This window comes from Pelecanus crispus, chromosome 1 (assembly GCF_030463565.1).
Source record: "Pelecanus crispus isolate bPelCri1 chromosome 1, bPelCri1.pri, whole genome shotgun sequence".
NCBI lineage: Eukaryota > Metazoa > Chordata > Aves > Pelecaniformes > Pelecanidae > Pelecanus > Pelecanus crispus.
In genome coordinates, this window is record NC_134643.1 from 45,118,961 (window position 1) to 45,385,132 (window position 266,172).

The window sequence follows — 266,172 nt, forward strand, 5'->3', positions numbered from 1 at the left end:
AGCTATGTAAGGCCTGCTAAAACTATAGTCAGAGGTATTACAAACTCTGGGAAAGAAGCGAGTTGATCCCACACATGTGTTTGTTTTACACCAGCATCTGAATTATTCTAAACCCTTTCGAAATTAGGGTTTCATCTCACTGTCCAACTTTGCATTGTTTGAGTGCTCCACAACTCCTCACTGGTGTCTAGGACATAATGAAATAGGCTGTTAGATAGAAGAGCTAATCCCTACAGTTCAAAAAAGTTTAAAACTTAATAACAATGTAATATTGTTTGCTTGTAAGATTGGACTCATGGACTATATAGCTGTCAGCTCCAAACAGCTGCTGCTGGTTGCCTGACAGGTTTCTTCAGTAGACTGACATGCAAGTGAGTGATTTCTGGAATATCAATAGATATTGACAGAACTATACAGAAGACAATATTATTTTTTTACTAAAAAAGAAGGGAAAATTAGATTTCTTTAATCAGTTATGTTCTGAATCCTTTATTATTTGAATCATGAAAGATGGTGGCCTGGTTAATGTAGAGTGAGATGCTGGATGGAATCGTGATTTGCCTTTTTTAAAGACCAGACTAAGGGTTGATGTGTTATAGTTTGACAATTTTAGGTAACAGCAGTTTCATTTTCCTCTGACAAAGTTGATGTCAAATTAAAAATGCATTTACCTATTGTGGTAACTGTGCATTTAGCTCCCTTTTTTAACTGCATCAAAATTGGTCATCTTTGCATTTAACTGCCTTCATAGCTTGACCCTGCCTGCTCTTTCACGTCAGTGTTGCCCTTATTGCAACCCTTATTACCCATCAGTCCCAATTTTCTCCCTTCTCTCAGGCAACCTTTATTCATGAAAATTGTTAAGAGTAAAAATCTGCAAAGCCAGTATGCTGTGTTCCTTCAAATCCTGCCTTAAAACTCACCTCTGTTGTAATGCCTGTAAACTGCCCAAGAACGGCGGAGCAGCTGGTGTGCTGTGATCGGTGCTTACTATGCTCATTGTCCGCATGAAACACCCCTCTGCAGCATGTCCCGCTCTCCTCCAGAAGCAGGGGTGGGACTGTGGCTGTCATTGGAGGTACACCTTGTTTCTTCCTTAACTCCTCAGTCTAATGGGGTAATCCAGCCAAGATCCAAGACAGCATGAGAATTTAATTTTGACCAGAGGATTGCCAGCCTCACGGGTATGAAAGCCTGTCACATTCCCTGAATTGGGGAGAGCTGCAGGTGCCCAGATGCAATTCAGATGCCCAGAATTTGGTATGAGATTTCAAAAGAGGTTTGGCCCCTGAACCTGTGGATTTCCCATCTCTGCTGCTATTGTAGTACCTAAGACTGGAAACTTTGCCTTTTAAGGAAAAGGAGCAATGTGGATTTTCTCTTCAAGGTTTCACAAAACCCCAAGGCTTTAAATCTTGGAGTAAACCAAAACTAAATAAGAAAATGGCAAACTTCTATGGCACAAATGAAACTAGGTCATTTTTTTTATGTAGATGATAAATACATTTATTTGTTTTTCTTACAGAAACGTGGAGTCCTGAATAAACAAAGAGAAGAGAGTTAAGCACGCAGTCTGTATTGTGAACAGTAAGTGACCGGATTACGTATTTTGAAGCTAAACACTATTAGTACTTTCTTTTTTTTTATTTTTTTCTTATTAGCAGTTCTTTTGACAAGTGTAAAAAATGAGTGCAGTGAGCATTTCTGCCTTTTATCCAACTCGGTTTCATTTCACAGGGGTAGACTTTTATTAATCCTATAATCATGTTAGGTAAGAAGCCCAGATAATCCACACAATGTGTCTTCATTGCTGCCCATACTGAAAGTATTGCCTTTCTCTTCTCAGTAAAAGTGAATTGTAATACTAGAAGGTACCAAGCTAAAAATAGTATTGAATTAACATTTGCTCACACCTGAAATTGTGTTTATCAGCATAGTCAGATCCTGTCGGGTTTGTGTTAACCACTTAATCACTGACTAATTGTTCGGAACTGCCCTGGTCCGAGCTGTGCTGTTCACTGCACAGTATGACCAATCACAGTGCATGGCTGCTCTGGCCTTTGATAACTACAGCTTTATAAAACATCAAGAAATTAAGACTACTCGCTGAGACAAGAAAACGAGCCATGGTTGTGTTGTGGATGATATTATTGATGTTGTACTCTGGAAAAAAATCTTAGGCTGCTAGTGAAGTACCAGTCATGGTATGGTAGGGAACAGACACTGCTTTTCTTGCTAATCCTAAGTAATATGCCCTGGGAATCATAGCAGGGTATATGGGTGTACTGCATTACTGGGTATTAAAAGGTGGCAATATGCTTTGAGAACCAAAGTGGGCGAATGTGTGTTAAGGCATTTCTATTAACAGTTCATTTAGCTAAACTGGCGTATGGAACAGACTAGTTTTGGGTAGAAATAAATCTTGAATATTTTTTGGCAAGCAGTAGAAAGAAAACACTTTGGTGGAAAAGAATATGTATAAACCTCAATAGCCAAAAAATGCCCAGTATCTCTCTGGGCAGCCAAGTTCAATGATGGGTTTTAACATTACATTTAGTGAGACAACATGAAAGGAAATGCGTGACATTTCACTGAAGCTGAGGGCAACATAATGCTTGTTTGAAAATCTGTATGGTTATTTATACAACGTGCTGAAGTGTCCTACAGTGGGCATTTTTTAGACATATAATGAATCATACCTATGTTGCAGAAGATCATTAGAAAAAAAAATCAGTTTAAAAAAAAACTTCAGAAAACTTTTATTTATCTATTTTTCTTGACTTTCCATTGCTGCTTCTGTCAATCCTACTTTCCATTCATTTTCTTTTCTTTCCCTCTGTGACTCTTCTGGTTTATGGTTAATGGTTGGACTGGATGATCTTAAAGGTCTTTTCCAACCCAAACGATTCTATGATTCTATATTCCCTACATGCTATCATACCTCTCTTCACCCTTATCTTTCCAGTCTTTTACCTACACAGGTAATCTGCTCCAACTTCATAGTTTCTCCTCACATCTCCCACACAGGGCTGTCTCCTCTTCCTCTTGGTAGAGCTGCATTGCAGACGGTTCCCGATCCCCGGCAAACTTTGAGCTTGCTGTTTCTAGTATCAAATAGATACCCTGCAGACCAAGAGCATTATTGGTATTGCTGGGTAATAATGCACAGAATACTGCCGTATACCTATATCTAAGGAATTTGCAAAGGGTTGCAACATATTGTAATATGGGTCAGCTCTTGCAATTTTTATTTGACGTGTGGAAAGATAGGGTGGAACTTCTGGGAGTTGTTATTTAATGCATGGGATGCCTTCAACGAAATCAGTTATGCTTTTCCCCTGGATCTTAAGTTTTGGCAGCAGATGACTGATAGTTACATGCATAAATATTAACAGTCCCAAGCAATTTGTGTAGTTCAACTGATGTATGTATACAAAAGAGCCAGGAGTTGTTATAGACCTGTTTGTAGAAAGTAAATTTCACTACTGCAGACCCTCGAAGATTTTCTCCTCACTTGTATTCCTGTGTCAAGTAGCCAGAACTCACAGGCAGCTGTTTCAGAATACTGTAGATTTATTTGTGTATAGTGAGAAAAAATTAATCAACTATTATTGGTACTCCATCACATACAAATTCTCTCTCCTGCTGGCAGAATAGGTTGACAGAACCTTTTCATAGTATCCATCAGTTAATTTTATCAGTTATGATATTATAATTAAACCACAAATGATCTAACAGTGGATGTATAATTACAGAAATGAAACTGTACAGTGGTTATTTAACATTTGTAATGTGTAATTTATTTAACACTCTCTTTGGAATATAATAAAACAGAAAGAAAATTTAAATTTATCTCTCATCCATCATCAATGAGGAGCAATGTTACCAGCTTGATCAGGCTATACATTCAGCCATATGGCGAAGTTCATGTATGCTACCATGAACAAGCTTAAAACGCGCTTGTTAACTGTATGCTATTCATACAGTAAACAACAAGTCATTCTTCTGACACTGGGATTAATAAATTGTAGATCTTTGCTTTAAAATGCTTTTTTTTTTCCCCTCAACCTGAATTAAAACCTAAAATTTAACATATCCAGTGCTGAGAGGCAAAAATATTGGATTCCTGATATAGGAAGAAGATAAAATTAATATTGTTCTTATTAAGAAAAGGATAAAATAAAAGTCGTAACATATAGTATATTTTGTGGGTTTTAATTGTTCTCATCTTTGTTTTAAATGCAAGGGCCTTTGTCATTTGGCTTTGATAGTGCAAAAATCCTCACACAGTCAGCAGCAATCAAATTTCAGCTGCCACATATTTTGGTTCATCAAATAATTGATATCTTTGGTGGCTGCTGGTTAAGAACAGTTTTTTTATTATTCTTGTTTAATAAAGACAAGTTCAGGTAATGTGACATGAATTAGGAGACTGCACAAACGAAGCACTAATACAGGAGGAGGATGGCCAAACCACGCTCTGCTATGAGCAGATGAGAGGATGCTTGGCCTGCTGAAAATTACTGTACGGGCAGTTTGACTCCATTACATGTAGAGGAACTAAATTCATGTTAGACTTACTATTAGCTCCTGAGCACGCAATAGTACTGCTGTTTACCCTAATACCTATTTCAAAAGCTACCGTGTTTTATGTTTTACCATTTACCCTATTACACCGAGAGGTATGTAATGTACCAGAGATGAAGTAGCTAAATGAAGGGTTCCTTGGTTTTGGAAGGGTCAGTTTTATAAAAGTTGAATTTATGACCCTTCAGAAAGAAATGAACCTGTGGTTTCTGAATGTTCTCTGCTAATCACAATAATCTTCCCTTACATTATGATTTCAGTCTTTCATTGCAGTATAGTAATCTGCAAGCAGCATGGAAGTGCCCTCATTCTCTGTGCTCCCAGGTTTTGTCACTGCCCATTAAAATTCATGTGCATATACTGCAGGCTTGGATAAAATAGTTCATTTGAGTGTTCACACTACCTGAATTCTTTAATGAGGTCTTCCCGTAAATTAATTTCACTTCCCCTCCCCCCTACACACACACACAGTGAAAGTATGAACTTCTGGTAAATTATATGGTAACATTTATATAGCATGAAGTTTTTTTATTTTGTCTCTATTTTGGTTATCATGTTAAGACTATTCAGAGTGGTATATTCTCTGTGACTCATGTGCTTACAAAATTCTGTGCCTCAAACCCTCATTTTTCTTTTTTTATCAATCTTGTATTACAGACACAGCTTTGCATTTTTTTTAATGTGGGATCTCTGACACGGATTTAAATTCTGTACTGTTTTGAGGTATGCTAGTTATGCAACTTAATTCTGCAAAATGGCTCTCTGTGTGTATGTCCCTGGGGCTTCAGTTTCGTTGTCATCTATCATTTCAGCACCATGATTGATTACTCTCTACTATTTAATTTATCTGCTGAGCTTCTCAGCTTTTTCTTCAGTTGGTAAACATATACTTTTCTAGACACATTTTCAAATGATGTGTTTTCCAAGTGCCCCAGAAGTCATGTAATTATATTTTTCTCAGCTAGGAGTTTAACCATTTAAACCATTCAATGGTTTCGATAAACTATTGGCTGGTATTTTGTCTATTACTTGGAGGTTTTGCACTGGGAATTTGTGTTGTATTTTCCATTTTTCAGTGTTATTGTCTATATTTATTCTGAAATACAAGTGTATTTACGAACTGCTCCTTTGTCCACCAAAAAACAGTAAAAGAGATTAACACCTTTTTTAAGTGTAGGAGACAAATGCATGGGATGATGCTGCTGCAGTAGACTTTAACCACATTTGCACATTGGGTTTCAAAAGCAGACTACTTATTAACTTAATTTGCTTGTTGGAATTTCACGAGCCAGCTTCAGTCAGTAGGGTTAACATGTGCTTTTCTTCTTGTCTTATATACTGCCTTCCTGTACTATAATTTGCTATTTTTAAACATTACATTGAATATCAAGACAGCTGTGATTTAAAATCAAGCTCTTTCAGAGTAACATCAAGTTTCCATTTAAAAAAGGGTGGTTTTTTGCATTAAGTCATACTGTCGATACACATGGCAGCAGTTTTACACAATTACTGAGGCAACTTCCAAGAAGCTACTATAATGAACACATATCAAAGAAGGTTTAATGTCAAATTTTCTTTTCGCCTGCGGTTTTTATTACGGCTCTATGTTATCTGTGGTTTTGAATGGGGAGGTTGATAATTTGTTTTGATTTTTTTAGTTTTTAGTTACTGACTGTATTTAGTATTTGTGATAATCTCTCAGTAAGAAGAATTATACTGTGTCATCATAATGCAGCTTTGCTGATGTTGGTAACTGCTATTGTAGTCCTGTTTCTAAATACAATCAAGCAAAATGAATAGACATCTGCAGCGTTGCGTGCTTTTGGGGAGCAGTTTGATGTTTGTTTGGTTGGGGGTTTTTTGTGAGAGCGAGCTTTAATCAGTACTTACCTTTTGTTTGTAATTCTTAATCTCTTTGCACAATCCTGTTTTGAAGACTACCGGATTAGCTTTGGATATCTATCTTAGTAGTTCCTGGTAGGTGAATTCCAGCCCACATTTCATTAGAGAATTGGAGGTAGCCAGTTCTGTCACTGTTCTGTCACTGTTCTTGTAGTGACTTCCACTTCAATTAGGAACTAAGAGGGTAGACTTTCTTGTCGACTCCACTGTTTTGCACTTATGGTACATGAAGGTTAACTCGAAAAATAACTAATATGATACAAGTGATTACATACATACAGGTTAAGGTGACTCCCCAGTATGGAGTTGATGGTAGCCAAGGAACATTATTTGGCAGTTTTGGATCTTCTCCAAGTATGAGTTTCTTCTTCAGTGATGATTTTCTTTGTTTCCTTCTTTCAAAGTTTCGCACTATACATCTTACTTTGAAGACATATAGCCATTACAAACATCACATTTTGACAGCTTTTCTTATGTGAATGAAACTCATTCAAATAAGTTTATTCAGAAATGAGAAAAGTTGCATCTTAGAACGGTTTGCAATCATATCTTTAAGTTAGTAGTATATTGACAACATTTATCTCTGAAAATGCAAAGAGAATAGGAAATTCAGTTACTCACTTTCCCGTGTAAACAAAAATGTTTTGCAAAGCCATTGCCAAAGGTGGCACATAAAAATATATTTTATGACGTTAATCTGCTGTGTTTATATTGGTATCTGAAGTGCATGAAAATGGGCACTGTAGAATTTTTCTTGCAATAGACAATTTTGAAAATACGAAATTAAAAATTAAGTATATTTGGAAAAACATCATTCCTTGGATTAGGATTTTTGGGCAGGGGGATATACTTTAGAACAGCTAGAAATTAGGAGTGCTTAGGAGTGCTCTGGAATATATCAGATATGTTAGCAGCGTGTCTGCAGTGTGCTTCTGCTGCTATACCTTCACTTTTGTACTGCAAACTGAAGAGGCAAAGACGTGGTTTTGCTGTGAGAGGAGCCTCTGCACAAGGGCTCTTACAGCAATGTTGATTGTATTTCATACTCTTGACTCTTTTAGCTATGCTAATAAATGGAAGGACAGTGACCTGAGCTGAAGGCACAAGTTTTTGAACATGGTGGTCATAAAGCACATAACATATAGGCCATATTTCCAGTCTTGCCAATTAGAAAGCTTTAGTTAAGCCACTAAAGATATTAAGACTCTGTTTTTTTCCATGAGCCCTGTATTTGGGAGTTTTTCTCATTACTGCCTGATTTCCATGACTGCTTCAGTCCCTCCAAAATCTCAAGGTTTAGAAGTGTATTTTTTATTGAAAGGTGAGATTTTCATGCAGTCACATGGATCCAGGAGCTGGAGCTTCCAAGGATAACTCCCAAACATTATTGCAAAGTCTGGCAATACTGTGTAAAATGCATGATAGCCTGGAGGTCTCTGCTAGTACTGTACAGCAGTACACTTTGATCTTTCACATAATAGGTCTCCCAATACCTTTTCATTTCTAACAGAAATAGTGCCCAGGCTGCTTTTACAACATAAGCCTATTTCACTCATCCTTATAAGTTGTGATGCCAAGTGAGAACATTTGTTTTAGGAAGAAGGATGAGAAAAAAGGAATAAGATGTCATTTAGACTGTGCAACCTTAACCATTTTTGATGGGATTTTGCTCTTAGAAGCATGTCTCAGCGTTTGAATCTTTAGTTGAAATGAAATGCTTAGCACCAACAGAGTTTATTTAAAGATCTAATTTTACTTCAGGGATAATAATTTTAAGAACTTTAAACTGCATTAAACCATTAGTTAATAAACCACTAGCTATTAAACTGTTAATAGTTTATCCTGCAGATAACAGTGATTCCTTTTGGAGAGTTATGGTCTATTGGGCAAATATGCATTTAGGGAGGACTTAAAATGGGAATTACATCTAAAGTTTGTAATTATATACTTAGACATTTCTTAAGGAGAATAGAATCAGTAGCTTTTTATATGTGAAGCCATATGCTCCTCAAAAAGATCTAAATGTTCACAGTACACAGCTATGCTTATAATAAGGAATTGTTACATCTCAGTTGCTATATTGTTGTCTTTTTTGTATTTTCTCTGAAATTTGGCTCTTTGTAGCCTTGGTGTCTGGAGCTATGACCTGCCAGTGCAGACACTCCAGATGCACTCTGGAAAAACAGTCCATATCCCAAACCTTGTGGACTAGTTCCATATCCATTTCAAAAGAATGAAAGCATTTGAAACCTGACTTCCTTTAAAAAACAGTTGTTCAAGAAAAGGTAGGTTATATATAACTTACATGAAGCCATTTTTAAGGCACAAGAGTTTTGCAAGCTCTCTCTCTGTTTGTTCTATTTTCACATCTATTTTCACATCTATTTTAAAGATCTTTTCCTCCAGAAGTAATAATTGTAATTTATATGTAATTTATATGTAATAATTTACATTAATAAACTGCTGAGTAGGCTCATTATATTAAATCACAGCTAGAATTCTACTTATGCTAACTGCCTTTGAAGCAGAACCCGTGATTTTAAGCATGTGGAAAGCGATGCGATGCGATGCTATCCAACCCCATCATGGATCATATACAATGGCTTTCACAGCTTTCTGGCATTCACAAGAGTGTGACAGCTGTACTTTCCCATTCGTATGTGGGCTGTCCTTCGTGGCTGATCGATAGTGAGACTTCATTTCCTCCAGTCTCTTTGTGACAGTACTAGTAGGGATCACACTGTTAAGTTCTACCCTGAATTAGAGGGAAGTGTTTCTTGTCAAGCATTTTTGGTGTCTTTGTTGGAAGTTCTTTTTTCATTAATGTGTATCTCTTGTGTCACATTTTCACTGTGTTATTCAGAAAAAGAATTTAACTAACTTTACTTTCAATTAATTTGAGGATCCTTTTTCCTGTTAAATTTTGCTTCACAGCTTGGGGAGTGCTTATACAGACCAAAAAAACCCAGAAAAAAAAAAAGAATAAAAAAAGAGGAAAAAAAAAGAAGTCATGGAAGAAATCCAGACATCTGATACTGAAATTTTCCAAGCATATGTTAGTGGACATGAGCAACTCACTTAAGCCCCCTGAGTTTCTTTCCTTTTAAAAATGAATATGGTGACACATAACAACTTTCTAGGGTTTGGAGTTCACTCCTGTACTGAAATCGATAGTATTGTTACTGGCATGTAAAGAATGAGCTGATACCGCTAAGGTATTGTGAAGACCTTGAAGTACTACAGAACTATGTACTGCTGTTACTTATCGTTATTCTTGCAGACACTGAGACTTTCCTGACTACTGATTTGTCCAGCAGTGCATACTTCTTAGAAAGTGGCAGTTTGTTGGTCTGTTTGATAAATCAATCAGTACCTAAGTATTTTTAATGCAGTTTAAAAGAAACTGAGATTGTATCTGTTGTTAAGTAACTATGACTTTAAAAAAAAATTGGCTTGCTTGGTGTTTCCTAATCTTGAAAATTCCTGTATAAGACTGTGAACAAATCCTACAAACATCAAACAGAGTTTCTTGCTACATTTTTTACCAATGTAAACTCTCCCTGCCTCCCCTATTCATTCTCTTGGGAAAAAACAGCAGACTTTACAAGCCTGAATAATGAGATGGGGCTGGGGAAGAGGAAAGCTCTGGTATAATTATCCTAATCTGCTACAAACTACTGTGATATTTAGCCCCATATTGTTTGTGATTCTCCTTTCTCCTTTCATTTTTGTTCATATTCCCATGTTTCTCCCTTTGCTACTGTCTCACTGGCAGCGCTACCTAAATCTTAGTTTCCCTTCTAGAGCTACCTTGACCATAGTCTTCTGGAAAAGATCCCTCATTCCTCAGTGTCACCTCATTTGTTTTTCTGTAGTTTCCATAGTCCCTGATCTTCTTCGTAACAGTGCTTTCAAAAAGATAACAATAGGGATAAAATAGGCTTCTTCCACTTACATCTGCTGGAGTGCTGTAACTAGGTTGTGACTGACCTTGCAAAGAGGTACTCAAGCTGAGATGCTACTCATTTATGTGATCAGCAATGTATCTAGACAGAAAGTACTTGCTTTTATATGTACATTCCTTCTTCCCCGTGCCCAGATATCTTACTGTCTTGCTATGGAACAGTGAGGGAACCTGGGGTTTGTACTATTCCCTCTGTGAGTGTTTTTCCTTGACATAAGCTCAGAGCTCTTGGGGCATGTCTTTACCCCAGTCAGCAAACTGTCTTTGTAGCTTTGCTTCTGCTGCTTCTCCCTTTTCTGTGTACTATGGGCATGGGGCTACAAGGTTACATTGTTTCAGATAGAACACACTGAATTTGCTTATAGATGATACATGAATACACCATCTTTGCCTTTTTGTTGGTAGTTATACCCTTAGTTTTAGCATGTAGTACTTTCTCCAAATTATCTGCCTATAGCACGCTGTGTCTCATCTGTTTGAAGAGCTTCTGTTTTCTGCTGATTAGATATTGTACTAAGAGCTCAAAAAAACCCCAGTGTTTGTGTTTCTTCCTTTTCTTCTTGCATGCCTGTGTGTGTGCTCTCTCGTTTTCGCTCTCTGTCTCTTGTGCCTTCTTCCTCTGTTTTGCTGGAACATTGTGTCCTCAGTTGTCAAATAGCTTTCTCTCAGCTGAAGTTCCAATGCTGAATTGAAAGAAATCAACCAGAAGCTCTGGAAAATGATTCATTTTTGGAGTGAAACTCAATTTTAGGAGTCTTAAATGAAGAAAAGTGTATTATTAAAAAACAGTATTAGACTTGGGAAAAGGAATCTCCAACATTTAGCATATAAAAATGGAAATTATATGATAAGATTATGAATCCTAGGGGGGTTATTTGAATGATCTGCTTGTTTCTACAGACTAAATAAAGCTCTGTTTTATTAATCTTAAGTGTCCTTTTATTTGTGGCAGTATATTAAATCAGGTTTACAGCATCTCTTCAACATTAGCTTCCCAGTAACAATGCCACCAAAGTGCAACTATCAGTCAGCTGAGTGACACGGATACAACGCTGAAAATAAATACGGATGATGAAACAAGTTGTTATTTTTCAGAAACAGCACATCCATTTCTGTGCAGTATCAATAGGTGATTTTTAAAAATGTGTACCAGGTTCAATAAACTGTTGAACAATCTGTGTTTAAACTGGTTTTGTGAGTTAATCTATTGGTCAGTAAAGGAGAAAGAGACAGGTTATGAGTTACAGAATATCATGAACTGCATGGTACAAGGAAAGCAGTTAACACTAGAACTGTATGACAGTTGTGAATCATTGCTGCTTGAAAACATCATGGCTACGAGGACACATTAAAGCCTTCTCTAAGGGTTCTCTATAAAATTGACGACTGAGATATGAGTAAAGGCATTTCTATAGATATTTCTATATCTATAGATATTTCTATATATACACTGCTGTGTTGCCAGACTTAATGTGTGGCTTTCAGGAGGTGAATCGGCATGCAGCATACCTGTCCCTGTTTAGCCTTGCCTATTCCTAGACATATATTCTGGTTACCAAAATGTTGCTTCTTCAGTTCTTTAACTTAGGAGTACAATGTAAGTGCTGTCACAACTTCTTCAGCAGGAATTTATGGCAGGGTAGTTGGACAATTCATTTAACAACTTGAAACTCACAGATTTAGAATGGCCACAGCTGTGTCAGTATTTTGTGGTGCAACCTGCCTGGTTGAAGTTATCTCAAACTGGGGGTTTAGAAATATTTTCAGGAGATTTAGATAATGTCTCTATATAAGCCTTTTTAAAGTTAATTGAAGTATAGTTAGTACTTCTCATGGGAATATGTAGGAGGAGCAGATGAACCTTGGGTTTCAGTCACAATTTTAGATGTCACAAAGAAAGAAATACCTGACCAATAGCCAAGCCAAACCCACCAAAATTAGACAACAGGAGATGTCAGAACGTTTCTAAATAGAAACATTCATCAGCTGTCTCATTGCCGACTTCTTAAGTTCAGTTATCACGTTTGGACTTGGTGTGGTGCCAGTAGAAGGAAGGATTTGCTCATTTGTTTTTCAGGGACCAGAATTTTTTTTAGGCCACATGTAGAAATAGTTATACTCAGAAAATATAGTATGCTGTACTGGATCAAAAAGAAAGAATTAGGGGCTTACCGTGATAATACAGAAGAGGAGGGACGAAAGATCACAGTTATTTAGATTTAAAAGGGATCTCCATAGTAACAGCATTCATTTAAGATACTTAATACATGTATTGTTACCTCTTCCTTCTCTGATTGGGTGAAATTTATTTGGTCGCCTAGAATTTGATGTGACTTGTAACATCAATTTATCTCAGAAAGGGCAAGAGATTGAAATTAAAGAAATAAGGGTGAGCAGGGTAAAATATGGGTGATGTTCTTTGGTAAGTTAAGAGGTAGTAGCAGCATATGTAAGAAAAGAAGAGGCCCGAGAATTATGTTCTGAAGGCTGAATATTTATTTATTTAAGGGTGAATGTTTATTTATTTACACCTGAAAGATGTAAAAAAGTGTAATGGAAAGGATATTTGTTACAAGTATGAGTTAGCTGTATTGGTAAACAAGAGCAATGGCAGCTTAGAGCTAGCATTGAGGTACAGATTTCGTCAAAATACTAGTAAGCTCCTCTAGATACCCTGATGAAAAATTGCCACTAGTTGTATTTCTCCTGTGGTTGCCTTGACCTCCAGTATATTTTCTGTAGAACTTCCGTCATTTTCACCCAAAATATGAGTAGCCATTCAGAAAGCTTTACATTTTTCTTCTCGATTGTGCCTGGTAAAAAAACAGTGGAAATATGTGGCAGTGACAAATGGTGTCTGATCTGTAGGCAACAGTTGTACTCTGAAATGATGTAGAATGCTGTCTCAGATGTTTTCAGTTAGGTAGTTTATATTGATGCTTGTTCACAGATTAAATGGCTTCACGTGTGTTTTGGATGTGTAGTTTTTGTACACCATCAATGAACAATTGTAAATCAGGTGGGTTTTTGGGAAACTGATAATGGTACATGCACATCACTCAATTTCAGTACCTTTAGGGAGAGCACGCTGAAGCAGCTTGACTAATTAAGAGAGTGTATGTATTTCTGTGTGTTAGGACTAGACTGTCTATTTATTTTATACAAATATCTTTTCCTTGGTAAGCAAAGCCTTTTGTTGCTTTTAAGGTTTTTTGACAGGAGCTTATCCACAGTTTGGTTGCCCTGTCATTTTCGGATGCTGTTGGGGCAGTGATGCTTCTCTACTGAGTGAAATTTACTGGTCCATCACTCTTCCCTCAGGAACAACCAGTTCCAATACAAGACTTTTCTTAGAAGAAACCTGAAGTGAGTTTTGTTGCTTGGCTTTTGGATGGAGTTTCATATATCAATATTGCTAATTACCTTATCACCTTGTGATAGGATCACCAATAAAATACTGTACAGTCCATAGAAAATTCACAAGAATTTGCATAGTTACTGTAAACTTAACATGTTCTCTGCTTTGATTCTCTCACCTTCCTTGGACAAGTATACCCAGTGCCTTATTAACTCGTATGAACAAGGTAGTCTTCACATTAGCAGTTCTAAAAGGTAACCTATGAAATTAATTACAGTCTTGTACAGAAAAGGCAAATGCTTTGCATGGTGCTCAGCTATACTTCTTGTGTATGGAGGAGAGTCTGGCAGATGCTTCACTGATAAAACAGTGGGATCTCTGGCAAGGGAGTGATCCTATGCAGGACGTACCTGCTGGCATAGCTCACGGTCTACAGAAACGTCCACTGGAAACATGCTGGCTGGTATGGGGAAAGAATCAAATTCTATTCGCTTGTGGCTCTTTCATGAAACTCTTATTTAATTTTCCAAGAGAAGAAGTATCTCTCCTTCAGTGGAGAATAAATCACATTTCTACTGTAGTTAATCGTTGTTGCTAGGTAGGATGTGAATTCTAGCTAGGTAAATCTTGGTAATAAAGAAGGTGAGTCAGTTCTAGAGGATCTTACTCTCTTCTGTTATGATATGTGGGTTTTTTCCTCCTTGGTTGTTTTGGCACTTTTTTTTTTTTTTTCCCTATTTATTTATGCTTGATATTATGATTTTCTTGGTGTTATGCATCTTACTGTGTATGTTCTTTATTTTTTTATTCTGTGTTCATTTATTGCATTTGGGTGTGCAAGTGGCTAGTAAATATGTGTTAGTGTCTATATTGCCTAACCTTATAAGCCTTGAAACTTGAGACCTTGAAAATAGCTTGAAGACTTGTTCATGATCATTGTACGTGTCAGGCGATGCTGTACTTTTAAAAAGTTGGCTTTCCATTTCTCAGTCACCACTATAAGATGGGCAGTTGCTAAAGCTGGCACATCCAGAGCAGGAAGTTAGATAACATGTTGTAGTCTACTTGGTTTTGCTCCTGCACTCTTCTCCCACTTACATGATTTGTCTTTATGCCTGCTTGTGGAAACACAGTGTTTTCTCTAGTGCTCACAGGGAATGCTTGTTATCAGGACAAGCAATCAGTTCACCCCCAGGTTACAGTAATGCTGCTTTTTAAAGTAGCAGCTGAGTGTTACTTCAGCAGAGCCCATTAGATGGCCCTTCCCCAGAGACAGAGCCTATCCTATTCAAAGCACTGTGTGACGCCTTTGAATTATAATAACTAAAATGCCACCCATTTATTCCAGTAGAGCTGTCAAAATACACAGGTAAATTTTTTAGCTTTTTAATTAAAGATGCATATCTGAGGTAACCTAGCAAAGGGAGTTGCCTAATTAACTCCCTTTAGTACACCATTCTGTCAGTTGCTGTTGATTAGTAAATATTCGGTTTCTTTAAGCCTGATTTCCGTAGGTAGGTGATTTAGATATTTATGATTATGGAAGAAGAGATTAGTTAATTTCCATGTCTTTTATATGATGCCTACTTGGGCTTTCCAGGTCACAGTGCAGCTTAAACAAAAATACTGAAGGAGTACAGAGCGGTTCACACATGGATAGGTAAAACTTTGAATTTTGTCCCAAGTTGATGTTTTAGCTACTGACTGAGAATTAAAAAAGTTACCTTTCCTTACAAAATAGCTAAATTCTGTAATTCTGTAGTCTTCTGAAAGTGATATTTGAAAAGGTGTGGTTTTATTTTTTAAATTTGCTACTATGTTTTTAAAAGCCTATTTACTGTAGGGCATGTTCATGGTCTCTTGAAACTTCAGTACATAAAAGGGACTGAATAATGGTCTTTAATAGAATTGGGAATAATATGTAATAGCCCTATATCAAAAGTCACTATATAGTGCATTTGTTTTCTGGACTGTGGATAATTATCCCAATTTCAGTGGGGGTAACAGGCAGCTGTGAAAATGATCAATTCTTATTGCCTAGACTGTTATTTTCTGTTCCACAGTAAAAGTTATATTCATTCTTTATACCTAAATTAATATTTTATGTCAAAGCTTGAGGAACAAAGAAAGGGCTTTGGGGGGGAGGAGATGAAGTTTATATGTATAATTGAAAGCTGCACTGAAAAGGACAATTTGGTTAATGCCAGTTCCCATGGTTACTTGCGAATAATTATGCAGTTTTAGAAACACTAAACTTTTTTTGCAGTCTTAGTTCCAGGCAGATAAGTGTCCAGGAGTTAGTTATAATTAGCTATGTAAGAAGTAAATTATCAGCCTTGATCTTCAAAATTCATCTTAGCCTACATATTTTACACCTGTGTGTATGGCATTTTTATTGGCTTCACTAAGATTAGATTTCCAGGTTAGGCAATTCTGTTTGACTTGAATAATCTTATCAGTTCACTATCATAGTTTATTCTTACCTCCACAAGTTTTATGGTAAGCTATGAAAGCCTTTAGAGAAACAGTTATTGTTTTCTAAAACAGCATCTATTTTACAGTTAAGAATCTTGGTCTTTTCTCTTAGGGCTTTTTTTTATTGTGTACCTAATTTTATTAAAACCATTCAGATAATGGAAACCACAATGATGAAAATACAGCCTGCCATGAAAGATGGTCATAAGAGACCACTGTTCTTTTTTGCTTCATCAGTAACAAATGTAAGTTTATCTTATTAATAATAATGGTAATATGATTATTGTATTTGTAATATGATATTAGCATGATGTGAAAAATAAACAGATTAGATTCAACTGCCCAGGTGTTTCTAAATTAAGCAAAACTCTGCCGCTGTTTTGTTGGGTAGCTGCCCCACATTGCCTGCTTTGGAACTGTACAATACGTGTCATTGCAGAATTAGGGAAGCACAACAGATAGCTTAAAACTTATGTTGATCACAGTTCTGAACTTCTATTCTGAAAAGATTTTGACACTCGTGTATGAAGCATTTTCACATAATTCTTCCTGGTTAGATATGTGTGATTTTTTTCATGTTTGCAGCATTATTTTTATGATTTGTCAGAAATAGGTATAACAAGATATGTCATTTCATATCAGCCCTACTGGTATCCTGTTTGTCTTTCTTGACATTTTTTCGTTAAGGCATTTCAGTGTTGGGACAATAAATCACTATTTTTGTAATTAATAATGGTGATAAAATAGTCTATTTAATCATTTTATATAATTTTATTTTTAAAGTATGATAAGCACTCAGTTTATAATTAGATAAACTGCTCTTTGCATTTTCAGTGTAACACAGAGATCTGGAATACAGTAATTCTTCACATAGCACTTTGATTATTTTATTTTCTGATTCAAAATCTTGGTATCAAACTTTCTTATTACCATGAGTTGTGATGATGTTTTTAGGATGAGAATAAGCCATAAAACAATGAGGATGAGGAAATACTACTTGGTCACAATACTTGTTTCTCATTTTGCGCACTGAGAGGGGAGCTGGTATCAGCAGGTATCTCTGGCAAAAGAAGCAAGAGAAACTAGTTGATTGACTCTGAAACCATAGAATCACATAATCATTCAGGTTGGAAGGGACCTTGAGAGGTCTCCCAGCCTGGCCTCCTGCAGGATCAGCACTTCAGTTTAGACCACGTTGCTCAGAACTTTCTTCAGGCAAGTCTTGAAAACCTCCAAGGATGGAGTTTCTGTAACCCCTCTGGACAACCTGTACCAATACTTAATTGTCCTTCTGTGGAAATGTTTTTCCTCACATCCAGTTAGAACTTCCAAGTTTCAATTTATGGTCTTTGTCTCTTGTTGTCCCACAGAGTACTTCATGTACAAATAATGTGTACATTGTGATTATAAATAAAACTTACTTAAATTAGTATTACATGCAATAGCAGTAACAAAAGTCTGTCATGTCATGTTTTGACCTAAATTCATATACAAAATGTATAAATTGAAGTGTTTAATGTATAAAATTAAAAACAGCTTTTAAGGCAAAATCCAGACATTTTCTCAATATAAGACTTTCAAGAATGATACTTTAATTTTAAATTTTCCTTCTTTAATTTTCAAATCTCTTTCATTTAGGGCAGTTTTATCAAGGTCAATATAATTTCACAAACACGTACTTTTTCTCTCTCCAGTGGAAGAGTTCCCTGGCTAAAATGTGCACAAACAGATTCTCATAAAGACACTCCTTTTACGGCTTCTCAGAGCTGCTGCTTTATGAGAGCACAACATCTGGGCTGTATTATGAAAAATATATTTGGAATTGCCATTCAAGCAAAATGAAAGTTCTTTATCACCAGTAGATCCTTTATCAGTCTGGAAAGCTTCCATTCTGAAACACTGGAAAAACAGATGTAAAGCATGTCTGGATTTTAGTCATATTAATGAACTTGAAAGGGGATTATAAGCTTTGCTATCTTGTCAGTTCTTCAAGTAGGGGATAATAAGAGTGACCACACAGCTACGTAGAGTCAGTTCTGGGGGAGAGTGTGTCATCCTTTCTCTGTCAAAAGTCATGAGTCTTCTTACGTTTTTGTTACTAGAAGTAGCTAGATTCTTAATAAGTCTTAAATTAAAAAATCTGGATAAGGCAGCTTCCTCTAAAAAAATAAATTCACTTTCCTTATTCTGCCTTTGTTTTTCTACATAATTCTGCTCCTCTTTACACCAAATTTCCACTGAGGAATCTTTTTATTCACTTTTTAAGTATTCACTTAATGGCCTCCAATTTTTCCTTTTTTATACTTTTATCTTATTTCTGTGCTCAGTATTTTCTCCTTCCATCCAGCCTTGGTTCTGGTTTCTTATTGCCACTTCCCCTTCTCCAGTCACATTTCAGCTAAAACATGAGCATAGGGCCTTACCCATTTTGCCCCTAAAGATGTTGTGAGCTTGAGTTTTCCTGAGCATAAGAATTAGCTTGCAGACTTCCACAGAGCTGACTCAGAAAAATCTTGTTGTCTGGAAGGCTGGAACAACCAAACCAAGTCTGGGTATATGAAATTACATGATACACTACAGTGGGCAACAGAAACATATGCCAGAATCCTCCGTGCATTGATTGACATCTACTTGTCAAACCTAAGGCTGAAATGAAAATGAGCTTGCTACTTCAGTTCCCTTGTAAATGCTACTGCATGTTTAAAGCACAGGCTTTGTTTGGCTAACCAGTTGCTCTATTGTAAATGCTTGTTGTCCCTTCTGTACATAATTTGCTCCTGTTTTTTCCTTGGAAAGAAGAGTATCTCACTGTGGTTGGCTTCCTCTATGTTTTTCAATGGAGCATAACTCTTCCTTCTTCGCATGTATCAGGAAAGCCCAAGCAAGGTGGAACCCCTCTTTTTCAACCACCACTTCAACAGAAGTCAAGGCATTCAAAATCTGCAGACTAAGGCCAGTTCAGTTTCAAAAGGCTCATGAAGAAACGCAATATGCTTTGATTAAGTGTCCATGATTTGCTTTGGAGTTGTTTGGGTTGAAATTATACTTGGACAAATTAAATGTTTAAAATGAGCTAACAAGTTACAAATCAATACATTTTTAATGGCTTGAAAAACCTAGCCTTCAGCTTATTATTCATGTCTAAATAAATGAAATAATAATCTGATGCAATCACTGCTGCAGGTGAGAAAACACATGGAGCAGTCTCCAAAAAAATTTGAATACGTGAGTTCAGTATTGTCTAAAAATAATGCAAGTGAATTCTGTGCTGTCGTAACTTATTTCATTGTGAGTTAGTGCTATTCTTCATATATGAATAGCAACAAAGTAGAATGGAAGGTTAGTGAATATATAATGAGTATGAAAAGGCCACCAGTAGAGCTAAGAAACTAATTTTTTGCAAAATATTCATTGTGCTGCTGGATTTTTAAATATCTGTCCTGAATTCTGCAATGACATTAGACCCTGGGCCTGGGTCTAACATGTCATAACAGACTGCATAGGCAAGTAATGTTCTATCAATGATTCAAAGTGTTGTTGTTATAAATAATGCTTTCCTCATATTATAATGTTGCATTATTCATGATGTATCCAACAAGTGTTCTCACTGAAAAGGACAGTGGTGTTTTTAACATATGAAGCAAAAGACATTTTCAGTCCCGTGCAAAAAAAATTCAGTGTTCAGATACTTATACTTGTACTTGGAAAAAGATTAAATTTGGATCGTCATTGTGGTTGTGAACCAAATATATATATATATTCATACAAAATTGTGGCTGAAGTTTGTGTGTGTGGTGAGAGACAGAGAGAGGAGTTATTGGACATTTACTGTTCTGTTTATGAAAATATGGATGTGTATATTAAATTACACATACGTATCTTTACATTTGTGTATCATGATATGTGTAGGTTCATGTCCATAAGAACGAACGCATTCTCACGGTTTTTTGACATTAAAATTCCAAAATAATAAGCTATAGCTATGCAGTGCTGAAAATACTAAAAAAGAAGCAGTTCTTAATATTTAATGGCCACAAGCCAAAGTCTGGAATGGAAATAATTTATCATGAAAAAGCCTCCAAAATTTTTTTCATGTATTTTTCATTCAATTAATTTAATCTTATCATAATCTAGTATAATTGTAGATGCATTGTAGATACACACACGGGTAGACAAAAAAAGTACAGTTTTAAAATCAAACATTGGAAAATAGGAATTGCTAGTAATAAACAAGCCTTCCCATTGGCTTCAGCATAAGCAATTTTAGTTGTGCAATTGTATCCTAAAGTAACTGAAGCAGAGGATTCCAGAATATAAGCACAATGCAGAATGCTCAGGGAAACAGTGAATGCTGAGACTTTCTTTTGCTCCTCATTGTTTAGTGGGATAGTTACATGTGCTATTCAAATCTTTCTCTGAAGACGGAATTATTTTTTCTGTGGGCTTTTCTGTGATACTTAACATTATTATCTAGTAAGGGTAATGGTATGGTACTTGGATACTAAGAAACTTGCAGCACCCATGTGAAAAGAGGAAAAAGTTTTAGTTCCATTTTATAAATGGGTCTAAGGCACATAATGCACAGGAGTGTGCATTCATTTTGTGTGTCCAATGAGCACAAGACCTTTAACATCTTGATTCTTTCAGAATGCTACATTTTTTGTAACATATCATGCATTAAAAGCCTCCCTTGGAGGGACTTAAAACTGGAAGGAGGCAAGACATGCTGTTAGCAGATTTCACAGTTACTTGGGGAGAGCAGAAAAGAACTGAGAACCTGAGTTGAAAGCCAGATACTGGTGGGGGAGCACTTCTATCTGGCATTGCTCTTTGCTTCTGTTTCTGCAACTGCTGATGCTTTTCTCTAGATTTCTTCCACCTGTAATAGTTCTGGTCTTCTCCCCACACACAGTCTTCCCTGAGTTCTTCATGCTAGCTTGCCACACCCTTGTGTGCTCTTTTCCAGTCTCTATCCACCTGTCTGCCCCTTCGTGCTTCTGTCCCAGTCCCTTCCTGCCTTCTCTCCACTTCTCTTCCTTCTCTGGCTCACCTTCCTCCCTGGGCTCTTGGGCTGCCCATGTCGATTCGCGCTGCCTCCAGTTTCCGTCCCTTCTCCCTATCCAGTTTCCTTGCCCAGTGTTGATCCCAGGGCATACAAACATATACACTCTGACCAGCCGTCCCCTTAGAAGATGATTCTTATCTTCGTCTATTCCTTTCTTTCTGATCGAAAGCCAATCAAGTCTTTGTCTTCAATGCTTTTTCATACTGTCTGGTTGCCTGTAAGTCTTCATATAGATAAGATGGTCCTTTTATTCTGAGTTCCTATATGTAGCACTGCGACAATATTCCTAAAATTTCCTCCTTCTCTACAGTAGAAATCCTTGGTCTTCCCAGTTGTTAGCCAGAACAAGTTGATTGCAGATGGAAATTTGGTGATACGGATGTAGCTGCTGATCTTTAGTCTCTACTGCAGGTAGAGGAACTGAGGATTTTTTTTGCTGAAGGCTCATTGATTAGACAGATTTAGACACTTCACAGAATTCAAGACATTTCTGGTGCCGGGGCGAACCTTCTGCCAGTCTGGAAACAGGTGGGGAAGTAAAACTTCTTCTTGAAAGATTGTGAATTTTTTTTTTTTTTCAAAAAATGTATTTTTTATAGTAGTATATTTTTAATCAATTTGAGGAAGATATGCAGTGTGAGAATTTCAATGGCCAACAGATTTGGCACAGTAAACACGAGTCACATAATCAGAAGTACTGACAGCTCTTAAGAATAGGCCTGGGGCTGTTGCCTATCACATAGTGTTTTAAATAGTTTCTTGTATATTTCTCCATATGACAAAATTCATAAGCTGTGGATTGAAGATAGACATCTTTTACAGTAAACTGCTGAATTTACTTCTTTATTAAAATCAGTACATAAATCATACTTATTAAGCTGGAGGACAAAACAAGAAAAAATTTAATTATAGGATCTAAGAGAGCATTGTGTTGAGATTTAAATGACTGCCATGAAAGGATAAATGAAGTATTTGTTAGAGTTCCAATAAGTGACAGTTTACTTCTATTGAAGAACTTAAGCCTATTTTCATATACTCATTTAATATTGTGCCATCTTCCTTTCTGAAGAAATGTGTTTAGTATGTGTTTACAGCAAGCTGTTTTGCTGTTTTGATTGTCAGAACCTTGGAAAATATCAAGGTCAAATATAGAATTGCAAATTAATGCAAAAATGCATTTAATATACTGATAGATGATCTACTCAAATGCTCCTATTTTTACACTTATAATTTTTTAATTGTAAAAGAGAGGAGTGAATTTAATGAGCTGAAAATGATGGCTTAGTGTTATTAGTCGGAGTTGGAGCACTTTACTTGGGTGATATGCAGGTTTTCTCACAGAACTCTGCCAATATAATTCAGTCCAGAACTGGAAAAAAAATTACTAACCAAACTTAATACTTAAAACTCCTAGTCCATTATTGGCTCAACAGATGATACCATTCACTGAACATCACAGGAGTTTTGTAGGAAAGGAAGAGAACAAGTGAATAGTAAATATAGGTCATAACACTAACTAAAATCATAGAATCATAGAATCGTTTAGGTTGGAAAAGACCTTTAAGATCATCCAGTCCAACCATTAACCTACACTACCAAGCCCACCTAAACCAATCAAGGGTAGACTAGACTAAACCATGTCCCCAAGTGCCACATCTACCCATTTTTTGAACACTTCCAGGGATGGTGACTCCACCACCTCTCTGGGCAGCCTGTTCCAATGCTTGACCACCCTTTCCGTGAAGAAATTTTTCCTAATTTCCAACCTAAACCTCCCCTGACGCAGCTTGAGCCCATTTCCTCTCGTCCTATCGCTAGCTACTTGGGAGAAGAGACCAACACCCACCTCACTACAACCTCCTTTCAGGTAGTTGTAGAGAGCGATAAGGTCTCCCCTCAGCCTCCTCTTCTCTAGGTTAAACAACCCCAGTTCCCTCAGCCGCTCCTCATAAGACTTGTTCTCCATACCCTTCACCAGCCTTGTTGCCCTTCTCTGAACATGCTCCAGCACCTCAATGTCTTTCTTGTAGTGAGGGGCCCAAAACTGGACACAGTATTCCAGGTGCGGCCTCACCAGCGCCGAGTACAGGGGGACAATCACCTCCCTGCTCCTGCTGGCCACACTATTCCTGATACAAGCCAGGATGCTGTTGGCCTTCTTGGCCACCTGGGCACACTGCTGGCTCATGTTCAGCCGGCTATCTACCAACACCCCCAGATCCTTTTCGGCCACCAGCTTTCCAGCCACTCTTCCCCAAGCCTGTAGCGTTGCATGGGGTTGTTGTGACCCAAGTGCAGGACCCAGCACTTGGCCTTGTTGACCCTCATACAGTTGGCCACGGCCCATCGATCCAGCCTGTCCAGGTCCCTCTGCAGGGCCATCCTACCCTCAAGCAGATCGACACTCCCACCCAGTTTGGTGTCATCTGCAAACTTACTGAGGGCACACTCGATCCCCTCATCCAGATCATTGATAAAGATATTGAACAAGGCTGGCCCTAAAACAGAGCCCTGGGGAACACCGCTCGTGACCGGCCGCCAACTGGACTTAACACCATTTACCACTACTCTCTGGGCTCGGCCACCCAACCAGTTCTTTACCCAGCGAAGAGTATGCCTGTCCAAGCCGTGAGCTGCCAGCTTCCTGAGGAGGATATTATGCGAGACGGTGTCAAAAGCTTTGCTAAAGTCGAGGTAGATGACATCCACAGCCTTTCCATCATCTACCAGGCGGGTCACCAGGTCATAGAAGGAGATCAGGTTGGTCAAGCAGGACCTGCCTTTCGTGAACCCATGCTGGCTGGGTCTGATCCCCTGGTTGACCTGTACTTGCCTGTGGAGTTCGCTCAATATGAACCTCTCCATAATCTTTCCCAGCACCGAGGTCAGGCTGACAGGCCTGTAGTTCCCCGGGTCCTCCTTCCGGCCCTTCTTGTAGATGGGCGTCACGTTGGCAAGCCTCCAGTCATCAGGGACCTCCCCTGTTAACCAGGACTGCTGATAGATGATGGAGAGTGGCTTGGCGAGCTCCTCCGCCAGCTCCCTCAGTACTCTCGGGTGGATCCCATCTGGCCCCATAGACTTGTGAGCGTCCAGGTGGCGTAGCAGGTCATTAACTGCTTCCTCCTGGACTATGAGGGCTCCATTCTGGTCCCCATCCCTATCCTCTAGCTCAGGGGCCTGAGTACCCTGGGGATGACCGGTCTGGCTGTTGAACACAGAGGCAAAGAAGGCGTTAAGTACCTCAGCCTTTTCCTTGTCCTCGGTGACAATGTTCCCCCCCACATCCAGCAAAGAATGGAGATCCTCCTTGGCTCTCCTTTTATTGCTGATGTACTTATAAAAGCATTTTTTATTGTCTTTTACAGCACTGGCCAGATTGAGTTGTAGCTGGGCTTTTGCCTTTCTAATTTCCTCCCTGCAGGACCTAACAAGATCCCTGTACACCTCCTGAGTTGCCTGCCCGTTCTTCCAAAGGCGGTAGACTCTCCTTTTTTCCCTGAGTCCCCGCAAAAGCTCCCTGTTCAGCCAGGCCAGTCATTTTCCCCGCCGGTTGGTCTTACGACACATGGGGACAGCCCGCTCCTGCGCCCTTAAGACTTCCTTCTTGAAGAGGGCCCAGCCTTCCTGGACCCCTTTGCCCTTCAGGACCGCCTCCCAAGGGACTTTCCCAACCAGGGTCCTGAAGAGGGCAAAGTCTGCCCTCCGGAAGTCCATGGTAATAGTTTTGCTGCCCCTCCGCTTAGCATCACCCAAAATTGAGAACTTTATCATGTCGTGGTCGCTAAGCCCGAGACGGCCTCCGACCTCGACATTTCCCACAAGCCCTTCTCTGTTGGTAAACAGCAGGTCAAGCGGGGCACCTCCCCTGGTAGGCTTGCTTACCAGCTGCATTAGAAAGCTGTCCCCCACACACTCTAGGAACTTTTGAGACTGCTGCCTCTCTGCTGTGTGGTATTTCCAGCAGATGTCCGGCAAGTTGAAGTCCCCCACAAGAACAAGGGCTAGCGATTGTGGGACTTCTGCCAGCTGTTTATAGAATGCCTCATCTACCTCTACCTCCTGGTTGGGTGGTCTATAGCAGACTCCCAACAGGACATCCGCCTTTCCGGCCTTCCCCCTCATCCTTACCCATAAGCACTCTACCTTGTCATCACCACTGTCAAGCTCTATGCAGTCGAAACACTCCCTAACATACAGAGCCACCCCACCGCCTTTCCTTCCCTGCCTATCCCTTCTGAAGAGCTGATAGCCCTCCAGTGCAGCACTCCAGTCATGAGAGTCGTCCCACCACGTTTCCGTGATGGCGACTATGTCATAGCCATCCTGCTGCACAAGGGCCTCCAGCTCCTCCTGTTTGTTGCCCATGCTGCGTGCATTGGTGTAGATGCACTTAAGGTGGGCTATCGATTTCACCCCCAATGTTGTCGTGCTGCCCCTGGGCCCCTCATTAGCAGGCCCGTGTATATCCCCTTCCCCCTTCAAACCTAGTTTAAAGCCTTCTCAATGAGTCCCGCCAACTCTTGGGCGAGAATCCTTTTCCCCCTTGGAGACAGCCGATCTCCATCAGCTGCCAGCAGGCCCAGTGCCGTGTAGACCTCCCCATGATCAAAAAACCCAAAATTCCACTGACGGCACCAGCCTCTGAGCCACCTGTTAATCAGGTGAGTTTTCCCATTCCTTTCAGCATTCCTTGCTGCCACTGATGGGATTGAGGTAAACACTACCTGCGCTCCCGATCCTGCGACCAATCGCCCCAGTGCCCTGAAGTCCCTCTTCATTGCCTTAGGACTTCTCTCTGTAATCTCATCACTGCCCACCTGTACAGCCAGCGACGGGTAATAATGGGAGGGCCTCACGAGGTCGGGCAGTTTCCTCGTAATGTCCCTAACCCGGGCCCCAGGGAGGCAGCAGACTTCCCTGTGGGATGGGTCCGGGCGGCAGATCGGGCCCTCAGTTCCCCGCAGGAGGGAATCCCCCACCACAATCACCCTCCTTTCTTTCTTAACAGGGGCAGTCGTAATCCGTGGGGGTGCCTGACTGGCCCTCGGCAACCCCCTGGCTGGACCTTCGCCTTCACCTCCCTCCCCGCTTGCCTGGCCCTCAACTCCCAGAGCCCCGTGTCTGTTGTGTAGGGGCAGCTGGGGAGGGGAGGGAGGCCGGGAGGGGATTCGCCTGCCTCCCCGGGCAGGGACCTGTTTCCATTCCCCCCCGTCTCTTGGATCCCCTCCTTCTGCTTGCCGGCAAGAGGGCAGGGGATCCTCCGCTCCTTGTGGGGCCTCCGCCTGCTGCCCTGGCCCCAGGTGGTGCCCTGGCAGGGTGCGGCTCCACCAGTCCATCTCCCTCTCACACTCCCTGATGCTCCTCAGCCTTTCCACCTCCTCCTTCAGCTCTGCCACCAGGCTGAGCAGATCATCCACCTGCTCACAGCGAAGACATTTGCCGTCCCCGCTGCCGTCTGGCACAAGCGACAGGCCCAGGCACTCCCTGCAGCCGGCGAGCTGGACGGCCGCGTGTTTGTGCGGGAGCTCCGTCTGGGTCGCCACATTCCTTTTGGCGGCTAATGGGTATTTTGATAAGGATAAAGTTAGAAATTTTTTTTTAATGGTAGGTACCAGGTCTAAGAACTTTATCCTAAGAAAAAATTTGTTTTTCCTCTTTATTTTCCAAATCTCCTCTTGAAAATTCACCATTCTGTAGGAGTGTGTTGTAGAATCACCGTGTTGGCTTCTTACACACATGCTCGCTGTATTTTAAGGCATGTTTCAGTTAAGAATGTCTTTTCTATTGAGCTAAAAGTGTTTGAGTCTATGTCTGTGAGTTTTTCTCCTTTCCATATTTGAAGATACAAGTTAAATAAAATGTGTAGTTAATTATTTGGTATCTCGAGATCCTATTATGGTGTCTTTCTATATAAAAACTGTAGATTATGAATCTATGGTAGTACCAAGCTATTTTCCTTTGTTAATTTTTAAACATAAACCTCCAATATTAATTAGAAAGTAACTTGAAATATGTTATCCTACAGTGGCAATTGTGTTGAAGGCTCGGGCAGCATAATGTCAAAGGAGATGTGTAAGTGAATGTAAACAGACATGAGCTTGGGATTGATTTAGCAAAAATTCTTTTTGGAACGTACTGACTTAAATCCTTCCAGCAGTACAAAGGCTGGATCTGGGATAGTGGGAAGTGACAAAACTGCTGATCCACGTATTACAGAACAGTGGGAGGCTAGAAGTTTAGAGACTTGGTATCAGGCTTTGAACAAAGCTGACAACATTTTGGTCCTTGTGTTAGCCCCTCCTGCCCTCTTTTGTACTCTAATTCCTGGAGAAAAAAAAAAAATGTTGTGAGCTGTTTGACTTGTCAAAAGAATTGTCATAAATGAAAATCTACAACTCTGGTTTAGCAATTTGCCATGGGAATCTTAGGTTATCCTTGATTATGGGCTCTGTAACTAAGGAAGATGAACAACTCCACAAAAATACAAACAGTTAATCAGTGAAGCACTTTCATTTTCACCTCATCTTTTCATTTAAACCCTACATCCTGTTTGCCATATGTGACAGTGAAGCTGGGGGGGAGAACTGTGTGAGAGCATCCGAGTAATGACTAAAAGTACGGACTGTCCCCAGCCAGCAGACAGAATGAGGCTGGGCTGTCAGTCAGGATACAATTTTAAGTTAGAGACAAGATAATTTCAGACAAAAAGGAGAGCAAAGTCACTTGGGCACTGGTCAGATGTCTTCTCCTGCTTCCCCCCCAAATAATATGTGATTTCAGTTTCCGGGCACACCTTGTGGTCTCATCCTTCTCCTTCTCTACTTCCTGCTACTCCCTTCTCCCACATAGTTTTTTATGCCATTTCAATATGGGAAGCTGCACAACAGAAATAATTTTATCCTGCCGTGAACTTAAACAATTGTGGGGGAAACTCCTAGTCAGTCTGTGCTTCACTATAGCTGGACAAATTTTACCAAAAGACCTGTCTCCAGAAATACTGTGAGCCTCTGGTCTCTGTCATCAACCAACGTAGTCCACAAAAAACCAAAGGTAATTCTTTTGGACTGTTTCTGATCATGGTTAAGCTGGGGGAAGAAGTTAGGCCGAAATTTCTGTAGTCCTGCCTCTCATGCAGGATTCCACCTTCCTGGAATGAAAGGTCTACTTGCATGAAAATTATGTAATCTAAGTGACTGTTAAATTTTTGTGCTTTTGTTATAGTATTAACTACCTGATGCCATTTTGATAATAAGTAGATATAATTAATTTTAAGTTCCTGGGGGTGATTTGAAAGGATACAGTGAGGTAGCTTAATGCTGATTATTAGTCATTAGAAGACAGGTTTGAAGGGACTGCATATAGTACAGTGCTGGTTTGTGTCCATGCGTGAAGGAGCAAAAATGAGCAGGAAGGAAGAGGGGAAGAGGGAGATCAACTTTGAAATTTGACACACCACATGAAATACAGCTGGGCCCTGTTTGGCTCCACACATATTAACCTGATCTAGCACAGAAGGAGAGCTTTCCTTCAGCTTGGTTGCATTTGGGAGCCACCTTTACTCTCTGGTGTTACAGGGTGGGAGCAGCAGAACAGGATTCCCAGGGCGGGTACAGCAGAAGAGTTGGGAAGAAGCTGTATTGCGATCTGTCACTACATCGAGAAAAAAGGTTTGCTCTTTTCTCTCTCTCCCCTCACCCTTCAGGAGGACACTAGCTACTGCTGAGGGGGGAAAGAGCAACAGAACAGAGATGAGAAAGGATTGATTCACAGGATATTTAGAAATAAGTTGTGCTTTCTGAACAGCGAGAGCCTCAAGCACTGCATGAACATGGTGGGTCATGGTGGGCTGCGTGGTGGAACGGTTTATAATATATACAAGCTTTTGACTCCTCTAATTCTCCAGCTGAATGGTTAGTCACAAAAGCATTGCCATTGGTTGCAGTTGTCAGGGTCACGAAAAACCACACGTGAGCTGCATGTGAATTCTTGGAGCTCGGCTACTATTTAAGTCTGGGCTAGCTAAAGCTCAAGCCAGAGGGCTTCCATTCTGTGCCTGGAGCTGCGTGGCAGTGCTCCTGTGCAGCTGAAGAAAGGCTTATGAGTGTGGAGGCTTTCCCAAATGTCCTGCTTTCGGCTGGGATAGAGTTAATTTTCTTCCTAGTAGCAGGCATAGTGCTGTGTTTTGGATTTAGTAGGAGAAGAATGTTGATAACACGCTCATGTTATTAGTTGTTGCTGAGTACTGCTTATGCTAGTCAAGGACTTTTCAGCTTCCCATGCTCTGCCAGGTGCACAAGAAACTGGGAGGGGGCACAGCCAGAAGAGTTGATCCAAACTGACCAAAGGGCTATTCCATACCATATGACGTCATGCTCAGTATAGAAACTGGGGGGGGTTGGCCGGGGAGCAGCGATCGCTGCTCGGGACCTGTCTGGGTATCGGTCGGCGGGTGGTGAGCAATTGCATTGTGCATCACTTGCTTTGTATATTATTATTACTATTATTATTATATTGTTATTATTATTATTATTTTACTTTATTTCAATGATTAAACTGTTCTTATCTCAACCCAGGAGTGTTTCTCACTCTTACTCTTCCTATTCTCTCCCCATCCCATCGGGGTAGGGGGAGTGAGCGAGCGGCCGCGTGGTGCTTAGTTGCTGGCTGGAGCTAAACCACGACACCAAGCTACAATTGCAGAGGTGAGACTGAAGGGTGGATAAAGATTCTGGAAAGAAGGCATCGGTACTGAGAGTAGTTTAAGCCTCTCTCTCTTCAATTTGCTCTGAAATGGTAGAGGAGAGCTTACGTAACGTCGCTATCCCCCCACAATAACAGAGGCATGATAACGTTCTAAAGTTCAACCATTATTTCTCAAAGGAGCGCAGAAGCTCCTGCAGCTCTTCGTTGATGTGCTGGTTCAGAAGGAGCTCAGTCTCCGCCCAGAGCGGTAGGGCTGTGGTCTCCTACTGACTTGCCCTTCCCGGCTGGGCTAAACGATGTTCTCAAGCCAAGCAGTTTGGCATGGGGAGGGACAGTGCCGCTGGGCTGAAGCCCTGGTCAAACATCCGCTGTCTCCATGCTCCTCCACTGACTCCAGAAGAAAGACAATGTGAAACAAGGTATGGAAAGCAAATTGTACTGTCGCTGTAGCCCGAGAAGAGAAGTACTTCTGTTGAAAAGAAACCAAAGTGATTTGTTGTTGTGGCTGTGGAAGTTGTGGAGGGAGCCTGTCCCTTCCTGACTTCCGCATGCATCATTCTCGTAATGCGTATCCATCCCTACCAACAGTTAGGAAAATGCAGCTACCAAACTCAGTGCTTTGAGATGTATCTATTTTTGATTGTCAAATGTAAGATGTTTTTATTCAAACCTCTGTCCAGATGCAGGAACTGTGCTCAGTAGTTGCTGGGGGGTAGGGGGAAGTGCATTGGAAGCACTATTGAAGAAAAATAAGTGCTTACTGGACATTAAAGTTGAACGTCAAGCTAACTACTGGTAATTTTGTTTTCAAATGATGCCTTTTGGATGACCCGAGGCTAGTAGATTTCTCTTTTTCCCCTTCTTGTTATTTCGTCGGTTCAAACCAGAAATGTGAAGCATGTTCATTAGGAAACCAGTGTGGTCATTGCTTTGAAAGGATGATGCTGACAGTGTAGCTGCTTATCAGCTATTTGTGTGTTGCTTTGCCTGGAATTTGGACAAGCTAGCCACTGAAGCAGAAGAAGCACAGCCAGTGTTGTCAAATATTATTGGTGCAATGTGCCTTTATATGTGCCTGGCTGAGCAGCATCAAATGGCATTTGACATGGTTCTTTCCCAAGGCCATAGCATGCTGCATACAGCAGACTCTCCGATCATTTTTATATTTTAGATTTGTAGACACACATACATGCATCGTGTTTATAATCCATCAGGGTGATTTGCATGAATCTGTAAAATATTCCTCCACCTACTCTACTTAATTTTTTCATTTCATATTAATAAGCCACTTATAAAAAATCATGGCATCTTTCCCAAAATAGTATCCTTGAGTTAAGTAAGCCTCAGTGCATCTAACTATGATATACAGCAGTCACAAATAATGTTTTCTGAAGTAGTAAAAAAGGCCTAAAATAAGTGATTTAGCAGCTGTTAAATTATATACGTGGGGTTATTTTCCCTCAATTATTTCTTGGATGAAGACTTTCAGACCTGTAAGTTTGTTTTTTTATGAAGCACTGAACTCTTTCTGTTAGCTATAGTTATGAGGAAATATAAACTGCATTTGTTGTTTCTGCCTTCAATGCAAATACAAATCCAGCTCCGTTATGTAACTCATTCTACACAGAAATCATGGGGAAATGCCACAGTGTATTTAAATAGTATTATTTTTTAAAAAGTTGATGCTTTACCAGCATTTTTTTTTAAATGCTACTTTCCTGTTAGGATTCTTCTGTTGCATATTCGTTTTGCAATTCATAAAAATAGTATTTTGGAGGCACAATAACTTTGACACTCTAGATGTGCACATTTAAAATTAAATAGATGTTTGCTTCTCATATTTTACTTATTGTACAAGTCTCCTTCTATCCAAATAAATGATGTAAAGAATAGATGTCAGCAGTGAGAGCAGATATCTGGTATAGGTGTGAAGAATTCACTACGTATTTCTATTTTAGCTCAATTTTGACTAATCTAGACCAAATAATAGTGGCATCTTTTCTGCATGCTGTTTTTATTTTTCTGTTCACTTTAGACTGAGATGAAAAACACCTGCCAATCCATATTGAAACGTTTGTGTTGCATTGATTGCTACCTGCAGGGACTGTCCCAGTAATGACTGTGTAACAACTTGGGGGTGAAAATGATCTCTCTGTCTAGTCCTGTGTGGGATAACTCCCTATGGAGAAGGACAAAATGGTCAAAGCCTCACTGCTACTTTGCCCTGGACTTGTCTTTTCAGTAAGATTTTGTTCACCATACCTCCTGCTTGCTGCTGGCAGCAAACATGGTTTTTTTAGCCCTAGCTTATGAAATTATGGTTTTATTAAAGCCTGTGCAGTATGCTGTTAACTTGGTAAGAAAAATCTCTGCATTAACTTTTAACTCAGATAATAGCCTAGCCTGTTTTGTTTTAATTCTTCCAAAATCAAATTCCAAGGAAAGAAATATGTAATGGACTTTTTTACAAGCTAGAAATTAAGTTTAGTGGGGACATTGTGTCAGACTGTTTAGGATTTATCATCTTGTCACCTGTTAACTGAAATGAATTACAAGTTGGTAATCATAAGTGCACTATTAGTATATAATATGCTGCCAATTTAATGATTTGTATTTTAAAGTAGTTTCAAGAACACCACTGCTACTTGAGTTTCCCTCCTAATTTAGGCAAAATAATTCATTGTTTCAGTGTTTCTTTTCTTCCCTTGAAGAGTGAAGGGGAGAGGAGGGAAGAGGAGGAAAGGGGAGAGAGTATATGGCAGAGAAGCTATTCATCAGCTGTTGTCAAATGCACAGAACGAACCAGCTGGATCAGAAGCAAGAGAAGAAACCTATAATCTTTTCCAGTTATAGCAATATTGGAACATTAGCTCTGGAGTTAGTTAAAAATATTTCAGACGTGAACTTAGTGTTCTCTGGAAAACATTGTATATCCTGATAAGTATTGAAATAGAAATAATTATTCTGTAGTTTGAACTTACTGTGGTTCAATATTGTTTAAGAGGAGCACATACAAACCATGCCACTGCTCAAGTTTTATATAGTGTTCACCTAAAGAAGAGGCAGTATGTTATCCCTTCTAGAAGATACCAGAATTTCCAGGTAATCTTTGTTCTAAGGATGACGGCTGTTTTCAGCTTTTGTTGTAACAGAAAATCATGCTTTCTAAATACATCCTCTTAATGGAAGTTACCTTTTTCTTTTCTAGGTGATACATGGGGTTTTTTTCATAATTTAACCTTTCTAACTTCTAAAATTGACTGATTAACGTTGAATTCAAGCTTCAAAATTCTACTTCTTTTCTTTGGGCTTCCAAAATAGTAAACATGTTTCCACTGGACATACTTTGTTACTGGTTTTGTAAGTGGCCACTTATGCATGAGAATTGACATAATTTTTTATAAACTACCATTGTTTCCATTATTCCTATGAAACTGTATTTTCAAAAAAGATTGGCATTCTTTTATTTGTTTTAAATTTTTCTCCCTACTCCATTCCTCCCTTCATCTGCCTGCCTTCAGACCATTATGGCTGGGTCTCGACCAAAAGATGATTTCATTTTCTTTGTTTTCTAATCACTTAAGGGTTAGGCATGCTTGCCAAGATGTTCAGAAAATTTAATGATTTGTGAGTACCTTACTTCTGAGGGTTTAAAGGAGCATGATTGTCAGTGCACACTGAACATTAATTCTATAAAAAATAACAACTCTTTAACACGAGCTAAATGGTGCCAATGGTCATTAGTTGAGAAAGTCGTTGATCTAGCACATTTGTTATCATCCAGGTGGAGAACTACAGCTTGTCAGTGGTGGCTTCTTAATGATTTTGTAATTCTGTTGAGTTCTGTTCTTTTCTGAGCTAATATGCATTTTCCCGAGATGGATCTGATTTAAGAAAAACAAGACTTTTCATGATCTCAAAATTGATGGCTTGCCACATATGATTTCAGAGTATGTGAGCAGCACACCAAAGAAGATATTCTCGAGAACAACTTTGAATTGGTCCACTATATTAGTATTGATTTTTTTTGTCCTCTTGAGCTTCCCTGATATAAATGTGGAAATAACTGCATGAAGCACAAACCAGAAGCCACCGTCTGTGTAAGTGCACTACTTAGCGGTGGTCTGCTTATGTTTAACACTTGTTTGATATCAAGACAGTAACAAGATTAAATCAGGGTTAGTATACAGTTCAGCTCAAAGCAGGGTCTTCAGCCAGTTCCACTGATTTCAGCCTGTCAAATATAAACAAAGTACTGAAAATTGCTTTCTTTAACAGTGTAAACATTTTTTTCTTTCATTTCATGAAAGCAGTTTACCCTAGATGACATGTAATGGGAAATTTTCTTCTACTTCATTCAAATATTGCCTTCCATCCAAATCCTCAAATGTGCATTAAACTGAAAATTGAAAATAATTTTCCAAAAAACCCAACATCATTGCAAATGTGCTATTTTGAGAATAAAAAAAATATATGGAGTTAAGGATTTTTTTTTCCTTCTATAGGAACAAAAGCTTAAAGTGTGTGATTTACAGGTCTGGAAACTCCTTGTAGACTTGCCTTTGTAAGTGCATGGAAATCCTAAGTAATCGCTCACCCAAGAATGCATTTTGGGGGAATATAAATGTTATATTTATTATAGTAAATAATTTCTTGTGTCTGAACAATAACTTTGGACTTACTTTTATTTTTCTAATTGAATTTCAGTCATCAAATTTGCTAGGATTCTAGAATAACTTTTATGAAATACATTAGAGAAATACATCAGAAATGTAGAAATACATTAGAGAGGAATGAACTTTTATGATTAAATTTTGGGTTTGTTTTAATAACTCAGACCAAACAAAATTGGGTAAAGTAAACATAATTCTTTTTGTATCACCACTGAATTAATTTTAATATTTGTGAAATTGTAAAATGCATATTTCTTTTCCATTACATCTGAATATTGCAAAGCTTTTCCATCTCTGCATGGATCGACCAAGCTTAAACTTCCCTTTTATACAGTGCTCTGCAATAAAAGGTAAAAATACAAGAATGTAACTACCTGAAATACTCCCGTGGTCATATTTAGTGTTTGCTGGTATTGAAATACATATGTGAGTGTGGGAAGAGTGTAAAAATCAGTCAGTAAGGACATACAATTCTTTCTGGAAGCAAGTTAAAATACCTTGTTTGTTCTTTCCATTCAGGGCTGACTTGGGTGCTGGACGGGCCACTGAGTTTTCTGCAGTTGCATTGCTTCAGGGTCTATGAATATGGACAGGTGGAGGACTTACAGGACTTTAGAAGCATTTCACATGTTCATCAGGGCACCTTCATATTCCTCAAAATTTTTTTATCCCTAAAAAGGGTGCATCAGATGATTGAATATCAATTAGCATTAGAGATCTGAGCATGCATCTATATATTTTGTAAGTCGTATTAATATTTGTAAATCTTAAAAAGCAAAAGACCACTGTAACTAAATAAGATTAGCTGGCTTATATGGCCTTCACTTGTGTGAAGCTTATCGTTTGACCACGACTCAGAAGTGCTCTGAGGCAAAACAGACTGGCTAGTGATCTTCTTTCAAATAATTACATTCATTTTCTCTAGTGATTAACAGATGATCCCATCACTCTTATTTTTGAGTTCCTAATCCTCTTCCTGTGTTTTGGGGTTGTGTTGGGTGTCTGCAAGTACAAAGGAAATATTTTTGTGACAGGAAATTGTTCCGGACTAAGTGATTCTAGAATGTTATGTTCTGGAAGTAAATCTGGTTTGTTACCTGCCTCATAATCAACACTGCATCCAGTAATGGACTAAAAAGGAGAACCAGGATCAACAACAGTAAGAAGAGATGACAAGAGAAAGGGTTAAAGGCAGTCAGACCTTGTAGAGCTAATTCTGTTTGGTCTGGAAATCTTTTATACTGTACCCCATACTTCTTGTGTGAGGATTAGACTTAGAAGTTTCTTGGGGAAAAAAAATGAGCAGCCTGAAGAGAAAATAGCCCCACAGAATATTGAAATTTTACTGTACGGACAGTAGGTGGATTTGTAAAGAGACTAAGAGCAAGTTGACTCATAAAATCATCTATCAATTAATCATTTACAAATATTTAAATCCTGAAACATGTATAAACACTAAATTGCAGCATCTTATCCAAATTATTAATTTAGCAACTTTTCTTAGGTTAAGCCTGGTTTTGATGAACTGATTTAATATTTCAGTACATACATTTATTGCAGCATTACTCAGGTATCCCATTTGAATTTAAAATAAATATTTCATGCTGTTTTGCAGACTTTAAAATCAAGTATTAATGGAGCTGTCCATACAGTTATTATAGAAACACTAGATACTGACTGATAAAGGATTTGGGGGGTGCATATTAAAGAGTGAGACACTCTTTAATTGAATTGAAATATATGAAACTGCTTTGATTTAAATTGTTCAGGATAGATTTTTTCGGTACTTTTATTTTCTAAGGATATTGCATACCATAAAATATCACTTAAACTGTAATTAAACAATACAGAAGACAGTGATGAAAAGAATTTGAAATATTTCTGATTGAAGAAAAAAATGGAATATTCAATATGAAGCAAATGCAAAGTTGGCAAAAAAATATGTCTGAATGAATCCATAGCCATTTTAAGCATGTGGTGATATTCACCGCTATTACTTTTGTAACTTATATTCCACTTCACAGTAAGAGGAAGGTGGAGGTCTAAGGCTGCAACTTTTAGTAGTTTAAGTCCAAAAGTTGGTCTGTCCTGTGTATTTTCAGGGAGTTCAGATGAATTATGTTATACCAAAATTACAATTCTGAAGAGAACTGAGTTTATCGGAGCCAGGTAGAGCTGCTCTTCTGTCCTCCATCCCTTATTATTCAAGGGCAATAGTTAGACCATTCATGAGTTTCTACAGTTAGATTTGAAAAAGGTACGAGGTATGGTGGAAAATGTGCTTTCTAATAAACTGCTGTAATCCAGTGGTAGTCTTCCTGTAACTGATGTTGAGAGTGCTCTGTGTGTATCTTTCACGAGGCAAAATCCATTTGGAATGTGGGATCTTTCTCTGTTGTCTGTGCTTTCCTTTTGGAATGAGTTACAGATGAGTGTGATACTGAGCTCTCATTAAACATGATGCTCCTTTATTTACTTGGAACCCCCACTACAAAAAGGTGGAAGCCGCACGCATCAAGCTAGTTTTTCAAGTTTGCACTTTGGTGTGTTGATAGCTAAATAACAGATCACCTGGTGAGAGACTTTGATTGCTTGTCAAGACCAATCATGAGTCACTGGCAGAGAAAACACTTATTCCAGCAAAGTATTCCTAGTGCAGACATGGTCAAGTAATCACAAAGACCCTCTGAGATGAAAACAGCTTTCATGCAGGGTACTGTGGTTTCTAGTAGCTAGCTTTAAAGGAATAGGCGTGGAGAGAGTGCTTCTGCTGTGACTCATCTACCATTCTGGCACTGCCTTCCTAAAAGGCTGAAGATGGACCTTCATGCTATTCTTGGTCTTACTCAGTTGAAGGCAGGGCAAAAAATGCGTTTTTAAATCAAGTTTGCCAAGAAGATAATGGTGATAACTGTAATGAATTATCAGAAGAAGGAAGTAAACATTTGTCTTCATCATAAGCAAAGCAGAAAGGTCATGGACAGAGTGAATGTGGAAGGAAGTCACTGCTGGCAATTTTCTTCAATCAGCATTAAAGAATAAGGTCACCTTTGAGTGGAGAACATTTGCATTTTGGATCTCCAACCAAGGCTCCAAGTTGGAGGCCTGGCGTTTCATACATTTATTAATCCAGGGACGCAGGAATACCAAATTGTCTTCTTTGTTACTTATGAATAGATAAGTTTTCTCCTGAATGAAAAGCATTTCACTGTGATCTTTGTTCTTTATTGAAGTTTAAAGTAAAAGCTGATTTAGGGTTCTTACGATGATGCTGTGCTTTCCTTTTGTTCTGAGCCTGTTGTAAAACCAGCATAAATGGCTTTCAGCAGAAATTCAGTAGCTGGGCTGAATTTTACCTCCACTAGTGCTTAATGGAATTTGATTACTATTGTGACAGAAAGCAAAGCACTCATTATAGATCAAGAGCCAACTTGTTCAAATACTATAGAAACTTGAAACAAAAAAATGCAGTCCCTATCTGAAAGAATCAGATTCTGAAGTACACGTGTTACAGACAAACACTGTTCTAAATCTTGCAGGAGAGTGTAGGGAGACAGTGAACCAAGTCCTCTGTGATGGTTCCTAGATCACAGGTAGTAGAAAGGGAGGATGACTTCAGTTCTGCCAAGTTGCTACAACGCTTTGTAAAGTCATGCGCAGATAACATGGACATCATATGGATCAAGCCTGGCTTCCTGGCACTTTTGACAGCGAGCACTACAGTGCTAGTGTGGATTTGTAATGTCATGATCTAGACCTATACAAATAACATGTAACAGGATTTGGTTCCTTTGTTGCTGGTCTGTCTTTAAGATCTTTGTTATTTTATTGTTATTTTAGGACACAGATAATCAATCAAAGCTTAGTTACAGTTTCTTCTACAGGTCTGCTGCCGTGTGTGAAAGGTACGGTTAGGTATGATTACTGAAATCTACCTTTTTGTATTAAAAGAGAAGCAAGTACAAGAAAGCCACAGGGTGCTATTGCTTTTAGCAATTATTTGTTTGAACTGTCCAGGTGGAAAATTGCCTAGAGACTTCATGGTCATTTTTGCAGATTATGGCAGCCTAAAGGTGAAGGTGTGAGGTGGAACGTCTTAGACTTCATCACTGTTCCAATGCCTGTTTGCTACTGAAGACAATTTCTTGGTGAGAAGATAGATGAAGTGGAAAAATCCATAAAGTATTCTCTATGACAACATGAATTCTCATCAAAGGGTGGTGGTGGTAGCTAACCAGTTTTGAGTGTATAGCCACTACACTGCACATACTGTTAGGATGAGAAAGGAATAGTATGTTATGCAGTGGATTCCGAAAACTTTTTTCCAGGTTAGTTATTTTTCTCTGGCTTCTGTATTAGTTTCAGAACTATTTGCATAATGGTTTTGTCTGCCTGGATTAATAAAAATTAAGATATAAGCATTAGCTTTAAATTACTTTTGTGGTAAAAGTAAAACCTGGCTTGTTCAGAGAGTAAATTACAAGAACCATATAAAGAAGGGAAATAGAGTTGGGAAAAATGTAAATGGGGAGACAAACAACTTGGACTAGAAGAAAGGTATCTATTGTGAAAAGTGAACGAGATGCTTCTCATTAGGTCAGCCTATTTTAACTCAAACCTTGTGTCAAAATTCAACCAGCTTTCACCCACTGTAATAAAATTTTGAAGCTGACTGTTCTGAGCTAGAGAAACATTTTTGGTTACACGGATAAACCATTTGTAAAAAACATTATATAGACATTTAGAATAACAGACTGTCTCTTACTCCAATTCTGTTACGTAATTTAGTACATAACAACCTCAACTGATGAAACAGACATTATCTCTCTATTATCTGCAGAAATTTTCACTATAAACAGTATTAATACAAGCTTCTGCTGATTGCCATCGCAATATACATCTTCTTTGCTCTTTAAGTTCAGCCCTTGATATGAAAAGAGGTCAGTTCTTGTTCTCTGCTATCTATCAGCATGTGTGTCAATCAAGCAGGTGATGAGCATATGCCTGTTAGGGGTTATATTTAAGATCATCAACTCATTTCATGTAGGCTTCTAAACAGATGGTTTCTCTTGGTCCCCAGAAACGTTATCTGGATTTGAACCACTGATATGAGTGTGAAAGAATCTGTTTATATTCACCAGTCTCCTCAGTCTAGCTTCCATCTATTAAAATTTTAAAGGCACAGATTTTATTCTGTATGAACAAAGCATATGAAAAATCACTGTGCTGGATTAATAAGTAATTAGTGGAATTTCCTTCAATTAAAACTGAACACACAAGCCTGCAGCCTTGCATGTTGAGTACATTCTTTAAACCAAAGTAGGTATCAGTATAACTTGAGACAGAGCTGTGATACAAAATTTTGCAGCATATATTAGTCTGATAAAATTTGAAGGTGATTTGCTTTTTATGCCTTTCTTTTCCTGATGGTTCTTTTTAAGCTTTTCTAGGTTGTGCTTTCCATTGGATTTTATTAAGTTTCTCAACCATTGGGCAAATAAGGAAATAGCATTACACTCACAACAGAAATACGCTGCCTAAATTATTTCTGGTAATGCAAATAAAATGTCAAAGTAATCTTATGGATTTTGCTGTGAATGAGAAACCTCTTCTTTAAATTATGAATATTCATAGAATCATAGAATCATAGAATCGTTTAGGTTGGAAAAGACCTTTAAGATCATCCAGTCCAACCATTAACCTACACTACCAAGCCCACCTAAACCAATCAAGGGTAGACTAGACTAAACCATGTCCCCAAGTGCCACATCTACCCATTTTTTGAACACTTCCAGGGATGGTGACTCCACCACCTCTCTGGGCAGCCTGTTCCAATGCTTGACCACCCTTTCCGTAAAGAAATTTTTCCTAATTTCCAACCTAAACCTCCCCTGACGCAGCTTGAGCCCATTTCCTCTCGTCCTATCGCTAACCACATGGGAGAAGAGACCAACACCCACCTCACTACAACCTCCTTTCAGGTAGTTGTAGAGAGCGATATGGTCTCCCCTCAGCCTCCTCTTCTCTAGGCTAAACAACCCCAGTTCCCTCAGCCGCTCCTCATAAGGCCTGTGCTCCAGACCCTTCACCAGCTTCATTGCCCTTCTCTGAGCATGCTCCAGCACCTCAATGTCTTTCTTGTATTGAGGGGCCCAAAACTGGACACAGTATTCCGGGTGCGGCCTCACCAGTGCCGAGTACAGGGGCACAATCACCTCCCTGCTCCTGCTGGCCACACTCTTCCTGATACAAGCCAGGATGCTGTTGGCCTTCTTGGCCACCTGGGCACACTGGTGGCTCATGTTCAGCCAGCTGTCTACCAACACCCCCAGGTCCTTTTCGGCCAGGCAGCTTTCCAGGCACTCCTCCCCAAGCCTGTAGCGTCGCATGGGGTTGTTGTGACCCAAGTGCAGGACCCGGCACTTGGCCTTGTTAAACCTCATACAGTTGGCCTCGGCCCATTGGTCCAGCCTGTCCAAGTCCCTCTGCAGGGCCATCCTACCCTCCAGCAGATTGACACTCCCACCCAGTTTGGTGTCGTGTGCAAACTTCCTGAGGGTGCACTCAATCCCCTCATCCGGATCATCGATAAAGATATTGAACAAGGCTGGCCCCAAAACAGAGCCCTGGGGAACACCGCTCGTGACCAGCTGCCAACTGGAGTTAACTCCATTTACCACTACTCTCTGGGCTCGGCCACCCTACCAGTTTTTTACCCAGCGAAGACTACGCCCGTCCAAGCCATGAGCTGCCAGCTTCCAAAGGAGAATATTGTGGGAGATGGTGTCAAAAGCTTTGCTAAAGTCCAGGTAAATGACATCCACAGCCTTTCCATCATCTAGCAGGCGGGTCACCAGGTCATAAAAGGAGATCAGGTTGGTCAAGCAGGACCTGCCTTTCATGAACCCTATTGCTACCATCCAATGACAGATTTAAGTTACACACTGTGGTCCACATTTTTTGTCTCCCGATTTTATTTTATTTTTTGCCTCTCTCTCTCCACTAGCAATGCAATACTTTTCAATATTATTACTACTGTTTGATTTGCTGTACCTCATAAAAGCCATAGTCAGGATCAACATGCATAGTTAGTCTACGCTGCTGGGTGTGATGTAATATAAAGACACCAGAGCTAGGTTTAAATGAGTTATTGAGGGTACCTGGAGCAGTCTATCAAGAGGAGCACAGGTCTTAATCTGTAGTTATTTATTCCCCTTAACTTGATACAGACATGCTATCAATACAAGGCAACTCCTGTGAGACAACCTTATGGTTTACTATTATGTGCATTACACATACATGAATGCAAAAGTGTTTCTAAATTATATATGCTACATATATTTATTTCATTGTACATTTATTGTAATATAATACAGCATCTTGACTGTTTATGTAAGATTTATTCTATCTAAACATCAGCCCTGAATATCTGAACTTCTCAAGCACTCAAGGTAGTAGAGGCTACTGTTACTGCTATTCTAACGGAAATCACATCTTCTGGTAGAAGGTAGTTACTAATCACCACAAAATCCTTATGAAAGAGCACATATACTTGGAACTGTGGGAAAGAGAAATTCAGTTAAAACGCATACTCCTAGCATTAGCATTATTTAGACAGCCCTTCTTTGTGAAAACTGTTGGTACTATGTTGAAGTCAAAATGATAAGTATACAAATAAGGGATGGATACATGACTGTATTCAGAGCTAAATCTGCAGAGCATTCTAAGTTGATTCTGGCAAGCAAAGAAGATGAGATTTTTCTGTTGATAGGCTAATGTTTGGGAAGCTCACAAAAAAAAGCACTTGCATGTAAATCAAGCAAAAAAATTACAATTCTAAAATTGAATTTATGTGGGGTTTTGTTTCTTTACAGAACTATATGTTTTGATGTTTAAAAACAGTTTCCTCTGACTCTGGAATTTGGGTTTTTTTTGCTTGACTTAGCTAAATGAGGTTTAATTATGAAAAAAACCCCAACATTTTCTCCAGATATTGTGTTCAATTAGCCTTACTTTTGCAATTAGGACTTTATTTAACACAGTGGAGCAAGATAAAAGTGGTTCTCAATCACAGGTAAATGGAGAGGATCTTATTTTTTACAAAATGCAGAGAAACTTAAAATGGTCATTGTTTGCAGAAACCAAACATCTGTGTTTTGTTATAAACCTCTCAATATTTGGAGCGGAAATATTTTTAAAGCCTCACCTCCTGGAATTAAATTGTTTACATGAGAAACACTTCTCTCTTTAAGGTAATTTTCTAGTTCTTTCTGGGGAAAAAACGAAATAAAACTTTTAGTGTGTTTATTACAGCTCAAAAACCTTATATGTAGAAAGTGATCACATAGTTACCCCTTTAAAAAAGAAGTTTCAGTATGCCAGTCTCATGATTTTGGGATTCCCTAAAGATAGCTTCTGAATAGATGGGGATAACAGTACAGTGTAGTTTTTCTTTTCTTTGCAAGTATTTCAGCATTCACGGTTTAAGTAGAAATTAGGAGAGCACTCAAACTACTTGTTAAAGCATATCCTCATAAGAAGCTTCTGCAGTGAAAGGATTTCCTGCTGTGTGTTGTGTATCTTAATAGTTAATCAGGCTACCCAAGGCAGACATGACCACAATGTGTATTCATCATAGTAGTGCTTCTTGCTATGGAATAGCAATCAGATACGATAATTTTATCATAGCCAGTAAGCCATTTCTAGTTCTGGAGGATGATACGTATCTATAAGGAAGGATTCAGCACCTGAACCATTTTTTGGTTTCCTTGGATGCTGACGTAGTGAATTGGGAGACTATTATCAGTGCTGGGATGAAAGTATCCAGATGTAAGTTATTCTGTGGTGACTGGATGGGAAGCTATCACTAGGAACCTTTTCCACACTACACTACTAGAAGTCATGTTGACTGATGATAATTCACGTCTTACAGCTATGAGGGATCTCTTTAATTTTCTTGTCACAAACTAAAACTGTAAACTTTTTTCCTTAGATAGAGTCCTGATTTCTGACCAGAAAGCAAGTTTTGATTTAAAATCCTGAAATGAAAGTCATAATGATCATTCTCTTCTTACTTTTCTTTTTTTCCTTTGGTCGGAATGCAGGAAGATATGAAAATGAAAACTTAAAGGGATCAACAGTCTTAAAAATGTTCAGGCCTGTCACTGTTCAGTGTGGGTTGAGTGGAAAACAGTTTTACTCGGAACTAGAACTCACTGTTCCTTCAAAAGCAACAGGCTAGCACTTCATGAGGGTTCACAGTTGTGGACATTAAGGCAGACATTTTTCAATACATGGGATACATATATGACTTAGTCACCCATAGATTCTTTCATAGTCAGTGGAGAGAATTAGGCACTTCAATGGCATGTCTGCTTTCAATACAAAAAAGGAAAACTATGCCCTAGAACTCAAGAAGTTGGTCCAATATAGTCAATACCAACTCTATAGTCCATTGACTGTAAAGATCCCATGACTAGGTCAGATGAAAATGCCTGTATTGTTAACATCTGTGGGGAAGATAGGGACTTGCAGATTGAATTAATTACCCTGTCTTAGATGTATTTCTTACTTACAAAGGGAGGAATTGTGCTCTAGGCACTATTAAATATATTGATTAGGCTTCTATTAGTCACAGTGGTGACTAGTTCAACTGTAGATGTCTATATGATAGGCAACTAAAATTAAGAAAGATGAATTGTTGGCTCTTCTATTGTATACTTAAGTCCTTTAGACTTCTTTTAAAAATATTTATTTACTGTAAGGCTTTGTAAGAGTAGCATTTAACTTATTTGTCTCCATCCATTACAAAATTCTGTGGCTATTGTAGTCACTGATAGTTCAGAATTCGGGGCATAGTTCTTGCATTTATGCATATTGCTGTAAGCCCATAGTTCTAACTCACTTCTAGCCAAGTTTACTTTGTCCTTGGCTTGTCTTGATGCTGCTTCAGTAATGTATGCTGTCATGCTATGTCCAGCACTGATTTGTTTTTAAAATCTTGCTTCTACTAGACCAGAAGTGGGTGTGCTTTGGAAATGGGCAAGTGGCAGGCAGTTTATATTGAAATAAATTGTCCTGTTCTTTAGCATATTCAGAGCATATCTCTTCTCTTTGTCTTCAGCAAAGATGGGAAAAAGTTCTTTTCTTTCTTTTGTTCCAAAGCATAAAGCATTGATTTGATTCTCTTTTGTCACCCCCAGAAAACATGTTTGTTATGGTGATCACCTCCTTTCTTTCCTCCACATCTGGCTCTACTTTTCTCATTTTTCTTTTTCCTTTCCCAGAAGAACTCTACAATTTAAGGGCTTTGGGCCACAGATATTCAGTTGTTATTTTTGACACACTAGGCAAAGTAACTTTGGCCTTATAGACTAGACCCAGCTATCTAGTTTTTGCTGTGAGTTATCCTAAGGTTCATATTAGTGAGACACAATTTTTGTCTCAGGATGGAAGGAAGCGAGAGCTGCTGCCTCTTTAGTTAACTTAGAATTTAAATGATGACATGTTAAGGTGCTAATGACTTTTGACTGTCAGTCTAGCTAGTATCACTTGTCAGAGTGGTAAATGAAAGAATATGCTGCTGCCTCTTGAGTAATACAAGTAACTGAGCTCACCTCCAAACTGAACATTACTGGTTGTCTTTGTTTTAAATTTCTCCGTATGTCACTCAATATTGTTAAGCACACTTGATTCTTCAAGATGCTACAAGAAGCAGGTACTGCTTGTGTCAATAATTGTATAGTACTAACAATTGTAGCTGAGGATGTCTTTAAGCTATCTATCTTTTTAAGAATTGCATTGTTTTGTAATCTAGTTCATTCCCATAAAAGACATGAACTAGACCTGAGAGTCTTTCCATTAATGAGTTTTCTGGGCTGTACAGAATATCTATTAAGATGAAAAAACTGTGACATAGTGAGGTTAAATTAGATTTGTTACTACTCACAACTGAACTCCCTTATGGTAGCTGGAGTGAGCTTCTGAATGCAGATGAAAAAAATAGAGCATGAGGCACACAGCAATTTTTCATTGTTATTACAGGTGATGTATCTAAACTGGCAGTATGCAGGCATAGGAAGGGCATATAAAAGAGACCAAAGGAATTTCTTTAGACTTTTTCAGAAGTACCAACAGAAGTAAGAAAAGGAATGAACTTCAGTGGGATGTGTGAATGAACATCTTCATCATCTTTACCTAGCTATCTTTCAATGCCAAAAGAAAAAAAGTAGTACTGGAGCGCAAAGTAGTTTTGGACCTTTGTTCTGCAGTAAGACAAAAACAAATATGACATTCAAGGAAAATCTGTACTAACTTGCCTTAGTTTCTAATATCGTGTGCATATTACAGTCATTTTTCATTTTGAAAAGAATGAGATTACTAACGACCAATTCAAGGAAAACATTTTTCATAGTGGGCTGGATCTTTCTGTTCCAGGGGTATTACTGAAAAACTGTGAATTTCCTGTGACCTTAAGTTTCAGTAATATTAGATCAGAAGTAAATTTTGGTGGTTGCTGAGAACTACTACTTTCTGCCACTGCAAGATAGACTCACTTGGCACCTTTTGGGATAATGTGTGGCCATCACAGTAGAGAACTACTGGCAAAATGGGGCAATGGCTAATTTAGGTACCGTCAGTGCTGTTTCACTCTTTCCTTAAACTACCTAATAGTAACTGAAATGAGGCTTCTGTGGCACAAACACCTCTACAGTGCTTGATACAAATGCATAATTAGAGCTTAAATAGATTTGTACAAACTAGACAATGGCTTTTTGTAGAGAAAATGAAGAAAAGGGTTTTTCCTCACCTTGTTGTTAACTTGTTTTAGGTCAGGTACATGATCTTCATGTACTAAACTGGTACAGTAGTCACATTTTCAAAGACCCTTCTGTCCTGATTGCCTTTTTCTCTGTCCTGCCAGAGATTATAAAGAAATCTATCATGTATAGTTGTATTTTTTACCGGAGCATATTCTTAGTATATATGGAGGCAATCTCCCTAACCTCACTGGTTAGCCCACTGCTAGTTTCTGAAAAGATTCTACTTTTCAGTATATCAGACCTAGACAGGGAAGAAATTGTCTCCAAGAAAGCAGGAAAGTGCCCCTATTGCAAGTGAGAAACTGGAAGTAGTTTATCACAGGCTAGAAGCCATTCTCTTCATTTCTTCAGTACTGTCCTTTCCCCCTTTTCTCAAATGCAAGTATTTTTCCAAACAAAAGGGGAAATATCTATCTTTGTTCGGTTACTGTCATGGTAGTACTTGAAAGCGATAGCGTCTGGATTGTAACTACTCCTGATAAAGGACAGGATGATAAATTTGTCACAGGTGAACATGAAAGTTTCACAATAATAGTAGTAGGGTGAGAAATATGAGACCTTGCCTCAGGTGGCCTGCCCCTGCAGTGTCACAGGGCAGCCGCAGCTGCTGGCCGTCACCGCCGCTGCCTCACGGGGCACTCGTGGACCTGGCACACAGGCATCGATTTACAGCTCTCGATCGTCTTCAGCACCTTCCATCCACACACTGTACACCTGATGTTGTCGTGCTGTACTGTGCGGGTGAGGCCATGCCAGTGACAGACAAGCTCTTGCTTAATTGGAATGTTTTATTAACTAATATTAAGAAGACAATGATATCTAGAAGTAGTGAAGCAATAATACTGAAAGAAACTCTACCGAAACAACAACAATTACAAATAGTAACACTTAGAACACACACAAACACATGCCCCTAACTCACTCACAGCCTGCTGGAGTTGCATGCTACCCATAGCCCACGCCCCAGCTACACCAAGGAAGCCGTGGACCATACACCGATCTCAACAGGCGAGGCTCCGTGCTTCCTCCTGTGAGGCCATGCCTCCACACAGTTGTCACGCCTACAGGAGGCTGTTGCTTTGGGGTCTTCACATGATCTTCCTCAAATACCTCATGGTCTCATGAACATACTATTTGCTTTACCATGCTGGGTTTATATCACCAGCCTCCCCGTCTAAGCATGTCACGGTCTGCTGAATCAAATTTCCGATCATTATGCCTTTCATCTCCTGCTGCCAGTTTCTTCCTCATGTTAATTCTGAGTAGTGATCTCCAGGCAGAGTTCACTTCTTCCTGTCACGCTCTAGTCTCTGCTGCCATCCGTCTTGAGGCAAACGTGAATTACTTCTGCCAGCTGCACGCCAGGCCAGACTTAGTTCTCCCTTCTTACAACTCAGCACTGCTAAGGAGAGTGCACTTGCGTCTGTGCGGACCCCCCTCCACGCAGCTCTGGATGAGCTGGTCATGGGGTACCCGTGCCCCAGGCTGCAGCGGATTCTGGGGGTGGAGCACTGGGAGTGAAGTAACAGATGTATTTATTGAACATGCAGTCTTACTGCCTTTGCCAAAAGGATAGGTAGTTGAGAAGGTGGATGAAGTGGTTCAAAAGTGGGTTTGTTGCCACTTTGCAGCCTAATGATGGTGGAAAAGGTCTCAGCAGTTAACCCTACTGGGAGAATTCCAATCCGTCAGTCAGTTCTTAGCCTTAACCTTGTATCTCAGGTACTCAGAAGACGGTATAGCCTCAAAGAAGAATTAGCCAAAGTTTCTGTGAAGTTCTGCAACTTGAAATCAGCATGGTGGTTAGGTCTTGTTCTGGCTTTTTCTATTAATACAACTTGTTTAAAAAAGTAGTCCATCAAGCCATTTAATTCAATAGTTGTAGCATCGAATTATAGTCCTTGTGTTCTCATCTGCTGTTTCATCAACACAAATGTAAAACAGCCTGATAAGATTAAATATCACACTGCTAAGGGACTACTGCTTCCTAAGAAAATGGAATAAAAAAAATGGGCAGTTGCATCAGTTTTTCTGGAGTGCAGAACTCTTAAACTTGCACTGTAATGCATTATAGCAGCTTTTTTTCCCTGCCAAATACTTGCAGCATAGTGGCAGATTGGCTGTTGATTTAGAAAATATTTTTACCCAGTTTATTTTAAAATAGAACCATAATTCTCCTCCTGTTGATTGGCACTAAAGCAACATTGCATGATGTAAGCAATTAAAAATAATTGCAAAGACTTGAAAGCTAAATGCTAACATGTAAAGGCCAAATTCTAAAGTTTTTGCTTCACTTTCCTCAGACAAAATTCCTACTTGTTTCACTGCAGTTTTGACCTTACGCTTCCTGATTTAAAGCACACACAGGACCAGATTAATAAAGCAGATAATTGTGCGTTGTCTGCCAAATCTGCATCTTTCATTGCATGTAGTTACCAGTGCCCCAGATAAGTTTTATGTGTAAAATAGCCAAGTGTGAGCATATAGTGTTGATGTGTGACTCTGTATTTTGTATTCTCAATTTACCTTGCCTGGATGCGGTGTCAACTCACCTCAGAAATTCTCACCTGATATGATTAAGTTCTTTTACAAGCAGTATTAATTACTGATGTGTATTTCTGATAGATCTGAAACTTACTTTGTCAGTGCAATATGTTACAAGAGTGTTCTGTCTGTTCTCCAACAGCATCGCTTTCTAGAACATCTATACATCTTGCAATGCTTTTGCACCATATTTTCAGCCATTTTGTTTCCATAGGTTAGCTTCAGTTGCACCTCACCACACTTTTGGAGCTCACCGACATCAGAACGTGGATGGGATCAGACAGCAGTGCTGGCTTGGCATATTTTAATATATGAAGCATGAAGGTGAAAGCTGCACTCAGCACTGCCCGTCAAATGGATTAATACTGTTGCTGAATCTGGAAAAAAATGACTAGGGCAGGGTAAACTGATCATTTGCAGTAAGTTTTTTAAAATCATTGCACTCTTTCATCTTAATTTTAATGATTTGAGAACTAAGGGCTGGGATTCATTTTGTCCAGTTATAGTTACCTGTAAGCTGGGTGTGTAAGTTTACAGTACAGACCTCAGCTGGTTTTACAGCCAGTGGAAGGGCAATTCATCTTATTTTATTTCAACCCCTATTATAGGAAGGGATGACTCATCTTCTAAGGGAGCTGTTTGTCGCCATTGACTATGAAGGAACATAATGTCTGTCAATTAAATTAGGGCAGATGAACGTTCCATGCAGCTTGCTGTGTCCACCTCCTGGAAATATAAATCATATCTGAAACTCAAAATACGTAAGGGAAATGCACAATTAGTTCACAGAGGTGGAAGGAGCAAATGTTTTGGTGGATCTGTATGTGCATTGGTAGTGAATTGAAACTTTAGGTTAATATTTATAGTTAAAGATTTTATTTTTTATGTTTATCTGGTTTTCCCCTGATAAACAGTGTGTGGTTTTTATATGAGGAAGAAAGGAAGATAAGATACTTTTCTTCAGTTAAGCAGATGGTTCAGTGAATGGGTCAGACATGCTTTTGCCCCATGGATGTATGGTATTCTGAAAAAAGATACGGGAAAATATCTGAGAAGTGTAAAATTAATTTGCTTGATGCTGACATATGACGCACTCATCTAGTGTAAACATTAACTACTTATTTTTTTGCCAAACCAAGCAGAGGTGTTACTTTAAGAAAATAAGTCTTAGGAGCAAAAATCCCTAAAAATTTGATCAGGTGTTTGGTAGAGTTTAATATTTAGATCACAGTGATAAATTCCCTAAAAACTGGTGCCCGATAATTTCTTAAAATCATATCCATTTAATGTGTTTTGTAGTGGAAATTTCAAATAAAGACAATTAAAATTACCTTTAAAAATGTTACTCTACAGATTTTGGTATCAACAAGAAGTCTGGCTCCACAGTATGTGCAACATAACCTTAGTTTTCTTTTTCATGGGAAGTGATTGTATTGGTTACTGCAAAGCTGTGAGCCTGAGGGGATAGCTTTATATTTATATTAGATCAATATCATAATTAGAGAAAAAAACCTTCCATAATCTGACATCTTAAATTAACCTTTCAAAGCATTTTGTGGGCAGTCAGGGTTCACAAATCATTTGGTTTCTCAACCATTTCTTCTCTGGAATTTTGATAAGGGAAGTTCATTAAATAATAAAAAAAAAAACCTATTAGGAATTGTGTATGATGTATGATAGTAGGAATAAAGACAAAGCCAATGTTGCTAGCTCTCTATTTATGAAATCAATCATACTTATAATTTGATTTTTTTGGTCATGTTTTCTCAGAATCATTTTACAGTCTCTTTAATTCTACTTGCTCTTCTCCCTTTGTTTTGTTATCACTGGACATTTTTCTCCTGCCCCTTTTCTGCCTTCTCTTTTCAATTTCCTAAACAGATTATGAATCCAGTTAGAATCAAGGTGAACTTTTGAACTTAGTGTTCTTCAGCTGATTAGAAAATGGGCATAATAGGGAATCTCATTTTTAACAATGATTTCATGAGAGTAATTGAATAGCATCTTTCAGCTGGAGATCTCAAAGTGCTTTGTAAACGTGAGGCAGTATTATTATTGTTCAACAAATAATAGAAAAAGTGGAACAGATAAATTTAGGCATGCTTTTAAAAAATATTCATCTTTGAAGTAGGGTTCTGAGCCCTTTAGGCACTCAAATTCCAGGTCAAGCTTTGCCAAGGTAACTACCTCAAAGCTCCCTCTGAACCTGCTGAGAGCTGTGGGAACTCAGTATGCCTGAAAATCAGGAAAAAAGGTTGAGGAGAGAACAAGCACTTATTTATGGAATGAACAGATGAACTCAATACACAGGAAGTCTTCATCTTCCTGAGGTATACATTTGTCTTACCAGCTAACTTTTTTGTGGTATCATTACCCTCAGATGCCTAACTATGACATTAGAATGGTATTTCAGGCACTTATCTTTTAAGGTCTTCACCAAAGTAGTTTTCCTCAGGTCCCAGAGACCTCAGGCGCACAGGAACTTTGCATCTCTACTTTATTTAAAGGCATAATGTACAAAGCATCTTCTAGAGTTTGGTGGGCAAAAGAAAGAATATGGCTTAAACTAAGCCGTAAACATTTCGCTTTACAAGAAAGAGAGCTGGCTGATTTAATTAAGAAGTTAGATAATGCTGCTATCTGTATTGGAGCTGTGATGATGCAACGGGTTTGGGGTCCTATAAAAACTGGAAGCTATGCCTGTGCCCATTCTGCTCAGCTTCTTTTGGGATCATTCAGAGATTATTACGGTTTCAGTTGGGCTAGAAACAGAGACAATTTTAGTAGTATTTTGTTTTGTATTGCCACATAAAGTACAGTATGATTTTACAGTGCGAAGTATTTATAGCAACAATAATGATGTCTCTCACTTTACGTTCAGAGCACTCAGCTAGTTGCAATGCACCAGTTCCTATAAATCTACCATTTATCACGTCGTAACTTACAAAATACATTTATGTTCTTCCCAGAGTAGATGTGTGTGTATATAAAGAACTAGGATATGCACAGCCAAAACCTTTGCAGAAAGGTTTATCTTCTGTGTAGGAGAGGAAATTTTGGAGTGATAGACAAACTGGTCTTTTGTGTGTGAAAAGTTATTTAAATATTTCTGATTATTAAAGAACTCTTTGCACTTGAGGAGAGAAAGAATTTACAAAGATAGTGGACAAGCTAAATTATCCAGTAAGGAAATCTTCTCTTTCCTTATAATTCCTGTTGTTGTTTTAGATGTTTATTCATCATTTTTGGGTGACTTGTCCAATGTGAAAAACCTTTCATTGACTGTTGTTGCTTCCCTTGTCTCTAGCTAACATCTAATAGAAAGCAATTACTTTCATTTCCAGATCGTGAGAGGAAACAACCCCCTCTTTTAAGCAGTATTTGGCTTTGAAGGTATTGATGATTAGAAAATACTTTTTAAAACATGAGATGCTAAACAGGGAGTCTGACCTGTGTTCAGTCCACTGTCATGAGGCTGTCACAAAAAGGACTTTCTTCTTAAAGAATAGTATTGCAGATACTATTCAATATTCTTTGTAAATACAGCAACACTTGCATGTGGTGCCCTTGCATTCATCAGGACATTTGCCATTGACTTCAGCAGGCTCAATATTCCTTGAACAGTATGTGTTTGGTGTAAAGAATATACGTAGATTTCTTCTGTGTGGCATGTGCAGCAAAATTTAAGAAATAGATTTGATTTTCCCCACCCATATCTTGTCCTCCTTTGCTTACTGTTTTATTTTTATGTGCTTTCTTATGCTTCCAATACCTGGCAATGAAACTTAGCTCAAATACTACAAAGGATGTGTTTTAAGATTTAATCTACATACAAAAATAATCCTATCAAAGAGGCAAGTGTGACTTGAAAATATGTAACCTGCTGGTCTGATTCAGATTGAAAACTAATTTCACCTGATTAAAAAACAGATTCAGAGTGTATGTGTTGTGTGTTGAATATCGGTGAATTTCTTGTTGCATGCTCAAGTCTCACTGTAACCTAAAAGAAATTAGGGTAATTATTCAGAGGAAATATATCCATAAGTAGTGATAAAACCTTTTTGTTGCTGTGAGTAAAAACTAAAACTAGTGGAAAATTAAAATACACTTTTAATTTCTCTGGACAATATGAAACAACATTGCATAGATTCAGCACTTTCAGTCTGATCGAAGAGCTAGATCTCACATCCATGTTTCTACTGCAGTATGGTCTTCACTGTCTTCCCAGCGTGTACTCACTTGGAGCTGAGTGTTCACACAGGTCATTTACTGAGATCCACGCTCCTGCCCACCTTTTTAGGTGGTGTCTTACCCTGCTGTTCCTCTCTCCAGCAGTTCTTGCCATAGTCTTCCCGTAGTTGCCGTGGCCCATCTCTGTCCTTGTTTTTTACTGCAGAACTCGGACTCGCCCATTCTCTCAATGCATTTCGATGGATACATTAGCTAAATGCCTTTTCAATTTGATAATTCAAGAGTAAATATTCACATAAAAGTATTTGGTTTTAAGAAAATTTGATGGAGCATAACTTCAAAGTTTAAATTATTTCATTTAAAAAAGCTGTTTGGGGTTTCTTTACTTGTTTCCTTCAAATAATATATGGGAAAAGATAGGACATAATTTCCTTAAAGACTTTGTAAGACAGTTAATTTTTATAAATTCCTGTTCTTCCTATGCAAAAAAATAACTTTTGAATATTTTAATACAATTGAGTAATACAATATTAAATCTAACTAAAATATAGAATTAGGAGTTGTCACCTTTTTGAATGTTAATCTCCTGGAGGTAATACTTTTTTTATTTTTTTCCCACACGGTATCCTTAGTCAATATAAAATACTCCCCCATCTGTCCTGGTTTGGTTTCAACTGCTGCTAGCTGTGGCAGCTTCTGAGAGCGTTTGTGTTTGGGAACATCTTTCTGCAGAACATCCCTTCAAAGGAACAATGTGTCACTCGAAGCCGAGTGCATGCAGGTGCACTTAGAAAAAGGTGTTTACCGATGTGTCTGCCTCATCACTCACAGTTGACACTCACATTGTGAGATTAAAAGGTTAGCAGCGTAAAGCTCAAAAATAACGCATCATCACATGAATAGACTGGGAACTGGAATAGTTCTCTAAATCTCTGTATTCTTATTGTTGCTGATGATTATATTAGCAAGTTTGCTGTTGTCAGTAGTCTGTTACTAGGTAATAACTGAGGGGACAAAATTTAAAGGCAGGCAGTATTGTGTCTTAATATCGCCAGAGCTGCAAGCAGTAAAGAAGTTGTTAATTCAAGCAGTTGAAATCTTTTTATATTAAAATGAAATAGTATCATGCAAAAGGTTAGAAAATAGTGTCATTGAATATGACTAAGGTTATGTGTAGAGTTTGCATCTGCTCTATGTTTGATTTCCAGGGAATACTGAGGTGGGGTGTTTGAAAATATCTGTAGCAGAATAATGCTCTGTTCTTAAAAATATAACTTTGCACTTGCTTGCGTGCATGGGTCTAATTTTGCAACCCAGGATAGGAATCTCTTCTGCTGACTTCCAGTGAATATTGAGGGATTCCAGGATCCATTAAAAAGATTTTTGAACATCATGGAATCAGCCTATTACAACTAATTTTTCTGTGGAAAGATTGTTTATTTTTCCACTGTTTTTAATAAATTCTTTACAATTTATATTAAAAAAATTGAATACATGGTTGACAAACGTGCCATTCTTGCCGCACATCCTGGGCTCAATATTAGTCCAAAGATCTGCCTATTAAACATCCCTACCACTTGTGAATGTTACCAATTCCATGCAAAGGTAGTTATTTCCATGGTACTGCATCTCTATTATAATAGCTTTACCCTGACTGTGCATTTTGAATTAACAGACAGGAAAGATGTATGGCTTGTTAATTAAAGAGTTATCTGTTTTAACACATTCTCTCCAGCTGTGTATTGCCAGGAGTTTCTTGAGTTTTGAAGTGCTTTATATGCCTCTGGGACCCCTTTACTTACCATTTCTCAATGTTAAAGGTCCAGCATGAGTTATTATTTTGAACCTTCTATTAAATTCAGTTACTTGGCTGTAACTTTGCCACAAATTTACTGCTATTCTGCTACGCAGAATCTCGAAGTATTTGCTCTTTTTGCTCTTGTAGATAATTAGGCAGGAGTTTAGCTCTTGGGAAAAAGAGTGTAATATTTTGCAAACATGAAGAATAAGCATAGAACTGCCTGGACTTCGGAGTTCTTGAGGAAAAGCTTCTTGGATACTGATTTTTGTCATGATGAGTCTTCTCATTAGTCTTTCTTCTCCCTTAATAATATCTTTAATTAGGGTTTTCTGTGGCTAACCCCTGCCACTTGCATGTTATCACATACACATACATGTTTCGAGTTTACTAAGTTTGATCTACTTTGGTCCCATTTCTGTAGGATACTAAGCAATAATAATTCAGCCAGCTTTATAGAATTGGTGGCTCTGATTGAATGAATAAAGATTCTGTGACAGACAAAGAGGAGCTAAAGCCAGGAGTGTTCATATATACTTCTATTCTGTATGTGAGGATGAGCAGGTTGCTATACTCATATTGTATTGTGATTATGAAATTCTTTTTACTCCAATAGTCACTAAGGCTACTAATGCTGGAAATCTTAAGTCAGTACATTGGGGTAACTTATATCTAAATATTTTTAAAGGATTGGCAGAAGAACTCTCTGGATTTTTAATATCCATTTTCATTATAGCTTGAAGCACTGGGGATGTTCCAGAAGCCTGTGGGAGTTAAGGTCATGCTAACATTTTTTTTTTTTAAAATGGGTGAGATAACCTAGGTAATTATAAGCCTGTCAGTCTGACTTCAGTCTCGGGCAAAATAATGGAAATGCAGGTGTGGGACTTCAATGATAAAGGATTGAACTCTGCTGAGGCAAACAGTATGTTTCATAAGCACAACTGTTAAGATATAAGAAAGGCAGCTCAAGTTACAGAATGGGGGGTGCTACCCAGGAAAAGCATTTAGGTGCCATAATGGGTAATGATAATGAATAGAGCTTAAGTTTTTCATCCAGAAGAGTAGCCAACAAGAGCTAATGTAATCACTGAACATATAAAGAGGGCAATATAGAACAAAACTAAGGGGATCATTTTATCTCTTCTGCTCTGTGCAGCTAGAGAACACAAAACCTAATCCTACTTCCCATTATTCAGCAAGGATGTTGCAAACCTGAAGAAGGCTTGAAGATCCACAAGACTCATTAGAAAATGTTCTGTAATGTGATATATTATCTTGAGGAGTTTTATTCAATTCACTTAGCCAGCAAAATCGTTAAAGGAAGACTTGATATTAGTCTATAGTTGTATACATGGAGAACAGAAAACTGGAAACAGAAGACTTAAAACCTAGTGGACAAAGATGTAAACAGATTAGCAATTGAAAGTAGATGAATACATAACATAAATAAAGAACCATGGTGACACCTCTGAAAATAGCGATGGTGAATTCTTTAAGACGGGTAGTTTGTAAATCAAAGTCATGATTTTCTAAGACAGAATCTCTTGTACAAATAGGACTTTCTTCTGGGAATTCTCAAGCCCTTTGTAATATTGCAGGTCAGACTGCATGATAACAATAGTCCCTTCTGGCTTTCTGATCTGCCTCTGCGTGTCAGCAAAGCAGTATGGCTTTGAGTTGTGCTGACAGTAATGCGTGGCTGTAATCGGGTCTCAGCACATGGTGTTCTGCTAGAACAGGCCTGTATACCTACCCACTGGCCCATGGGGTGGTACCCTCCAACTGGCTCTTGATCACGAGAATAATACTGAAAAATCATACTGTTTTAGCATTGACAATAAAGACAGCATTTTAATTTCAGCAATTTACTTTCAGAGCCAAGAATAAGACAAATAACAAATCTAAATATAAGTAATGATATGAGAAGGTCTGCTTACTCTTGAAGAAGGTTTTGCAAGTATCAGTACCACCTTGCAGAACGCTTGTTCCGTTTTGCTTAGTTTAGTTTAGTTTACTATGGGTGAATATCTCTACAACTTTGCAGGTGACTCCCCTTATCAAACCTTTCTGTGTATTGTGTAAGGAATACTTAGTCATTTTACAAGACCCATTTGATATTAGCTTCCACTGTACAGTTACCAGGCAGTGGCATTAAAATATAACATTTTCAGTCATTTCTACTTACATCACTTCCAGTAAGTTATTTAAAAGTTATTATGAGTTCTTATTGATCACAGTATAAAATTAAAGTTGAAAGCTTTACAAAGAGCAAAACTGAACACATTTTACTTCTCTCACAGAAATATTTTAGATTATCAGAATAAGCATCAGGTATTTTAGTTGAAATGAAATATTTTAATGTTTTTCATTTTTAGCCTAATATTATAATGCTTTTTCTTTACAAAGGAGTTTTAAATAGTACCATTGCAAGTATCTGCATAGATCTCTGAAAATACGGGCATAAACACAGAAAGATAAAGAACTCACAGCAGCATTAAGAACAAACTACATTTTATCATACATGGTACAGAGATTTGCAACCATTTGCTTTAAACTACAGACTTCAAATACAGATCGTATATCTCCTTCATTTAAAAAATACTCTTTTACTCTAATGTTCATTTTGTTTAATTTACCATATGACAAAAATAGATATGCACAATGTAATACTTGATTGTGCCTATGGGTTTATATTGTAGTACCTTCTAAATGAATCAGAATATATTCCAAGGTATAAGTTACTGTTTTTAGGAATTTTCTTTTGCCCTGTCCCATTTTAGATATTTGTAAGAATTCTGCAAGTGGTTAAGTGAGCATGGTCTCAAAAAGACTGGTAATTAAATGCGCTAAAGTGAGAAAATATTCAAGAATGTTTCAAATTTGTGTGGACTTTATTTTTCCACTCACTTTCTTGGCTCTTAAGTAAGAAAGGCTAGTTAAATGACTTGTAGTATTAGTGTGTCATACTAATTAAAAGGTGTTTGAGCACTCTGCAGATTAGTGTTGGCCTTGAGGCAAGAAAATCCATTGGGTGGGCACACTCGGTTATCATTAATAGAATTTTACTTTTTATCATCTGAGTTAGCTTTTTTGTGTAAAAACCTGACACAGTTAGGACTTTGCTCTACTCATGTCACTGGTGTAATGACAGCACTCCAGCTCTGGGGGCAGATGGAGGCTATGCTGAAGCTGAGTGTAGGTCTGAACCTCAGGGGGACTGTATTAATTCATGCCACCTGGCCCTAATGCCATCGCATATGTGCAAGCTGGTGTGAGGTTTGCTCTGGCTGCTCTGCTGATATCAACAGGTGGGAGCTATACCCAAATGAACAAAGTGAAAGGAAATCACGCTCGTCTACATCTGGTTGCTTTTCAGCTTTTCTATACTGCTCAGGCAGGTGGACCTTATGCTTGGGCAGTTTCTGCATCAATTATAGGAATTGTTTATGATTGTGTATGAGACCACTAGCATCTTTATCTACTTTGTGTACTCTGTTTACCAAACAAGAACTTAATGAAGAAGCAGCACTGAAAGAAAAAAAGAGAACCTGGAAAAGAACAGAGGATAACAAAATCATGCTTAAGAAGAAATAATTCTGCAATCTCTTGGGGTTTTTATTGTCATTATTACTACTGAATATTCACTCCTCAATTTCAGGTTCTGCAGAAGACATACGTGTAGCTGCACATATCAAGCAGTGATCTCTCTGACTACTAAAAAAAAAGAAGAACCCAAATCACTATAAGAATATCTGTAGCATAATAACAAACTTCACCCATTCACCTTACCTAGTCTCTAAGTAGCTAACAGATTCTCTGTGACACAAAGTGGGATTACATGAGTGGCAATCAGAATTTGATATTTATTTCCTCAGTATGCAGGACTTTCTCCAGGTACTTTAGTTCTTGTTGGTGCTTCTTTTGTGAAGGAGACAGATAAAGTGTAAAGTAACAGTATTTCTGATGTTTTAGTACTGATGCCATTTCCTGATGTTAGCTGAGAGAGAAAAGGGTAGGGGGTTAGTGTTAGCATCACCAGTCACAGCTGCAGGTCTAGCACAGGAACCATAAAACACATGGTGACTTGACTTAGTTGACGTGTTATAGAACCCATGGAGCTGTAGGACATGCTGTAGGGCCCTGCATTTTCTATTCAGGTACTTGGCTCGTTTCATTAATTCTCATGAAAGCTCTATCTGAGCAGGTAGCCTATGAGAAAGCACTTAAGGGGATATAATTGGATATCTTAGATGTGTAAAACACTATGGAAGAAAACAGTAAGTTTTCAAGATCTCATGATGGCTGTTGATAAAACACTGGAATCTTTGCCACACTGTCTAGATTTGAAGCTACTGAAATGGTTGAGCCATCTAATGTACAGCAAACATAAAACCAAAACTGTGTTTCATCCAACAGCAAACTTTTCTGTATCAGCACTGCAGGAAAAGCCCTTCTCTGAAGCTCTCTGAATCGCCCCATTTTGCTGAAAAGCCATGGGGGAACAGGTTCAAATTGTGGCTCTTCTTGTTTTGGGGTGAATGTGGTCAAGTGACCTCATCTCCAGTCTTACCTACTTCTTTATCTGTAGAAGATACAGACTGACTTCCTGACTCCCCAGATTGTATGTTTTACCTGTAAATGCATGGTACAGAGACTGCTTTGTTCGCTTGAACTACAGCATCCTTCACAAAAGAGTCCCAGACTTCTGTGCGATCTGTTCTATGCAAATAATGAAGATGATGATGGCACTTCGTTGTATTAATTTTAAAGAGTAGTTAATGTAGTAAGTGGCTGCTTACTTAAGTATTACTAAAAATGAGAACATTTGTGAGAAAAGGCTAACTGAAAATAATAAAATGGAGGAAGCAGAATGCAACATAGTAAAGGCAAAAATAGAAGAACAGAAAAGATTGAACACTGCAAACTATGAACCGAGTTACTTACATCTTTGATTCACAGTGGTGGATGTTTTGCTTGAGTGATTGAAGTATTGGGACTGTGTAGATTGATGTAAAATTTCAGCCGTGGTGTGAAAGTAGTGTACATCACAGGTATGAGAATAAACACATGGCTTTCCTTTCAAACGGAGCGGCAGACAGCAACAGTATGACTTGCAGCGTGCTGCCCTCATGCAAAGGGGCCGCGTTTGCTTCATAGAATTTCATCACCGTGTGGTAAGTCCCAACGCAGTGGCATGACAGCTTAGCTCACTGTAACCCAAGCATGTCAGCACGGCCCTGGGAATGCATGGCTCCGACTTAGTATCTGGCTTCGCATATCTTTTGACTCTCCTTCCTGGCTGAATAAAAGGGAGAAAAGAGACTTCATGGAGTTTGTATCTTATGTTTGTAGTCTGGCAGGGTGGTCCAAGCCATTCATCTGTTTTTCTGAAGAAGTGTTGTGGAATTGCTAAGAATTGCATGCAAGTAGAGGGCTCCCATGAACCTTGCACGGGTGACCATGGGGTAGGAGGTGGGGAGGTTTACAGGGCATGGATCAGAGTACACAAAATCCTAAGACACTTGGTATCGCTATATAATGTTCCCAATATAAAAAAAAAAAAATTCTCCTCATCCTTCCCTCCATCAAATTTCTGCCAATAGATATAAAACTTATTAATATCAGTTGTTTCTTAATGTTATTTGCCTATATATTTATCCTTTAGTGTTGAATGTCGTTGTTTCTGTCTGTGGTCTAACAGCTCCCTGCCACCAAAGTCAGGAGTATCTAGCTTCCCTGTCTGTGCACCCACCAGTTCTCCTAACCCTGGAATTTCCTGTGAGCCAATACATTTTACTAATCCGGCGAAAAGATAAGCTAGTAGTAGAAGATGGGTAGTTTACAGCTGTACTAATAAGTAGGATTATTTCATAGCAGGGGCCACTGAACATCGAAGAGAGTGGAAAGAGTTTGTGGAACCACATAGCTACGAATAAGGAAAGGAATAAGGAGGAATGAAGGCAAAGCATCCTCTTTTCAGTATCAATAAGCCCTTAAATCAGGTCAGTTCCTTACAGCCCCCCATTTTGATCTTATATATCCAAAATCTTATCCTTTTCTCTGTTATCTCAGTTTGTCTCATGAAAGCTATATCCTCTCAATGCAGCGTTTGCCTCTCCTGTTTTCTCAAACCACAGAGCCACAGCTTTGGTGTTACTCCTTTAAACAGTAGAGATCAAGACAGGCACCACAGTAGAGTCAACATATTTCCTTCTAGCAATAATTAAATTTTTTTTGCATTAGTAACCAGATGTCTGGAAAATAATAAAATCATTAAGAAGACACAGCTGTAGTTTTTACCAGACAAAACTTAAGTATTCCTTGTTCTGGTGTCAGCTATGGGATTGCTAGTTAGAGAGTACATTTTTTAGGTTTGACCACATGGTGCATGCTTCGCATGCAAATGACCTGTGCTGCATCACCAAAGGAACAGGCTCGGTTTCCACGAGTTCTCTATCGAGTCCTTACATTGCTCTTTACTTTTCTACCCTTGTCTTACATGATTTCCTAGTCTACAGCTTACAGTTTTTGTCCCTACACACAGGAATGTGTAGTTTCGTGAAGAAAATAGTTGATCAATTTTTTTCCATTATAAAGTACCTTGGTTTACTGTTCATACCGCTGCAAGAGTGTTCAGTAAGTGTTAATATAAACCACAGGTGAGCTTAAATATGAAACACAGAGTCAAGCTCCAGAAGAGAATAAAACCAGCCAAAAATAAGCTGATGCTTTACCCCAGTATAAATACTGAGGAATTACAAATTTGCTGCAAGACTGTAGTAAAATTTTAAGACTAATGTGTGTGTGGGGTTGTGTCTTTCTGATATTAAAATAGTAAAATCTGTAAGTTTTACAAATTCGACAGAAGTTGTGCATAAGAAATGACTGGATTAAAATCAGATCTGTAGTAATTTTGTAGTAAATCTATAGTATAGCTTGGTACTCTTTGACACAATTTTACTTATGCATCAATAAATATAATTTGCATATGTGTATGTGTGTCTAATATATGTGATATTATGATATGCTAATAATATATTACCTTGCCAGTATAGTTCATTATGGTATACAGTCTGTATCATCAGTTCTAGCTTCCTTTTTTGGTGTATTTGGATGTGCTCCAGCACCCAGCTTAGCTAGAGATACGGAATTAGCAAGTTGTTTCTTGGGGAATGCCCTTGAATGTGCTTGAGTAGCTGTCTTGTGCGAGACGTGAGCAGCATTGCTTGCAGAAAGGGTGGAAGTTCGTTTCGAGCAGTATGCAGTAATCCTGTGTTGCTGCGCCTACTTTAAAACCTCAGGAAGGCTCTTCAGACTGTCAGGGTCGTTGTTCAGTGAGTAGCAGGCAGCAGTGATGGGCAGGTTTGTCACCTGGAAAGTCAGTGCTAGGTCACTTTACAAAGCATTTTGGTAGTGCTTCAAACTGAGTCTGCATGGGAGGCCGGGTGAGATTCTAATCTCATTTTGTGGTCTGAAGAGATCACCAAGGACTGAAAAATCAAACCTAAGGCCTTTCTATTGCTTCTGTACAGAGGGTGAGGGCAAGGTGTGATGTGCTGGGTGAGACATGCAATGTGAATTATCTAAATTTGGCTTTTTTTCCATAGATGTATTTATTTTCATAAGTTTATTTCAAATTTAAATAGGGATGTGACTGACAGTCTAACTGAATATTAAATGCTACCAAAAATCAACCTTGGTGTGACCAACAAAGAGAGACAGGCGACATGACTTTTTATTAATATCACATGCCAAGGAACATTGTGTCACTCGCTGTGATGAATGGAACAAAATGTTGCTTTCTGGCACAAAGCTTAGAAATGGAGAAAATTGCAATCAATCAAATACAGCAACATTAGTGAAACTTGGGTGAAAAATCTAGTAGAAACCTAGGAACATAACTGTGTAACTATCTCCCATTATTGCTCATTCAGCTCATGTGCAATCCCATTGTGAGTTTTAAGTTTTGTTCTCATCACACTTTTAATCAAGTCTTTATTGTAAGAAGTAGAATTCCATTGAAATGTCCATGAACTGTTGCTTGAAGGCTTTTTTTTCCCCAATGTTTTTTCTGTCATTTAATTTGAGAATGTCTGCATATGCATACAATGTAGCATATTTTAGTATATTTATTTGTGGTAGTCGCATTAGACATAGAAGGAAGTATAAAATTTTTCTTTGACCTTGGTAATAAAAGATGACATGCTACAAAGTTGCAAAGAACACTGGTCTATATCAACAAATGCCATTTTACAGCTAAGTAAAGCCAGCCAGTGACAACAGATTTGGCTACAACGGAATTAGGGACACAAAACAAAAAGCCAGTGATAGAATTTGTTTATATATTTACTTCTCAGCCGATGACATCTTTTATTGTTGTATAAGTTATTTGAAATACATTTTGCTGTATGTACCCATGTATATGGTATTCTAAAGAAGTTTGGCTCCACGAACTTTGTAGTAATATTGCCAGGAGCTTTTTACTTCCCACGTAAGGAACAGCAGCTGTGCGTGCATGTATGCCTTCCTGTGTGTTAAATTGAATGGCCATTTTTTGTGACTGTTTTGTATGCTGTGTGTTTTCAGTATTTCTTCCTGTTTAAAAATTGGCATCACACCTGGGAGGGAAAGAAGAGCTGATATTAGATAAAACTTGCAAACAGATAATGGTGTTTTATTTTACTTTTATTTTTTCTTCTTACTTTAATACAGTAACTGTTTACTCATCGTAGATTTTACTTTTCTTAATGAAGAAAACATCTCTGCCATTATAATCTATTTGTGGTCAATAGCCTTGGACAGAAATCAAAGCAGTTGTCACTGTTGAAACTGCAGCCACCATTTTGGCCTTTTTGTCTTGAAAATCAAGAGGACTAAACACCACTTAGTTTTACCTTTGTCCACAAAAAAGTAAGAACAATAATCGTAAGAGCTGGGAAAACTGAAATTAAACTGATGAGAGAAAACCCATTAAGGCTCCAACTCACAAGGCATTTCTAAGTCTAGATTCAGTAGATTTTAGTAATCCCTAAATGCCTTTGTAAATATGGGTCATAATGCTCTAGGAGCAAAAAATCACATTTCTAGTGAAAGACATTTTGACAATTGCTGTGGAACAAATGCTGGTCTCCATGACACCAGAAGAATCCAAAATTACCATCTTGAATTAATTGTTGTTTACTTGGGGTTTTTTCTTAGGGTGAATAGGGACAGCTTCTGATCTTACACTAGTAAGTGTTATTGCATTGATTACTGATTTTAATTATGCCTTAGAATGCAATGTTGCAGAAAGTCATTCATGTACAGATGAAGTTCTGATTCTCCATCAGACATTCTGTAATATACTGGGATAGATTTTGCTCTGAGCTATGTAAGTATAAATCTGGATTAGCTCTATTGAAATCAATGTCATTTTTTCAGTTTGTGTGTTTTAGCGGTATTTCCGAGAATAAAATGTGGCCTGCATGTTTTTAGATGGAAAATGGAAAAGGAGACTCTAGAAGCAGCATCTAATATTTACTCCCTCATAATCTCACTGGGTTAAATTAAGTAAAGAAACAGTTAGGGGTTTATTTCCTTTAAGTATCTACTTTCATTGCTGTTAAGCTGGTTTTACAGGCACTGAGACCCAATAAAAGTGCTTGTTCACTTCTTTCTGTGTTGTACAGAATTCAACAGAAGGACTTTCTTTTTTGTCCTAAAGAATATTTCTGTCATTAAAATGTTTAGGTTTTTATTTGTCTAATAATTTTATTTGCGTGTTCATCATTGCTGAATAACTTGGACAAGTCTTTCACTTAATTTCCTGTGTGACATACGCCTCCTAGCCTCTACCCCCAAATCAAAGTATTTCCACTAATTTCCATCCCTGTTTTGTTTATTCTGTTATGAAACAGCAGAAATCCTTCCTTATGGGAAAAGCCTATATTAAAACAACAATAAATTTTATTTTATCAGATATTTATTCTTCCCCATCCACTTCCATACAAATTCTCGTTTACTCTGGTGATATACTGTTGTTTGCCTGTAACTTTGTTTATAAGCTATGTATGAAGTGGGTGTATATGTATAGAAGTTTAGCGTGGCATCCAGTGACTTCCACTACTGCACCAAACGGGACATCAAGTTTTGAGCTGTGTCAGTCTATCCAAGCGTAAAACAGATCAATCCGTGAAAGTTTAGGGGGAACTTTTGCTCCTTGTTTACAACATCATTAGTAAACGCTAATGTTTATTAGATGTATACTGAGATTTTATTAGGTACATTCTGTGTAAAATAAACAAATAAACAAACATACATATATACACCTACATACATAGATACATTTGTATTTTATTTATCTATAACTTTTTTTATATATATATATATTTCTTTCCCTTCAAATAAGAGACTTCCAGACACAGTTTCATTTAGCCTTCCCAGAAGTCCATGTGTAGCTGAAATATCGTGAGGTACTAGCCTCAGTGATGTGAATACTGTGGCAACGAAAATTTGAGGTATTTTAGGCATGTATCACCAGTCTGCAGGGAGTTCTGAGTGTTGCTGCATTTATTACTTTGTTGTCTGTCTCACTTAATCATCCCCCTAATAATTATATATAGTTTATTTTTCTCACTTTAAAGACCATTAAGTCTGAAACAAGTCTATTTTGCATTTTGTAATACACCACATCGTTTTATATTGAAAGATAAATTTGAAGAAAAGTATAGCAATAAAATTTATCCTTGAAATAACATTTAATCTTTTAGTATGTATAAGCTGTAATAAATAACACTATTATTAAAGGTTAAGTATTGGAACAGAGAGGGAAATTGCAAGAAAACAGTAAATACTAAAGTAAAATATATTGGTCTTTGGCCTTTTTTAAAAAGCGCTAGATGACTATGATTTCTGAAATTTCTTTCCTGATTTTGAAAGGTGACAGATGAGAGGTTTTTAAAATCTCTTTTGAAAGATAATTTGTTGGTTAAACTGAGTCATAAGAGCTTATATTTAATTTTTTTTGTAAATCAGAGGCAAGGAACTCAATAACATTTAGACAAATGATGGAGAACCTGTCTGCTTGTGGCTGGTACTATTTTATGTTGAAGAAGAGCAACACAATTGTTATTCAAACTATGACATTCTGTCTAGTGAGGATAATGAGAATCAATGGAATATATGCCAAACTATATCGTCTTGATTTTTTTTCTCATACATGAACATTTTTGGGGAAAAAAAAGATGTGAGATTTACATGTAAAGCAAGGCAGTCCCACTCAGCAAAAGCAATGCAAGATATTAGCATTCTGTGCATGCTGTGGGAAGGACAAAAAAGAAAACGTCTTCCTATGGAAAGTTCCATATGAAAATCTTTTTCGTGATAGAGGAGGAGGACGAAAAATTAACATCAATATTAAAGTGCAATTGGGTTGGATCAGAAGTCTTGATGGTGCATCTGGGAGCAGAATAATGTAAATCACTGCAGGTATAATTATGAAGGTAATTGCAATGCAGTATAAGTAGTACCAAAAAATGAAATTAAAAAATTGCAAAGCAAATAAAATCACGAGCAGCCAAAAGACAAAAAGTTTGTGATAAATGGTTCATTAGACCTGCAGTGCTGTGTGGGCAAAATTGGATTGCAATCATAGCCATTTCAAAAATGAAAACATTAAGAGAAAAGGAAATTGGACAGAAATGGCATGGAAATTACAGCCTTTGATCCGTTTTTGAAGAACCTTTTATGAAACATCATCGTGAGTGGGCAGCAAATTCTTTCCAATCTCCTCTTAAAGCACTTGTGAAAGCTTGGAGACCATGAGACTGAAATAAACGTTTTAGCATGGATTGTGGGAGCATATCTCTCTCTGCTGACCTTTTTTAGCTTTTATAAGCAGCACAAAATTTCACTGAATGTTTAGTGCAATAATATAGAATGTATGTAATATATGCAATTATATAGAACATAGCTTAGCACAGTGATATAGAAAGGAAACTATTTTCTGTAGTAGCACTAGCCTTTCATTAATTTTCTGTAAAAATCAGGAAGTATAGGTGGGGATAGACTGCATGTTGGTTTTAGAGATGTGTTAGATAGAAGTGCAGATGGGTTTTGCAGCTTATGATTTTGAGGGCTGACTTAGTCTGGGCTGAGAAGGTCTCTGTCTAAACTTGCCACAAGTTATATTCCTGAGGAAGGCTGTGTCTTTTTCTTCTTAATAATGCATCATTTTGAACCTTCTGGGTTATCCTGCTGTCTTGAGGGAATTACAATGTCTCAGCATGGAAATTCAGAGCATATACAGAGAAAAGAGGTAAATTGTTAACATGAATAATATACTGTAATTGCTAAAGCATAGCCCAGCTCTGCAATAGCTAAAATTAGATTAAGCTCTGAGGCTATAAAACAAAGATGATCATAGACTTGTTCAATCACTATTAAAGTATCTGTAATTCTGTTGTAAAACATTAATGTATGGATGTATTTGGCAGTGCTCCTTATTAAATACCAGTAATTAAAATCAAAATACATTGGGTTAGCTGTCCCATTCTGTAAAGTCTGAGTAATTAGCTTTCAGGTAATTGGTCAGATTAGTAACTGTACATAAAATTATTATTGTCAATGAGAAGAAATATGTTACATCCTGATTTGAAGGATCATGAACGCTGTCACATAAAAGAATAAGCACACTATTTTACATTTCAGTAAACAACAGCTGGATTCTTCCAAGAGTGCTGCTTAAATCAGATTCAAGCTGCCTGAAGCAAAATCCCTGTTTATTTTCGTATTTTATTTGACTTGACTGGGTTCTGTTTTCATTAACATTTTCCATCTGACCTTTTGAATTAGAGAACCTTTTCATTCTGCAGAAAAAGTCAAGTTTTCTTCGAATTTGTGAAATTTAGGGTCTCTTTTTAACTTTTTGTAGCATTATTAAGGTGGAAAATACTCTCCATTATATCTAAATAAAGATTATAGAAAAAATTAATATAAAATGGTAAAAATGTTTACTCGTTTGTAGACTATTTTGGATTATTGGATTATTAAAGGGGAGGTGGAGACAGAGCTGCATTTTGCCATTGTGCTGCTGCTATTATCATTATTAATCATTTATGTAGTTTATGTATAGCTGCTATTCACATCTTAGGCAAATAAAAAATGTCATCCCTGCCATGAAGTGTTTGCAATCTAAAATTAGACAAAAGAGCAACAAAAGAGATAGCAGATGATAGCGGTTGGCTCTAGGAGTGGGAGGTTTGGAAGGATATGTTACTGTTTACCTGCTGTCTTCTTACCACTTTCCGTTTGAAATGCTTGCTTTTAACAGGCTGCAGACTTGCTGAGGGTGCACTCTGCCCCATCATCCAGACCATTAATGAAAATGTTAAACAGGACTGGACCCAGTATTGACCCCTGGGGTACAGCCGCTAGTTACTGGCCTCCAGCTAGGCTCTGTACCGCTGATCACCACCTGGCTGTTCAGCCATTTTTCAATTCATCTCTCTGCCTGCTCATCTAGCTCATACTTCATCAGCTTCTCTATGAGGATCTTACAGGAGACAGTGTCGAAAGCCTTGCTGAAGTCAAAGTTGACAATAGCCGCTGGTCTCCCCTCATCTACAGAGCCGGACATTTCCTCATAGAAGGTTATCAGGTTGGTTAAGCATGACTTCATCATGCTGACTACTCCCAATCACTTTCTTGTCCTTCATGTGCCTGAAAATGGTCTCTGGGATTACCTGCTCCATCGGGGTGGAGGTGAGGCTGACCAGCCTGTAGTTCCCTTCCTGCCCTTCTCGAAGTTTGAAGTGACATTTGCTTTCCTCCAGTCTTTGGACACTTCTCCCAGTTGCCACAATTGTTCAAAGATTATCAAGAGTAGCCTTGAAATGGGAGCAGGCAGCTCCCTCAGCAATTGTGGGTACATCCCATGAGGGACCATGGTCTTATGTACGTCCAGTTTGTTTAAGTATTCTGTGACCTGATCCTCTTCCACCAAGGGTACATCTTCCTTGCTCCAGACTTTCCCTTTGGTTTCCAGGGCCTGGGATTCCTGAAGGCAGGTCTTGCTGGTAGAGACTGAGGTGAAGAAGGTATTCAGTACCTCAGCCTTTTATGTGTCCTGTGTCGCCAGGTCCCCTGCCACATTCAGCAGCGGGCTCACATTTTCCCTAGTCTTCCTTTTGTCACCTATGTACTTATGGAAGCTCTTCTTGTTGTCTTTAACATCCCTTGCCAGGTTTAATTCCGGGTAGGCTTTGGCTTTCCTAACTGCATCTCTGCACGCTCAGCCAGTATCTCTGTATTCCTTCCAGGTTGCCTCTCCTTGTTTCCATCTTCTGCATGCTTCATTTTTTGTGTTTGAGTTTTGCTGGGAGCTCCTTGTTCATCTATCTTTTTGTTGGGCTTCCCACTTGTTGGGATGGAGCAGTTGCAGCTCTTGCAGAGAACAGTCCCAGCTCTCACAACTTCTCCTCATTTGACAGATGCTCCAATCCCTTAATGATCTTTGGGGCTCTTCTCTGGGCACATTCCAGTATGTCCATGTCTCGAACTGGGGAGCATGGAGTTGGACACAGCACTCCACTGGTCTCACCAGTGCCTTTTTTAGAGATGGTCGTAGCAAGGGTTTTAAGTGATGTATGTGGCAAGAGGAGATTAGGATTAACACGTGACTAACTCTTTCATGAGGGTAAGAGGAGTAAAGTTTGCAAGAAAGAAAGGGAATGAAAAAAAGCAGTCTGCAGAGTCAACAGAGGAAAGTCGGTGGGGTGGAAAGCACAACTAATTGGAAGCAGCAAAATAGAGCAGAAGGATGAGATACATATATTGGGAAGCTGAGTGGGAGGGTGAGGATAAGAGGAAGTAGCTAAAGCTTGATAAAAAGTTAGTTGAAGGCGATGGGAATCTTTTATGTTTATTTCAGCAAATTCTGGTTAGGGAACGGGTTGTAGAAGTGGCACATTGTTAGAAATAAGGTACACCCTGTCTAGACTTCAGACTTCCTACAGTTCAGCCATAACAAGTGCCTCCGGGGCTTTGAACCTGCTTTCTTGGGTTGGTGGCTGATGATTGCTGTGGTACCTCAGTGGGATGTGCTTGGAAGAGGGACTGAGTCTAATGACAGCTGTTGCAGAAGGACATTCTAATTTGCAAAGGCATTTCTTTTAGTGGAAAAACCCTCTGCCTGGTTGTGGCTGAAGTAGATTACACAGATGTTCCAAAGAGTGAGTATATTAGTATATCTCTTCAGAACATAGAAAAGCTGCACAAAATGAAAACAAGGCCAAAGGGATATTTTAAATTGCTAAGTCCTCACAGGGAAGATAAAAGCCCAACTTTGATTTACTACTTAAATTATACACATTTTTATACTGAGCCACTGAACTGTTGAGAAACTTAAATGGTCATAGTAAGGGTAGCATGAGATTTGAGCAGGTTTGTTGTGTAAGAACAGCATCACATATTTTGTCTATCTGTGAGCCCTAAACTCTGGTAGGACAACCCTTTATCCTTACTTTCTGGGGGATTGTTTGTTTTTCTTTTTAAGTATTTCCATATCTTTTTTTGTTACTGTTTTATAATTAACTTCAGATTCAGTGCTAACACGCAAAACGCATGCCAGTTATTTAGTTCTGCTGCTGTAACCTTCTTCAACCCTAAATCTCCAAAAAGTGTTTAGATTCCCTATTGAAATCTCCTTGTTAAGGAGTATTACTGCTATGGTCATCTCCAGGTAGCAAATGACTAAATAAAATGTCCAATGCTAGCATGTCTGTGTTTGGTCTTCGTGAAATGCTGTGGTAAATACCTATTTTGTTTAATTTATAGAATCCACCAACCTCTGCATAATCTTTGGTTTCCAAATTGTGAAAAATGTATTCAACATTAAAAAAAAAAAAAAACCAAAACCCAAAAGGTAAGTTTCTCAAGCTTCTCAGTTTCCAAATGCCACGTGCTGTAGTCTGCGTAACAGTTTTGTGTTAATGTGTCCGAACAATTGGCAAGTCAGATCCCTTGTAAACTGGAGAGGAGAGGAGAGGAGAGGAGAGGAGAGAAGAATGAATTCCAAAGGCTAGGAACAAATAAAATACTTGCCAGTAGTCCCTTGGCTTCCTTTCCTTCAAATCAAGAGAGCTGTTATACCATTTCTACTAAACCATAATTACAGTCCTATAAGTACAGACATCCACAGTATCTCCAGTGTAAAATACTTCCTTCTAGAACACAAGTATATTAGCCGTAATAGGTATTAACATATCTCTTCTGATAGCAAGTAATAGGTAAGTGGAAAAGGATTCACAGATGACAGATTGATAACTAAGGCAATACTGTTCAACCAAGGATTTTATATACTTTCATAGGATTATGTGGCGATAGGGAACGAGGTAGATTTCTTAGCCGGTTCTCAGTTTCTCATATCTGGGCCTATATGAAAGCATTACAGGTTTTGAATACAAAATGGGGAATTGCTTTAGTGGTAGCCAAAAACTCATTGTATTTTATTTGTTTTGTTTTGGGGAGGTGATGGAAGACTGGGGTCAAATCCTTTTTTCCCAGTCTTACTAAAGTATTGTTTTATGTGAAGGTTTCTTATCTTCTTTTCAAACTTCAAGAAGAAAATATGAACAATAGCTTTTATTACCATTCTGTGATATTTGTAAGGATAGTGAAGGAATAGCTCATAAAAAGATAATTCTCAAGTTTTAACATACTGACTTTTTCATTGCCATAGCAGGTGGTCATTTTCATATAAATGAAACTTGTAAATAGCAGCCCACCTTTTCACATGGATTCAATTACAGTGAATGCTTTCAAAAGCCAAATGCATGGAAAAAACCCTTCCTTTTCATTCTCTCTCTAACCAAATAAAATGAATCTTTAAATCTTTTTAAAATATATATACTGGTCATAGTCTAAATGCAGTAATATATAAAATAATATTAAAATGCTTTATATTTTTTCAGGTCTTTTTTTCTTCTTTCCATTTTTCTTCCTCTCAGTCGATACTAAAGCTGTACATAAAATAATTTAAGCCAAAGTGAAATTTACTTTTTCTGTTTATATATTTGTAAAATAGCTTTCAGCTTTCTCACAGACTCATAATGACCTGTGCTATGCTTTTCCTCTTTCCTCGCTTAATATTCTCATAAAACTCACCCTCTTCTTTTGGGGCCATCATTATTTCCCAGGCTGCTGTCTTCTGGAAAACAAATTACAGTGCAATGCATGACACCTCATAAACTTGCCAAGAGTTGGATTCATCTTACCTAATTTTAGATCTATAAAAGTTAGACATCATATAAATACATTAAAAATTCAGATAAAATTGTATAAACTTTCCTCTGTAGGTGTCTCTTTCCAATCTGTTTTTTATTCCTAGTCTGCTGTTAGCTCAGATTTAGTATTTAAAGTCAAGTGAGACAAATCCCAGTCTTAAAGTCCTCAGTGCCCTAAGAGGTCTGGTTAAAATACTATCTAAGGATTATTGAAGTTACATGAAAAAGAGGCAACACACACTACTGATTACTAATGGTGTCACTATCATGTGTTTGAAATGCATTGCAAAAGTTCATAGTATTTTATGGGCTCCATAAAATTTAAATAAAATATTTCCAAGTAAAATGAAATGCATCTTGGAAAAGCATTGTAAGGTGCCTGAGCAACATTTTAAGTAGCAATTCTCAAGCACAGCTCAGGGGATGAGAAGTACACCTTATCTTGGAAGTACAGCTTTTAACCTGCTTGCCACTAACACCAACAATGAAAATAAATACTCCTTCTGGTGGGATTCCCTAGCTGAAGGGCATTTAAAGAAATTATTCCCCCAGATGAATTTCCAAAGACATTATTGGTCTAGGCAAGTGGAAGCAGCCTCTTGGTGCAGTGCTATAGCTACTGTCTTCAACTCATTAGGTTCTGCTGTAGAAAAACAGATAAAATAGCATGAAGAGTTTGCACAAAATCAGTCAATTTAACTGGGGGTCCTTACAACTCTTTAAATCTATCTTTGTGTCCAGCAGCCTGCTGGCAGACAAAGGCAGCAATTTAAATCCTTGGCATTTCAGATCCTTTTAATCACGACTGATGCAGACTTCCTCCATAAATGTCTGTTCTGTTGTATTTATTGTGGTGAAGAAGGATTCTAAAGAAGTATGTATCTATTGTACTTTGCAGAGGTGATTCCTGAGATGACCAATATATGTAGTAATTAGATTTCAGTTTCCCTGTCAAAAGCATTGTGATTTAAATTGCTATGCTAAAAACTACTGAATTCTGTCCTAAGTGCACTTGCAGAGGTACAAATGTTGGCATGGATAAAAAAAGAGTTCATGATGGCTTAGTGATTACTTTGACATACGGTTTGTATCTTTTTTTAAATTACTGTTACTAAGCTCAACTGCTGATGGAAAATATGTATGCATTAATTAGTACAAGGACCAATAAGCATATTAAATCAGGCACATTATTTTTTGCATATAAATTATGACATTATGGAAGAAAGGTTGTTGAGCTGGACATGAGTGCTAATAGTGATTTGTAAAACAATTTTTATAATGAAAAGATATTGAAGTTGTTGATAAAAGGGAGTCTCAGAAGAAGGCATTTAGCTTTAAAGAACTAAAGGACTTTTCTCTTTCCTCACCCTATACCATCCTTATCCTATAGCACTCCCCTTTTTGCAGCTACTCTCTTTGTGTTGTTATAAGCACAAGAGATTGCATCTGTGCCCTCCACACTGGCTCTAAATAAAGATTTTGCAATTTCATTCCAGATATTTTTGGGGTACAGATTTCTTGTCTTCAGAGGCATGAATGAGCTTGTTTCAGTGCCTGTGATAAGGAGGGTCAATATTATTCTATTTCGCAGTTTCTTGCTACAAATAGAACATGTAAATCTATTGTGCTTTCCAGCTAAATAACCCATAAACTGGTACTTGAACTATAGAGATAACTGTAAGTTCCTATTCTTCTCACATAAAGATTTACTGAAAACTAAGCCATAGGCAGATTTGATATTACATTAACACCATTTCACATAATGCTTAACTAACATCTTTCAAACCTTTCTACAGAAGTGTAAAACACCATTGACTTGTCACTAAAGAACAGTATCAATGATTTATATAAAGTGTTTTATGAGTGGACATGGTTATATTAAAACTAATAGCCAAAGATGTCTATTTGTATTATTTATATGTTTATACAATTTTCAATTCAGACCACATCTAGAGCATTTTACAAGTAGCATGTTACTGTTTACTTTATGGAAATTATGTCTGCATAAGATTTGCTGATTTGTGCTCTCTGTACTCATCACGTGCTACTTAAATAAAGATGACTTTTCTGAGTTCTTAAAACTAAGCACACAGAAGGTACCCAAATGAGAAACCTCCTTTGAAGTAATGGTGAGAACCCAAAGCGTCCATTCATCTCAAAGAGAGCTGCGTGTGTGCAGCAACTCTCAATATTATGTTGTTTACTTAAGTCCTTGTTCTTTGGCAGTCAATTTGAAAATTAAACCATTTTTAAGATACCAGTTTACCCTTGTGTTTCCTAACCACGTCTCCTCAGGAAACATCATCAAATGACAAACTGGTGAATCAGCTCACCTGAGACGTGAAACACTATAGTCTAGAAATTCCACATCTGAGGATCACCTCCATATTTCTGCCTGACAGAAGGATTATATTAAAGAGAAATATTAATTCTCCAGAAAAGCAAGATTAAAGATTAGCTATTTTATATTTTCTGATTCTTTGTTATTTTAAAATCCATTTTAATAAGCAAAATAAAATAATCGAAATACATACTTGTTTTAAAATAGTCTGAATAATGAGCATTGGTTAATTGCCATAAGTTTTCAGAAATTATGACGTATTTGAGTATTTTTTGTTTTCTTTTTGATTTCTCATGCCTATTTTCATTCCCTATTGCCTTTGGTTTTTCAAAAACTGTAAATAATTTAGAGATGTCCTAGATTTAGGAAATGATGTTTTAAAAGTCTATGATTCAAAGTGTGCCTGGAAAAGGCACTTTATTAAACACAAAAATTGTTTTCTTGCTTTCCTGTTAAAACATGATTTGGGCAATGTTAGACCATTAGTCTGACTTCAGTAATACACAAGGATTTAGTAGATAATAGTAGATATTTTAACGAAACATTAATTAGGGGCATGGAGGTAATGAAAGCCCACATGGAATTACCAAATATAGAGCACGCCAGACTAAATTGACCATGTTCTTGAGTGAAATAGCTGGTTTTTCTTGAGAAAGGAAGCTCAGTAAATGTTATCTGTATGGACTTTCTAGCATTTGATATGGAAGCACTTTTAAAAAAAGGTCTTGGTTATGTTGTAAATGTGTACAAAAGCTGTAAAATGGTAACAAACTGTCAGAAGGGGTAAACATGATGATGAGCTGTATTTAAAGTTATTGGATAGGAAGGAGGTTATTGGCACAATTCTTAAAGGAACATCGGTCTTGAATCAATGTTATTCTTTTAACAACTGGCCCCAGAAAGTCAGAAGACTAGAAATTTCTGATACATATTGGAAACTTTTGGCAGCTTGTAGAAGGAATGATATCTCTAGGAAAAAGGGTTGAGATTGAGGAGTGGATCATTAGAAATAGGTAATATGTATAAGTAGAAAATGAAAGGTAACCAGTGATAAAAAATTTCTACCCTGTATGGGTTCTCATCCCTTGAAAACAACAAAGAAGGAAAAAAAAAATTAGTTCATGGGTGACTAGAGATACCACGATGGAAAACTGAAAGATTTCTAGGAGTTACTGGGCGAGATATTAAAGAAAAATGGAAATGTGTTAATTTAGAAAGACACAGGTGAAATTCTACTTGGAATGCTATATACAGTTCTTGCCATCACTCTTCCAGGGAGATAAATCCTTATTAGAGCAGACAAAGGGTTATTAAAATGATCAGGGGAAGAGGGAAACTCATTGCATAAGCAAAATCAGTTAATGATCAGATGTTGGTCACAGTTGTCTTAATAGCCGAGGGTTCGACAGGGACCCTTGAGGTCAGCACAGGCTGGAAAATGAATTCTAATAAATCTCAAATGGAAAACATAACTTTCATGTAGCGTTTGAATCCCTGTGCTATGTTTTCTATGTTCCTTTGTATTCCAGATAAGAAATTACATGATGCCAGCTTTGACAATTTCTTAATCTTAGCTTTGTGGCAATTTTTCATAAACCCTACATTAAACTTTGTGTGTGTGTGCGTCATTAAGCAGTATCTTCATGGTCTGTCATTTCAGTAGCTCGCAACAATGAACAGATATCTTCACACTGTGATGCACCAAGATATTCAGCATCTACTAAAACATACTTAGGAAGTCAATCCTTTAGTGAGCCGTCAAGTTCGTATGAGTTCTCTGTGATAGATCATTTCTGTGACAGAACTGAATCCAAAGTTCAAGGCTAGCATTTTCACTGCTGGATGATTTGTTTTCTGATTGCATTTATGCAACTTCATTAGTGAAAAGATAGCAGTAGAAAATCCCTGGGAGTCCAGTCTTACCCTTCCTAAGTGTTGTATTGCCTAACAGTATTATTTCAATATTTTTGTAAGGGGCTGGTCGGTACAGCATTTAGCTAAGTGATAAAGGGAAAAGCTGCATTATGACTTGTTGGGAAAATACCCTCTCTACTAAATAATTACATTTCAGAATAATATTAGGCTACTCTTATATTTGGGGACAGGTTTTGGAGTAAGACGTAGTCTGGTAATTTATTTATTTAGTTATTTACATTGAGCTGGGCCTCCTACATATTATTTGTTGTTCAGGATTGCTCCAGGACTACAGACTGTATGAATCACATTATGAAGCTCTGGAAATGCCAAATCTGAGTCAATATTTGTGGTATTTATCTGTACAACTCAAGCCAAGTCTTCTTCCAGAATGGCAAATACTTCTGAAAAGAGATTGAAATTCAGATGGCATAAAAGGTTATATCAGACTGAACTGCTTAGGCCTGGCCTTGCTGGGGAGATGCAGCTGGATGAAGGACAAGGAAACCTAGAAAAATAAATCATTTCACACAGATAATTGACCTTATTGCCCTGCTTCTCTGTAGGAAAGGGCCTGCGCTTTCTAAAATGCTTGCCTTCATCTGGTAATTTGAGTTTGTTTCACAAATCTTAGAAAGTGGCATTAGCTAGGGAGCTTCCCCAGTGTTAAGTGTGTAGAGCTAGGTCTACAAAGCCATATATAATAGCCTAGTAATGTTAATGTGCACATCATGTGAAACATTCCGGGTATTCAGACATGGCACTAAATCTTCAGCAGATGTTTAAGTCACTGAAAATTGCAAATTTGGAAATTACTGCCAATTAAACAAAAAACTTTCATCTATTATAATGACTGTCAATTCATGTTTGAAGCGTTGCTGGGGCGGGGGGCGGTTCCTGTTTTGAAAAGACTCGGGATACTTGTTTTATCTAATCATCTCTCCTTTTGTCCTAATGTGTGCGAAGGTTTTATTGTCATTGCATTGTTCAGGGAATGAAGTATATATGGATGATTATCTATCTCTATCTAGACATGCATTGATATCTGAGATGGCTTGATATTTTCCTGCTTGCCTTGAAATTTCATTCCTTCCAGTTTTCCTTCTAAAATATCAAAGATTCAACCCTGAAAAATATTTCTAGAATGATCACTGTTGTGAGTCTTTCTAAATTCTTCATTTCCCTTCAGAACTGGGTCTCTTCATTTGTTCTTTCTGTGTTGTGAGTTCTCAGGCAAAGTTATTTTATTGAGCTTTCAGTGTCATTGAATTTAAGAACAGCAGCTCAGGCTTTCTGCCAAGTCAGTGTTTTGGGACTGAAATTGTCATTGTTTTTCTTTGTTGTGGAAAAAAATACGATGTTCAAACTTGAAGCCAAAGTCCTTTTTTGTAGAATAAATAATTATACTGACAAAATTTGCCATTTGTACATGTGGCATAAAATTTGTGAGAACAGAGCAAGATGGGTTCAGTCCTAAAGAATCCTGGTTCTCTTTTCTCAGTTTATTTCAGCAATAATTTCTCCTGGTCTTTAACTGAGAATTCCTTGTGGGGGAACAAGGATTGTATGTTGTGGGTTCACTAGTCTGATGCCATATTTAGGCTGGCAAGAAGCGTCATGCTTCCAGTGTTGGATGTTTTAATGGCTGGAGGCAAAACCTTTTACCCTTGATGAAATGGTATCCTGGGTTGCTGTATGTATAAGGACTTTTTATCCTCATTTTTCTCCAGTACACGTTACTATCTGGAGGATTGACTATGGAAAAAGCAGCATCACACCCTTGAGTTCTATCTAGTTGGCTGTATATTAATGTCTCATTTAAACATTAAACCCATGTTTACCTCCAAGTTATGAAGATGTTGTGCTACACTGCTAATCATTATAGAAAACTAAAACATCAGAGATGCTGAAATGTGAAGCAGAGTAGATGTGCTTGCTAGGAAAGTGCATCAGGCAGCATTTTAACATTTGTCTGTTTCACTGTGCTGCTGATTTTGCTTATTTGTTTTTATGGTCTGGCTTTATCTTTCAGTATAACATTTTTGTTTTATACTGGCACTTAGAGAGCTATGGATGGCAGCCTATCTGCAGTATTTTGATGTAAAGATACTGGCATGGGAAATTTGGGAACAAGCTTTTCCATAATACTGTGTACAAGCCTGATAAAGTCCTTTAATTTTTCTGTGCTTCAGTTACCCACATACAAAACCAAGATAATATTTCCCTGCTGCCAGTCATACTATTCGTCCACTCCCCCTACAGCAAGAGATTACACTGAATATTTAGGAAAGGGAACTCAAAACATTTATATTTAGAGGGTTGGAAGAGGGTAATCCTGCTAATCCAGAGTTTTAAGAAAAGGGAACATTTGTTACTTGTTTAGAACTGATTTGTGGCAGATCAGTTACGTGCAATGCCAGTTTGAAAAAAATCTCTAGCTTAGTTTGGCTTGGCATTTGGGTGGATATATCACAGTATGAAATAATGAGGGCAAATTTAAAGGAGTCTCTGATTGTGCATAGCTGTACTAAAAGTAGTGATGGAGTCACTTCTTGATTTGCCTGAGTGTATAACCATTTGACTAGATAAGGATTCGGCTGTCATATATATCATTAATCAGAGTTGGCAAGTAAGGTAAAAGAATAGAGGTGTACTTTTGACAGAAAACTATTTTTGCCATAGAACAGAAAACATATAATATGCATATTCAATGTAGATTAAAAATATATGTTCCTCAGAAAAATCATTACATTTGTTGTTGAAAGTTTGCTCTAGTTCTGATATACAACCAAAATGAACACCTGAAATTTCAAGAGGAAACACTAACTGCAAACTAGAAATACCTATTATGAGTTGTTGCCTTGAAAATACAAGTGAGAAAAATCAAGGAAGCCATGTAAGAAAATCAAGTATCAAATAGAAAAGTCGAGAAATGTGCTTGAAAATATTGTTTTCAGGGTGTCCTGTAACACAGCGAAAGCCAGTTACCTCATCTATCTATTTTCCCATCCCCTCCAAAAAGCAGAATACAACCATCTTTTCAGTTCTACAACTAGCACCTGCAGATTGAAAACAATCAGCAGGAATGTATGCACCGGTTTGAGAGGGTTGAGGAAGAAACAGAGCTTTCCAGACCGCAAAGTGGCCACAGCCCCGGTCGGGTGGGTAGGGCATCTGCGGGGGTGTGGGAAACCCACTGACACATCTTGCAGCTTCTTGCGCCTCCCTGTTGCATGTTCTAATCACTGGCTGGGGGAGCAGGGAGTGGAAGTATTTCAAACTTTGCCAAAAAGGGCTTTGAAGTTTGTCAAATTCATCTCAGTATGGAAGGGAAAAAAAAAAAAACCTGCTTGAATTATTTTTACATGAGGAGAGAATTGCTTCCTGCTCAGCGCTAGGCAATTTTAGAATTGTGGGTCTCGAACACGTACAAACACACTTTCATGGTGTTTAACTGCAGGGTTTGGGTTGGAACCACTTCAGAGGAATCTTTGAACATTCCCGTTGGATATTTGAATAATACAGGATTAAGATTTTGTCTATGGTATATATACATGTGTGTATTTTTACAGCCTAAGCTTCATCATAAAGATAACTGAAAACCATCCTTTGTAAGAACAGCTAGATGAAAAAAATCTGCAAAATATAAATAGTGCTGATCAATTTACATCTAGCTCTGACAGCTAAGATGTCCCTCTCTTCATTAATAGAAGAAGCTGGGAGGAGTCACGTAGAGCAGAAGGGTCAGAAGAGGGTTCGAGCTGTGTTAGCTGTCTTTCCCCGCGTGGCTTTGAACAGTTTTGCTGTCCTCGCTGCCTCAGTGCCAACCCCCTGTAATCCTGAGCAATACCTACAGCAGAAGGATTTGCTGTCTGAACACAAATGCCCGTGCTAGCCTACCTACTTCTTCTCATACCGTTGTCCGAAGATGCATACCTGCCGTTGGATCTGCTCCTTATTGCCTAATTATATTGTCCAGTGAAACAACTAAAATATGGCAAGAGTAATTAACAGAAGAAAACAAAATCTTTTTTTTTTCTCAGCCTGCTGGGAGCATACGCACAGCCACAGGCTGTAGCTGACCCACTTCTTGATAAATTGCACAGCAAAAATGACACTGAGGCAGCTAATGCCATCTACTGACTAAAATAACACTACCACCAGGACAGTCAGCCTCAAAAGAAGCTTGCAGGGCTGGTAGCATTAAAAATAATCAGAACATTATGTACACCTCTTTGATTAAATATAAGCTGAGCTTGAGAGGTTAAACCAGATGCTTCAGAAATCAGGATTCATTTGTCTTAAGCTTGTTCTGCAGCAAGAAAGCTAAAATAACCTGTTGTTAGAAAAGCCTTTCAATAACCTGATTTTCAAAATTGCTGAGTACCTTCCCTCCCATTGTCTTCAGTGAGATCTGTGTCTTCTCAGAATCTCTGAAAATCCATGCTGATACTGGTTTGCTAAAGATACTTTATATGCTGGAACTCATTTAAAACAGGAAAAAAAATTGCCCTTTCTCGTCCCCATTCATTGTTGCAATGAGTTATACCCAAGTGTGTTATAAAGCTGATTGTTTGCACTTCAGAGGTGAGACTGGGCCTTTTATTTTTGAAACCTCAATATGAAGACATAATCAGTGTTAGGTATGTCTCTGCTTTATGATATCTGCAAATAACCACTTAATTTAAAATACCTTTTCCTGTGTTTATATTAACAAATATATTACTTCAATGCAATATGCATAGAAAATTTGCATTTGAAATAAGAGCCACATTTTCTGCTCAAAATCATTCACTGAGCAAGGTGGATTACATATAAGACAGCAGCATCCTCCAGGTTAATAACAGAGAACATTCGCTGTGATAATGAATAATCACCTCTACATGGTAAAGCAAATCAGTGTGCTCAGCTCTCTTCTTCGACAATTAAATTATAAATCAAAGTCTCATTAAAGAAGATGAGGTACTTCAGTATGTTTTTAAGTGGGGTGGTGTCACTTTAACTGGTGTCACTTTTCTGTGTGCCGAAATATTAACACTTCTGAGGCAAAATCCTACTGGTTGTGTGGAGCCTGGTAACTTCACAGAAGGAGATGCTGCCTCTAGTCAAAGTGCATCTGCACTAGCTGCCTTTCACCCAGCCAAATCCTGACTGGATTAAAGCACTGGATCACTCTTCATTTAGCATTCTCTGGCCCTTTTTTTTTTTTTTTTTTTTTTTGTACACCAAATATCCAAAGTTGGCGTCAGGGACAGCAAGAGCTTTGCAGCTACTTCGTACATTCCCTCCTATTCCACAATGGACCTGCATCCTTTATTCATGGCCTCTGGACCGCTGCTTCACTCTGTAGCTTTAATACAGAGGCAGTTTAAAATTTTATGGAACCTTCCACAATTTACCCACTTTTCTACTTTTTCAGGTGAAAAGGACCTTTGGTCATTTTGAGGAAACAAGGTCTTTAGCTAAAAAGGACCATGATGGAGGTGTCATAATGTAGTAGGATGTGGACTAGTATACAGGATCCAATATTTATAGTTGATGTTGTTCAGGGCATCTTCTATAGATAGTATAGTTCAAAGAATAAATGCAGTGAATAGAATTAATTCACAATTTCCGCTTTCATGTAATTTTAGCTTTCTGTGCCAGAATCATTTTTATTCCACTATATGAAATCTGTATGACATTCTACTAAGTTGTCTTCATTGCTGACTTTAGGTAGCATTTGCCATGCTACCTACTACATCATATCAGAATAACTCTTAGTCTGACCAAATTCCTCCATATCCTAATTAATTACTCTTATAAATTTATTCTACCTAATATCTTTCATAAAAAATCCAAGACTGAGGTCATTATACCGTCTTTAACTTTTTGAAAGATTTCTTACTCTGTTTCCTTGTGATTTTTTTCCCTTAAGTCTGTTGGATAGTAGATATTTAAAAGCTCATAGAATCTCTGTACATTTCTCAATTTTATTACAGATTTTTTTATTCTGTTTATTTATGGCTGCTAATTACTTTTAAAATGTACAATACATGTTGTGGACAGTACATCTCAGCATTAAATGTTGAATAGCAGAATAATAGCAATCCTTTCCACTTTTGATGGCTTTCAATCTGCCTCTGTCCAAGGGAGATAATGTTTTGTTTTCAAGATCATGTGGACTGTGCTGTTTCACAGGTGTTTACAAAATAGCAACTCAGATAGTCTTGAATTGGGTTTCACTTTTTATCAGCAGTCAACTTTTGTTGATCTGGGATTAAGATCTCTGGGGCCTGTGAATAAGTAAGGTTTACCTAAGGCCGGCTAGGAGAATTATAATGCTATTGCAATTTGCCTAGAGTATCCTATTAAAATGATAAACTGTAATTTTTCTGTTGAATTTTTAAATCATTCAAATGGCCATGTAATTTATTTTTACATGCTATCTATGGTGGTTCTGAAACTCTGTATTTATAGTCTTTAGGATGGGATTTCTTGTTTTCAGTTATATTTCATGGACTTAAAGAACAATTTCTGTAGAATTTACTGCTCATTTCATTCCTTCTATGTTTGATCAAACCTTTTCTTTTAGAGATTGAGGATGCATTTATTTTGAAGCCTGACAAAGAAATATATCTATCTACATACATAAATCATAATTACATAGATTTTTACCAAGATACTGTACTATATGGGAGTTTTCCTAAGCAAAAAGCAATTTTTGAGACAAATATACAATATTTTTGTTGCTTTTGTGTGAAGTTAAAATGTTGTCTAGTGTTTGCTATGGTTGACATGACATTTTGGGTTTCCAGCACAGACGAGATTTGTTCCACATTGTTTTAGTAGTTAAAGACAATAGTATGGGGATAGGAGGAGAGGGGGTTTTTTTTAATTGTTTATATTATTGTTGTCTTTGTTTTATAAAGTAATTTAGATTCTCTAGTGAAGTTATTTATATTCAGAACATTTTCTGGTACTCACAGAGGACATATAGGAGAAAATGTTGAAGGTCTTATGGCAGCAATATATGCGATAGAGAACTCACTGTTGTTTGCTGTATCCAGGAATTTTTAAACAGCTCCATTACAAACTGTGCAGTGTGTCCAAGCATGGGTATTTTATTAGCTGTTATAAACTGGGGTGCTGTTTTCAGAAAAAACCTGCTTAACCTGTGATAATGGCTGACTGTGAAGGATGAAGATTATGCAAGGAGCCTTCATAAAGAAGTTGTATTCATAAATAGAATATGAAAGCCCATTTTAAACTGCTTCATAAAATTTGATGGCTTTAAACGAAGCTTTGTGCCAAACAAGCCAGTCTTCTCGTTTTCCAGAGGCATGGATTGGAGCAGGATTACTCAGTATGTAGGAGACACAGACCAGAAGTGGGTCACAAGGATCCTACCAGCTAATGGGCAGAATCCAGCAAAAATGCCCCAGTCTCTGTGACAGAGCAGAAGCCTCGAATGGGGGCGAAAAAGCTACGCATTCCTTACAGCTGTCCTACTCTCGCTGCTTCTCCTGCTTCTCCTGCTGCAAGCCGGCACCCGCGTGGTGCTGTCTGTACTTAACCTGCGCGCGTGCGGGGCCTGTTTCTGCCAGTTTTCATCCGTGCCGAGATGATTACTAAAAACTGCCTCCTGTAGTCCTTCAGGTTACCACGCAAACTGGGGAGACAGTGAGAGGATGGGTTTTGTTTAGAGACCGTGAGCCAACTGTGGCAGACAGAGGTGAGAACCCAGGAGACCACTGTGGGCTTGGGCGCCTTACCCTCAACGTGACCGCCTGGTGCTACTGAATCCTGCGTTCTTGCTGGCTGCCTACTGCGGTTTCTTTAGTGATCTGTGGAAAGAAACAAAAGAGCGTTGTCCTGGTTTCGGCTGGGATAGAGTTAATTTTCTTCCTAGCAGCAGGCACAGTGCTGTGTTTTGGATTTAGTAGGAGAAGAATGTTGATAACACGCTCATGTTTTTAGTTGTTGCTGAGTACTGCTCATGCTAGTCAAGGACTTTTCAGCTTCCCATGCTCTGCCAGGTGCACAAGAAACTGGGAGGGGGCACAGCCAGAAGAGTTGATCCAAACTGACCAAAGGGCTATTCCATATCATGTGACGTCATGCTCAGTATAGAAACTGGGGGGGGGTTGGCCGGGGAGCAGCGATCGCTGCTTGGGAACTGTCTGGGTATCGGTCGGCGGGTGGTGAGCAATTGCATTGTGCATCACTTGCTTTGTATATTATTATTATTATTATATTGTTATTATTATCATTACTATTTTACTTTGTTTCAATGATTAAACTGTTCTTATCTCAACCCAGGAGTGTTTCTCACTCTTATTCCTCCGATTCTCTCCCCCATCCCATCGGGGCAGGGGGAGTGAGCGAGCGGCTGTATGGTGCTTAGTTGCTGGCTGGGGCTAAAGCACAACAAGCGTTATCCTTGTTTGTCTTTCTAAGCAATATTGCTCCCTAAGAACCAGGTGTTAGTGCTGGAACTGAAATTCCTTGAAGTCAGTCCACTGCTGGGGTGCCTGTGACCACCTCATTCCTAAGTCTATATAGCTACATGCAAGAAAAAGGAGTCAGAGGGAGACAAGGCTCCTTCCCCAGGCTTGTGGAAGACTGTTCATCCTGCCTGATAGCCTGTCTGTCGATGGAAATGGAAAGATGCTCCATCTCAGGAAGATTCAAAGGAGCGCCTGGAGGAATCCATTGCTGTCCTTTGAATGCCTCATGTAGACACCTTGTACGTAGCATCAGACAGCAAGGGGCATGCCTTCTCCTCGCCTCTCCCTCCTCCCTGGCCCTGTCTCTTTTCCAAGAGGAAATCTGCCTCCCGGCACCCTGGGGAGGGGAAGGTACTCACTGAGAGTCCACACTGCAGTGCGTGCAGTGACTTCACACGGTTTTAAGGTGCCAAGTCCAAAGGTTCATACCTTTGCTAGAAGATGGCAAAAAGTAAAAATAGATTATGATTTCTCTTTCTCCTTCATTCACTATTTAAATATGTAAGCCAGCATATTCAACTGTATTGTGCAATAGGGGGGATCAAAACAAGACTTCACACTTTTTAAGTTGAAAGATCTGTAGAACGTATTCTAAGGATGGTGATTAAAATACACAGACCACATGAAAGAGCCTCAGCGTTGGGTAATTTTTATTTATTCATTCCTTGCACTTTTTACTTTCCTTCTTGTGACCTTTCTTAGGACTTGTGACTCATTCTTTTGTTGCATTGTTTTCCCCTCTTCCATATTCCACCTTTTCTCGCGGAATCTGTTCCCGCACTTTGTTCTTCTCCTTTTGTTTTTCTGTTCTTTCTCCTGAACTGCACTGAACTGCTCCTGAAGAGCAGACAGGGCTGAAAAGGCATTATTTGGGAATGCCACTTCTGGATACTACCAGCCCTCATACGCAGTTGTTCAGATACATCCATCTCCATGTACAGACCTAAACAGATGACTTTTTTTTTTTTTTTTTTTTTTTTTAAATCTTGTCATCAAAGGGAAGGCTATATTTAGGTCAGAAAAATGTTTAGCTTCAGGCAATAAAATTATTCTTCAGCTTTTAATGGTTATTTTCTATTCTGTCTCTTCAGTGCCTTAGAAATGCTTCACAAAGCCAGGCTCCTGAGGTGCCAGGAGCAGACACTGGGAAGGGGTTCAGCAAGCAGGGCCTAAAATAACACTTAAATGTAGGTGCATAATGAAGAGAGGATAAAGATGATCATAGGTAGCAGCTGCACAAGGCAAAACTACATTTCACAGTAATTGTAGTGGCCTACTTGTGTCATCATAGGTTCAGGGCCATCCATGCTCTCTCTACTTTCTTCTGAGGCTCTGTTTCTCTATCAGTCTTTTGGCAATGACAGCAGATGCTCTTAGGACTAGTATGATGTGTCCAGATTAAGAAGAGAATGCTGAAAAATAGGAAAATACATGATAAGATCACCAGGGGACTGGATAACCTGAATTTTACAAAAAGAACAAGCTTGTTCACTCTAGCAAAAAGAAGACTAAGAGGAATATTGAAAAATATTGATGATATAAATACTAGCAGGGGAAAAATACTATTGAAGCTAAAAGAGAAGTCTGGCCATGAATAAACTTAGACTGGAAATTAAAGGAAGCTTTCCAACCATGAGAACAATGAGATTCTGGAACAATCTTCCTGTAAGTGTAGGAAGAGAAACATCCTGAACTGAATTTAAGAGGATTTTGAAAAATTTCTGAAAAGGACTGTATGACACTGTCAAGTACTGGAATCTCACTTTAATTGCCTTATCTCCCAGCTGACTTCCACTTTGGATTACATTCTTCAAAAACTGAAGGGTTTTAGTGTTTTTATGATATTGGAGAGCATTTTTCTAAAATGCTTGTTTACACACATATGCATCATCTCTTACAAAAGGTCTCCTGGGAAGCTTTTTTTGTAAAAGTCTGTCTATGAAAGCATCCATTTAACCCTTTTCATGTCCTCTGAGCTATTTTCACAGGTTTTTTTTTAGTTTTTCTTATGGATAAGTGGGAGGTGTTCTGTTCTACCAGTTAGAATTATTTCGGAACCTGTGTAAAAATTGACAACTTTTCTAAAAATAAAAAAATATTTGCTCATTCATAGGATCTTACCCATCTGACACAATTAGACTGAGTTCTTTTAACATGGGAACAGTGAACTAAGCTTGCACAACTCTATGAATCAGTCATTCTTAATAACAGCAGTTTTCAGCAGCGCTATTCTTTCCCCTTTGCTTGTTTTTTGGTGTAATTGGGTTGAGCATTGTTTAAGCTTATCCACACACTCCAATAAGATGTTATGTTCCAGAAAACAAGTACTTCATTTTTACACTGTACCTCTAACAGCCTTCAGTCTGTAACTCCAGTGCATGACCCTATTTTGTCTGCCATTGTCACTGGGTTGCCCTTAATTGTACTGATATATTCAAAGACTTCCCATATGTAAAAGACTAAAGTGCTGCATCATATTTTGCTACTATGTTTTCCTTTCCATTTACATTTCTTAAAATGCCTTGGAATTTTGTCACAGTGCCTTCATACATATGCATGACATGCCACTGCAGAAGACAGAACTCTTTATTTTTAGAACTTATGAAAAATGCATCCAAACTTCAAACATGAATTAGAAATCAAGATTTCTGATTAGATATTTTGGGATTCAAATCATATGAGACCACTAGATTGTAGACAATAAAAAGGGCACTATTAATGTGTCTTCAGAGAGAGAAAATATCTTGCATAAATCCCAAGCAGTCTTCTAAGCATTTGGGAGACAGAAAATACAAAACATAAGCTAAAATGACAATTTTGCTGCCTACAGTTTATAGCTTGTGATAGTTTTAATATGATTGCATATTGTTTCTTTCCTGCTACATCACTAAAGATGTGAAGTGTCCTGGAATAATCTGTGTTCTATGTATCAGAATTCACTGAAACACAAACAGAAACAAAACGTGACGTAGTGTTATGATTTAAAATTTCTGTAAGCATTATGTGCTGGCATAAATAAATTTTAGGACTGAACTGCTTTATTAATATATTTATAATAAATACGACATTATTACCTAGTCTTTGCTGGAAATATTTGTTTTGTTAGCAGGTGAAAATCCACTAGCATTTTTTGTAAAGTTGGAAATTTTTTACTAACTTTCAACTCTCAGAAATGTACAAATTTGAAGTCTTTACAAATGAATGACTTTAATTAGGAATTTAAAATGTAAATCAAATACAACAGCCCAATGCTGATTTGTGCTTATTAAATTTTGCAGTATTTTGTATTACAAATATTTTGTCTGATTTCTCAAAAAAAGAAAAAAAACCCAGATTCTATTGTGAAACCTATTATGCCTGTATGTTTATTGAACTGAAATAATGGGCTACCTCGAGCTAGTAGTATAAAATAAAAAAAGAAATACTGAATAGGAATTATTCTAATAGAAACAATAGAAACAAATAGAAATGTCAGAACTGTATACCCAAAGTTAGAATTCGCAAACAAACATTAACACTTTTAGTTTTATTCTTGATTCCTTTAAGTCTTATATTTTGTTTTCCTGTTTTCAGGGGAAAAATCCAAGGTTGTTAAATTTTTCAAGGCTGTAAGATCTTTGAACTATGTCCAATGCCTACAGCTTGTGGAATTCATAAGCTTCACCATTTGAAGGTGATTCACCACTTTGCTCTTCCAGTGATTATATAGTCTGCCAGAGAAAGTCTCTCTTCTGTGCTTAGAAACTGAACCCACCAAAAAAACCCTGCTGTGCAGTTTACAAGCTGTGCAGCAGAACAAAGATGTCAAAACAAAATCTGCTTCTTTTTTTTACCAAAAAAAGTTTTCTTGGTTCAAAACTGTCCTTCTCTGTATTGGGCCAGTTCATTAACTAGTAACATTTGCCTGCTCAGAGCTCTGCTCATTTACAAAGGCTGCACGTTAATGATAGTATTTACTTAGTTCTCACTCACAGTTCTCATAGCTCCTCCCAAGACAAGGCAGGTGATTACTACATGCAAGAATCATCCCATTTTTAAGTACTTACAGTTTATTCTCTTTAAACAGCAAAACATTTCAATCAGATCTACCCAAAACATAACAAATTTGCTACAGTCTGCAGTTTGGGATGTGCTCAGAAAATACTGTCTTCAGGCGTTCAGAACAAGAACTGTGGTGATTATTATGGAGCGACTAAGGTGAAGAGATTATTTTCAAGCAATAACTCTTCCTTTTTCCTCTGCTTTATATCCCTGCCTTAATAAAAATAAAGCAAAACAAACAAACAAAAATTCCACACCAGGCAATAAGAATGGAAAGTTTCAGTTAAAGGAAGGGATGATAAGCAAGAACCTACAAAAAGCCTCATGTGGTTAGCCTTGAATATGCCAGGCACTAGGTGGTGACCATTAAAATAACTTCAAAGCAATATGCAATACATTACTATAGGATGGAAGAAGCAGTTATTCTAACATCAGAAGTGAATTGGGTTGTTTAACTTCTCGGCTTCTTGAGCATTATAGCCATTTTAGTATAATTAAATGAAGATGAGTTGGATGACTATTACTTTCCCGTATTTAGAGGGCCTAACCATGATTCATACTTTGTGTGTAAAGTATGCAACAGAAATGTTAATAGATCTTGGAATATGGCCAAGCGCTGTTCCATGTTTATGAGTATACAGAAATATAGAGATTTACTATACTGGATTAAACTTATATTCCATCTAGTTTAATATAGGTTAGTACCCATCCAATATAGTATATAATGTCTGGCAGTATTTAGAATCAGATGCTTCAAAGAGACCTGCAAGAAATCCTAAACCAGCTTGTTGTGGAGTAATCTGTCACATGGGAAATCACTCCTAACCCTTTCCTGCTGACAGTTTGATAAGTGCACAAAGGAATGAGACCTTGTGGCTTTCCAAGGGTAGTGAAGGTAGTTTCAGAAGAGAGGTTTCAGTGTGGGGGAGAAGACTGTTGAGGTCACAGTGCAATTCACTTCCCAAAGGGTACATCTGATACCTCTCTGTTTACACAAAATACTTCTTTTTTCCTCTCTCTTGTGTCTCAGGAGAGAGAGTTTCTTGGCTGTGTATGCCTAGAACTTAATCAAAGAAACTTGTTAAAATATAAACCCAAAAGAGTTTACAGAGATTTATATTAACAAAAGTTAACAGTTATTCCTGATAAGTTCCCAAGCTACAATTTCCTTTTACCTTTTCAGTACTAGCTTCCATTACAAGTGGAAGTGGTGGGCTCAAAATATAGCCAATTAAATTCTGTACGGCATCGTTAGGCTGCAATACACAGTGAGATGAACAGGGTTGCTAAAAAATGGTCCTTTATTTTCTATGCTATTACAATGAATTTTCTTACACAAATCTTTTAATGGTCCTGTGTTCTAATGAGACCGCCAGTGTAAATTAAAATTTCCATCACTCCTAAACAGTTGCAACTTACGAAAAAGACCTGAAAAGACTTGGTTTTTATTCACTCCAGCTATGCTAAATGAATAGATGTGTTTGCTTCTGCTGAAGCGTTGAGCAGTTGAAGTTATACTCTGCAAACTGAACCACTTCCTTAGCCCATTAGATAGATGCAGAGTATCAGGATCTATAAAAACATTCTATCAAATATTTATTTTGCAATGTAATTAACATTCTTTGTTGCCTTTTTTTTTGTTGTTCTAAAAAGACAGTCTCTGCATCAAGGACTGTCTGAAGTCTTGTCTGCTGTAACTGCGCTGACCCATTCCCGCATGTGTAGGTAGAACGAGTGCTGAAGAGGAGGTGTGTTTGCTGGTGAAGTTGCAGTGTCTTCTGAAATTGGGTAATGCAGGCTGACAAAAGCTGTTTCTGATAGGATAACGGCATACCTTAGAAGTTTTGCTGACATGTCTACGCTGCAGAGATCTGCTGGCATAGCTATGGCCTCAGTTAGATAAGCAAAACCGAATAAAGAGAACAGAGGGAGGAAAGAAGGAACAGTTGATGAGAGGAAGGGGAGTTAAAAGCAGGAAAGGGTTTTGCTGCATAGCAAGAGAATTATGAAGGTGTAGGAGGAGATTTTTCAAAGGCATGAATGATAGCTAAGTGTCTAAATTTCACTTTCTGCTTCTGAAAATCTCTTACTAATATTACAGAGAGACTAAGGTAAGATAGAGGGGAAGAACAGAGAACAGGAGAATGTCTGGAGGAGGGATCTAAAGAGATAGGCTGAAGATGGTTAATGAAGCAGAGAAATGTGATTCTTGGGGTAGCATGAGTCACACACCAGGATAAGGAAAAGGGGAGCGAGATGACAGCCATGAGCAAAGGGAAGAGGCAAGGCTAAAACCACCAAATAAGTAGAAGAAGAAACTTAGCCTTTAAAACAGGTACAAGTAGCTTATTTAAAAAGAAGCAGATGTTAATGCAGGTTGCACTGGGATATCGGGTGATGACAAGGAGAGTGTCTGTGTCTAACCTCATCTGCACGTAGATGCTGCTGCAGTGCACCCCAGGGTGCTGGTTCTGATTATCCAAACTGAAGGCCTGCTACAACATGTCATGGCTTCCACTGAGGCTACACATGTAGATGTCAGGTGTAAATGCAGCCCTAAATGCCTTTTAGGCTAGTATATATATTTCAACATAATTCACAACCTTTATTATTGACCAGATTCTCATTTCACAGCAGGTAGCACTTGCCTGTTTCATCACAGGATGGCTTGTCACAAGGAGTGTGAGTAGGCTTCAACAGAAAGAAGCAGACTTCACCTACTGTACTGCCTTTGCCTGCAGAAAGAATTAAATAGACAAACAAATGTACCTCACTGTCATGTTTCTAACCACTGCTCTAAATGCTAGGCAACAGTCTTCTTTGGTAAGCAGAATATAGATACCGAAGACCCCAGTATCCATTATTTCCGTGCTGTCTCACAGCTGGTTTTGTAACAACGCAAAATGTGTGCTGTTGTCTTCCCGTGTAGACTAGATTCAGAAACTACTGCCGCTAATACTAAACTGAGCTGGAAAGTGGCTGTACTGTAAATCTAACAAGTCCTTGATTCAAGCATTGCAAATAACCCAGTAAAATATGGAACAATCATAGAAGTTCTTGTTATGCTAGATGAAAAAGTAGAAAAATAAAGGCTTCGGGTGTTTCTGAGAGTTTGAGATGATAACTTCAGTGTTCTTGTGGCACAGCCGTAGGTAAGTTCCCTCTGAAGTGAGCTCTGACCAGAGGACTTAATGCTGTAGGGCAGTTCTTGTCAGCTGCGGTGTCCCACATCATAAGTCTCCACTTTGAATCCAGTCCACTCTGTCAGCAGAAAAAGCTGCTGTGTTGAGCTATTCCCATGTCAAAGGCAACATGCATTTCTTGAAATGTGATGCCGGCACAGCTTGGTTGGTGAAGTTGCACTAAGGGGCTACATCACCTCCCAGAGTTTTGTTCCTTAAACTGTCCCCTGCTAATGATAAACTCACGGAATTGGAATGTGGGATAAACAAATAGCCAGTGAAGCAATCACCGAGCTTTAGTCAGGAAGCTGCAAACACAAAGAATGAGAAATGTTTGAGTGAGAGAGGTAAAGAATACTCGTTGAATCCAAACTAACTGAAAAAGCGTCTTTACACTACACAATTTTGACTAAAGTTTCACCTTGTGTGCAGGCAGAGGCATCCCGGTGCTTCAGCCCTCCTCATCCTTTCCTCCTTCTTCTACTAAAGTTACAGCCTCCAATTTGTTCCCATTAGCAACATCCACTGTCAGCCAGTGGCTGGCTGATACTGCAGTTCTTTGCTCTTTAGCATTTCTTCTACAAGAGCCGACAGCGTTTCAGAGAGATGACACTCTCCCTCTTTGGAGACAGCCAGCTGCCACTATATTTTCTCATCTCCCAATGGTGTATTTTGGCAGTAGATTTCCTTTGCAGCTGTGACTACAATTTGCATTTGGAGAGTATTGGTTTAAAAAGATAAGGTATTTAACAGAGCTAACAATTATTGTTTTCAAATGGTTGAAAAGGTGATGAAAATTCCAGTCGGTGCTTGTGCTTGTGGATTAAAAACAATTATCACTTTTTGCCATAAATGCTGCTTTCTCTCTCCTACTGTGATAGCTGCTAGTGGCTGAAACAGATGCCACATTAGCCCAGGTTTCAGTCAGAAGGGACTTTTGGTGGGGACTTACTGCTCAACCTGTCTCCAGGTTTGTTAAACTCTTCAAGGAAAGCCAGACTGCATGTGTGTAGGACAAGGAACTACATTTGTTCCTAACTTCCAAGGAGATCCCTTGGCTTTTTGTTCTTTAGGTGCTCTGTGAACTTAAAACGGTTGGTTTTGTAAAGGGCAGAAGACAAGAAAAAAGTGCTGCTTAGTGTGTGTTAAAAGAATTAGATAATAAACTTTTCTATTTACAGAAGAAGTCTTTTTTGTCTAGGTTTAAACAATTTTAAATTCTCTTATTTGGTTTTTGGCAGCAAAAATATGAACAGAATGAAGTTCAAAACTATGTTGCTTCCAGCTTTTATCTCTTTTTTTTGCTAGCAATTAATAATAAACAAACAAGAATTACAGGCTTATAATTAAAGGTTTAGTAGTTGCTGCTTGGTTTAAAATGACCTTGAAGTGGTATTCTTCTTTTCATCTTTCTTTTCTCTTTGCTAATGTACATTCCAGCAGGGCTAATTCCCCTTTTTTTCTCCAAGGGCTTTGTTGAAGTGAAGGCAAAACTTTGACTTTCGTCTCTTCATATTTATGATAATCTTTTTCTTGTCACATTCTTAACATTTTACTGCATCCACTTTCATTCCATTGTGAATGTCCCTTGTGCTCTAAGTCCAATTTTCTGCTTTTACCTCACAGTGCTTAAACTATCCATTCTGTTCTGCTCTGTTTTCATCAAGAACCAGCCCTTAGCAACTAGATAACAGCCTGATACTGAAGATTTCTTCTTTTCACACACTATAATACATCTTTTCTCTTCCAAAGAGATTTCTGGAGCTCATCAAATGCCCATGCTACAGAACAATGCATCCGTGTGCTTCCTCTCAAATATCTTTTCTCTTCACAGAACTTTGAAATGCTAACTTATTTATTACTGTCTTCTAAAGAGAAAGCAAACAATTTTATCAACCATGTTGAATCCTTTTGTGCTCCCTTTTTATAATGTACGTATAATCTCTGGAAAGCTTGGCTGCAAGGTTTTTAGAGAAAGGCAAGGGTTTCTTTAATAATTAGTGCTACATTCATTATAGAGGACCAAGCTCTTGCAGGTAGTGCTGGCATTATCATTTGATTCCAGTCCTGTGTTTACATGCTTTCATGGAGACAAAATGCCCATGCCACAAAGCAGGAACACATGTACTGAAAGGGTCTTAAAGGTCATGCTAGCCTCCCTACGTTCTGCTTCTGTTTTGGCTCACTATCGTCATCCTTCTCCAGGGCAATACACTTTGATTTACAGATTGCAGAGGGCAAAAAGTAGCTACCAGAGGCTGGAAATGAAGTTAAAATTATCACTTGTCTGTCCTGGCCACTTCCTTCTCTTGAGCACATGGAGCAGCAGAGAGCATGAACCGCTGCCTTATGGAATCCTCCTTACTGGCCAAGTTTACCAGCCAAGCAGTGGTACGACCTTGGAGGATGCGTATCGTTAGTGCTGAAGCTCCCCGACTGCAAGTCTGCTATGCTGCACAGTGCTCAGCAGGCCACAGATCACATAATAGTAAAAATGATACTGTTTTCAGCTAAAAGTCTGATAAAGATGCATAGTTGTACGCCAGCTATGGTGACCTAAAAAAGTGGGAACTGAATGCATAACTAATCGTCTTTGTTCTGTGCTCTGTGACAACAGGTAGTGTTATTTTCCTATGCACATATGATCAGTAAGTTTTTTGTTTTAATTTTTAAATGGATCATGGTTATAGGTTAGGGTTTGTGACCAATAAGTAGTTATAATGCCATAGCTGTATACAGAGCTTTGCAATAAACAAAATAGGGGAGAAAAAAAAAGAAAACTGAACAAACAAAAAAGCATTATCACATTGAAGCATTCAATCAGACAACATGATCATCAAAGATGATAAGATCATAAGATCTGAAACAGAACAGATTTTTTAAATTATATCAATAAGATGACTATACAAAGTAGAACTCTTATGTTCTCTCATGTTCATTTGCTCACTTAAAAGTGTTGGTTTTCTGCGTGAATGTTAACTGTATAGCACTTAGCACACAAGCAGCCCTTCTTCTGATGTCCCAGTTGGACAATTAGCTCAATCAGCTAAATCTACAGGAAAACTTAGGGTATGTGACAATGTGCTCTAAGGTGTTTAGCTGCTAGACATCTAACTGCAATAGCAGTACCTGCTGCACTGGGTTATAAAACAACATTCCTGTAACCATCCTGTAACCAGTGAGGTGTTCAGAGTGGTCTAAGTTTAATTACCAGTAGGTTAAGTAAAAATTGCTCAAGTTACCATCCACAAACTTGAAAAACTAAATTATCCTACTTACAGGCCTTTGATGAACAGCACTTTCCCCCCAACAAGCACTGAGTCAGTGGTTTAAAACAAATAGCACTGTACTGGGCAGAAGGAAGAAGCACTCAGAACCAAATCGGGAAAGCCAGCAATAGCAATAAATCAGCCATGCCTATTAAGTAGGATTTCTATCTCCCCAGGTTGTTTTGGCAATAGCACTAACCTTAGTTGCCCTCCTGCAGCAGTAAGTGGCTAATGAGGCAGAATGGTCTATCAATCACTGCCTCAGTCAGAATGCTACTGCAGACTGTTGTCCAAATTTAGGGTAGATCCATCCCTCCGTTTAAAAGGGCATGATGCTCTGGGACTTTACCTGCCATCCTAGATGAGGCACTCAGGAGGACTGCTTTCAGAATTCAGCCCAGGCATCTCAGTTGGCCTCAGTCCACCAAGTTTCTTTCAAAGCTGTGCTGAACTTCCAGATGGAAGTGGGGAATATTCATGACCCAGAAGGGTCATGTCATCAGACAGAGACACCAGACTGCTTTTGCCATCCTATTTGTACAAGCAGAGCAAATCCAGGTCATGGATTTGATTAGAGGATCCCTGATGCTGTGCATATGAATACCCCTACTCTCTACAAACTTGGGCTGTATCAAAGCTTTAGACCAAGCTTCCCATATAATATCCGGAAGATGTGAGTACCTCAAAATGGGTTGCTCAGCAGCCAGCATGCTGAGTGAGAAGCTGCCTAATCAGCAGGGTATGCTAAAAACAAGAGTGACTCATAAATCCTGCTCCTCCTCTGAACTGTCTCCAGCACCTTCTTCAAGGTTTGTGTCCTCTCCTGAAAGCAGGCACGCAAGTCCGTGTTTTCAAAAGCTGAACAGCGATGACTCTTCGCTTTTTCCCTTTCAGAGAAGCACAAATGAATGGAGGCAGCAACATTGTTGTATGCAAAACTCAGTGAAGGGAGAACTCAATGAATGAATGTTACCTTAGGCTAAGGTCTGTCATCTGTCCAACGGAATTCAAAGCTACATCATGTGTAATTGATCTGGTCTAGATGAGAGATGGGAACGTGGCCACATCAAGCATTTCCGTGTGCAAAAAACCTGAAAGTTTTAAATTTATGAAAATCCCTAAATTACCATTTAGTGCTTAACTTTATTTAAACAAAAAATATCCAAGCAGTTTTCTTTTTTGCTTTTGTTCTGTTACTTCCTCATCTTTATTCTGAAGTTATTTTTTCAGGTATTGATCACGTGTGAGTTGGATACAACAGTCTTGTGAATGGGGTCCTTGCTAAATTGTTCATCTACAGAAATAATTGCAGAACAAGAAATAGTTGTACTACCAGCAGAAAGTACTAACACTTTATAAACTGCCTCAGTTTACGGTTATCAGTTGTTAAAATAATTTCAGATATGTATAAGGGCATCTTTTAAAAAGATGGCTTTCCAAAACACTGTAGGGAATGCATGATTATTAATCTCAAATTAGGATCTTTTATTTTCTTTTCAGTAGAAAAATGTTACAAGTTAAGAATTAATTGTCATGTAATTGATTGATAATTTTCCCTCCTGCTGTGTGCGGAAAGCTGTTGGATGATGGTATATCATTCTCAACAGGAGGAAAAAGTATCAGTCATTATAGGACAATTAGTTCCAATTTCCACTATTTTTCTTCCATGTGCTCATAAGATTGCCTTCAAAGTGCAAGTACTGTAATTAACCATAAATATCAAATAGCCTTTTTTTTCATTTTTATTTTTAACTTAAAATCCAAATCTAAATACAGATGCTTCCTGCACCCCCATGCTCTTCTTTCCTGGACTGGTGACGTTCATGAAACAGTAATTTTCGTGTAGCTGCAATTAACAGAACCATCAGCTTGCGTTCATGGTTTTGCAGCATTGTTCCTGATTTCAGTGCTGATACAATATGGCTGAAGAAAACCCTGAAAAATCTTTTCATCAACAGCACAATTTATGAAAATTGTGTATTTCCCCACAAACCCACCATCTGTTTACAAGAAAATTCTTGGATTCAAAGTGTCATTGTTTGCTTTATTGACAGTGAAATCATAATGCTTGTGTCCTTGTGACTTGTTAGTCACCTCATAGGAAGCATAGTAGCATATCATTGATGCACACGTGGGAGGAATATACCTATGCTGTATATATAGAGATATATTTGTATGCACACAGGTACTTTACATGTATATGATTGATATCTGTGTGGTGAACTGCTGAGATTTTTTAAAACTAGAGTGCATCCACCTGAAAAGTCTGAATCTTATCACACAGAATTTGCAAAGCTTGATCTACAAAATTCACTCACATGTGAGTATTTTTCCCATTAGTACATGTGGGTGACGCATCTTAAAGCTTTAATGCCAGATACCAACTGTTTACATTTTTCTAAATGCCAGCCATGTAATTTTTTCGTAGAATCTGAAAAATCCTTCTCCCACCTACCACCAAGTAATGCAGCCCAAATTTCATGTGCTTGGCTGCAAGGATATAATCCCATGCCTTCAGCTGTAACTGTGTAATCTGCAGTAGGTTCTCAAAGATATCATCAACTGGTCTTTGAAATTTAGTTTATAGTTGCATTCATGATGCAGAGAAGGTATACAATCTTATTGTGTTCTCCTTGTTTTCTTAGCTTTTTGATACTGCAGATGTAACAGGGGAAAAAAAAACACTCAATGGTGAAGTTGGAATGTGGTACTCATTAAATTCAGCATAGATGACTGAATATACATAGGGAGCAGATCTTTTTCAGAAAGAAGGTGCCATTTTTATATAGTCACTTGTCAGAGTAGAATCACACTCTGAGATGCCAATTATTTCACAACCTAAGTCCAAGACTTAACTAATCTGTGAGGTCGCACAGCATTGCACATCTCAGCTCCCCATATTTGGTTCCCTAGTGCACGTACCATCCTGCTTGTTCCTAATTAATTTTACTAACCCCATGGTTACTGTGTGCAGAAATTGGGACACATAGGAAATCTCAATAGAAGGAAAAGTCAAAGGGGAAACAGTGAGTTTAGAGCTATGACCTGCAGATACCAAAACAAGAATATTAATAGTGTTTCGCCGTATTATTTTACAACTTCTGTTGTGTTGTTCCTTATGAATTTTACCATGTCATAGTTAATCTCTATGGCACTTTACTAGTTTATAGGCTTTATTAGAGCCATTGATTGGACAGAAGCCAAATATATGAATATAAATTGATTTTATGCAATGTACACAACAAGGAATTTATTGATATAAAGGGCTTCATTATTTGTAGGATTACTCTAAAATGATTTTGGAACAGCAAAAATTCTCTGTGGACTGTATTAGAATTTCATGCTTAAATGCAGTTGAACACTAATTTTTATATGAATTCTTTTGTCTTACACTGCTGTATAAAGGAAGTCTGGAAGTAAATACCAGGGGAGTAGAAATGCAGATTACAGCTTCAGGAAACAAGATGCAAGCGTGAAAGATGACAGAATGATCATGTGGGAGGAAATTACTGTAGTTTCTTTCTTTCCCTTATTCCTATTCATAACTAGCTATTATCAAGGACCTCAGTCATTTTGAAGCAGCATTTCCAATAGTAGAGGAAGACAGAGGGGTTAAATTATACATATTCTGATGCTTTGACAGTTTTGGTAACCTCACTGTTGCTGAAACATGACAACAATGTCAACATCCAGAGAGACAGGGCTGTCTATAGCCCCATTACTTCTAAAAATCAAAAGAAACACATGTCTAAGAAATATCGTATACTTAGGGTAAAATAAGAGTTTCAGAACATGGTCAGGGAAACAGGCATTTGTACATTGAATCTACGCAAGGGACTCTCGCCACTCTTGACTTGCTGCAATGCTCCTTGTTCTTGATTTTTTTCTCTATAAGCTGCTGTGACTCCTCTGGCTCCCGTGTGCTCTTCTGCATTGCAGGAGCAGAAGTTTGAAGTGCAGTCAAAAAATCATGGCTTTTAGGTGGAAAGAAAATAGTGTTGGCTTCACTGTTGTCATTTAAATTAACAGTGGCCTTATCAACAGCTTATGGAGTGAGTCTGAAAATATCATAGAATCATAGAATGCTTTGGGTTGGAAGGGACCTTTAGAGGCCATCCAGCCCAACCCCCCTGCAGTGAGCAGGGACAGCTTGAACTCCATCAGGTTGCTCAGAGCCCCGTCCAACCTCACCTTGAATATCGCCAGGGATGGGGCCTCCACTGCCTCTCTGGGCAACCTGTTCCAGTGCTTCACCATCCTCATTGTAAAAAATTTCTTTTTTATGTCTAGTCTACATCTATTCTTCTTCAGTTTAAATCCATTATTCCTTGTATAGCTTGGTACTGCAAAATACACAGTGATTAGGTGTTCATAGATTACATATCAGACTGAGGTTCTTTCTGAAAATGCGAGCCAAAGTTTGTCTTGCACAGAGTCTGCAGCATAAGATATTTCGGAGCCCTGTATGTTGAACAGTTCCGCCGTATTTAATAATGGGTAACCAGGAAGCTGTAGATTGTGCCGTGTACTGTGCCGTGTACTGAGGAATTTGTCTTTCTCCAATGTTCACAGTGTCCATATCCCTTCCAAAATATTCAGATGGTTTGCTGTCCACCAGGCAGGTAATTTTCTGTGACGTTATATTGTTAGCTTTGAAACATGCTTAGAGATGAAATCATATGCTGTAATGATTTCAATTAAATAAAACGTGTTTATTGTGACAGAGAACTGTGGACTATTCTATGCTTATTCTACATATAGTCTGTGTTTATTAGATATACAGTGAATTAAAAAAGCAAAATAGGTTAAGAAGAGTACACAAAGATTTTTATATTATTTGGACATAACTCATACTCAGATAATAGGTTTTCAGTGTGAATATTAGACTGGAAATCTTAAAATATTTCATTTTCTCATGACTTTTCAGAAGCTTATTATCGTTGCTTTGTCTGACTATTAGAGAAGGACCCAGCTGAAATTCCTATCTACGTACACAGAACTTCCGGATAGCTACATTGCCGGAAGCACTTGAACTAGGAACTAAATGGATGTCTCAGGAGAGAAGCAAAACATGTTTGAACCTACTAAAAGAAAAAAAAAAGAAGATGATGATTTTGTATTTGGCCGTCAAGTTAGTTTCTTTCAGCTGTTTTTCTAGAAGTATTTGTTCCTATTTTAAGCAAATTCTGGAGACTGATACTGAGCTCATGTCTAGTAACGGGGGGATTTGTTGCCTGGTCCAGAACTGTGCTGTAGATAACTCAATCTAACTAGCTGTTGGCACCCAAAACTAACAGTTTTGAGTAACTGTCAAAAAGTATTTCTGCCAAGCTCTCCTCTCTGCTACCTTGGAGTTTCAGCACTTCTGCCGGACTTGCTATATGACTCCTTTCACACCCCCACACTTGCTTGCACTTGGGCTCAGACGTGCCCCACTCCCTGTATGTGGGGTCCTCATCCCTACCGGCTCACCATCTCGTGGTCCCCTTCCTATCTACAACACCATGTTCTTCCATCCTGCTCCAGGACCAGTGATACTCCTACAGCAAGGACACACTGCTGTAGTCATTTCTAAAACTGAGCAATAAAATAGCCGTGGGCTTTTGGGGAGAGATTTAGGTGCTTTATCTTGTCCGTTCAGTCAAGCCAATGAAACTATTGATGTGGTATTAGTAGCAAGCATTGGGAAACATTTTTGAAGAGCTAATGTGCAGCTAGGATCTAGAAAGCGTCAACTGATTTGATGTTTCACATATGGCAGCAGAAGAAATGTCTCTCCTCCACTAAAAGAGGCACAGAGGTGATTCGGTGGGGGTTTGCTTGGACATTTCTTGTGCATCGGTAGCAGCACAGACAGGACACCTGAATTTCCCCACCAGGGTTCTTCATCAGAACGTTTTTCCCCGGTGAAATCTTGGGCCTTTCATGTACCTTCTCTAAAGCAGTACTAAATCTGGATTGCGTTGTAAGCCTTTGTGGTAGTGGTGAAAAGGCTGTTTTGATATGACATCTTTACCATGACCTTCCTTTCTTCTGAAAGTGTAGTTACAGACCCATCTTTATAAAAAGCCAAGGAAGTCTCTTTTCTGAGCTTCTCTTTTAAAATAAATGTCCATTACTGAAGCTAGAAAGATAGCGTATTTCATTAATAGGAAGATGAATGAGTGGAAAATATATTATTAACATCCCAGAATACTTAAATCTAAGCAGAGATCGTTTATTGTAGATATCTTTAGACATTCTGCTAATGTTCCCATCTTCTTAATGATGAATTAATTTAATTAAAAACAGTCTAATGGAATAGGGTAAATTTTCAGTGTGGTGTCGAACCATTCTCTGATAACACTGCATACTTACCCTGGACATATCAGCACTGAAAGCTCATAGTTTCTTTCTCTTCCAGTGCACAGGAGCTGTAAACAAAAGTGTCAGAGGAACACAACAGATGTTAGCATGTGATTTTTTGTCTGTCTTGGATAAGTTTTGTGATTACATTCCAAGGTGGATGTAACTGCTGAGGTGAACATGGTTGGGATGCTGAAAAGATAAGCTGTCCAGGACGTACCATTTAATGATAATAGATCCCAATTTACTACTTTGCGTGCTTATTGAAGTACAGTGACCAGCTTTACTACAGTTACAGCATTGAACATTGAAAGGATAGTGACAATTACTTCTGAAAACTTACACAATTACTCATAGTAACATTATATTTGTATGTTTTTAATACTTTTATCGATTTTAGGTTTTAGTATGGCAGAAATATTTGAGAGGCGGCAAGGCAAAAGGACACTTTCCAGAAAATTTCTCATTGGGAGGGAATGATTTGGCCAGCATGGGATGTCTGACCTATTTGCTGTCTAACTCCATCCAGTTTGTGTTCAGCAGATAAGAGGAGGAATAAGCAAAATTAAATTGTCTGAAATCCACCATGCAGCAGCCATGTCACCAATTTTATTTCCATGGGATTAAGTATTCACTAAGTCCTTCAGCAGCTGCTATGGTATACCTGCTGTAATTTAACCACACAGAAACCATACAAATTTGCTTTGTTGCCCCTTGGCCTTTTTTTTTTTTTTTTCTTTTTCTGTTTTTTTTTTTTTTCTTTTTCTGTCATAAATCTCCCTATGATTTGCCAGAAGGTGATACACTACTCTGAGTTTTTTCTCATTCCAAATCCTGAAAGTCCCCCTTTCCTGTGCATCACTGTGAACATGCCACATCTCTCTCATTAATTTTCCCACTATTCAGTTTATTTTTCAAAAACAATTTAAAACAAGTAAAATTTTCCCATGGGATTAGTCCCCCCACACCTTACTTTGGATATGCCTGAATGTTTGCAAAGACAGGCTGTGGCCCCTGGAACACGCTCTTTCAGCTTTCAGATTTCCAGAGGCTACTTCATGCTCTATAATCAGCCATGTCTGAAGTCTTACTCCTCTTCTTTACTCCTCACTTAAGAGTAGTTGCTACTTTTCTTCTCTCTTAAGAGGTGCATTCCAATAGGACTCTCACCCTCAGGATCCATACCAGCACACTAAGGCAGTCAGCCAATACTTTGTACCTCCATAAGGAAATCTCTTGCTGCTTGTGAATCTCCAGAGTACATTTGTATATTATTCAGATGCTTCCTTTTCAGAGGAAATGATGTAGAAGTTTGAGCTGATATTAATTTTTGTCAGAAACATCTGTCTTGTAATGATTATATGGCACTAGTGTGTCTGGGCAGTGATATACCAAAGAATCGGCATGCTCAGGGAATACAGTCTATGCTGTGTTTTAGAGAAGCATGTAAATGCTTTTATTTATGACTACAAATGTACTCTTGCTTATGACTGCATGTTGCACATGCAACATGTAATGTTTCATACCTAGCACTATAATCATTGTAGTGAACACTGAACTGGAAATCATAATTGAATTCTATGACATTTCATTTTTTAACCTATAAGAAATTTTTGCTTGCAACTGCCATTTCATAAATGGCAGATAATCTACTAGTATTTTGTAGATCTTTACCTTCAGCGATGCACTGCAGCATTAAAGTAACCCCTTTTTTTGTAAAAGGCCAATTTAAATCTAATTATCCAGTACTCTGCAGTCTCTAATAATACCACAGTGTTTATATCGTTATTGTGGAAAGCTGCAGCATTACAATAATAGAAGCCATCAGATGTTATCTCTGTGAGCAAGTGGGCATGTGCTCTTCAGAAAATTCTTTACTGCAGAAAGCTTTTTCTGAGACAAGGTTCTTTTTCAGCCCCTTCACACCTATTTAAAATATCAGGACAGTGTCACTGGCGTGTAAAGGTCGAAGGCTCTGTAGCAAGTCTCAAAGCATTTGTGCATGCCTCATTAGATGTAGTGACTTCTGACTGCACTAGGACTCTACTGAGGATTGTTCCTGGAGATCAGAGGAATACTCTGGTTTGTTATTTTTTCCTTCTTTTAAATAAATGAAAGTGTAAGACTTCAAATTTGTTCTCCTAATACATTTTCAAAATATAGCTCCAAAACTGGAAGCAAATAAATGACATTTGCCTTAATTTTTAATTAGCTGAAAGTCATCGCTGCAAATTGTGTCTTCCATTACAAAATAAAATAGTCAACTGCCAGGCCTGAAATAATTAAGCAATATATTATAATTAAGCAATTTAATTTTGATTTAATTATGATATATCATACAACTTTTCTTCTGATTTAACTGACATTCATTGACAAAATGCTATAATATAAAACAGCACTAATGTTTACAGCTGATGGCTCTGCGTGTTTTGCTTCATAGTATTTGGCAAACATCAGAGCATATGGAAAAAGTCTTCTAGTCTGGAATAGCTGGCACGTTATTTCGTGCTACACAAATTATGCACTACATGTTTTTCCCGATTGTTATTTTGGGAGGCAAGTGGGGAAATCTTCACAGACATCGGACTTGAGCCAGAGTTCATGGATATTAACTGGAATCTTTCCATCGACTTCGGTCTGCTTTAGATAGTGAACTGCTCCCGTGTTGTTACAGGCAAATAGATAAGACTGCATGCTTATGAAATATTTATGGAGCTGTATCATATACATATTCTGTGTCAATGTCAACATGATTTTATATTAGGCTAGAGACTGTGAGGGCAAAGGCAGAAGCGATGGGCAGGCAGGGAATTCTGCTTCTTTCAGTGCTGCATCAATAAAATTGCTGCAAAATATCCACCAAATTGCTTCTTCAGAACAAGGCCAACCCCCTATTTAGTTAAACTCTTTTTCATCGGGTGACAGTATTGGAGAATGGCTTCTATTCCAGACTACACTTGTGTGCAAACCCCTGTTTAATGACAAGAATGATGAGGGTGATTTCAAAAGGTTCATTCTGCCTGCAGTCAGGTCTGCGCCTGCAGGTCTTCATGACTGCGGGCTCGTAGGAGTAAAGTTGAAGGACGAAAAGCCAATCCTCATCTTGATTTAGTGATTTGAGCACTCTCGGCACCATCCCTGAAAACAGTCACGTAAGGCAGGAAAGCTCGTGATTCATGGTACTGCATGCAGTCAGATGCTCTTATGCCCCTTTAATTTTGATGTGTTACCTTTTTTTCCTATGGTGATGTTTAAATTTCTCAGCAAGAGATCAAAGGCCAAATGTCTTTTGGGGCTGAGAGCAATTGTACACTCAGAGCAATAACGAATGTTTGTTATCTCTCAAACCTTTTCTCCCTCCGGTTTTCTGAAGAAAACCAGAATGATTATTCAGATTAGTGATATTTAGGATGCGGCAGAAAATCAGAACAATGTGTTCAAAACCACTGTAAACATTTCAGCCAACCTTCTTGTGATATTGAAATTGCTTTGTGCGTCTCATCTCACCTTCACCCCACTGGCTCAAAATTCTTTGCTTTGTAATGTACGCTCGAGTAAAGGTTTTGTAAAATGCCCGTTAAACAACATGGAATTAAAAATATGCTGATGTGGGATTATGTTTGTGAGAGCCTCTCAGATATTTCAATATGGCTGCATGTAGGTACTGTACAAATGTTGTAGCTTCATGAATACACCACTGAGACATCTGAATAATTTAAGAGAATATTGTCAGTAGCAAATGTCACACGAAATAACTGGAAGGAAAATTGCCTTCGAAAAGTGAAGATAAAAATGGATGCAAATCAATTTCTGTTTAATATACAACTTGCTTAAAAAGGAAACAATAGGTTATTACTGTGACAGGAAATCTTGAAGTGTTTTTATTATATCCTTATCACTTCATTTATTTTATATAGAAACTTAGGCTATGATCCACACCTCTGCAACTCTCATAGAAGAATAATTCTGTAAATACACTGTGAAATTTGCACGTAGGGAGCAGTTATTACCCGATTTGCTTATACTTTCAAAATTGAAGAGCAAAACGTAAATCTGCATGAGAGTTTTACAGGAATTTTGAGGTTTCAAATTCAGCAGTTCAAAATGCAACACTGCTGGAGAAGAACTGTAAGCAATAAAATTATTCTGGCTGAAATTAACCCTGCAAAAGACTTTCCTCTCTTGTCTCATAAATATTTTATGAAGAACATGAAGCAATATGCTGATGCAGTTGTATTTACCCAGTAAGCATGAGCACCAAGTGATATTCTGCCTATTTAGTCTTTTATTGATGAGATCCATTTCAATGATTTAAACATTATCTTTTGGCTTTTTTGTTGTGTTTTTTTCTATTCCAACAGCTTACCCAGGGGTTAAAATGGTGAGTGAAAGTCATCATGAGGCCCTGGCAGCACCGCCAGCTACCACAGTAGCAGCAGCCCCTCCAAGTAATGTCACCGAGCCAGCCAGTCCCGGAGGAGGGGGAGGAAAAGAAGATGCATTTTCTAAATTAAAAGAGAAGTTCATGAATGAACTGAACAAAATTCCACGTAAGTAAAACTTGACTGATGAAAAAGCTTCTGTTGGCAGATTAGATTTAACTTGACATCTTCTTTGTCACTTGTTTAGACAGCACACTAAATGTTTTCTAGGCAAAACTAGAAAAATCAGAAGATAATCCTGGTTTAGTAAGCTCCTCAAAATTAATTGGAGGAGAAAAAATAGGGTCAAACTCATACGTAATTTGAGTCTCTTCTTGATATGTCAGATTGTCTTGCTAATTTTTACGGATGAATTATTGCTGAATCATCTAAACTGGAATGGCAGAACTTCACAGTGGCCGTGGGACCAATCAGCAAAATGTTTCCCAGCAGTAACACTTGGGGTTTCATGTTTATGACAAATGTGTATGTGCGTATTACCTGGAAGCAAAATTTGGCCAGAACTCATAAATATTGAGAAAATAAGGAAACTGTGTATCTTTGGGAATTAGAAAATGTAGAAAAAAAGTGGGAAGATTGCTTTTTAACAAGGAAGTAGCTCTAATACATCAGTAATATGTGAAGATAGCCATGCTTTTCGCACTCAGTATTTCTGTTAGATCAGCCATCGAATGTTGTTTGCATGAGTTCCTGTACCTATGCAGAATACTTTAAAAGTACCGATGTGTATTTCTGTGAAGTCAATAGGGTTAAAATCAGCAGGGTTCTTTTGGTCTGTGCTGAAAGTGTTGATTCAAAGTTGAAGCCTCAATTGGTTCACATTTGTAAAAAAAATATAAGGATTAACTTTTTGCTGTTGTTTATGATAATACTAGGGTTCTTGAACATATTTGGTGTGTTTTAGTATACACACTGGTATTAAATATACAACTAATTCAACATTGTCAATGTAATTTCATGTCATAAAGAAAAAATCCTTTTTGTTACTGACAGAAAAATTACCTAATGATACAAGCAGATAATTTTGGCACTTTTGTAGACATGAAGGTGAAGGCTGTGTGTATATGTGTGTTTTAATAGCAGGCATTAAAGAGATATTAAATCTTTAATAATTTTTACTTCAGAAGAATAAGTAAATGTAAAATATTTTCATGGAAGCATTTTAACATAAGTAAGAGTTTTCAGTTTTAGAAGGTTATCATTTGTGTGAAGAAATGAGTGACTGATAAAGACAGATAACAAATTAGAATATTAATCGATTTTTTTATCTCTGAAATGGATCTTGGCAATCTGGCAGATGTGGTTTTTGCAAAATTGATAGCAAACAGCCTTGTTCTGTCACTCGAAATTCTCACTTGCAAGAATAGAGGTGTTACAGTGGTAAGAAGTCTGTATGTCATTAGTTTGATAATCTGCACAGTCCAGTGCAGACCATACTGAAATGAAATTGCCTGATGATATCATGGGAAAAACAAAACTACAAGAAGAAAAAAGAAGAGGAAAAAAGAAAAGACAAGACACTGAGGGAGAAAAGGTCAGCTTTTGAAACATGTGTCTTAATTTTTATCTCACCATGCTATGTAAATGAGGTAAATGGCACTAGATATTATGCTATTTTTAAACTTTGATTTTAACATAGCGAAGGCGTGAATGCTTTCCAATATGAGGAACTCTGTAATTGGTAGGGCTAGGAAAAGGTCTGGAGAGAGAGAGGAACTTCGAATGCACTGCTGCATAGGTTTTTAAAACAATGAAAACAAGTGGAAAGTTCAATCTGGAGAATCTTTCCAGATTGGACTGAATAAACTTTTTTTTTTTTTTCTGTTCATGAAAAAAAAAAAAAAAGAACCTACTATAACATTATCAAAGTGCTTACTGTGAAAAGTGTACCAGGCCATAAGACAACTCTTATTTCTTGTGAAATACATTATAGTATCTATAAAATATGGTATCTATAAAATATGCTGATAGTAAGACCAGAACATATTGCCCCCATTTTAGAAATCTGGACTCTTATCCAAGATCATGCAGTAATTTTGTGGTGGAGTCACAAATCCCATGCCAATTGTCTGCTCTCCTTCTAGAAGCTGCAGATGCGATTGGATCTTCCCAGCATCTCCATCAAATAATGGGACTGTTTAACATGACATTCTGCTGGGTTTTGGTTTTTTTTTTAATTTTGCCTTTTCAAGAAGAAAGTTGCATGTTCATTGGACTACAAAGGGGCAAAGGGCTTGGGTGTGTTTTTTTTTAAATATTTAAATATGAAATAGTACCACTGACATGTTGGAACATTTTATATCCCAAATAACTTTAGGTTTCCCCATTTTCCCCAATAACAATTCCTATGTGAATGGCCTGTAACTGACAGGTCTGTATCTGTTTCTTGTTTATAAACTAGCACAAACCGATCACCAAATAAGTTTAAGTAGGCTGTCTCCAAAATATGGGGGGCAGGAGGGGAGAGGAGACCTCATTTCCCTATCAGAAGATTCTAGCATTTCCTTACTATTTGTTTGGTTTATGTCAGGAGGGAGTTGTCAGCGAGGTGTGGTTAGCCTATTAGAAAGCTGAGGATTTAATTGTGGTAGAAAAGTTGTCAGACCTTACCTCTTACAACTGGTTGTAAATTTTTTGAGAATCTCTCTTAAAATAGAGCAGAATGTAAATTTGTTCCAACCAAATTGTTTTTATGGTGCCTTTCTGGGAATTTCTTGCTGTGTGAGAGAGAATAAAGATGGTGAACAGGCCCTATTAGGGACAGCACAGATACTTGGGTCTGAGAACACTTCTGAGACCATGGACCAGGTTTTCCCTCTGGTAGATTCAAACTGCAGACCTGACCCTGAGTTTTCCACATGGCAGAGGAATGCCATAGTCAGCAAATTGTCCAATCTTTGCAGATCAGTGATAAGCCTGTTTTCTAATTCACGTACTTTCTCATTTAAAACTTCTAAAGGTCTCGTGTTCATCCCCACATGACAGGGAGGGCTTTGAAAGCTCAGTAGTTACTGTGAGAGGATTTTTTTTTTTTTTTCCAGTGCTGTGTTGTCTATGTGCAAGAGAGAAATAATTAAATGTTTTAGTTGCCTCTGCCTAGGATGTCTGCGGATGGAAAATATGCCATCATGCTTTAATGGATGTATAATAGGATAGAATGTACCCATATTGTGAAGAAGCTCACCTGCAATCAACTTGGTTTGAGTGATAAAAAAGCTGAGCCATAGTAGGGGCTAATTTATATATAGTTTCCTCTTTCTGGTTTTTCATAGAAATCACATAATATCAAGTCATGCTTATATTAAAAAAAAACATTCAGATATTGGAATACATGATGACAAAAATAAAGGTACAGCAAACTACACCCAGCTGAATAAATACTGTTCCTTTTGTGTGGCTTGTAATAGAACAGTCATCTTTTTAAAATTATACGTTTTGTAGAACACATACAAGTCCCAGGTTATATAGTCTAGACATACTTAACTAACTAAAAATATCAGGATTCCCATTAAGATTTCACTTTGCAAAACTACAAATAGGGACTGTGCAATTTGAATTATACTGATGTTTCCTGCTGTAATACGTGCACCAAAGAAGTCTTATTTTGTCAAAAATGGATGAATGTAATAGAATGAGGAAATAGAAGTTCCAAGAGGAGAGGGCCCATTTGTATTAGTATACATTTATTTCAAGAGCAGTGATGCAGTATGTAAACCCAGTTAAAATTTTGATAGATACAAGCAGAAATTCTTCATTGATTTGTACCTCTTTAAAGTAGAACATACTTCACATTTCGTGGCAGGAGAGTGTAGGCTTCCAGAAGCACACAAATCATTCAGCATGGCGGTGTCCTAACATATATTTCACTCCGGATAAAGCAAGTGGGATCATTTTATTACAATGAGTCATACAATTAAAGTGCAAGAATCCTGTAAGGTTACTGAGGCATAACTGTGAAGAATTTTTTTCTCCGTTATGTAAATCCCTGCATTTTGGTTGTGAGTGGCTGATTTGCATAATCACAGTACAGTTGTTTTTTTCATAACTGCATTGTGTATAAAAGTCACTCTATCTTAATTGGTTCTTATACTTTCTATCCAATTTATCTTTAATCTGCAGAATTTTAAGCTGTTTACCAGAAGGAGAAAAAAGGCACCATCTCTGCTTTTACACTTTGCATTTTAAACACAGCAATTCCGACACCTGAAGAAGGGGGTAAAACAAAGCAGATAAAATGGCACTTAGACTTCTGAAAACAAAATTGCATTAAAAGACTTTATAAGATATATTGATTCTTTCCTTCCTCCCTCTCACTGCTCTTCCATCTGGGCCTTTGATAACAGGCTAGGAAAATACCTGCCATGCACTTAGAGCAAGCGAATTCTAGCAAGACTATGGGAATGCAAGACAGCAACAGCTTTTGGGCAGAGGCTTTAAATGTCAAGATACTGATACTAACCATACAAAAATAAAACTTAACATCAGTCAGCATTAGTTTACTTAATTAGTTTACTTAAGCATCTTTGTAAAAGCAAAATGATCTCGATGTGTTTCCTAAGAACACATTCCTGTATGAACAGAAGACCTTGTTCTGCCAGTAAGGTAAATAAAACAGCAAAAATCCAATAAAATTCCAGCATACATCTGACTGAGTAATAATACTCTGTTAATGCTTCTCATGTAATCTTGAATAGCTGTAATACTGAATGCATTGAATCTATACTATCATGAATACTATCATTACCTCTTTAATAGGAAATTATGTCTTACATTGTAAATGGATAAAAAGTTACATTTCCATACCAACCTTATTCTGAAATGTTTGGCTGGCTTGAAACTCCATTTGGTCTCAGTAGCTGGTGCTCAAAACCCCTAAATTTGATTCATCATGTACAACTGACTGATAATCCCCCAACCCAGGAGCTCAAACTGTGTGATGATTCAGGCTAAAACCCGATGTTCTGTGCAGACTTGTTTCCCATTCTGTTTGCAGATATTCAGAGAAAGGTTTATTTACCTCTCCTTGGCTTAGTGAATAACTGTCAAAACAAAACGGGACTGGAGGCTATAGAGGAAACTGTAATAAAAAATGTAAAAATAACTGTAAGACAGAGTCCTGGGTTAATTATAAATAATAGCTTAGTAAGCTGAAGTACAGACTTGTAGATATATTTGGGTAAATTAGCAAATAAAATAAGTCTGGATTTATATGCTTAGCCATTTAAATTAAAGTTTCAGCCTTCAGTAGTCATCATAGACAGACCTCATCATTTCTTTCTCCCTGCTGGTCTCTGCTTTTCTGCCCTTCTGCCTTTCTTGATTGACCAGCTGAGGTTGTCTTAAGAGTTCTTATTACCTTCTATAAATGGCAATAAAGTTCATTTCTTAATTTTTCATTTTTATTTGGCATCAAGATTAGCAAAGAGATATTATTGCATTTTGTCTACTAGTAGCAAATTGAGGATTTTGTGCATGGGGTCTTTCTGAAACTTAATTTTTATGGAGCTGCCAGCTTGATCACTTGCAGAAAATAAATTCAGGCTGCTCATTTCACTGCTTCTCCTAATGGTTCCTGGAGTACAAGTGTCACTGACACAGGGAAGAGAGGTCATGTTCTTTTCTAAGTTCATAAAAAAGAAGCAAAATGCTGATAATAGAATGCTTTCAGATTTCAAAACTGGATTAATAGAGACAAATACCATAAAATCACAGTAAAGTTCTCAGCAATAACTACTTATATTTCCATTGCACATAGCAGTGTTTGTCATTGCCTAAGATCTTCTTAGGTTAGCCGGAAAAAAATTGAGGCTTTGTTTCAGAGAGCTTCCTGTCTAAATACAAGGCAAGGAATAGCTGCCTGCCTGCAGAAAATGGGGACTATGTATATGTATGTTCATACAGATACATATATAGATATGTACACATGTATATTTGTCAATACAATAAGCAGTGATCTCAGCTTAGGAGCAGTCTGACATTGGCAAACTCTATTTAGGTAACCTGGCAAAGAGGTCTTGTAAGGTAAGGAGAGATTTAGAGGAGAATAAAGAAAGAAGTTTCTTGATGTTTAAGAAAGTCTGAAGAACAGCACTGCAGGAAGCGGGAAGGCATAAATTCAAGTCTTCTTGTTTCCCTTCCTATCATCAAATCATTGGCAGTTGCTCATGCCAAGCAAATACGTGCAGCTTTACACTGGGAAAGAAACAGGGGAAATCAGAAATAAAGATTTATTTTGGAACACAGAACAAGTACAAGAAAGAGTTATTACAGTACAATAGTAGAGGAGAAAAAAATCGTTATTTCGAAATATGGCAATTTAAATGCAAATCTCAGATTACTTTGTTTTCTCCCTGAACCCCCCAGTCCCAGAGTTCAGTGATTGCATGAGAACTTCAGAATTTTTTTTTTTTTTCATTAAATAAAAGTTTCTACATCACCTGCTGGTGGGGAAAAGCTTGAAAATACTGCCCACACACATACAGAAGACACAAAAATTGTGAGACAAAGAAAAACAATCCAACTCTGTTATTTTATGAACTTACAATGTGAAAATACCTTCATTAATTTTAGAGGTCCAGCATATTTTGAATGCTTGAAATTAGGAGTCCTGAAAATATAGCTATTAAATCCAAAGTACCTAAACAGATACTGAGGGGTGGAAGAATGGAAGTGAAAAATTCATGAAGCAGATTATGGATGAAAATCCCTGGCTGAAAGGAAGAGCACATATCTGAGATCCTGCTGAATTACACTCTGTTGATATTTTAATGATTGATTCTGTCATGAAGAAAATTTTTACAATCCGTGAGCTTTTCTCATATGCCTTCTGATAGGATCCCCTTAACGTGTCCTGTACTTAAACTTTTGGATCCGTGACATCTGCCAGTTTGATCCTCATACAGGACTGAGCTAGGAACCTCAGGCTGTTAGAGGTACGAGCTGCTCTAGCGTGTCCCAAAAGTGCTGCTGCAGACCATAGCCTGATCCAGCACCAGCAAGCACACGTGCTCACCAGGAGGTTACACATCCCCTTCGATCAAAGCAAGCTCAACCCATGCATCTGACACACGTAGGTCTGAGAGAGGACCGTACTCCTACTCCGGCCGTTATCTTGGCTCCCTGGCCAAGCCGAGGAGGAAAGGAGCAATCAGAAGAGCAGAGTCCTACAACTTGAACCAGAGCACCAGCTGCAGCACCCTCCATCCCCAGCACAGGAGGAGCCCCTTGCACGCTAAACCCATCTCCTCTTCTACAGCACCTTGAGGATGCACTGTACATCTGAAGGGAAATACTGTCTCTTAGCTAGAAGCACACTGGGAGCGTAACCTCAGTGTCAGAGAGAATTATATGTTATTGATTATATGTGTCTAAAACATCGTTTTCAGAAAGAGCAGTTGGTTTTGACTTGTATAATCTGAAAGGGGAAAGAGAAGCAAGTTCTCCTGTAAAATACATGATGCTGAGAACATTTCAGCAAAATATAAGAAAACAAAAAAAAACCCATTCAGATTAACTTTTACAGCCATGGGGATGAAATTCATCTATAGCAGAAACAGGGGTGAGCACCTACCTTTGATTTGGTGACAGAGATTTAACAAGGGGTGCCAGAGTACCCCCAAGGGTCTCCTCTAGCACAACACTGTGATTATTATTTTATATGTTACAACAACTCTGGTAGGTATTTTATTGCACTATAGATATGTCAAGTTGTGCCAGTACCTTATAAATTGAGTGGAGAATTCAATTTACAAGCAGAAAACTGAACATGGTTGCTGACTTCCTTTCAGTACTGGGAATGTATCTTAAAATTTCATTACTTTGTGTGAGAGACAGTGCCCTAAAATTATGTTTACATGCATAAGATAAACACAATCTTTGCTAGTCTTTTTCAAACTTACCTGCAGATGAAGCATCTACAGAGATTACCCATTATCTGTTATAATTCAGTTTTTATCTTGCTCTGAAAATGCTCTATAAAGAGAGTTCATGGAACGATTGTTCTGAACTTAAAATTGAGAATACATTTAAAGATTGATTCTCAGCAGCGTACTGCATACAAGAAAAAAAGCACTTGGGACTATGGTTAATAGATTTGCTTTTAAAACGTATGGTATAAATGGGCAATGTAAATACAGGAATTACTGTTAAGATTGATACTCCATCCTTACCTCAGCTACTTGTGCCTAGGCACTGTGGCAAGCTAGAAGATATTCTCTTGCATTTTTATAAGAACCAAGAGTAGATAATGAAGCCTCTGTTATTTTGAGGCACTGTTGCAAATTGGCACAGATGAAGAAAAGAATGTCATCCTTTGTTGTTACTGTTAACTATTCTACTTAGAACTGGGTGAGTTTGCTGCTGAGAATTATCCGAACTAAAGTCTTCCCTGAGGGATTATAAATACCTGTAGGTCCATAGCATCCTTTCTTGCATTCCTTCTATCTTTTTAGCCTTGGCTTCTATTTCAAGCGAGATCTTGAACTGGTCTAGATCTGAAAATCTGTATTTCTTCCAGAACACGCAGCCAGTTTGCAAGAGCTGTGGAGGTGGCCTCAAATCTTCAGAAGGATCTTGGTATAGGTAGACTTTGCTCTGACTCCACAGAAGGAAGTTGTGCTGCTGAACTTGAATGACTGCCTCATGAAGGCTGAGTTCCAGCTGGCAGCTGAGCGAGCCATCTGCCTGCTCCTGTGCAGGTTTCTGAATCTGAATCTAATCTTAATTATCAACTTCAGCAAGAGCTCCCTAATTTGCTCACAGCCCCTATATCATCTGGGGGCATGTTTCAGTACTGTAGCTGGCACTGTTTCCCTGTTGCAGCAAGAGCCGCCAAAATGAAAGATGAGGTTTGTCCTTTCAGATGGGAAATGCATTTTAACCCACATCTAAAAAGGAGCCCCAGAAATACTCAGGGTTTCTACACTTAGCTTTTAGGAACCAGGCTCTGGGAGTCAAATTCACAAATCTGAGTTAAATGCCTTGGTTCTGTTCAGAATGACGCAGAAACAGGAGGCCCAGGTTCACCCAGAAGGAAGAAACTGGAGGGCGTTGTGTCTGAAATGGTACTGGTCTCACAGACTTTGATATCTAGGAAGAGCCCTAGGTTAGGCCCTTGTAACGGACAGATTCGCAGCCTGAAAACGCTTTCCCTGGACTTAGAGACCTGATTTCTCTCACTTTGAGAGCGATTGGCTCGCTCTCTTCTGTCAACGTACAATCTGATGAAGAGCAAGGGAACTCACTGGACCAGAGACCTGGCTGAAGGACAGCATACGCATTTTGCTGTGAAATGCCATTGGACAAAATAAGCAAATAACACTCATTATTTAGGGCTCCTTACTCTTAAACAAATGTCCCACACTAGGCTACAGAGTCTGACTCCATGAATCCTGCATTTCCTTCATAGCTGTTCCTGCAGATTCCAAGTTAGTTTTCCAGCTTGATCCCTTGATTTCCTTTAGTCTCAGGAAGACCAGGAACTCGTGTATTTTAGGCTGCAGCCTGAATGACATTCCTCAACCTTTGCTGGCAGCTCCCATGTTGTCAGTTTGAAGCAGCCACACAAACCGTTCGTTTGACGAAGTGGAGTAGGGGTGGCAGTTCCTTGAAGAGGAAGGGAGAAGGAGTATCCTAAAGCTGGTGACCTGCCAATAGGATTGAAAGTCATTTCCACATGAGAAGCTTTCTCCCCACTAGAGCTGTGTCAGGACCATCCCCTATATGGCTGTACCCCAATGGAGAGGAAATCTCCAGGACTAGGACAGGCATCAGATTTTTTTTTTTTACTGGAAACAGTTTATAGAGAGGCAATACATTCTCCACATAGTCAACAATGTTGATAATAATTTTTATACCTTTCTTACAGATATTTTTATGGTCCTTCCTTACCAGAGTTCATTGAATTTTCTATTTTCCTTCTGTGTTATTTCATTTATGTATTTATTAACACTTTTCTGGCTAGGGCCAGAACTCACATGAAAAAATTGGCACAAGCAACATACTTGCTAACCTTGACTTGTTTCTTCTTTAGGTTTCAAACCTCACTTCTTCTCCAAAGCCAGCTATTTTATCATGTTTTCTAAGACCTCAGTACCCAATTTTCAGCAAACATGTGCTCTAAGCTAGAATATAACATTTCAGGTCTCAGCCCTGGAATCGGTTATTTGTTTGTAATATGCCATGGGTGCAGACTTACTTGCAGCATGGGCAAGGGAAGGAGGACAGAGGAAGATAAGGCAAGCTTACTATTCATAAATTTCAGTCTAGTGTAGCATTTTAGATTACAACTCAGTGATGGTAATCACTTTATAGGAAACTGTTCCAGAATACCAATTTCTAAACTCTCTTGCCTCATGAAATATTTATGGATGAGTTTTAAGTCCTTGGACAACAAGGTGGCCAAGATGACCGAAAAATAGTATGGGGGGTGGAGAGGACCATTGGACAAACAAGAAAGGTTAATGTTACCTGAACTCAGGGCGTAACGTTAATGATGATAACATGGCATGAAAAAATGCCAAAATTGACTTTTCTGAAACATCGATGCATTTATTTAAGTGATTGTATGGTACAAAAATACTTATGCACACTGCTTTTCTTTCATTCATATAAATGTAGGTATGTAGGAAGAGACAAAATGGAAGAGGGAAACTATTTACAAAGATCTTTTTTCTGTTTAGTTAATGCATTTACTGAAGTGTTTAAACTGTGCAACATCCTTTATTTGCAACAGCTCATTTTTTTTTAGGAACATACTGACAGCTGGGCTTTGATTCTGCAAAGTGCATGGATCTGTCCAACATCACTACTACTTCTCATTGCCACATAGAATAAGAAAACTAGCTAAAATTTTATAAGGGTAATGACAAGAAGCATTTTTATTCTGTTGAACTGAATATTTACCCCAGTAATTCCTGGTAGAAAAGGAACAGAAACTATATCATCTCTAAAAACAACCAACCAATCCCCTAAATTGTGTCCACATTAGGTAAAATAATGTGTGATACCAAATCCCTGATGGCATAGCAGCGCTAGCTGAACCCTGCAGTGCAGGATGAGTGCAAATTGGTGAACAAGTTTTTTCTTGTTTTCAAGTCTTTTTCTTGACTGACCTACACCACTCCTCTAAATAACATGAAAGGCAACAGAAGTACATTCTTACTTGATATAGCCATGCAAGTATAACCTGGGTATGCAGGCTGAGTTCAGATACTGAAATGATACACAGCAGATTTTAGAATTTCAAAAGGTTTAATCCAGTAAAGTATTTAAATGTGTACTAACCTTTAAGCTCCTGAATAGTGCATCGAATTAAATTTGTTACACACAAGTGGTTTGGAGGATCAAGACTGTAAACACATTTCTAATACGTGCTGCAGTTTACCTGATGAACTGATACATTAATTCATCTTTTAATGTAAATTAATTTTACTTTAGCTATGGTTATTTTAAAAGTTTGTAACTCTACAAATGGTGTAATTTTAGAGACATATACCACACACACATAAAGTGGTAGTAGCAAATTTCTTTTCAGACCTTCATAAGTATCAGTGTAATTTTTTTACCTTCCATTTCATTTTAGTAGGCTGCTTGCTGAGAGTTTTACCCTCTTTTGTCACATAGCTTATTATCGCAACACACATTTTCATGATTGTTGTCAAAAAAAGACAGCACTTAGGGCAGTTGTTCAGTTTAAATGATCAGTAGAATGCTACTTTGAGATCATTTGGGGTGGGGGGGACTGAAATTTTCCAGTGGAAACTGTTGGAAGAGTGTAATTACCTCACTTGGGATTTGGGCCAACCCTGCAAACATCCAATCTCCACAGAAGTGATTGAGGTTCTTTCCATTTAGTTTAATGAGAGTTGGATGGGGCTGTAAGGCATTACAATCCTTTTGGGAAAATCCCAGGGGATCTTTCATCACCACAAAAGCTGAGGACATTGGTTTTATGCTTCCTCCAAAGTACAGCAGCCCTTGCATCAGCATGTCTCCACTGCTGTTCCTCAGCATTACTGGCTCAGGGGGAAGCAGGCCACCACCGTGCCACTTTCTATGCCTGAGAGGGATCCAGGATATGGCAGATGATGTTGTTTAGCTTTCTTCTGGGTTTAGGTCATCCTTGAGCTTCAGTGAGTTGTTCAGCTGCTTGGTGGGTGTATTGGAGTGCTGTGGCAATGAGCAAGGAGCGGATGTGATGCCTCGCTAATTCCTCCCTCCTTTCAGCTTGGGCGCTGAGAAGCATCTGAAAGTCAGCATCAGACTATCACAGGGTTCAAGAATTTTTCAGTGGCTGGACCCCAGCAGGCAAAATTTTATAGGATTGCCTCCAGCGCTACTGATAGTTCTCTGTTTGGGCAGACTTCTTTGAGCTTTCCCCTGGTAGAAGCATCCATTGTATCAGTCATGTATGCTAAGATGGATCACTTCTAATAGATTAACAAGTGCTATAATGCCTCTCTGTTTCAAAGTTGGTTTTGCTTTGGTTTGGTTTTTGTAAGAGATAAAGACAAGCTATAATACACTTACATCAACATAGGGGTAAAAAGAAATTGTGTCCGTGCTTGTAGTTGTAGGCGAGTGTACTTACTCTCCAGTTCCCAAACTTAATGAGGCTACACCCAAATTGTGAGGATGTTGAATTACAGCAGTTTGTTACTCATTCAGCATTGTCAGAATGAGGGTTGGGAGCCATTAGGAGACTGAAGTGTCAGTGAGGATTCTTGTTGTAGCAAAGCAATGCTGATATTCCCTGCTTTCACACAATATTTTATAGGGCAAGGAAAATAAAGGGATTTTGCATCAGTATTGCGTTTGTACTGACATTTGGGGAGTGGAGAATTGAGAGCTGTAAAACATCTATGTTCCTGTCCTGATACTAGGAGAACTTAAAATTGCTTTTTCTAAGGTTAAAAAAAAAAAAAAAATCAGTGATTCTTTCTCCAAGGCGGCGCAACATTTGCTTCCACCAGACAGATGAGCATTAATAACAGTATATGTCTTCACAATCTCCATGTCAATAGGTCTGATGTTCTGAGAATTACTATTACAGAGTATGTTGACGAGATATATGGCTTGTAAGCATTAGAGGTCACATCTGTGATCTGAAAGTAAACGAAAACCAATTTGTGACTTACAACTCCAGTTCTTCTCACCATCTTTCATCTACTGCCTCTTTTCCTTACTTTTTCCTGGTTCCCTCATCACACAGCACCTTGTCCTCTCATTTACACTTTCTGCCTCCCCAGAAAAAAACCCAGTTTTGCCATGCTTTTTTTTTCTTCTCTTTCACAGAGAATACAGTTACAGGAGGAAAGAGGAAAGTTAAAGCCTCTGAAATTTTTTTGACATATGGCTGAGAGAGGCATAAGGCTCCCTGCCAGTGCTAGTCTCTGCTCTGTTCTCCAGGCTGTCTGTCTGCCATAGGACGCTTCTGATGAAAAAGAATAAATATAAAACAATAATTCTCTACTTTTCCCTCTACTTCACACAAAGCTTACTAAGAAGGAGTGAAAAGCATTCGACTAACATTTTAGCAAAGCAGACTGTATACTGATGTTTATTTTTTAGTAACTTCAAGACTAATGTACTATAAAATGTACAATTTTTTCTTGTCACAGTAGCAGAAGTCACAAGGGCAGGACTAGCTGTTTTTTTGCTCGAGACTAGCAGGGCTCCTGTCAGTGGTTGTTCTTTACCCCGCGAATATGTTGAATGTTCCTGGACCGAACCATGAACTGGAAACCTTATATCCCTGCTCAAGTGTTTTCTAACTGCTACTAACTTTTCTAACTGCTACTAACTATGCTACTAGTTGGACAAGAAATATTTTTGGAAGGAGAGTCACAAGAGAAAAGTGTGTTGCATATAACCCTGAGATGTCAATGGCAGTCAGCAAAATTGTGTGTGACCTCAGATAAGGATCAACAATTGAGACAAGCCAGGATAAATTGCAGCATTGCCAAGTTTAGAGAGAAGCCAAAGGAAAATTGTTTACAGTGCTGGCTTCCAGAAGGTTGTTTCCTGGCATGAGCTGGCTTGACTTGAAGGCATGTGAGGCCAATTAAATAAATACTAGCCACTTGCAAGGGATATGCCTGTCAGGAGCTGCTTTCATAAAGGGATAAAAGGGCTACCAATCAAAATATAGTCTACATGTTGTCCATAATTAAAATACTTTGACTAGAGAGCTGTTTAATAGGGTTTATTTTGGGGTGGTATTTTTAACTCTTCAGTGGTTGAATCTGTGGAAGCCACTACAGAGGTACTGGATCTCTAAGCCATCAGCAGTGACATAAGTGGCATTTAGTTTTGCTCCAGGGAAGGTTTTCTTCTTTCATCAAGTGTCACATCTACCATGATGTGCCTGAATAAATATAACTAGCTTCATTTACTTTAGTACAGTTTCCTGGGACAACACTGCCGACATAAGTTATTTATGATTTGGGATGGGTTGAATACTAGTCACAGCACAAAAATAGTACCTTCCAAGCACACTGCATATTGCAGGTGATGGAGACGAAAACGCTATCCTTATTAAAGGACTATTTCACCATAACAATAAAACTTATTGGCCCATTTTTACCTCTGCCAACTGCACTTCTTGTATACTGTAGTGTTCCTGTATGTAGCCATAACTTTGTCCCTGAAGGTCCATTGAAAAGAAGTACTGATGAGGTCTTCCTTTTTCTCAGCTCAAGGACAGGCTCCTCACCAAGTAACAGATCCAGGAGTTTGTGACAAGTCTGGTTAGAAACATACAAACTGTCATCTCAAAATAAGCAGAAGCTATCTACTAGTTGCTGGAAACCCTTTTTGAGGTTTCACCAAATAAGTCCTAATTTTGTTGTACTGCAGAGTAATACGCTAGTAGCATTGATCAGAAAGTGAGGCAAATATTCACAGATTTATTTCTGAGATAATTTGGGCAAATCAATATTATTTTGCTGCATTCTGTGGCTATTGAAAATGTAGCAAAAGCAGCACAGGGTTAAGATTCAAATTTTAGTAAGTGTTGTGCTCACCAATATAGTTGACTTTCAAGTCTAGAAGAAGTTAGAAACTTTGCATCAGATGTCCTGTGTTATTTTAAAAAATAATTTCTATCTTACCGTATCTTGTATCTTATCTGTTTTTTACCATATATAAATTACCATTCTATATTTCTGGTGGCTTAAAACTGTGCTGATTTAACGACAATTCACAGGCATCTGAGCCATAATAAGGCCTTCATACATCATAAAAGCAGTTCGTCGTATGAGTTCTATATCTTGAGCGAATGTAGGAGAAAAGTGTGATCAAAGTAATACAAGAGTAATAGTAAGGTAATAAAAATTCACAAACAATAAATAAATGACTAATTAGTAAATTAAATAATACATAATAAAGAGTAAAACAAGTAAATGCTATGTCCTCAATGCAGTGTGTATACAGCCACATGTTTGTACCATACTCTAAAAGCTCTGAATTGCACTGAAATCAAAATAGGATGTAAAGATAACAACGTATTTGACAGTGCCCTTTTCATTCCTTAGGAGATATATGATACCGTGATAAAATACAACATCAAGAAAATCTAGATCTAAATAAAATTTCTCATATAAAGTCAAATGCTTTTCATTTTGAAACTTTTCTTCATGTTACATATTTAGGAGAAAGGAAACACAATTTTTCTGAAGTCTGTGTTACCCTAAGGCTTTTTGGTGTAGTGCACAGTACTGTTAACCATCACTGCACATATTCACAAAGGGGGATATTCATTCTGCTGCATGGGTCTCTGTGACAGCCTGTGCAGCACATAAATCTGACCTTAATACAGGTTTTGAATAATGAAAGATGCCTTTTGCAAGCTTCTGCAATGGAGTAAATTTCACACCAGCATATAGAAAAAAACTATGAAAATGACTAATTGATTAGCAATTTCAGACTGACATTTCATTTGAAAATTAGTTTATCCCTTTTCTGGGAATCACCACATTTATTTTTCCTAGGTTGAAGGAATGCTGTCAAAAACATGCGATGCTCTTTTCCTGTATATTAGTAAGTTCACCTCAAGATATAATCCTACAAACATTGTTCAGCATAGTTTTGCTGAAATTAATGGAACTATTTACTACTGAAAGGACTCAAATCAGAGCTCTACTTGTCTGGAAACATCAGGCAGCAAAGAAAATTACTTTAATGGGACAATTTTGAGGATTTTCATCATTTATGATTTCTTTTTGGTAATAGAGCCCTCTATGTACATTTTTTCAAACAGCAGACCAAATTTTTGCTATGGGATTTATCTGTCATATCTATTGCTCTTTTACTTGGAGGTTGTATTTTCATTCTTGGAACTAGTGGGACTACAGTGGGGCTAAAGAAGGAAAGGGAAATGCTGATAGTGTTGTCACCAGTTTTGTTATATAATAAGGATAGTTGTTAAGGCACCATCATGAGAGGAGGAAGAACATGGCTTGCATCTTACTCAGTGTAAACAAGTTTAAACCCACGTATCTCACCCCATAGAGCAGAGAGAGAGGCTATGGGCTGTAGGTTAGACTACATGGAGAATGCATTATTTATCCTTCTTACTGAGGCTGATATAGAAATCCTCCATGGGAGACCCAGGGACTTGGGAACATTGTTCTATGGGAGAAGTGGCTTAGCTTCTGGCTTGTGTGGGGTAAATAGCTCACTGGTTAGGATACCAGAAAAGAAAAGTCTCCAGAGCTCTACTCTCAGGCCTATTTCAATTTTTCATACAGTGAATATTTCATGTAAAAGGGTAGGAAGAGTCAATTTGCTGGCCTTCTAGGAGAGTGTCATATCTACAGTATAGTTCTTGCATGCTCTTATTCCATGAATCTGCTTTAACACGAAGTGTGGCCTGACATGGAGAATTTCTGAGGAATATAAAGCCACGCCTATCCCACAGAGTCAAGGATATATTGGAATTCAACATTTTAGCAATCTGGATATTACTAAATTCAATATTTTGGCAGTTTGGTGAGCCTTGAGAAAGGAAGAAGTAAGAAAAACAATGAGATCTGGAGAGCATCTTTACCCCACCAAGCACCATACCTTCATATTTTTGGCTGTCTACAAACATAGTTATTTTAGGTTACAACAGGATCAAGACAGTTCAGACTATTTCTCTAAGGTGGGAATATGCACATTATCTTTGTCTGGAATACCTCATGGAAGTACGTTGCGATGAACATTTCATCAAGATTTGTCCTCTTTAACCTTCTTTCATCTGAGAGTTGCAATTCAAGCATTTTAGGACAGTTTTCTAACATTAAGTTTCTTACCTGAATTTTTGAGAGGGAAAGAAAAAAGGTAAAACACCGGAGTTTATTCTTTTGCATTGGTCTCACAGCCTGTAAACTGTATGCTGAGTAGAGGGTTACACACATTATTTTATTACCTCATGGCCATTTTAGTTCTCAGTGCTAGAATCGCTTATGGCAGAATTTCAATTGAGAGCAGTAAGTTTTCATACTGAATACAATGTCTGTGGAATGTTTATTTGCCAGAGAGAAAAAGTGATTCTGTCTTAAGAATATTTTAAAAGAAATCCCTTGACAAGACAAGGTTTTGATCATGCCTGATTTTGCTGTGGACAACTCATGTCAGTAATGTAACACATCTGCAAAAGTGCTTTTTTGTAGTTGAGTTCTGCCTTAATAAGTGAGACTGAAGGATGACTTACAGCTTGAAGCTTTTTTCTTTTTTCCAACTGTATCATTTTGCCTAATGAAAGACATTACCTCCCCCGGTCGATGTGGCCTCCATTGCTGTTGTAATGTATCTGTGGATGCATTATCACTGCTTCTGCTTCTGTGAATGAACAATTCCAAAGCAGCTACAGAGAATTTATTTGCTGATTACTCACCTGCTATTAAAGTCATTGCAAATAAAGTGAAATGGCAGACACACCGGCTCTTGGAAGCTCTTCCCAACTATAAAAGGAATTCTGTGTGTTCTCTGCAGTGCTCAAGCTGCTTTACAGATGCACCGTATTTAGTTAGATTAGTTTTAATTAGACTGCAGATGCAAAGTTGCATCTGTGTATCACTATTAGTTTGTTTTGAGGCACTTTCAGCCAATAACAAACCACCATCTCATTTGCATTCACTTAAATGTGTTAACCTTTTGCTTGCTGAAATAATCACTATGGAAGAACGTATATGACTTAGAGATTAATGTGTTGCTATTGTCATGTGGCACCATATGCAGAAAGTGAAGTAGCCTGAGAGACAATCATGCAAGGGAAGAAAAAAGGAAATTGCACCAAGGAATTAATTCACTCTTAAATAAATCTTTCTGAGAATGCCATTTATACTTATTTAAATTCCTTTAGAGTACTTATTTTCCAAGACAATCTTTGCAAGCTTTGGACTTTATTGATTGCTCTTCTACCCTTAATGTTTGTTTTCTTTATGATCTTTTTATTTCTTCATGCTTCACAGAGTCCATTTTCTTTTGCTGCCTCTCCCTTTCTGTTCTGAGCTTAACTCAGTTCTGAGGAGACAGAGGATTAATTGTTCATTACTGGCGATGCTACAGGTTTGAAAGAATTGTCAATTAGCTATTGCAAAGTTCTTATTAGGAGAGAGCACAGCTGCTTCTTTAGCTAATGGCAGAGTACTTGCAGGAGGAACTGAGAATCAGGGACAGGATCCTCGCTGGACAGAAGGCATCAGGACTGTGGCCATTGATTTCAGCAGAATGAGCCTTTAACCCTGACTTCTAATTCCCGAAGTGATTGGTTTTCCTATGCTTAGTTACAGCATTCCCTTTGAATTTTTATTTCTCTATTCTGGCCAAACTTGGGGTTAATCACTTCAGGTTCGATTGTATTTATATAGGGAAAGAAGCAAGAACTCTGCTGTGTACTTTTAATTTTAAGATTTGATCATTTTTTCAGCCTCTTTGATCAGTAGCAATGAAATTAATCCAATGAGAAGAATGGATTTTAATGAAATGATTTTAATAAGTGGGATGCACTTTCGAGCAACGAGGGGATGCAGTGGTTGTTAAATAGCAATAAGAAAATGTGTCCATGTAGAGCAGCTGCTAAGGTTGACTCTAAATACTGGAACAAAATATTACTAGAGTGGGAATATGCCAGTCTCAGGAGAGAAGTATACACTGGGCATGGGGTTAGATTGATCACTCAAATTTTGGTGATGTTCTTTGTGATCCTGAAAACAAGTCACAGGTCATCTTCTCCTGGCTTTCCTTCTTTAAAACAAAATTAATGCTTTTCTCTAACTATGCCAGTTAGCAAATTGTCATTCAGAAAGCAGTTCAAAGATAAAAAGCAATGGATGTGGAGTGGTGTCAACCAGAGGACTGTAGATCCATGTCTAGTACGGAACTTTCAGTCAGACCCTGATGACCATTTACTGCAACAAAGTCAAACAAGAATGTCTACTAATTGGTTTTCAGAGCTGGCATAAGGTTCCGTTTCCTGTTCTCTTCCCAATGAATAGAAGAAGCCAGTGACATTTCAGCATTGAGTTTTCAATATGCCCTTACAGGAATGCTTCACTTAGTGGAGAAAGTCTGGTCTGGACGTAGCTGTAGGATCAATCTGTGCTGAGCACGCTCAGTGTCAATAGAACACTACAGAAGGAGATGGAGGAAAAGGATGCTCTTTCTGTGAATTGAGCTCGTGCAATTAAATCCCATAAGGGATGTAAGTGCCTAGAAGGTGTATGGTTTTCATTTGGGCAGCGTAAGGCAAAACTGACACCTACTGCAGATAATCAAAGGTGGACTCTGGTACTGAGAGAGGGGATTTATTTCTTTCTGTCATATCCAGAAAAATGACTGACATAATTTGAGAAAAGGTTGCAGCCTGCATTCAGTATTATATGGCTGGACTTCAAATAGAGCACAGGTGGGAGTCAAAGCATCTCAGAACGATGAAAGCCCTCTCAGGCTGGCTGTCCAGAAGCAAGCCAGATACAGGGGTGTAAAATGGAGGGTTTTCATCTGAAACCCCTAGCACATTTCTCAGAGCAGCAGACTGGTTCGCCTGTCTGCTTAACACTGGCGCATGAAAATTCCCCTTCAAAGGACAGATGCCTACAGCCCTTCTTTTTGGGGAATGGGGGTAGGAGTAGAACAAGGCTGGGTCTTCTGATACTATGCTGGTAACATAGCTTGACACTTTTTATATATTAATCTGAAAACTGGAGTGCGCCACCAGGAAATGGAGAGATTTAGATTAAATTCCTTCATCAAGCCAGAAGATCTAATGTAGGACAGCACTTCTAACTCATATTGAAGTCATGGCATTGTGTGGTAAATAATGCAAACTATAGGCCAAAATGAGAGGGGAGAACAGATTTCTGGTTCCCATTCTCAACATTGCTAAATTTTAGACTAAGCAGCAACAATCACCAAATAAAATACAGAAGTTGATGAAAAGTGCCTTCTTTTTCATGGTTTCTCCTCTGTCCCGAAGCTTGCAGAGTCATACCTCACCTCTACTGTATGTCAGGTTTAAAAAAAAAAAAGGGAGATAAAAGTACTAGATGAGATTTTTAGGGAGAGTTCCTGTCTTAAGAGACAAACTGATAGTAGTTGCTTTTGCTGATAGCCAATAAGATTAACAGGACAAAGAAAGCATTGGGAAAAACTGCCTGTATTCGTCCACACCATACGAGAACGTTTTGTGCTGTCCTTCAGGGTGATATGTGTGTTTATAAAACAGTCCTTTCCAGGCTTCTTTCAGACCCACATCATCCCCTAAACTAAAACTATCGACTTTGGGTTCCAGCTGTAACACACACTCATGGCCCAGCTGACTAGAGCTCATGTAAATTAATTATTCAGGCTAATTAGCGGAAGACTGAAGCACAGCATGAGAGAAAACATATTCCAGGCATGCTAAATTAATAACTTCTCACATTTCTAGGTAGGCGAAGTGAGAAGCACAGCAACAGTGAGGAGTGTGTTATACTTATACCTTACAGAAGTAAAGATGAAAGAAACGAGAAACAGTTTGCAGGTAGTATGTAGGAAATGTGGATTAAGGGATCGAATGCAGTCAGCAGCTTTTTTGTTCCACACACCTGAAGAGCTATATCTGTACATCAATTTTGATGTAGATTTCACCATACTAACATGAAATTCCAGACATGTATATGCACAGGTTGTGTTCTTGGTTCCTTCAGCAAACTGACCACTTTTCGAAGAAGCACAGCTTCCCTGAGCTTGTACAGGTAGCTCTTAATGCCTCCTAGGAGTAGTTTTAACTTCCAAACTGAACAAGAAGTAAGGAAAACTTGAATGCCTAGCATTTGCACAAAGCATTTTGGAGAGAATTGTGACCTTGCCTCAGTGGAACAAATTTTAACTTCTGTATTTATGGAGACCAGAAAAAAGCCTTGGAGTTCTTGTCCTAAAAAGCATAGTCTTCCTTCTTAGGGAGCATAACTCGATTTGATTAGATCTATTAATGAGGTCAAATGATGCTTTTAGTCTGGTAGCTAATGTAAACCAAATCTATTTATCACTTTGGCAGTGGTTCCTGCAACAAAGTTAATGACCATTACAGCATTTATAGTTAGCCAATCAGGAATGGTGCTTTTTGTGCAAAAAGGCAGAAGTTAGTAATCAATCATCATCATCCTCATCATAATAGCGCTGCTAAATGAGCTTCTGAAAAAGAAGAGCAACGTGGCTATTAACCTTAACTGTACCTTGAAGATAGATTTCTCCCTACAAAGGCCACTACCCATATGTGGGTTGTAGCCTTGATAGCCTCTTGCAGAATAAAGCAGGTTGAAACGCTAGGCAAGGGCACAACCCATATTTAGATTCTTTGCTTCAGTCTTTTAAAATAAAACTTAATGCTTAAAAAGAGAAAGGTCAAAGCCTGCTATTTTTTTAAATAACAGGTGAAAACAACATTTTGTCCAAGGGACTAGAGTTGTATACAGTCAGTGAATAATCAAATTAATTTCTTTTTTCTGTATTAGCAGTGTAAGCATCTAATAACATACAGATTCCACAAAACTGTATCTTTATAATATCTTCTGATACACATCTTCATAGTGACAGCCATGTGCTGGCGCAACAGAGCAGACAGCTGCAGAAGCTGTTGTGCACATTCATGCCAGTCGTGCTTTCTTGGGAAGTTTGGCTTGGCGGGGAAGAAGCGAGGGGAGTTATCTTTTGTGGTGCTTGTTGAGGCAGAGTTGAGGCATGCCATGGGAATGGGTGTCTTTTTCCATCCCGGCACTGGGATGAGGCTTGGAATGCTGGGCTCTTGGTACCTACTCCCTTGAAATTTGCAAAGCTGGTATAAATATTCTGACCAGCACCTCTGCTTAATAGGTAGGCGTCATGAAAGTATTTTAGTTTGAATGCCTGGGGCAAGCCTGAGACCATTCAGTCCTTCAGTGCACACCCCCCAGGCAGTCTGGCAGACTACACACTGCAGAACAGCTCGCCTAGCTGCCCTGGCCTGGCAGGCGTGCATCATATACCAGTGCAGCAGAGCCCACACCATTATGCACCCAATCCCACAAACCAGTGTCACCCATATAATGTTCTCAAAACACCTGCAGCATGGACGGTTTACACCCTGCCCTTTCCTGAGCTGAGCAGAGTGCTACATCAAGGACAGAGGTGCCTGCCAGGAATGCTCTCCCGCATACCCCTGCACAACTGAATCAATACACAATCTGAGGTCCCTTGGAAAAATGTGTGCGTACAGCCACAGCCAGGCTTGCTTAGTCCCACTGACGTGAGCAGAGCCAGCCGGGAGTGGACTAGCACAGTCGCAACTCCTGCACCCTGCTTTGCTGCACTATACAACTGGCACATGGTATGAGCCCTTGCCTGCATGTGGTGCACCCGATCAGACCAGGATTACCTAGCAATCCACTTGCATCCAGATCTGAGAGGACGCTGGACCAACAAAGTGTACCTTATTGACGATCTCAGTGAACATGCGCGTGGCTCATGCTGGTTGTGCCTGCCAACAGCTGCACCTAAGTATTATAGGGCCGTTCTCGGTGTTACAGACACCCTAGAAACAAAGGTGATGGACCATGTGGGATGTTTCAGTCATGGTGACTAGGGTTAGGGAATTTCATCTCACACTGAGGGTTCAGCATGGAAGTGTGTGACATAAAACCATATATGGAAAAAATCAAGTCCCGTTAGCCTTAGGTCAGAATTAGCATTGTCAGAGTGTGCATGTTTTGATTGCACGTCTAGAAACACACTGATGAAGGCATCATAAATTACTATTCACTTTAAAGACAAATTGTTTGTTCCTGTGTTTTATCACTGATTCTCTGTCTCAGAAGAGTCTTCTTAGGACCTGTTTTGGATTATCTCCAAAATCAGTTCTAACATGAGCATAGTCCTGAGGTGCCTCAGGAGCTCAAGTGCTGGAAATGTCTTCTGGGAAAGAGTGGAGGTCACTGACAAGACTATGTGGCCTGAAGAGTTATTGAATGTACAGCATTTTTAATTGGAGCATTCCTATTAAAAGCTGCCACCTGGAAGACTAAAAAGAGCCCTGGTTTGTCTGAGGCTAACTGCTATTGCCTCAATAAGACAGTTGGCTCAGGCACTCCCTTTGGAGTGTCCCGGCCTAAGAGAATGTCTTGGCTTTCTGTGTCCTTTGTTTCAGGGTTCAGTCTTGGCCATACCTTTGGCCACTGGTAAGCTATGGAGGTACCAGGCTGGCTGGCTGGGTTCCCTCCAGAAAGAAGGCATTCATGTCCTAGGTGGACAGGATCCTAGGAGGATCTTGTTGAGGTGATAGAAGGAGTATTTAGCAAAGGTTGTGCACAAGGGAGTGCTAGGCAATGTGCTTGGACAGACTGGATCTGGTAGTGTACAGGCTGGTGCATTCTCATAAGCAAATGGTTGGATGAGGGCACAGCTCTTGTGAGCAGTCAAGTTAGACCAAGATGCACATGTACCCACAACGCAGGCTTGGGACCTTACGCTGTAAAGCCTCTCAGACTGTCTTCTTATTTCATCTGTGTGCACTGTCTAATCTGATGAGGCATTTCTTCTGAGTCGGTGCCTTTAGGCACTACCCACACACAAATGAGTGTCTATTAATAATGATAATATTTAATGAAAGAATCTTGTTCAGAGTTATATCTGTACATTTAAAATAACAGATCAAGAAATGCAGGTATTCAGTTGATTTCACTGAGTATACACTATTGCCCAGCAAAGAAATATGCTTTTACAGATACATTCCTGCCACAAAAAGAAATAAGGCTTCTCATATGAGCAGTTACTGCCTACGTACTGCAATTGGCCTAACATACAGTAAAAATTTAAAAACAAACCTTTAATTTGAGCTGAAAGGAGATTGTTTTTTGTTTGCTCCTTGATTGTTTTTATAATTGATTTATCACTACTACAGCTATGCAATTAATTTTTTTTTTAAATCATTCTGGACATTGAAGATACGAAAAGGTTCCCAAACCTATTAGAAATTAGCCTTTCTCACATACTTAAGTATGTGAATGCTTTCCTGTTGAAGTGATTTTAAAAAATGAAAAACAATAAAAAGGCTTTTATGTCTGAAATCAATTTTAAAAATTAACTCTTCCCATGATTCTTAATTGCAGAATACATCTGTTTCTTCAGTAAGTGGATGGCAGATATAATGCATATATAGAATCATAGAATCATAGAATGCTTTGGGTTGGAAGGGACCTTTAGAGGCCATCCAACCCAGCCCCCCCTGCAGCGAGCAGGGACAGCTTTAACTCCATCAGGTTGCTCAGAGCCCCGTCCAACCTCACCTTGAATGTTGCCAGGGATGGGGCCTCCACTGCCTCTCTGGGCAACCTGTTCCAGTGCCTCACCACCCTCACTTCTTTCTTATGTCTAGTCTAAATCTATTCTTCTTCAGTTTAAATCTATTATTCCTGTCCTGTCCCAACAGGCCTTGCTAAAAAGATTCTCCCCATCCTTCCTATAGGCCCCCTTTAAGTATTGGAAGGTTGCAATAAGGTCTCCTTGCAGCCTTCTCTTCTCCAGGCTGAACAAGCCCAACTCTCTCAGCCTGGCCTCACAGGAGAGGTGCTCCAGCCCTCGGATCATTTTTGTGAACCTCCTCTGGATCCGCTCCAACAGGTTCATGTCCTTCTTGTGCTGAGGGCCCCAGAACTGGATGAATATATATGAATATATAGATACATATATAAAAAAAGTTCTACACTGTAGATGACTGGTTTTGACCTGTCCTTATCTTACCCATCAGACGGGGAAAAAACAGGTTCGTCCCAGGCCTTTTCAAGGCCTGGATAAAACCAGATATATGAACGTGCTTAGTGTCTGTTCAAAGTCAGTAACATGGCTCTACCAGGCTGTGTAACAGATAGAGGCAAAAGATCAAGTTGTAAGTGAAATGGTGTCATACTTTTTACAAACAGAAAAGGTTTGATTATTTACAAGTTAGAAATACTTAGCGATAGGACAAGAGGAAATGGGCTCAAGCTGCGCCAGGGGAGGTTTGGATTGGATATTAGGAAAAATTTCTTCACGGAAAGGGTGGTCAAGCATTGGAACAGGCTGCCCAGGGAAGTGGTGGAGTCACCATCCCTGGAAGTGTTCAAAAAACGGGTAGACGTGGCACTTTGGGACATGGTTTAGTCTAGTCTACCCTTGATTGGTTTAGTGTGGACTTGGTAATGCTAGGGTAATGGTTGGACTGGATGATCTTAAAGGTCTTTTCCAACCTAAACGATTCTATGATTCTATTCTATGATTCTATGATTCTACTTTACATTTTGACATCCGGTCTTACTTCACATGGAGAGACAGTAAATTTCACTGAGAATTTCACCAAAATTTTCAATAAGGTGGCAAATGAAAATCTGAACTGGCAAAAAGGCTGAGGAACAGGATGATTGTTTCAGTGGGTAAGTTCATCAGTTTGGTATGCATGAAGAGTAAATTCTATTTACTCTCTGCTATCCCATACTTCAGTGCTTTGTCTGAGTGTATGGACTCTGGATACAATCTTGCTGGCTGGATAATGAAATGGCAGGAGTCAGGGAAAAAAAAGATCATTTTTAAAGCTTTAAATAAGAAGTGAAAAATTATTATCAAAGCAGCACATCATGACAAATGAAACTTAAGTCTCTTTGTTTATGCTACAGCTCTATGGTAATAAACAAAATTAAGTTTTAAGGTCCCAAACACTCTGCAAGCCTGGAACATTTTCAGAGCACAGCATGTCATTACGCTCTCCGTGGGACAGTAATTACCCCGCTGACAGTAACTGTTCCACACCAGGGGTGGGAAGTGCAGTGTTTCAGTCCTTTTCAGCAGCATCACTGTTTTGTATGAAAGGGCCGTGCAGAAAATCTGGAAGCAGTCCTCTGACTTGCTGCTTGGGAAGAAGCAGAGCGAAGGAGGTGCCCTAAGGGCTGAGCGAGGCTCCTGACGCTGCAGTAGCTGAGGTGCCAGTGAGATATTTTGGAAAGATTACAGCCTTGAGGGGCCTGGCGCTGGGACCCGGGGCACCTCTGTGGTATGCTTGGCTGTGGTGTCACACAGGGCGCGCGACGCTAGCGATTTAGTGTTCTGGAGGGGTTCCTTCTGGGTGTGAGTTTGTGTTGCCGCTGTAGCACCGGGAGCCACGCAGCATGCACGCACCCCAGGGAGGCACTTGAAGTGCTTCCTCTGGTAAGGTCTGAGGTTGACACTGCACCCCAGGCTGCTATCTGGTGCACTTGCTTGCAACATGCGCGTGGCGTTCTCCAGCACTTGGCATCCCTACGCTTATGGGGTGCATGCCTAGGACCGGCTGCTGACATGAACTTTGCTGCTGGCAAAGACGTAGCAGGGACTTGTGGTCCTACAAACATGCTCTCAGCAAATGAAGCCCCTGTTGTTTCCTGTGCACCGCACCAGTCAGTAATGTAGACCAATGCTGCCGCGGTGTCTTCTATATGATGCTAACCAAAGTCATTTTATTCTGTATGTATTAAATGTCTGCATCTCTGCAGTTCAGATATTACTACTTGCCTCCTTTATAAGACACTTTGTGATCTACTGATGAAAAGCGCTACATATGAGCCATTTTTATTTGAGACCTTTTAAATGAATATTAAATCTCAGTAAGGAATAAAACTGGTTATTCCTTTCAGCGGGAACTTAGTATATTACTCCAATGGCTGTTAATTCTTTTAATAGTAGCTGTTCTCCTTTAAACCCTAAGCCATTGTGTAATAGCATCCTGTGTTAAGTTTGTATATGTTCACAGACCATTGGCTTACAGACAGATATAGTTTCTACAAGTTCATCTTGTCAGAAATCACAAATCAGTTCCTTTTTTTTAAAGGAATCTACCCCTGCATAATATTTTATTTAAAAATGTGCCAAATTAGCTTTTCCTTCCTTGGCAATGGTGTTTTTACCTAGTTTTGGAACTTAAAACATTCAACATGTACTATGCATGACTAATTCTGGTATGCAAGAATTGTGATGATTACTGTTCTGAAAATTGAAATGCAACCCCCTGGTCCTCATTTTTGCAGGGCAAACCTTGAAAACGTGACACAAATAACATTTCCAAGTGTTCAAAAACTGAGAAGGAAGATAAAAGAAAACCAGTGTTCATTGCATACAATGAATGAAATCAGCTAAGAAAATCAAATATATATAGGCATAACTGATTTTTTTCCCATCAGTTTCATTTCTTTTGAGTCTTATTCTCTTGATTTCTGAGTCCTGGGATTGGTATGACTGGAGTATTTTGTCCCTTTGAAAATTCCAGTCCCAAGTCAAAGGGACTTGCACGTTTTTTTCACTGTTTTTTTTTTCCTTCAGACTATCAATCAAAGTTTGAAGTGCAACATATTGTATATGTCACAGGAAAATTGAAATGTGTTTTAACCACAAAATACAATTGTCCACATGATGGAAAGCAGTCATCTCAGGCTTCTACAGATTTGTTCATCAGAGTCAAATATTAGCCCCATGGGTTGTTTTGTCCCTTCTCAAGAAAGTATTTGGCCTCAGCTGGTGTGGGTACATACAGTTTTTGGAAAGCCTTCAGCAAACCTGTCTGGTTTCCAGGTCTGGTTGAAGGCTCCAGCTTTCTTAATCTTCCCCAGCTAATCAGTGTGGCCAGTGCTTTCTCTGGCAATTATCTAGAGCCTGAATTCATTGATTTTATTTTAAAACCTTTATGGCAGCAGATATATGAACTGATAGGAAGCATCAGTCTAAAAATATTATCTACTTGATTAGAAAGCATCTTCCACCAAAGTCTTTCCTTTCCCTACACTGTTTTCTGTAGTAAGTGACGTAGAGGTTTTGCCAGAAAGGGGAGGCTGTTTTGTTTGTCATGCTGGCCAGCATTGCGGTCCTTCACAAGGGGCACGTTGTGCAGCAGGGAGCTGGACTGCTGGTTCCTCCTCTGGGCCGTTGCGTGCCAAGTGGGGGAATATCATTCTTTCACAGAGGGCAATGGAAGAAACGGCTGTATTTGCTGGAAGAAAGGGGAGGCAGGAGGGCTGAGAGCTGTGAGAGGGTGCGAGAAGAGCCGGCAGCCCTGCAGAAGCACGGCACTGCTGGGAAGGGCAGCCAGGCGCCAGAGACCACAGGAGGGACCTTCCCAAGGAGCGTGTGGCTACCAAGGAGGCTGTGCAATGGTGGCTGAGCTGAAAATGAGCCCAAGAGAGCGGCCCTGACCGGCAGTGGCACAGCCAGCAGAGGGGAGATCTGTGTTAACTCTCTTTTTGATCATATTCTGTTTCATTTTGATTCAGCAGGGAATGGGCGGGTTAACAGAGGAGCTATTTTCATTTTAGTATTTATACAGATGAAACCTGACATGTGAGCATGAAGCCCTTTGCGATCTCTCTGAGGGACTTCCTTCGAGGAGACATCTCAGCAGCTTTGCTTCCTCTCTCTGGCTGCCTCACCATCCCATCTCACCTGGAAACTCCCCTGCCTTGCTTTCTCCCCCATGTGTCTCAAGAGACTAGGGGCAGAGGAGCTGATGAGACTGAGCAGTGAGGAGCTGGGGGAGAGAGGGACAAAAAAACACATTGGAAAGAAGGAGAGAGAGATAGCAACAGAGACAGAAATAGTTCTGCTCTGCAGAAAGAAGATACGCTGTTGGGTAGATGTGTTTTACCATGACAGAGAACCTTTCACATGCCTTAAAAGGTGAATTAATACCAGCAATAATAAACATAAATTACCTGCAAATTCCAATAGTAGGTGTGGGTTTGCCGTTAGAGAAATATTTTAGACAGTTCATGCATTTTGATTTCCAGCTTTGGGAGTATACAGTAGGCACATCAGATTCTCAAGCAGCCCAAGCGTCTCGGCTAAATTTGTAGCTATATCTAGGATTACTGCTAAATTCAATGTCAGTTTATTTGCAAAGACTGGAATGTTCAGTCATATGAAGTTTGCATAATTTTGCATGATAATGTCTAACAAAGAAGCTATAGGCAGGAGTATATTCAATGACTGAAGTGATCAGTGCACTTTCACAGACTGTTTTGCATGTGGGGAACTTTCACTGTCAAAACACACATTTCTTAGCTCAGTTAAAGCTTCAGTAACTTCCATAAACTATTCATAGAGATAGTCTTATGCAACTGCACATGCTCAAAAAATAGAGAAGGGGGGGAAATGGCAGCATGAAAGCATTTGTTAAGATATTTCATAATGGTTCCTTCTAGTGATGGGTCAAAGGTAGCATTGTTAACTTGAACCACATAAAAAAAACCGGGGTAAATGTAAGAAAGTGAAAATAATACTTTGCAAACATGCTATTAAGGCAAGAGATCATACATAAGAGTGTTTGGGTGGAAGTGTAGCTGTATAAGCCTGAAGGCTAGTATTTCATAGAATCATAGAGTCATTTAGGTTGGAAAAGACCTTTAAAATCATCAAGTCCAACCATTAACCTGACACTACCAAGTCCACCACTAAGCCAATTAAGAGTAGAGTAGTGATTAATGTCATGTTTCCTGGCTTGGTGGATGGATTATTTTTTAATGAAGGTAAAAAAAAATCAGTATTTGTAAGTACGTATTTGCAGTTTTTATCTTCCTCTTTTACAAGTCATTTTGCCATGTATCAGCATTTCCCTGTCTTTGCATTGATCACCTTTGTATTCCTTCTGCTGTGAATAGTGCTATCTGTTACCCAGGTCCTTGCTCTCAGTACATTTTCTTTTTCTTTAAGTAACTTCTAATGAAAGTCAAACTGATCCTGAGAATGTGGCCCCTGGGGAGTTTCTATACAGAAAGTCTGAATTTGGCTATATATGGGGTTTGCTTCCTGATTAGAAGCTGCAAGTGCAAAAAGCTAAGGTAAAACTATGGTTTAGTAAATGAAAACTGCCAGTGCTCTCATGTTCAGGCTACCAGAGCTTTAGATTAATGCAGTGCACTTCACATACAACTATTTAGCAGTTGCAGCTTCCTGTTAAGTATCATGCCCCCTCTGAAACATAGTTTATTAATATTTATCAATTCCGACATGCCATGGGCCTCCTTTGCAGAATAATATGGAAGGTGCCATCATCTGATAGTCCTTTGTTGTCACAGTTTAAATGGGGCTGCTTAATTGGGAGTTGTCGGTGGACAGCATTTTTGGTATGTAAGTCTTCACTTTTTAATTCAGCTCCTCTCTTCAGTTCTTCCTTGACCTTCCCTCTCTTCAGGTTCTAAGTTAATAAAGTTTCCTCTGACATTGCACACAGAAAGGGAAGAAAATTATTAGGATGGAGGAATTATTCTCTTCTATGGACTGTAGCACTTCGATGCTGTTACACGTTTTGTGACTTCCCTCTCACTGTCTTTCCTCTGGAGTCAAATGTCCTCCGAGGCATTTGGTAATTTTAGATCATCTGATGGGAATGTCAGTTTTGGACCCAAGGCCTGTACCTCTCCAAACATTTTTTGTAAGGCCAATTAAGGACATCTTTGTATAAAGGACGTAATTTGTAGCTCTTAAATTGAATAACTCAGTAATACATCCTTTCCTTCAAATCTAGCATATTCAGTGGAACAAGATTTAATAACAGGTTGGGGGACAAGCTGTATTTAGTGCAGCACAATAGAAGCAAATCAGTGGAGTGAAGCAGTCGGTCCTGAGGACCCCACTCCACGCTGCAAACTTTGTGGGGGTAATGCTTTTGTTTAGGTTTGCTCCCATGGGCCAAGTGCCTTTTGCAGTTGGAGCACCATTAGGCGACCTCTGGAGTGTATATTCCCATTTGGTCCGTCGTGGCCCCCCACACTGCTGCATAACATGAGTCCAAGCATGGTGTATGGGTACAATCTGAAGATATGCCTCATAAATGCACTCCTAAGCCCAAACTAAAATGATAAGTGCGTCACAGCTGCCGTATTTGTGAAATGCTACAAATGCATCAAATGACCCACAATATGCACACAACCCTGGCTGGCATTAGGGGGAGGAAGCAAGAAAGAGCTCACAACTGCTTTAGCTGCAACCATGTCTGACTGATGTTCAGCATGAGTGAAGGATGCAAAATCGGTACCCAGAATGCCTCGATTATCAACACAATCCTAGAGCTTACTCTTTCCAGTGCCCTGCTGTTGCTCAGGAGTAAGCCATGCGTTTCATTTTCTCTACACTCTGCTTTTACAGATCAGCTTCATTCCTGCATTTCTGAGTAAAGTCCTAGAGCATACCCTGTTTGGATTGGATCAATAAGACTAATTCAAGACCTTACTTACTAACTATGCTACTCAGCAGATCCCCTCCTATAGATGTATCTTTAAGAGCCTTGTAGAGTCACCAAATCACACAGCGATTCATGACAGCTTCTTCAAAATAAGTGTTCTGTATTTGCCCACAGGAGCAGAACAAAGAAAATAGCGCTGAAATACCAGGAAATTTATAGATATATTAATTATCCTTAAACCAATAGCTTTTCCTTGATTGCACAGGTAAGTATTGCTTGTTTCAAAGCACCCCCTTGTGCAGGCACTGGGTAAGACAAGTTGTACAAGAAGTTTCTGGCTTCCTGACACCTCGGCCGCTTGGTCAGGATCTGCCTTTTTTGTGTCACCCATCCTGCTTCGTCTGCCACAGAGGTCCTTTGTTCAATGGATCATGACCAAAGACCTCCTGAGGCTTCAAGCTGCGCTACTGAACCTGATCAAACTGGTTTAATATAGATGGAGGTAGTCTTCAAACTGTAGATTTCCTTTGTTGTCCATTTAAACAGTGGAAAAATGAAATTCTTTGAAACTCTTGCATAAGTGTGGGTAAAGTCCAACTGGAATCAACCAATATGAATCTCCAAAGTGAGCCACTGTGCAAAACCAAGAAAGTTCATATACTGTCAGTGGGGTTTTTATACATATTATTCACAGCTGGTAAAAAGGCTGAAAAATTAAAGTCTGTAGACTTGAGTCTTCCAAAGTGACTAGTGACTTCAGTCATTTCATTCTGTCCTGTCCACCTTGAGACAACTTTATAGAAAACTAATTTTTAAAAACTTATCTTTTTCTGGAATTCAAGCTCCTCTGGCAGCATGATGAATTGAGGAGCACAAATATGAAAGCCCTCAAAGTCTTTAGTAAATTTGGAAAATCTTGTCTGTATTATGTAAAATTATTAACATTTAAAATTATTTAAATAATGCCTTTGAAAAGAAACAAACATCACTTCAAAGGTAGTGATAACTGTGTGTTTCACTTGTCTTAAATCTAATATGTACATCCACTGATTGGGGAATCTCTCTCAGTGGCAATCTTCGGATGAGCCATCTCCTTGACAGGGATAGTACCCTTTTATTAGGAAAAAAAAATCCATTCCTCTTTGCTTTTTCAAACTTGAATGTCAAAGTTATTTTGCAAATGTCCGGATTTTGGGTTACCCCAATTTTTTTCCTTTATTGCTTATGCTTTGTTGAATAATAAAGGAAGCGTGTTTTCTTTGAAGAGATAAATAAGGAATTCTGCATAATTCTTGGTGTCTCAGATATTAATTTGATGAGCATTTAATTGCATCACAAGAGCTATTGGGTGAAATTAAATTACAAACAGATGAGAGCAGACAATGCATTATAAAAAAGAAGCTGAGATATCTGCAAGTGTTTCAAATGCTCCCCAAGGCACCCTACATTTTTCATGCTCCAGAGAACCGAGGCGGCAGTGCCAGAATACCACTTTACACAACAGTTTCAGCACAAAGGCACCTGACTTCACTACCTACACAAGCTTTTTCGTCTGTAGGATGCAGATATATATATCCTATTAACACCCACATTCCCTGTCTCCTCAATTCCTTGGTTCTCCCAGCTTACCCGCCTTTGATGTGTCCCTCCTCTCTTTCCTCCCACGGTGCCATCCTGCTGTCAAAACCCCATCCCATATTCTTGCTGCTCTCCATATTCACTGGCATCGTGCTTCAGGTGCTGCTGACAAGGCAGCAAAACAAATAGCTGATAAATTTGGGCACGGCATTCATTTCACATTAACATAACTCCCATAGATTAGCTCAGATGTAAAGTATAGTGTTATGTAAATACCATTTCAGATGCTAAGTGTCTAGCAGACTAAGGACACGTGAAGTTTAGAATTTGAGAAGAACATACATTGCCTGTGAAAGGTGATGGTTTTACATTTGTGAGTGCTGAAAAAAAAAAAAAAATTGTAGGAGAGTCAGTTGTGCTACAGTGTTACCACACCAGATGTGAAGAAAAAATGAAATTATTAATGCATGAAATACAGATTTTAAGTTGTGATAAGTGCAGATCTAGTGCAACTTTAACTGCAGAATTGCTGCTGCTGACTCCATAAAATACATCCCATAAACAGCTGTTAATCTGTTCACTGTTTATCTTTTAACATTCATTTGTTTAGTAATCAGTTCTCATTTGTTCTACATATGGTACAGCTTCCCTTTTATAGCAGCTGCATTTAATGAACATTTGGAGGCAGAAAAGTATTACAGAAATTATTGTTTAACTATTCTCCTGCATTATTTTTGTATCTATCACCAATGACATTTGAATAGAAGTTACAAATATGGTCATTAAATTCAGAGTAAGGAAGGTGTAGGAGCTTGGTCCTCTTCCTGAACTGGTAATTTGTAGTGGAAGTTCCTGTGACCATGCTTCAAACTCTGCTTAGCTCCTTTGAGCAATTAGTTTTCTCTATTTATACTGTCCATTCCCTTTTGTGATTCACTGACGTCAACATGTCAAATTTGATTCACTCTTCAGTTTTGCTCTGTATCATATTAGAGGCCTTTAGGTAATGCACTGAGAGAGTGTCTTGCAGACCTGATAGACTGAGCGCATTTTGAGATTTTTAGAAAATGACAGTTTACAACATTTAAAGTTTTGTCAGGTGTTCTGGTTAAATGTGAGGATCAGTGGTCATTAAAACTGATTTGTATGAAGATAATTCCCTTCTGGAGTACTTGTGTTTAAGTGTCATCTTAATTCCTTTTCTCCAAAAATTCTGATCTTTAGCAAGACCATTTTATCATAAGTGTTGTCTGTTATTTATTCATGCTTCAGCTCTGTCCAGCATCCTGGACTGAATGAATAAAAGGAACATATGCTTTTCTTTATAGGAAAGTATAGGTGAGAACATAGCTATGTACTGAAACTTTGCTAGCGTTAGGGCATGATGACAAATAGGGCAAATGCCCTTGGATTGGACAGTCCTTTGTCCTTGGTCAGTCTTTACTGGTGACCTTGACCTGCATCTGTTGCGAGGAATCTGTGAGTCTGTCAAATACAGCAGTGGGCAGAGGAGAAGGGCTGTTCATTAAAACTGACTGCTTGGGTCATATGCCGTTCTGGAAAAGGGAAATTCCCAGTCACTTCCACCCAATTCAGCCTCAGTGCCAGGTGGGTTGGGGAGATGATCAAAGAAAGAAGCAAGTAATGGCCTAAATGTGCTGAGCATTTTACAGATTTGCACAGTATAAATGTTTAGGACATACTGTTTTCAGATGGTTGATTAATCAAAATAGCTGCAAGTGAGTTTGATATGTATCACCAGGCATGTAAATAGATAGATGTGTTAAATTGGCATTGTGTGTGCAAATGATCAGTTGGGACAAATATCCATATGATGACAGGATATTTTAGAAAGGATTTCAGGTATTTCTGCAAGACATTTTTATTGAAAAAGGCTTAGCTGTGAGAGAAATGTGCTTGTTTCTAAATTTAACCCTACTAACAGTTTCCCACCTTCTTTTTGTGTGTGTTTCTTTTTCTCTTCCAGTGCCACCTTGGGCCTTAATAGCCATAGCCATAGTTGCAGTCCTATTAATCCTTACCTGCTGCTTTTGTCTCTGTAAGAAATGCTTGTTCAAAAAGAAGAACAAGAAGAAGGGAAAGGAGAAGGGAGGGAAGAATGCTATTAACATGAAAGATGTTAAAGATTTAGGGAAAACCATGAAAGACCAGGTAAAGTACCTCTCCTTTTCTTGAACTCTTGAGTTGCATTTGAAGGTTTCTGTTTGATGTATCTACAAAAAGTTCTACTTGTTGCCTCAGTAGTGGCTCTGTGAAGAGGGGACTGATTGGCTGCATCTTCTTGGGGGTATCACAAAAGATGAGTCTGGATGTGGCATCACTGATAAAGCAGTCAGCCAGTTTCCCTACTTTGCTAAAAAAAATATGAGCAGGCATATAATGACTCATCTGGAAGGGACAAGTTCATTGAGAGTATCTTGGTTGTCCCAAAAATGAAGCAAATGTGTGCCATTTTCACTGTCCTTTTTCAAGACTTTGACCAGGACCTAGTACAGTGTTTGTATATCTTTCTAGCAGTATTTCTGAGCTTACATGATAAACAAATGTAGCTCTGAACTCTAAATCTCTTTTTACACAAAAGCAAAATTTCAGCAGGGAAAGAAACAACAGTATAGAAGAAAAAACGAGAAACATAGAAACAAGGGAAGATAACCAAAAAGGAAGAGCACGGGGCATTCAACACGATGTTGAAGTGTTGAACAAACCAAAGTTGGGAACCCGAGGGCTAGGACCAGCTGATCAGGAACAAGATCCAGGAAGAGAAGCCTAGAGCATACTAGCTAAGAGATCCATGGAGCAGTTCAGAACAAGTGGTGAGATGCCACTGTACAGTGATGGAGCAGCCACCAATGTGGCTCATCAGCTAGTCTTAAGAGTCCTGGAATAGGTTAGCATGCTTCTCTAGGCACATAAGATGTGATACCGGAAGAGAAAAATCAGGAGAGTGGATGAGGAGGCCTTACATGTCTGATGACTCGCTGCAACTGGATCACATGAGTGCAGTCTGAAAGGAGCTCAGATAAGGGGAGGAAAATAATGGATAAGCTTCAAAAGTACAGAGCTATCAGAGCTATTTCCAGTTTCCATTATCAGACAAGAGGACAGTTTTTGTTGTTCTTGCTCAGTAGACAGTATGGAAAGAAGATAACTGAGAATCCAGTTGTTTTATTCCTGTTCATGCTACTGAATTACAGTAGCCACTATTAAAATGGACAGTAGTTAACTTTTCTAATCTACACACACCAATAAAGTAAACCTTGACAAAATTCATTACTTTAAAGCTGTATGAATCAACATTTTATAGTGACAGCTCTACACACTGTCATCATGTGAGTGATGAAGGGGCTTGATCTGACACAATCTGTTCTGGTTCTCAGACCATAAGTACACATTGCATGCTTAGAGCTAATGAAGTTTACACCAGTTTTCCATCCTAGGTGTACTCATGTGTCTACATGCTAGTAGGCAATACAAAGCAAATTTCTCTACAGCCATCCCAGATTGCTTTACCACAACGAACAGAGTCCTGCACAGGCACAAAGAGTGAACAGCTGGAGACCCTTGCATCCACATTACCAGTGGAGCACTTTAGATAGTGCCCTGGTGCACAGCTTCAACCTTGGTTCCACCTGGAGAGAAAATGCTTCATGTGCCACACTGGTGTACTGGAGTGCATGACACCAACACAAGACAAATTCACAGCTGAAAACAGTCAGTACACAAAATCAGTAATGTAGATGCAGCTGTTCCAAGGTTAGGAAGATTAGTGAGGCCAAGCTCAAAAAACAACAGAGCAGAAATTTTGAGTTCTCCCTTGAAAAAGATTTTACTCTGATTTTGTTTTCTCCATGTGATGAATGTGAAAGAAACTCCTCCTCTTTGAGCACTTTGATTTAGCATCCGTAGATTCCCTGTATTTGATTTACAGACTTGGTTCTGGGCTATTAATATTAAGTAACTGTGAGATATTTCCCTCCTCAGCAACACATGGAAAATCAGATCACCAGTTGTTGGGGTACTGCTAGCCAGCTCCTCCCATTGAACCAAGAATAATTTGGAAGAACTGGTTGATTATGCTCGTGGAAAAATTCTTTGAGATGTTTATTATGTTCTACCAATGATAACAAACCTAATACTTCGTTGTAGGACAAATAATGTGCAATTTGTTGATTGATATTTATGTGGAATTTGTTCCATATCATGTAAGGCCATTGTTGTATTTACAATATATTATTAAGTGTTTTTAATTATATTCATTAGGACCTGGATAAATGACCATGGATTCTTGGAAAATAAATATTTTAAATGCAAAATTACATTATGTAACTAATACTGAGTTTCATTTCTATCTTTTGCATGGGAAAATTTGATAAAAAGCTGAATCATGAGTCTCTTGTCTACAAAGAGACCTCAAACTTTGAAATGCTGCACAGATAGGTATTTTAAGATGATTCCATTCAAAATATTCTGTATAGTTATTTAAACATACTTTTGCCCAAACATTTTGGGATTTAACCACTATGTTTTGTTTTGCACAGTTAAACCTAAGGAGGGTAGATTCTCAGTTGATGTAAATGTCAGACCTTTAATAAGTGGATGGATCACCAACTCTCCAGCCAAGCTTCCTCTTCGCTGTCTTGGATTTCAAAAACAGGCTGCTTAAATTAGCCCCTTAAATTCATACCTAGCAGTCTGATAGTGTACAGATTTTAACTCCTTGGCATTCAATAACTTTTACCAACTTAATTCCTAATTTGTGAAATTTTAGCTGTCTTGTCTTTTTTTTTTTTCTGTATGACTGGTTGTTTATTCTAACAATTTAATCCTGAATTATTAGTGCAAATTTTAATATACCTAGCTGAACTCAATGCAATGCTAAATGTAGAATATTTCAGTTAAGAGAACTGAACCACTTAAAGGCTCTGGCATAAAATAGAAAGGGGAATAACAAGAATGCCTTTTAGCTCTTTAAAGAAGCAAATTTTAATGTTAAAAAAAAAGTAATTGAAGAGCAAGGTGTAAATCTAATGCCATTATAAAGGGCAACATACAGTACCAAAGATCTGAAATGTTGTCAAAAACCCAAAAAGCTTAGTTCAGTCATTGTTAGGCCTGAACCTGCAAGTGCTAATTACCTTCTGCCTTCAGCTGAGAGTGCATAATAGCAGTTGATAGGCACTTGGCATCTTGCAAGATCCTGGTTCCCTAGGCACACAAAACTTGAAAGCGAGTAGCATTTGGTAAGTTGAAAGTATCAGCTTCTGGAAATATAATTTCCATCTTAGTCTGGTTTTGTTTGTCAAAGAGAACTTCTGACCTACATGTACTCATGCTGACCTGCACATCTGTGCCAAATCATTATAGAGCCATATAGCTTGACATAGTTAGAAGATCCTTTTGACATAGAGACTCAATCAGCTCAACAGTTGCACAGAGGTAGATATACAGGAAGTGGAATGCAATTTTGGTCTCTGTCAGAATATTTGTGCTTCAAAATGTCTACTTTCCTGAACAAAACTTCAAATGAGAAACTGTTTATGAAATAATATAGATTATGAGCAAATGTAGTTGAGATGAAGTGGGAGATGAGTTCAAAATAAGATTAGGTTTTCAGGCTTTAAACCCGTTTCCACTGCAGGAAACACTTACTTTTTCAAGTGGAGTATACAGCTCCACCAAGGGCCACTGGGAGGATTAGATTCCTTCTAGGGGAGGCAAATTGTTAATGAATGTACTACCGTAAAAAGGTCATTTCTCCATGGTTTTTACTGATGTTTGTGTGTGGATGTTTTAATTTTTATTTCTTCCTTCTATGTCCTCCTTGTGTATGTTGTGTCTCATGACTGTTCTGGATTGTCACTTGCGGTAGGTTTATTTTGCTATTTGGACGCACCTGGTCTAAAGCTCTGATACATATAGTCTTCTGACAGCTCTGGCTCCTCAGCTGAGATTTCTATGTAGTAGCTTTGATACACACATCAAGAGGCTGAACTAAATTGATTGGGCATTTTTTTGGTTGGGTATATATTTGGGGGGAGGTGAGAAGACAAAAGAAAAGAGGTTGTCATTCTTTCTGTAGTTAAAAGGTTAAGTCAAACTGTACTAGAAAGCTCAAGTTCAAAATTGATAGGCACATAAAAATAACTTGCTAATTTTATTTCCTTTTTGTATAAATGTCACCATATCAAAAGTAGACAAAAGCAATGTGTATTTTTAATGTCTTAGTGATTGGTACCTCATGAAACTTGATGTGGGCTCTTGCATCATCTCAGTACAGTGCCCACACTTTAAGTTCTTAGTGTTCCATACCAAACTCGTTTAAGTGGTCTTACTCCAGATTTCTGTTGGTGCATCTGAATGACAACTAGCACCAGTGTTATGAGTTCTTCCCATCACAGTTTTCATCTTTATAACTTTCCAGTCTCTGCTAATGCCCTTGGTGGCTCCCACTACTTTTTTCTTTAGAAAAAATAAAAGCCCCAAGACACCTAGCTCCAGACACACTGTAATAGCTGCTGATTTATTGGGTCTGAATTTAATGCATTGGTACAGCAAAATTCTTGCTTAAGCTCAGCCTGTGGCCTGGGAAAAGGAATAGACATAATCATTTCAGTCATGAACAGCGGCACTGAAAAATTACTAAAATTTAGCCCTATTGCTTGGAGAATAATTGTGGTGGTGGTCTGAACATTTTATTAGGTCACAAAGCATTTGTGGAGAAGGAGATTTAATAGCTCAGTCCTTTCTCATTGTATCAGGCTAAAACACTGTCACTAGTGAAAGATTTTTGGCTTACAGTGAATGTGTCTGTTAGGTGAAGTAGGAGATTTGGGGTCAGGTGTATGTACTACACCCCGGAATATGAGGAGAATATTCTTGGCTCTGCTACTGACTTACTGTGGCCTTCAGTCATCCAGCTAACTTCTCTGTATGTTTGTTTTTCTTTTACATAGGCCTTCCTCTTACATCAGGGTTATGTACTAACTTAATCAGAATATTCTGATTAATGTTCATATATTAATAGCAGCGAAACATCGGGGTGTTATAAAGTAACATGATATTGAGAGCTGCAATTGCACCTAACCAAACTTCAACATATAATGGTTTTCTTAGACTATTTCACCTTATGAACAGGTGAACAGCTGTTGAACAGGTAACAGCCTTGCCCTCATAGAGACAAAATACTAAGGGAACAAGCTTTTTAATGTTAGGTGCCTGAAATATTTCAAAGTAGCATGTGTTGACTTGGCAGCATGAAGATGCTAGCCAAAATGAAGTCAGTAAAACCCACAATGACATCCAGAGGGCCTGGATTTCACTCAAAGGAACACAAACCTTTATTGCCAGAAATAATCCAAGTGGATCCCTTTGAGGGACAGGGGCTCTGTTGCTGGCAGTGGTCTTTTCTTCTGCAATGTTTGCTCGTATGCTTTGTTTTCCCAGTTCAATGCCTGGAGAAGAGTGAGCATATTTATTCCACGGTGCCACCTGTCTTGGTCTCAGCATGCCAATTCCCATTTGTTGGCATCTTCAGCCCATGGTGACATTAACACTCACCATGGCTTATCCACAATGCAATGAGACATCCTAATTCACACTCAGAAAGACAGCATGTACTGCAGAGCCACTACAGTGTACAAAATTAGTCAGAAACAATAGGGACAAGTCTTTCTCAGAAAACAAGGCCAATAAGTATACTGTGGCAGTCAAAATGGATTGACTGAGTCCCGTTTGTACATTAATTCAACCTCAGGCTTGACCAATCATCTTGCCTTTTCACTTGCCTCAGAAGGCAACTGTGCAGGGTGCATAAAACTTCCTGAAAAATGTGAAAATAACATGTTTATGAAGATACAGTGTTATAGATGAGTGTTTGTGTTCTGCAGGGTTTTCCGCAAAACTCTTTTGTAACTTAGATTTATATTAGACTTCAGAACCCTGAAAATATGGAAGCAACAGCTGTGAGCCACAAGGCTGGGCTTACTTGCATTCGTCTCTTCCTCTCAGTCACTCCCAAGAAGACATAGGAGCTTGCTTTGCATGCTTCCTGAGTTTCTTTTTCCTCCTTTTTTAAAAATATCTTTCCTGTAAAATGATTCTTTTATTACTTTTATGGTAACCTATTGTACTGTTAGGATGATATGAAGATACAGATCCTACTCATTTTCTTACATGTCTTGTTTTCTATACTGAAGGTCTTGGCACTGGAAGCTTCCATTGTTTCTTTCTTGCATTCTCTTGATTAAAAGACCAAATTTTGAATTCTTTATTCAAGACCAGAGTCTGCAGGTTCCTAATGAGAGGTGTCTAGGAAGTATGCAATTATTCCCTAAATTAAGTGATTTGAATCACACTCTCGAGACATTTACCTGTATCCACTGATTATACAGAGACTAAACTCTTACACTAAGTGCCTGAAGTTAGTGGGTATGAATAACCTACAACAGGAACAGTTCATATCAACGAGGTATACGTTTCAAACCCCATTGGGAATATTTAATTGTTTACTTTTTAAACAAAGGCATTTGTTCTTTACAAAATGATGAATAATAAATATGAACAGCAAAATAACCTTCAAGCATGAGAATATCAGATACTTGATAAAGTCCTATTTAGAGGGCTGTCAGAGGATGAACTTACCTCTTTTTAAGCAACTGAGCCAAAAGAACAGGTCTTTGCCAACTTTTTCCCCATAGATCAATGTGGCACCCAATAAATGATGTCTGTCCATATTTAGGTTAATTTTCACTGTTAAATAGATGTAGTCCTAATTGTCTAGCATGACAAATTTTTCAAACAGAAATAAATGTAGTACTCAGAGTGGTCCTCCCATGTCGAGGAGCCAGCTCTGTCCCAAAGCATACTTCCATTCATTTGGGGAGGATGAAGAACAATTGATTGAGCAGCATGCACTGGCCGAGCAGCCTAAAGCTGCCTCCTACTCACAGCCTGCTGCTTAGAGCAACCAAGCACTGCCATATGGGAAGTGGGGGCAGAGCATGCTAGCGTACTTGCAAGCGTGCTTACTTCTTTCAGTTCACGCACATGGGCCCTGCTTTCAAAGCAGAGCCCTGACCCACAGGGTGAACTTCCAAAATAGGCCCCCAGGCTGAGATCAGCTGCATCTTTTTTCAGCAAATAAATACTGGCTACAAGAAAAACAGGTTGATTTGGGGCTTAACAGCTCCAACTTGAATGTATGTATTCATATTTTACATTGAACACCTCCAGCATTTTACTGTGTTCTTCCGTTGCACCAGAATAAGTTGGTATTTTAGTACCCAAACAATTCAGCGAACTCTTAGGCTGAACATGTGGTAGAGCTCCTAAAGAAAGAAGGCCTTTTGAATAACCCAACAGACCATTTAAAACCTGGATAACAAGCAAGGAAGTAATGTCAAGGCATCACATGCTGAACACAGCAGGGTCTTGCTCATTCTGTGCATCGGTGTGGCCCACTGCTGGTGTGTGAGGCCAACACTCTTACAGCAGTAATGGCAAAGTAGATTTCACAATGACCAAAGCCTGGCTCAGCCACTGGAAACCCATGCGCAACATGCTTTTTAAATTAATTCATGGAGAGAAAGCAGATGCTGAATGAATGAAATGTTGCCTTTCCTTCTGAGGGACTCTGATAGAGAATGTGCTACAATTGCAGGCTTTTCTGCTTTGTGATAGGGAATCAGCCAGGAATTTTTAAAGGCTTTTCTTTTCCCCTGGGATAAAAATTGGCCAGGTCAGAATTACGGTGTTCTTGAATGTGAAAGAAATTGATAAGAGGTGCACCGCCATTAGTGGAAATGCAGCCATTCCTACGTGTGGAGGAAAAATTGCCTTTCTGATAAATTCATTGTTGGACATGGCACAGAACATTCTTGCTACAAAATAATATTGTTTTGTTCCATTCAGCTCAGCAGGCATTGCACAAGCCTGAGGACTGGGCATCATTCACACATTAAAAAAAAATCCCCTTCACCATGTGAACAAAAGAAATGATTGATGGGGCAGGTGGAGATGGAACTCGGGACAGCAGCATGCACTGTGCAGCAAATAAACTTACAGACTGCAGTCAGTGTTATGTTTTCCTTCTTGATGTCTCTCCTTCTTGCTTACTGGTAACTTGTTTCCTTAAAAGTGAGGCCATAGGCCACCCCATGAATGGAAGGAACCCTAAGAACTCTGTTAATGAAAGTGTTCCTTTACATACAACAGTGAAAGGCACTTTGCTCGCAGTCCTAAATAACTTGTGACATGAACTAGGTGTTAACAATGAAACACGAAGATAACCAAAATACACCTTCGTGGGTCTTTGCATCCTCCTGGTGACTCAGACATGATTGTGGCCTCTGCCTCACTGTGCAGGAGGCAAGGAAGCACACTTGCTCCCCCAGCAGCTTCGTTCCCTGGGTCTCTTATCAGTTTGCTTTCCTGGAGCTTCTGCACGTGGGGAATCTGGAGGCAACCAGCAGACCAACTGTGCGAAATCCCTTGCAGACCCCCTCGATTTCTACATGTAGTTTTGCGAGGGGTTAAATGAAAGTGTACATAAAACTGTTTTTATCCCCAGAATCTCTCTTGTGGTTTTTGGTGGATAGTAGTGGGGTGAACCCAGTGACAGGGTGCAGGGCTTTTGGTGGAACTGAGCGGGAAGCAAGGGATGTTTGCAGTATCAGAAGGGCAGCATCGCTGGAGAGAGGCTTTGGTCAGCTGGGGGAATGGGGCGGGGAGGAAGTCCAGGAAACGTAAAACCCCATGCAAGGTGTGGAGTTGGCAGAGCTGCAATTACAAGCGGTTTTTTCTTTCCTTTTTTTATGCAAAAGATGCAAGTACAAAACAAAAACTGAAAATGAAGCATTTTCTTCAACAACCCAGCAGAAAAGAGGAGACTGTAAAACCACTCTTAATTATGTTACGGAAGTGAAGAAACAACCAGCAGATTGAACTGTGCATCCCAGATTGCTGTAATTTAGCCCTGTTTGTTGTAGGAACCACTACAGAGTAGATGAGCTTGAAAACGATTAACTAAAAATGGCACAGAAAAGAAAATCCTAATTCCATATGTAGATTTATGTCTGCACCCTTGGTTAGAACTAGTTACAGAGCTCATTCAAATATGGATTAAATGAGAGGCTGCTCAAAAATTCAGTTTGTCTTCCAGGTCTAAGAAAACATATATTGTATACTGTGTGGCTCTGTTAAGGTCCCTGGCACAAAGTAACTTTTCCCACTTGCTGATTTCATTAGATGTGGATGTATCACCTTGTAATGGTTGTATTGGATTAACACTTTTTTTTGTACGTTCCTACACCTGCTTACATATAAGCCTACATTTTTCAGATACTTATACACATGTAAGAGGATATAGAGGTTTCATTGATGTGTGTTTCTGCATATGTTATGCAGAAATGAAGAAACCACTTGAGTGAAATTCACAGTCATCCCAAATTAGAAAAGATAAATCTGGTCTCCAGCACAATGTAATAATGCATTTCTATGTTGCATATTTCACAGAAAAAGCATTTAAAATGTCACGGAATTAAAAGAAATATTAGGAAAGGGAAGGCTTATATTCTTCTGCATCTAAATCTAGGCTTTCTGATCACAGTTGTGTCAGTTGAAGAGGCTTGAGGAAAAAGCTGGCTTATAATTAAAAATATTTTATTGTTTCTAAAACCAATAAAATATAGCTGCTTATTTTAATTGATTATAGCAATACAACAGTAAGATCCAGTATAGTGTGATATAGTGTGCTATAAATTGAGGGTTGCAGTACTATTCCATTAAATATTGATCTTTCAGAGAATCTCAATAGAAAATGAAAATCCCTACAGGGTGTTTCAAGTACTTTGAAGCAATCCAATTCTTCTTCCTCTTTGGAACTCAGCAGCTGCATCAAACATGAGAAACTTCTGTGCTTCCTTTGACTCAGCTTCTTCTTGAAGCATTGGCCTCTAGTTTGAAAGCAAATTCCTCTCTTGATGGTAAAAACTATTATGTACAGACTGCTGCAGAGATAATAATTTGTCATTTCTTCCCTCCCCCCACGCCATGACCTTGGCCAAATCCAAATACCGTCTCATTCTTAGTGTTTCTTAGTGCTTCGGTGTTTCTGAGTCAAGGTCACGAAGAATCATATAGCTTCTCAGCTGATGTGAGTAACATGCAATGCTTTCCATCTCCCCTGGGAAATGGCTTTCACCTTCCAGTTGGCCTCTCATAGCCTGTGGAGAAGAGTTTCCCAACCATGCAGAGTTTTCTGCCTGCTCTTCAAAACTCCCATGCAAGAGGGACGTTAGCTTCCCATTATATTTTCCATAGTTGTAGTAAGAACTTTTTCACAGTGAGTTACCCACAGCTCTGGTATCTCCTGGATTGATCAGCTATGCAGAAGAGTATATAATTTTTCTACAGAGAATATGGATATGTGACAATTGCCTTGATGCAATAGTCACAAATTCCTCATACCTGGAAATTAACATGGAAGGGTTTTTTTGCATTCTCCCTTCTATCCCTGAGGAATAGCTGTAGGATATTTCCTCTCAAACAAAATCTAGGTCAAAAGTAGATGGAATAGCAGAAAGTCCAGTACTTATCCCAGAAATGGTGATACACTGGAGATGTTTGTCACTCTTCTATTATAGAGTCCTCTATTAGGGCAATACTGAGATGATTCAGAGCAGTGGGTCTTGGAGTTAACATCCCACTCTGAGTTATTGCTTCCTGTTGTCTCCAGGCTCAGATAAATGTGGTTGCTTCAATTGGATTGAGTCACATCTTTTTTTTTTTTTCTTTCATGATCACAAAACCTCAAGCTTATTTTTATTACCAATGAAAGCAAGGTGTTTGGCATAGCCACATCACCCTGTATCCTGAAAGTCCCACATATGGTCCTACAGGGGCTGTGCCTCAAACTGGCTTTGCTCCAACAGTATCCTTTTGCCACAAAGCCTGTCAGTTTTGAAGTGTCACGCTTGTTATTGTACTAACAAAAATGATGTGCTACAGCCAGGGAACTCACTAGCAGCTCAGCGATTAAAATGTCTCAAAATAATCTTCTTTTCAGGCAGTTCACCCCTTCCAAATAGAAATGGTTTAGTTCAAAAAGTATTACTCTTCCAACACCACAGGTGATTCTCATCCACTACTGACCTTTTCCACTGATCTCATCCAGGTACACTGTAATTTATGTTCCTAGTAAAGAGTCCATCATTCACTAACATACAGATATTTAACTCAAACCCAGCTCCTCAGCTTGCATAAATCAATGTTGTTGCATTGATTTCAGTTGAGCTATGCCAGCTGAATTTCTAGCTTATTTCAAAAAGTAGAGAAATAATTGCTTAATACTGTACAGTTTTGAGTCTGACCTTTTGAATTTAGATCTGGCTTCTGAAAAATAACATTTCTACCTCAGAGATCAATCTTTTCTCTTACCACACCCACGCAACTGTTGCATGGCCCCCACTGCCTTCATGGCTGAGTGAGAATGTTAATGCTTTCATGTTCTTTCTTTCACCAAACACCATCTACCGTGGGTACAGCTACTTTCCAGCATTGCTGTCTCTTCAGATAGAGAGCTCCAGCTGCAACCTTTTATGTATGCGGTAGGTTTCTTCAGACCACCTCACACTGTGAAAAAAGAAAGAACATAACAAATCTTATTCTTGTGCTTAATAGGCTGTTTCTGCAAGCAGAAGCTCCATACAGAAGGAATTTTCATCCAGATAGGGCTCTTATAGATAAGCTTACTGCTTACTATAACATGCAAATAACAGTTCTGGATGAATTCTCAGTATTGATTCCTTGTTTTCACACTCTCAACTTTATTTTCACATTTGCCACAATTTTTCACTATTTGTCTCATCACTTCTGCCCATTTTTCAGTTCTTACTCAGGTAAGAATCTGCTGGAATAAGAGCTACGTAGTTAGTTATGGTTCGTATGGTTTAATAATTGTATGAATTCCCTTTTCCACAGTGCAAATACTTCTGCTTTCTGGTACAGCACAAAAATGGCATCATTTAGTATTTTAATTATGTATAAAATCTAAGATAACTGCTGTGTCCTTTAAAAATAGCAGGTTTTATGCAATAGAGAAAGCTGTAAGCAGTTCTGTATTTCTTTATTTTTTGTGTTTCTTTCTAAGCAAACTAAAATCAACTTTCAATCAATTTGGTTCAGCCAAGCTTTATAGCGAGAATGAATAAAAAGGAAATTGGTCTCGGGAGGGAGGGAAAAGGAGAAACATGCATTTGCTAATGGCATGGTGAAAACTTTGCTTCCATATTCATTCTAAATAAACATGAAAAATGTTTGGCATATGATTGTAGGAAGAACTCATCCACAGCACATGCTCTTTATCATAGTAATCCTACAGAAACGCGTTGCCAATTGCAAACAATTCACAGCATGCACAACCAGGTTTGACATTGCCAAGGTATTCTTAAGTCGAATGAATGCGTGACTTTGCTTATTCAATAGCATGTTTGCCTCCTTGTGCCTCTTTAAGAGCCAGTGTGAGCCCAGAAGAATTTTTTTATATTGAATTGATATTTTGTTTCTACTCTCAGGTTTTATAACAATCGTTGCTTGTAGTAGTCCAAGAAGCTTTCTTCCTACTTCCATTGCTTGCTTGCCGATTTATAAAATCTTCTTGAGCAACATAGATAGTATAAACATATATCTAAACTGCATATTTGGATTTCTGCTGTCATGCTTGCTTTTAGTGGCTTTAAAATAGATTTGAGGACAGTGTCTATTTTAAACTGGTACTTAAGAGTTTGCCTTATTTATTGGTATTACATTCCTTCTTTCCAGGCTCTTAAGGATGATGATGCTGAGACTGGGCTGACTGATGGGGAAGAGAAGGAAGAACCCAAAGAAGTGGAGAAACTAGGGAAAATCCAATATTCTTTGGATTATGACTTCCAGAACAACCAGGTTTGAAACAACCAACCTGTAATATTTCATTTCTGTGTGTGCAAGGGGAGAATGAAGTAATATGTTTAGTTATGGTAGATATTTCTGAAATCCTTACTGCTTGCACGGAGTAAAGGGAGAAAGCAAGACTGAAGGTTCACGACAGAGGTACTACTAAATTGGTATTCAATGTACTCGGAGTTTATATTACACCTTTAATCAAAATTGACACACAGTTTTATCTAATGGTTATTAATAACTTATATTAAGGCGTCACCAATCAATGTCAACCGACATTATATTATGGAGTCTGCATGCAGACAGTAAAAGATAGCTTCAGCCTTCAGGTATTTAAAATGTAAGCAAACAAAAGATGGGACATAAAAGTAAATTGATTCATTGTGGGTCTTTTAGCAAGTTGATAAGATTGCCAGGAGTAGCTTTCTCACACTTCAAGTGTGCACTTTGCCTTATTAACTAGCTGCATCAGGTTCTGTTGCTTTCCTTGGCTAGTACAACTACTAGCCAAGAAAATTTTAGTTTGGAACAAAAGTTGAAATGTAAAGGTCTGTCCCCAAAAAAACAGGAAAGTTGGACAAGAAGAATGTTTCCAGTCAAGGACTGATACTCCTTCAGTACCCTACTCTGAAGCTGGTAAGACCAGCCTTTGGCATACTTGCCCAAGTTCTCAGTAGGAATAGACACCGTAATGTAATGTAGACCTAGAAGCAACCTACTTAACAGGTCTGGCCACATCCTGAACTAGCTCATAGTTAATTCCCCTCCCTGGCCCTTTGCTGTGGTTGGAATCACTTTTGTCAATTACACCAATTCACAGCCTCACATCAAAACTCACTGTGCTTAACTTGGGACCGAAGTACACCAATACAGCTGACTTCTTCACTTCTGCGTGTCTTTCAGTGAACTTGAGAATACATATCCTGCATTTCATTTTTTTTGGCAAATTCAGTCAAAACCACATCATTCTTCACTATTTAGGGAAAGAAATGACTACTGAACTTAAATCCCTGTTAATTCCTATTATTCACCCGAACTGACTTCCACATGTACTTGTGATCTATTTCCACATTCGGATTCTTCATTTGATGCTGTTCATGGAATGCAGTACACTTACTTGTTGCAAGACAAAGAAAATAAGGTAAATTAAGAAAAATTTCTGTGTCAGCAGGGTATTTACACACAGCTATGACCTGGTGTAATACATAGTATTTCCCTGTCTTTTTGACTATCTTGACTACGAGTGCTTGTTTTTCAATGCAAGAGCCAAAAAGAATTCTGAAGCCTTTCAAGAACCTGTGGTTAAAGGAGCTTTTCCTTGACTCCCAGAGCAAATTCCCTGGCCGTGTGATGAGTTACACTGATCCCCCTTGAAATCAGTAGGAAATCAGTATGAAGCATTAGACTCTTCAGAAGCAGAAGATCTAAAGGGGGGGAGAAAGGAAAAACTGCAAATGTGTTCTGACAAATGGATTTCAGTTTCCTTAGAATATGAAAACAAAATTTCTGTGTGAATTTTATTAAGGAAATGTGGATTTTGTGAACGGTATTTTACAAAGGGAAATAGGATGGGAGAGCAACAAATCTGTGGAAGTGTGTAATATTTAATTAAGGTAATAAATTATTTGAGTTATGGATTCATAGAATCATAGAATGCTTTGGGTTGGAAGGGACCTTTAGAGGTCATCCAGCCCAACCCCCCTGCAGTGAGCAGGGACAGCTTTAACTCCATCAGGTTGCTCAGAGCCCCGTCCAACCTGACCTTGAATGTTGCCAGGGATGGGGCCTCTACCACCTCTCTGGGCAACCTGTTCCAGTGCTTGACCACCTGCACTGTAAAAGATTTCTTTCTTATGTCTAGTCTAAATCTATTCTTCTTCAGTTTAAATCCATTATTCCTTGTCCTGTCACAACAGGCCTTGCTAAAAAGATTCTCCCCATCTTTCCTGTGGGCCCCCTTTAAGTATTGGAAGGTCGCAATACGGTCTTCCTGCAGCCTTCTCCAGGCTGAACAAGCCCAACTCTCTCAGCCTGGCCTCATAGGAGAGGTGCTCCAGCCCTCGAATCATTTTGGTGGCCCTATTCTGGACCCGCTCCAACAGCTCCATGTCCTTCTTGTGCTGAGGGCCCCAGAGCTGGACACAGTGCTCCAGGTGGGGTCTCACCAGAGCAGAGCAGAGGGGCAGAATCACCTCCCTCGACCTGCTGGCCACGCTGCTTTTGATGCAGCCCAGGATTCGGTTGGCTTTCTGGGCTGCAAGCGCACATTGCCAGCTCATGTCCAGCTTTTCATCTACCAGTACCCCCAAGTCCTTCTGTGCAGGGCTGCTCTCAATGCCTTCATCCCCCAGCCTGTATTGATATTGGGGATTGCCCCATCCCAGGTACAGGACCTTGCACTTGGCCTTGTTGAACCTCATGAGGTTCACACAGGCCCACCTCTCCAGCTTGTCCAGGTCCCTTTGGATGACATCTCGTCCTCCTGGTGTGTCAACCGCACCACTCAGCTTGGTGTCATCTGCAAACTTGCTGAGGGTGCACTCAATCCCACTGTCTATGTCATTGATGAAGATGTTAAATAGCACCGGTCCCAGTACGGACCCCTGAGGGACTCCACTTGTCACCGGTCTCCATGTGGACATCGAGCCATTGACCACAACCCTCTGGATGCGACCATCCAGCCAAGTCCTTATCCATCGAACAGTCCACCCATCAAACCCATATCTCCCCAATTTAGAGAGAAGGATGTTGTGGGGGACTGTGTCGAACGCTGTACGGAAATCCAAGTAGATGACATCCATTGCTTTTCCCTTGTCCACTGATGCAGTTACTCCTTCATAGAAAGCCACTAGGTTGGTCAGGCAGGACTTGCCCTTGGTAAAGCTGTGCTGGCTGTCTCGAATCACCTCCCTGTCCTCCATGTGCTTGAGCATATCTTCTAGGAGGATCTGCTCCATGATCTTGCCAGGCACAGAGGTGAGGCTGACAGCTCGATAGTTCCTCTCTTATTTTGCTGCTCTAAACTATGTTGCAGCTTCATATTTGTCAGAGGATAGATGATACAAAAGAGTAGAAGAGGGGATTCAGTTAGATTAGTATAGCACAGTGGCATGAAACTACAGACCAAAAATCTGGCTAATACATTGCACGGCGTTAAGAATGGAGACAAGATGACCAGTGTACTCTTCAGAGTACGATGCCTCAGTTTTAGAGAGAGAAATTTTAAAAGGGAATCAAATTGCTTTTCAACTCTGTTAACTAAAAGTCATAAACTTGTTTTTCACTCTTTGATGTGAAAGACTTGATGTAGATCCTGAGCCTATCCATGTATTTATGCATCTAGAATAAGAATGAGACAGAAAAGGAAAAGTGTTTCTTACAGCTAAAGAAAAATTTTTCTTGGAGCTTAAGAGCTCCCACCTATAGGTGGGAAAGTATCCAGGCCATACTGTGAATTTAAAACTGGTAAAAATAAGTTCGACTTTGAGGAATCTCTCAGAAGCCAGAAGCTACTTTCCTAGGTTGACTATATTGTTCTGTATTCCAGTTGTTAGAGCTTCTGTTTCCAATTTTAAACAATTCATCCATGAGAGAAGCAAATATATTGTGACTGAAACACTGATTTAGAAGAAAATATTCTCAGATTTCATTCACAGTTCTTAATATCTTGTCTCCAGATTGACCTTGAAGAGTCATTTGAAAGTTTACCTTAGTTCTCTGTCTATGAAACAAGATTAAAAGTATTTTCTTTCTCTCAACTCCATTATGCTGGTGAGGACTAATACAGGCTGGGGTGTCTAGATAACATAACGTAACGTAACGTAACGTAACGTAACATAACATAACATAACATAACATAAGCCTTCACTTATAACATTTAAAAAATGGCCAAGGCATTTACAAGTTTCAAATGTGCTTCAGTCTTATTTTTAGAAGTGTATAAGAGATTTAAGAACTAATTTTTCTGTTTTTCAATGGGATTACGAATTGTTATTAGGATTTAGTTATCAAAAGTTAGTTTTCATGGGGCATTTTTTGAAAATGCTTTCCTTAGTTTACTGCCTAAACCCATTTGTATACCTAGCCAAAAAATTTAAATATAAGGAAGACTGCAAGATCCATTTGTTTTCAATAAAGCTCTGCCTGACGATTTGCATTTGATACATCACCTTTTTGTGTTTGGTTGGGGAGAAGGTTGCATGTTGAGGATTTAGAATACAAATTTTGTAGTCAAAATTAGACATTCTTGATTGTTTAATAATGTGATTTCTATTCATGGTGCCCAGCATAGGCAAATAATGCACAAGAGAAGAGAGCAATTGAAAGTTATTTGATTGCAGTCTGTAAAAAGATGAAGTCTGTATTTATCTGTAATCAGCTGCCCTTTGAAAACCTCTTTTCTGCTTAAAAACAGCCTTTGTACAGTCTGCATCTGCCATAATTGGTTTTCTAAAGTCTATAGTGTTGCTTCATTTGCCTTCCCTGAAGGGGGGAGCAGGAATAGTTTTTCATAGACCAGAAATAGAGTCTGCATGTGTATTTCTCTGTTACAGTTTTTTTTTATAAATATCTATTTGAAATTTCATTCTGCTGTTTTTCTCTCTTTTCAGCTTCTGGTTGGGATTATTCAAGCAGCTGAGCTGCCTGCTTTAGATATGGGTGGTACCTCTGATCCCTATGTGAAAGTTTTCCTGTTGCCTGATAAGAAGAAGAAATATGAGACAAAAGTCCACAGAAAGACCCTTAACCCTGTTTTCAATGAGCAATTTACATTCAAGGTATTTTTTTTTATAATTATTGAAACTTTTTTATTTAACAAAACACTACGTATCTCATCCTTGGCTACAAAGTTAGATGTCTTAGTTAATTGGTAATGGCAGCGTAGTGATTTTTCATGTTGTAGAAACCTCTGATATTCAATCTTATGACAAAAATGGTATAACATAGGGTCAGACGTCAGTAGGTGTAAAAGGCACAGTTTGATTTTAGGCACTTCAGTTATCCTGATATGACAATCTGATCCACATTTTATGGCTGGATAAAACTTACAAGAAAGTCAGAAAACAGTGACACTTCAACAAATGTCGGGTAAATTTCACTAGACCAGCATTTTCGTTAAATGTCTTTGTAGTCTGATTTATGAATTTCAGTATACCATTTCTTTTACCCTCAAAAATAAATTAAAACTCAGGGAAGGTAAATGGATGAAGGACAATATGGCAGATTAATCTTGCTAGACTTTGTCATAGCAATTCTTTGCCATGCTGTTTTACATATGAAAAGAAATCATATCTCAGGTTTAATAACATATGAATTAAATAAACGTAGCTAAGCCCTACATTGCAATATTTAAGTCATTCCAATAGCATCTATCAATAGTGTTTTTCTAAAACTGTAGCTGTGCCTAAACCCCATTACAATACAATAAAGGAATACTATACGGCATGTTTCATGGGGCTTCTAATATACATTCCTCTGCTGTTACTTTAGGCCCTTCTCTCTATACCCAATCATATAATGACAGCTACAGATTGAAAACAGGAACAGTGAAAGACTCAGGCTATGTAATCATTCAATGAGAAAGATATCCCTGGAGGCCAGAACTACTACTGCATATATAAGCTTATTTTTTCCCTTGAAGATGTTCATAAAAATAATCTTTTGTGGGGAGTTATTTTTTTCTTGAGCTTTCCTAAGAGAGTATTTAAAAGAAAACAGAGTTATAAATTACAGATTCCCTTGCAGCTCACAAAAGAAAAGAAAGAACCAATAACGCTGTCATCTAAGATGAAGGCACAAATTATAAATCAGATCATCCACTCCTGGGCTATAATGTCCACTTGTTTTAAGTCACATCTTTAATATTCAAATTTTATGCCCCAGAAGAAAGTTTGCTTTCCACTCAAGACCTGACAGAGTGTTTAGGTGCATCCCAATATGGTACTGATCATCCCCTGGATACTGTGGTCTGTACTCAAGAGAAAATCAACGGAGCATGCCAAGTGCTATCATTGTTCTGGGGACTACAGTGAAAAAGACAAGCGGCCATTTAACAGGTGCTGCAACTCTAATAAATAACTTCTGTGGGAACTACTGACGATATCTTGTTTACTTGGGCAGAGCCTTACTTCTGTGACCTGCTTCAGGTGGTGCACAGCTTCTGTTGGCATCCTTCCCATCTCTCTCTTTGGCAGAGCTGCCCACCAGGCAGCCCAGCCCCATTTTGTTACTTTATCCCAGGGCGCAGGTGTGAGCTGCCCGCCTTCCTCCCAAAGAAGGGCTAATGGGGATGAGATGGGTTATGTTTCTGCTGTATTGCATCTTGAGCCCAGGACCTCAATCCTTGTCTTCTTTGGGTGGTTCCCCATGTTAGTCCCCTTTTCATTTCTGTTTCCCAGACATCCATGGTGCCGCTTCAGGGTGCAGGTGTTCGTCAGGCTCCAGCTGTCTGAATTGTATACCTGCTCTATGCTGCCAAAAGGAAACTGAGAAATCCTGGCTGGACTACACCAGTCTGGCAAAGAGAGGTGTTCCTCCCCAGGCCCAACGTGGGATGTGGGTTCATGTCTGGAGGAGTGATGCATGTGCCAGAAAAACACTCCCATATGTGTCCTTCTACCAAGGTCTCACCTGCATTAAGTCAAGAGGCTGAGTATCTCTGAGCAGAGCAGAACGCAGGGAGAGGGAGCAATCCTTCACAAGAGCTAAGGACATCCTTGGTTGTTCTGAGCAAATCTGTAGGCTGAGGCTGCTTTAGAGGTAATGAATGGAGGAAGCACTGCCACTAGATCTTCTTTGAAAAGGAAAGTAGCTAAAATAAGCTTTACTGAGGTCAAGTTAATGATTAAAAAAAAGTAAATAATGATAAATGTAGTCTTTTCATGCATTCCAGATGACCAGGATCCATTAAGTGGTATTGTAAACTGATAGAGAAAGAAACTTTAGAACATTTCTCTTCCCCTGTTTTTGAAGCTGCATAAAAATAAAAGTGAAATTATATGGCATTTTGCCTTCCACATACTTTTACCTTCTATAGCTTTTTAGAAGCTACAAATAATTTACAGAATCAAAATGGATTTTTCTGTAGTATTTGCTACAATACACAGCTACGTACGCACTGAAACTATTGTACTCAGTAATGGAAGCTGGAGCTTCTTTTAAACATTATATAACATATTATGAAAAAGAAAAACTACTCATGTTATTAGTAAGTATTTCAAAAAGCAAGTGGAAGCCTAACAGTAACAAAAGACAACAGTCCTAGGGTTTAAACAGACCAGAACATACAGCGGTTAACAAGGTCAATGATAATGCCACGCTTTCATGTCTCTTTTTATATAGACAATTAATAGAGAAATGCTTACAGAAGCCAATGGAAACCATTTATACTTGCAGAATATATTCAAATTGACCAAGTGTTCAGTGTAAATCCAAACAATTCCTAAATCAGTCCTCTCCAGATAGCCACTCAAGTGCAGCTTACCTGAACTGCACATCTTCATCTGAATATTAAAAATGTGACTCATGAGCATCCTAACTCACAGCATCTGTCCAAAACACATCAGAACAGCTGGAGAATTACTCAGAACTTGGCCTTCTGCCACCACAATTTCTAGCTGTACACTGTGACTTAGAAAGCACCTTAGTGTCTACAGTGTGAAAGGTATAATAATGAAAAATATGCCTTGGTAAGTAATAGGTAGTGTTACTGTAAGAGAACTATTTAGTGTCTAATTACTTTGTGTCAGGTACAGTAAGCATTTTCTGTTTTTTTCATCGGTCTGGGAGCTACCCATTTCTGAGTGATGACAGCTGATTTATTGAGGGAAAGACACCATCGTGTGAAAAGTTCATGTGTCTTCAGTGCAAATAATTGGGCTTCCTGTTTCAGTTTCATCACCCACAAAATGATTTGAAGTAGAATGAGAAAAACCCATGGAGTGATGAGTGAGCTGCCACATTGTTCTATCGAGTGCCAGAGCCTGGTCTCAAAAAATACTGCGTCTGGTGACTCTGAAACAAATACAGCTCATAATTTTCTCTGCAGTTCAATTTACCTGAGATGACAGCTGATAAACCAAAGAAACAGATTTGCATTGTAGTGGACTGATCTTTATTGTCTCAGATACGGAGTTTGTCATTTTCTCTTCTTTGCAGGTGCCGTACTCTGAGCTGGGTGGAAAAACTTTAGTGATGGCGGTTTATGACTTTGATCGTTTCTCCAAACATGATATCATTGGGGAATATAAGGTTGCGATGAACACAGTGGACTTTGGTCACGTCACTGAGGAGTGGAGGGACTTGCAAAGTGCAGAGAAGGAAGAGGTAAGAAAAATCAGCCTTGTGTTTTTTCCCCCCAGGACACTTTTATCCTCAGCTAGAGAAACAGTCAAGCTAGCAACACTTTTTTTGCCGAGACAGCTCCCATCTATTATCAGCATTTCTCAGACTTACTTTGCCTGAAAAATTTTTGATAAGCATCTTTTCCAATACTCACTGAATGGTACATTCTCCTTTGCTAATCCTATTTTCAATCTTTTTGATACTTTATGCAACTTATTAAGAAAGTTTTCATGAGTTTGACTTTTTCTTGTATTGATGCAGTTTGGGTAAATAGAATTTGTGTTTGAATTATAAGAGCAGTGTGCATTTAGGCTTCTTTGTGGCCCTAATCATTCACAATGTTTGCATCTCAAGGCATCTTATTGTGCATGAAGATAATGGTAGGTTTTTGTTGAAATACCTTACAGTTTTATTGAGCTGCTATGCAATAATATCCATTGATTAGAGTTATGCATTTGACAAAGACCTTAGAACGGCATCTCACTCAAATATTAATCACCTTTTTTGTTTTCCTCTCTGTGCCAATACCCTGTGGGTTCATTATTTAGTAGGCATAGAGCTACATGTGCACAAGACAGTTTTTGGAAATATTTCATCACTAAATTGTGCATCCTGTGAGGTTGTTCATACTGGTACATCCACCTTTTTGCTTATTATAAGACAATTTTGTTCTCAGTTTTACATTATTTTTCCTTTTGATTGCTAGAAAATATCTGCCCACTCGTAATAGTCAGAGTGCACAGCATGCTTAGTTCTCTGGTGGAGAAGAAGGAATCTGAGTCTGAGTTCCTTGTTGTCTAATTTAGTTAATAAGCTGGTTTGGATTCCAATGTTAGTTTCTGCAATTAAAGGGACAATCTCTGGATGAAATCTTTCTTTAATACAAGTGCCGAAAACCTGAATATTGGATTTAGACTGCAAGTTGTGAAAAATTCAGCAGATGCTGAGCCATGCAGCCTTCTCAGATTTTCAGAAATGGTAGATTTCAGTCTTGCCTTTTTGAGGGTTTGTTTTTCAAGACTATTTTCAGATGGCTTTCTTCTGCTGCTTATTGATTTGAAAGCCACTGCTACATCGAGACTATTCTGCATGGCATTGTTTCATAGTGACAGCATTTGCAGGGCTCTCTTGTTGCATGTGACATTGGTACCCATGCTATATGGGGCATTTTTCTTCCACTCTTAGAGCTAAAGATGAAAATGAAAAAAAGAGAAAAAGGAAGTTTGCAGTTCAAGAGCCCTGTTCCTTTAAGGCCTCAGCATACTGGAAAACTAGAAATGTGAAATTGGAGTGTATTAATCCTTCCAAACTTTATTAAATATCAAATTGGACTTTTATTGCACTATTGTGTGTGATATCGAAGTGTTTCATGTTTCTCTGTTTCAAAACACATAAAATAAGCCAAATACTACAACAAAGAATTTAAACTTTACCTTTTTAGTATAACTTCAAATTTCTAGAACATAAACAATGATATCCCCGTATGCAGCTGACAGATAACATGGTACAGATTAGCATGGGGTTTCATATGTCTTTGTGGCATAGAACATTGCCTCTTGAGTTTTCTAGCTCAACTCCACAGTAAGACCTGCCTCAGCCACTTGGTTGCTTCATAAAGTTCACATCCTGCTAATACAAAACAATGATAACGTTGCTTGAAGCAGATATTGAACAGTGTGAGTTACTTCCAAAAATGCATTCTGACTTGGAAAGAACTTTTTATTAAAACAGGAGGTGGTAATTAAAATAAATAATTCTTAAAGTATTTGGATGTTAGAAGAGTATTGCAAGAGCTTGGAACAGTTTGCAGTAGAGACAAAATCTAGGTTGTACCTTATTTGTGCTTTCAGAGCCCAAGTGAACTGATGGATGTTTGTTTTTACATGTTTGTCATTTGTCTGTGCAAATATGTGTGCATGAGTCATGTTAGCTAGAAGAAACTAGCTTTTCTTAGTTCTCATTTGAGCCTCTGCCCTCACCTTTCTTCAAATTTCAGGTACTATATATGCAGAAAAAACACTGTCATTTTTATAAATTTTTTTGATAGGGCCTTTTTGAAGTTACTATGAATGTGTGGCTTTTTTATTTATAAGAGGCTAGGCAATATGATCTTATGAAAACATCATGAAAAATTGTGCTTACACCAACTCCCTAAATATTTTTTCATAATACAGGAGGTCTCCTGTTTCGTTTTTGCATCTCTGTGCTCATAAGCATGCAAGGTATCAAATAAATATGGGAAAACATGATAACTTAGGTTAGTTAGAGACTTTGTTAATCTTAGTTTTCTATACATGAGTTGTAGCTTTTCTACAACAGCTCCTGAGCTCACTGTACAAATAAAAAGAAGTGACCCCACAGAAACCAGTTACTCAAGGTGTAGGTAAGCCAAGTATATTTAATTCAAAAGGTCTTCACTTATTTTTTCTCTGTTATGGAACCTCTACTTCTGTCATATGTATGTTGAGCCTGATTCAAAGAATTGCTTAGCCCGGTTTGGAAAAGAAATCTCTGCCACAAATGAAGAGAGTTACATCTGTCAGTGGTTTGGGAGCTGTTTCACATGAAATGTCATTCATAGTTTCATATTTGACTACTGCCAAGTAACTCACCATCTTCGACGTTCCAGCCCCTGCTCCACAGCAAAGATGTCAGAGAAATTCTAGTACATTTTATGTGATAATAGGTAGGGGACAGAGAGGGATGGGGGAGGTCCTATCTCTATAAACCTGTAATCAGGTGACACAGCAGACATTGCAGAATTCACAGCAGATATAGCTGCGACCAAGAAGTACCCTGGCTTCAGAATTAGCAAATACAGTACTGCGCATATAAAGGCTAACATGATTTACCTAGGCCAGATGAGTGGCCACAGACACATGCTTGTATCTTGGTAGTGATCATGAATGTGATATGGCAGTCTGGCTTTCTAATTGTAAGAAAACATGACAAAAATTGAATTAAAACCTAAGAAACTGGATTTCATCAGACAAATGTATGACAAATGTAATTTTATTACTACAAAAAAATCTTTTGTAGACTATTCTACATGTTATAATTGCATAATTAATCTGTCCCTGAAAAGCACATCTGTATGTAGTCTGCAATATTTGAAAAATGACACGTTTTGTTTCCTTTTTTGCCCTTACAGCACTTAGATAAGTTTGTAAGTTCTTAACAACCTAGCACTAACTAGAATTCTATGTGTGTTTGCAATTAAGTATCAGATGCCAAACTATCCTTAATGTTTTCATTATGACCCCAAAACAAAATGCATACCAAAGCGCATCAGTGGCAATTGTCACTAGTCACTTTGAAAGAACCATCTAGGTGGCATCAGTCAAACTGAGTATAAAAATCTTATTTTTATTTCACTTTATGTAGAATTCAGTTGATGCACATCACAGAATATACAATTTAATTAACAGTGCAATCACAGAGGGCAAAATCATTTTACGAGCAGTTACTCTTCTTTTTGCTCATAAAGCTGCACTGTACTTTCCATCCTTTTTTCTAAACGGGCTTGAAATTGATGGCAGATGATGTTTAATGAAATATTTGAAACTCAACCTCTCATAGCCCAGTCATTTGAATGGCATCTCTCTGACAATGCATTATCTTCTGGGAAAGGTCTTATTAATATATTTATGTTGGTGAAGCACTTTGAAGGTACAAGGTTTTATGTAAGCATTTGTTACGACTGTGAGAGGGCTTTGGGAATGTATGAGTCTGTACAATGACTGCTAAATATTGGGGAGGCCACTACTAATGAGCTGCATACCTTGAATCCTTTTTTCCTGGCTGCTTTTAGCTCTGCTGTCCTTGTAAATGTATGGAGGTGATTTATCTAGCAGTCCTTCAGTCTCATATGACTGAGAGCATGGGAGGGAAGAGTGGTAGATACTGAAAGATTATTCACTTTCACCAAGTTTGACATATAATAGTTTGGGCACAGAGTGTTAAAAAACAGATGATAAGAGTTTACTCCTCTGTGTCATCTACCAGATGTCACTGCCATTAACTTTATCTGAGTACACACTGCATCCAATATCTGTTATCACGCCAGTACAGAAGGCCAGACAGACCTCTTCTTTGCTCACAGCAGCGTGAATCATACTGAGAGTCATCTCCTGCATACTTCAACTGATTTCCCTCCAGACATTTTATTATATTGGCACTTAAACTGAAAACCTGTTCTAGCAAACATTCCAAGAAATTTTAGGGAATATAAGGAAGAGCAGGAACAATTCTTTCCCTTGAAAGCAGTGGAGAAGCAGAGCCTTCATCCATGAGAAGGATCTTTGACCTGCCAGTATCCACCACCAAGAGTTCTGCAGACCTCTTACGGCTGCCATCAGATAAGATGCATTATCTGATCAGGCATCCACCATGGATAGAATACATGATGGATGCTCATATCACAGTGGGTTGTGGTTAGGTATATTTTGGATGGAAGTCTGCTGGAAAACACCAGCAAGATGGACAACAGCTTCACTCCTACATGATGCACAATCCCAAGCAGGAGAGATGCTACGATACTGCCTTGCAGATGGGTGAGATGCAAGCGGTGTGCAGCTGGGGAGTGAAAGACCCGTTCTGTGAAGCTTGACATGTACGGTATTCATGCTGATTTTTCTTTCCTTCTTCTAAAACTGAAAGTTGAAGGAAGGAGATGGAAAAGTGGGCCTGAAATGAGTATATTTAATACCTCAGGATGAGAGGTATATAGAACTTGGAGAGTGACAAAGTTAGTAAGCTGCCTAGCTTATTGAATTCTCAGCCCTGAAACTTGCAGAGAGTTAAGAGGAAAGGACATTTTTACAAATGTCACTGCCAAATCACGGTAGCAAATCACTGTCATTTTCTGTTATATCAGAGGTGGACAGATGATCTAATAGACCTTTCCCATCTCTAATAATAACACTTAGTTCTTATACAGCTTTGCAGATAGCACAGTGCTTTGCAAAAGGAAGTGTCATTATCCCTATAGAGATTCTGTCAGAGTGTCAGCCGAATTTTAAAATGTGAGATCTCCTTTATTTAGCTGCATATTATGTTGGATCACTATGTTTTCTGCATGGTGTTCAAGTTTTCTCAAGTTCACTTCATCTTACACCCAATTAAAACTTTAAAATGTTAAATCTAAGGGTTTTTTTAATTTTCAGATTTTGTGGCAGTTACATACAGTAAATGCACAACGTTGAACATACATTCACTTAAGTGCACAATGTTGAATGTTAAGTGCAACAGCTGTCCTGCAGAGGAACTGAATTTGATAGTGAGACAGGGAACAAACCCTTAATATGAGGGAGATGGCTTACATTTGAGAACAAACAAGCCTGATTTGAAATTCTTCAGCTGTTAGTTAGTTGTTTTTCAGCTTGAAATTGAAGATGTTGAAAACGTTGTGATTTTAAAGGTAAAACCGTATGACTCAAGCACAGCAGTTACAGTACTGTTTCAGGCTATTAGAATTATGCATTTCTTTTTTCGCCTTTCATACTCAGCTGACAATCCCACTATATACCTTTGTTGAGTATTCTCTTTCTTAACTCCCTCTCTGGAAAAGACACCTACCTTAGTAGGTCAGAGGCATTCTTGTGTTACAACAGAAAGAATGTAATTGGCTTACTTGAAATCAAAAGGGAACTTGTCTTGATTCATCTCAGACTGTCTGGCTTTACAGATATTAAATTCAAATACAGAGGACAGCAGACAAGAAGGAGAAGTTCACTGATAAATTCAGGCCCTGCTGGGGCCCTTCTGTTTCTGGACAGTATTCATTCTGAGATCAGAAAAACTTGTATTGCTGATTTGTCAAAAACATGCTTATTACTGTTTGACTTTCAGTGTGGAAGGGCATCTTGAGGTTAAACTGTGCTGACAAAGTAGATCCTACACTTGGTGCTAAGCATCTAATGATCCATCCACAAAATAATAACAGTTATATTAATGTCGATTCTAGACAAGGCATATTTCTAAAGACCTTGTAGAAAGTTGCAAGGAAGGAATAGTGGGCAATTCCCCATCTCTGCCTCTTAAAGTTATTGTGTGGTTTTTTATTGCTCAAGCATAGGATATTTTAAAATGCTTAACAGAGGAGAGAGACCAGACCAGCCAAGGAGTTCAAAAGCACTGGACTTGGATGTTAAACATACAGTGGCATTTGGAAAGCAATGTTCTGAATCACGTTTTCATAGGCTTTTGAGAAAGATGCTGAGAGGGATCAAAATCATCTTAGAGTTCTTCTTGAAAAGGCTTAAGCAGAATTTATATCACTTAGATGCTGGAAGTATTCTCCATGTATGTGCAAGTGATTCATTCAGGTAGCTGATGTATCAGTCATTAGCATGGGTTGGAGTATATTCCAAGGGGAAGGTGCTAAAGCTACGCTACAAAGAGATCTTTTGGATGGAAGCTGCAGAAGTAGTTCCAGGGAATTCAGCCATAATCGCAGAGTACTCCCAGTTACAAAGCTCTGTAATCTGGGAGGGATTGCAAATGCATCTGCAGAATCAGCTGATTGGTATGAAAGGACCACAGAACATGCTATATCTGAAATTTTCCTGCATTGTTCTCCATCTGGACTTTTATGTACTTATTTTTCTGACTACCAGGATCTGTGAACGCATTATCCAGAGGCAGAAATTGCATTTCTCACGGGAATTCTACACGGAAGCTTTGCAGTAGTCCAGGGTAATACCTTATTTCCCTTTCTCCCCTCCCTCTGCAAACCGACAGTGACAAAAATCGTTATCTGATTGATGTTACAAACCAGGATCAGGAGCTAAGGGAAGCTGTAAGATGGCTGTATCAAAATACTCCATCATAAGTGTCATTAGAAGGACCTTCAGAACAGAGACCAGCATTTTAACAGTCAGAAGGAAAGAGCAGCTCTCACAAAGAAGACAACAGCTTTTTCACTAAAAGGTTGAGGCATAGTGTGCCACTCCGGTCTCCTTGCTTTGTTGTGCCCACTCCACATAGAAGTAAAAGATCTTGGTTTCCAGAAGCATCAGAGAGAGATGTATTTTTGAAAAGGTTAAAGACAAAGATTTAGGAATAGTGGTCCGAGAAAGGAATGGGTTAGTCATTTTCATCATTTTTTCCTCTGTCAGCTCTTAAACACCAATTTAGACCATGTCAGAGATTACCATAGTAAACATTTAACCTCTTTTCAGAGCCTTTTGTGTTTCAGTCTAGTTCAACAGCGAGCTTAATTGGTATTTGAAGCACTTTGCATTGTACCTGTGACAGGAATTAGCACCAAATGCCCTTATTTTAGAGAAATCACAGTTAGAATCTAGAACATAATACTGTTATTTTCAGTTTTGTGGTATTAGGCTTTTATTGGTTTTATGCTAATATTTTTCAGAGGTCGAGTACATGAATTTTGCTTTTTAGTATCTATGTTGACCAGAGATCAAACTTCTGTGAATCACTCCACCTCCTCACTTCTCAACATATTCTCCCTCTGTGTGTATGTGTGCATGTAAGACGTAGACCTGAGTATGAAGCAGAAATACGTCTTTCTTTTATGATGCATCTTCTGTGATGGAAGCTTTTGTGCAGACTTTAATAGCTTTGTGAGTGGCCTTTAATTGCATTAACTGAGACTTTTTGTTTCAGATGGCTGCCTGGCTGGCTTACTCACTAGATGGATGGAGCAGTACTATAGTTGTTCTGTCCTTTCCACTAACAGAGTTTCCAGAGTAAGATTTTTTTCTGTGGAGGCCTTGAGAATGGTCACTGCCACAGAATTACTGCTCCTGCTGTGTGCTTAGAGCAGAACACAACTCACTTTGAGCTACAATCATCAGTGCACAGATGAAATTAACTTCTGATCTCCTTTTTGAACCCAGATATTTTCTGTATGTGCTTCTTGCTGGCCAAGCACTAGGTGAAGAGAAATACCTGAAACGGAATCCAGTGATATGGAGGCCAAGACATTTTTCTTGAGCATTATGTCTGTAATTACAATTACAGAAATAGTGCAAAAAAGCAGGAGTTTCCAAACTAGCAGTGAGAAAGAGAGTTCAAAGTGGTATGTTATTGCTGCTTGATCGGCTAGATGCATTCGCCTACAACAGCACAGAATTAGGAGTTACTGCTACTCTGTCACTGATAATGGCAACTGAATTTGGGAACCCTTCTCTAGTGCCTTTTTCCACTTGTGGCTGACCTTGAGTTCAAATCTCTTCTTCTTAGACAGAGACTTTGCCATAAAATTCTAACCTCAGTCATTTCCTAGACGATTACCATTATGTGGGGTTTATAACTTGCTTTTGATGCCACCAGCATAGAACATGGCACTGCAGCTTCTCAGTGGTATGGATGGCAGTGAGCAGACAGCGCCCGAGCTTCCTGTTAGACCCTTAACCAATGTTAGGTGCTACTTAAATTGCTTCTGGTAATCTTCAGAGCTACCGGGTTGTCTGGAACCCAGTTATTTTACCTTTGTTTTTCCATATCTTCTTCAGTAACTGTGAAAATTAACTGGAGGATCTCTGTTGGTGAGTGGAGCTCAGGCTTCAAAACTGGCAGCAGCTCATTTTCATGTGAGTGCCCTGAGGTCTGCAGCTGACATCCCCTGTCTGTTAATGCCCAGCCCAGAATTAGATAGCAGCGGATTATGCTGAAAGTGTTTTTATTCATTCAGACTTTCACATTAATCAGCCAGGCTGAACATTAATTTTCTGTGATGTTTTAGAGCAGGCACATTTTCCAGGAGATGTGGGTCATTTGAATTAATTTTTATTACTCTGATTTTTTTGCTTGTACTTATTGTACAGAAAATAGGTACAACTATTACAGTTCTGTGACACAAAGTAAGAGCTGCAGTTCTTCCACAGCACAAGAGGGCAGACTGCATCTTAGAGGGTGCAACAAACACAACATAACCAGCCGGTCAAAAGAGGTGATTATCCCACTGTATTCAGGCGTTGGTGAGGCCTCACCTTGAGTACTGTATGGAGTTCTGGGCACCACAATTTAAGAAGGATGTGAAGGTCCTTGAATGCATCCAGAGGAAGGCAACAAAGCTGGTAAAAGGACTGGAAGGCATGTCCTGTGAGGAGTGGCTGAGGACTTCGGGTTTGTCTAGTTTGGAGAAAAGGAGGCTGAGGGGCGACCTCATTGCTCTCTCCAGCTTCCTGAGGAGAAGTGGAGAGGGAGGTGCTGAGTTCTTCTCCCGGGTATCCAGTGATAGGATGAGTGGGAATAGTTCAGAGCTGTGTCAGGGGAGGTTTAGACTGGACATTAGGAAGCATTTATTTACAGAGAGGGTGGTCAAACACTGGAACAGGCTTCCTAGAGAGGTGGTCAATGCCCCAAGCCTGTCAGTGTTTAAGAGGCATTTGGGCAGTGCCCTTAATAACATGCTTTAACTTTCTGTCAGCCCTGAACTGATCAGGCAGTTGGACTAGATGATAGAATCATAGAATCATAGAATGCTTTGGGTTGGAAGGGACCTTGATCATTGTAGGGCCCTTCCAACTGAAATATTCTATTCTGTTCTACATCTCTATATCCCATGATTTCTTTCTTGTCATAGTAGGTTTTCATCCCTGCATTTTCTTTTTCTATCACTCTTAAACATTAATTTGTATATGACAATACATCAAAGCCCTCAAAAAAAAACCACCTGTAACTTCATGTGCTACCCAAATATGCACATGCTTCCCCATCTTCTTTTTTTTACAATGAGGACCAATTTGTCTCATTGCAATTTGATATAGAAAATTAATGTTGTTTCTCTACATATAGAATCATACTTTTCTACATATCCTTTAAATCATTAAATCATTTAAAATCTCTTAAAGACATGATTATTTCTTCAGAATGTCTCTCTATGATACTAAACTATTAGTTGATTTCTTAATGGAGAACTGTATGCTTTTAGTGTTATCCATCAGCCTAAAGGAAAAATATCCACTTTTAGTGTATTGGAAGTTACAACTTCTACATTTAAAATTATAAAATCCAAAAATTATCATTTTCTGATATACGATAAATGAGAACAGATTTTAATTAAGCTCTACTAGGTTTGCTGCAACAATCATGTGTTCCAGAATGACTTGAGAATATTGGCTTCCTGCTTGGTTTTCAGCTGTAGAGTTCTAGAGTTGGCATAAGTTCCTGTAAGCACAAACACCATGCACATCATGTAAGAATTTAAGGCTCTGAAACTTCCGTTTTTATATGTTCCCTATCATGAAAACTAGCTGTTAATCAGCCTCAAGCACAATCACTACATATAAAGCTGTGAATATCTTGTGTATAAACACTGGGACATGCTCCTTAGACTGTTAGCCTTGGGTTCATTGCCAGAAGGCACCACTATATAACCTCTTAGAACTCGCTCAGGATGACAGGTCTTTAAATCGGATCTTTTGTATTTGCATTGAACCTAGACTAGGTAACATTAAAAAATTCTTTCTGAAAAAAATCCCCCATTTCAAATACCTTTGTTTTGTTTAGAAATACTACTGTTTCCTATCAAATTGGGTATTTTTCTAAATGAGGTGAGGTTGTCTGCCCTAAATCTGGAGGACTCCTAGATCTTCAAGGAACATTTTAAATAACCTCCTATAATCTAACTCAATCTAGGAAACAGGGAGCATCCAGGAGATAGTAGTGTTCCCTCTGTGCCAAGTTGGGAGGAAAGTGGCGCAAGGAAACCCCCTTACAAACCTGAAAGTTAGACCTTGCTTGGTTTTGGAGCAAGGAGCTAGAAACCCTCTGAGTCTCAGCCCGTGGCATTTTGTCCTGGCTGCATGGCCACAGACCGCAAACTCCGAAACATCAGATTTCCTCATGGCATCCTGACTTTCAGTATTATCCTGCATGTTTTTTTATGGAAGTTCACCAAAACCAAGTCTCCTATGACACATTTTAATATCATCTAATCAGAATTTTGTGGAAATTCCACTGGAAAATTCTGCGTGAGACCTTACTGACAAAGGTTACAATGAGGAGGCTGCTGACAGTAGACCAGTGTTCATTATAGGCAGCTTTGCACCTCTGCTGGAAAACTCTTAGAGGGTCTTCAAATCCAAAGAGGTTGCAAGTTACTGATTTGAAGACATCAGTAGATGGAGAAAATAACACATCTGTTATAGCTTCAGCAGTTTCTCTCTCTGTTAAAAATGTGTGCTTTATTTGTTATTTGGATGTTACTGGATTCTACTCCAAGTCATTGATTCTTTTTATGCCCTTCTTCAGTAGATTCAAGCCATTTTAATACATGATGCTTCCTCTTCTCTGCAGTACTTATGCACTGTAATCAAGTCATTTCCAATTGTCTTTTCAGAAAGCTGCAGAAATTCATCTTTTATGTTTTTCATGATCAGGCTTTTTCTTCATTTTTCCAATAAGAGTTGTGACTTTTTACCTTTTTTTTAGTTTTCAGCATCTTAAAAAAATGTATGTACACAAGGACTGTGTGCAGTATACTTGATACCTTTGCCAGACAGGCAAAGTCACCAGCTACTTCTGCTCACTTCTGTTATTGGGTGTTTTGCACAGCATTACACTAGCAGTTCATGGTCTGTAGGTTATGACCCTAAATCCTCAGCAGGAGCCACTGCCTTGTAACATATATTTCCTGATTCAGTAGATACTTCGAAGTAGTTTTGAGCTCTTTGTCTTAGGATGTAGAATTTTTGCTTTTGGCTGTATGAAAATGTACTCTGTGTGACTGTTACAGCTAAGTGTTTTAGCACTTCCTCTCTGACCAACCTGTTGCATTACTATTTATCTTTATGTTAATTCTTGTATGGCCTGCTTACTTTATCAGCAGAAATGTGTTCCACATCTATAAAAACAGCAGTAGACCTTGAACAGAACAAACAAAAAATTTTTGCATGTTTCCTTCATCAACCAAATTTACAATCTTACCAAAGAATGAATCTGGTCTTAGTTGAAAAGACCTATTTTCCATAAAACCATGTGACTTCACATTCCTTATATTCCATATCCTTTAAACCATCAATAATGCAAACTTTTATGAGTTCTTCCTTTGTTTCATCTGGGTTTGATAAAAGGCAAATGGCTGATAGATACTGCCTTCATCCCATTTGGCCTTTTTTAAGTAAGAAGGGCATAACATTAGCACTGTTCCAGTCTTCTGGAATTTCCCTTGTGGTCTAAGATTTATTAAAAATGAACATCATTGAGCCAGAGATTTCATGATAAGTACAGTCGTCTTTCCTAGATTTTTATAGATGACTGCAGTGGCCTCTTTCTTTTTACTGAAGAGATTAATGAAATTCAGTGTGTGGTACTGATTGCTGTGATGACCTTTGATGAGCTGTCTTGTCTTCCTAAAGAATGTGTTAAGACAGTTTTTCAAAGTGAAATAACCAGGGGAAGTGGAGTAATAAAAGATGTTCTTGCCAGTATGTATTTATCCAAAACCTGGAATTTATTTCAGTAGTTTCATAAAAATATATTTTTGAATGCTTAGTTTAAGAAGTGGATATGAGCCTGGTAAGGGTAAGTCAACAGATATGAATACATAGCACTAGTTAGGGGGAACACATTCTTGAACTGAGCACAAATATTTAACAAGCTGAACTTAAAATTTATAATGCAAGAGGTTGTAGAAGAAGGCATGTATTAATTTCTTCATTTCAAGTGGAACCAAAGGCAAAAATATTGAAATTATCTGAGAGAGTATTTTGCATATTTCTGACTTCCCTGAAACTAGGAAGCACTAGAGCAAGAGTGCCTCTTTTCAGCTTGCCTCTTTTCCAGCTGCATATCCTTTAGCCCATCTCATATTTTTGGGAAGTTTTGCTGCTCTGGAAAAATCTCCAGTACAAAAATTAGCAAAAGAGGGCAACATAAGAAAACAATGTAAGAGCAATGATGCAGAAAGGGATTTCAAATCCTGCCTGTGCTTATAGCACAGAAGCAGTGGATGGAAGTAAAAGATGGCATTGACTTGGGTGAAAGTCCTCTTCATCTTGATAAATTACAGGTGGAGAACTGTAATTCCTATCAGCTGTTAACTTACATAAGCTGTCTGTGGTTTTCCGATTAGCAAATCCTGTGTCTTTTCAGCTTGCTGTGCAGTACCCTGATTTGCAGCCCCTTCCAAGTCACCACTGTGGTTGCATCGTAGCGAGTATCCTGACCTGCCTGTATGGCCTCGTTGTCTCCTTGTGAAAATAAAGGCACAAGCTGGTTTTGGCCCAAACTGTGTTGCATGCTGCCCTGGAAGCTGGGGAGCATGGTAAGAAAGCTCCTGTAAATTTAATGGAAACCAATGGCTGAAAGAGGATAGATACTCAGATTCTTGCCCTGTTCAGAAAAATCCTTGAGCATGTGCCGGGTCCTCACGTGTTCTGTTTGGCCTGCTGCTAGCTAACCAGCAGGTTTCTAGTCTTAAAACAACCACATCGCATACTCGTTCTTGCCTACTTGCCAATTTAGGAGATATTTGGAGGAGGATGCTGTATTTTGTGGGGTTTGTGATTGGGGTCATAGAAGGGAGCTGGAGGTACTGCTGGGGGATATTATGGAGGAACATGAAAGCTGACCTGGCATTGCAGCAAGCAAGAGATGAGGGAAAGGAGGACATATATCTGCAGAAGTTGAGTGAACCAGGCTGTGTTAGTGTCCCTGCAAAAGGAACCATTTATTTATAATGTAGCCGGGACAGGTATGAGGTGCCACGTCTTTTTGTCTTGGTAGTTTGTTACAGAGGAAAGGGAAGAAGATAGCTGGCTATGAAGGCAATCCACAAATTCCACTGAATTTCTCCTTGTGGGTCTTGCAGAACAAATTGAAATATACTGTATAGCTTCAGTAATGCAGACACTGAATTCACCTGGTAGTCTTTCCCTGGGGCTGTTGAATTTCAGCAGAATTTACCAGCAGTCATAGAGGATTACTCATTCCATCATGCCAATTTTTCCCACCTGCTGGTTTGTGTAGTCTGTTTGTTCTGTCTTTCATTAATCGATAACGTATGGTCACCGTAGCAAGGTTCATGCCAGGTTTTTAATACACTACCACATCCAGTGGTACACCTTACAAGTAAGAAATCGGTAATTGATTTGATTCTTAATTACAGCTCTCTACTGATCCTTTTTTGGATGTATGCTGTAATATCAATCCATAATCTAAAGTTTTGGAGTCAATTGCAAGGCACTCTTGGTAGTAGAAACTGCATTATCTAAGCATTAAGGTGCCCATACTTACTACAACAGATGTTTTCAAATCAAGCAAGGGTACTGCACTGTGACTTCCCGTACCCTATCACACGAGAACAAGGATTTTCTGTAAAGTGACTGCAATACACATATAATATTCTAATTATGGAAAAGCTTTGTGATTTGACTTCTCACAGTGTCTGATAAGCAAAATAAAATCTTTCGAATGTATTACATTTGCTTTCAATGTTGTACTTATACTACTCACTAGAAGACTAGCCTAGTGACATGCTGTAGTTAATAAGTTTTCCATGCTGTCAAAAGTAATAATATTAATGTGCCATTCAGTTAAATTAATTTTGTTTTGTGCACTGGCCTGCATAAACGTGAGTGACATTTAGAAATATGATCAGGCAGGAGCTGAGGAGAAGCCAAGTGGCAAAACAGAGCAAGATTCAATCATTAAAGCAGAGCAGCCAGCTGCAAGCATTTGTGGGTAGGCAGAGTTACAGAAAACCAGGCTATGATGTTCAGGCATATACATTTCTTTTAATTCATTCCTCCCTTTCTGATTTATTTAAGAAATTAATTCTCTTCTTGTTTAATTAAGAACTTGGTATGTTTGGTAGCACGGTCTCTTGTTTGGAAATCAAAGAGTGCGTTTCTGCTAATCTTTGATTTCAAGTGCCTTCAGCCACAGCGTTTCTCATTTTACAAGAGGCAGCTGATTGTAATGCTTTTAAACTGATGACCGTGAAGTGTCATTTTCTACTAATAATAACAGTGTTTTCTCTTTCCATTTCCTCCGCTTTTTAGAAAGCAGTAATAGAAGTGCTTTCTCTAAACAGTTAAAAATGTAATGAAGAGGACTAAAAGGAGGAAGCTGACAAAACCTGACTTGTTAATTTTTTAATAACATTGGCTGGTTCAAATTATTGCCCAACTTGCTTTCAAGTCCAATTTACCATTGCATTGGAGAATATCACATAATTAGGGCAATTAAAAGAAATGCAATCTACTACCTTTCTCTCTATATATATTGCAATAAGTAGACAGAGATTTTTGAAGAATTTCTATATCGAGTAGTGCTGGGGCAGAGGGGGGAGAAAAAAAAAAAGGAGATTTTATTTCCACAGAAAGATCCTGCCAGGTCTGTTCCCTTTAAGCAAAGGTAAAAAGTAGTGCTGGCATACAGAAGTTGTATCACAAAGGAGTCAGAGAGTAGGACTGTAGTAGGAAAAATCAGTCAAAAGGAATATGCAATTAAACCATTTCTTCTGGCTCTTCCTCACTCCTACTTTATACCATGACTGTATCCCTACAGATACCACCTCCTGATACCTTTAATAAATTCACTTCATTTGAAAGAATGTTCCCTGTCTGCCCTAAAACTTCTCCCTTTTAAAACTTACCTCATGGACCTTTGCTTCTATTTCTGTTCTCTGTTCACCTAGCATCAGTCTCCTTTCCATCTCTTCCTTAGCCTGTGGTCACTGCTAAGCCCTTTTTTACAGCATCCAAAATGAGCCCTCTGGATCTTTGCCTCAAGAACCCTCTGTTTCTTCCAAGGTCTCCTGCTGTAACCTATTTCACTTTGCTTTGCTTCGCTTCTTAATTTACTTTTTATATGGCTTGTAACTGAACACTTTACATTAACAGGAGCTTCCTTTTATGGCCAAGTTTGCACATTTGAAGAGGGTATAACCTCTGAAGACACTTCTAAAATGATGTTAGTAAAAGCAAACAGGAGAGAGTTTTGATCACAGACACTCTGAACTTCCATTTTGTAAGACAAGTGGGTTATTCCTGCGAATAAAGACTGATCCTTGAATAAGGAAACACACAGGAGGGCATTGTCTGTTCGTATTTTATTGTTTTAAAATATTTTCTTCAAAAGTGCAGTAGGTGCAGTCATGAAGAAGGTTCTACCTTCTCTCCAGAGGCATTTAGCACCTATTTACTGCTAGCTGTATAACAGCATGGCTCCTCCGTTCATGGGCATGAAATTCTTCTAGACAGCAAAGGAATTACTCTGCTTGTCAGATTAATGGTTTAGTTGTTAAAGTCCTAAGTTTATATTGACTGGGTTTATAGTTAACATTTTGCAAGTCTGAAGTAGCTACTTCTGTAATCAGCCTTTTGATTGAAAAGGCTGGAGAGAACTTGCCTTTCCTATTTGCTCTCAGGACTTTATCCCAGAAGTAGTTCAGAGACTTTGGGGTATGGTGGTACTTGGTATGCATACATATTCATGCGATAGTCTCCAAAAGTGCCATAATAATGGGCTGACACATTAACTCCAGCTTGTCTTTCTCTTTCCGGTTCTCCTTTATCTTTCCCTGCTGCACCATCTATTTCTAGCCTATTTATGCAAACTGAGTTTTAAGAGCTTCTTGCTCACTTCCCACTCCTTTGTCTAATTGTGGCAGAATCGTCTGCATATTCTGGGGTCACCTGGTTCCTGATTTGCAAGCATAAGAGAAAGATTGTCTTTCTTTCCTGATTGTACCTATTGCAAGTTTGAAATTTTCTGCTTTGTTCTTTAATGATGTATTTACAAAAAATCCAGTGCCTTTGAAACTGGTAACGTTAAGGACAGCTGCTGTGGCAATACAATTTCAGGTTTAAAGAAAAAGGGGGAGTCCAACAAACCAGTATTTCCTTTTCCCAGTGTGATCTCTATTTGTCCTGGGGGCTGTGGAGGAGCAATATTTTTCCAGTTGTAGACCCCAGTGCTGTGTATGGGTTGCTAATTCTGCCCACTTGCTATGATGGCTTAATTGAAGTCATGGCCAGTCCATGTCATCCATTTCTGCATCCATGTGATTGTGTTACTAGTATTATTGTGACACCTTTGCGCCTTAGTGTATTCATGGTTTACGCACCAAGAAAAGGAATTTGTTGGATTTGAGATCTCCATGTGTAAACAGAATATGATGGCCTCAAAACTGTCTGAAACCCATGGATGTGCAAATTAGGATTAGAGATTCTGTCATTACAGTTTACCCAGGTTTCCTGAATTTGCAAGATGCCGATTTAGCTTATAACCCAACCTTTATGCTGTTCCTGTTTTCTGCACAGAGTTTTAAAACATTTTGGTTGGTGTGAAAACTATACAGTGAACATTATGAGCTTCTATTGAAAATTTGATTTGTGGAAGTTTGTATTTTGGGTCTTCACCCACAGACCACCTCCTGTTGTGTTTCTCTCTGGCTTATACAAATATCCACAGTCAAAACCAGGTATTGAAGTTGGAAACCCACCTCACTGTGTTTATATGATTCCTCTACTGACTATTTTGGAGTCTTAGATCCAATTAGGACAAAGCATGTGGTGCTGTGGCTCATTATTTTGATATTGTTTTACCAGAAGAGCTGCAAGCATCAACTTTCTCATAATGTCTTCCACAAAAATATGGAGAATGCTTATATTAAGAAGATAGATATCACTGTTAGAGATTCTGCAGTGTGAATGAGAGTAATCTGCATAAATAGCATTTTTCTCTGTAGCTCATTAGGAGAGTATACTGTCAAGGCAAAAATGACTACTGACAAATATGAGAAGAAACATGAGACAGGCAGGAGCCACTTAGAGTCATCTCTAAAAAGTCCAGGTTCTCAAGAGGACTTCAAATAGCCTTTTCTGAGCTGAAGGAGTGTTACCAATGCTGTCTATGTCATTTATGTTCTGCTCCATTGCATCCTCTTTAAATGTAATGAAGTTCTGAAGTTGCTTAGGTGGAGAGAGTCTTTTGATTGGTGTTTAGGCATTATACATGAATAGGTTAATGTCTATGAACCTCCCAGTTGGAAGTTTCTAACACTAACTTACAGTTTCCATCAGAGATCAAAGTAATTTACCAACATAAATTATTTATACATAGGGCTGAAAGAAATTCATAGTAACAATAAGGCACCTCCATGAGATAATCACCATACCAGAAGCACTCATCTGTGCCTCGTAGCCCTGCAGGGGTTTGTAATTATCTCCTGCAAACCACACCTCTAGTGATTGCTTTTTGTTGCTTCATTGCAGTGCTGCCACTTGCAGTATTTTGCCTGACAAATATTTTTAAAATTAAACACCCCCCCCCAAAAACAAAAACCCAAAAAACAGCTTAGGAATAGAAAACTTGTGGCAGTCATGCAAAGAGAAAATGTTAAAAGTACAAGAAATATTGAAGAAATGCAGTTAATGCAGATTTTAATAACAACAAAAAAAGTACTAAACGTGATTCTGTAGGCATTTGAAGAGGTGCCTATGCTTTTTCTTCAAGTTATTCACTGGAATGAACCCATCATCTGCTGCCATTTCCCATGGCCTGCTGGTGATCTATGGAAAACTGGCTGTTTACGTGATGCTGGCTTCTTCTCTGTGCTTCCTGCAGCTAAAATTACATTAAAAGAGGCTAAAAATGCATTAAATGCTCTCATAAAATCACTCTTCTGTGTAGACAATTGCGGTATTTGCACAGAAGCATAACATGATTACAGATGGAGAAAGGCTGGTGAGAGGTGATGGTCTCCGTGGCAATAGCTGTGTTTGTAAAGTATCTCCTCCAGCCTCTGCTGAAGCGCTCAGATCACAAGCAGCAATGCTAACACCGATTTATGCTTGCTAAACACACTCTAGTCTCAACACAAGTACAAAGCAAAAAAAAGAAAAGAAAAAAAAACGAACCAAGCAAACCCCAATCAAAGGAACAATTAGAAGCATGGTATTGATTTAAAAGTACCTTCCAAAACAGATGTTTAGATAGTCTGTCAGTGAGGTGAGTTTCTGAGGAATACAAGGGAATACAAGTTCCTGTGTTGCTACAACCAAAGCTCTGCCTAGTGAATTTAGAGGTGAGGGCAGAGCCCTTGAATGTCAGGTGATAGGTGACTACAAAGGTCTCTAAGATGGGGGACTAAAATGAGCTTTCAAATATAGCCCATTACAGTCTTATTCAGAGCCCCAAGAATCAACCAGGCTAATTTAAACCAAGTCTACCATGTAACAGAACAGTGACCACTGGGCGGCTGGGTGAGCTGTGATCATGATAACACAAATCAATAAGCAATTGATTTCTTCCATTCTGAACAAGCTGCAAGTGATAGATCAACTTAACCATGAGCCTAGCCAATATGGACTTCCAAAACTGAGTGTCAGGGGAACAGGAGTGTGTTTTGCTGTCACTGTAGGCTCGGTTAGAGCCGGGCATGAGTTATGCAGATTGCACAGCTGAAATCTGTATTTCCATGATCTGAATCTAATGCTGGGATTTATAACAGTATATTCAGACAGGGAAGAATAGTAAGTCCTTCCACAGAAGTGCAGTCCATGCTGTGAAAGACATCTTATTAGGTTATTCTAGATATGAGTTAAAAATACAAATTTTCTGATATTAGGATCTCTTCTTTTGAGCAAGGTCATAACATCACTGTAGCCCTCCTGGGTCAGATAGAGGTCCCTAAGACACTGCTTCCCAGCCAGCCCATTTCCAGCCTGAAGAGTCCTGATCTACTTAGCTGTTCCTTCTGCAGAAGCTGTGTCATATCTTTGATCATTCCTGCTGCTTTTCTTGGAATCTTTCCCAATTCTATCATATCCTTTTTGAGGTGGGGAGGACACCATAACTGCACGAGTTTTCAAGATACTGGCGCTTGTGCATTCTGACAGTGTTTTTGTACATGACAGACACATTTAACATCATGAGCTATTTTGTTGTGTTCTCTCTGAGCATTTCCTAATTATACATAACTGTGTTCTGTATGTTTTCTGACCACTGGTGATCACTGAGCTGATGTTTTGCAGGTAACTATCTATTACAATCCCTGGATCTCATTCCCAACTTGTAATAATCAATTCAGAGTCTGTCACTTTATAAATGTTGCGTTATTATTGCAGTTTCTAAGTTTTTTAAAATTAAAAGGAACAATAACTACAGGATGCCTGCCGTTCTTATATATACCACTCCAGTCTTTTGCTGGGAACAACAAAGAATTCCACATCCCCAAGGAAGTCTTCTGAGACAAGCCCACGCACTTTTTGATAAGGGAGGAAGATGTAAACTCTGAAATATGGCTGAGTATCTGGCATGCATCCTTCAGATGGATATACTGCAGATGCTTATCCACACCTGGATAAAAAGTGATTATGTATAAGAGCTATTGAGAGGAGAACTGCTACTGACACTGAAAATTTATCTTGGTGGATAAAGTTCAGTTTCTCTTAAATGACTTGGAAGCTTGAGCTCCCATTTGGAAAGGAACATTTTGGTTCCTTTTACATGGATGGTAAAGTCCTAAGGACATGGGTGGTCTTTTCTCTAGGAAATACCTGCTACATCCATGAATATGTGAGCCAGTTGCTCTCAATAGTGTTCCCCCAGCTTTTTAGGTAAGGTTCTGACTTTACCTCTTTCCCCTTGGCTCTTTGAACCTGGTAGATTGTCATGTTCTTTTTGCATTTGTGGTATGGGGAAAAGGTCCATAATTCCTGCAAAAAATTACCTAGTGTCTTAACAAAGAGCTTGGATACACCCCCAAAACTTTTCAACAACAACCTTCCAATTTATCCTAACAAAACACTGGATCCAAAGAGATATTTCTTGATAGACATGTACTTTATACTCTACTGCCAGAATAAATTGTAGATACAGACATGTGCCATAAGAGCTAATGTCTTTGAAGGAGAAACACTGCTGTCAAATGCTTTATTGGACTGTTCCGTGTAACCTGATTCTTCTTGTCTCAAAAGCAACCTTGTTACCCCCCTAGAGAGACTGTTGTGCCTGAAAGGAAGGAGGAAAGCAGCTCAGATCATCCTAGTGATCATTTTTAAGCAATGCTTTCCTCCCTCCCTCTTTCCCTCCCCTCCCCTCTTCCTCCCCCCAACTCTCTCTCTCTCTCTCTCTCTGGTATCTGCAAGTTCAAATCTGTTACTCCTCCTTTTAAAACAAAGTTCCTGTAATTCTGAACACAATTCAGCCTTTCTCTCTTTGCCAGGGCTGTTAGGAAGGTACTAAGCAATAAATTGCATAAGGTTGCCTTTTGCAGGATCACAGATGATAAGCTGCAAGGCTGAAGGCAAAACCAAATCCTTCCAACCATTCCTGATGTGAGGAGGGATGCACCGCATGCTTTCCCAGCCTATATCTGCTTTTTTTTTTTTTCCCCCTGCCTGTCAGATAGAAGACAAGTCTTTTTTTATACTAAATATTTTGTGCTTTGTGGATTTTATACTTTTTGCTTTTGTGACAAAGTGTGATGAGAAAGATCCCTGTTACTGTTTTGCAGAAAGCAGTCTAGTGGTTATGTATCCATGTGTGTTAATTGATTTCCACTGAAACACAACCTGGGAAAAAAAAAAAACAGTCATGGCTTGGTTTAAAGGGCAAACAGTATTTGTGGGACCCTGATTGTCAGGGGTGAAATGCTGAGCAGTATAACTTACTTTTGCAGCCAGCACATATCTTGTCATTTGGCTCCATACAGGACAGTTGCTGTGAACTCCAGTTGCTGCAATGGCCTTGAGGTTATCAAGGATTTAAGCTGGGCAACTTCTGGCGGATATCTCATATTGTTCATTTGAATGTTTTGTTTAACAATAGGAGTTTGAGATGTAATCCCGTTAATTTTCTGTGGGGCTTTCACAAATGTATTTTTAAAAGGTTCAAAAAATGATTATAGCACCATGTCTTGTTTGGTTTCACAGCAAGAAAAACTGGGTGATATCTGCTTCTCCCTCCGTTATGTGCCTACTGCTGGCAAACTGACTGTCGTCATTCTGGAGGCAAAGAACCTGAAGAAGATGGATGTCGGTGGACTATCAGGTACGTGCATGAAAATCTACTTCTAGATTTTGCAGGCTTGTAAAGGCAGAAAATCAATTCATTTTCTATTGGACATCTCTTGGTTGAGAAGGTAAGGGCTGTTGTTCACTGTCTGAAAACTGCGGTGTGTGTTTTCTGAAAGTTAGGGCATGACTGAGTATGTCAGAACTTGTTCTAGCTTAAAAAAAGGAATTTCATTATACATTGCATTCCACTCCAAGACAAAGTCTGAAGAGTTAAACAGTCAGATGACGGTGCAAGCTCTCTGTACTTTCCTTCTCCTGTTGCCTGGAGATAAATACAGACTATTCAGGCAAGAGAAAAAAAATCTGACTACAATTCCTATTGTCTGTTTAATCTCACAAAATGTGAGCATTTCCCTGCAGTGCTACTGATAATACATAATAGAGGAACTCGCCACAGGTCACCATGCTGACTGCTGGCTGAGGTGCTAGGATAATTGTTTCCACATTTGAAGGGCTCAGGTGTGATTGCTCCCATGTGCCAAGTTGGGAGTGCTCTGCATTTGCATGTACACCAGCAATCAAAATGACAGTCTTGCACTTGTGGTAGTCAGTGAGGCTGATATCTCCAACATGCTCAGTACCTACAAATAGTCCTCCTAGTCTTTCCTCATAGTAAGGCTGTACACACCATGAGTGAGATGATGTATGCCATCTCTAAGGGAGGGTGCAGTCAGCACACCTGACATCAGGGCTGGGTCTCTGTGGTAGGGCTGTGTCCCAGAGACCTGGTAGAGCTCCGTGTAGGCTTCTGTTCTCTGCTGTGTCTGGAATTTGGACACAAATTACTAAGTGGCCAATTAGCTGAGGCCAAATTGAATAACAAGATGCTTTATAAGGAGAGGTCTCTCCAGGAGAATTTTATTTTGTATACTTTTTGTTTAAAAGAGACAGTTTCTACCGACCATTGAGAATGAGGATATTTCCAGGCCAGCTCTAGAACTGAAAACTTTTACAGCTGTCACTAACACACAGATGAGGCAATTGCTGATTTTGAATTAGCAAGTGACAAGAAAAAAGTGTTTTGCTTTTATTTTCTTACAATCTTAGCACAAGGTAAGAGTTATATCCAAAATACACAGAGAAATGGGAACCTGCAAAAAGCAAGCCTGAAGTTTTATTTACCACTTTTGATGAACAATAACAGGAGGACCTTCACAAAGTGAGGGGAAACAAAGTCTCTTATCAGTAACCAGTTATCTTTTTTTTTATTTTACTTGCTTCTGAAGTCTTCCCCTGCACCGCAACAGACACAATCAAGTAAAAGACATCAAAATATCGTTGTAGTCATTACCTCAATCAAGTCTAGCTTTTTCTTGCCTAAAATGGACACTGGATTAGGACACACCACTAATAGTTTCCCTAGCGCTTGTACTGAACCAATTGCAAATTAATGTTCTTAAGCACATTTACTTCCTAATTGTTTCCTAATGAAAGATTAGATTCTCATAATGAGGAAGTGTGAGGGTTTTTGACTGAAGTATACCTCTAAGAGCCAGAGCATCTATATTCTTTTCCAAGCTTTGCGAGAAATGTGATGGATAATGGATACTCAGCTCATAAGAAAAGAGAGAAGGGGGCAGGGGAAGCATTAATGAACTGAAAACCTTCTACAAACTTAAGATGGAAAATATAATGCATTGTGTTGGAAATAACTATGAGGAAATGAATGGGCTTACTCTCCTCTGTGTGCTGAAGCACATAGAGGACATTTAAATATATTTCTAGGGGATGACAGGTTTTGTTCTCCTTTTTTAGGGCCATGCCAAACTAGAAACATCATGTTCTCTCTGAGACAAACAAACCCAATGGGATACCGTGGTTGTAGCAGGAATTCAAAAGTCGCTGACGGTGATAAATGGCAGTTAGTGCGGTGTTCCTGAGGCAGTAATTATAGATTAAATACTGTTGGTTTAAAGTGGATCCAGTATCTTTCATTAGGGAATTTATCTTTTGAATAAATTATGCAGAAATAACTTTGAAATCAAGCTGAGATTCTGTTGTCATTATTCACACTAAATAATACCTACTCTCAAAGTACAGTACTGCTAAGTAGTAATGAAGGTGACAGGATTTTATCTCCATTAGCGAACGCTTTCCCCACTAGTTTTATTATTTTCTCTAGATACTAAAATGGCTTTTCGTTTTGCAAAACTGAAAGTTTGGCATTGCACTGGAGGTAGGAAAATGTTAACAATCAAATGTGATCTCAAACTGAATGTTACCTATCTACTCAACAGCACTTACTGTCACCAAGGGAAAGCCATTAGCAAGAGGTGAAAATTATGTGGTTGACACAGATGGGGGAAAAAAATCTTAGAAGTTTGTCAAAAATAGGCAAAAAGTATCTGGTTTTTGAGCTGAGAATATGCCTTTTTCTTATTCTCTCCTATTTTGGAGAAAAAAGAAAAAAAAAAAAAGGAAAAGCAGAAGACAGACATTTGGAAAGTGCTCTGCTTTCTCTTGCATCCAGCCTTTATCCTTCTCTGTGGAGTTCATCTGCCTTGCAGAAAGGAGGAGCAAGGCCCTGGCCCCTGCAGGAGGTCTGACATAGGGCTGTCAAGCATTTGCAGCACAGTGGTGGGCGACCTTGCAGTTTCCTTCTGGCTGCTTCTCTCCGCCTCTTGAGTATTACTGCTGCTAGTAAATATCTGCTATACCTTTGCACCTCAACGATGTGGAAAGCTTTAATATTTATGTTATCTTTAGTCCCAATACAAAGAACCAGCCACTGTGGCTCAGTAGTCTTCTGCGCTTCTATTTAGTAATTTATTAAAAATTGGAATGCATCCATAATTTTGGTCAGTCGGGCTTAAATACATGCTTGATTTTCAACTTGTATATTTTATGTTTTGCCGATATAGAGCCCAGTTAAGAAAGTACCTATCAAAAGCAAGACACTGATCAAAGTAGATTGAAAGTACTACCTTTCCTAGCATTTCTACAGGGTGAAATTCTACTGGTGAAACCTTAATCCTGCTAGTCAGCGTGTATATCCCATTCAATGGTTGCTACAGTTGGAAAAAAAAAAAAAAAAAGCCTTTATCTCCAGTGTTTTGAATTTTTCCATAAATTTTATCAGCAGTCAAAAGCCAAGCACAAATTACTTCGCAAACAGACAGTAAAAGACAACAGACTAATCATCAAATTCATTAGACTCTTTGTAACAAAACCAGATCACCCATCTGAGCAATAAACTCCCAGGTCTTAAACTTAATTGCAACATCAGGCTGTGACTAAAGCAAACCTTGGCTCAAACACTGGAACTGTTCAGGCTGAGCTCATCAAGTCACCACAACAAGTGGAAATTATTACTTCTGGTAAGCAAGGGCCTCTGGCAAACAATTATGCATATTTTAAAATGGAATTTTAATTATTTAAATTATATTCCAATGCATTTTTAATGAATCTGACATCTGGCAGGTGATATGTAGGAATGTAAGCTATAAAGAGATTATTTTTATTTGTCTGAATTTGGTAAACTCAGGTTACATGGCTTTATAGGTATCCTTCACCTAAAACGTCTGTAAGACTTAGAAGCTTAGGTTTTACAGCAAATCAAGGGAACTTAGACTCCCAAGATACTGTGGTTTGTTTGTTTTGGGTTTTTTTTAATTTCATTTAAATGATTTACAAAATTGGAAGATTTCAAAAACAGTTTGCAGTTTAATCTCTCCAAACAAGCCGTAGAGACGTAGTCTGACTATTGCTTCAATAAGGGCACAGTGCAGGCCAGCAATGCTGTTTGGTTCACAAGGATCATCTATGAATTATGATACTTCATTCAGGTTTACAATCCCTTCTGCTGCAGAAAGAGGGCAGGAATTATCTGCAGCTCCCCTATGAGATATTCATTTAAATAAAAGTGGTAGTGATTTCAGATACAGGCTTAAATCAGAATAAAACTTTTATCTTTTAATCCTTATAAATTCATTTTAATCTTGTTTTGTATTTGTATTTTTTACTTATTTTCTAAAGAAAAAATGGTTGTTCAACCCTCAGCACATGTGACTAGCAGCTAAATGTGGTCTGTGCAATAAATATGGTGCTTCTTTTAATTACATGGGAAGATCCCCAATATTAATACACATTTATGCAGGCAGTTCTATAGATTTCCATGTATTTAGTCATACCCTCCATTTGTATTCATTTTTGTTCCTAACATGGAATAAAAGCTTTCATTTCCACTTCCAGCAGCTTTCCCTGCTTTGACCAAGCCAATCGTTGAAATAAATTGCCTGAATACATTGAAAAGCATTTTCCTTCTGAACCTTCAGAAGAGACTGGGACCGGCACCTGAACAGACTGTTGTTATGGGTGTTTAGCTACCCAGGCCCCTCGGCTTAAATGGCTTTTTTAAGAACCTCAGTGGCTGTATGTATTACTGGCAAAATACTGCTTTCTATCGAAAAGTCATCTCTTAGTAGCTGATAATAAGTATAAGCCTTAACATAGCTTATCATCTTTTCAAGATTAATTTCAGTATGGTTTACTCCTTCTAAAAATCCTTGAAAGCTAATATGGTTTTGTTCTCTGTGTATTATTTTAGTATGCTTAGCTTTTAGTCAGTCTATTTACCAGGAATGTATCCTAGTAGCAAGCAATGTACCCACCCTCCCCTTATCTCCTCAGCACTGTGCCTCCCACCACTCCCCCAGGTTGGACCCCGAGTTTCAACAGGGAGGAGATGCCCTAGCTGGCATGAGCTCAGATATTGCCTTGGAACTGAGGCCAAGTAGCAAATATTATAGCAGACCCCGAACTGTACCTATTTAGGCTGAATTAATGCTTAGGAAGAACTGCAAGGAGAAGGGGATTGTGACTGGATCCATGTGCTCTTCCTTCTGCAGAAAACTGCAGATACAGCCGTGAAGAGAAAGCAGCCAGTAATCCAGTCCGTTATGTGTGAAAGCTAATCTCAATATTTATGAGTTATAAATAGAAAATACACAGCACCTCTTTGTATCTGCCAAGGAAATACTACAAATCAGAACCATCTCTGGGGACCAAATGGTACTATAGCAGAAATAAAGCTAGTTTTCTACAATTAGACATTTATTTTAAATATTGCATTCAAATTCAAAAGGCTTGGTCAGCTGTCTTAGGAAAGAATTGAAAAAGTAAAAATTGTTTAGAGACCAGCTCTTCGAAGACAGAGTGAATGCTCATGAATTATGCAGTCAAAGCATTCACTTTAATAACTTCATTAAAACGTAAGAAACCTTAAAAGCTAGCTAACAGGAATGCAATATTATGGGAAGAGAAATACGCCATTACTGCCATGGCCTTGGTATAAGCCATATTGTAAGCATAACTCAGTGAATATTAAAGGAAAAGAAAACAGCCTTATTAAAAGACAAAAGTAGAAATAAACAACAAACGCCACCACCACAACAGCTGCATTTGCAACTAGCTTAATCCTAAAGAATCCAACAGAGATCAGTACCAACAAATATTTTAAGGTCTCTACTTACTGTGAGGATTTCTACAACATCTAATATCTCAGTATCTCTACTGTAATACACTGGCAGAACTTCCAACAGTAGATGGCTGCAGCAATACCTCTCTCCAGCGCTTGCAAAATGGTCTCACAGCATCACAGTCACTGTGAGCTCCTACGGTGGTGATGGGATTGGTCACCAAATCTCCATCATGTTAAAATCTTTATCTCCTGCCTGGAAGAATGTTCCTGTTGGTGACATCTTCGTTAAGACTAGGCAGTAGGGAGGGGGGTCTTGTCTGAGATGGTCCTCTTTCAATGGGTCAATAAGGTCTTAGGGAGTTGTTTCTTCTAATCCCAAATCAAGCCTTCGACATCAAACCACCTTCTTCCTCAAGTTAAAAGCTGAAGAAGGCAATTCCAGAATCAAAATATATTCCAAATTACAATGTATTCATCACAGAAGCCATGGTAAAGGATACATAAACTCTTGTATTCCAGGGCATTTTGGAGAGTCTTATGAGAAAGCTGTCAGGTAATTGTCCATTTTGGAGTGAGTACACAATTTCCACTGAATCATATACTACAGGCTATTGCACACAATAATATATTGTATTAGATGAACCATCAAATGTGGCAATTCCTACAAAGAAGCAGAGTCAAATTGTTCTGCTTTTTTTCCTCCTGTGCTTAAAATGAGAAAAAATAGATTGTGCCTGCTGATTACCAGTGAAGTTGTACAAAACCTGTAGGCATTGCTCTGAGAAACCTTAGGACAAACACTGTGCTGAAAAAGTGCCTGGGCTCAGGAGGTGTTTGAACAGCTTCTTGGTTTGAGAAAGGAAAGAAAGCTTATTTTGTGTGTACATCTCCTAAATCGTACGCTGACCAAAGGTACAGGAGGTCAGCACCCCGCTGTGTGGACTCTGCCAGCCGACAGTCATAATTTTCTGGCATTGCTATTGATTTCACCCCACCCTTCCTTCCCCAAAACAGAGAGCAGAAAGACTTCTTATTCTTTTATTTGAATAGCCATGTCTAAATAATGCATTTTGTGTGTGTTTGTATGCGTGCTTCTTCCTGATTAAATTATAGTATGTTTTTATTTGGTTATGCAGTCCCAAAGCACGTGTGAAGATGTGTGTGTTAATTACTTATATGAAAATGAGATGGTTACTACTTCAGGTTTTCAAGCTCTGCAAGAATCTCATAGCAATTTGAGTGGCTGTAAAATGGATGTAGAAATACTGTAGATAGATTCTGGATTCCTTAGGGAAATTAGTCAGTTCTCTTACAAGTAAGTTTAATTTATTTTTACTCTCTGGAAATTGCAGACTATGTCTTTTCTTGTAATGGGTTTGAAAAATTGAAAAAAAATTTGAAAAAATTAAAATATGAACTCAAAAAGAAAATGTCTCTTTTCCTCTCTATAAATACAGTTTAGATCAGTGCTTAAATGTTCACAGAAAGTAAGGAAAATATAATTGAGGGTATTTCCTTTTCAGGACTGTGTAAAAGTCATATAGGTTTTTAAGACAGCATGATGAGCATTTTATTAGCACTGTTAATGCGGTTGAGGTTTGATGAAGTTTGTAGGACTTTCTGAAGAAACAGAAACGGCTTTAAATTCAAGTTTATATAGTACTTTAAATCCCACATGCCTTTTTTGTTTCTTTAATCCCATGGGGGCAAGAAAGATGATTAGTTTCTGCTAGATATTTATGTGGTTACTTTTTACATGCCTCCTGACTCAGTTTCCAGTGCGTAACTCCTTTGTGTGCACATCTCAACAGACAGAAACATTTCACAAATTAGACCCTTGATCCTGATCCTGAATTATTCCTGGAGGGAGTGAGGGTTGTATGCTGAGAAGGGAACTGCACGTCTCCTCCAGTACACTGTGCTGAAGATACGTCTGTGACAACAGAGAAAGCGTATACTTCAGCGTAAGGAAAGAGAGAGGAAAATAGGTGTTTCTAGTTCCTTGTCAGTATAATTAGTTTACATATATGCTGTATGGGTGATAGTTGTTCAAATCTGCTCACACATTTGGCAAGTGAAGCTCTCTGCTGGCAGCTACAAGATGCTTATCATTCAACGAAAATGGAAAAGAAGCTTTCCCATTGCCAATTCCAACATTTCTTTTCCAAAACCTTTCTAACTCAAGGTGGAAGTCAAGTCCTGATCTTTCTTCTGTTGATGCAGTTCCCCATAAAGATCCCCCTACCCTTCTCGAGGTAACAGGAGAGAAATATAATCTTGTTGCTGATTGAGATTGAGGTGCCAACATTCAGTTATTCTCACTGTGCCTTTTGCGTCTCTCAGGAGAGTGATATGAATCTCAGTGGGATTCTCTTTCCAAATATTTTATCCCTCACTTTACTTCCATGTTGCTATTAATCAAGTAGAAAAGCCAGCATTTGGGCTTTGTTTCTTCCTTCCAGCACAGGCCACGCTGCCTTAGAGCCACCTTGTTCTAGTTGAGTCAGTCACGGGGGTTTGATTAACCGCAAATTACCTGCCAACAAGGCGGAAAAGTGAAGCCCAGAAATGCCACTTTTCCCATGTAAAGAAGTTCGTGTGTGGTGGTGGTGAGAATTTATCTGGGTTTAATTCCTAGCTACCGTTTCTTGCGCTTTTGTTTATTAGCAGTGAAAGTCAACACAGCGGGTATCCTGTCTTCATGAGGGTCTTCTGTATCATCATTAAGGTGTCTTTACATCTTCTTTGTAATAAACTGAATAACTGAGCTCTTCAGGCTTATTACTGTAAAGTGTATGTATCACTTTATGAAATTTCAGATGTATTGAAAGGGAAAACAAGGCTGGGTATGAGTGAAGTATCTACACAAGCAACACCTCAACACCTCTATTTAGATATTTAGTTTATTTAGGACAGCTAAGATGCTAGGCAATTGTTTTACAAAGCCAAAGAGAGGAATCTGGTCTTTTTTTTTTTTTTTTTCTCCCTTAACAGTATGATTGGTTTTAAACTAAAAACTGTGGGGTTTTTCCTCCCTTATAGCATTCTTGTTGATAAGATGCTGCCAGATGTGTTTCTCTCAACTGATGGATCTATCACCAATATAATGCAAGAGTAAAGCTGGTAATGTGGAGGGAACATCTCCTGACATTTTATGGTTGTTAGTGCAGTGACTTTAGTCCATAGGAGCAGATTAAGATTTTCTTCCTCTTTTGTTTATTAAGCTATCTTTTTCCTGTCTTGTTGATGAATATGCTATTGCTCATTCCCTGCATGAATTCCTTTCGTTTCTGCTGAGCTGTCTTCAGGTTTACAAATAGCAACATTTTTTTACTCTCTTTAAATCAAAATAATTTATGTGCAGGGGTTTATCGCGGCATCCCAACACATTAGATATTAATGTAATAATTATTGAATAGTAAAATATATAACTCATTAAGGAAAGACATAAATAAAGCACAGATCACATAGCATCTGTCCAGTATGCATGCCAACAGACATAAACTTCTTTATGTGACTGCAAAATTCAAATGTTACGTAACACAATTGACCAATGTGCAATGGGTAACATTTAGAGGTTTTCTTGCAAAACATGCCTAAAGCCAAATCTGTCATAAAGAATCCCACCCACTGCAAAGCTCAGCTGTTTTCTACTTTTTTGTGAAGGCAGAAAGGAGGATTTGTAAGCTCTGTATTGTGAGCTTTGCCACAACATAATCTCTGTCAGATTTGAGTTTGTCAAAAACAAAATAAAGATACAGATACACATTATAAAACAGTGCATGATCTCATAGTAGGCAGATCCAAATTTTAATTTGTGTCCTGTAAGTAGTGACACATGAGGATTTCAGGATCCAAATGTAATCTCTGCAGCTCAGCAGCATCTCTGTAGGAATTTCTTCAGGTTAGAGAAGTTAAGGGGTTCTGTTTAATCTCAGCTATCAAGCCCAATTCGTGGGACTTCTTTTTCTGTAGGTTCCCAGTGGTATCACAGGACACTTGACTTATACAGGTCTGCAGGTTAAATCCACCTTTCCAGTGAAGAGAATATGATAATGTCCTGATTGAGCCCTAGTGAGAAAGCATCTTAAATTCCGTTTGAGCCTTTCCAGAAATTTTTGCAGTACAGCTGGCTCCAGGGCCAGTCTCATTACAACGTTGTTGTGAGGGGATGCGTTCCTGCAGTAAGTTCCAGGAAGCTGGGCTGGAGTACTGGGCTATATTGGTTGCTTCCCATCGGCAAACCGTCACATGCTTGTCAACATTTGAGGCATGCTAAAAGTAGTAATTATGAGAGCATGCAACATAACAGGTTTTTTAAGTTCAGGAGCCCTGGCTATGTGGGATGTGAAGAAATGCTTATGTAAGGATGTGACAGCATCAGCAAGTCTTGCGCTGCAAATTGTTTCAGCTGGTTGGGAGCTAAGTTAATTCAGGCTGCTCCCTCATGGCTGAAAAATAGAGGGGGGCATGTTTAATTAAAAAGAAGTGCATGTTACTTTACAAGTAAGGTATTTGGGATCTGGATCTGGAAAGCTGTGGGAGCAAAGGTGTTTCTGGGAGAGGTTTCTGCTTTTGTCATTCAAAGTCACGTTCGCTGGGGCTAAGCAAGCTTAAAGGGTATCAGACCAAACTCCTTCCTGGATGGTGGAAGTTGGGGACTGGCTCAGCCATTCCCAGAGACTATCCATAGTGCCCCATTGTTGAGGAACATCTACTTCAGGAAAAAAACTCTGGCTACTGGTTGGGAAACCAGCACTTGACAAGAACAATCTTTCCATCTGCTGCTCTTCTCAGTCTGTGTGTCTGGTAGTCCCTGCAGGAGAGCAAGTGAGTGATTTCCTAAGTTGATCGAGTTCTTTGACCTAAATTAGTCGAGAAATAGACTCAAGTACAGATAGATGTTGCTTTTGTATAATCTAGGCATGGATTGCATCTTTTTGATCAGGATTTGAATTTTCGCAACAAAATGGTGTAGTATAAGAGAATCCACACCAAAGCATAGGCAATCATTTATGTTTTATAAATGAAATTATTCAGACAATCACATCTTCCACAGACACCAGTGCATGCTTTCCTTTGTGTAACTAATACATCTACAATATTATGAACTACCAATTGCTGTAGTGTCTAGGTATTATGGTCCTCAGCTTCAGATTCCATGAGGTAGCAGGGGGTATGGACTTGATAGCTTTTCAACCTTGAGGTAGCTTTTGCACTGATGAAATGTTCCATTGCATTAAGAGTTGGCAAAAGCCCAAGGCCAAACGGTAGTTCTCTAGCAATTTAAAATATAGTTCTGTGAGGAGTGGAATTATAAGGCGTGATTTCCTTTAAATTTCAGATTGTGACTGGGTATTCTGATGTACAATAAAATACGTGCTTCAATTGAAACTTTTTTCCACAGTTTGAACACCTATAATATCTCTTTCACATATGTATTTTCTGGTGTGTAATAAGAGGTGAGACCATGTTGCAGCTTTCACCTCATATAGGGATACTTAGTAGGCGCGCTCTATTCTATCCAGCTGCCTACTTTGACAAACCTTGTAGGAATTTAATATCTTTGAGATGCCTGTGATCTTGTCAAGTTTGATTGACACTGGCCAATATACTAAAAAGGTATGGAAAGGGGGCAGTCAGTCACCAGGCTGGTACTTGCACACAAAGAAGACAGAATGATTACCTACACTGTGTTTCCTTGGGAACCCAAACAAAAAAAAATGTACTTTGTTTTATTGCAAATCCAGTGACAAACATGCTTTGATGATTCATATTTAGATCTATTCTCATTGTCTTGCTGTGTGGTGGGTTTTTTTTCTTTCTTTCTGATATCTGGATAGAGCAAATTAATACTTTTTTTTAAAAATCTATATAGCCGCTCCAAATCATTCCATGACTTCCTCTCTAGTTTTAATTGCTTTCCATGCATAGAAGACCCTGAATCTGAATAACCTAAGCCATACCCTGATTTTAGAAAACAAATTTTGGCTCTGTTGGCTGTTGGCATCGTACTTCAGCAAAGAGCACGGTCCCCAAGCATTCCATTGCCCTGCATTTGCATACAGGTTTGCGTTCTGCAGAGCATTCACAGGATAAGCACTTTGGCTTTTCTTGTTTACATGCTGTTTGCAGTATTTTCTCTTTGTTTACAATTCTAGCATATTTGAATCCTGATAGATTAAATGGAAGGGAAGACTAGCATCAGCCACAGTGGTGCTGCCTGACCTATCCAGCACACGCACCTTGCTTTTAGAAAAGCCCAGTCATTTTTCACCAGCACTTTGAGGTACATTCAAATCTGCTTTGGCATCTCTCCAGCCCTGCATAATATCAAGCAGGGGACATCCTGTCTGAGAGAACAGATTGTTAGTTCAATTATATTCCTGAAATTGAGTTAAATTTCCATGAAATCTGCTTCAAATGTGAAGAACCCTAGGGGAATGGGGGCTTTTTTGTTTGTTTGACTTATATTATAGCAATCAGGCATAGTAAATGAGATGCATTGTATCAGCGCATGTTCTGTGTGCTGTTTATGGCTGTTTATCTCGTGTTTGGTAACAGGGTGAAGTAAGTAAATTGATAGTGCTGCCATCTATAGACAAAAGAAAGTTATTGTACTTAGCTTGATGAGAAAGGTGGAGGACCTTGGACTTCTCTAAAATTTTGATGACGATGTTATATTTTAATCAAAGAGAATATAGAAAAGCTCTAAGCTGCTTCTTGATATGAGTAATGACAGTTCCTCACTAATGGTGATCAGATTTTATGTCACTGGCCTGGGTTTCCAAAGTATGACGCAGTAATTAAACAGTCCTTCAGTATCTTTGGGTCAGACTTGGTTACAAGTGCTGTCTCGGGACCATTGCTAATCTTACTGGACTGAGAAGTGTATTTTGCTAGTCAGGATCGTGTCTGGTATACTGGAAAGAACGGTAGCCTTCCTGTAACACATAGCATTTCAGCCCATTTTTTGGTAAAAGGACAGATGGTGCAATTTTTCTGGCAGAGATCCAAGCATCCATATGGTACAATAGTGTTCTGTATTAATTCCAGTGTTGTTTCTTTGAAAGATAACGTTCTGGTCAAATGCAAAACATTCATGCTCAGTTTTATATTTTTACCTTTGTTTTTCTCCGTTAATTTTTATTTATTCTCAGAAGTATAAAAGCCATCTTCTCCATCTGCCAGTTTTATCTTTCCACATGTACTGAATGTTTATTTTCCTCCTTGTGTCTCAAGCTGCGTACGTATCTTAAGTGAAAACTGGCCGAAACACACACAGTTAGATTCTGCCATTCTACAACATACCAATAAGACATATTTTCAGACTGTCCCACTGATTTCCATCAAGTGAAGTTTCTATTTTATTATGTAAAGGGTGATAGAACTCAGATTTTGGATTTTTTTTTTTTTAATGCTGTTTTGTTTAAACATTTACATGGCCACAGAATCAGTAAAGGCTTTGGCTATTGCAGGAGTACTCTGTGTTGACCGGATGTTTGTTCTGCTTGTGTATAAATGAATGCCACCTTTTTGCCTCTAGGAAACAAGGAACGTTGCCTATCATTGTCTGTGTTTTTTATTTCTTGTCAACAATTTCTATGTGAATTTTATATGGGGACAATAAAATAGTCTGAATAGCACATATTCCAAAATCATCTGCAAGCCATATTAGAGAGAAAAAACGCAGCAATGAGAGTGTCTCACAAACTAATCAAAATGGAAGAAGTAAGGCTTAGAAGCAACAGTAAATCATTTAATGACTTAATCAGGTTAGCATGATAAATAGAGATACTCGGCAAGATGGAAAAAAAACCCTAAATAATTACAGTGAAAAGCATTTGAAAGAAATTGCATGCAAGCTGCGAGGAAGGCAAAAATTTGGGGTTCGGAAAAGACACAGTTGCCAGCTATGCATCACCGAAGACTGGAGAAGCTAACACAGTCACATCACGGTTTTGACAGTGGCCATAAAACACAAACCACTGTAGAACAGCACAAGATTTTCAGTACTCACACTAAATTCACATAAAGCTTGCCTTTTCCTCTCCAAAGTCCTGGTAAGCTGAAGCATTAAAATTTGTTCAAATGCATATTTTCAAACTTTACATCAACAGATTTGACAGCATATGCTCACATCAGACCTCCAGTTCTACTCTGTTATGGGCATGAAGCTCAATAGATAACATACTCATCAATTACAGGCAATGAAGGGCAAGACAAGCCTTACTGAAATCATCAGGAACTTCTGCTAACTTTTTTCTTTCAAATAAGGACAATTCATGAATTTTAACTCCAGTGGATGACAGGAGTTTTGGATTTCTTTCTTTTCCAAGCGTGAATAGACCATTGGTACATCTTTACTTGTCCTCTTGCATTCAGTTATTCTTATGAGGCAGATCATTTTTAATAGACAAAATGAATAACCATATACAAACAACTTTGCACTTAACTGTGGAAGAAAATTACTAAGTAAAATAGTGAATTTTACAGTGATTTTTAAAAACAGGAGCATAGAAATTTGGCCACATTTTTAAAGTCATTTACATGTCTTGAGTTACAGAATTAGAAGTCAGAGGGGATTTTCAGTAGTTCTCCAAAAGGTGTTCAGCTATGCATTTTTGAAAATCCCATCCATACTTGGGCTTTTAAATACATTGTAAATTGTACTTTTACCAACTTTTCCTGATTTGGTCAGTCACAGTGACCAAATTTCCACTGAATCAGCAGTTCAGGGCCAAGCCTTGATAAACTGAAAAGCAGGTTGGTGTCTTAGTTATATCAAAACACTTTTACACAGCTCTGACAGCACAGAGAAGCTGTTAATGTTTTTTCAGTGAATTAGAGGATTTAAATTCAAAGAATATTTTCTAATACCCGAGACTTCATGGATTTTTTTAGGGCTTTAGCTAATGCTTACCTGAGTCTCTTAGATGTGCAGTCAATAGGGAAATGACAGAGTGCATGTGAATTTAATCATCTATCAGGTGACTTGGATAGCCAAATGTAAAAAGGAGCACCAGGAGAGAAATGTGCATATTGCTCGTTCCCTTGAGCTCTTTTGTCCAAAAGCTGATTCCTGGATGTCAGTGAACCATATAGTGCTAGGTGATAAAAATATTTAAAGGAGAGCTTAGACTAGTAAGTACTCTTGACTTTCGAAGGCATCAAAGCAAAACCAAAAGAGAAAAACTTCAACTGTGTTTGTCTGAGCAGTATCTCTAGCATTTCTCAGGGAGTCTCTAAACATTAGTATTCCAAATGGCTCTGCAAATGCAGTTGCATGAAGCAATGGAGATACGGGTGGCATGGGAACATGACTAATTTAGTAGCTTCTGCTCTGAACCTTTGGAGAAATCTTACTTTCTGGTTCCCACTTTAGTGTATGCTTTGTGGGTGGGCTTTAACTCAGAACTTCCTAACATAAAATGCTTGTATGATCCCAGCAAAGTAAAATCTCACAAACTAGAGACCTTCATCTGTCCTCATCCACTTAAGTGCCCTAACCAGTGGTTTGCAACGTCAAGACATTTCCTGCCAGATGTCCTTCTTGTCCCAGGAGCCTTTCCTTCTCATTTACTTGAGTCCAGATTCAAGAAAAGGGTTTAATTTCCTAACCACCAGCCAAGACTGTACCCTGGTGGATAGGAAAAGCTCAGCGGAGGTGGAGGATTAAATTCCCTCATGTTGAGTAGGAGCAGGACCAGGGTTCCTGCTTCCCTGGTGCATGTTCTGCTCATGAAAACCTAGTCCTCAGAACCACCTTCTCTGTTTCCAAGGACAGCTACATTTTTTACCAGGCATGCAAAGGCTGTACTTTGTGCAGAGCTCAATCACAACCTCTCAGTCTGTCTCTGTGCTAAGCATGAGCTGAACATGCCAACCAGGGTGCACCCCAGAGGGACCTGAAGTGTGCAATTTTCCATATCCCTAAATGTTTAGGAGAGTGAGGGCATCTCCACATGTTGGGTGACTACATGAACATGTTCTGTGGGAGTGCAGTGGTGTGATGCTGGACACTTAGAAAAAAAATAGTTTTCCAGAAAACACGGACAGCTATGTCCTCTCATGTGCATGTGTAATGTCTTTTTACATTTACTCTTTTCAGTACCCAAGATGTGCCAATGTTGTTCTGTATGTACGTAAATGCTACTTTGAGCCTTAAGGTTAACTCTTCCCAGATTTGCTAGTAACTTGGGTTTTGACCATATGTAAATTATTATGTAAAGGTATTTGGCTAAGTTTGACCTTGGAGACCACTTTTTTGTGCCTTTGTTTGAACTCATATGATCTCCAGCGTGGGACAGGACTGCCTCTTATCATATAGAGCCAATGGCCAACTGAAAGGGGCCTTTTGAGTGCTACTGTGGCAGTAATACCAATAGTAACTCTTGAATTTCCTAATTTTTCCCTCCTCCTTCCATCTGTGCTCAGATCCCTTTCTTCCCTGTCACTGTTGTATATTATTTGTATCATGACTGTACTTAAGATCTCCAGTCACTTTGATCATGCTCATGCCCTTAAAAACATTTCAGCGAAAGCCACATAGCAGAATTTTAAATATTCTTCCCTGACATCATCTGAGCATGAATCAGGAATATAATGGATGAACAGGAAATGGTAAGCACTCCTTATGAAATGCATAGAGTTGGGTATTTTCTCAGGGGGGTTAACTTGTTTACAGTCACTGCTTGTGGTACGCAAGCCTGAGAACCATTAGCACAACACAGTTTAAAATCTCACAGCTGAAAATGTACTCTGCAGTTATATTCACAGAAATTGAGGTATACAATTCTCCAGTTCAGATTTGTAACAGATTTTTTTTCAGCTTATCTACGTACTCAGTCTCACTGACTGAATGGAGGAGCATCTGTAGATTTCAAAGCAAATTTTGGTACATCTGTAGCTGAAACTGTCTCCAGTTCCCATTGAATCAGATAATTCTTATCAGATATCCTTGAAGATGATAAGAGGATCAATGCTGTCAGCAAGTGCAAAGCAGCACAAAAATTCAGTTCGGTGAAAAGCAGCTTCATTGTAATGCAAAAAACATCTCGGCACCCCAGCCATTCTGGGAGTGCCTGTGCAAGAGTTTGAGTGATTGGAATACAGGATTCCTGATACAATCATTTCTGCCATGCGTGAGACCTGAAATGATTACTTGTCTCTGTAGGGCAAATGGACCTGCTCATCATGCAGGTCTTTGTAGAGATAATGTATACACCTGTTTGGAAGATTTAATAGTTGTGGTTGCAATACCAGGTCTGAAGCTCAAGGGTTAGGAGAGATGGTTAAGCTTTAAAATCACTTGGAAGCAGCTGATTTTAAGTTGCCATGGCAAAGGATTTTCAGACAATGAGAAGCTTTTACATTAATATCTTTGTAAGGCGTGTTGTGATAGAATTGTCTCTTTGAAGAGCAGTCTCTTTCTTGCTCCTGCTGACACACACACTGATAAAATCATAAAGTAATTATGTAGTGCTATAATGATTTTGGGGTTTCTTCTCAGAGGGTTTTGCCACTGGTTTGGAGATTCCATCTCTGGTAAATTTTATAATAGGGAACTGTATTATTCAACATTTTGTTATCAAAAAATTATCAAAATACCCCCTATGTTTGCAGAAAATACCAGCATATGGAAATGGCAGTGATTTTCAATTGTGTTCGTCTATTAATTTTGAGCAATAACTGAATAAAACCTATCTGTTCTTTACTTTTCTTTGTTTGAATGCTTTTTTTTTGCTTTTTTTTTACTTTGTGGCTGCCATGGCTTGAGTTTTTTTACAGCATATATTTTGCAAATAGGTTCTGTGGTCCTCCTGTCTTCCTCCTCAGTAGCCAAAATATAGGTCAGAAAAAGTGTGTCTTGTCTAAGATTAGGCTGAGATGAGAAAAGAAGCTTATCGGTAGGGGGAAATTTGTGGAGAATTTTGCAGGGATTTATTCTGTTTCCCTTTTGGGAGGAGAGAGTGTAGTGTCCACTCTTCTCAAGACAGTTTGGAGTTGTCCTGGTTGTTGCTGGCTAAATTTGAGGCTGCTCTTCTTTGGATCGGGAGCAGAACCGGGGACCATTTCGGTGGTTAGCTGGCTACGGTTGGTCGCTCATGTGCACATTGAATCTCAGTGCAGAGAGAACTGAAGGCCGGCAGTGTTATTGCTGTTTATCTTTGCCAGCTGCCCAGAAGCTGACAGCTGATGCAAATGGTGCCGGTAGCACATTCTGTATGTCAGAAGCTGGGAACACTTGATACCTGCATCTGTTCGCTGCCACCTCCCGGAGGCTAGTTGCGGTCTTGGGTGTTTCAGAGATAAGTTTTCTGAGATGCCACTTTTCCTGCCGGCTGCGGAGACAGTCAGGATGCAAAAGGGGATGTTTACAGGCCAAAAAAGGGCTTGAGGGAAGTAGCACTGAATGTCTAGCAGCACTGAATCTCTGACATTCACACCCAGTGGCACTTTGTCATATGGAAATTTAATGGGCTTAGGACATAAAGTGAGGTGTATTTGTTCTGAGACACTTTTAATTAAGGTTTTTATCACATTCTTTTTAATTTAATTTTTACTTGACATTGACCATTCCTTGCTTGGGATTCTGCAGGTCTGGAAAGCTTTCAGATAGGGCTTTAATTGGAGGCTTTTCAATGTAATTATTAGTTGTGTATTACATGGGAATGAAGCCGATTCTTTTAAGTTAGCACAGTATAAAGGCTTCATGCACTCAGCTGCTATGCTAATGCACAGGACTGGGATCTGCATTACAATACATCATCTCCACTCTCTGTACTACAACACAGACGGGCTATTTACTCAGTTTAGCGACAGCAGCAGCACACAAGTAATTGGGGCCTGACAATTCTCTGTGGGTATCATTAATTTAGTGCTAGATTTTAGTTATAGGAGGTACCCAAATGCCATAACAACATACAAACATATTTAAACATAAACAGATTGATTGGATTACATAAATGGATCCATCACATTAATCTCAAATCCATAGACTTTTAGACATGTACTATTAGTTACGTGGAAGCATGGAGCAAACCGATGCACATGTACGGAAAAGAATACTTTGTACAGCAGTACAAGCTGTTAGTTGTTAACTCTTTGAAATCAGCCAAAATATTTAAGCTGAGTAAAATGTAGGAAAGCTTTAGAGAGAACTGAAATCGTTCACAAGATTGATGATGTATTTGAAGGTCCCCAAAATAAAATAGCCCAAAGTTACAAAAATGGCAAAACTATGTTGAGAGAAGATTTAGTAATAAGTGGGGGGAAAAAACCAGATATGAAATTAAGGATGCTGAATAGTGGGTGGGGATAAGCTCATTTTATGTAACGAGATAATTTAAAAAGTGAAATACAAAAATAGATGGGAAACTAAGAAATAACCGCATTGCAGCTTTCGCATATTCACAGCTTTTCCAAAAAGCTTGAAGTCTGTAATTTAAAGCAGCAGTGAGGAACTATTCACCTGGTATGGGAGTGCAGCAGGGCTTAAATTCCCCAATCTTTCTCCCATCATGCAACTGAAAATATGCTCACCACATGACCAAACAGGTGGTGTCCCCTTCCTATCTGTTCACACGCTGTGGACAGAAAACGCTGTGGTCATAGGATGAATGTGCTTGTAGTCAGGCAGTTAAGAGGAGCTCTGTAAGCCTGCAGGAAAACAAATAAGAAGAAGGATGGCATACAGGTCCTGCAGCCCTTGCCCCACTCCCTTCCCTCCCGGAGCACATGTAGAGAAGACCTTGCAGTCCAGGCTGCTGAGCCGTGGATTTCCTGGGGGGTTCAATCCAGACACTGCCCAAACTGCAGAATGGCTTTCTAGCTTTCTGTTTGATTTTTATTCTGCAAAGCCACGGGCCTGTCTAAAGACCTTGGCTGGTTTGAGCTGGAAGCATTGGAGCTGCTATTGATCTGAGTATGCAAGATGGCCATTTATTTGGGGGAGGGAGTCCTTTGCCTTAGGGTAAGTTTAGATTTAAAATAACTATATCCTTTTAAGAGTAGATAGTGCCACTACTTTTTGATATTGTGTAAATTGGGTTTGCGTTTTCCCGAGAAATCAGTTGCAGTCCTCTCTCTTTGATACAGAAAAGCAACAGCAATTTCTGCTGAATTGATTCTCGGAGGTAGAGAGCTATGAGTCACCCAGTAGTGGTAAAGGGCATCAGCCAAACAGGCACCTAGCCAAATGACTAGAAAATATTTTTCAAAAACTTTTCAGTTGGCCAAATGTCACTGAATTACACTAGATATATCTAAGGAAATTTGCACTGCCGGGACAACGTTTTGGTCTGTCATGGGTACCCGAGAATACATACGACTTCACATAAGTCATAAGAACAATATTGTGAAGCTGATCATTTCATGATTTAAATGATTGATCATGTAATGTGTAAGATTTTTTGGAATATGTATATAGCAGCATACCTGTTGTTGTTGTAATAATAATGGAAGTGAACATGAAAGAGTGACTATGGTAGAAAAATAATGCTAGAAGAACTGCAACTGGAATTCATAGTTATGACAAATGAAGACGTGAGCAGAGATGTGGGTTCCAGTTTGTTACGCTCAGTGCTTTGGTCCATAATCTATAGTGTACAGCTATTTATGTAGTAAATAAAAACCTGCAAATACTGCTTTTCTATTACTATGCAAATCCCTTGTGTGGGAGGAATGCTCCTGCAGGAGTGGTGCTGAACAGGTGTCATCCTCCCTCACTCCCACACCGTTTCCAAATCAGAATAATTTGTAGTTCTTATAACCAAGACACCCTGGAAGAAATGAATAAACATTCCCCCTGTACAACATTAAATTAGCATTCTGCTTCATATACAGCCAATCCTACAAGGCATATGCATGTGTATGGGATAACTATATGTATCCATCCAATTAATAAACATGGATGCAGAGTTTTGTCAAGTATTGACAGTATTTCAATTTAACAACTGGAAATTTCTCGTTTATGGTAAGAAAATGAAGACTATGACTATTACCGGAGCACTGTAAGACTCATGTGAGATTTGTGTCGTGTTTTATAATAGTGTTAAGAAATCCAGGTATGTCACTGGTTCATAGATGCTTGGGGCTCATGAGTTGGAGGAAAATAGTATCAAAAATCACATCTATACCCATGTACTTGGTATCATACTGTACCATTATCCAACATTAAAAAAAAGGTTCCACATTGTTGCCTCTTGGGTGATAAACAACAGGATTGGATTGGAGGCAGGGAAAACTAAACTGCTCCATAGCTCAGTGTGTTACTAAGTTTATACTGGAAACCTACTACTTCTCTGAGCAACAGTAACTTGCATCTGGTAGAAACTTGCGCTGTGGCCGATTTCAGGTATTTATAGGGATACCAGGAAAACCATTGCCTATTGCCAGTAATTGCAAAGGCTTTCTCATCTATTTTGGCTAGGTGGCATGCTTTAGGAAAATTTGTGCAAACCATTTTTGTAATGTTTTTTTGCATGTTTTCCTCCTTTTCTCATTTTTATGGCTTCTCCAATAATGATGCTAGTTTATACACAATTCAATTATTTTGGATGAATCCTATTTTTGTAACTTTACAAGTTACCTTGTGAATGAAAGAATAAAACAAATTTTTTACATAAAAATACTTTGGCTTTGAACAACTTTATGTCCACCTTCTATAGCACTAGTTTAATATACCCCACTGTACAGTACCATGACAGAATTGGAAGAGTGACAAATACCTTTATCATGTTTATTCTGTTTTCATGGCATGTGTGAAAGAAATGTGTTACTTTTTCTGATACACTTAAATGACATTCTCCTGACTTACGCAGACAATATTTTTATTATTTTGTTGGTATAAAGGGTGTTTAATACCAAAATTCTGAATATTGTTTGGCTGTTCTCCTTTTACAACTGATTCTTATCCTCAGAGAGTGATTTATGGACAGATTGAAATATGGATATTGCATGCCCAACTTGGATTAAGCTAAGCATAACTCTGAGAGCTGCTAATGAACGCCTTTGTTCAAGAATGCAAAATAAAAACATCTTGTCTTCCTCATACAAAAAACACAAAATCTGCAATGCAATAGTAGGTGACATTATCCTGTCAGTTTAGCCTGTAATTCTTCAATACGGCAATCATGTTGTTACTGTTTATTTGTGCACAGTAGTCGTGGTCATGGATCAGGCTCCAACTCAGTTAGACTGTGTAAAGAGACAGTTTATGATGGTAAACTAGCAGTGTTGTGAATACTAGCCTCCAGCTGTGAGTAAATTCTGACTTTTATGTCATGTAAATATTGCCGTGCTAGTTCAAGTATCAATCAGATGAAATAAGGCAGTATGAATTTTCAGGTTTGGTTTAAAGGAAGAGGATTGCTTGCCTCAAATTTGTCCTTTCTACCTACCTGTTTCACTTTGTGGTGGGGTGCTGATAATTACTAGATTTTGTTTATTCCACCACTGAAGAAAAAGTTGCATGTTGTTGAATATTTTCAGAGAAATTTTCTAAACTGATATCCTGATTGTAGCTTGTGAGATGGAAGAGAAAAGGTATATACGTATAATATTCGTAGTTTTAGGCTGTATTTGTATTGCTAGCTGTTTGGGGCAGGGGTTATCTCTTACTCTGTTCGTACGTGCATAGAAAGTGAAACCTATTGAAAGAAACCTAACGAAAAAGACATTTCTGTATATGAGTGACTGTTGTGGTTTAACCTGGCAGGCAGGTAAACACCACGCAGCCGCTCGCTTACTCCCAGTGGGATAGGAGAGAGAATCAGAAAAAAAAAGAAAAAAAAAAAAGGAAAAAAAAGAAAAAAAAAGAAAAAAAAGTTCATGGTTGAGATAAAGACAGTTTAATAGGACAGAAAAGGAAGGGGGGAAAAAAAGAAGAAGAAGAAGAAGAAGAAGAAGAAGAAGAAGAAGAAGAAGAAGAAGAAGAAGAAGAAGAAGAAGAAGAATATACAAAGTAAGTGATGCAAAATGCAGTTGCTTACCACCCACTGCCCAGCCAGTTCCTGAGCAGCAGTACCTCCCTCTGGCCAACTCCCCCCAGTTTATATACGAGCCTGTCATCATATGGTATGGAATAGCCCTTTGGCCAGTTTGGGTCAACTATCCTGGCTGTGCCCCATCCCAGCTTCTCACTGGCAGGGCATGAGAAGCTGAAAAGTCCTTGACTAGTGTAATCAGTATTTAGCAACAACTAAAAATTCAGTGTGTTATCAACATTATTCTCATACTTAATCCAAAACACAGCACTATACCATCTACTAGAAGAAGAAAAATTAAAAAAAAAAAAAATTAACTCTATCCCAGCTGAAGCCAGGACAATGACTAATGCTAAAATATCTGCAATCCCTTTCTAGAATTGTATTGGTCTCAAAATGAGCCTCCAAGCAAATTTCTGAACACCAGTTTGAACAGAGCATTGTTCCAGCTAATCATATGCTGCAAAAGAAGTATCTTGAAAACAAAGGGAAACCATTTTTTCTAGTCCTATGTAAGGAAAGTTTGAGAGCTTGGTGCTAGTAATTTGAAAAAGAAAAAAAACAGGAAAGGACAAAATCCACACATCATTAGTTCTAGCATGTATATCAAGAAGACAGCCAACAGCTAAAATGGGCTCTTTTCATTTTCTTCTATACATTGGTAAGTTTTCCAAGAGAAGAGAAAGACATCCTCTTTTAGAATTATTGCAATCTTTACCTAACCTCCGAGTATAGAGAATAAGAATTTCATATTATTACATGACTAAGATAAATGAGACTAGGAAATAGCTGAAGATTCTTTTTGTTCAGGCTGCTGTGCTTGTTGTGCCAAGCAGATCCTAGACTGCCCACCTGGGAGTGCAAAATACGTTAGAAAATGCAAGGCAACAACCTGAGCCTGTGTATGGCAGCTAGCTGAAGCTAGGAGCAGGGCAATAGAGCACAAGAACAACTGAGATGACAACAGTCTTTCGACTAATATGCTCTGGTGTTGAGAACCCTCATGAACTAATGAGTATTTTAACCGTTCCAAAAATATTGTCATACTCTGCCCCACTTAAGCTTTCTAAATGGCTATGAAAATGCTCATTTTGCTGGAACCAACACATTGTGAAGTGTAGAAAACAACCACTAATATTTTTTTTCTTTGTTTCTGCTAAAGGCAAGGGTTCTTTTGAATATTATGATAAAGTTCAATTTCAACATCCTTAAGTATTCAAACTGAAGAGAAATGAAACACTGTAGAACATATTTTATTAATTTAGCATTTTATGATCATAGTTGTATGAGCATTATTTCTGATAGATTATGTGCTAAAACAATTAGGACTGTATGAAATTCAGGCAGATTCCCTTACAAAGACAAGATCCCATAAAATTTTAAAAAATGCCTACAACAATAAACCAAGGCAGAGTGCCTTTCTCTATGGCTTTACAGTATATCTTGCATACTGAAAGAGACATATATCCATAGATTTTATCCTTTTGGAAATTGGTACTGACTTTAGACCTAAGCAGCCTTCTTATGGACTTGAAGCTGGTGCTGTAAGGGTATGAAAAGCGTATGCAGCACCTATCATGCTTAATACGCATGAGCAGTAGATTGCAAAAAAGAGGTTATGGTCTCAACAGTGAATGACTTCCGTGGTGCAAGATAAGTAGGGTTTTTAGATGCCAGAAGGGAACATGGACTATCCTCCTCAAGAGAGAAAGAAAGAAGGAACAAGTAAAAAGTTATTCACATATAAATGAAGACAGTACACTCCTAACATATATTTTGTTGATGCTTAGATCTGAACAAGACAAATTCTCATGAGGGAAAATACAGTTTTCATCTCTCCTCAGTCCTTAAATTGAACTTCAGATTGCAAGATGGAAAAATCATTATTAGGGAATTGGTCCAGGGATGAGCATGAACGTGATTTTCTAGTTCAACAAAAGACTTGTTCAATCATGTATCTGTGTGTGAAAGATGATGTAGAGTGCTACCAGACTGTAAAGACATGGCTCTATACTCATTCAGCACAAATGTAAATAATTTAGCAAGATGCAAAGCAGTGAGACCAGGTCTAAAAAAACGTAATCCCATTATTTTGAACAACCGAGTATGTCATGTCACTTGTTCAAGGAGTGTTCCTGGTATTTTAAATGTTGGATGGTGTGTTTAGGGTCGACTTCAAGTTTCAACAAGTATGCCTTTTCACTTGCTCGTCTTGACACATCTAGTGGACCTCACTATTGATCTGAATTGGAAGAGACAGACTGATTCAAAAATAAATCGAGATGTCACTAGGGCATTTATCAGAGGAAAATATTATCATTGGTTTTGCTTAGATTAGGAAGCTGAGGGCAGAGAAAATAAACAGGGAACAAGAAATGCTATAGGAAAAAAGATAAAGCATGTCAGAATTATTCTAATGCAGCAGGTAGTTGTTCTAGTCTGGTGGATATACTGTGCTACAATATCTGAAGCAGTGCCCCTGTTGTGATTCATTATCACTATATAGCACTATTGGAATTAATAATAATGAAAGACAATCACAAACTGATGATAGAAATTGTGGTGTTCCTACATGGTTTTATAACTAAGTGGCTAAATAACTGTTTTTGTGGAGATAATTCCATTATAAAGGAAACAAAGGTAACCTTTACAGATAAGTAGTTACATAATTTAGTCTGGTAGGCCATTAGTGGCCTAATTCTCTGCTTATCTGAACAGATAAAATTTCACCAACGATGATGGTGATGTGCCCATTCATTCTAGCAGGGAGCTGTGCGCAGTTTTAAATTATCTGATGTTGTCTGAAGTGCCTCCTTGTCTTTGCTTTGTTAGAATCAGTTTCTCACCGTTTTCTCACTGGGGTTGCTTCAAAGGCAGCTTTGGGCAGCACAATTGGTTTTTGTGGCACGGGGACTGAGCCTGGGATCGGGACCTAGCAGGGTGCTGGCTAGCATCTAAGTATGTAACACAATGTGGTCCTTATTCTTCTTCTGCGGGGGAACGCTACATAATTTTCACTGATCAGCGGACTTTGTCTATTGAGCACTAGCTGGGGAATTGTGTTTCCATGACCATAAATGCTATAATTGTGCCCTGCCTTTACTTTATGTGTGTCATGTAGAGCTGTTAGTCAAACAAAAATCCCACTGACTCACCTCTTGTGCACTGCCCATGTGCTTGCTCTGCTATAACTCGGCAGTCTGCCACAGACTTGGCCAATTCTAATTTCTCAGTTTATCTAAGTTTTTGTATGCAGCATTTTTAATTGCCAGTAAATCCAACCTGGTATGCCTTGTTTGTGCAAAACACAGAGTTACTTTATCATGCCAGAGGAGGACTGTCAAACACTGTCTGTGGAAACAAAATTTTTATTTCCATTTGAGGACAGAATGACAGGAAAATAACAGTGTTTACAGAAATGTTTAGGAAATCAAGACAATAGTTTAGAAAAAGGGCTAGTTTTAGACTCCTGAGTTTCTCAAAACTTTAAGTTCCTCAAAACTTGACGGTACCAAGGTTTCTACTCCTGGGAATGAACACAGCCAGGAGGATTTTCAAACTCCATTTGGAGCAGGGAACCAGATCTCCTCCGTCCCAGGGGAGTCCTCTCTACGCTAGGTTATTAGCTACTAGAGTGTAACCATACCCAAATTATTCCACTCTTATAAATAACTAAATATTCATTGGAGGAGGAATTTCAACCTGTTTCACCCACCTTTCAGGTAAACTTTTTAACCATTAGGTTCAATGCTCCTTCCTTACCTCTTCTTTCTGGCTCTCTCACTCTGTTTTTTTGTAAGAAAAGACCAAACAGGTTGTGGCACCCAACTCCATGGCCCCTTTAAATGATAAAAATTCTAGGGGGAATGATGATGCGAAGGCTAGCTAGCTGGCCTCTTGCACCTTTTAAGAAACATCACATTTGAAACCAATCTACTGGTTTTATTGACTCTGGCCTGGATATGAATGGGTTGCTGGTCTTCCAATTTTATTTGATTAATTCTGCCAGGACTTAAATCACATTTTTGTTTAATCCTTTGGAAGACCTACAGAGCACCACAAAGGTAGAGAGAACTTTTCCTCTTCTCCTAATTATTATTTTGAAAAAGTTACTGCAATCAGCAGATGAAAGAGAGCTGTTACCTTCTTTAAACAAAGCTGAATATATTCAGTACTGTCATTGTACCAAGCTGAATCCGCAGTGACATGAGTAGCTTGTAATAGCTGTGAATACTTCTATAAGGTGTTACTTTATGTAATGTAGCTCAACTATATAATTGTTCTCAATTACTAAATCAAATTTTTGTATTCTGCAATAGCTGAGTTACTGTGCTATTTTCAATTCTGGACATGAAATGGTGAAAACCAAGTCATTAGCAAATGCTACCGCATAAGCTAAAACTTCCAGAATCAATACATGAAGAAAGAAAAGACTGTATCAGTTTCAGAGATACTCATAGCTATTAAGAGGATTTGAGTTTGCTGCATTTCTTTAAATTCTATCAAAGCACCTCAGAGCAATGAGGATGGTTGATAATATAAGTAATAAGAGAGTGATCCCAAGAGATTTCATGTGAAAGCAACTTAAAGACAGAGAATATGAGCTAATGGAGCAGCCTGAAGTCCGTAAATCTGGTTTGGTATCTTTCTGAAAGATCATCTTTAGCTTGGCCAGAAAATACGATCTTGATGAAGTCATCCTTTGGTGAAATAGTGCACATGTATGCTAAAGATCAGATTGACTGGTCAGCGTTCCCACTTCCCTTTTACATGTACAAATAAAATCCAATGAAAAATAAACAACAAGGGAGCTCGTCCGCTGATTTCTGGAAAGAAATGTCTTGTTTCAGGTTGCAGTCATGGGCAACCATCCATGGAAGTCAGATGTCCTGTGCTATGAATCGAGGCAATAAAATGATGATCTGGATATTTACTGCTCCCTCAAAGTCTCTTTAGGAGACGGATCCAATTTCATAGAGCATGATGTAAACAGACATGAGATAGTTACCTTCTACAGTCAGGACATAAAGAGAAGGCAGGAGAAATGCGATTAAGGTGATCCAAATCTTCAATCCATGTTAACAAACCGGGGCAAGAAACCTGGAGTTTGTAATTGAGCGTGATAAAATGCAGAGGTCCCATGAGCGCTGCACGTCAGGATGAGAGATACCAGACTAGTCAGGAATCTGTAGGATAATAGTTAAACTGTGGGCAGAGCCTTTTTTCCCCCTTATCTCCCTTTCTAAGCAGCGGAGAAGGACAGATTCTTTCCGAGTGATTCAGGGGAAGGGCATAACTCAGGTGCTGCTCTCCTCATGACCGTGTGAGCCCAGCTGCCTGAGGAGCCACCAGGCATGCACTGAGTCATTGCTCTCCTGCACGCGTTCCTCTTGCGTGCCACCATTCTTTCACGCTTGCCATAGCCCAGAGTTTTATTTTCGACAAAAGCAAAGCAAAGTAAACAAGCACCATCTGAGAATTATGCGGCACAACTGTTTTGCTGTGGAAACTGCAGGGAGGGTTTTTTGTGTCCAGCACTTCAAAACCGTACTTTTGGCTGATTAGTCTTCTAAATTGCTTTATTTTCTCCCCAGGAGAAAACCTAAATAATAATTGAGAAAGGAGCTTTCTATCACACTCAAAGCTGGAAGAGAGCTATAGGAAATTTAGTGATAAATCTTCTCCCAAGAGTAAAAACAGTGTAACACAGACTACAGTAGTGAGAAGAATATTTACCAAAAGGCTGAGAACACCTGTGTGGTTGAGTTCATGCTGACCGGCTAGAGAGTCAACAAGTACAGTTCTGGTTGTTTTTTCATGTCTGTTTTGATGGTTTACTCAGTTCAGTATGTAAGTGATGCACCATCCTAGCTCTGAGGAAGACACCAACAAGAATTTTCTGAAGACTTTATTTTGACTGATTCTGATTTCACTCAGTTCTGAAAATTTCCTGGGAGAAATGTCAGGCAAAACTACAAGTAAAAGGCCTTCCTGACGATGCTTTTAAAGCTTTTATCACTGCATGTTGACAACGGTTGAAATGGGAACTAAGAGAAAATGTAAGAAAAAAGGTCACAGGTGGCTCAGTTTTAGAGCATGCTGTTGGTAAGTAGAAGACGATAGTGGTATTGCCAAACCCAGGTTCCCAAATCTTTGCTCTTGGCTTAAAAATAAATACATTTTAAGTAGTAATAAATAAATTATTCCTGATTTGAAGCTTTGGATTCTATGCTTTCAGACTTATATTTCTAGCCATGAGGGTTAGAGAAGTTATTTTTTATTTGAAATGCAAGCTGAGAATCTCTCGTGATAACATAATGCCGAGAAACTAAGGCTTCGAGAAATACACTCTGTATCTCAGGGACTGTGATAAAATCACAAGAGTTGGCAGCTGTGAATATTCTTAAAGTTTGCATACAGTTGATTTTGCAGTCTCACTTCTCTAATGATACAGTACTTACAGGAGCTGGTTACTGTCTTGAATATCAATGCCGGAGTTCTTCAGTGGGTTATCTCTGGTCAGTAAATAGACTGATGGCTTAGAATAAGGTCCAGATTCTGATCCATACTGAAGGATAAGACAGATGCAAAAGTAAACCTAACCCCAGGAATCATAAGGAAGTAGAAAGATTTTAAAAATACATTTTTATATCTATAAAAGCTACAATTTTATATATAAAAGTATAGAATTTTATATGATTGTTTTGCAGAGTCCTTGACACCGAGTTTGGGGCATGACTCCCGTGTTTAATGTCAGCCTTTATCTCTGACTTTCTAGTCTGTGAATACCACGATGCACTGGCAGTTGCAAGAGGCTGCCAGGAGAAAAGGATTCCACCTACATTTTGCTGCAAACTTGTAACATTAAGATCAGCTGCATCTTGGATAAAGAGCCTCAGGACAAAACACTAACTTTCACTCTCATTGAAGCAACAATTTTTAAAATTGCCTTTGCCTTCTGATACATATTTTTTTAAATAAAAGACCTTATCATTGAAGGTAGCTAAAACTCTCCCAAACCAACTTTCTTCCTGGTGTATGAAGTGATTTAGAACATCCAAAAACTTCTGGACTATTGTAGCAAAGTAGTAGAAAATAGGTTGTTATTTAAAGTGCCCGGAACAGTTTTTCCCTAAAATGTGTTAGGTTTCTGGATAATAATAACAACCTTTTTGAAGTTAGACTGCTTGCTTTCCTTCCCTTAGGAGATCAGCCATTTTTCAAAGCAAAGAAGTTTTAGCTAAAAGTTTCTAAGGTACCTAATACTGTATTCTGGCCTAGTCGATAACTGCAAATGATAAAAGGTTTTCTCTCAGCCTTTGTGCTCTCTGGCTGCATTAGAAACTGAACGAAGATATATGAGATGACACAGCAGGCTTTTTAATCCTTTAGAAATGGTTGCCAAAGTCACCTCTTTACTTACAAAAAGTAAAACATATAAAGTTGGGGTATATGGGTATTTTTTTTAAATAAATGTCAAATCTTTTTGTAATCTACTGTATTTTCACAGTCTGGGGTTCGGTGAAGGACAGTACTTTAACATACTGAGATGTGTTTATGGCAAGTTCAAAAGTTTATGAAACAAAGGCACTGATAAGTCCAGGAGAAGCAGGAAAATACAGAGCCTTTGAAAAGCTTCTGTGGGTTTTGCTTACAGCCCTGTCTGGAATTTGCTATGGTTAGAGTGAGAGGGATGCTATGAAAAATAAATCTGAAATGCTACGGTACAGTGCATAACGTGTTGTAGGCAATTTTATATAACAGAGCTCACTTTAAAGCTTTAAAGGCACTTCAAGCCTATATTTTGTGAAACCGTAATCAAGATACCAAATGCCTGCCAGTAAGACTCGGAGTTTATATTCTACCTGATTTAGTAAAAGTTAATTGACAGAAAATTGTAGCAGTATGAAAGCTATATTTTTCACACCTTTGCACTGTTTTTCTTTGCAGTCTGCAACTTCTGCTGCAAACATTGCGTTAACTCGTTAGATGCTCTTAATTGAACGATACTTCTCTATAGGTGAACCATATCCAAGACAAAATATGTAGTAACTGTCTTGCAAGGGAAAACCTAGTGAACTTAATGCAAAGTTGGGTCTTCTGTAAGTACTCTGCCCTGCTTGTCTCTTTTCAATCAATAGTGTAGATACAAGTCCCGTAACCTGGAATGGAAGGGAACAGGGCTTCAAACCCCACCATCCCCTACTCCCCGTAAATTCCTGCCCAGCACACCAGCTTTTCTTATCAGCCACAGACATAGGTGAGAAAACAGGATGCAACCTCCTTGTTGACACCAGCTAAAAAAGAAAAATGAACTCAACTTAGCAGCAAGATGGTTGTAGGCTGAGTTACCCAGTTGCATCCTCTGGGTGCCACCACATCGCCTTTCAGAGTGAATCAGGCTGAATTTAGCTTTAACCAGAGGGCTCTCCCAGGCCCCAGGGTGGAGTCCAGTTTCCAGGCTCCCACTGGTGATGAGCACTTAATGGTCTGACACCCTATGAAAGCATCTGTCTGATGTTCCACCACTGGTTGGTGTCACGACCTGCGAACTTCTGTTTTTCCTTCCTTTGATTTTGGGGGTGGTTAGGAGTATCTTGATGCACCTTCAGCTGTATTATACACAGGTTTTGTTTGCTAATGTTCATATAGTTTGCGGATATTTGAATAGTTAAGACTGGCTTTCAGAAAATCAAGATGCTTGGAGCTAACAACAGCATGTAACTACAACGCCTTAGCAAGAAAGGAGAAAAGATAACAGTGAAATCAGTATGCTAGAGGGTAAGCACTATATAATTAGGAGACTGCAGCTTTATTCTTGTCTCAAAAGCTATAGAAAGCCACGACTACTGTCCTATTTCTGCATTCCCTCAGCCATTGCTTATTTTTATACCGAGACAACACACTGGTTGACAGAATCCTACTGATTTTCTTCCCCTGAACAAATACGAGACATACATACAATCTTCTTTTTTGTTGTTAGTCTACCACCTTCCACAAACCACCTCTCCTCTCAGAAGAGGTGGCGATATTTCCATGGGCAAAATATGATTTCTTCCACTATCTTTACAACCCTTTGAATTAAATTCTGTGGGGAAACTACCCCATTCATTTTGGTTGCATGAGACAAGGGATGCCACGGGAGCCTAATGGCTGAGTGTTAGAAATAGGGGTGGATATGACAGTTCCCTACCCATTGCAACCACAGACAACCATCACAAGTGACATGCAAGGTTACTAAGGCTGAAATACTGTTGTTGCTCAACAATGTATCCATCTCCCTATTTTTTCTTACTCTCCAGACTCTTTTCTTTCTGTGAAATAACAGATGCTAAAAACAAAGCTCATCTGGATTTCAGAATAGAAACCCAAACTTTACCTATACCTTGATTTTGTTAAGCATGCTGACATGCAGTGGGGTGTGTACTTGTGCGATGTGAGAGGAGGTGGAATGGTTACGCTGAGGGCTGCTGAGGAGCAGGAGGGGATATAGCACATCGCCATACGTGTGGGGCTGGTGCGTGGGTCCAGGCACCAAACCTCAGCGGTCTCCTCTCTGTTGGGATGGCATCTGGAGTGCCTGCATCTTGTGAGCATCCACCATTTCACAGCGTCTGCAAAGCTGAGAGTAGAGCCGGAGAGCTTTCACAGGACTGTTCATTACGCTGAGTTTGGACATCCAAATGCCATGCAATAGGAGTAAGACTTTCCTACATTTTATACGCTACACACTGATGTGCCTTGCAGATCTGGCCCTCATTCATGCACAGCAGATGATACAAAATCTATAGATTTCAATCACATCTACCTGGAATTGCAGCCTTTCACCAGTGGCATAATGGAGTAGTTATCTTACAGACCCTCTCTATTAAAGATTGCTAAAAACACATCTGTGCACATATACAGAAGTGCAATAGCGAGTCCTGTGTTCTGCCTCCACCCACACAGAGCTGAATCATTAGCAAAGCTTGTACTTCAGGTGAGATTTCCTATGGGCTACAAGGCTGATCACCAGTGAAAGAGTGACTACATCTACTATTAGGGGAAGTCATGGTGGAAGGACCAGACTGGCTGTAAACCGAAATTTATATCAATAGAGTGAGAGCAATTTACACTGGCTCCACTGCAGTATAATGATGCCTTTCCAGCCAAAAAGAATGTGTTAAAAACATTTGAAGCTGGTCATTGATATGTATCTTGGGATTATTTCACTCTGCAGCAAAAAAGAAATGTCAGGAACAGGGTTTTCTCATATCTGCAAATCTACTTTCGAGCTACACTTCAGGAGGAAGCACGATAAAAGTAAAAACAGATAAAGCAGCAGTCAGTCCTGCTGCTTAGGATTTTTTTTTTAATTATTATTTATTTTGTTTCCTCAATCACTTTGCTTTACTCATTTGGCTGGAAGGCAAACGCGTTCCCTGTTGATTTATCTCCGCTCAGCCAGGGGCTTTTGCTACTCGGTTTGATTCCTAATATGGTAGCAACAGCAGATTTTGTCTGACTTCCAGAGGGCTCCTCTCAGCTCCTGGAATGCAGCAGGGAAAGAGTCCTGCAGAGACCAACAAAGACAGTTGTTGCACTAAGACTAATAAAGACCAGAAAATGGGCTTCCCCACATGTGCTGAAATTCCTGCTTTCGCTACTCTCTAAATCACCGCTTTTGACTTACTTTATGGCAAGGCTACGAATTGTTTCCCATTACCCAGCTGAATGGTCTTTCTTGATCACATTAGAAAACATATTTTTCAGTAAGTTTGGAAAACACCTACTCCATCACAATAAAGTTTTTATTACACTAGTGTATGGCTTGAGAGCATGCTGTGGCTGTATCAGGGGATTAAATATAGCACAGAGGAATAATATGTTACGGGAACTGAAAAAAACTTAGGATTTCCCCTTTTGTTTTGTTTTTCTTACCTATGTGATTCAACGCACTCAGCTTTTCAGTGCCCTGAAATATCTGTTGTCCATTATGGAAGTAACCTGATTTTCTGTATTTTTTTTTTTCCTTTTAATAAAGTGTTCTTCAGGTAATAGGCTGTCAAACTCACCAAATCTAGAAATGGCCTTTGCTGGTGACATACCAAAATCCAAAGGATTAAATTCCTCCTCCAAGCAGGGTCTCTAAAAGGTTAATATGGAGTTGGAAATAAATTTCATTCCAAATACAGAACAATAGTGTGCAGTGACATGACTTTCTGATAAGCATTTGTTAAAGCTAAATCCTCCCTAAGCCCTGCAATTGTTTTCCTTTGTGCTAATAGCAAGCTAACCGGAGGTACTCCCTCTCTCTCCCCCTGTTTCTCTCTCTCCTGAGGGTATGAGAAAGGCAAGTTTATTGTTTGCTAGATCTGGCGCTTTTTTAATTAAAACCTCAGTTCTCCTTAGGTCATTCTTTTTAACATTTGTGATCTTCATTTCTGACAGGAGAATTTTTTGTCTTTCTGAAATCCGCAAATTTAATGTTATTGCTTCCTGATTGCCATTAATGGCATGTACATAAACCAGAAAGAATTTAAATTATTTCTTACTGCTGTTGTGTGACAGTCTTGACTTTCATTGTTCACAGGCAAAAAAAAAGAGGCCTATCGTCACGTAGGTTTTGACTAATGCAGAAAAATGTTCAATAGGAGTTTCCAGAGGAAAGCTGAAGCCTGGGACTCCAGGGGAATTGATTGCTTCATGTTCTTACCAGTGATTTTTTAGCAGGAGTTAGGTGCCCTTGAAAATGGACCCATCTACAACTCCAATGACTTAATACCTTTGAAAATCTATTCTAAATTTGGTGAACATTGCTTGAAAAGAGTATTGCTTTTTGAGCTGAGTTTCACTGAAATGATTTATATTCTTTATTATACACAAGTACTGCCTTGGCTTGGAAGCGGTGTCATCCACCTTGCCTTTACTATGGTTTCAATCTGTTGATTCCAAATAAAAACACTTATCAGTTTCACTCCTCTGTCATCCTCTTCCTCCTCCTCCTCCTCATCTAATAACCACAGTCAGGCCTGTCTTTTCAAATATTCTTACTTTCAATTCTGAAGAGCCAAAGGGTTTCTGAAATTCATATGTGCTTTTTGGATTCCTGGGTTATTTGATTTTATTACAGCTCATGATCCCTTGACTAGACTACATCAAGATCTTGTTTCAATGGAGTAGCACGCAGAAATACGCTGAGCTGCCCAGATTCAATCTGGTTTGTCAGTGAAGCACAAGATCAGATTACCCCATCACTTTTGTACCAAATCGGATATCTGCTGTATGAATTTGTAGCAGGTATCCAAGCTGAAAACTATCACACACTTTTGGATTTCTGATAGGTTGTATCGCATTTGACTGCCTTTCAAGCTGAAGTGGTGTACAGTGAGTGGTGAACATGTCAGTCGCATATCCATTTGTGCCATTAAATGGCTGGGACAATTTGAAGAAAAATTTGGGTACATTAGGGCATGAGCTATTGGTCGTATCATCAGAAATACCTCCATCTTTCACCTAATGACACCATTTGTCAAGTTGTCTGTCCTCTTGTCTTATAGCAGGACTTATGTTCTTGGCAGCAGAGCATTCTTACTGCAGATGCTGTTGGCCTTGGATACTTGTTCTTTAGTCTGCCTTGAATGTTAGCCCTTAAATACCTCCTGGTCTTGTTCTTTTTTGTAACTTGTCTAGGGTAAACAAACAAGGTAAATTGTTTGTTCTACCAAGGACTTCAGCACTTCCATAACTCTTCAGTGGGCATAATCTAGATGTTATTCTTGTCTAAGTAAAAATTTGCCCTGAGTTTCAGGTGACTGCTTCTCATTATGTGGAATTGACAGGAATGTGAGCAGGCATGCAGCCTCCCAGCCCTCCCTCTGCCATGCAGCCTCTCAGCCCTTCCTCTGCCAGTACCTGAGTTAAAAATCTGACCTTCAGGCTTTTCAAAACTATTTTTTTGTGATGCTGCAAAACAGGTTTTCACTCAGCTGTCATTTTTGAAGAACAGATATAACTTAGCTGAACTCAGTTGAAAATGCTGATAAATTTAGCCTATGTTGTAACTTCTCATGCTGAGATTGAGATGAAAATGTTGCCCATCCCAAGAAAATCTGCTTCTGATCTTCTTTTCCTTACTGCGGTTAAATTTAATCCAAAACAAGGCTGGTCTTCCCAACAATATTGGGAAACACCATCTGGAATGGCCCCTTCCACTCCCTGAGCAGCTGCAGTTCTTGCCTTGTAGTATTCCAGGAATCTTCTCCTCACCACCAGAAGCACATCAACTGCGCTTGTCCTTAGCCTTTGCTCCAAGCAGGGAGTAGGGAAAGGTTTCGTGTGGCCTCTGTGTCTAAATAGGCACAAATAAACAACTGTGTCATGGACTGCTTTAGGTTTCATGTATGGGGCTGGTGATGTATGTTTTGAGGCAGTAAAGATTTTGATCTTCTGAATCACATTAAAATTAGGTGCCACAAAGAGCCTATATGAATATCCAGAATACTTTCCAAAATCCTGCTTAACAGACAGCGGATGCCTTGGGAAGCAGGAGAGAGGGGGAGAAAGCAAGCTGTTAAGTATTTTCTCCAAGTAATTCTGAATGCATGTTTGGTGGGCTAAAAGCAAGACTGCAATCATGTAACTCCCTCCTTCTATTTACATTATTTTCCTTAAGGCTCAAATCTAACGGAAAAATAATGAAAACAGAATGAGAACTGATAATTATATAAATATAAACTTCTCAGGTAGAAAAAGTACTATGAGTGTTACTTCAAATTGACACTGAAAAACAGATGCTGATGGACTCCCTTCATATGCAGCCACTGATGAATGGAATGTAGTTTGAAAGTCTTGATATGCTCCTAAAATAAATATCAACCTTGATAAAGCATAAATAGGTTTGGTTTCTCAGCTGTGAAGAATTCAGTAGTCACTGTTGTAAGGCTATTTTTTTTACTCCTTCTGTACTGCAGCATTCCTGCAGTATTAGCTCTCAGTGCTGTTTCTAGTTTAATCATCTGAATCAAAAAACATCTCTCTCACGTTGTCTAAGACTAAAAGCTTACCTGAAAGAGAAAAGCCGTTTATAAAGTAGAAGCAATAGGTTTTTATTAAAAACATCAGAATTGTTTTGCCATACATTGGTTTGCATTTTTCTGGTGACTTATTTATATGAGCTAAGGTAATTGGGTGTTTCCTACCCTTTCTATCATATGCAGATAAAACATCCTGCTACTTTGCTTTTCTGTTTTTGCTATCCTCTGCTTCTCCTCCCAACTCACTTAACATTATTTTGGACTGTGAGGGTATGGAATAGACAGTCATAACTGGGTTTGCTGCATTTGAAAAAAACTCTCGTGTGTAAACAATGTGATAGTTTTTGATGGATAGTTTTTGATGTGAGGCAGCCTTTATCACTGCCTTTGTCTTCTTTTGAGTGTGTTGCTTCTAACCCTCTGTGGGAGAGGATGCAGATTACTCTTAAGCAGGGTATATTAGCTTTTTTCCATGTAAAGATAATCACAACACAGTAGTACCATGCTGATGTGCCATCAAGCTTATAAAACCTTACTGTGGTGATGTTGACGTGAAGAATCTGTAGCACAAAATGTATGTTCTTGCTACAGTAAATTGCTAATACACTAGTTAAGCCAGTTTTTGTTTTTAATAGATTTCTCTGTGTTTCAGGGTTGAGTAATTCCTTTGAATGAATACTGCCACTCACTCTGATGTGGTTTTCTTTATTACCCAGTAATACTGGAACTCCTATCTGTCCTCAGTGCAGTTTGAGATTCGGACTTGTTTTGCCTCACAGCTGCCAGGTTTGGGTTTTCGAATTTTTGTGATGGGTGGGTTTTTGGCAGGGAGGGGAGTAACCAAAAGAGGAAGATGTTTGTTATTAGTCAGCAGTTTATGAAGGGAAAAATATGTGCAAACAGTTTTCAGAGAAAGAAAATTGACATGGAAGGTTGCTCCCTACCGCACCGCAGTCACCGTAACGCTTGTCCTAAGTACAGGTGTCTCAGTGCTTGGCCATGGCAAAATATTCTTTTTGAATAGGTATCATCTATACTTCTTTCTGACTGGCATTACTTCATTTCAGTCAGTACTTTCTATAAGCACAGCCTTTCACTACATGAAAGAAATCCCTTCTTTTTGCTTTCTTCCAGTTATTTTTGGGTGTCTGTCCTTGCCCTTGTCTCTGTGTGGCACAGTAATTTTCCTTGGGACAGTCATTCAAGCTATTTAAGCCTGGAAGCGCAGAGAAACATCACCATGCAAATAGAAATTCTTGGCTAACCAAAATTCGTAAATCCCCGTGGGTTTCTTTCAGTCAAGTCCCCTGAAATCTTGGTAGTCATACCACCACCCAGCAGCATCACCTACTGGGATTCCTAAAGTAGGTGCCCTTTCACCATCATCCAGGATGTAGGCAAATAGCTACATGCAGTAGATATCCACAGGAGGAGAGGCCCAAAGATGATGATCACACAGGCAAGGTGGGCGAGGGCAATCAAAGAACGGAGACCTGGCACTAGCCTTCGCTCTACTGAGTAATTGAAAGGAACACAAAAAATACAGCGTTCTTCTCAGCAGAGCAGACTGAGAACCTGTTTCTCATATCTTATAACCTTGTCTCACTCTCTTGAGAGGTGGGAAATATAGCTTCAGATCCCTTCAGCCAACAGAGAGGTCTGAAGAACATTTCCTAAACCAGCAATTAGCAGTTTAACCTCTTGGCTATCAGCAAAAGAGGGGTGGAGGGAAAAAAGCCAGTGTTTAATTGCTTTATTTTGTAAAACAAAATAGATAAACCCAAAACACCCTAAGCTGGCAGAGCTGCGGCAAGACAGTGGAGACTCAAAAAGGTGAAGTGGAATTCCCCTCCATCACGCTTTCCAGGTGCCTTGAGGCAGCTCTCCACCCAGGTGTCTGGCCCTTCCAGACCCCAGCCTTTGCCACCTGATGCTCCTCATGTGCTCGCTTTTTCAGCCTCATTTTTGAATTGTGGCCTCTACTCTGCAGCACGTGCCTCAGGGTGAGGTAGGGCAGTTCTGCCCCTCTCCCCAAATGCTGATACCCCTCTCCGCATGGCCTTGTTAGATAGCCCGCTCAGATCTGGAGGACTTCAAGGTACTCAGTAACAGTCCAGTGCGATGCATCATTATGTACCCAGCTCCTGTTGTTTTCTGCTAAAACCCACATGGTCTGCTCTTTAACCTTGGGTTGTTTAGGCTTTTCAATATTACGTGCTTCTGCTTCTCTCTCCACTCTTCTGCCTGTCATTATTCCTCAGTCAATGTATTCCCCCCTCCCTTCCTCCCCAGTTCACTTGAGGACAGTATTTTGAATCTCTCTAAGCCTCTCTATATTATGTTCTGGTATTTTCAGTGCCACCAATATAATAAATATAAATTTAATTAATTTTTTCTCTGTATCATCAAAAGGCATTACATAAATTCAAACTCAGCAGTCTGCCAGAATTTGCTGCCTGAAGTATTGCTAGTTTGCTTTGGTTTCTGTCTGAATTCCTGTACTGGAGAGCCTGCATCTATCAGCAGCCCCAGTTAGTACCTTTCCACCATTTGATGTTGACGCCTCCCTCATCTTAGTTGCTATTTTATTCTTTCTATTTGTATACCAACATGACATATTACAATATGCTTTTTAATTTCTTTGTCACCTAAGATTGCAGGTGCCCTTCTCCAGTATGTTAAAGTTTTAAAATGCCGTGCTGTCTTTCCTCCTCCTAACTACATTCAAGCTTCATGAGCAGTCAGTTCCTCCCCTTTTGGTGCAAATACAGGGGAGCAAGATTTACTGCTTTGATGCTCGTAGTTTCCATGTAATCACATTTACAAAGTGCTTGGTTGAGTTGCTTTGCTTTTCCACAAGAGTATTCTGTGTTTACCCTCAGCCAAAACTCAAGGTGCATTTTCCTGTTGGTTCAACCCACATTTGCTGCGCTTTATAAAATTATTTGTTTTGCCTGTGTGTAACTATGCTGAAATGAACTGCTTGGATGCAAGAGAGACAGATCGGCTGCCCTTGCTCTGGCAGTAATCTTAATCATACGCTCATAAGCACTAATTTGCGCTGGTTTTAAATAAGAGTTTTGGCGGCCTCTTTTTTTTTTTTTTTTTTTTTAGTTTTCTGCTACTTTCCCCATCTGGCGCTGTAACACTTTTTGTTATGTTCTAGTTGGAAGCACTGTGGGTGGAATTGCAGATTCAAGTGCTGGCTGAATAGCCCCTAGGCCACTGTGAACACTTCTGTTTCCACTGTCAGCTCTACGTGTTCGGCAACCTCAGTTTGGGATTCTCGGGTGAGGGAATTGTTGGCTCGCTGTCTGTTCTACAGCACCTCCTTCTTCCCAAGGCTCCCTGGTTCTCCCAATTCAGCATTTCAATAGGAACTTGATGTTCATCTACCTGCACAACACTGAAGAGTTGTTATTTTGAGACTGCTTTGCTACACTCTCTGTTTAACTTTTTTTGTTGTAGGCTGGCTGTCGTTAGTTCTTATAAATACCAACCCCTTTTTCCCCACTATAAATGGATTATTGGACTCCATTATTCCTGTGAGAATCTGTCTAAAGTTACTGAACATGAAATTACAAATACTTTCATTTATAAATTACCCAGTCTTACAGCGTCTTCTTTTAAAGATGCTGATGGAAATATGTAATCTGAAGTCATCCAACTTGGTACACTATGACATATGAGAGGGCTTGATGGGCAGTGTACTCTGTGTGTGTGCATGCGCTGCATCTGGAGCAGTCCACCCGTGGAGCTCAGGTAGACGTTAGCAAGTGTAATATGAGTCTTTTTAACCAAACTGTTTGCAGCTATCAGGGCCACTCTGGCAGCCTACCTGGGCTGCTTCCAATTTCTCAACTCCATTCATGGCCAGTACACTACTGGGTGGTGTTGGGAGAATCTCCCAGGCACACCGCTCAATCCTCAGCCCACTTATTAAAGTGATCTTAAAAAATGTTTTGCTGGGGTCGGGACTGGCATAGATGCTATGCAGGAATCTACAGCAAATACTTTTGCTACCCACCTCCCTTGTGGTTGATCAAGTACAGGCTACAGCTAAAGATTTGGCCCATAACATCAAGTAATCTACAGCCCAGTGGGGTTATGGAAACTATGACGAGGTCCCAAGTAGCTAAATATGAACATTAGCTGAGGACTGGACATTATGTAGCAAATAAACTTAGGGGGAAAAAAAAAATCAACAATCCTGTTTTCAAGGAAATGTGACAAGAAAAAACCCACAGACCCCATATTTTATGCCAAGAGAATTGTTTCTAATGAGAATGTTTTCCAATATTTCCCTTGAGACATCAGCTGCTCCTTAAAAATAACATTCCAACTTTAATTTGCTCATTTGTGGAGGAAGGTAGAAGGCCCAACAGCTTGTGTCAATGAATATAAACTATTACTTTTATGCAATCTAGAATGTACCACAGCACTTGTACTCCTTCTTAGTAATTGTACCTTATATTGTTTCTTCCCCAGATAACACATTTTCCCCCTCTGGCTTTCCTTACCATTCGAAGCTTTCCATTCATCTGAAAAATACTAGTTTAGACAATCCAGGCACAATATCACTCTAAACTCATTATTTCAGAGACTTTAATTATCCCCTCTCATCCATACATGAATAAACAGAAGGAAAAAAGTCAGGGCAAATTATCCATGGCCCGGACGCCACAGGCATCATGTGAATCATTCCTCTCCCGGGACAGAAGCGTTTATATGCCCACGGAGGGAGCATGTCTCATGATCCCTGGGAAAAATCAGCAAATCTCTGGGAACTCCCAGGAAAGTTCATCCTGTTTTGCTCTGCTCTCAGAGCCCTGCTGCTTTCCATAGCACAGGAGGTATTGCTGACGCCGTCAGCCTTCAGCCCTAGCGCAGTCTCTATAGAAAATAAAGTTGTGCGGTGTATAAAATTGCTGTTCTTCCCACTGCCACTCTTGAAAGCCAAAAAAGCTTTGTCTGAAGGGTGTTTGCACTGAACAGGAACAGGTTAAGGGTGCAATATTGAATCCAGCTCTGGTCTAAGGCTCTGGCTTGGCCTTTCCTCGGCTTTCCACCCCGCTGCGCTGTTGCAGGATGAGAGTGATTATGGCTCTTTAGCATGGAACTAACGATCCACCCTGCAAGTCACCTCTGTCCTAGCCGTGTTTTCAGAGCCATTTATAAGGCTGCATTTCCAAACCTGATTTTCTTCAGTTACTGGATCAATTGCCAAGCTCTTCAGGAATTCGTTCTGCTTCCTGGAATGGAAACTCTACTGTCTGCTGACACCTTTGCTCTAAATGTCAGTGATGTGTGCTTTGGCACGGGTTTGGCATACATTTTCTTCTGATGGTGAAAAAAATGTGCTAATTAGCACCCAGTTATCCCGAACATTTTAAAGACAAAAATACAGCTGGAGGGAATTCTGGCACCGTATTTCGTCTTGGTTTCTACATTTGAGTTCAGAACATCTTATTACAGTGTTTTGTAATATGAAACTTTATTCAGCTGTATCTATGACTAGTTTGTTCTGGCTCAATCTTTTTCCTATTAATCATGTTAGGCTTACTCGAGGCTTGTAGAGGGTTTTCTCTGATCCCACCGCACAGAGCTGTGTGGGATTTTTTTCTTTAAACCGTTAGGCTCGCCCCATACGCAGGGTCGGGACTGTAATTGCACACCCAATCAAGTCCGGTGTTATCCCTGCAGCATTTTTCAAATTTGGCAACTTTCTAAGCACTTGCTTTTCATACTTTGATTAGATTACAGAAGCCTTACAAATACTTATCAAAGATCAGCACCATCCGTATGTTTGCGTTCAGAATAAACCATTGTAGTAAAACCATTCCAAGCTGAGTACTGTGTCTTGACACTTTTCTGCTGAAGATCCATACAGTTGCAAACTTGTGTGCTGAATTCTCTCCTACCTAGGTGGGAAATGATTTTTCATTAACTACTGATCCCTATAACAAATTTTTCATCTTAAAATCCGCTGACAAGCAGTCATTCTCAAGTTCCACTTTTTCCTCAGCTATTGTCATTAGCCACGATTTTTTTCTTTTGAGTTGTATTTTCTTTCAGCTGTAAATTTGCTTTTTTAAAACCTCTAATAATGAAGTGCATCTTTTCTACAACATGATGATGATGAACTAGTCATTATTTTAAGAAGCTTCTTATCATATATATATGCCTCACATTCCAAAGGACTCCAGAAGTCTTTGTCTGTTATTACATAGCATTTCAGTTATTCTTTAAATAATGTATTGGCATCTTACTGCAACAGGAAAACAAAAAGTGTCAGCTAGTCCCCCAGTGCTTTTAAAGCTGTTCAGCCAGCCTCCCTTGAGGTGTTGTAAAATCTACAATGCACAATATAGTTATGAATTTCACATCTTTTTAGCATTCATGGCTAGACCGTTAATGAGGGATTAAATAGGAGAATTTTATTTAACCCCATACATTGCTTAACGTGAATGGTTAAGCAAAGGGGGACACAGCCATTCTGTCCCCTTTGGCAGAGAGACATCCACAGGGCTCTGGATGCAACATCCCTTCCTCCAGATAGATGGGCAAGGTCCATCCACAGATACCTGTGGATGTAATGTGGATCTAGATCCCTGTTTACTTGAAAGGAGTAAAACTGGAGGGGAAAAAGAGTGATGTTCACCTCTTCTACTTGAAATTTCTTCAGTGTAACTGTTTACATGAAAGCAAATAGGCTGTCTTGTATCGGTGGAGAGAAAGAAATATTTTGGGGCACAATTTATTTGACCAAAGACAGATATTTACTCTGGAATGAGATAACTATCCAGAGTACATAAAGAGAAGTGCTTATTTATTTTCATTGGCGTCAGATGTAGACACTTCTACTTGGTCAAAAGTATTCTGCCTTTTATACCCAGGCTACGCACTTAACAGACAATTTATCATTGCTGGGCTGGAATATCAGTTCTGTCATCCTTACTAGTCTCACTTACGCAGTGAGAGTATTTACATATTAAAGTATTACTCAGCATGAGCAATGGTGCCAGCACTGAGGTTATGTTGCAAGTAGAGAGAAGAGATGTTTCCATTAGCACTAAACCTTATCTCGGAAAAATCACGGGAGACTGGCACTTCCCAGAGATTCTGCTTTCTTTTGATTATCCTCCCTTCTTCTAATAACTGACTCCAAGCAGTTCAGTTTCTGTTATTTGGTGAAACAGGATCTGTCTTTTTCAGAGATTTATTCATGAAGTCGCAAGAAAGTCTGTGCTTAGGTAACAGGTTTTCTGTGTAGATCACAAGCAAATCGATTTCTGGCAAGTTGAGGGAGTTAGGGATAATGTCATGGGATATGGGAGAGTGTAACTGAAGATACTGCAGTGGTGGAGAGGGTCATATGTGAGACACAGAAGAATGAAGAGAGGAGAGAACTAGGTAGGACCAGAATACTTCAAGAAACAGAAAGTGGATGTACAATCCAATAAGGAGAAACTCACTTAAAATTTCTAATGGCCCATCCACTTACTTGAGCTGGACACCCCGTTCTGATTTGCAGTAGTTTTGTGATGAGTAAACTTATTCAATACTTTCCTCTGACACTAGAAAAGAAGGAACTTGATTTCAGTTAGGTGATATTCAATTTGTATTTGGTTTGGCATGACCGTTTTACCCTTGGATGAAAAAAATTAGGATATTGTATCATATGATATGTCCTCTTCTGTGCTCCATTTGGGACCTCTACCACTGACAGTTCTGCACTACTACGGTAATCTGGTACCACTGGGATCTTTCCGACTAAAACCCTGGCATTTGACTGAGCCTAACTCAAATTCCCAGGCAGACAAACATAAGAAGCTGATCAGGACATGAAAAAGAAAGCACAGAAACCTAGCTTCTGGGCCTTGACCCATGGCCAGGAGTTATCTGGGGTCACATTTTGCTCTAATACCAGCATGAAGATAGAAAATCTAGAAAGTCAATAGAAGCAAATCACTTAAAGTGAATGTACACGTAGACCCTGAGCATTCACATACACTTGAATTCTAGGTTAAAAATATTTTTCTCCAAAATATGGAATGTCTATCAAGATAGGAATGTATCTGCATTGCTATATAAATCATTACTATACAGTTCCTTATGGGCATATGAATAATGATCAAATCTGTTATTGTCTGTGCACAAGCACAGGTCAGTAAAGGACTGACTTATATGAACTACATTCATTTTAATAGAATTCTTCAGCTCTAATCCCCTTAATAATAATGTATTACTGCACTGTTTAGCCCCCCAGCTCACTCTAGTTACTCAAATTATATTTTAACAGCATCTTATCTCATTTCCATATCTTAACACTCTACCACTGGCTCCTTGACTACTGAACTTCCTTACTATATATTAGCTATATCTAAACTGTCATTTTGTATGTCAAAACAATTGTGCATTCAGTATGGAGCCTCAGCAAAAGTAATAAGGTAGATGAGCTTTTCTCAAGTATCACCTATTTTGGAGTCCAGATTTACCTGTTTTCCACCTTCAAAACCCTGTATGCAGTGATGTTGAACTCAGTATTCAAAAAGAAATTTCTTGGCTTTTTGCTAGCATTTCTGCTCTTCACATGATACTCCTTAATTCATATATTGTGCAGCTAAAAGGAACCCTTGCAATCCCCTGTATAGCCTCAAGCATAAACCTACCCAGATTTAATTTCTATTTGAACTTGAGTCTTTTGAGAGAGAAGGAATCTTAACCCTCTGTAACAGAGAGTTCACCACAAACACTAAGGAGCTACTCCAGCTGTTTCTGTAGTCTTACTACTAAGGTACATGCCTATTTTTAAGTTAGAATTTGTCTAGTTCCTTCTCACAGCCATCAGATCTTATTATACCCTTGTCTGCTGGCTTGAAGAGTCCACTACCAAAATTATGTGCCCTTCAGAGGTACTGTAGGCTGATAAAGTCACTCCAGTAACTTAACTGTCCCGAACTCACAGGTCTTCCACAGTAAAGCATATTTTGACTTTAGCAGAATGCAATTACTCTTCTCAGACACTCCAAGCATGAATTTCATTGCAGAGTCATAAAGCATGGTTTGCTCATAGTGATAATATTTAATTTGTCATTCTTCTTCTGAAGCCCCATCCTTTTCTCAGGAGGGAAAGGAGGAGCCCTTTCCTTTGATAGTTCGCCTTCAGGCTCTAATTTATGCCACAGATCATTTGTGGCTGGCTGGTGCTTTGTATAGTTCCTACAGGCTCACTAGAGGCAAGGCTTGCCTCGACCTGCATCCCATTTCAGCTGCCTAAGCCAAGGGAGGTACCTACCCAAATTCTGGTGACAATACCATACAGGTTGTTGAAAAGGATGAGCTTGAGATGCTTCAAATGGTGCTTCATGGTAGACCTAAACAGAAAAATAACTGACCTCGGTGAAGGTACTGCTAATTAACACCACCGTGAAGGAAGAACTGCTAGTTCATTCTCTAAATGGGAACCTGGCTCTTGTAACAGATTAAAGACTGATAGCACTATTCTTTTAAGCAGGTAAAATTTCCGTTGAAAGTATAACCACTGAGGTGGCACCTCATGGCAGTAACATCCCTGAGAGTTTTGCTTGCATGAGGAATACCTGATTAGGTGCCAAATCAGTTCTGTTCCTTAGCCACCAGCAGTCATACAAAATAACAATGGGAATTCAACAGAGAGTAGCAAAAACAATTCATAATTTATACCGATATTATGGCCTGCACCCCACTCTAGCTGCATGTAACACTAAGGTAGAGGACTGGTATTTAAACGGCAAAGCCCCTTCCTGCCGTGCAATCTGTCCGTGCGCCAGACCCACGGAGTCACAGCCCACCGGGGCGGTCAGAGGACGGGAAAACTGCAGTGCAGCTCCCGCCCACGGAGCAATGGGAAGAGCTGCCAGGCAGTCACAGAGCAGCCAGCCACCCTAGCCCTGTGCCTGCCATGCGTGCATTCGGCAGTGCTCACAGCTCTTGGGAAAACCACCCACAGCCCCGTTGCCAAGAAGTGTCGGCAGTAAATAAATGTTAAAGTCATCATTTCCAGGATGGTTAATGAGCTACGGAACAAAGTTAGGCAGGAATTTACCCGTCCCTCACAGTGTTAAGGAGATAATGCAATAAATGTTTTGTACCTTTTTCCATCAGGAACACTTTGCAATCATCCCGTCCCTCACAGTGTTAAGGAGATAATGCAATAAATGTTTTGTACCTTTTTCCATCAGGAACACTTTGCAATCATACCGGAGTTTTTCTATAGTGGAAATTAGGACTTTGTTTAAACACAAGCTGTTTGTTGCTAAAGGTTTTTCTTTTTTTTAATTGAGTCTTAAATTTGTGGGATTAAAATCTGTAGGCAACACACTGAACAACCCTTCTTAGCTCTACTTCTTCTCTTGATTACTTAGATCCCTATGTGAAGATCCATCTGATGCAGAATGGTAAGAGGCTGAAGAAGAAAAAGACTACAATTAAAAAGAACACTCTGAATCCCTACTACAACGAGTCTTTCAGCTTTGAAGTACCATTCGAGCAAATTCAGGTAATGTCAAACAGTGTTTTGTCTTCCCTCTGCATTCCATTTCTCAGCCCTTATAAATATTTAACAGGAATCTTGTTAATTATCACGTGTGCATGCCTTCATTAGCACCTAGGTGCCAGCCTTGTGCTACATTAGATGAGTGTGACTGCTTCAAGAGGGAAATGATAAAATGCACAGTACTTATGAAGCTTTGATTCATCAGTGAGAAATGGATAACTGACATTTTCTGTTAACACAAATGGATTCTGAAAAAAAAAAAAAAATCCACAGGGAGATAGCGAAGGAATGTGCCAGCAAAAAAAGTATTGGGATAAAAGAAAAGGCACATACAGCAATTTTCCCCAAATTATTTGAAATAATAAATTGGCATCATCAGTCACATTTGTGTTCCCTGTGCATTTATTGGTCCTGTTTGTTGAAAGTACTGCAGCTTCCCTCTTAAGTAAAACACGTAATTCAGTCAGGTTTTTTTCAGTTATTCACCACACCATGAAAACTTTTTTGGTGATTCCTATGCTCCTTGGAAAAAGACATTTGAGAATCCCAGGGGTCAGTAGTGCAGTGCCTGTTTTCTTGGCACCTCAGGGGAGCTCCAGCAGTTGTCCAGGTGCTACTCCTGGAGAGTTCAGTGCCTAAAATTAGGGGCCCCAGAAGTCAGCACAGTGAGCTGGAAGTCACCTGCATTAGCACTGGAAAATACCAGGATGAGGCATCATGTCATTTTTTTCAGGGACTCAGTTACCTACCTCTGGGCTACTGGGAGGCAAATTGTCTTTGACTCATGAGAGTGAAATTTAACGTCTTCTGATGTCAACTAACCTTTTCTCACGAGAGAAGGTCTTTTTAACCATCTCAGGAAGCATGTGGGAAACCCACATCCAATTCACTCCCCTCCCTAAGTGAATTTGAACCTGTATCTTCAATGTCTTAAGCAAGTACTCTTGTCACCTATGCCTATGGCTTGTGTGGGGAGTGCAACATCGTTTCTGCATAAATAATAGGTATATGATTGGCCACAGAGCATAAGATCACCTATTAGTTGAGTGGTTTGCTTGGAAAGGGAGAGGCTTTGGTCTCTGGTCTCATCTAGGTAACATAAACCACATAAAGATGGGTTGGTACAGACCTCCTCCATTTCTGTTAAGCCTTTACCATTGGTGTTAAACCATTTTGTTCTTTTGCTCACTTGTTAGAGCATTCATCAGCAGGGCAAGATGTATTGGTTTAAATATCCTCAGAAGAGAAAAGAACTGCATGTTAGCTTCCCAGCCAACCTGGGGACTGTGGAGATGTTAAGCAAAACGATAGCTTTTCTGGGTGGAGCTGAGTGTGGAAAGTGTACTTTTAGGGGCCTCCCAGTTTGACCATATTTAAAACAGTCTGGGCGTACATCCTTTTGTGGCTTGTAAGAGAGGTTTAGGTAGGAGTCAGGTACCTTGCTGCTTTTAGGGTTTATATAGCTTGGGCCAAATTTGGAGCCAGAAGACTTTGCCAGGGAAAACGCCCAGGCAATAGGGACACACAGACACCTCTTGATTAGATGAGAGCGTGCTGTGGGGTTTGAGATTCTGTGTCTTGGATTTTGATAGCAACTGTACTGGAGAGAAGCCCAGGAGCCAAAGCCTACAATTTCAACTAAAGCTGTGTGCTTCGTCTTTATTGACTTGGTACCGACAGAGATAATAAAACTAGACAAGGTGCGGCACTGGGAATAGTGACTTGAATGCATGACTACCCCGTTTAGGAGTTTCTTCATGCCCTGCAGCATGTACATGTGTCTGAGGACTCTAGGAATCAAAAAGTGGGATATCCATTGGGACCTAATTCCCATTGATATTAATGAAAGCTGGTCTGTGCGCTTGTAAAAAAAAACCTCATAACAAGCATCAAAGACCCAGGGGCAAAAAAAGATCAGTCAAATTGAGCCTCTCTGGCAATTTAGGCAACAAATGTCTTGATTTCCAAATAGGGACAGGACTGGGGAACTGGAATGGGCACCTCCAAGTTACGACATCTGAGCTTTGGCATGGTTAGGTGCATTCTGGCCATTTTGCCTTCTAATCCTTAGTTGGTTTTATAAGGTGGATAATAGGCCGTTTCAAAAGTATTGTGGTTTAGCAGTTTAATATTTTGTGCTTTTTTTGATAAGTTTATTAGAATGACTTTATAGCTATTTACTCCAGTATATAGCCTCAATTTAAAATCTGTAATTATGGATTTGGTCATATGCCAACGTAGTTTGCAGTTAGTTATGAAAGACTATATTTAGAGGTGATTTCATTATGGCTACTGAAGTGATTTCATCATTAGCAAAACACATTTTAGATGTTATTTAGACTTACTATGGTAAGAATCGCTGTGACTTTGGGGTAATTCATGTAAAAGTCATTAAGCAAACTTTCACAGTCAAAAAATAACGGTTATACAAGTTTCATGATGGTTAGAGCGTGAAGACAAGGGAGATCATGGAGGGTAAGCAGCTCAATAGCAGCACACCTGTGTAATTTAAAATGGGCCAAACATTAACATCTTCCACAATTTAATAGTGAATATGGATTCTAGCTCTTAGGGGAAGAAAGTGATGTCGTGAAAGGTAATGGGAGAACACCACTAGGAAGTCAAATCCTGTTGCTACAGGCAGATCAAGCATGTGTTTTGCTGTTTTCAAGCCGGATTGCTGCCTTAGGTAGCAATGTCTCCAGGCCCTTTCAGTCCAAAGAATGCCTAATGACAATGAGGAAACTTGCTAATCCGAGTGTTTATTAAGAGAGGTGGTGCTTTCTACTAGCAACTGTTGGGTTTTGCAGTGCAGCTGTTCCTTTAGTATATGGTACAAAGGCAAAGAGATACTCACGTTTCTCTGTAGGTTTAAGCCAGAGACCATGAGGTGAAAATCATCTCAGAGTTAATCATCTGAGCTAGCTGTTCTTACATCTTTATAGAGCAAGGAAAAGGGTCTTTTGTTTACAGTGCTCATTGTTGTCTTATGATTAACACGAAGAGAAAATCCAATAGTAACTAGGCCCCAAGCTTCTAGGTATAGCAGGCAACTTTTTTTTGGTACCGTAAAATAATAGTCTCATGCTTACTTTTTTATATCTGTGATTGTACCGTGCATCTAAAACATAAATGTTCATTTGGGGAAGTACCATCAACATTAAAAGTGAGTATATTGCAAACAGCAACACCGAAACATCATTTTGGCATCTAGAACTACTTGCTTCAGGATATTGCCTTTTATCATGAGAGCTCTGGGGAGAGAGTCTTGAGTTTGATGTACACTTTTGTCATCAGCAACTATATAAATACTTTAGTGCCTGTTGGAATCATCTCTTTCTCTGGCTCAGTGAATTGTACAATCTTGTAAGGGAATGGGGTCTATAAAATAGATCTCATGAGTCTGGTCTTGCAGATATGCTTAAAAGCGTCAGTTACTTTTAAAAGATAATCCTATTACAAGCACTGAAATTAATCATTCTAGTAACAAATCCAGATTGTGTGTATATTTAAAGCCTTAAACTTAAAACCCTGCTGCTTGAGAACAAAAGATTTTTCTGGAAGAAATGTGTTTCAGGGCATTTCTTCCTCCAATTCTGGAAACTCGCACCGGAATAAGGGGCTGTGTATATTTACCATGGGATAAAAAGGAATCGGGGAAAAGAACTGTATGCGCATCTTTAAAAATAAAGCTCCCTAAGGAGAAGCATTTACAGTTTAGTAAAATCAGCCCAAGGCTGTTAATGTTTGAGGTGCTGTTGGGGAAGAGCACCACTCCACTGAAGGAATAGCTGTTTGTGCTCTGTCGACAAATATTAATGACCTGATGGAGAGGAACGCGGGCATGTGCACGCAAATGCATACGCAAATGCCTGGCTTGAACATCACCTCCCAGTGTGCCGCAGTCTAAGCGAATGGAAACTTGTCTATGAGCTGTGACAGATGGGCTCACGCACATTTTGTGGGAATAATTTAACCCTGTTTGCCAGAGGTCACCATTCCTACAGCAGAAGTGGCACGCCAACACCAGCTCAGTCGCAGGCAGCACCAGTGTGTCAGAGCCCCGAGACAGTGGGTTTTATACTTCTTTCCAGCTCCCCTGAGTATGCAGCTGGTTTTCTTGACTCCTCTATGAATTTATATAATACACACGGTATATGCATACTTAGATGTGTGCACGCACACATACACACACACAGATGAGTCCACATGCGTATATGTATATAGCAACTGTAAGGGCTATCTTCTGAATTTATCTGAAAATAACTGATTAGCATGCTGGATGGATGGGTAAGAGTTGTTTAGAAGCAGAAAAGCAATTAACAGAATAGAGTACGACATTGCAAACATTAACGTGGGGTAGAGCCGTTTCTGAATTCTACCTCATTTTGACTTATTTACTTAAACAATAATAATGTGTTAAATTGCACTACTTTTGACTTAGCTTACCTTGAGATCTCACTTCTAGCCCTCAGACTTGTAGCGGTCTGATTCTTCAGTAACAACAAAAAAATAATCCATAGGTTGTTAATCTGTTAAAAGAAACAAAAAAAAAAAAATCAACCTCGGTTCCCATATGAAGCTCTTTGATGAAAAGGGTCAAATTCAAATTAGCAGGGAGATTGTGAACTTAATTTTATTTGGAAGGGTCACAAGAAGCAAAGACAAAAGTTTGACTTTGCTTCTCACTGGGGGAACCTGCTCTGGCTGTCACACACCCCCTTCACATCCATGGAGTCTCCATTGTCATTGTCTACCTTATCCCTGCCCACCTTCCCCTTGCTATCATGTTCACTGATCTTTCTCTATCTCGTTGTAGAAAGTGCAAATTGTTGTGACTGTTTTGGACTATGACAAGATTGGCAAGAACGATGCCATCGGGAAAGTCTTTGTGGGCTACAACAGCACCGGAGCGGAGCTGCGGCATTGGTCAGACATGTTGGCCAACCCTCGGCGGCCCATTGCACAGTGGCACACCTTACAGCCCGAGGAGGAGGTAGACGCCATGCTGGCAGTCAAGAAGTAAATTAAATTAAATTAAATTATGAAGAAGAAAAGAAGAAGAAGCCTTTCTGCATTTGCCCACATAGTGCTCTTTAGCCAGTATTTGTAAATACCTCAGTAATATGGGTCCTTTCATTTCCAGCCATGTGTTCCTGACACAGATCAGTTGTACTTTTAAATTCCCATTTTAATTTGCACAAATTTAAATGTAGAGAGCCCTCGAAAGGCGCTTCATTTCACCACTGCCCCCCCAGATCTACTCTTCTTTTAAGCAATATGATGTGTAGATAGAGCATGACAGAAATTATTTATTGTATCACACAGTTGTATATATACACCAGTATGCTGACAATTTATTTCTAGTTTGTGTATTTGTATGTTGTAAGCGTTTCCTAATCTGTGTATATCTAGATGTTTTTAATAAGATGTTCTATTTTAAATTATGTAAATTGACTGAGATATAGGAGAGCTGATAATATATTATAGGGTAACTATTGTATCGTCTGCATTCCAGAAAAAAAATTCCAACTTGTAAGGCACTAGTAGTGTTACACTGACATCTTAAAGGACAACTTAAATCTGAGCTTTCAACTGGACCATCCTAATAACACGCTACGCGTCCACAGTTAATCTTGGAGGGGCAAATCCAATTGGGTAGACTTCTTTCACAGGCAACTTAGCATGATCTGAGCAGCTCCGTGGCTGACCTCAAGGAGACGTAGCCAGAAGCCAGGATATTATTTTTTTGTATATATTCCAAAACAAACACATAACAGACTGAAATGGCTTAAGATTGAAAGTTGAGGAAGCAGTTCCATAGGAGGCAACGATTTCATCTAACATACAAAGTAAGACCATTGCAGAGGTTGTGCAGGGAGGGAGGGGGGAGGGAGGGGGGGGGAGATGCAGCAGTAGCGAACTGCTGCCATGAAAACAAGAGTAGCTCTCCGTTATCACCTTTATACAAAATTTGCATACTGTGAATTCCATCCACGATTTCACATTATAATGAGTTTGCACATTAGACTTTGTAACAAAATATTTTATTATACTCAGATTAGAAGGAATGCAGAATATTTTTTAGACACAGCCGTGTGAGTTTATTATACAAAATAGTTTCATGGTAAACAGACAGTATTGTAATCCCATCAGAAGATGACAAAATTTAGCCATAGTTCTAAATGCACTTCAAAGTAAGCCAAAAGAGAACAGCTAGTGACCTTTTATATACTATTTATACTTAAGTTTTAATTTGTCCTTTAAAAAAAAAAAGGTGAAAACAAAGAACAAGTTCTAGAAAACTGAAGCAACCTCTTCTGTATACTAGATGCTCGTTTCAGGAGGAGTTTTTAAATGTTTTCAATGTTATTATGTAGTAAATGGCACTATTATGAAGCTATTAGTCATTCCATAAGAGTCTTGAAAGACTGCTCTGTGTATCACTGTGACTGCCGTGTGTGCTTAGAAATGTAGTTTTCTCAGTGGATAGCAATCAATTTATTCCGTAGTGATATTGTAATAATACTGCCATTCCCTTCTACTGCACTGCCGAAGGACCGCATAGCACAAGCAGTTCTAGTTATTACGGACCAATTCAGAACTGGAGAGCTATGCAGGGGACAAGGATGCTATATGGAATGGGTTGACCACGCAGCATTTTGTCAAGCCCTGTGCAATACTCTACATTTCCAACCTCCCTCCCCCTCACCGCTTTACTGTAGATAGTCATCTTACGGCTAGCCAGCGTGTCATCTCAGCTTGTACCATCTCATCAAGTCATTTAGGGCATCATTTCCATCTCACGTACCGTCCTTTGAGGCCCCTTGCTTATCTTTCTTTCCAAGCTGTGAATATATTTATAATGCTTTGAAGAGTTCATTCTTTTCAGCAATGCAAACTACCCCAGAGATGTGGAAATGCTATACTTTTTTGGAGGGAGGCATGAGAAATTAACCGTTAATGTTCTTATCAATTGTATCCAAAAGAAATTACTGAAAACAAAGAACAAAGATGATTGTAATCAGAGAACTGTGTACTGAAAACTAAATTCCACAGCCTCCCTCAAGGCTCTGCTTCTGGGAGGGGTGTGACAGTCTGAGAGGTTGGTGAAGTGATGGTCAAGCACCAATGTTTTCAGTACATTTGGGGTAAAAGAAGCAGCAAAGTAGGAGGAGAATAAAAGTCTGGATGTCTCCCCACCTCCAAAAGTGAGAATAGCAAGACCCATTTTCCTCCTTTTTTACATGAAACACAGAAAAAACACAAGTGAGACATTTTCTGATAGAAACAGGCACATACATGCAAAGCATCAAGCTGGAATACTTTTAAGATCTTAACCTTAAGGACCAAACCCCACCAAAGAGAAGTAGACAGTCAGCTTTCCTGCGTAAGAGCTTCATGGTCTCCAGCTTTCAGTTGTTCCTTCAGGATAGCTGCAGGTTCAAACTGCCAGGACTGACTCATTGCGTTATGGTATTCTTAATGCTGTCTCTTCCTACACTGCCAGACTGACCGTCACCGTAGAACTGGTTTGTAAGGTACGATTATTCTCAGAGACTGAACCTGCCATGTGACCAAGATGACATTTTCATCCTCAAAGAAGCCACATGTACCTTTCTGACAAAGCTGTGTGAAGTATTAGAATCTGATGCTGTAGAAAGATCCTAGTTGCCTTTGTGTATATTTACTGCCTGCTTGAGTGTTTCTCTGTGTGGGTTTTCTCTGTATCTTGTAGAAATGTTTGGGGTGTTTTATCCTGCCATATCGCTCGTGGCCCGCGAGCTGACAACTTTAGCCGTATTTTACCTTCATTTTCGATGAGGTGGTTTATATTTTGTTTCACTTTGTGTAGTGACTTCCCACAGTAGAGTTTTCCAATTGTCGTTAAAATGACATACATATTACACAGATATTCAATAAAAATGTTTTATTTCCTGTTGATGTTCTAGTGTTTCCCTTTTGATCTAAAATTTTGAAAAGACATTCCACTCTAGGAATTTTTATCACAATCATAAACTTCAAAGTATCGCAAGCGTAGGAGCACAGCACTTTTTGAGGGGCTGTGAAAAGCTGCCTTCCCTAGTGTGATCCACTTGTTTACCTGTTACCTTGTTTTCCCAAGAGCCTGATTATTTGCCTACAAAAACATCATTCTCTATCAAAACATGGGCTAGTTTCTATACCACGACAAAACTCCAAGTAGTGACCCACACATCAGTACTCTTCAAGCAAACTATGTTAGAGCCATGGTTGAAGTTGTCATTTGGAGAGAGATGGTATATTTGAACTTACATTCAAGAGCTACTTCTAAGTTGGCCGTAAAACCAAGCCTCTTGTAGAGTAAAGACCATTCATTAAATAAGAGTTTAAGCTGTATGGGGGGGAGGGAGAAGGTGTGGGGGAAGTGAATCCACAAACAAAAAATGATTGAAAAATATTGTGCTGTGAAACAGTTTTAAGTTCCTGAGCCTATAAAGAGAAACAGCTCAACACCCACACACACACACACACAAAAAAAAAAAAAACCACCACCAAACTAAACCTGTAGCCATGTTTGGTTTATGTAACCGTTTTCCACAGCAATCCCTCCTACCCTTGCTTTTTCCCCAGTTTGGAAAGAAATATGCCTATTCCTTTCAGGAACCACGCTGTGGTAATTACTGATATGCACCAGTTTAACCACAGCCGTTGTTACACGAGGCCTTACTATGCGAGCGCATTGTCAATATTTTCAGGGTTGACTTTCCCTATTCCCACTGCTCAGAAAGTGCCCTCTTTTCTCCCAGCTGTCTTTTTCCCCCATCATCTAGTGTCAATGAGCACCAAATGGACCGATGCCACTCTCAGCAAGTGACAGCAGGCCAACATCTCCTGGTGGGCCTGGTGATTTGGAGAGCAGTTACTCTTCCAAAACTGTGGATGACTGAAGTCTCTTTCTGTAGCTTTACAGATCTGCTGTGAGGCAATGCCTGCTTGGTCTGCAGGAGCTGAGAAAACATTCCTGTGGTGCAATGGAGTTCCCCATAGATACAAGCAGGTACCACATCATAGAGGTATGAGATGCTGCTGCTCCCTTCTTCACCACCTCAGCTGATGCATGATCAGACCAAGCATGTACTTCCCTAAGAGAAGCACTTTGCTTAAGAGCAGACCCAAATCTATCAAAGTCAATAAATAAAAAAATACTTTGATCCAGGTTCTATATGCACCAGCCATTTTTGCAGATCTTGAGACTGCCAAAATGACGTCTTTGTCAATCAAATACAGTTCTTCCAACAGGGCTAATCAGTTAAAGCCAGTTGTTACAACTAATGTAAGGAAAAATGCTTCATATAATAGCTGTTATACTAAGTGGGAAAAGCAGCAAAAATTACCAATTTTATTCAGCTCATTTAACCCCTAATCAACCATCAAGAAAAACATTCTTCCCAACTGACAGACTGTTACCAAAGCAAAGGATCTACGTCTCTTGATCACTTTTCACATCACGAGTCAATGAAAGTTAATTGCCTGTTAGTTATGCAAAGCAAGAATTAGTACATTATATTTTCTGATTACTCTAACAGTCAATTCCCTTATTTATTTATGCATTAGCATTTTTACTCCAGGCTGCCAGTTCAGTTTCTTATACACATACTGACCTCCTTTTCAGAACATACATCTACCAATTTCATGTCCAGCCCCTATTTTCAGTGTCAGTTCAGACACTGTTGTTCATGCAGGCATTAAAGAAAGTATGGAAAAGGGGTTTTCTATACATACCGTAAGAACTTTTACCCAGTCTTAGTTACATTTACCCTATAGGCAGTAAATATTTTTATATTCAGTATGGAGAATACTTTTAATGTTGCACCAGAAAGTAGTTCCAACAGTATGTGACAAACTAGTACAGAGAAGACTTTAACTCCATGTGGTACTTTGTGACTGACACCTGCAGCAGTATTTTCAGACACAAACCATACGAAGAGATTTATTTCAAGATTGTGCTGTATTCAACATAAGAAAGATAGTTCTACAAACAAGGGAGTGATCTAGACAACCTTAATGGAGCTTATGAAGAGGCCAAATAGGTTGGGGAAGTGAAGACAGTCTTCCAGGCTTTTGGGGTGAAGGTGGAGGGTGCAGGTAGCATAGTCTTTTTGTTCTATGCACGCACTGTGCAATACCATATTGAGATTTTGAACAGCCATTTAGACCAAAATAAAAGAGTTTCATCTTCTGACAGAACCAGTCTCATCAGTTTGACAGCTCACATTTAATTTCAGTCAACCATTTCATATCTTTGTTCACTCTTATTACTTACAAGGAAAGCACTCAGTAGGCGATGCACTGATGTTATACACCAAATAGAGCCCACATCAGTTTTTCTCATAAACAAAAGACCAATGCACGAATGTGGCAAAATATTCTCTGCTCTGCTAATCAAGATTATCCCACAATCCTGCACAAACATCCCTAATCTTGCTTTCATTCTCCCAGAGCCCAGAGACAGTTCTCTCCTTGTATTTATTGTATTCACATATACATACCTTAGCCTAGCAGATTTCATGACTCTTTCCTAAGAAGCAGCAGCACACACTGGCACCAAGAGGTTGTTCCAAAACCCTGACATGGATCTGTCATTGAAGAGTTCCAGACTGGGCTTTGGCTATATTTGTCTTCTCCCTTGGACCATTCATCAAAAGGAGGAGGATCTCTGGTAGTAAATCCTGATTGAAAGCCTGACAGGTTGGAACCTGCAAGGCTGAAGTCAAGTATTTTGCTCTTAGTTGGAAACATTATCATCCACTTTTTCTGGTGAAAGACAGATTCTGAGGCTCAGTAGCTTGCATTCTGCAAGATGTTTTTTTTCTTCATGAAACTGGCAATATTATTAAACTAATCTTTTTCTGAGATCGTTTCTGTGACATTCACAGAGTCAAAATGGCTTTCATATATTTTCTTTCAAATACAAGGTTGCCTCTATTGCTTAACTCATTTAAGAATTTCTAAGCCAACTCATCGAAGTTAATAAGTGGCTAAATTGTTTAATTGGCTTTAACTTCTTGCTTCATCAAACTTCTCACAGTTTCATTCACTCCTCTCCCACCATACACCATGCTCTGACACTGATTGATACACAAAAGCCCTGATGGAAGGTTATCAAGGAAATTAAGTAATCAGAGTGACTGATAGAGTCCTTTTCATGGACTAAATGAAGATTAAATGCTCAAATTTCAACATAGTGTAAGATTAAGGGTGGGGTGCTAAGAGGTTCATTGTTGCAGATGAATATTTATTAATGATCTAGAAAACAGACGAATGAGTTGACAAAATTTACCTGTGGCACAAAATTGTTTCAGCTGGAACAGATCTAAATTATGAGGCTATGCCTAATTTCATATATTGAGAATCAAGTACCCAGCTAGGCTCTTCAACTCAAATGTTATTGATCACCCAAATATTGTGCAGAGATTTGTGAACAGTAGTACAAAAATGTCTGTAAAGATGATCTCAAATGAGAAAAGGAGGTAGAAGAGCTGGTCAAGCCAATAAGGAAAATGAAGGCAGAACCACTTTTTTGTACAGGAATTGCTGACAGAAAAAATAGATTTGTCTTCTCAGTAGTCTCTAAGAACGTAATGAAAGCTTATGATGAAATGGGAGTACACAAAGGATGTTCAAATTACTATCCTCATATACATATTTAAACTTCATATATGTTATTTGGAATATGTTTAGTTGTAGACATACTTCACACATCCACAGAATATGTCTACATGCCCCAGCGCAGCATTGCGTACAGATGCCAGGATGCTTCCTGACTTCCGTAAGGGCATTTCTCCATTACAGTGACTACCGCCACTGAGACACAGCACCCTCTATGCAAATTTCTCAAAGTGCTTTTCAAAGATCAAACTAAGCCTTGAAAAATACCTATTGGAAAACTGGAAAATAGTACCCCGTTAAAAGCTGTCATATGATCTGGTATAGAGTAAAAAGCTGTCCATGGCAGCTGAGTCAGGTAAGTCTTTGTAGCTCAAACACAGGGTATAAAAAGGAATAGAGCGAGTCCTTGGCAGGAAGAAGTTGTGAAAAGTAAATCTAAAAAGAGCCAATCTTGAGGGAAACATAAGACATTTATGGAGATTATATAAATGAACAGAAAAATAAATGTGGGGCAAATGAATAAATATATATCCTAGCTACAGACTTTGACCATACTAGAGAAAAAGTATCTAGCTCCTGATTTGTACCAGAGCAAAGATGATTCCTACCTAGGCTATGTACTGTCCTGTGTCTGAGCCTTCCAGGTCTCCAGAATGAAAACCTGAGAAGGTTCAGGTTATCATTGTTGCTCTGCTCCATGCTTCCAAAAAAAAGTCTTTTTCCCCACAGAAAGGATTAAGGTCTCCCACTCCAGCCCAGTCATGAGGAGAATTGGTTAATGCTCTCACTCCTTGGATTTAACACAAACAAACAGCTGCCTGAAAGGTTTGAGCACCATGACCATAATTAAATCTGCAGTAATTAGTAATGCAACAACAGCAAGCAAGAAAAGCAAGCAAGAAAAGCAAGCAAGCTTCTTCAGCTGACATTTTTTGAAGTACACATAACACAGAGGAATAAATTGGGAAAAGATGCAGGAAGACAAAGAAATCACTTGCAGATCAGGGCACCAAATCTTTGTCTTTTGCCATACTGCCCCAGCACCCCATGGTCTTATTTGGTTTTGTCTTTCCCCATGTCACTGTTATGACAATAGAGCCACAAGATCTCTTCTGACTAAACTTTTGATCCCCTGTTTGCTACTGTTTATGTTGTGTTTACTGTGTTCCCTAATCCAGCTGAGCACAAGCTGTTCTATTGTTGATTCTTCTCATGCTTCCCTTGCTCCACTTCTGCTTAGCCAACTTTTTCCTTTCCTTTCCTTTCCTTTCCTTTCCTTTCCTTTCCTTTCCTTTCCTTTCCTTTCCTTTCCTTTCCTTTCCTTTCCTTTCCTTTCCTTTCCTTTCCTTTCCTTTCCTTTCCTTTCCTTTCCTTTCCTTTCCTTTCCTTTCCTTTCCTTTCCTTTCCTTTCCTTTCCTTTCCTTTCCTTTCCTTTCCTTTTTCCTTTCCTTTCCTAAGTTTATTCAACCACTCTGTGACAACTGGTGCTTAACAATCTCTTAGGAACATGGGTTCAGGGAAAGACACTGAGTTGCAAAGCCTTTGCAACCAGTTAGTATTTGTCTCAGACTATAACTTACAAAGATGCTACAGTGTTTACCCGCTTCCCACAGTATAATATCTTTCTGTACATGTGCCATGTAAAGTATACTTTTTTCATTATCTTATTCTATACCTTATTAGCAACGATGAGTCATACCAGCACTTCAAAGAAGTATAGTAGCACTTTTGATGGAGAAGAAATGCGATGGACTGAGAGACATGGGGGGGCTTTTTTTTTCTTCCTGCACCAGAAATTCTAAATCAGTTCCCACCATGACTTTCATCATCTCAAGTGCCTTCATCAAATCTCCTGTAACCCTTTCCCTAAGAGAGAGCGAACACTCTCTCTGCCAAGCACCATAATGCAAGCCCATTTCATTAGAACCAAGGTAGCCGAACAATCAATATGAACTGCACGGTAGCCTCAGCCAGGCTCCTCCCAGCCTTGTTTGAAGTTGGCAGCACCAATGCTTCTCTGATCACACACTAAGAGGGCTGTCTCTACTCTTGAGCCGACTTAGGCCGGTTTGACTCACCTTCTGCCTTTAAGGCATCATGGGCAGCAAACTTCTGGTCACACCACTATCCCATACCCACTCTCAGTTATCTGAAAAAGCAAAATTTAATGATACAGAGTAGACAGCAAACAGTAAACAGAATGTCAGTACAGGTGAAATAAAAGTAAACTTTACTGGAATCTAGATTTTAAAATGCATTGAAAAAAATAACCAAGTTAAAAGCATTAATTATCAGGGAACTCCTTCATTTTCCTGCTAGCCAGGCTAATGGTTTTATAGCACCTTCACTTTCTTTCGTATGTGTGTGCATTTGTTATCTCCTGGGTGACAGCTCCGTAAATCCTCTCACACTCTGGATATGTTCAAGGATAGATGAGGAGCTCCTTCACGACAGAATATTTCATGTCTGTCCCCACACAATTACACAGCACGTTCCTTGACAGCAGCTGTTAAACCCAAGCATGCACTGGCACGCTGTATTCCTCAGCACCGCAAAAAGCGTACGTCTCCTCCACACGTAAGCAGCAATGCACCATTCCTTGCTGAGTGTATTACATAGCATATACCACAATTTCCCACTTCATTTCAACTCACATTGTTGCCATGCTTGCTTTTCCTCTATTTTTTGTTTGCAGCACACAGACTTCTGGTCCACAATTTGGGCATCTGGGCATTACTATACTGCAAATGCTAGCTATTTAAATTCCAAAGCCACAGCAAAGGGCTTCAAGATCCCTAGTTTGTAATATTGCAAATCTAATATTGCAAATATTGCAAAAATTTTAATATTGCAAATTTTAATATTGACACAATCTGCTAAACAATCATATTATCATCAGCCAAATTATCTTACTCAAAAGCTGTCTGGATTTTCATATCCTTAAAGGTTGCTGTACTCTTCCTTAAAAAAAAAAAAAAAAGAGAGAGATTAATGCCATTTCCTGATATATTTCCCACATTGTAGAACAGCCACTTACTGTGACATGGGTTTGCAGAGCTAGATCATTTTCAAAATCCCACAAGAATTGTATCCTTTCCATCTGAACTACTTAGAACATATGAAAACATTTGATCCTATTAATTATCTAAAACAGTTATCCATGGGGTGGATTTGGTCTTAGCAGCAGCAACATGGTCTCTTCCTTGCCATGCAACACGATTCAACACATGCCTGATAACACAGCCACAGGGTACTCATCATGGGGAAAAAAGAAAATATTCCCGTATTTTGGAAATTACCAATCTGGATAATACCATGAAATAACTGATTCCTAACACACGGCTCCCAGAGACTGTCTGGAGAATACGGTCCAGAGTCAGCCCAAGGTGTAATAACAGAAACCAAGGACTTAGTAAGGAGCACTGAGCTATTTGCTTAGTTTGTGGATACAGGCAGGCAGTTTTCCCAAGTTTAAAAAGTACAGTGTGTGTAGCAAAAACATAAGGTCAGGTCTTCCCCTTCACCAGAACTGCAGGGCAAAATGAGGAAAGTCCTGCCAAGGAGCAGCTGAAGACTTCAGCTTGGGTGGAACTGGATTTTGCACCAGCCCTTTTTGCATCCCCTTCCTCCCTGCTTGGCCTAAAACGCATAAAAGGGAGTCGGGTCAGAGATTTACTGGTAAACATAACAGCAAGGAGGCAGAGTATCTGTACTTCAGGGATGTCCAGCATCCTTCTCTCTAAATTGTAGAGATATGGACTGGATGGATGGACTGTTCAGTGGATGAGGAACTGGTTGGATGGTTGCATCCAGAGGGCAGTGGTCAAAGGCTCAATGTCCAGAAGGAGATCAGTGATGAGTGGTGTCCCACAGGGGTCCGTACTGGGACCAGTGCTGTTTAATATCTTCATCAGTGACACAGACAGTGGGATCAAGTGCACCCTCAGCAAGTTTGCAGACACCACCAAGCTGAGGGGTGCAGTTGACACACCGGAGGGATGGGATGGCATCCAGAGGACAAGCTCAAGAAGTGGGCCCATGTGAACCTCATGAGGTTCAACAAGGCCAAGTGCAAGGTCCTGCACCTGGGATGAGGCAACCCCCAGTATCAATACAGGCTGGGGGATGAAGGGATTGAGAGCAGCCCTGCACAGAAGGACTTGGGGGTACTGGTGGGTGAAAAGCTGGACATGAGCCGGCAATGTGCGCTTGCAGCCCAGAAAGCCAACCGAATCCTGGGCTGCATCAAAAGCAGCGTGGCCAGCAGGTCGAGGGAGGTGATTCTGCCCCTCTGCTCTGCTCTGGTGAGACCCCACCTGGAGCACTGCGTCCAGCTCTGGGGCCCTCAGCACAAGAAGGACATGGACCTGTTGGAGCGGGTCCAGAGGAGGGCCACCAAAATGATGTGAGGGCTGGAGCACCTCTCCTATGAGGCCAGGCTGAGAGAGTTGGGGTTGTTCAGCCTGGAGAAGAGAAGGCTGCGGGGAGACCTTATTGCAGCCTTTCAATATATAAAGGTGGCTTATAAGAAAGATGGAGAAAGACTTTTTATCAGGGCCTGTAGCAATAGGAGAAGGGTTTTAAACTGAAAGAGGGTAGATTCAGACTAGATCTAAGGAAGAAATTTTTTATGATGAGGGTAGTGATACACAGGAACAGGTTGCCCGGAGAGGTGGTAGATGCCCCATCCCTGGAAACATTCAAGGTCAAGTTGGACAGGGCTCTGAGCAACCTGATGGAGTTGATCTAGATCACCTCACTGGAGGAGGGGTGGACTAGATGACCTTTTAGAGGTCCCTTCCAACCCAAACTATTCTATGATTCTATGATTAGTTCCATCAGTCCCATGATCCCATCAGCCACCGCCCCTCACCCTGGCAAGCTTCTTGCCTTCACATCAACGAGCATCAGTTCATACGCAGCCATGCTCATTCTGTCAATGAAAACTGGGTGAAACACTCCCTTTATATGTACCCCTCAGTTGGATGTACCCTGTATTGTCCTTTCTGCTCTACAGTCCAGGGCTGCATTTCCCAAACCTTCTCTGATCCCAACCACAGCTGCAGCTGTTTTTCTGTCGGGTTTACCATCCTAGTTAATTGAACTTCTTCTGTGCCTGGGAGCTAATTAAGTACTTGCTGGCCTGACTGGCAGAATGCTACATTGCGATGATCAGGTTTTACTCCTGACTGGCTTTTTTCCAGAGAATCTTATGTAATTTACTTCACATGTCTGCTACCTCTGTTTCCACGTATGTAACTAAGAAACAAAAATCTTTACCTCTTTGCGGATTTGAAGAAGGGAGTTTTGTAGGTAGTATGTAACAGAGTTCTATATTAACGATACCATTAATTCCATAATTAGGAACTTGTATAACTCTTTTTCAATGTGCTGTACAAACCTTGCCCATCATATCTAAAGAATTATTTCAGTAATGAGTTGGCAAGCATTATTACTCCTCTTCTGTAGGCGGAAATTGAATGCCACTTTGACCTCAGGTCAACAGTACGCCACACAGGGCTGGAGTGGTGATTAGAGTTTTGGTCCTGATGCAGCTAAAACCTCAAGAATATCTGGACACTCTCACTCAGCTGTAAAGCATCACTAAAGAGTTTCTAGAGATTTCACAAAGCTGCTTGTGCAGTATCTTGTGGGAAGTCACCGTAGAAACTAGTCACAGCTACTCAGTGGTGAGGTACATGCCACCATGCATTTCTACCTGTAAATGAAACCACTGTTTTGGAAACCAACCATCGCCTCCCTCAAGAGACACATCCTACCACCCCCCGATAATATTTGTGCCAAGGTAAAGAAAGGGTACGCCATGTGCAAGCAGTACACGTACTTCATTGCTCACTCAAGATGGATTAAGATGAGAAGCCTCTATGATTTCTGGATCTAGAGCATTGCAAAGCTAGATTGATGAATTATCTCTCCTTCACTCTCAGCTGTCAAGCTTCAGCGCAGAATATTATTTCCTTTTGCTTCGATCGTTTTTCCACGTTCCTTTCTCTTAGTGCAGCTGTAGCTCCACTTTGTGGAAGATGAGGAAAGCAGAGAGTGACCCAGGTGTGTTAACTGCTGAATTGTGCAGTTTCTGAACCTGGCAGACATATGAAAGATGTGGGTCTTCAGAATCAGCCAACGCCAATCAGTGAGGACTGAGACCATTTCTCATTCTTTTTCAACTTGAAAGGCACTCAGATCAATACCTTGCTGTATTTCTTACTCCTACCTGGTTGTAAATGCACAAAAAACAACTGTAAAATACAGCATGCAAAAAAACTGAAGGGAAATGTGTTTCCTGTATATCTACATACACAGCCATGCAAACTGCCTGACCACAGATTCATTTTTCATAAAGGAGGAAGATTTTTCAACCTGCTCAGCACCCTGTTGAATATTCTGATGAAAATTAATGTATTCCATCTCTCAGGAAATTCTCTAGTTCTAGAGTTAATGCTGGAGCTGAACTGGCACGGTTTTGAGTGTGCAGAGGCTATAGTTATGAGTGCTTTTAAAGGTATTAAATAATTAACAAGAATACTTAAATTATATTTACCAATTCTTTTTTAAAATCTGTTTTCCTTACAATGGAAGAGGACTGGATTTCTGACAGGGCTACCTACTGACAGCACAGAACTGAAATGATTTTTCAAGGTAGGTGATTTGGAATAGACTCTCTTTAAAAAATGCTGGTACTTCTGGATGCTGCAAAATCAAGATCACTTTGTAACGAGGGTGGGAATTTGGCTTAAGACGTCCGACTATAGGTATCCACACACAGGTGTCTACAAGTGTACCTGATGCTTAATTCCAAGTATAGACAGCAGTTTCATTTGGTCAATGAAAGAGCAGTTCCATGCACAAAGCAGTGGGTGTGTGAATTAGGGAGCGGCATCGTGCTCTTGGCTCCAGTGACTACATTGGGAGTTCAGGCAGCCAGTGCTCATGCAGAGACCTGTAAGTGGGCACATCAGTTTAGTGCCAGTTTCAAAATAAGTCTCTTCCAAACCATCCAAAGCTGCCCTCTGACAAGTTGGCCCTGCGCAGGACAAAGCATCAGTCTGGCGCTTATCTTTGAAGAGACTGTGAAGCGGTTTAGGAACCCCTCTCAGTGCTGGCCCCATTCTGTACTTCAGCAGAGCATACTCTCTTAATTGCAAGTTCATGTCATGTCAGACTGTGGCAAGAGCTGTAAAGCCTCACTAAGTGCTGGTCACGTCAATTCGATCAAAACCACATCAGAATAATAGGCGGAGAGAGGAGCTGGATTATCCTTTTAGTAGGTGAGGGCATTATCTCAGCTTTGCATTTTAGGGGCAATTCTTCTAATGCTTTGTAGGCTGTACTCAACCCAGACCCAGCACAAAAAAGTGAAAGCAGCTAAGGTGCTTTGAAATGCTCACCCACGACTCTGTTGTCTCAGTAATTTCATTTCAGGGATGACCTTGTCTGAGGAGAAAGCCTCAGGTCTCTGTGAGGAGCAGGAGAGAGACATGTTCTGAACAATCTTCACAAGGCATCTGAGGACTTTTCAGGAAGGCAAACAGTAAGGGAAAAAAGTAACAAGATTTTTGACATGACATGGGAAGTGCCAAGAAGGGTGCTTCAACTTCTACCACATATGGAGCTCTGAAGACTACACCTAAGACCAAGGGATGGACACCTTGCAGCAGTGTAACATAGAGCTCTGTCCACCCAGGCTAACACAGGCAGGGAGAGCACTGAAAAAATCAACGGTGAGCAAAGGAAGGACATGAGGTTGGATACCTCACTTACAGATGTACAATCCAGGGAAAGCTCTTGAAGGACAGGGCAAGCAGGCCTGAAGCCTTCTCGCTGAGGGCCGTGCTGCGGTACAGCAGTGGCGCTGGTGGAAACAGGGGGAACCACGCGAAGCTCTGGCTGGGACCGCCTGCTCGGGAAGTCCGAGTTGGGAGGAGAAAGCATTGAAAAGACTTCATTTACTTTAAAGAAATTCAAGGAGCAAACACAGCTAGTAACTGGCTACGGCATGTCCCAGGCCCAGGGATGCTGTATTCTATGATTCTTGGCCACCTTTAAGACGTAAGCAGGCATTTGGAGCACGAGCAGCAGCCCTTCTTTCAGGACTGCTGCCAAATACCCCATGCTAATGCTGGCAATTTCAGGCTTTAAATTCCCACCAGCTCTCCACACAGACCATTCATCTGGGGGGAGTTTCCCAAGCAGAGACCTCTTTGGAAAACTGTCTTTCTTTCCAGGGTTTAGCATAACGCCAGGGAAGTGGACCATGTAAACAGTCTGAGCCTCTGAATGAAAGGAATGCGGAGAGGAATGGAGATGAAGGACTAGAATGTAATTCCTGTAAACAAAACCATCAGGTTCTTTTAAATTAAACACATACCTATCTTCCCACTGCTTCGTGTATATATATACACACACAGCACCTCAGTAAATTCCTGAGAAATGAGGCAGCGCTCTAGCATCCCAGAAAACATTGCCTTAAGCTTTACTTAAGGAAATGAAATTTATGAGCGCCTAAAGCCCATACTGTTATGAGGCTTTGCTGTTATGTGGCAGAAGTCCCAAAGCTGCACGTTAGATGCCAAATGCATTTTAAAAATTTATTAGAATTCACAGTACAGTTAAAATGCATCTTACATCCTTGATATGTATTTTAAAAAATGCTTCCCCCTTCCCTCTTTTTTTTTAAAAAAATGTCATCAAGGACTCTGCAAGGGAAGCTTAGGGGAATAACTGCAAACATAGAATTTGTGTGAGATTTTGCATATGTAAATTAAGCGATGAAGCAGAAGACAATGACAATAATTCTGAGGGTTATGAAACCGTAGTACGACAATTTCACGAAAGCAGTTATGCTTTTGTCTTTTGAAGCTCTGGGGCCCTGTAACGCCCCTCGTTAACTGCTGCCCGGGCTCCTGTGTAGTATGGCAATGCCACCAGGAGATGTCAGGCACGGACCGTGCGCACGGCGGGCAGCAGGGGCGATGCCTCACCAAGCCAAACCCACAGAAATAAACACTCAGCTGAAAAGCACTTGACAGGCACAGATGTCATTGCTAATACTGTGCCAGTACTTCATACTTAAGGAAAACGCCAATTTGGGAAGAACAGAAAACAAAGTTTCTGATGTTGTTATAGCTCGAAATTAAAAGTACAAATATCTATATATTAAATATCTATATTAAGTGTTCAAAAAACGGGTAGATGTGGCACTTGGGGACATGGTTTAGTCTAGTCTACCCTTGATTGGCTTAGAGTAGACTTGGTAGTGTAGGTTAATGGTTGGACTGGATGATCTTAAAGGTCTTTTCCAACCTAAACGATTCTATGATTCTATGATTCTAATCTTTCTCATCTACCCTTACTAGCTCTTTTAATACTTCGGAAAAGCAGTTCCACTGAGACCTGAACGTTGGTTCAAACCAACGTACCTGCCCGTGTGCCTGTGCATACCCATGCACGCACACACAAACCCCCCCACAACGCTGGGATCGAGCATGACATCTTTGATATGTGCTACAACAACTTCCTGAAGCTAAAATGCGTGTACTAGACATTACAAAGTCCACAACAACTGAATAGCTTTTAAAGCAAATCATTAGAACCGTTTTATCCAAGAAACACAGAGCGAATTGTTTGACTTGCACTTTTTATGTCTGCAGATCCCCTTTCAGGGTATTCAAGATAAGATATTGATTACTAAGAATAGAACTGAGTTCAGTGTATCGTAGACCTAAAGGTTCATGACATTTAAGATTAAGTGCTTATCTACTCTTTGGCTTTTGCTCTCCCTACAAAAAGTTACACTCCGGTAAAGTATAATGTTTTATGACTTCTTTTCTATTTCCTTATACCCATCCATAATTATACCGCGTGCTGGGATGACAAATGGAGCAATAACAACCCACTCGTGTGGATTCATTTCTGCCCAGTCGCCAGTGCTAGGCAGGCAGCAACCATTCATCTGTCTGAAGACATTCTGAACAAATGTAATCTGCCAATTTTCAGATACCAGACTGCAAGTCACTTTTTTTTTTTTTTTTTTTTTTAAATTTTAAATCATAAGTGGTCCTCCAGCAAGTGCTTTACCAGGTTTAGCCCCCTATAGATTTGAGAACATGTGATGGGACGGACTGTCTTGCCTCCTAGCTGGCAATCCCCAAATGGTTCAGGTTCACACAAAACCAAGAAACAGAATGGTCTGGATTTCAAATGAAGAGCCAGTGTCCTTTTTCAGTTCCCCAGGACAGAAGGATTTTGCCGTCCCAGCCTTCAGCAAAAGGCAGGGTGTGGGGGAATACATTTTCGGTTCAACTGTTCTTTATGAATGTAGATCTGAAGAGTTCTATCTCCAGTATTAAAAACACAATTAAAGCCAAGTTTACAGTAAGAAAGTACTGTCTTTAAAATGTTCACAGCCTTAGAAATAATCAACAGTTACTGTTTAGCAATGAATTATGAAAATTATTTACAAATGTATACTAATTCAATTATCTTGGAAGTCACCGTTCACTTCAAGGTTGAGAACAGATGCAGCTCCAATACCGCAATTTCATTAATGTTTTAGTTTCCTGTAACCATAACTTTGGCACTTACTGTCCATACCTCGCAGAATTCGATGACAATTATATTGGGATGTTTTCCTTGTCATTTTGTTTCACTTCAACTGAGTAAAATCAAGACAAACCACACCTAACTTGAGTCAGATTCAATCACACACCCCAATCTACCCCAGGCCAAACCAGCCTGGAATTACTTAAAACCTCTACTCCATCTACTGACCTGCAGTACTGGAATTTGTAATGGAGTTCATAAACTAACACTGCAGGTCAAGAGAAGAATGTTGAAAATGGGAGACAGTAAACAGACCAGCCAAGAGACGCGACTTCATCCAAACTCTGGCTCCTGAGGAATTCAGAGGCCGGAAAAGCAGCACGTGGCATCCTCGCACACCTTCAGGGCTCCGCTTCCAAGGACTGGGTGGAACTGTTCACCTTTATTTTGTGAAATATATTCTGTGAAATGAAGTCACATTAAAATGTTCTGTATAGAAGGAAAGACAGATGATGAATTTTTATTCCCCTTTGAATTAAAGTGGCACGTGTGTCATCATCTGGGCAAAACAGTGTGAGGCCCACCTCTTCCTGCTGAGAAAAAACTTGCGAAGTCCCTCAATTAAAAAGCAGTCTGCTACCTTTTAATGAAGATAGCACTAGGCTCCTTTAGGTTTAGGTCTTTTTGTTGTTGTTTTTGTTTTGCTATTTTTTCCTTTTTACATAGCTCTAGTAGTTCTATATATCTGATGTTAAAATTAGAGTAGCTCTTATGCCTGCAAAAATACAGATGAGATATACAACAGATGATCCTGAACAGCAATTCCAAGAGACACTGCAATATATGTACCATATAAGAAAGTAACTTTCCAACATTTAGTGCCATCTGGACCTCACCAGGTGCCTTGGTCTCTTACCGTGCCAAGGTAGACAAGCCCTCCGCACTCAGTACGCAGCTCCCCTTTTACCTCACCTTGTATCAAGGGCAGTCACCATCGTCTGGTGGACCCCTTTTCCCTTACTTTGGGACGGGGCTTTTCACACCACCACCCCATTTAGCTACGTCCCTTTCAGCCTCAGCAGAGGAGGAAGAAAGCGTGGGACCTTATATGCAGGCAACAGTTTGCCACCAGATTTTCTTCTTTTTTCCTTGCCCGGGGCCTCTGCTCTGGCTCCCTCAGAAAGCTCTCAGCCGTCTCGTTTGCTTTCTTCTGGAAAAGCGGAGTGCTGAACTGGCTTCTGATTCATTCCCCAGCTGGCCGGTTCCCACACTACAGTTCCTCAAGCCTAGCCTTTCTGTGAAATTATCAGCACGTGCTGCCCAGCCGTGTATCTGGGAGGTGTACAGGCAAGATCTCTGAGAAGCAGCTGCCTCTAGAAAACAGCTAATTGAAAGGTCTTCACTGGGGTATCTAAATATCTCTATCTAAAGAGTAGCGAGGCTATTGAAAACAAAGATGCTGGTTTAGGATGGGGTTCATATCACCTGTTGTACACTGTCCAGCATTTACATAATCCAGTAATAAACTAGATAGAGATCCTGTTCCCTCAGCAGCAAGTCGGAGGGCAGGGCAAAGAGTTATCAGAAAGACGCTGTTATTAATTGTCCAGAGAGGTTGGTGTTTCAACCCGAGTTTGAGTGATTTAAGCAGCCTGTGGTCAAGCAGGCTCTGGGATTTCTCTCTCCCCCACTCTTCAGCGCTGCATCCAGCCTGGTCCCTCCTGAGGGCTGACATCCTTCTCTAGTCATCACGCTGCCGAAGTAGATTTCATGAACAACTTAATACCAGTGGTTTCCCAACTACGGGCCACAAATCACATGCCCTTGATCTACAGAAAGCTGGCTAGCTCTGTCAAGCTGACTCCACTCATTTCACTTAGGAAGAGAAACAACAAATGAGAAAAAAATGTACCGAAGAGAAAAATGGATTGCACAGTTGTATCTGTATTAAATTAACAGAAAAGGAAAGAAAACCTTATAGAGAGACAAGCTAGAAACACAGATGCTTTCCTACTGTTGCTTTTCCATGTAGGCATTTTCTGTAATTGCCACAGAAGTAGTTACGCAATCCCGAACAGATCCTCTGTTTAACGTGGTTATATTTGGGAGGAAACTTGGGAATTGGTTTTTGTTCTGGTACAATGAAATTACTTGTGGTGAGACTGCCCTCTTCCTGGCTTTCTGGCAAACAGCTCTCACAGGAGGACTGCATGGTGACCAGGGAAAGTACATGGAGACTAATTAATCTTGTGTTGCATCTGGTTTTAATTCCTGATTTAGAAATATATTAAAAACAGATTCTAGAATGGCCATCTGAAGTTCTGGGCACATTTTCCAAAATATCCAGCTCTCCAATAACACTGAAACCCATTAAACCACAGTCTTAGCAACGATCATCAAATCCGCCTCTTCTCTTCTAAGAAATAACTATTTCAAATCCTTTCCCTACCATTTTACCCTAATTGAAAGAAAGGGGAAGGAATGAGAAGTGTTTACAGTATCTAGACAGCTAAAACATTAGTTCTCTTGAATGCTAAAAATGAGTTATAAAACACAGAAAATTCCAGGGTTGAGGAGTTCTTGGGGAAAACCTTACACTAGCAGATCTATCCCCTTTGTAGAAAAAAAAGTCCCTCAAATAAAATCAGAATCCTTCTACAGCAGATCAGAGGTAAGAAAGGTAAGCTCTGCTTCCTTCAAATGCACCTGGTGCCATGAATGACATAATGGCATTTGTCCTTCCTTTTAAAGGATCTTTTCAAAGGACCAGATGCTGCCCAGGTTGGTTCAGTTGGTTGGTTGGGTCTTTTTAAACACGGAGCACAGCAACCACTCCACACTAAGATCGTCCTGTGCTATCCTTTAGTTTCTCTCACAGACCTTACTCCTACTTTGCTGTGATTCAAAGGAACAGGTTATTACTGCTAGTGATACCGGTCTGTAGAGTTTGCAGTGCTCTGTCCTTACTACCGCTGCTCACAGTCAAATTCCTCCTTTCCTCAGTGAAGAAAGTCCCATCACAGCCACTCTGTTATCTCTTCATGAACTAACTTTTAAATTCTGCCTGGTTCTTGCAGAGCTTGCAAACTCCCAGCTTTCTCTGCAGCTCCACCAAACCAATCTTGCTGTCAGCCAGTATCAGAGACCCACCCACACAGTAATTCAAAGAAAGACGTAACAGAGTACGCAGCCGCGTGCAAACGTGCACACACACTCACAGCTGCTGCTCAGAATTTGCTACTGCTTCTGCTGAGCCGTCTTCGTCGCCTGCGGATTCTCTTTTCTATTGCACATCACTGAGACAATTTTAAAAACTACATGTGCCAAATGCACTTTCAAAATAGATCTGAAAATAGGTACTAAGTTTTAAGCCCTGTACTGTGATGTTTACCAAAGATCATATAGGCTTAACAACAGTGTATAGATTTTTCATCAGCTGAAAACTGACAAAAGCAGTAGCCTTTAAAAACTCACCTGCCTGAAAAGGAAGAACATCTCGGCTCTCACCTTTCACAGCCCAGTCTGGATGCCTTTCTAAGTTGACTGGATGCCTTTCTGGTTGACTGCTATTATTTTGCTGAGTTGTCGACAGGCTGCCTGCTGGCAAGAGGACTCCAGCCACCCTCCTCTTGCATTTGACTTACTGTGCCCATTCTGTTTTAAAGCTTTTTTGCAACATCCTGTTCTTTTACACTCTGACTCCTCTCCTGTCCCTTTCTACTTCCTCCGCACCCCATAGCTATTGCTTGTTATTGCACTAAAGAAATAAAAGGAAAAACAAAATCAGTATGCATGAGGACTTGTTTTTAAAAAAATAGTATTTTCCACAGGTTCGGCACAGCCTAGCTACTGTGATAACTATTTCCATGCCAACATACCAACCAAATAGCATTGTCTTTTCCCCTCCCAAGCCAAATATCATCATCTCGTACAAATATACTCCTTGCAGGTGTACTTACCAGCGCCTCAATCCCTACCTGCCATCCAGCCCGACCTTTGCTCACGTTCCCATCTCTTGCCGACACACCCTGAATTCTTGCTTTGACACACAAACAAAATTTACTGTAGCAGATGTGCAATGAAGTCGAGCATCATAAAAAGTGTAGTTAGAGGAAGGAGAAAAGGCTGTATAACACACCCAGCTTTTTCCCCTCTATGACACTGAATTTGAAGCAGAGGCTTGCTTTCCCTGGCCTTGCAGCTTCCCGTCCTAGGCTTGGGGTCCTGGAGCAATGTTAGGAAGAAGTAGAGCAGTACACATGTACTCGGTCTCTGCAACCCACCAGGCAGAACGTGACTCGCTCAGAACTTGCGCTACATGAAAGTGTTTCCTTTTCTGTTTTGGAAAAAGGCCTAATAGTTATATTCTGTGCTCACTGGGATATTATTTTATAGAGATAGATTTCTTAAGCACCGAAAGAAATATTCTTCAGAATGACATTTTATCTCTTCTTGCAAGTGCCAAGAATGCTTAACAAGCTAAATAACGTTATGCAGGGGACAAAACAGGGGGAAAAGTTCCGCCCAAGATTTCAAGCTTGGATGCTTTACTCAAAGTGATTTAATTATTACTTTTTTTAAGAGGTGATTAAAGTTCATTAAAATCCAAAGTAACACTTGCCAAGATCTCAAAACAGTTTATTATTTTAATTCTTGCATAACAATGAGGAAAAATATGTTTTGTTTCAATCTCTTTGGTGAGAAGATATGGCATTTTGCCAGATTACAAGGAGGAAAATTCTCCTTAGTGCCAACGCCTAGTAAACTGCATCCTGTGTCTCACTGCCTCAGTGCTGAACAAGGCAGCTGACGAATCAATAGATGACTTGCTTTAAAACCTTCCTGTTTCTGAGTATCAGGACACGCTGCTATTTGCAAAAGAGCAGCGGGAAAGACGGGTAAAAATTTCATAGAGGAAGAGCAGAGGAGGAGCATGACATTGTGCCAATTTGCAAATAAATGGAAGCTGATTCATCCTGTCCAGTGGGTTTTCGTATCAGCACTCAGCGATACTACCCTGAAATATGTTGGTTCAGCTGTCTAGCTGCAGCAGCTTAGTGGACAGCACAGCATATCTAGTGCATGCCTGAGAGAGGCAAAAAACCAAACAGAAAGCGCTTACCTGTAACTCTTGCTCCCCACATCGGTACTTCAGTTGTTTACTTTCTGTAAGCACACAGCTCTGACTGCAGCACGGGGCCAGAAAAGATTGCTAATGGATTCAAATATTCAGTGTTTGGCAGCATCAACACAGGCATTTCCTGAACCCTTCAGTTAAGTGCTTTTGCTTCCATGGCATTAAAAAAATGAGTAAAATACACAGAACACGTCAATTGCAGAGGTAAATAGTAATCTGCTGGGATAACCTTCCTTAGATTTAGAATGTAAGCTGAACTATATTTCAGCTTAAGCGCTGAAAATCTCAAGAGGTATCATAAGGCAAAAGATAACAGAAGACAATGAAACCAAGAAAAAGGACAATTACACTCGTCTACCGTAGAGTAGAATCCTCAAGTAGCCAAATGAGATCTACTTGTCTTTGTTTAAAGTGTCATAAAAAATAATTCAGTGCTGTTGAAGAAAAAAGGATAGCGAAGCGACAGACCTGAAAAGCTTGAGTCTTTATTTACCTATAGATTAGACAGAAGCACCAAAGCAAAACACCGGAGAAGTCCGCACCTTCACTTACCTACAGAATAGACAGACCAAAGGCATCAGCTTTATTCATCCATTTCAGTAGCATGCTTTTGAATATAGGAGTTTAGTTTCTACTTTGAATACTTCTTTGACCTCTCATCTGAGCTAACACCCAATTTACAACCTTACTGTCAATCTCTGTTAATAAAATTCGGAATGGCGTATTGCTCTGTGTTAGATGTAGCCCTGCAAACACCTGCCGCTCACTGCTGCCTTTGAATCAGTGAACACTTCCACTTCTTACTACAAATCCCAAATAGCAATCCACTTTCTTCTACTGGTGGAGTAAGTTACAGAGTTATTGCCAGGAACAGTTTCCAAATATTGGAATACGCTCCCACAGAAGGAAGCCAGTGCAGTTCCTTCTGCTCTCAACTGCCTCAGCTACAATATTAACAGCGTTCAAAAAGCCACGTAAACTCAACGGACAGGTTGCCAAACAAAAAGGATGTGACTCCTACAGAGAGTTTCTCAGTGGAGACTGCTGACAGCTGCTTAAAAGGAATCGGAATGAAGAGCATGCTTTATGGAGCTGCACTTGCTGCTTTATTCAAAATCAGCAGCACCTTTCTTGAGACCCTGATCCAGTTTCGGCCTTCTACAATCGAGTGCACCCAGAAGAGTATCTTTCTCCTGCTGCTATGCAGATCAACCAGAAATACACATATGAAATCTCAGTGAAACAGAAACACTTAAGAAAGCAAGTAATGAATGTTACTGAATACTAAAGAAAGTAGGAAAATGTAAATAATGTTTTCTTTTATCTCATTTTTAAGTAGTCTTAGGTATTACTTATAATACAGTTAATAATCATTGCAGTTCTTGCAAGAACATGACTTTCAAGCCACCAATTTTTGGATCAAGATTTTTACTATTAAAAAATGATGGATCATTACACCAGCAGCAAACTGCTAATTCTAGTTAGCGTTTCCTATAACGAAACAGTTAAGTTTTCAAACAAGTACAGCTATTTAAATGGACGTAAAGGAAGCACCTAAATACAGTTTTTCATATACGTAAAATACCATTCTAACCTCGTAAACATAAACCTGTGATACATATATCTGTAATTATTCTAAGCATTTTTAAAAATTTATACAAGCACCACCACTTTAGACAGGCACAGTGGATTACATTAAAATGTACTGAATTACCTCACTCAGTAACATTATATTCAATGTGCTTTTTAAAAGACTTTTAAACCTATTTTGTTCTGTAACACTTACATACACCTACCTGGTATACTGCAAAAGCAGTTGTCTTCCCCCTCCACCCCGCCCCAAAATCTCTCAGTGGTTGTTGAAGGAGACTTTGTTATATTTAAATCTGCAGGATGCAGCGAGAGGGCTCTAACACGCAAGCAAATCAGAAGTCCTCCGTATGGTCCTGGCGCTTTAGCAAGGGTCTCCCACCATATCCTAAGAATCAGCTCTATCACATTTCTGCTAGAGATCTAAACGCCTGGGGCTAGCCCTACACATTCCCAAAACCATCAAACATACTAACCGGTATGTCGTGGTTTAGCCCCAGCCAGCAACTAAGCACCACGCAGCCGCTCGCTCACTCCCCCTACCCCGATGGGATGGGGGAGAGAATCGGAGGAGTGAGAAACACTCCTGGGTTGAGATAAGAACAGTTTAATAACTGAAATAAAGTAAAATAGTAATGCTAATAGTAACAGTATAATAATGATAATAATAATAATGATACACGAAGCAAGTGATGCACAATGCAATTGCTCACCACCCGCCGACCGATACCCAGACAGTTCCCAAGCAGCGATCGCTGCTCCCTGGCCAACCCCCCCCCGTTTCTATACTGAGCATGACGTCATATGGTATGGAATAGCCCTTTGGTCAGTTTGGATCAACTATTCTGGCTGTGCCCCCTCCCAGTTTCTTGTGCACCTGGCAGAGCATGGGAAGCTGAAAAAGTCCTTGACTAGCATAAGCAGTACTCAGCAACAACTAAAAACATCAGCATGTTATCAACATTCTTCTCCTACTAAATCCAAAACACAGCACTATGCCTGCTGCTAGGAAGAAAATTAACTCTATCCCAGCCGAAACCAGGACACGGTATTACCGTAGTAGTCCCACAAATTATGTAATATTTGAAAAGTAATGTCCAAAATTTCTGCCTACTCATCTACAGCCTAGCATGGTCTAGGAAAGATATGATCACAGCTTTGATTTTAGATAGTAACTTGCATTTCTTGAAGGGTGGGAAGTCATATTCTTTTCAAGTATTTGTGCAAAGGTGAGCAAATGAAAAGCTGGAGATGATATTTTTCTCATAAAAACACTAACTACACTGCAGTGATAACTGGAACCGCTTTTAGATCTTTATAAAATATCTAGCTTGTCATCCTTTCCTTGTTGAAAACTATGTGAAAAAAATGTTGGAAAAACCCTACATTTTCTTTATTCTCACACACTTATTCCTCTCCCTAATAATCTAGCACAATCTCAATCCATATGTTTTCTCCCTGCTTTTAACCATCTTTATAAATCCTGGAATCTGGAGAGTAGAAATTAAAAGTGGCCAGCCTTTTTGAAATGTGTCTTCTCATACAAAGCCAGAGCAACACACTTACAGGGGTTTTTAAGTGATATTTTATTACCTACTATAGCGAGCAGAAGCAGTTAAATGGGAAGAAAGAGTGATTCAGTTGGGAACAATTAGCATTTTCTATACAATTGCTTCACAGAGAAATATGAGAGTTATTTCTAGAGAGTCTCAACTTGCAAAGCTTCAGTGGTTTTATTGTCCCCACCCATTAAATATATTTGGTAGCTGGCTGTAACCACACTTACACTGTTGCAATGAAAATTTTAAACTCTCTAAAATGCATCATTGTTATAACGAGCCTTCAGGCAAAAGCAGAGATTAACATTTCTGAGAGAGAAGAAACAAAGATTTAATTCCACAGGCTCTTGGTCTACAAAATCTGATTTCCAGAGATAAATACTAATGGAGAATGTGTCAAGACGCCAATTATCAAGCTGCAGTTTTCTCAAATATAATCTTGTGCAACAGAAGAACACTGGTTTTGTTTTAAATTATGCTTTGGGTTCTTAAAAAAATACCCTGGTACAAAGAAAGGACAAGAGTTAATGCTGCCTTGTTGCATAAGGTAATGCAATAGCTTGTTGAATGAGCCTTTAATACCTAAATATCTTCAGGTCATTTCATCAAGGGAAACCCGTAAGAATTGCTTGAGTTCCCACCCTAAAAGACTAAGCAGAGATTAAGTTCTCATTTTTGCTGTCACCACATTGTAAGTGCATCCTTTTGCTATTTCAGAAAGCACGGATTTTATTAGCCATAACACCTAAAGAAGTCAACAATGAGAAGATCCATTATAAAACCTGTTCATCTTCAACAGCATTTGTTTTCCAGAAAAAAGGGCAGAGCATTACACCAAATATGCATACATATTCATTACCCCCCTTATTAAAGAAATTCCAGACCTCAAAACAAAGTTTGATGTTATTTAGTATTCTTAAAAATTTACAGCATATTGATTAAAAATCAGCGTAGACTTGGATTATTGTCTCTGCAGTATAGATAGGGCTTTTATCTTTTGTTATCTGTAACAGAGCTTTATCACATAACAAATACCTACGGGTCAAAGGCGTTAATTAAATATATCAAAGGCGGCACCTCTCACCTCAAAGATTCTTTCTCAAACTTACACAATTATTGCCAAAGTTTACTGTTTAATCTTTCAGCAATTAACATCACAGAAACATTTCTTGAAAAAAGCCTAAAATACAAGCAAGAGAATCTCACTTTTCCTACTCCTTCATAAGCAACATCTACTACAATCCCATCATTAATTACTAACCATATTTTGCAGAGTTTGGCCCAAACTAGTAGAAAACGCAAGTCAGATATTTCCAGAACTCTGCTGTTATTCTTTGCTATATGGTGTGCAGAGACAATTGTGTTGCCTAGAAGCCCATCAATGACTACCAAGGCAGTCACTCAGAAACACTGCTGGGTTTTGCATTTCTAGCCAGATTTTCTTCAATGAAGAAAACAAGGACTTACAGACTTCTTTTGATCTTACAGTGCTTAACCCTCAAATCTGCTCCTAGAACTTTTCCAAAGACATTTAGCTTCTAGTGCTTGTTAAAAGAAGGCCTGGAGGTTTGGGGTTTGTTGAGGTGAGCACCCACATTAGGCTATAAAAGGAGCCCAACTTAAAGGTGTTAAGATTAAAAAAGTCTTCTCTGGAGGCAGCAACTTTCACTTCAAGAAGAGGCCTAGGGGACTTGACATTGCCAAAGAAAATGAAGCACTGTCTTTTTACATGGTATGAAAGACTCCACCCATTTCCTAATCAAATATTAAAACATGTTAAATACTTAATATTACTTGAGATGTCTTCAGTGAATCCAGAAATTGCCAGTCAATTTTGCTTAAACAGAAATCCCTACTGAGATATCAGCAAGAGAGACTATGGCTATTGGCTGAGGAATTAGACCTTCCTGCTCAAGGAATGCCAAAAGTGAAACATCAGCATTAGTTTCCATGCACAAAGGGTTGTCAGCTGCTTGACCAGAAGCTCTCAGCTGCAAACCTGTAGATGTAGGTGGAAACCCACTAGACCTCCATAGAGAACTGCACTATTTGGGTCTGTTCGGTACGTATCAGAAGGGTATCCTTGTTATTGACTCCTGTCCAAATGCTTTCCATACATCAACATCATTCTTAAATGTGATATTCCTACAAGGTTTCCTTTTCTTTTTTACCAGTTGGAGACTAACAGAACTTTTTATGCTATAACTAGAACATTGGATTGTCTCAATATCTGCATCAATATTCAATCCCTCTCAAAACCTTGGAAAGTTCTTGGTGTCCCAGAGCAACTTCCAGCAGCAGTATGTTCCACAGTGTAATTATTCACCAAATGAGCAAATTTTCTCATGAAAATGTTTGAGGTCTGTTTAAGAAAGGAAAAAATCCAGCAAAGAATAGTTTTATGGACACTGTTACACTTCGCAGACACCACTTGAAGGTTCCAGCAGAACAAGGGAAACAAGACGACAGCAAAATTACACAAGAGAAAGGAAGAGGTGGGCTATGAGCGAAAAATTAGAACACCCACAGGAAAACATACAAAGTGCTAAGATCAGGTAGATACTGTATGGCAAATCCAGTGACTAAAGGAGGAGCACAGAAGAGGCACTTGTGTACTTGGAGCTAGTATTTCCCAGCAAGACTGAAGAACCTAAAATGCCAAAGGCAAAAACCGAGGAAGGGCATACTTTTGTATTTTAAAACAAAATCCGAAGGCCACTTGGCTTTCATAAAGGAAGTCAACTGTAGGAGTAGTAATCCTAAACTGAGTTCACCCAACATTTTAAAATGCAAGTGCTCATAATGTGTTACTCCATAAAGTAACCATGCTTGAATGCATGGTTTCTTATGGTATTTATGTTACAAGTTGCTTTTCAAAACAACATTACAAACTTTATGATAAACTGTGATATAGTTATCCTCTCCCTGGTGTTTACTGATGATTCACTTGTTCTCTTGATGTGTAGGCTGCAGCAGTGAATGAAAAGGAGGTTGTCTTTAATTATTCTGCCTATGCAGGAGAAGAGAACATGTATTCATATAGAAATTTCAGAAATTAGATCTATTGTGAAGTCAATTCACTTCGTTTGTGTAGAAGTAGCACTGTAACATCCTTCATTACCTTTTCCTGGGAAGGGCTATACTTCATCTCTGAACTATGGGCAAAGATCATTTCCATCTCACTGATGGAAGGATACTCACTACATTCCCAAAGCAGAAAATTAGTATAGTGGAAATATGCAGATTTCTCTTGTGTGTGTGCAAACACATACACACTTGAAGAATTGAATCTGAATGTAAAAATAATTCTAACAGTTCAGGTTGGGAGCTTCCCAGTATGGGTGACAAATCCAGCTAGAATTTTAGCCAGACAATATTAATTCTTCTTTAAACACAATAAGTAGTCAGCCTGGATTAAAAAGAATTTAGTTTTATTTGGACAAAGGCACACAGTCTTTATTGTTAGATTAAACACGTCTTTTACCTGCAACAGTAAGAACCGTAACATCATTTTTAATCTGGTATCACAAATAATATCACAACTAGTCAATGTTCGAAACTAAAATGGATATTTAGTTATTTATAGCTTAATGATGTTTCAGCTTTTTAAATGCATAAAAAGGATATTTAAAAAAAAAAAAAAAAGACTCCTCATTGTGATTATGAGACTATTTTCAGAGGAAACTTCACAATTTTTCCAGAACAGAAACATCACACCTAGCCCTGAACAAGAACAGTTACACCAGAAATCTAGAAATAAATGCAAAAGGATTCCATTAACAAGGTAA

At 39.1% G+C, this 266,172-nt stretch overlaps 1 protein-coding gene across 2 annotated transcripts; it reads left to right on the top strand.

The window, feature by feature from the left end:
• The first annotated feature begins 106,308 nt into the window (after positions 1 to 106,308).
• Positions 106,309 to 236,909, top strand: SYT1 (synaptotagmin 1). Of its 2 annotated transcripts, none has more exons than XM_075717915.1 (8): positions 106,309 to 106,480; positions 141,610 to 141,794; positions 154,461 to 154,583; positions 159,191 to 159,358; positions 162,738 to 162,905; positions 184,781 to 184,898; positions 231,753 to 231,886; positions 236,703 to 236,909. In XM_075717915.1, the coding sequence occupies exons 1-8, from the start codon at positions 106,309 to 106,311 to the stop codon at positions 236,907 to 236,909; spliced, it is 1,275 nt and encodes a 424-aa protein (XP_075574030.1). The 2 variants fall into 2 exon arrangements, with proteins under 2 accessions (XP_075574030.1, XP_075574036.1); XM_075717921.1 differs by having other exon boundaries at positions 154,470 to 154,583.
• The last annotated feature ends 29,263 nt before the right edge of the window (positions 236,910 to 266,172 follow it).

What these genes read in the sequence shown, in the direction of transcription:
- SYT1 (XM_075717915.1), top strand. Translation starts at nt 106,309, where the DNA reads ATGGTGAGTGAAAGTCATCATGAGGCCCTGGCAGCACCGCCAGCTACC. An exon ending in GGAAAACCATGAAAGACCAG is followed by an intron (nt 141,795 to 154,460) that starts GTAAAGTACCTC and finishes CCTTCTTTCCAG; the next exon opens with GCTCTTAAGGATGATGATGC. An exon ending in TACCATTCGAGCAAATTCAG is followed by an intron (nt 231,887 to 236,702) that starts GTAATGTCAAAC and finishes ATCTCGTTGTAG; the next exon opens with AAAGTGCAAATTGTTGTGAC.